Below are 288,358 nucleotides of genomic sequence, written 5' to 3' on the forward strand. Positions count from 1 at the left end.
TCTGCTTCAGGACACATTCACTGCCATGGAGACAGACACATACTCAAGACACGTAGCTCCCAACCAGGACCTGAGGAGGAGGCTTCCAGATGAATGGTAATTTTAGGCTGAACCATAAAAATTATTTGTAGGAGAGGTGCCTTGATTAAGAAAAAAATTATCACCTAGACTCTGTCTCTCCTTTCATGTAGGATTTTGTTTTCTTTCTGGAAGGAGTTGCTGAGTGACTTTCAGGTTAATATGAAAGAAGCTTGAAGATGCAAATGAATTGTGTAACCATGACAACAAAGAAAGGAAGAAAACAAAACAATTATGCCTATGCAAATTCCTTCCTGAACCAGCAAGGTGAGTGAGAGAACATGGCTGTCAGCAGTAATACCTAATGGCCGATGACAACTGCAGAAAGAGCTAAGGTTCCAGTGACATCTGCTAGGGCAGCTGTTAATGGTTTCACAAGTCACTGCTTCATGCTCACATTCACAAGTTGTGTGTGTGTGTGTGTGTCTGTGTGTGTGTGTTAATGTTCATTGAGCACCTAAATGCCAATGCCTTTCTGATCATTTATATTTTACTAAATTAACTTTGGTTCACACCTAATAGCACCTTACACATAGCTCCACTGAAGCCTTTAACAGCAAGCCCAATTAGCCTGGAGTACAATACTATTTCTCCAACTGTAATGTGTACATGATTCTCCTGGACATCTCACTAAAATGCAGATTCTCATTCAGTAGGTATATAGTGAGCACAAGATTCTGTATTTCTACCAAGCTCTCCCAAGGACTGCAACTAGAAAGTGAATGGCTTAAGAGCATAGATTCTGCATTCAAACCACCTGGGCTCAAATTCCAGCACTATAATCAGCTCTGTGACCTTTGACAAGTTACCTTGCCTTTCTCCCACCCGGATTCATTTTAAAAAGACAATAAAAACTCAAAGAATAGTATCTACCTCTACACATTCTTGGATGGCCTAAATGAGTTGATGCATTTAAAATGTTTTAAGCAGTACCTGACATGTCATAAAATAGCCACTAAATATTAACTACTATAACCTTGTGTCTTACCAGCTGCTAATTGAACATGTTCTATATAGTGGGAACTATATTATGTACTTAACCTTGATCACAGACATGAATCCTCACATGTCTGTAAGGAAATGGGTCTCACTTTATAAAGGAAAAATGAAAGTTTAGTGAGGTCACTTAGCTAGTGGAAGTAGCTGTCTGATTCCAGAGCCCACAATATATATGCATGAGTGCCAAGTATAACTATTCATGACCAACACAAGACAAATACATAGCAGGTGTTCAGAAAACATTGGTTAAATAAACAAACTTGGTAATTGGGAGTTTTTTTCTTTTGCCATGAATTGAGAGACAAGTGAACTGAAGTACAAAAACATTTTTAAATGTTCTCAATTATACTACAAATGGAAGCATTGTGATAGAAATCTAGAACCACATATATGTATATATGCATATATGCATATATGTATATATGCATATATGCATATATATGCTTCTTTCAACACAGAAACAGTCTTCATCTACTAGGTGACATTAAAGTAGGTAGCAAAGACAGCTGAGCAGCGAGTGAGTGCCTCATAGGGACTGCTCGAGTTGTTTGAAGGAAGGGTATCTGACCACCAGAAGTCAAAATTAGTTGGCTGGGAATATGGCCTAGTGGCAAGAGTGCTTGCCTCCTACACATGAAGCTCTCGGTTCGATTCCCCAGCACCACATATATGGAAAAAGGCCAGAAGGGGCGCTGTGACTTAGGTGGCAGAGTGCTAGCCTTGAGCGGGAAGAAGCCAGGGACAGTGCTCAGGCCCTGAGTCCAAGGCCCAGGACTGGCCAAAAAAAAAAAAAAAAAAGTCAAAATTAATACATTGTAGCATGCGAAACTTATCTGTCAGAGCCTCTAAAAGATATCGGAATCCTTTCCCCATGCTTCTTGGAAGTTTCCGTTGATGGGTCCATGGAGACATCTTGCATAGTCTTATAGAGCCTTCACTGGATATATTGGTTTAGTTTCTCCCAAGAACTCAGTGCAGGTCGTTTATTTGGGAGGTACAGAGAATAGGAGTAGAATGTGGGTAAGTAATTTAGAAAAAGGAAGGTATCCGATAAGGAGCACATTATTAAGCTGTCTGTTTAATGAATCTCATGGGAAACCCGGGAGGAATACTGGGAAACACAACACTCGGGTTTATCCCTTATGATGGGAAAAGAAATTGAGGTATTATACATCAATAGCCAAGAGTCATTGATTTGAAAGTTGTTTCCAGGGGTATTCATTCCTTGGCAGTTCAACCTGCCACATACAAGTACAGAGTGGCTCTCGCTGTTCCAGAAAAGACCATCAGGCACAGAGAGAATAGATGGGGCCATTTGGAAGTCAGTAAAAACACTCTGAAATGGTAGAACTCAAGAGATACGGGCAAGGAACCAGAGGAATCAGCTAAAAGGGAGCTTTTTTCCTGTTTCCCATTAAAGTAGCTCACCAAGACAGCAATTATGTTGAGTACATGTCCTACTGGGGTTTCTGGGAAAAGGATATGATATCCTATACATTTTCAGTTAGGCACTGCACAGTCATTTCCAGAAGGGTATGCAGGAGGCAACAGAGCCTTTGATTCGAGTGTTGATAAGAAGTCCTTGCCTATACTTCGTACCCTGCATTCATTTCAATGGATTGCTAAATTTGGTGGTGGGGAAAAGAATAAGAAAATCTGGGTTGGAGGGTGATGGAGATAGTAAGCGGAGAATGCTCAGAGGAGGCATTCTATATGTGTTATTAGATATGTTCTTAATACCAGAAGGAAAGAATACATATATTTTCTGAAATATAGTGTATTTTCCAGAATCAGTGAGGTCAGAGAAACCATAATCTTTGCCATGTGCTCTTGCAGCCACAGTTATGCTAATTAAGCCAGAGGGCTCTGGTAAACATGGTGAACTCAGACTTTAGTCTAGAAGCTGGAGGGGCATGGAAAAGCCTGAGGAGGCTTTGGTCATTGTTTCTGCATTCCAGGCCTAGGTCTGAGACTAATAGACTCCCAATCTTCCTTCTGTTTTCCTGACACCTAGGCCCTGCAAGCCAGACGTGCTCTAGAGTGTGGAGAAATAGACAGCCTAGTTATGCCTTCACTGTAAACCTGATTTGTCATCATCAATGAGTGGGGAAAAGCATTGCAAGAGGGGTTTGAAAACAGATCGAGGTTGAGCATTGGTAATGCATACTTGTATTCCAAGCTACTCAGTAGACTGAGATCTGAGGTTCACAGTACGAAGTCATTCCAAGCAGAAATGAATCTATGAGACTTCTATCTATCTCCTATTAACCAGCAGAAATCCAGAAATGGAACTGTGGAATCAAGTGATAAAATGCCAGCCTTGAATGAAAAGGGAAAAAGCTAAGAGACGTGTCCTCAGGCCTTGAGTTCAAGTCTCAATGCTAACATGTGCTTATCTCTCTCTCTCTCCTCTCTCTCTCTTTCTCTCTCTCTCTCTCTCTCTTCTCTCTCTCTCACACACACACACACACACACACACACACACACACACACACACTTGGGAGTCTTGAGGACTTCAATATTGCTGCTCTTTTGACTCAGTTTCTTAACAAGGGGGCCACAATGTTCTTAGTAATGTGACACTCAAGAGCCCATAATATGCATTCATTGATATTTGTTGCTCTTCCTCTAGAGTGAAGAAAAAATACTGAGCAGGCTTTCAACCCATTATACAACCATTATTCCAAAGACATCTAAAAAGCCTAGGAAATGTGAATTTGTTCTATGTGTCTACACAATCCTGGCTCTTTCTATCCATTTCTTCCTGCCACCCCCTGTTCTCTGTATAGAAATTGCCTGTAAAACATAGAGTGTATATTTGCATAACTGCAGTCCTTGCTATAAAAATAAATCCTGAATAGATTGCTCTATTGTATATACATGTGGGCATACATGTCACATACACAGATTTATTTTTCCAAGAACAAACGTCTTAATGTTTCTTTTCCTTGAGAAAAATCACCAACTGCCAGAATCTCAAATTCCATGCAGAACTTTGTAATAACAGAGAAATGAGATAGAGTAAGGAGCCAGATTTTTCTTTCAAATAGCCCTGCATCTCCAAAGACTTCACAAGTCAAATAGAAGGCTATTCTTAGAATGGTCTTATCCTCTACATTAAGTAAACAATCTTTAGGACACTAAACATTAATTAAATAACCAAAGCATATCCTTTCCCTAAAGCATAAATGGAATGGACTCCCAAGATATGTTTCAGCCATGAAACTGAGTTATCATATCATAAGGAAGACCAGGCTACATGCTACGGTCATGTGTGAGTATGTTAGTGAACAACTCCAAGCTAAGGTCACATGTGATTACAAAAAGGAGACCTCAGATGATTCTAGCCTTCAGTTGTCAAGTCACCAGCAGCCTCTAATCTTCCAGCAGAGGTTGTGTTGTGCAATAGAGGTACCATTTCTGTGGTACCCAGTCCAAATCCCCGACCCCAGAATCCATGAACATAATGAGTAGCTGCTTTATGTCCATGAATTTTAGGGATACTTTCTTACACAGTAATGGCGGAATCACAACCACAGGCTAGGAAGTAGTAAAGCTTTCCTGAATAGAGCCGCAGAGGATGACAAGGAGCCTTTTTTTTTTTTTTTGACAATATGGCAAAGCGTTCAGTAGCATGGAGCCTACTTGAGGTATGATAGCATAGATGCATAGGAAGAACAGCTCCAGTATATTAACATGCTTGAGGCAGGACCAGAGCCTGAAATTATGGGGATGGCCATATCAGGCAGTCAGAGGGAAACAAAGACCCTGGGTCCTCAGTAACTTGAATTCATTAGCCCAGTAGCATCTCTAAACCATCATCCCAGACTACATGCCCCACTTTCCTCCTCTCCTCCCCTTCACCTCCCCCACCAATCCAAATGCTTGCTCCTTATTTCCTGTCTTAGAAAGGCTGGCAGTACCAACCAGCCACCCAAGCTGGAAATTGGAGTGTATCCCTCTGGAGTTGAACAGTCTTCTTCATATCCATGTTCCATTGCTTCAAAGCCTTGAGCATCTGCTTGTATGATGGTATACAAGCTACTTTATAAAATTGGCCACTATTATTTCCTTCTCTGTCTCCACAGCTTTTGCACAGTGCTTTTGCACTTATTCCATTGGGAAATAAAGTCTGTGTTATCTGTTGAATCCAAGCTGGCTTTGTGACAAAGAGAATGAGACAGAAAAGATGCTGTGCCAGTTCTGGACCTAGGTCTTGAGAAGTTTTGTACATTTCTCCTCACTCTCTTGGAACCCTGCTTAGCTGTCATGTGAACAAGCCCAGGAAAGCTTATTGGAGGATGAGTGACCAAATGAAGCTGAAATCAGCCAGCAAATCTGACACCATCAGCTGCCACTGTAGCTCAGGAGCAGAATGCTGGCCAAGGCCCCCGAGTTCCATCCTCAGCATTAAAACAAATAGCTGAACATCTGACATCATCAGAGCCAGACATTCCCCCAAGCAATCCAGCCACGGAGTGCAAATATATGAGTGAGCCCAACAGAGACCAAAAGCACCCCACAGCTGAGCCAACCCCACAGTGCCAAAACAAGAGTTGTGAGCTAAACAAATGGCGGTTGCTTTAGGCTTTCCATTTTGAGGTAATTTACCATGTAGCAAAAGCTGATACCTAAGAAAATGGCTTCCTAAATAATTTCCTTCCAGGATCACCAAATGTCCCCTGTCAACCACTACCAATAGAGCATCCATACTAACAGGCACATTAAAAAATCAAAGCAGAACTTTTTTACTATTCTTCTTAACTAGTCTACCACTGATGTCCCATCAACAACAGGATAAACTCTGAGAAATCATTCAAAACTCTTAAAATTTAGTCCCAGAATTCCTCACCCTCCTAGTCTCCCCTGTCTCTTAACATCTGGCCTTGTTCTACTTTCTCGATTCTATGAAAATACTCCACGCTTATATTTCTCCAGGCATTTTCTCTTAAAGGTCTTTCTAGTAAGAACACCTCTTTCCCCATTCTCCATATTCATGCCTCTCAGAACCTAGCACATTTCATGGTACATAATAGATGCTCAGGATATGTTGAGATAAATGACTAAATTACATCCCATAATGATGGATCTAATTATAGTTACCATCTAGGAAATGTGTGCTATGTGGCCAACTAAAATGTCACTGCCATTTTACTAATTATATACTATCATCACTACCATCACCTTACTTTTATGATAAAGGAACTGGGGCTTAAAGACATCAGATACTTTACCAAAAAAAGTACTCTATAAGAAATGATGGCACAGTTAATGCCAGAAACCTGAAGAATTTACTACTACTTTCCAGTATCGCAATATCCGATTCACCTCTACAAATATCTATATACTTAACTCTGTTCTTCTTACTGTCCCTTTCTATTTCAATCTTGAATTCATAAATTAATACTGCATTGCCTTTCATTTTGATCCTACTCACCTTCTTTCATTTAATGGTGTCTTTCAAAGGGAGATTGAAAACAAATCCAAATGTATATCAAGAATCATTATTTTCACAGTGAGACCAAAAGAGGACATGCATAGGAGCAGATCACAAAGGCTCAACGCCCAAGTGCATATGATCATATAAAATAATGTTTTACAAAATGAACTCCAAGAAAAGAAAACAAGAGATTTTTTTTGTTACTGGTTTTGTTGTCTTTTCTTTTTGTCTTGCTTGTTTGTTTGTCTTTGGGAAGGTAAGGGGGGCACAGAAAAGGTTAAACAAAAGGTGAACAAATACAACAGTGGTACTCACTAGACACTATGTGGAAAATGAACTGTACATCTTGTGGGTGAGGATGGGAGGGAAAAACCGGGAGAGAGTAAGGGAAGGGGAGACATGGTTCAAAAAGAATTGTACTCATTACCTGACTCATAAAACTGTAACCCCTTTGTATATCACCTCTACCATAACAATAAAATACATATATAAAGAATCGATATTTTAGGTATTGAGATAGAAAAGAATTTTATTAGAATCTAACAACTTTATCTTGAATAAGTTCTCTTACACTATTTTATGGCCCACTGTCTTTTCTTTTCTATGACCTCTAACCTAAGAATAATTTTATAGGGTTGTTTAAAAAGGAAGAGTATGCATCAGAGACCCACGTGAATCCCACAAAGCCTAAAATATTTACTGTTTGGCTCCTTATAAGAACAATTGGTTGATCCCATCTACTCATATTCTTCGCTGGCTGAGTTTGGGTTCAACCAGAAGCAGGCTCTGAGGAAAGAACTTAAATGTAAGGGATGGGAAGGCAGCTAATAAAGTATGCATTGTCAACCAAGTTATTCTTGTGGCAACTAGAGCTTAAACCCACAGAGGAAATGTGGAAGGCAGTGTAGAACATACACATACGAATCATCTCACTAGAGGGGTGTGGGAACTGATGTATTTGTCCACCAACTCCCATGCGCTAAGGACTACCCTCTGGGTAGGGTGGACAATTCCTCTGCTTTCCAGAGGAGGGGCAGAGAAGGTTTGAACCACCAGAGAAATCAGATAGGCAAAGAGTAGCAGATGATGTGAGTTGGATAACAAGCCAGCAAACACAGAGTTAGTAAATGCTAGGGTGAGATAGATGGGCAGCAACAGTACTGCCCACTCCTTTATTCAGATATTCTTTGAATAAACTAGTATATTTTTAAAAGGTACTAGTGCCCAAACACAAACTAGAGGATACCAAATTATAACTTTATTTCTTCTTCTTCAGTTCATATTCCTATGATGGTCCCAACTATAGACAACTGAGAGTTTCAGCTTTAATTTTAGATGGTTGCTTAGTTTTTCAGGATTTTCACTTCCTCCTTTCTCCAATATGGTGACTAGGTCCATCGTTATGGTTGTGAGGAAGAAGGGCTGGTCTTCCTGCTATCCTTTAGGAATAGTCCGTGCCACCTGCTCACTTCATTCCCTCCTTGGTCATCACAAGAGTGCTGGCAGCCATTGTTCCATTGCCAGATCTCCAAATACTGCAGCCTCATTGTCCTTGGGCTCTCTCCAATCCCTTCAATATCTACATGCCCACATAAAGGATCGAGGCACCCTCTACCACCTTCTCAGGGCAAAACTATAAGGTTCCTGCATTGTCTCTGGCCACTGCTGATACTTCACTTTTCCTTTATTAAAGAGAAGAAAAGGAACTGAGGTAAGCCAAGCTCAGAGAGACAAACGGTGCATGTTTTCTCTCAAATGCAGAAGCTAGATCTAAAATACACTGGGACATAATAAATTATACAGGTCTCGAGACATTCACACACAGTGAGACCAAAGGAGGATACTCTTAGAAGAGCAACACAAAGGTACATTACTTATATGCATCTCATCATACAAAATAATATTTATCAAAATGAACTTCGGGAAACAGAAACAAGAGCGTTTTTCTTCTTTGTTGTTTTATTTTTGTCTTGTTCATTTATTTTTCTGCTTTTAGGAAGGTAAGGGGGGCACAGAAATGGAGGGGCAAAAAGTGAACAAATGCAGTAATGGTACTTACTAGAAACGATGGGGAAAATGAACTGTAACAAATTGTAGCTCGGGATGGGAGGGAAACCCTGGGAGAAAGCAAGGGACAGTGTCCAGAAAGAAATGTGCTCTACCTGACTTATCTAACTGCAACCTTTCTGTGCATCACCTTTACAATAACAATTTACAAATATGTTTTAAAAAATAAAGAGAAGGATGCATGATGCTGTTACAGGTTCCTATGAGGTCCTTACATAATCCAGGATATGCTAATGATGTAGTCACTTAGCCCACCGCTTCATTTCTCTCAAGCCTATTTGACTGTTTCTACCACCCCTTACCTCTAGCCTCTGTGCTATTTGGAGGAGGGAAATGGCAAGACAGGCAGACATCATCTTCCTTTTTCTGTGCCCAGTTTAATTTCCCACAACTGGAGTGTAGTCTTTCTCTTCCTTTACTTTCACTGTGCCTTTGTTTTTCCTAGTCCATGGCTTTTCTGTGACTCTCATCTTCATCTATTTGTCCTGAAATGAAAAATATTACAGACTAGGGAAATGATAAGCCAGTTTCTATTTTTCACAACTCTAAAGAATGGGAAGGCCAATATCAAGGTTCACAGGATCTTCTTGTTGGGTCCTCACATGGTAGAAGGCAAGGCAGCTTTTGGAGGACTCTTGTAAGAGCACTAGTCCCCTTCATGAGGGCTCTGTCATGACTGATTCAACTCCCAAAGGTCATCTCTTCATATCAACACATTAAAGACTAGGTTTCAACATGATTTTTGAGAGAATACAAATACTCGGATTGTAGAAACCCTCTGTGCTTTGGTTTTTATTTTATAAGAGCATAACTTTGGGAATCCTAAGGAAAATGTTTCTTTCCATTTACTAGTCTGGCTTTCCAGACACTCTCATTACTCTGAAAAGTCAAATTGAACTTTAAAGCTGAGGAATGAGTAGTTGTCCTATGCTATATTGCCTTCCCTTCCTAGAACAGAAAGTCTCCTACTCATTGCAACATCTGATGGCAGAAAGACAGGAGGTGATTTCTTCCACCTCCTGTAATTAAAGTTGCTACCAAAAGGGGAGACCACATCTCAATACTTTAAAACAGTATCTTAATATCTCATCTAAGTTGAGGTATAAAGTCATAGGGTATTGGCTTCTGTTTTTAATTATGTCAATTCCAAGTGAAAATTGGTTTGCCAATAATTAAAATGTGGATTTAATCTTACTGCATTTGGTAGAAGTCTAAATTCAAACTAATTATTGCCTTCCAGAGGGAAATTTGGAAGCCAGAGGGAGAAAGCCTTAAATATTACCTCAATCACACCAGGTAAAAAAATCTTTTGAAGACTTTTCCCAGGGTTAAAGAGATACGATTATGAATTTAGAAGACAAAATTCTTATCCACCAAATCATCAGCCGATAGATCTAGAGCAGCCATCAGAGGTCACCTTTGTGGCAATGACAATTTCACTTCCCATTGTGTACCTACACTTACAATCTTACAGTCAATTTTGTAAAGTTTTATAACATACATTTGAGAGACGATGTGCTTTGTATGCAGTGAAAATGAAAGTGGGAAGGGGTTCTGTTGAGTTATGTGAACAGGGTCAGGAAATCTTCTCATCCCTAGAGTTGCCAAGGTGCTGAACATTTCAGTGCAGGAGAATTATTCTTGTAACTGAGGAATTACTTTTATCATCAATCATCTTTTGAAAATCCTTTCATTAGCTTCACTAAATAGCATGCAGTATACACAAGTCAGTACACTAAGACTCAACTATGAGTTGGGGATAGGAGGCAGGCAGAGAGCAGAGAGAAGCAATAAAGAAATACAATCAGATACACGTTTGTGAGAGTTAGGTTTTCCATAGGGTTTTCTTTTCTTTGGAAAGTAGGCTTAATGAGAGCCTTGGGTATCTAAAGAGAGATCAGAAAGGAGAGGAAGTAAGAGATGGAAGTTGGAGTAGGTGACTGTAAAGAACTGCTTGATTTAACTTGCAATTTCTCACCCACATTTTAATACTTCTCATCAAGATTTATCCTGTAATCTATAAATAGATTTAATAAGGCAGTACATTTCTTCTTTGTTTAAATTATTAATCTGAACTCCTTATTAGACAGTGCTTCTTTAAAATCCATGACTTGTTATGCTTAAAGAGAACACTAATATTTTTAATTGAAAGTTTGACGTAATTTCTGACTTACACAAAGTCATAAGATACAAAAAAGAAAACCCAGGTGTCCTTTATGTCGTCTCCCCCAGAGGTAACGTTTTGCCCAGCTACTGAAAAATATCACTGCCAGGTACTAATGGCTCACACCTATAATCCTAATTACTTAGGAGGCTGAAACCTGAAGATCAAATTGGAAGCCAGCTCAGGCAGACGAAGTCAAGAGACTCTTATCTCCAGTTAGCCAGCAAAAAGCTGTGAATAGAGGCGTGGCTCAAATAGTTATAGTGCCAGCTGTGAACAGAAAGAGTTGAGCAAGAGCCCAAGGTCCTGAGTTTAAACCTCAATACAAGCAGACACACACACACACACACACACATACACACACACGAACAATATTACAACCGTGATATTAACAATCAGGACATCTTAATAATAGGATTTCACCAGATTGACTTGTGTATTTATTTCTGCACAATTTTATCCCATGAGTAGGATTCTGTATCTATCACTAGTCAAGATACTAAACACTTCCATCCCCACAGAATCCCTTCCTATTGTCCCTTGGTAATCACACCACTTTTATCCCGCATATCTTTCTATGTCTAAACCCTGGCAGCCACTAATCTATTCTCCATTTCTAAAATGTTGTCATTACAAAAATGTTATAAAAATACAATCACAGAATACATAGTTTTCTAGGGTTGATTTTTTTCCATTTGGTATTATCTGTGGATCCATCAAAATTATATGTACTGTATCAGAAACTCTTTCCTTTTTATTGCTGAGTATTTTCCCACAGGATGTATGTACTGTGGTTTGTTTACCTGTTCACTGGTTGAAGGACATCTCATCTGTTTCTACTTTCAAGCTATTAGATCAGTAATATTTACTGATAACCTCCTATATATATTAGATGCTTTTATATTTCCTATCTTCACAAACCTATGTCATGAAATCCTTTTGAAATAAACATTAGCATCTTCAGCTTATAAGTAAACAAACTGAGTCTCCTTGATGCCAATTTACAAGCCAAGACCACCCAAGTGGCAGAATCAAAACTCACTCTCAGCCAGCCCAATGGCTCATGCCTGTAATCCTAGCTACTCAGGAGGCTGAGATCTAAGGAAGATGGTTCCAAGCCAGCCTGAGTGGGAAAGTCTGTGAGACTTTTATCTCCAATTAAGCACTAGAAAACCAGAAGTGACTCAGTGGCTCAAAGTGGTAGTGTTAGCCTTGAGCAAAAAAGCTCAGGGACAGCATCCAGGCCCCAAGTTCAAGCTCCATGACTAGAAAAAAAAATGAAGGTGAAGTTTGGATTTTTTCATCTTGCTAAACACTTAATTGTTTCTTATCATTTTTCCAACTTTCTTCAAATTGACAAATATGTCAAGAGAGGGGTAGTTAAATGACACATTGTCATTCTGAAATCAAATGACTGGAAATACCACATCAGCTCACAGAGTCTCAGAAAAAGCTTCAGAGGAACTCATCTACCCAGAGGGAGGGACACATTCTGCCTGTTATAACCCAAGCACAGTCTGCTAGAAGAATTCATATGCCTGTCCATAATAAGCCAGCCCTCTGTGGTGACAGCCTTCAGGAGACAGGCACATGGCTGTGCTATCCTCTGCAATGCTGGGACAAGTGCTAAGTCCTGTCCTCTAGCCCATCACCTACATACAATTGCCACTCCCACTCCACACCCCTCAAAAACAATCAGAAATCCTCCTCCTTGAAACAACAGTAGGAAGGCACATGTACATTTCAACAGGGAAATTCAAACTCCAGTGAGATGAAACCATTCACCAACCATAATGACTGAAACTAAAAATGCTGACAAAGTCAAGTGCTAGCTAACAATGCACAAAGCTATAGGAACTCTCATGCATTGCTGATAAGGGCACTGAATGACAGGATGGCTTGTCTACTCAAGCTGAACACATGTCTCCTATAACCCAGCAATTCCATTCCTGGGGATAAACTCAAGAGGAATGAATGGCTGGGCTCTGGTGGTTCACGCCTATAATCCTAGCTACTCAGGAGGCTGAGATCTGAGCCAGCTAGGGCTGGAAAGTCCATGAAACTCATATTTCCTATAAACCATAAGTAAACCAAAAGTGGAGCTGTGGCTCAAAATGGCAGAGCACTAGCTTTGGGGAAAAGAATCTCAGGGACAGTGCCCAGGCCCCGAGTTCAAGCCCTAGGACTAGCCCTCCTCCCCCCAAAAAAGAGAGAGAAGTGAATGCATATGTCTATCCAAAGACATGCATAGAAATATTAATGACTGGGGCTGGGAATATGGCCTAGTGGTAAGAGTGCTCCCCTCATATACATGAAGCCCTGGGTTCGATTCCTCAGCACCACATATATAGAAAAGGCCAGAAGTAGCGCTGTGGCTCAAGTGGTAGAGTGCTAGCCTTGAGCAAAAAGAAGCCAGGGGACAATGCTCAGGCCCTGAGTTCAAGGCCCAGGATTGGTTAAAAAAAAAAGAAATATTCATGACTGACTTATTCATAATATGAATTCACCATAAAAAGCTCTGTTCATCAATGAGACAATGGATAAATGAAGTTGAATATTCATGCAATGGAAGACTACCCAGCATGATACACACAATGGATGAATCTTGGAGACATTATGCTGAGCAAAAAAAGGATACATTAAAGAATATATCCTATGTGACACTGTTTTTATAGCATTTAAGAACAGAAAAAAGACATCTCTGGGGAGGATTATAACAGCCGACACTTCCGAGTGACCACCTTTCACTGAGTGAAAGGGGCATGAGAATTGTGCAGGATATTGAACATGCTTCTGTAACTTGATCTGTCTATTGGTTAGTTGCACACATTCAAAAGTTACAATTCATCAAGGAAAACACTAAGAATTTGGATGGCCTTTCCTAATCAATGATAGGCTAACATTCTTAAAATTCAAAACTGTAGAAAGCACAATTGTTCAACTTTGGACCTGGTCACTCTTTTTTTGTTCCCAGTCCTCCTTCCCCTCTCTGGATCTGTGGACACTGGGACAGAACCAGTTGGCTGCTCCACCCAACAGCTTACTGGGGAAGGGGGGCAGCTTGATAAAATAGTAGGCATAATTAGTGGGAAAGCAGATGAAAGACTGGCATTGCAGTGTGAGTCAGGATAAGCACTTCAAGCTCAAATGCCTCCAGAGGTTTTTCCTGTCTCCCCTTAACAAAAGGGTGACTCATGCTGAGGCGAGATGGAAGATTTACTTGAGCATGGCTGATTTCCGCTCCCTTGGAAACTCAAGTTCAGGAGACAGACAGAAACATAGTCGTGCAGAGAGGGGAGGGGAGGAGAGGGGAGGGGAGGAGAGGAGAGGAGAGGAGAGTTTCCTCTTCTAAAAGCAAAGCTACTATTCTAGGTTTGTGAGATTAAATGAGTTAATATTTGTGAAGCTCTAGAATAGTACCTAGTACATAATACCTATTAATCGTAAACACACATACACCCAAGTGTTGTAAACCAATTCTGAAGTTGAAAGTCCAGACAAACGCATTTCTTGAGACGTTTAAATGCAGAGATGGGATAGAGGGAAATAACTATACAAAATGAGTAATCTCTAGTCCCAGTGAGCCAAGTCTGCAAAGTGGCGAAGCCATCCACCATCCACACATTGTTTCTTTGAACCTGAAGCACTTGCATGGCTCTGCTTTCCACTTTACAACCAGAAATTCAGCTGAGGCCCCTTAGCTGTGGGGCAGTATTTTTCCCTTGCTGGCCCAGAGCTAGCCATGGCTCCATACACACCAGCTGAGCCTTTCCAAGGAGATTTTTTTTTCTCCCTGACTTTGGAGATTTATTCTGTGTTTAGGAAGTTCTGTTCACCAAGCTATGTGACACTAAACTTTCATTCATCACCTGCCAAGAGACATCTCTGAGTACACAGAGAAGTAGAGACCCCACAGACAGGATAAGCATGTGAAAATAAGAAATTGGCTGAGAGACACTTTGTCAGGAAACAGGTGAGACCAGTAGTACCCAGGATGCCTCCATCTCTCTTGGAAGATAAGCAAGTGAGGACATATTTAATTGCAAAGAGAAAATGACAAATATCATCAGAGAAGTCATGATGAAAGTTTCCATTGTGTTACCTTGTGTGAATACCTAAAGCTCTCATAGGTATTTCTCGAAGATGAAGAGACTTGCACTTAACATTGTAGCTGGCAAACAACAGAGAAGAAACTTGAACTCAGTGCTTTTTCTACCCCACCATGTTACCACCAAAGTCCTGTTTCCAAAAACGTGTATTTGAAAAAAAAATCACTATAAACATGGCTCACGTGATAGAGCACCTGTTAAGTTTGAGGCCCTGAGTTCAAACCCCAATGAACTTCTCTTATACAATTGATGCTAATAAAATCTGTTCAAGAAGAAAAATGTAAAACTGGAACTAATAATTTCTCTGTGTGTGTGTGTGTGTGTGTGTGTGTGTGTGTGTGTGTGTACGAGGTCTTGAACTCAGAGCCTCATGGTCATGCTTAGCTTTTTATACTCGAGGCTGGTACTCTACAACTTTGTACCACATTTCCATTTCTGGATTTTTGCTGGTTGGTTGAAGGTCAGAGTCTCACAGACTTTGCTGTCTTTGAATTATGATCCTCAGATCTCTGTCTCCTGAGTAGCTAGGAGTCCAAGAATGAGCCACCAGTGCCTGGCACACTAGTGATTTCTGAAGTTTCCCTTTTGAAAAGATTTTGTTTAAAAGAATCACTATGTTGTATTTCAGTGCACTTTGTCTTGTATATAAGTTTATCTGATTTGGGGAAGGGAAGTAGAATCATAGAAATGGGAGGACAAAGGGTGAACCAATGTAACAGCGACACTCACTAGACACTATGTTGAGAATAAACTTCACAATGTGAAGGGGAAGGGAAGTCAGGAGGCAAAGTGGGAGAAAATGAGGGATGGGCGATGCTCTTCAACGAGAAATGTACTCATTACCTTATGTAACTATAACCCCTCTGTGCATCCCCTTTACAATAAAAAGTGAACAAATAAAATGAACGATTTTAAGAAGATCTGGAACAATGAATGGCACAGCGGGTACACAGATAGGGAAAACACTGTGAAGATTGTCAGTAAGAACTGATGGCTGGAACCCTGGTGAGTATGGATGCTGCCAGCCTCGCTTTACCTCTAAAGGATGATGCTCCCTTGTGCCATCTACTCACCTGTCTCACTTTCAACCTTGTCCTATGGAGAACAAGAGTGTTGGTTGAGGTCATTTCTGGAGGCTCTCCAGCTGGAATATGTTCAGGTAGAAGCTGGGTGTTATGTCCAAGAACGTGTGAAGGTGGGGCTGCCTTGGCTCCTTCTTCTGCCGTCAGCTTTAATTGGTTTGAAATAAAGCCGACAGGAGGCTGCTGGATTTGGGGCACATTCCTGTATGTCAGCTACCCAGGATCTCTTTTCTCAGGAGCTTCTAAGGAAGGCCCTGATGGCAGCCTGCTTTCGAAAGTCTCCTTCTTCTCCTTGGCTGTGTGCCCTGGGCCTGCAGCCCATTGGGGAGGGGAGATCATGTTGGACAAAGAGAAAAGGAAAGAGTTTCTTCAGAGCAATCCTCAGATAATAAAAGAGCAAAAAAAGAAGGCTTGTCAGCATTCCAGCAGAGAGGGGATTTAGAGCAGCAAGAGGAATGGGATTCAGGACAGGCTTCCTCTCTCAATGGGGTCAGGGTCAGTGGGAAGGTGATTCTTTTTTTCTTTTTTCTTTTTTTTTTGCCAGTCCAGGGGCTTGGACTCAGGGCCTGAGCACTGTCCCTGGCTTCTTTTTGCTCAAGGCTAGCACTCTACCACTTAAGCCACAGCACCACTTCTGGCTGTTTTCTATATATGTGGTGCTGGGGAATCGAACCCAGGGCACTCTTGCCACTAGGCCATATTCCCAGCCCGGAAAGTGATTCTTATTGGAAGGTATCCTGAATGTACTTGTGGGTGGATGGGACACTGGCAGCTCTCTTAGCTCTCATGAGGGGCACCATCAGTTACTGAAATTGTGAGGAAACCTATGGCCACTCAGATCTGCTTTCTGATCTAGGACAAGAACTTCTCCTCATGCTTCAGTTTCCCCATCCGTGAAATGGACATAATGAAATGGATAATAACTGTAACTATCTCATATGGTTGTGGTAGGGAGTAAATAAAACCATACGCCGGGCACCGGTGGCTCACACCTGTAATCCTAGGTACCAGGGAGGCTAAGATCTTAGGATCGTAATTCAAAGTCTATGAGACTCTTATCTCCAATTAACCACCAGAAAACCGGAAGTGGTGCTATAGCTCAAGTGGTAGAGTGCTAGCCTTGAGCTGGGGAAGCTCAGGGACAGTGCCCAGGCCCAGAGTTCAAGCCCCATGACCAACTAATAAATAAATAAACAAAACCATACATGTACTCTCTGGCATGTGATGAAAACACAATTAATGCTCCTGACTGTTCACTAATTAATTGTCTAGGTCAGGTGCCTGTAATCTAGGCTCACATCTGTAATCTTAGCTACTCAGGAGGCTGAGATCCAAGGATCATGGTTCAAAGCCAGCCCAGGGAGACAAGTTTATGAGACATTTATCTCCAATTAACGACCAAAAAGCTGAAAGTGGTGGTGTGGTTCAAGAGGTATAGCAGCAGTCTTTTTTTTAATTAAAAGAATTTATTGTCAAAGTAATGTACAGAGGGGTTACAATTACGTATGTAAGGCAGTGAGTACATTTCTTATCAAACTTGTTACCTCCTCTTTCGTTTTTCTCCCACCTTCCCCCTCCCCGGTTCCCTCCTCACCCTCTCTCCAGTTGTACAGTTGGTTTACAGCATATTGTCTTTCTTGTAAGTATTGCTGTTGCATTGGTTTGCCTTTTACCCTTTGTCTCTCCACTTTGGTGCTCCCAGTTTACCAAAGTCAGTTACAGTGATATCAGATCGGGGCAAAACCATGGGGAAGAAAGACAAAAGAATATGGCATAATTTCACATGGTACGTTGAAAATAACAACAAGTACATTTCTTTCTGAACAGTGTTAACTCCTCCCTCATTTTCTCCATGTTTTTTTTCTTTCCTGACCCCCTTCTCCCACAAGTTGTATGTTCATTTCCAACATAGTGTCTAATGATAGTATTTTGAGCACATATATCCTTCGGACAAAATTCCTTCCTTCCTTCCTTCCTTCCTTCCTTCCTTCCTTCCTTCCTTCCTTCCTTCCTTCCTTCCTTCCTTCCTTCCTTCTTTTTGAAAGTGGCGCTGTGGCTCAAGCAGTAGAATACTAGCCTTGAGCATAAAAAGCTCAGGGACAGCTCTCGGACCCTGAGTTCAAGCCACAGGACCAACACACACACACACACACACACACACACACACACACACACACACACACACACAACCTGGCATTCAGTTCCTTATCTGGCTATACTATTCTACATCCAGTTAGTTCTAAGGTGGGGGCTATCAGAGACCTTACCAAGTCCAAAGAGAAGCCATGAAAACTTAGAGTATGTGACTCAGGCAAACTATTTCCTCAGGTGGCCTGGCATCCCGCACATGCAGCAAATGGAACTCATCTAGTCCAAGGTGGAGTGACATCCAATTCCTGGAGTTACGAGACACTTCAGACATTCTGGGCCAGTTCTCTGGTACCAAGGCAGGGCTCAGTGGTGGCTCATTTACTCATGGAGTCAAGAACTGTCTTTAGAAAGGCAGGACCAGTCTTGAACGAAAGCCAGACCCTGAGTTCAACTCCCAGTGCCAGTACACACAGATTTAAAAAACTATATAGTGGAAGCCCAGGATGGAACACTACACAAACATAAGTTGAAATTCTGACTTGGCAACCCATCAGTCCTATATCTTTGGTTTTCAGTTTCCACTGATATAATAGGGATGCTAATAGCCCACACTCCCAGACAGAGACAGGAAACACTGAGCAGAATGCTGGCACATTTGACTTGTTCAATAAAGGATAGTTAGAATAGACAAGGAGGTCCCTCCCTGCACAGATGTTCTCTTAAGGAAAGATTCATTGCCACTGTCATAAGGAGCACAGTCAGCAGACAGCATTCTCAGGGTCTGGATGCCCCTCAAAAGCTCTCTGATGCAGATACCCCTACATTTTGGTATCCTCGAAACATTCAGCACAACATTGCAAAATATAATAGGTCAGCTCTAAATGCTTACTGGTGGACTTGACTCCTTTAATGGTTTACTTCTGAAACATGGAAGATATTTCAATGGAGTAGAATTTGAAACCATTCAGGTAAGAAACGAGGAAAATCCCTGGAACCTAATTCCAAGTCCTCTTATCAGCTTCTCTCACTCACTTAAAAGCATTTTAAGATAGGATACAGAGCCCTAGCTTTAGAGGATCTCATTTAGTTCTTGTCAAAATCCCTCTACTCTCCCCAGGCCTGGCTGGCAAGGAGGACACAAGCTTCATCCTGACCTTGTTTGCAGTCAAGACTGCCTGTGAAAATGCAGGCTTGGCCAATGTGCCCTTTCAAGAAGATTTTTATCTCACAGAACTTGACAGAATTTTTTTCAGCCTCACACTTTAATTTGAAGTTTCTCATGTTACCTCCTCCCTCCCCTCCCTCCATTCCAGCTTGGGTCATTTTTCTCTAAAGCGACAGTTTCTCAGTTGGTGGTTGCATTCCAGAGTGGGTTAATGTGAAAGGCAGAATTGCCACATCTTGAATAACTTAAACCAAAGTGAAGATTGAGTATGAAACTGACCAGAATGTAGTAGAGTACAATCCTGGGCTTTGGAGCAGTACTTTCCAAATAGCAACCCGTGGAGCCAGGCCAAGGCCATGGAACTGGGCCAAGACCATGGAGTTACAAGCCAGTGAGGGTGTGATACACTGCAGTAATGGCCACCAACACTCTGCAGCTCCTCTTGTGAAGAGGTACAGTGTGCCTCTTGAGCCTGGGCTGGTCCTGGGACTTATTTGATCACTGGGATACAACAGAAGGGACACTGTACAATTCCCAACTTCGAACATGACAAGCTTTGAATGTCCTGCTCTCAAGGTCTAGGGAACACTATGTTGAACAAGCCAGGCTGATGTGCTAGAGGATGAAGTAATGTGCTGGGAAAGACCCCAGTGCTCCTCGTCTTCTTCATGAACCCCTCCGAATCCAGTAAGCACAGATGACCCATCAGCTGACGGTTTACGCATTTGTTGGCCCAGTCAAATTAGCTAATAGTCACTCTACTGAGCCTAAACCAAACTGACAAGCTACAAAAATCACGAGCAATTAGATAAATGATGATTTAGGCCTCTAAGTTTGGGAGTAGTTCATTACATAGTAAAATGAATGAAAGAAAAGCGGACGAATACAGAGAACACAAAAAGGAAAGAAGGAAACAAATGATCAGGTCATTAGACATGTAGAGTTAAGGTAACAAACAGGGTGAGGTGATAGACAAGGACTATGAGTCACAAGTTTGGGAAAGATAGTCAGAAAAGACCTCTACAAAAAGGTAACATTGTGGCAGTTAGATGGAGACTTGAGACTAAGAAAACTACATAAGGTATGTTTTCAACAAGTAGATCAATGGTATTATGACTAAAGAGGAAGATAGAGAGATGGGTATGGTTCAGTACAAAGTCACAAGAGAGTTTGTACCCAATCGGACAGTCTGGTTTCCATCATTCAGGTCATTATGGCAGCAGAATGGAAAGTGATTGTAGAGTGCTCAGAGGAGGCAGAACATATTGAGATCAGACTCTGAAATCATTGCAAGGGTGAGGAATGTCCAGCCCAAGAAATTATTTGGTACATAATAGGACAAATATGCATGCTTCTCCTCAGCTCTCCATAGCCATCTGAATGTATTGATAATTCTGAATGGCCTGTAAGGAATGTCATAAATATCCAAATGGCCTTTGGCAGAAAAAAACCTTTCCCAATGCTGTGAAGGAAAGCCTACTGATAACATACATGCTCCCTTGAAACAAAATTTTGTTATTTGATCCATAACTCTAACAAATTTGAAGGGTCAAGTGGTAGATCTCCTGCCAAGCAAGCATAAGGCTTTGAGTTCAAACCCCAGTACTGCCAAAAACAATAACAAGTGTGAGGTTATTGATGCTGTTTTACTCTTTATATGCTGATTCCAAAATTATTGTTCAGAAGTATTTAAGTTGTATTGTCTTTTTAATTACAAAGTAATAATTGCATATATTTATATTTTTGCAATACAGTATATAATTTCCCCAAATTTTATGTAATTTTTTATTTTAATTTTTATTATCAAGGTGAAGAACAGAGGGGTTACAGATACATACATAAGGTAGTAAGTACTTTTGTGTCAAACTTGTTAGCTCCTCTCTCATTTTCCTCCCACCTTCTCTCTTCCCCCAATCCCCCCCCCATGTTGTACAGTTGGTTTACAGTATATTGTCTTGTAATTATTGCTGTTGCATTGGTTCGCTTTTTTTTTGGGGGGGGGGGAATTGTGTTGTGATGAACATGGTTGTGCTGGTAGCTTCATGGTTGTGCCTTGTTTGTGATCCTTTAGGTAAATGCCCAGAAGTGGGATCTCTGTGTTTAGCCTTTTGAGGAAGCTCCACACTGCTTTCCAGAGTGGTTGACCAAGTTTACACTCCCACCAACAGTGTAGTAGGGTTTCCCCACCAGCATCTGTTGTTATTAGTTTCTTGATAATAGCCATTCTTACTAGGGTGAGGTGGAAACTCAATGTTCTTTTGATTTGCATTTCTTTTATGGCCAGAGATGTTGAGCACTTCTTTATGTGCCTTTTGGCCATTCTCATTTCCTCTTCCTCTTATGGAAGTTTGGTTGTGAATTACTAAGCACATGAAGTTTACCTCATACTTAAAAAGTAGATAAAGAATAAATCCAAAGCCAGGTGCCAGTGGCTCGTGTCTGTAATGTTAGCTACTCAGGAGGCTGAGATCTCTGAGGATCATGATTTGAAGCCAACCCTGACTAGAAAGATTGTGAGATTCTTACCTCCAATTAACCACCAAAAAGCCTGAGCTGTGGCTGAAATGGTAGACTGTTAGCACTCGGACCCTGAGTCCAATCCCCAGGACAGGCATACTATATACATATGCACATATCTACAAACATACAGCATGTGATTGCACAGAGAATAGAGTATTTAGTTCATAATTCTTAATTTCACAATTCTGTGGATATGATTAAATTTTTCCCTAGTTAGTTCTCTGAAAGCAGGACCTCCTTCAGAGAACATTCCTCCTTTGAATATTTTAAACCCAAATCCTGATTATAGTCCCTCCAGGCATCCACATTTGCTTATAAACAACTTTAATATGTTATTTTCCTAGAAGTTAATTGAGAAACACTTGTTTATTTAACCTATTAAGAAACAGTACAATTTAGTGATAAAGATCACGGGCTATGAAGTCAGTTGTCCAGGTTTGGATTTCACTTCTGCAATTTATTACTTGTTTGATTTTTAGCATTTGTTTAATCGTGTAATAATAACACCACCCATATGGTGGCATGACAATTAAAATAGTTCAGCCCCTGGTACATAATAGGTACTCAGCACTAGCTCTTATTACTTAACATCAAATACCCTTAGGACACCAGTCCGTGAGTTGTGGATCTTTGTTTCTGGGACTGTTTGAAAATAATATGTCATTTAAAATTAACCAAAAATAATATGTCAAAATTTTACAATTTAGCATTTTCCATCTAATGTTCTATATCTGTGAAATGGGACTAGGCTTCTGTTGTCCACTAATGACTGGCTCTCATACTCACGGTCCTCTTGACCAGTATCAGCCTTGAATTTTCAACTGTGGGTTATGTATGTGCTATGGAGCAAAGGAAAGAGAAAGAAGAAAACTCCTATTTATTGAGCATCTACTATCCCCCGGAATGGTTTACACAATGCTGCCTGAAGATCAGTAGCTATAGGAAAACATGATTCCATAGATGGTCGCTTGAACTGAATTCTTCATGCAGTTGTTTTTTTTCCTGATCGATATCAGTGTGCTAATCTCTGGGCTTTCTGTACATCAACAGGAACAGCTCAGTCAACTGGTAGCAGGCTGACAGCCAGCTGAGGTACCCCAGCTCTTTTCCACATTGTCTTTTATCTCCCAGAAGGCTAGCCCTGGCTTTATATGTGAAGTGGTCCTAGAGCAGCCAGCTCTATCATGCAAGCACTTCTCATCGCTCTTCTTTTGTCCTGATTGTCAGTATTCCACTCTCAGAATCTAGTACTGTCAGAGAAGATTCATAAACACTGAAAGAGTATGAATATTGAGCAAATGTGAAATGGTGACTATATTTTAATTTGCAATAGTATGAGGTATAAATTTTTGCTTACAAGCTTATCCACAGTAAGTTCTCTTAGAAAAGTCTTGGTGAGAAACTCCATATTGAAAACTCCTTATGATTCTCCTTCCTTGTGCAAAGGAAAAGGAGCAAGGAGTCCTCAGTGATTCTAGATCAGAGCAACCCCGCATGGTCCCTAAGTGGGGAGAAAAGTCCAGAGACCACAGCAACTCTTAAATGAAATCAGCATAATTTGAAGCACACAAGAACTGAATGGGAGAAGACAGATAGGAAATCGATATTGGGGCTCTGAGAGATAATAATTGCATTGGGAGGGTGCCTCTAAGAGACAACATCACTCAATCCAGATCATTGTGCTTGCCATACAGTGTGACAATTACTGATAGGATGAGTTTGATAAGAATAAAATTCATAAGATGGCCAGGTGAGAAGAGATAGGAGCGAAAGTCTCAAGCCTACCTCCCAGAAGATAGGGTTTGAAGATACTTATGGGCTGGGGTAGAGGGGAAAGATATCGAAGGTTAACTAAGAGAAGAAGTGAGTCTACAGAAGGTTTACTCCAGTTTTCCCTCCATTTCAACAGTACAGTTAAAGGAGGCTGGTTTCAGCTAAACATAGTGGTGTGTGCTTGGGGTCCAAGCTAAAGCAGAGAGATTTGCTTGACCTCAAGAGTTTTGATGCCAGCCTGACCAACACAGACTCCACCCCAAGGCGAAGAAAACTTGTCAGACTACCTGGGCACTAATCCTGGCACTCTGTTTACTTATTTTGCCATTGGGTTGTGATAGCGCATGTAAAACACTTCGAGAGTTCCTGGAACATGGTCAAGGCTCAACAACTCATCATCACTACTACCACCATCAACATCTTCACTAGTACCTGTGTGGAGGTTACTTCAAGGGAAAAATGGTGAGAGAACGGGACAGAGAGAGTGAGAAAGAGAGAGTGTATGGCAGTCATTTATTTTCTGTTGGACTGTGCTTCTTCAGATAAAACATTAACCAAGACTACATATGTATAGCTTAGGTTGCTATAGACACACACACACACACACACACACACACACACACACACACACACACACAAAATGATGTTCCTATTCAACTCTTATAATCATCCTGTAAGTTAGGTAGTGGTATTCCTTCTTTCTAGTAAGGAAACAAAACTTCACAGATATCAGGTAGCTTGATTAAGGCCATTTAGTGTGTGGCAGATACAGGATCCAAACCTATCTCTGTATTACTTCTATATTACCTCTATATTACTTCCAGACCTTTTTATCATTATTTCTTAAATTTAACAAGTTTTCTTTCCCTTTCCTGAATTTTTTTACTCTTAAAGATAACACATGATCGTTGTACCAAGTAAAACAAAGATGTCTAAGTGTGAACTAAATGTTTTACTCCAAGAGTCTCAATATCACCACCACGACCATAATCCCTGATTGTCCCTGATTGCAAAATTACTCAGTGTCATCAACATGATGTGCATCTCCATATATATTTCCTCGTATTCTTATAAACATAAGTACATATGACTATTACTGTTCATTTTAGTGGATCATATTACAAATTAGTCTACAACTTGTATTTCTACCTTTAACAATATTTCATACATATTTCTAATGTTCATATTTCTAATGTTACTAATACAGATCTAGTTGATTCTTTTCAACAACTTTAGGCTGTGATGTAGATGGAATATACAATGTATTCTTTTTTTTCTATTGACTTGTGTTCTGGTTGCTTAAAGTTATTTTCAATTGTTTGGGGTGTTTTGTAAGACTAACCCAGAGTCATCCTTACAGATCTACTTCAAAGTAGATGAGTAAGTAGGTGAATTTACACCTATAGGATATGACCTGAGACTTGGGACTATCAAGTCTAAATTCTACAGTTACCTATTATGATTAAATAAACCAAAACTTGTTAGCTTAATAATGAGCAATAACTTTTTGCCCTCAATTTTCCAATTTAGAAGGACTTAGCAGGAAGGGGGCGATAGTGGATTTTTTTTTGAGAGACAGTGGCTCATCATACAGCCCAAATTGGACTTGAACTTGTGATCTTCCTACCATAGCCTCCCAAATTCTGGGATTACAGGTGTGGTTCACCATACCCAGCTACTTTTTTCCATATTATCATTCATGGATGCTCCACTGGAGGCTAGAAAATCTTGTTCTAAGATGGCTCACTCATATGGTTAGAAAGCTGGTGTCAGATATTTACTGTCATTTTAGGGTTATGAGCCAGTAGCCTTGCTTCCTCTCCACTTGGGCCACAGGCTGGTTGAGCTTCCTCATAGCATGGAGCTGGGTTCCTATGAGTGAGTAATGCAAAAAGAACCAAGCAGACGTTTTCTGCTAACCTCAGAAATCAAGCAACAGCCTCCTCCACAATTTGTTGGTAGAAACAGTCCCAAATGGACCCACTCAAATCCAAGAAGAGAGGAACTAGCCTCTCTGTCTTCTGATAGTGGAGGGAAAGATTTCATCTAAAAAAACACCTCTAGGAACTATAGTTTTGCTATTTAAAGATCACATAGCAAGGAATAAAGCTAAAATTCAAATCTTGGTCTGTTTTTCATTCCACAATGTGACATTGTATCATCGGGATGCCAATTGAATCACCTCCTGAGGGTTAGATTCAATGTGTGTAAACCAAGTCAAAGAAAGAATAAACAGGAGAGTCAGCTCGGCACAAAACCATATGGAAATCAACATACTTGGATAATCCAAAGACTTCACGAGCCCCGGTCTGCAGTGAGATGCCTCTCAGCACACAACATAACAAGGTCAGGGACAAGGGAGCTAGGGGTGCATGGAGACTTTCAAATGCTGCTCCCATTCACCATTTACCACCCAGCCCCCAAAAGAGTCATCATTCAGCCTGCACACCCTCACACTCCCATCAGAATATAAATAGATGAATAAAATAAAGCTCAGCTCTGCTTTTTTTGTTCCATATTGTTTGTCTTCTTTTTCCATTTTTTATTTTGTTTTGATAGAATGGAATAGTTCAAATCTGGAGGACTCTGGAAGGATGAAAGGCCAGCTGGGCAAGAATGCTGTTTCCCACATTAAATGAGCAAAGTTATGTGGTCATACAGTGCCAAGGTATCAATTATGTTACTGTTCAAAGGGAGGTCATAGTAAAATTAAATTGTCTTGCTTATATTGCCCACTTAGATTCCTCATTTATTTACCAAGGTGAGCCATAGTGTTCCTCTGTGGCTACATCTATTTTAAGGGGTTAGTACTTAACTAAGCTATGAACAGTTTGTCTATGAAGAATAATCCTCATCACCTCCTCCCATTTTGAAACCCTGCTCCTCTCCCCACAGCTCAGTAGTGAACCCTTAATAGAGTTTCCAATGTTCATTCCATCTTCACTCGGGAGGATATGTCCAGGGAGCCAGGAAGAAGGCGCTATGACCAAGGAGAAGTAGACAAAAGGCCTATCTTTTTTCCTTCCTAAGAACATGTGGGAGGTCGAGGGAGAATACAAGGCAAAGTGGCTCATGTTATAAATTAATGGGCTCAACATTTTAAATCTTCCTTTGTCAGTACATACATATTTCTGTAAGATAAAAGGAAGCCAGAGAAATAATGAGATGTTAACTTCCTCACATGCCCATATGGCTTCACTGAATATCTTCTCAAAATATCTAAGGCCACTCAATACCTTCATGCAGCTTACCTTCAAGAACAAACTTTGGGGCTTCAGAAATGAACAATTATACATAATTTATGAGGAAAAAACCAGTGTGGCAATCTCATCCATCTTACTTTCTAGACATGCTCATTAAGAAGAGTGAGAGAAGGAGTGAGTGAGAGAAAAATGGGTAAGGATGTGGAAAGGGGTGACCTTGATCAAGATAAACTGTAGGGGCTGGGGATATAGCCTAGTGGCAAGAGTGCTTGCCTCGTATACATGAGGCCCTGGGTTCGATTCCCCAGCACCACATATACAGAAAATGGCCAGAAGTGGCGCTGTGGCTCAAGTGGCAGAGCGCTAGCCTTGAGCAAGAAGAAGCCAGGGACAGTGCTCCGGCCCTGAGTCCAAGCCCAGGACTGGCCAAAAAATAAATAAATAAATAAATAAATAAAAGATAAACTGTATTCATTAACCACTTTGTTAAATGGAAACGCCTTCATACAATGACTTAAAAATAACTTTTAAAAACCCTTTAAAGGGCTGGGGATATAAAAAAAATAAATAAAAAATAAATAAATAAAAAACCCTTTAAAGACCACAAGGCAAAGAAGCAGTGGTTTTTGGAGCCACACTGACAGACAAGAGAGCCTCCAACAAACCTGAATCAGTGAGCTTGAACTCAACTGGCTGGCCCATTGGAATTGAGCAGAGCAGTCCTTGGTCTTTCTAAGCTACCTGCAGTTCCTGTAGGGTAAGACACAGAGGTTGAGATCTAGAGGGCTGCTACAATCCTACCTCAACCAAACATTGTCACTCTGGAGTAAGAAGACAGAAGCCTCAGCAGCTATATAGAGGTCATCAGAAATCCAGGGAAGATCTGCTCATTTTTGAAGGGCCACAGGCCTTGTCTGATCCCATGATGAACCCATGAAAAGCATCAGCTTCATATCCACTGGAAGCCAAGGCACCTACTTAGGGTCTTTTCATTGTGGAATTGGAGAAGAGTTGAAAAACAAATTGTTACCAAACGAGAGTCTGAATATCTTCGAAAAGGTCTATTTATATGATCCCTACATTTGAACCAGGTTGCACAATTCCTTTCATTTAGCCCACCAACAAGCAGATGAGGGCTGAGCAGATTCATTAGCAAAACTTGACAGGGATGAAAAAATCCCTACTGTCCATCCCTGTAAGAAGCCATCATTTCCCTGGGGACTGAAGCTAGCAGAGCTGATGAAAAAAAAAACACATTGAGAAAGAGAGATGGCAAAAAAAACAGTTTGGGAGTCTGAGACTCTGATGTTCATTGTCATTAATCAAATTAAAAGTCAAACCAAAGTACAGCAACCTTTCCATTACTAGTTCCCTCCTTGAAGGGCCAACTGAAGACCAGGTATCTTTTGAGAGGCTCATAATTTGTGGTTCAGATGCCATTTGTATGTTAACATGGCTTATAAAAAAAAAAAAACCAAGACATCCTTGTTGCTCCTGCCTCGACCTATGTACATGGGGCAGACATTTGGGAGGTCAACCAGAAGAGGGCTTAAATGAAGCCCAAAATGACTGTGTATGAAGGGTATGGATAAGGTTAAGAAAGTGAAGCTTCAAAAATGAAGACTTCCAGGACTTGTACTGTTGTAGACAGGACTAGTATATGTTCACTAAAATCCCTTATCCTCAACTTCATTACCACAAATTTCCCAGCCTGCATTACGTGTTGAATGTGACTTAGTTCTAGTTAGGGCTACAGACTGAAATGAAGAGTGACAAAAGATGCCAATGACACTGCCCAGAGCAGATGACATGATCCTGTATTTAAAGAACCGCATAGACTCTAGTTCCAAGTTACTTGAGCTGATCCAAAACTTTGGTAAAGTAGCAGGATATAAAATAAATCCTCAAAAACAATGGCTTTTCTGTATGCCAACAATGAGAAGAATGAGGCTGAAATCAGGAGAGCAACTCCTTTTGCAATAGCCTAAAAAACACTTAGGAATAACCTTAACCAAAGAAGTGAAAGACCTTTATGATGAAAACTTTAAAAATCTGAAAAAGGAAATTAAAGCAGAACTAAGGAAATGGAAAGACCCCCCATGCTCCTGGATTGGGAGAATTAACATTGTCAAAATGGCAATATTGATAAAGGCTATCTACAAATTCAATGCATTATCATCAATATCCCAACACCATTCTTTAATGAGATAGAGGAAGTAAGCCAGAAATCCATCGGAACAATAAAAGACCCCGAATAGCAAAAACAATCCTAAGCAGGTAGAACAGTGCTGGAGGAATATCAATACCAAACTTCAAACTCTATTACAAAGCTATACTAATAAAAACAGCTTGGTATTGGCACAAGAACTGGCCTAAGGACCAATGGGATAGAACTGAAGACCCAGAAATGAACCTGGAGAACTATAGCCACTTAATCTTTGATAAAGGAGCTAAAAAATGGGACGGAAGAAAGACAGCCTTTTCAACAAATGGTGCTGACAAAATTGATTCAATACCTGTAACAAACTAAAGCAAGATCCTATATATCACCCTGCACCAGAATCAATTCCAAGTGGATCAGAGACCTTGAGGTAAAAGCACATACCCTGGAAACATTGCAGGAAGGAACAGGAGAAACACTAAGGCTCCTTGGAACAGGTCGAAACTTTCTTAATAAAGGCCGAGATACACAACAAGTCAAAGAAAGATTGGACAAATGGGATTGCATAAAACTGCAGAGCTTCTTTCTGCACAGCAAAGAACATAACTTGCAAAATAAATAGAAAGCCCTGAGATTGGGAGAAGACCTTCACTGGCCATATAACAGACAAGGGCCTCATATCTAAAATATACTTATCAAAAAATAAGTTCTGGTGGGGCTTCGAATATGGCCTAGTGGCAAGAGCGCTTGCCTCGTATACATGAAGCCCTGGGTTCGATTCCCCAGCACCACATATACAGAAAATGGCCAGAAGTGGCACTGTGGCTCAAGTGGCAGAGCACTAGCCTTGAGCAAAAAGAAGCCAGGGACAGTGCTCAGGCCCTGAGTCCAAGCCCAGAGACTGGCACAAAAAAAAAAAAATAAGTTCCGGTGGGGCTGGGAATATGGCCTAGTGGCAAGAGTGTTTGCCTCGTATACATGAAGCCCTGGGTTCGATTCCCCAGCACCACATATATAGAAAATGACCAGAAGTGGCGCTGTGGCTCAAGTGGTAGAGTGCTAGCCTTGAGCAAAAAGAAGCCAGGGACAGTGCTCAGGCCCTGAGTCCAAGGCCCAGGACTGGTTAAAAAAATAAAATAAAATAAGTTTCCCCAAAACAAATCCTCAGAAAAACAACTACCCCCTTAATAAATAGGGTAAAACTTTAAAGAGAGACTTCTCTGAAGAGGATCAGAATGACCGAGAGGCACATGAAGAAGTGCTCTACATCACTGGCCATAAAAGAAATGCAAATCAAAACAACATTGAGAAGGTCCATTATCAAGAAAACTAATAACAACATATGCTGGCAGGGATGTGGCCCAAATGGAACCCTACTACACTGTTGGTGGGAGTGTAAACTTGTTCAACCACTGTGGAAAGCAGTATGGAGGTTCCTCAAAAGGCTAAGCATAGAGCATCCCTATGGCCCAGCAGCCCAGCTTTTGGGCATTTGCCCAAAGGATTATAAGCAAGACCACACTAAAGCTACCAGCACAACTATGTTCATCGTAGCTCAATTTACCATCGCTAAAATACGGAACCCACCCAGATTCCCCTCAGTAGATGAGTGGGTCAAGAATATATATACACAATGGAATTCTATGCTTCTATCAGGAAGAATGAGATTGTCCCATTTGTAGGGAAATGGAAAGACTTGGAAAAAATCATACTAAGTGAAGTTAGCCAGACCCAAAGAAACATGGACTCTACGGTTTTCCTCATGGGTAATAATTAGTACTTGTCTAGGATAGTCCTAGCAGAAGATCACAATAGCTCAATAGCTATGTACATATGAGCACATAAGATGATGTTAAGTGAAATGAACTCCAAGTTATGGAAACAAGTGGTTTATCATCATTGTTGTTATTTTCAATGTACCATGTGAAATTCTGCCTTTTTCTTTTGTCTTTCTTCCCCATGGCTGTCACTGTAACTGATTTCGGGTACCCTGGGTATTTTATCAGAACTAGAGAAGGGAAAGTGAACATGAGAATGGAGAGACAAAGGGGAAAGGGCAAACCAATGCAACAGCAAGACTCACAAGACAATATGCTGTAAACCAACTGGACATGGTGGGGGATTGTGGAGAGGGAAGATGGGAGAAAACTGTGGGAGGAGGTAACAAGTTTGATAAGAAATGTACTCACTGCCTTACGTATGAAACCGTAACCCCTCTGTACATCACTTTGACAATAAGTAATTTTTTTAAAAAGAAATGAAGAGTGGCATGTCCTCCTTGAGCTGTAGAAACTCCTACAAGATCTTCCCTGCTTCCTTCACCCACCTGTCCTCCAGAGGCAGAGGACATAGTGGAAAACCGTGAAGCTGCAGGGGCGGCCAGAGCTTTGGGTAGAAGAACATGGATGCCTGTATCACCACATGGAACACAATCCAACTCTATCCACAGCCAGCCAGACTTGATATGAGCAATAAAGAAATGTCTGTTGTGTTAGGTCTGAGATTTGCAGGGTTTTCTGTTATGGCATTTAACCCTGCCTAAATGAACTTGGTGGAGAAGTTGGATTATTCTAAAAGCAACCTTCAATTTTAACAATTGAGTCGGTGAGGGGCTGGGAATATGGCCTAGTGGTAGAGTGCTCGCCTCGTATACATGAAGCCCCGGGTTCGATTCCTCAGCTCCACATATATAGATAAAAGCCAAACGTGGTGCTGTGGCTCAAGTGGTAGAGTGCTAGCCTTGAGCAAAAAGAAGCCAGGGACAGTGCTCAGGCCCTGAGTTCAAGCTCCAGGACTGGCAATAAAAACAAAACAAACAATTGAGCCAATGATGCACTGTGATTCAGCAATCCTAATGAGAAATGAGGAAAATGACACCCTTTCTCCCTTCCCCCCCCCCCCACCAAAATAGCTGCTTGGATCAAAACTTTCATTTCCAGTTTCCAGAGGCAGAATGTAAATAGCAACTGCTTTGCAGGCTAAGAGGTCAAGACATGGATTCTGATTGATTTCATTTGCTAGGAATATGATGTCACAAGGATTCTTCACTCTAAAGCTCAACTATTTCATGTGTAAAATGGAGATAACAACATCTAATTCTTATGGTTGCCATCATGGTCAGATTCAATGAGATTACACATCTGACATGTCCACTCCATACCTCAAGTATGAGTTTCCTTGTCTTTTTCTGGAAACTTCTCTACACTACCATTTTGCCCATAATCACTGGGTAGTATCTGGCCTCAGCAAAATGGCAGGCACATACTTCTCCCAATTTATCAAATGCAAGGGCAAGATAAAGGCTGCTGCTAACTTTCTCTGGGATGCTGGGGCAACTTGACCGATGCTTACATTCCATTGATTGATCACATTCATTTGGAATTGCATGTAGCTGCGCAGAAAAGAAAATCATCCCCAGTCTTCACAACGAACTAGAAAGTTTGGCCTGGCCCCAAAGACATCTCAGCAAATCTGCTACCCAGCTCCAGTGGCGGGCAGCCAGGCCTGTGGTCCCTGCGCCTCAGTCGTGCAGCTGTGACCGACAGACAGCAGGACGCTAAGGCTCCAATGTGAAGATCTGATTTGGCATCTAGAAAAATAGCAGCAGCAGTAGCAGCAGCAGCAAGAGCAGCAGCAGACTCCATTGGAAAGCAGCCCTGTCAGCACCGCTGATGTCAACACCCACTGCACAGGGACCTACAGAGGAGGGCAAACCAGTAGGTAATTATGGCTTCCCAAACTAACTCTGCAGACTCAGTTGACTTTGGAGTTTAAGACAGAAGTGTGACTCCAGCCTGAATTGAGTGGGCCACTTCCTGACAACTTAGCAGAGGAAAAACAAAATGTGGCTGCCTTTCTTCTATACGGACTTAATCCCTTCAAAGTTTGAGCAGCTCCACTAGTGGGTCTGAACTTTGGCTGCCTACAAGACTCACCTGGGAAGATTTTTTAAAACTTCTGATACCCAGACCAACCAATTACATCAGAATTTCTGAGGCCAGGACCCAGACACTTCTAATTTTAAACGCTTCCCTGGTGATACTACTATGTAAAGATGAGAATCACTGCCCTACAGCTCGCAACTACTTGGCCAGGCATCAACTCCTTTGATGCAATCAAGGTGGTTGAGAGGAGAAAGTAAACTCAGACCCAAACAATAACTTGCTGAGAGTCAGAAGTTCAATGAGTGGAGAAGATGGGTCTTCAGTATTCCATTCAGTAACTGAATACTCATTTCCTCCTAGCCTTCTGGCCTAATGAGAATAGCTTTAGCACCTATGCTGTATCCTCACAGGCTTGTTGTGAGGATGAAATTAGTCACTTTTTAATTTTTTTTAAATTTAATGTGTGAATTTATCCTTCCAGGATGCCAAGCACTATTCAAGAACTTTCTGAATATGAACTCCATTTTATTCACTGAAATGCCTCCTGAGCCCTTCCACACAACACTATTAATTGCCTCTAAAATTCATGAACTTTTTTTAACCCAGCAAATCCATTTCTTATACTTCAGGAAAAGGAAGTGATTAAGGGCTTATGAAGAGATTTAACTATATGAATGACTGCTATTGTTTGGATCTTTACTGTTTCCCAAAGACCCACATGTTAAAGGCTTGCTGCCCTGAGAGGCACTATTAGGGAGGTGATGGAACCTTTAAGAGGTGGGGCATGATGGGAAGTCCTTAGGTCATTGGGGGTGTGTCCTTGGAGAGGATTATGGGACCCTTTCTTTCATTTGCTTCCTAGCCCTAAGATGGGAAGTTCTGTTCTATCAAGAATTCCCACCATGGGGCTGGGGATATAGCCTAGTGGCAAGAGTGCCTGCCTCGGATACACGAGGCCCTAGGTTCGATTCCCCAGCACCACATATACAGAAAACGGCAAGAAGCGGCGCTGTGGCTCAAGTGGCGGAGTGCTAGCCTTGAGCGGGAAGAAGCCAGGGACAGTGCTCAGGCCCTGAGTTCAAGGCCCAGGACTGGCCAAAAAAAAAAAAAAAAAAAAAAAAAGAATTCCCACCATGGTGTACTGTCTCTCCACCAGACCAAAATAACTGGGCCCACAGGCATGGACTGGAATTTTCAAACCTGTAAGCCAAAATAAACCTTTTCTCATAAATTGGTTATCTTGGGTATTTTTTATGTCAGTCGAAAGCTGACTAACACAGTGATCATGGCTATTGTATTTATAGTGACAAAAACAGAAATACTAAGGTTCAACTACAAGGGATTCATTAAGAAATTGTAACTTATTTTACCAGTCCTGGGCTGTGAACTCAGGGCCTGGGCACTCTCCCTGATCTTCTTTGTGCTCAAAGCTAGCACTCTACTACTTGAGCCACTGTACCACTTCTAAGTCTCACAGACTGTCCTACCCAGGCTGGCTTTGAACTTTAATCCTCAGATCTCAGCCTCCTGAGTAGCTAGGATTACAGGCATGAGCCATTGGTGTCCGGTAAGAAATTATAACTTTAAAATTTAAAAAGTCTGCAATACACAGGGTCACTCCTGTGATTAGGTTATGATACATAGCGATAGCAATCTAATACTCATCTTGTAGACCCTGAAGAAACCAACTGCCATATTGTGAACTGTCCATGGTGAGGTCCACAAGGCAATGAATACAGGCACCCTGGAAGCCCCGAAGGCAGCCTTCAGTCAATAACCAGCAAGATCCAGGCTCTCAATCACTCATATGGCCTACAGAAAATCAGCTTTGTCAGCTGAAATGTGAATTCTGCCGTAGTCAGATATTCAGATGACAAACCCACATGATTGACACTGTGGTGACAGACTTATAAACCCCTAGGCAGAGAATTAATGAAGCTGACCCTGGGCTCATCAACCATGTCAATTGTGAGACAATAAATGGGTATAGTTTTAAGCCACTTGAGTTTTTTATAAGTAATTTCTTACACGGAAAGAGGAAACTAATAGACATATCATAGAAAGGCATTCTTTGTGATGAAAGACACTAAATAACAAACCTCAAATTATAAAGTAATATGATACAAACCTGCATGCACACACACACACATAAAAGACTCTGGAAAGCTAATAATAAAGTACACTTTGCAATGACTTTTTGTTTTATTTTCCTTCTCTGTGTTGTATGACACTTTTATTATTGATATATTAGAAAAAAATTTAAAAAATAAAATATCCAAGAGTAAGCAATGGTTCTCTCTGGGGGAAGGAGTGTTTGTTTGTGACAAGGTCTCACTATGAAATCCGGTGCTGCAATTACAAGTGTGAGCCACTATGGTGGCTAACAATGCTTATTTCTAAGAATCGAGAATATTATTTTATTTTTTATGCCTTTTAGAGCTGCCACTGACTGGTATAATTAAAAAGGATAAATAACTCCCAATAGTTTTTCCAGTAACTGAAAGATAATTTCCATCATCAATGACTCCAGACTTAATTTGGAGGAAAAAATAATCTAAGGCCTTTAACACATCCAGATACAACATAACAAAGAGCTAACAACACAAACACATAACCCAAATTCTAAGCCTGACTACCCCATTGTTGGATTTTCTGAAATTTGGAAAATTATTTTGCCTTTTCCCCCCTCTGTTTCCTCATCTATAAAAGGTCTAATATGTACCTCACAGGGTAAGGCTATCTGGGGGATCCAACAAAATACTATATAATTCATATTTAAAACAGTCTGATATGCAATTGGGATGAAATAAATGTTGGGTAGTGTTACTATCATCATCATCATCATCATCATCATCATCATCATCGTTATTATTATCAAACAACTTCCCATTATAGGAGTAGCCAATAGTACAGTCTTGGTGTTCTTAGGTTAAGCTCTTAAAATAAGTACATAATGTTGGGAAAATGGAGGAGAAGGGAAAAGGAATAGGCCGGACACGATCAAGGGGCACAGATCTTCCCGCGTGTTTGGAGGTTGTGCAGGGGGTGAATTTGGGACCAGGCTTATATGAGGTCTGAGCAAGGAGGCACAGGTTATTGAAAGTACCACTAGGTGTAGCAGGTTGGCCCACAAAAGGTTGTGTACAACTGGGCCTAGGTGATGCCTGCCCGCATAGCAAAGCAGGTTCACAGTTGAGGTTCTGCCTGGTGTCTGTATGGGCCTGAGACCATAGGGTGGGGGTCAATCTTCACATAAGACATAAGAAGACTAGAAGGCAGGTCCTGGTGACTCATGACTGCAATCCTAACTACTCAGGAAGCTGAGAAGTGGAGGACTGTGGTCAAAGCCAGCCTGGATAGAAAAGTCTGAAATTCCCTCTCCAAAATAACCAGTAGTAACCCCTCTGTACATCACCTTAACAATACAAATTTTTTAAAAGACAACCAGCAAAGAGCTGAGCTGGAGTATGAATCAAGTGGAAGAGCACCAGCCAAGCAAATGAGTGGCTTAAGTTCAACACCCTGGTACCTACCAGCAGAAATAAAGGCGGTCAAGGGAGGAGGAAAAAAGGAGGAAGAGAAGGAAAAAACAATGAATTATAATTAGGGCCATTACTTCGGATTGCTAGAGGAATCTCACATCCTTATACAAGACCTAAAGTGGATGCTGTGGTATATTGAGGACATATTTGCCCACTAGAATGCTAGAAAGGGGCTCTTAAAATTAGCCCTCCACTTCTGGAGTGACACAGGATGTTTGGAACTGGCCCTTTAAGAATCTGAGTCAACCTTGTTTGAGGTTTATTACAGGCTGTAATACACTCATTAGTTATGGTGTGAGGTGAGCCAGGTCTAGGTCAAAGCTCTAGCTCAACATTCCAAGGGCCTCTGGGAGCTAGATGGGAGGTGGAAGCATTCCAAGGCCACCATGAAGCGCAGCTGAGGAGCCCCAGCTGCCCTTGGGGTAGTGTTAAAACCTGGGCTTTGCTTGGGTAAGAAAGGCCAAGAGTAATTGGAAAACAGGCTAGAGTAAGGGCAGGGCCAGTTGTGAAGAAGTCCTAAGCTGAGTGTACTGGTGCTGTGGCCACAAGCAATGAGCAAGTGCCCAAGCCAGGCAGGCAAGTGGGTCAGCAATAGTTTAGAAAGTTCTCACTGCTTGGAACAGCATGCTGGAAAGAGGCAAGGCCATGCCACCTGAGGCCGCAAGGAAGCCAAGCTCTTTGTGGTAGTAGTGCCACAACCATGAAGATGTCAAGGATGGCCTGCTGTCCTAGGGAGCAATTCTAAGACAGGTAGCGGGTAGCTACAAAAACACCCACTAACCAATCCAAAATTGCTCCCAGAGTAAATAGAAACGAAATCCATCTAAACCTTTCCCAAGAAAATTCGTGAAAGTCCTTCATGTTTCTTAGGCAGGACCTGTGTCCACACTCACAAAAAAATCAATCTATTCGATGGCAGTATCTATTGTGGTTAATTAGCACCTCCATAGTGCATAAGAGGAAGGAGCAAAGGCTCTGAGAAATGGCAAGGCCTTACAATGGATTTAGACTTATTATTATACTTTTTTTAAAAAAGAAACCTGGGCAACACCAGTGTCTCATGCTTTTAATCCTGGCTACTTAGGAGGCTGAGATCTGGGCTCACAGTTCATAGCCAGGCCAGGTAGGAAAGTCTGTGAGACTCTTATCTCCAATTAACCACCTAAAAACTGGAAGTGGTGCTGTGGCTCAAGTGATGGAGTTCTAGTCTTGAGCTAAAAAGCTAAGAAACAGAGCCTGAGCCCTGAGTTCAAACCCCAGCACTTAGTCTCTCTCTCTCTCTCTCTCTCTCTCTCTCTCTCTCTCCTCGCTCTCTCTCTCTCTCGCTCTCTCTCTCTGTCCTTCTCCCTCCCTCCCCCTCGGTCTGTCTGTCGGTCTGTCTGTCTCTGTCAGTCTGTCTGTCTCTATCTCTCTCTCCTTCTCCCTCCCTCCCCCCCTCTCTCTGTCTGTCTCTGTCTGTCTGTCTGTCTCTGTCTCTCCTTCTCCCTCCCTCCCCCTCTGTCTGTCTGTCTGTCTCTGTCTCTGTCTCTCTCTCTCTATCACACACACACACACACACACACACACACACACACACACACACACACAGAGAAGATGTGAAAATAATAAAACAGCAATGGGGAAAACCAATACAGGGTGCTTTCCTGAGATTTCTACTTCAGACAATGAGATATGGATTCTATAAGGGTTCCACCGAAGCAATGAGATATCTCTGAGTTCTCTGTCCTTCAAAGAACTGCAGTTTGGAACCTTCACCCACCACCTGGCACCTTCTGTTGGTTGAGAGGTATCCCAGGAGACAAGATCTTCTGCATACTTTAAAGAATGCTCTTTAACTTGAACCAGGTCAGCTCCCCAATCATTTGAGAAAGCCCTGAGCAGAAAGACACATGTGCTGCCTTGAGGTGAGACACTATCAGCATGACCCTGAGATTTCCTGGAACTATCCACTGCAGCTGTGTCTGAAATCAGAGGGAGACCAGGGAATGTTTTGTGAGGTACCAAAAATGTCAGGTATCATTTCCTTGATGTGTGGTTGGAAGCGAGTTCTCTCTCCTCAGGGATCCTGGGCTCTGAAGTTTCCATCATTGCTCTGGTACCAGCATCCAACTTTGACTGCAGACATTCATATGTGTGTACAATCTCTGCCAAACTATGGGTTCTTGGAGGACAGCAGCTATAGCAACAAAACTGTTTTAACCTCTATTTTGGCTCCTAATACAAAGCCTTATCAGTTTTGTTGTATGAGTAAAGAAAGCAACTCTTGGACCCAAGATGTAGGAATGTAATCTTTTACTCATTCCCATCATCCACAAGTTAACTATAAGTGCCTAGGAAGTGTAAGGCCTGACTAGTTTAAAAACAAACAACAAAGCTGGGTGCTGGTGGCTCTCTATCTAAGGATCATGTTTGAAGCCAGCCCAGGCAGGAAAGTCCATGAGACCCTTATCTCTAATTAACCACCAACTATCTGGAAGTGAAGCTGTAGCTCAAGTGCTAGAGTGTTAGCCTTGAGCCCAAAAGCTCGGGAACAGTGCCCAAGCCCTGAATTCAAGCTCTAGGACTGGTATAAAAAAGTAATTGAACTTAGTAACTTGAAGGTAGGGATGGGAGCGGAGATAATGGGGAAAAAACAGTGAAAGGAGTAACATTGATCAACATGCATTATATTCATAACCTGACTTTTAACCTCTTTGTTCAACTGCTTAACAATAAAAAAAAATTAAGAAAAAAAAAGGGAGGCAAGAGCTGAGACCAAATGAAGGTCTCCAACACTCAATCTAGTCTGCGATATATATATAATACCCCTTCTGCCTCTTTTTCCTTGCCATAGAATAGTGAATCCAGACTTCAGAAACTTCAAACTTCCGGACTGAGAAGGTACACTTGAAATTGTCTGCATATGTCTACATTTGCTGTAGAAAGAGCCAGTGTGCAAGTTAAAGAACGTAACCTAAATGAGAACCCCCCCACTCCCAGCACACAGTAGGGATTTCATAAGTGTGACAAAGGCATGTCTATGGAAACTGCCTTGTGGCACACAACTCATGCTGAATTATGAAAGAGCAAACTTTGCAGCCAGGAAGGTGGCACTGCCAGGTCTCTGTGCCTGGGTGGAATCTTTTTTTTAATTTTTTTCTTCTATAAACTATACAGTCTTTTGCAAAGAATGGCTACAAATGCTGCAGATGTGGCAGGCTCCTGTGAGCAGATGTTCAAGACGGTAAATATCTCAGGAAAAAAAATTATATCTCAGCCTTTCAAGTCAATGGGCAAAATCCTCACATAGCGTTGTGGGCTTGTGTATTGTTTTCCCCCCATTTCCGCAGGCAGTGGCTTAGAAGCCATGAAATGACAGCACTTCCTGGGCAGCGCCCTGTGGGCCCGGGAGTCACAGAGAAATGCACATGCTCTCTGGGTTTCACCAACATGACTTATCTTCCTTTTGGGGTTTAACTGACAAGATAAATCCCACCATAGCACCAGAGGACAAACAGAGCCCGGGACTCTGCAGGGAGCAACCAAAGCAATAGTTCTCCCACCTCTGCGCCCACAGCAAGCTCCAGCCCCTGCAGCGCCATTACTACTCATGCCATGGGAGAGAGAATCAAGAGTATCCAGACCCCTGTGGAATCAGTTAATCCCTCTTTTGTGTTGAAACCCAGGACAGCCTTATAAAAATTAAAGTTAATTATCATGAAGACTTAAGGGTCTTTTACAACTAGACCTTAGGAAAGAGCCACAATGAACTTCTTCTTCCCACAACCCAACCCAACTTGATGCCAGAACATCTCTTCCATGCTCAGATACTTAAGCACCTAAACACACCAGTGTGAGAAGAGACCAGGATGCTTGTATAAAACTCTCTGCAAGTATGCTTCAAAAATAAGGACAGAGCCAAGGGCCAGTGGCTCATGCCCTGAGTGCCTAACTGACTCTCTAACTGAGAATCACAGTTTGAAGGCAGCCTGGGCAGGAAAGGTCCACAAGACTCTTATCTCCAAGTAATGACCAAAAAGCCAGAAGTGGTGCTGTGGCTCAAGTGAGCGAGCACTAGCCTTGAACACAAAAGCTCAGGGACAATGCCCAGGCTCTGAGTTCCAGTCCCTGCACCAGGACACTATAAAAGTAAGAGCAGAACATTCTCACTACCACGACCAAACAATTACAAAACTTTCTTGTCCACTACCCAACTTCTCCTCCCTTTGTAGCATTTCTGCCCACCTCCCAAGCTTAGAAGTAAATGAGTAATAAATAACCATCTCTCTGACATGATGCTTTAACATTAGGCCAGGGACTTGCAAAAACCAGACTTCAAGTCACTTTCAAAAGCAGAGTCCTCAAAAGCCCCCTGCTCCTCCCTCAGACAATTAAACAGAGTGCAGATGGGTTCATAATCAGATTCCTTGTAAGTGGAAAATAATGAGAACAACATCCCTTAAAACAGAGCTAGAGGAAAAGCCACATGAGAAGATTGGACCTACTTTAAATGTTCAAGGGTTTCCCAGGAAGCCAGGCCCTGACAGCACCTAACCAACAAACAAACAGCTGCTTCATTGCTGAGCCCAACCCAAGCAAAGTGGCCAGGATCCACCAGGGTTCTGTTGGTGGGCAAAGGCCCTGGTTCCTTACATTCTCCAAGCAGCTTTGACTATCACTCACTTCAATGGGCAATTTGTTTTTTAAAGTCATGGCCAAAAGCTTCTCTCTCAATCTGTCTGAACCACCAGATTCATGGAAGAATCTAGGGCTGTTCAATACATTTGGTAGTCAAAGGTTGAAGAATTTTCCATCTAATGGCCTGTTTGCTCGATGAAAATGACAAGTTTGCGTCTTATGAATCCAGCACAGATGGCAGGATGCAGGGAGTGGTGTCATCTGTGTGTGTTGAGTGCACATGCATCCACCAGGAGGCAATGTTGAGAATCAAGGTTAATAATAACCCCTACAGTGATCAGCTGTGGGGCTGCACACCTGTAATTCCAGCTACTCAGGAAGCAGAGATAAAAAGAATCATGAATTATGGTTTGTGGACAGCCCATGCAAAAAGTTAGTGAGACCCCCCATCTCAACTCATAAACTGGGCACAGTGGTATCTGTGGATCCTAACTATATGGGAGGCCATAGGTAAGTAGATTGTGGTCCTAGGCCACCCACATGCAAAAGACATGAGACTCTATCTGAAAAATAAAGTAAAAAAGCCATGGCTGGGAATGTGGCTTAGTGGTAGAGTGCTTACCTACCACGCTTGAAGCCCTGGGTTCGATTCCTCAGCACCACATTCACAGTAAAGGCTGGAAGTGGCGCTGTGGCTCAAGTGGTAGAGTGCTAGCCTTCAGCAAAAAGAAGCCAGGGACAGTGCTCAGGCCCTCAGTCCAAGGCCCAGGACTGGCAAAAAAAAAGCCTTGGGAAATGGCTCAAATGTTAGAGTGCCTGTCTAACAAAAAGAAAGAGAGAGAGAGAGAGAAGAAGGAAGGAAGGAAGGAAGGAAGGAAGGAAGGAAGGAAGGAAGGAAGGAAGGAAGGAAGGAAGGAAGGAAGGAGAAAGAAAGGAAATAGGAGAGAGCTAAGTACATAAAAATAACATTCTGTTTAAAACATACTACAGGGGCTGGGAATGTGGCTTAGTGGTAGAGTGCTTGCCTTGCATGCATGAAGCCCTGGGTTCCATTCCTTAGCACCACATATACAGAAAACCTGGAAGAGGCGCTGTGGCTCAAGTGGCAGAGTGTTAGCCTTGAACAAAAAGAAGCCAGGGACAGTGCTCAGGCCCTGAGTTCAAGCCCCAGGACTGACAAAAAAATTCCTTTGTCTTTAGTACCAATTTCTTACAGTCTATTTTTGTCAGGTATTAGTATTACCTCTCTAGTTCTTCTTTTTATTTTCTTTTGGCTGTACCTAGTATTCAAACACAGAGCTTTGCACCTGCTAGGCAGATACTCTACCCCCTTGATCTCAGTCCCTAGCCCTTTATGCTTTAGTTATTTTTTCAAATACGGTCTGAATTTATGCTGATGCCAGCCTGGATTGTGATGAAGAGCCAGACTAAAGCCATTTTGAAGTCAGGCCCCACTTTACCACGCGAACCTGAGATAAGCTGGCCCTGTGAGCAAACCCAGGCCACCAATTATCCTGGCTAGCAGAACAAGCATATTAGGGCCCAGCTAGTCAGGAAACTCCCTGCTTAACTCTAACCGCCTGGGAATGCTTAACTCTAACCTCCCTGGAATGCCTCGAGCCCTGAGCCAATCAGATTTGTACCCATATCCTAATCTTGCTTGAACACCTGATTGTTGTAACTTTGTTTTTTGCCTTTATAAGCCCTGTGTAATCATAGCTCGGGGCTCCCTCCTAACCTCCGCTGTGTCGGTGGGTAGGACGAGGCCCGAGTTGCAGCTCACTTGAATAAAGCCTTGCCTTGCTTTTGCATTTCGGAACATCTGGCTCTCGGTGGTCTTCTTGGTGGTCTTCTCGCGACTTGGGCATAACAGTTGGGGTTTCATCCGGGATAGCTCCAGAGACCCCCGAGACCCCAGACTCCGAAGGTAAGAAAACAGCGCTGTTGATTTGTTTTGTCCTGTCATTTGTCTCTGTTTTATTTCCTTCTTGAGGACGGCCATTCCAACTCGTATTTCTTGAAGGGGTTGTTGATGCAGATGCGCTTGCACGGCAATCCTGGGGGGACTGGGGGACACCCCAGACTCTCCACCCTTGAACGGGGACCCCTGGAACCCCACCTTGAACTTGAGTCCACTCCTTCTGCACCCTTGCAGGAGGTTGTGGGGCAACTTGGGGGATCTCCAACTTGTAGCTTTTCTTTTTCTCAGGCCTGTGTGTTTTCCTCCTTTTGTATAATTGTTTTGTGTTTTGTAGCCTTTTGGACTAAACTTCTGATCAGAGCTATGGGTAATGTTCTATCTTGGGGACCTCCATCTAGCCCCCTAGACTTGACCCTAGCCCACTGGAGGGAGGTTAAGGAGATAGCTCAGAACTGAGGTGTGGCCCTTAAGAAGGAAAAGTGGATCACCCTGTGCAAGTCAGAATGGCCCATCCTTGAGAGAGCTAATTGGCCACCTGAGGTGAGCTTGGACATAGTTAAGATCAGGACTTTACAATGCCTAATCGACGCCCCTCGTTCAGACTATCTAGACCAGATTCCTTATATAGACACCTGGAGGGAACTCGTTGACAGGGACGCTCCAGCTTGGGTTCGGCCTTTCTTACCAACTCCCTCCTCCACTCCTTCCCCTACCCCAATATTCGTTCCAAAGACACAGGGTGACAAGAGAGACCAATACTGACCATTTTCTACTAGTGATCTTTACAATTGGCGTGCCCAAAATGCCCCCTTTTCTGAGAAACCCCAGGATTTATTTAATTCACTTGCTTGAAACTATACTTTTCACTCACCAGCCCACTTGGGATGATTGTAGCCAGCTTTTACAGGTCCTTTCCACCACTGAGGAGAGAGGTCGTATCCAAGAAGTGGCCCAGAGACTTATCCCCGGCCCCACTGGAACGCCCATCATGGATCCTGCCTTGATTGCTACCTATTTTCCCGAGACCCGACCAGCATGGGACTACAATACGGCTGAAGGTAGGGAGCGACTCCTTGTCTATCGCCAAGCTCTGCTGGCAGGTCTCAAGGCGGCGGCTCGCCGACCTACCAATATGGCCAAAGTTTATGATGTTAGACAGGGAGGAAGTGAAAGTCCGGCAGCATACCTTGAGCGGCTCATGGAAGCCTTTAGTCAATACACCCCGTATGATCTTGAGGCCCAGGAATCTGCTCAGATGAGTATGTTTGCCTACGTAAATCAAGCTGCACCGGACATGAAGCGAAAGTTGCAAGCTCTAGACAGGCTTGGTGAAAAATCTGTTAGGGATCTAGTAGCAGTGGCGGAAAAGGTTTATAATAAGAGAGAAATAGGAGAACAAAGACCGGAAAGGAAGGACAAAGAACGTGAAATCAAGCGAGAAAAGAGAAACAGAGCTAAGGAAAAGAGTTTGGCTAGAATTTTGGAGCAACAACAGGCACAATACAAGGACCTCAGGGAAATCCTGACCTCCATGCAGGCAGGAAACTTTAGACAGTCCTCTCCAAGTAAGGAGCAGGAGCCCAAACCCCAATCAAGAGTGGGGAAGAATCAGTGTGCCTATTGCAAGGAAGAGGGGCACTGGATCAAAAACTGCCCAGAGCTAGCCAAGAAAAAGGAGGAAAAACAGAAAGTAGGATGAAGAGTGTTGTCAACCTTAGAGCTGGCTGAGGACAGTGACTGAGGGAGTCGAGGCTCAGACCCCCTCCCTGAGCCCAGGATAACATTGAAAGTGGAGGGGAATCCAGTCATGTTCATGGTAGATACGTGAGCAGAAAATTCAGTATTGCTAGCCCCGAGAGGGCCAATGTCCACTAAAATAACATGGGTCCAAGGTACGACAGACACTAAACCCTATAAATGGACTACCCAAAGAACAGTGGACTTGGGAGTGGGCCAGGTAACCCACTCGTTTTTAGTCATCTCTGACTGCCCCTATCCATTGCTTGGACGAGACCTCTTAACAAGAATGAAAGCTCAGATACAGTTCACAGACAGTGGGGCTTCTGTGATGAACTCAAGAGAAAAGCCTATTAGTATACTAATAACTAGCAAGTTAGAAGAGGAGTATAGGCTATACCAGCATCCCAAGCCTGAGTCTCCCGAAAATGAGTGGCTATGGGCGTTTCCCCAAGCATGGGCAGAAACTGGGGGAATGGGACTGGCAAAACATCGTCCTCCAATCTTTGTGGAACTCAAAGCCGGGGCTGACCCAGTAAAAGTTTGCCCTATGTCACTAGAAGCAAAGAAGGGGATCACTCCCCACATCAGAAAATTGTTAGATTTAGGAGTCCTGAAGCCCATCCAGTCAGCCTGGAATACTCCACTGTTGCCTGTCAAAAAGCCTAATTCTAATGATTACAGACCAGTGCAAGACTTGAGAGAAGTTAACAAGAGAGTAATGGACATTCACCCAACAGTCCCAAACCCATATACCCTGCTGAGCTCCCTGTCACCGAGCCATGTGTGGTATACTGTGTTGGTTCTAAAGGATGCTTTCTTTAGCCTGCCCTTAGCCCCACGGAGCCAAAGCTACTTTGCATTTACTTGGCACAATCCTGAAATCGGGATAAGCGGTCAATTGACCTGGACCAGGCTGCCTCAAGGATTCAAGAATTCGCCTACCATCTTTGACAAGGTGTTACATGAAGACCTGAGTGAGTACTGCTCCAAAAATACTGGAATAAGCCTATTGCAATATGTAGATGATTTGTTAATAGCCGCTCCAGACCAAAATAGCTGTCTAAAGGGAACAGCTAGGCTCTTAAAGACTCTTGGCAACTTGGGCTATAGGGCCTCCACTAAAAAGGCACAAATTTGTAAACCCGAAGTCACCTATCTGGGCTTCATATTAAAAGAGGGCAAGCATTGGCTGTCAGATGCATGTAAAGAGACTGTGCTAAAAATCCCTGCACCCAAGTCAGCGAGACAAGTCAGAGATCCTGGGAACAGCGGGCTTTTGCCGGTTGTGGATACCTGGGTTCGCTGAGATGGCCAAGCTTCTATATGAAGCCACCAAAAACCTCCCAGCGTTTCATTGGACTGAGCAGATGCAAAAAGCCTTTGAGGCAATCAAGAAAAGCCTTCTGTCAAGCCCTGAGTCCAAGCCCCAGGAATGGCAACAACAACAAAATAATAATAATAAAATAAATAAATAATAATAATAAAAAGCCTTCTGGAAGCCCCAGCCTTAGGCCTACCTGACATGAATAAACCATTCATATTATTCGTGGCTGAAAATAAAGGAATAGCAAAAGGGGTGCTCACCCAGCCTATTGGACCTTGGAAGCGACCAGTCGCCTACATGTCAAAGAAATTGGATCCTGTCGCTGCTGGGTGGCCTCCATGCTTAATAATAGCTGCAGTAGCCCTCTTGGTAAAAGATGCAGATAAGTTGACTCTGGGACAGAACCTGACTGTGGCCACTCCACACGCTCTAGAGGGGGTGCTGAAACAACCGCCCGAGCGGTGGGTGAGCAATGCCCGCATGGTCCATTACCAGACCTTGTTACTTAACCCCGCACGTATCAGCTTCTGTGTACCAACAGCATTAAACCCAGCAACTCTGCTGCCGGATCCAGATCTGGAAGCGCCCCTGCATGATTGTGAGCAGATCCTGGCCCAAACACATAGCCTCCGGCCAGACTTGCTGGATTCGCCGCTATCACATGCCGAGCACACCTGGTTCACCGATGGCAGCAGCTTCATTCGGGATGGAAAAAGGTTATGCGGGTGCGGTGGTTACTACGGACACTGAGATAGTGTGGGCGGAGGCACTCCCTCAGGGACTTCTGCACAAAGAGCAGAACTAGTGGCACTAACAAAAGCCTTACAGATGGGAAAAAGAAAGAGACTAAATATCTATACGGACAGCCAGTATGCTTTTGCCACCGTGCATGTCCATGGAGCCATCTACCAAGAGAGGGGGCTACTGACAGCCGAAGGAAAGGCCATTAGAAACAAGCAGGAGATTTTAAGCCTCATCCGGGCCCTATTGCCATTATGCACTGTCCGGGTCATCAAAAGGGAGTTGATTCGGTGACTAGAGGGAATAATCTGGCCGACCAGGCAGCTAAGGAAGCAGCCCTTCAGCCCAGAGCAGAAGTATTGACTCTAGTAGACCCAGGGCCACGAGCTTTGCCTCCTGTACCCCAGTATTCCCAAGAAGACTTGGAGTGGATAAAGAAAATTCCCATGGCCCACAAAACCCCGGACAGAGAAGGAAACAATGACTGGTGGAAAACTTGTGAAGGGAAACTTATCCTGCCACAAGGGCTGGGTAAGGGGATCTTTAAGAGAATCCACCGAGCTTCTCACATGGGAACCCGAAGAATGCAGGACTTGCTCCAACACTCCAAAGTGAAAATTAGACAAGGAGATCAACTCATTGAAGATATTGTTAAAAATTGCAAGGCCTGTCAGCTCACCAATGCCCCCAATCAGCCAGTTACTAAGGAGCTCGCCTCCGTGGGGATAGGCCAGGCGTGTATTGGGAAGTAGATTTCACAGAAATTAAACCTGGAAAATTTGGATACAAATATTTGCTAGTTTTTGTAGTCACCTTTTCAGGATGGGTGGAAGCCTATCCAACAAAGCATGAGACTGCGAATGTAGTGGCTAAGAAGATGCTGGAAGAAATCCTACCCAGGTATGGCTTCCCATCCACCATTGGGTCAGACAACGGACCAGCCTTCGTCTCAAAGGTAAGTCAGGGAATAGCTGCAGCACTGGGGACGGATTGGAAATTGCATTGTGCTTATAGACCCCAGAGTTCAGGACAGGCAGAGAGAATGAATCGGACTCTAAAAGAAACCTTAACTAAACTGGCCTTAGAGAATGGCGCAGACTGGGTGTCACTCCTTCCTTTTGCTCTGCTTAGAGGAAGAAATTCTCCCTATCAGCTTGGCTTTACTCCTTTTGAAATAGTGTACGCGTACCCCCCCCCCCCATTATCCCTAGCCTTCAGACTGAATTGCTTGCTGATTTGTATGATGCTGAATTTTTTGTGTAAACTTGATTATTTGCAGCTCGTGCACAAGAATATGTGGCCCCAACTTAAGGCATTATATGATTCTGCTTCTGTCCCTAACCCCCATTTATTCAGACCAGGGGACTGGGTGTTCATCTGGAGGCATAACCCCAAATCCTTAGAACCACGGTGGAAGGGACCCTAGACGGCATCGCCACTTGGGTCCATTGCTCCCACGCCAGGCCAGCTGACCCCTTTGCCCTGGACGACGGCTACCGTGGTGGAACATGGGAGGTCTCCAAGCTCCCGACTCAGCCGCTTTGCCTTTGCCTCAAGAAAAGAACATTAGACTGAATATTGTTATAATTTTCTTTTTGCCTTCTTTCCTTGCTACCCTGGCTAATGTTGACGCTAACTCTCAACAGCCTTTCCAATTATTTTGGCAGCTCACTCCAAAGTGGGGTGGCCCCCTTATTTTAGCAACTAAGGAAGCCCCCTTAGGATCCTGGTGGTCAGACTTAGTAGTAGACTTATGTGATCTGGCCGCAGGCAACTGGAATGTGCCAGATCACTTGGACCCGAACCTGAATAAGTGACTTCCAGAGTGGTGTGAGCAGGAGTCCTGTCCAGTTTGCAGTAATCCTGCAGTCCCTTGGTAAAGTAGACTAAGGTTATAGGTTCCTGGCTAGGTAAGATCAACGCCCCTGAGTCAGCCTGAAGACGTTACAGAAGATGGATGATCTTCACCCATCAGCCCCCCTTAAAACCAAGGGACCAGAGTTGTTTTTGGGAAGATGAAGCAGGATAAACTAGAGGCCTGCAAAACAAGAGGTACAGAGACTGTACTTGTGAGAAATGGTGACAGGCCCTTTGGTTACTACTTTGGGCCCTATTGGCCCATGCCTTACCTCTATATCATCCCCTAGACATGCAAGCCATTGAAATGGACAGAAGGGAGCCATGATTGGCTCCCAAGGTACCAAAGAGAAAAGGGGGAAAATGAAGAGCCAGACTAAAGCCATTTTGAAGTCAGGCCCCACTTTACCACGCGAACCTGAGATAAGCAGGCCCTGTGAGCAAACCCAGGCCACCAATTATCCTGGCTAGCAGGACAATCTTATTAAGGCCCAGCTAGTCAGGAAACTCCCTGCTTAACTCTAACCGCCTGGGAATGCTTAACTCTAACCTCCCCGGAATGCCTCGAGCCCTGAGCCAATCAGATTTGTACCTGTGTCCTAATCTTCCTGGCTTGAACACCTGATTGCTGTAACTTTTTTTTTTTTTTTGCCTTTATAGGCTCTGTGCAATCGCAGCTGGGGGCTCCCTCCTAACCTCCGCTGTGTCGGTGGGTAGGACGAGGCCCGAGTTGCAGCTCACTTGGATAAAGCCTTGCCTTGCTTTTGCATTTCGGAACGTCTGGCTCTCGGTGGTCTTCTTGGTGGTCTTCTCACGACTTGGGCATAAGTGATACTCTTATTTATGCTTTCCAAGTATCTGGGATTACAGATGAATGCCCCCATGCCCAAGTTTTTATTAGTTGAGATGGAGTCTCACAAAATTTCTTGCTTTGTCTGGCCTCAAACCATGATCCTCCTGATCTCTACCTCACATTAGCTAGGACTACAGGTATGAGCCACCACACCCAGCATTCTGGTTCTTTTTGGTTAATGTTTACATGATACATTATTTTCCTATTTTTTCAACCTAGTGTGTTTTTAAGTCAAAGATGTGTCTGTTATAGACAGCATATTGTTGGTTTTCAGTTCACTCTGCCTTAATTGCACAGTTTATTAATACATTTAGTGTTTTACTTGTTTCATATAATTGCTAATGACCATCCCTACCAGTTTTGTGTTTAATGTCTCTCATTTTTTGTTCCTTTTGTTTTAACAAAATATTGTTTTTCTAGTCCTATCATTTTTACACACTGTTTTTATATATACTCAGTCATTTTTCTTTAGTTTTTTAAATTTAATTTTATTGTCAGGGTGATGTACAGAGGGGTTACCGTTACATATGTAAGGTAGTGAGTACATTTCTTATCCAACTTGCTACCTCCGCCCTCATTTGTCTCCCATCTTCCCTCCTTCCCAATTCCCCCCACCATATACATTCCGTCATTTTTCTTGAATTGTTACAAGCCACTGGTTGATTTACAGAACTGGTATATATATCTGTGTTGGCCTTTTTGTTGCTTCTGCAGAAACTTAAGGTCATCCACAGTCAGAGCTTAGGCCATTGCCAGTTTTTTTTTTTAGTCATATATGCAGCCCTGGGCAAAGTCAGGCCTGTACATATGGGTAGCCTTCTAGATTGCCAGGAATATGCTAGAGCTTTTGAAGGCCCCTGTGAACATCTCCTTCCTTAGTTTTCCCATGTACTTTTTTTTTACTTAGCTTGTTATTTGTCTCCAAATCCCACCACTGCCTTAGGCAGCCCTGATATTAAACAATTGCTGCTGATTGGTTTTGACAAATGACCGTGAGGAGAAGGCTTTTCACACTGGATGAGTTCTGAGTCAGGTCAAATAAAGACAAGCTTGGTGAGTAGGGTTTTCTAAGGAACTGTAAAATAGGTCAAATAATGACAGCTCTCTGAGAATGGGATTTGGGAAAAGTGCGCATTCTACTCTGACCCGCCATGGCTGTAACTGCAGGCTGTTTGCAAGGCTAGGACTGACGTGGGGAAAGGAGTATGGGATTAAGGCAAGTCAAAAGGGCAAAAATGATCTCTGAGATTCAGTCATTTTTTTCATAACTGCTCTCCAAGTTGCTGAGAGCTTTTCATTGCTTTTAGTTCATTTCCAGAGTTCTGGGGAGAAAAAAAAAAGCTTCTTTGACCCATAATCGTGAGTATCCTGGCTTCTTGTGTGGAAGAGGCTTTTCAGAAGTCTGACATTTTCAATGGCATTACCCTCCCCCTCCAGGCAGTTTACACTCAATTGCAGGCAGGAATAACATGGAGTAGCTAAAGATGCAGAAGCACATAGAGCTATTGCCTTCTCAGTAGGTATTGAATTTTGGCTTTCAACTAACCACCTCTCTATCCATGCCCTTTGTTCTAGTAGCATTGTGAGTCTTTTATCAAGGTGAAGTGTATCTACCCGACCCACTGATTAAGTTTCTTAGACATAGGACTTTATTGGGATACATGTAATGGGGGGGGGCAGTGTATCTATTTTAAATTTAGACCTTAAAAAAATCAGTTTTTCCACTCATCTCCATTGTGTTTCTGTCATTGATATGAGAACATGGCCAGCTAGTTCTATTGACCCAAGAAGAAAATGAAATGCTGGAAGCAGATCTTATTGTTTAGCTAACCTCAGTCTCTATCATCCAAATGCCGGCCAGCCTGCAGATATGAAAAGTGTGTAACTATTTAAGTCATTGATTTTGAGGTTGCTTTGGTATGTAGCATTGTTGCGCTGACACATACAACACATGTGATTTTCATCACACCCAGATAGCCTGCCTATTCCAAGAACTGGACCTCAAATCTACCACTTAATTTTGTGTCACTGCTACTAGTTAAGGTACCGCTGGATTTCCTCATCAGTTATGGAATGAATATTTAGTATGAAACAAAACTTGTATTAGGTTAGGCATACTCAAACCAGACTCTATTTTAAGGAAGCACTCAGCGAATCATTCCCACAGACAGTGGGAACTCAAGATTTTTAAAAGTTGTTTTTCCAAAAGAAAAATGACCAATTCTTCCCTTTACAATACAAAAGGCTTTAACAGAAATTCAAATTGTCAAGGAGAGTTAGGTATTTCAGAGAAGTTGGAGATGACACTTTAAAAAAAATTATGACTTTATATGTAGGGAACAATGTCTTCTGCCTTAGTATTTTTCTGATCAAAATTTTCTTGAACCTGAAAACTATAGACTGTGAGAAAGATAACTGGAAGAACAGGTATGATGATACTTTGAATATTTTATAGGTGTCTTAAAATGTGTTAGTACTTTGTTGATTACTAGCTTACATTTTTAGTCTTTGGGAGGTCAACTTTAATTTTCTGATATTAACCATGCTTGGTGATTCTTTACTGATCACTGGAAAGCTAAAGATTCAAGGAAGCATAGAATTTTTTTTTCAAATATAGAAAAAGAAACTAATTCCTTTGGATATAGGGAAGGATGTGTGCTGTGGTCTTAAATAAATATACATGTGTGAAAGTTGAAGCCTTGGCAGTTTCGTGTTTGATGCCTTTGTCCTCAGTTTTCAGACATCTATTATTTATATAGCTTCTTCAAAGAGGAGGGCTTTATACACATCAAAGATGTGTTAGTTTTCTTTTTCTTTTTGGCAGTACTAGGGATTGAACTCAGAGCCTTGAACTTGCTTAGTTTACTTGCTTAGCTGGCACTCTACCACTTGAGATAAGCCTCCAAACGAACTAGAATTGAGAGAACTTATTTTGCTTTCTAGTCTTATCACCTTCTTTAAAATTATTGTCTGTACAACCCATAGAATTTAAAATAAGCAATAGTATATACCAGTGTACTCTTTGGAGAGCAACACCAAGGTGTGATGTCTATGTATAACTGATCATATAAGATAATACTTATTGAAATGAACTCCAGGAAATGGAACAAGAGAGTTCTTTTTTTGCTTTGTTACTCTATGTTCTTTGTGTCTTATTTGTTCATTTATCTGTCTTTGGGACGGTGGGGGGCACAGAAATGGAGGGACAAAGGTGAACAAATACAGCAATGGTATGCACTAGACGCTGTGGAAAATAAACTATACAACTTGTGGGAGAGAGTGAGGGAAGTGATGACATCGTCCAAAAAGAAATGTACTCATTACCTGACTTATGTAACTGTAACCCCTCTGTACAACACCTTTGCAATAACAATAAAAATTTATACATACATATATGTATATGTGCATATATAGACATACACAAATTATGAGTAGGTTGGCTGGATAACTACATCATGACTCAGTTTATTCTTAGTCTAATAGTATATGTCTATTTGTCACTGTTCAGGAAATTTTTACTCCTGGTGTTTTTGGTTTTGATGTCCCTTGTTTCATAAGATATCTGAAAAAGGTGGAGAATGGAAAGCTCTATGCATAAAGCTGCAGCTCCACAACGTAATTACCAACCCTAATGAGGGGGGACACTGAGCCCAAGATTTGAACAAAATAGCTTGACAATGAATGATTTGGGTCAAACAAATATGACGATTAAAAACCGTGAGAAATTTTGATCGTAGAAATGAAATGCTTTTGAAATAGTAGAAGCTGATATGATTACTTCTCTGGGAAGAGAGTGTTGGTGTGACAGATTATAAAAATTGACCCAATTGTTTATGTCTCCCTGTATCCACAACCCCTTTGCCATGTGACTGCAGAAACTTTCTGCTGCCTCTAGGCTCAGTCATGTGGTTTGCTATGGGAAAACAGGAAATAAGAGAAGATAACACCAACTGATACTTGAAACAAGGAACTTGCATGAATGCACTGGCCCATTCTTGCACTCTGCTGTCACTATGAGAACATGTCCGGAATATGCATACAGGGAAATGTCACAATGACTATCCTCTTGAGCAACTAATAGACACTTAACAAAAATTCTTTTAAAATTGACACAGAAAACAGAAAACAGCTTTTCCTACTTTTCGATGGCATTGTTATATAACCACCTTCTGATCAAGTCTGAGAAATATCAACAAACCTTCTAAGATGGCAGAGCAAAAAAGTAGAAGGTACCTGGGTTCAAGATAGGTTTCCAAGCCATTTAATTAAATCCACTATGAATCATTCTTCTTCGGGACTTTTGTTTCTTTTGGTGCTAGGGATTAAACCTAGAGTCTTGCACATTCTAAGCACCTGCCTGACTACAGAGCTACACCTCAGCTCTTTTCATTTTGTGAGGTGATTAAGTCTCAGCAAGAAGTCTTCAGGGGGGCTGGGAATATGGCCTAGTGGCAAGAGTGCTTGCCTTGTAAACATGAAGCCCTGCGTTCGATTCCCCAGCACCACATATATACAAAACAGCCAGAAGGGGCGCTGTGGCTCAAGTGGCAGAGTGCTAGCCTTGAGCAAAGAGAAGCCAGGGACAGTGCTCAGGCCCTGAGTCCAAGCCCCAGGACTGGCAAAAAAAAAAAAAAAAAAAGTCTTCAGGGTGGAATGTTTTTGCCTCGTGTGATTCTTTTCCTCTTTTAATTATATTTGTTTCTTGCAGGCTGCTGAGCTTCTGTGAATTTCTCTGAATGATTCCAGGTACTCCCTCCCGTCACCATTTTCAGCCTTTTTTACTTAGGAGCACAGGGCATACAAGCACATTCCTGCTGTCATGAAAGTCAATCCCTGGGAACTGAACCACTCAGAGCACCTAATCGTTCCAGACCTCCCATAAGTGGAGACTAGACCAAGAGAGAACACGGCTATGCTCTGTCCACATCTGCCCTGAAGTCCACCGGCACTTGAGCCTCTACTACTGGAACTTGACCTTCAGCAGAACGGATCTCTCTGATGAGTCCCAGTCTCATTTCAATTACTTCTAATGTTTCCCAAGGTGTTATTATTGGAAACCTCTTTGCATCCCTATCTCTCTCTCTCTCTCTCTCTCTCTCTCTCTCTCACACACACACACACACACACACACACACACACACACACACACACACTTTTATCTTGGAAATAATGCCACAAATCTCTGAACACAGTTTTAGCATAGCTTCCCCAACCCCATCTCCCAGAAGTACCTTGATGGAAGTGGAAAGGAGGTTAGAAAACTCAGCACTTTCTGCTGCATGCTGGCACCACGAAGGAGGCAAAAAGATCTTAGACATCCTTGAGCTGTGGCGGTGGGGGGGGGGGGTGTCCCCCATTGACACTCACGGCTACTGTTTAAACAGGAAGCAAGGCAGGGTCTCTTGCATTCTCCAAGACATTTTCTGTAAAAGCTCAATCAATGTTGGTTTAACGTGCATGGCACATAATTAACCCCAACTGTGCTGCAGGTGAGTCGTCTCTTTTCAGGTTCTTTGATTCGGGCAGGCCACAGAAAGATGCCAAAGTGAGGGTGGAGGTCATGTTTATTCAAAGCTTTCTCCAGAGATCCATCAGTAGCAGTAACTATGGCAGCTGTCCATAACATAACAGCACACTGCGCCCTTGTGCATCCCAGCGTGGACTCACAGACTCTTCACAGCAGCAACCAGTTTTGTTCTGTTCACAGGTTCACATTGTGTCCGTAAGTACAAACCTCTATATCGTGTTTCCCAGCAGCAACACCTGATCACATCCTGTTCCCCAGTGGCCACACACTGGCCTTCAGGGGTATCTGTTTATACCCTGTCTACAAAAGATGGCATTTGGACAAGGATAGCCACACAAGGCTAGCACGCATGCCCAGTCTCAAGACCACATGCACATGTACTGGACTCAAGGGTCCATGGGTATACAGAACCAGCTGAATCCCAGTCCTTGGAACAAGCAAGCCCAAAGCCATCTAGAAGCTACAGTGAGAAAAGCCTAGCTTGTACCATTTACCCTCCACCAACTATGACTTCCATGATGGACTACAGCTGACAAAATGCATCCATGTAAATCATATCATTTAATTGGGACTCCAGTTCCTCCAGATGGGTTTTCTCTTATCCACACTATGATAGGAAGCCAAAGAGAAGTTAACTTCACAGAGTCACAGCCTAGAAGTGGTGCCCAGGCTTACTGACCTCAGACCTCGTAGTCTTTCTCTTTGTGGGCATCTGAGGCCCAGGTGCCAGCTCTTCATCCTCATGATTCCCCATTGGGGGACCTCCTATCCCCTCCTGCCCACAGCCTAGGCTGTCTGATGCTCCTTTTCCTTACTGTGTTGTTACAGCTGCTCTCTGCAACTTCTAAAAAAAAGGCTCATTAACTGGGGAGGAAATCATTGCTCTGCAGGACTAATGTATAGAATAGAATCTCCTCTAGAAACCTACCCAAAACATCAATTGTACTTCTATGAACATTTTCTTTTCTAAAGGGTGTTTTTCATAAAAGCCATGAATTCTCAGGCTAGAATAGTTCTTTTTTGTGTCTGGTCCTGGGGCTCAAATTCACAGCCTGGGTGCTGCTCCCTCAGCCTTTTTCCCCTGAAGGCTAGCATTTTACCACTTGATCCACAGCTCCAGTTGTAGCTTTCTGGGGTAGTTATTTGGAGCTAAGAGTCTCACAGACTTTTCTGCCTGAGCTGGCTTCGAACTACAGTCCTCAGATCTCAGCCTCCTGAGTAGCTTGGATTATAGGCGTGAGCCATTGACACCAAGCTACCACAAGTATTTTGAAAACAATCTTTTCTTGTGTTTGGCTTCTGCTAAGATGTTTGGAGTGATGCCATGATGCTTTCTAGAAGGTCCCTGACTTGATTGCAATGACCTGTGCATCACACCTTGAATCTCATCAGAGCCTGTACATGACTGAACACTTGGACCTTTGTGATCTGCATAGACTGAAAATTTGCCAAATTACCAAGCATCATTTTGTGTAATGATTCTTCCCTCAATTATCTTGCCTCCCACATGTTACTATAAAGAACCAAACTGTTCCTTCAATCTATTGCTTAGCAATCTCAACTACATAGCCATGTTTGTCTTTTATAAGTTCTAATTTCTCCATAATTGAAAGACTCAATTCTGCTCTGTTTTTTGCCACCATTACACTGATCATTCTTACTTTGCTTTCCAAAAACATGTTTCTCACTTTTTTTATGTCTTAACAATGTAGTTAATTAATTTCATGTTATGTGAATTCTACTTCAGTCAATGATTTTTAATTCGAAAATGATGGCAGTTATTAGATAAATGTACCAAAATCTTGAATAATATTTTTGGAAAACATGAGCAATGGATTTTTGATTTTTTTTCTTTTAGAAATCATGTTAGGCCAATTTGTATTCATGTATGAATATGGCCTAGGAAAATAAATCTGTGTTTCACAAGTATCCAGAGCTAATATGAAATCCATATGTCTCAGTCTTGAAAGGAGTAGGCCCTACCAGCGTGACAAGAGATTCACCCCCACAACACAGCAAGGCCTGGGTAAGCCATTCCCATTTACTAAGAACTTAGCTGAAACCTTTGTTTATACATAGTAATCGTACAATTAATTTAATTTTTCCATAATACTTATACTCTGATCAAATTCATATTACTAGTTGTTATCTACTTTCTGACCCATTTTCTTACCATTTTAATGAGTTTCATTATTCTAGTCTGATACATGGATGTAAATACTTTCACACTTTCTCCACATCCCCCCTCCCATTTAGTCCCATCAGCAAACCATCCCTGTTTTGCACTCATAGCATTCTTTTTTTTTTTTTTTTTTTTTGGCCAGTCCTAGGCCGTGAACTCAGGGCCTGAGCACTGTCCCTGGCTTCTTTTGCTTCAAGGCTAGCACTCTGCCACCTGAGCCACAGCGCCACTTCTGGCCATTTTCTGTAAATGTGGTGCTGAGGAATCGAACCCAGGGCCTCACATATACGAGGCAAGCACTCTTGCCACTAGGCCATATTCCCGGCCCGCATTCAATATTTTGATGCTTAGAGTCCAACTATGGGAGAACCCTTCATTTGTCTTTCTCAGTATGGTGTATTTCCTATAATATAGTTATTGCCACATCTGTTTTCCTGAAAACAGTGTAAGTTCATTATTCCTTATGGTGAATTGCCACTTTTTTTTGGGGGGGGGGTTATTCATCACTTGATGGGCAATCCAGGCTGACTTGAACTTGGCTATGGTGAATGGTGCCACTCGAAACACGGATGTGCATACATCTCTATTGTGTGCTCATTTACGTAACTTCAAATACGTGCCCCCAAGTGATACAGCCGAAGCTTACAGCAGTTCTGTCTCGTACTTGAAGGCAGGCACTCTACCACCTGAGGAGGCCTCCAGCCTTTTTGTTTTACTTAGTTTTCAAGTAGAGTTTTGGTTTTTGTTTAGGCTGGTTGTACCCCAATTCTCCTACATAACTGAGATGCCTGGTATACAGCACTGCACCCAGCTTTTATTGGTTCAGATGGGGTATTATGAACATTTTACCTTGCTTGGTTTTAAACTGTGATCCTCCCAATCTCAGCCTCCTAAATAGTAGGTTTACTGATGTGAGCCACTGTCTCTGACTTTTAGTTTTGAAGGAACCTCCATGGTGAGTTCCAGAGTGGCTTCATTCAGTTACATTCCCAACAACAGTATATGGGGCTTCCTCTCCGCTCGCCCCACATCTTTACCAACATTTGTTTTTATCTGCAATCTTGATGACAGCCATTCTGATTGGGGTGAGATGAAATCTCATTGTCTCTTGGATTTATATTTTCTTTATGGCTAAGAACGGTGAACATTTCTTCCAGTGCTTCTTTTCTACTTGGATAACTGTCTAATTCATGTAACCATTTAGTAACTGGATTATTTGTTCTTATAGTGTTCTTATTTTCCTGGCCCTTTACCCATTCTGGTTATTAATGCCTTATCAGATGAATAAACACTCAGATATTGTCTGTCATTCTATACGTTATCTCATCACTCTTGTTAATGAACCCTTCGCTGTGCAGAAACCTGTTTTTTGGTTTGATGTTTGTTTGTTTGTTTGTTTGCCAGTACTAGGGCTTGAACTCAAATCCTCAGCATTTTCAACTCACAGCTGGTGCTCTACCACTTGCTTCTTTTTTATTATTGTATTTGTATCATTGATATACAGAGTGATTGCAGTTACATGAATCAGGTAGAGGAAAAAGACTCAAACTCTTCCTACATCCTCTGCAAAAGACTCCCGGGGCACAACTCCACCCCTGCACCAGCAACCTACAACTCCCAACTCTCCCCCAAACTCCCACTGGTGGTCAGCAAGTCCCCAGGGAAGAAGGCAGGCAGGGAGGCACAGGGGAAAAACCACTTGATTCTTGAACCTCAGCTCTCAACCTCCTAGTATTTAGGATTACAGGAGTGAGTTCCAGTGGTCAGCTTGTACAGAAGCTATTTACTTGATGTAGGGCCATGTGTCAATTCTTGCTCATATTTTCTGAGCTATGGTAGTCCTATGCCTATACATACCTAATAGGTCACTTATGCCTTTATCTAAAAGTTTTCCAAAGTATTAGGTCTTAGGTTAATACTTTATTTTTGTTTTGTTTTGTTTTGTCTGTCCTGGGGCTTGAACTCAGGGCATGAGCACTGTCCCTGGATTCTTTTTGCTCCAGGTTAGCACTCTACCACTTGAGCCACAGCGCCATTTCCGGCTTTGTTCTATATATGTGGTGCTAAGGAATCGAACTCAGGGTTTCATGTGTGTGAGAGAACCACTCTACCACTAGGCCATATCCCCAGCCACTTAGGTTAATATTTTGGATCCATTTTGATAATTTTTCACAGAGTAAGAGACAGGAATCTTGTTTCAACCTTCTACATGTGAATATCCATTTTTTCAATACCATTTGGTGTGAAGACACTGTCTTTTCTCCGCATATGTTTTTGGCACCTTTGTGATAAATCAGATAGCTGAAGCTGTATGGGCTTATTTCTAGGTCCTCTCTTCAGCTCCATTGGTCTATATGTCTGGTTTTGTGCCTGTTTTTTTTAGAGTCTTAGCCTAAAGAAAAAAACAAATTAGAACAATGTTGAGATTTCATCTCAGGCCAGTCAGAATGGCAAACATCAAGAAAGCAAACAACAACATATTTTGTCCTAGATGCAGAAGAAAAAGAACCATTGTACATTGTGGGTGGAAATACAAACTAGTTCAGCTACTATGGAAATCAGTATGGAAGGCTCACAAAAAATTACAAATAGAACTACTGAATGATCCTGCTATACAGTTACTGGGCATATATCCAAAGGAGTGTTGGTTATCAAACAGCAGAGCCACCCACACACCCATATTTATAGCAGCACTATTCACAAGAGCCAGACTAAGTGCCCATAGACCTATGAATGGAGAAAGAAAATGGGGTCCATGTAAAGAATGTAGTATTACTCAACCATATAGAAGCAAGTAATTATGCATTTGTAGAAAAAATGGATGGGACTGGAGATCAATTTGTTTAGTAAATAAGTCAAAGAAAAACAAATATCCCACATTTTCATTCATAGGTAGAATCTAGACTGAAACAGTCAGAGGAGGAGGGGCAAAATGAGAAGGTGACGGGGCATGAATATGATTGAAGTACCTTACATACATGAATGAAAACAGAATATTGAAAAGCATTAGGCGTTGCTGGGCACCGTGTTGGCTTATGCCTATAATCTTAGCTACTCATGTTGCTAAGATTGGAGGATTGCTGTGCAAAGCCAGCCCAGACAAACACATCCACAAGACTCTATGTAGGGTTGTGATTGGTATTTCAGGTGTTGAGCACACCTGTTTTGTGGAGCTCAATGGCTGGGGGGTATGCTAAAGTAGTGGATTCATCTTCGATTCCTTCTTCTTCCTCTGTGTCCTCCTGTGACACCTGCGCTTGACAACCCATGTTGTCTTTTTTTTTTTTTGCCAGTCCTGGGCCTTGGACTCAGGGCCTGAGCACTGTTCCTGGCTTCTTCCCGCTCAAGGCTAGCACTCTGCCACTTGAGCCACAGCGCCGCTTCTGGCCATTTTCTGTATATGTGGTGCTGGGGAATCGAACCTAGGGCTCGTGTATCCGAGGCAGGCACTCTTGCCACTAGGCTATATCCCCAGCCCAACCCATGTTGTCTTAATGCCATATCTGTCTGGTCACTCACCTTCATCTGAGAAAGATGTTGTGCCAGCTATCCTCCAAGTAGGTCTATGTCCTCCTCATTAGACATCTCACATTATTACATCGACCAGCACGTATGGCTAACAACGCTGCTGCATATAATGTAAGGTATCTAATGAGGTCCCTAGTGCCAGCCCACCAGCCTCTCCTGAAACCTGTTCACACTTTCCTCAATTTTCTCAACCTTGCCTATGGCATTCCAACACCTACTGGGTAGTCAAAGTCCCTGCTGAACAGTCATCGCAGCACTAATACTGTGACACAGCACAACAGTCCATCACTTGGCATGCTGAAGAATGAACATCCCTCCCATGCTAATTCTTCCTGGACTGAGGCCTTATGCCCACTTTACTCAAGCTTGAAATAACCTGGGGACACTTTTATAAATGCCTATTGATCCATTGTTGGATTGGTAATCCTCTGTTTGCAAAAAGGCCTTTGGATGCTAAAGAAAGATTCCCTTTCTCCACCCAGATCCTCACGTCTTCCCTCAGTACTCTCCTCCCCCTACGCATTGTTCTGTGATGTCTAAGACTCTCCGGAATACTATTTTTTGATGGAGATCCTTGTCGACCAACTAATGCCTGAAGTTTCTAAGTGTTACACTATTATGGGCAACTTATAGATGAGAAAGTCAGACACAGACAAGCAAGGAATTCATCCCAAGATTACCAGATACTAAGTATATGAGCCAGAATTTTAATCTAGACAGTCTAACTCCAGACTTTATATTTTCAACCACTATGCTATGCTAGCCTAGTACCATCCTTAATGAATAGGGATAGAAGAAGTGACAAGCAGAAATCATCCCCCCAACCTCCAACTGGACTACAAGGCAATTAAGGAAGAACAGTGCAGCGGAGAAGAAAAGGAGACAAAATCCATTTGAAAAGGAAACAAAGTAAAGAGCAGACATTACTGAGCTCAGCATACTGAAGACTTAGTTTCTTTCCATATGTCTTCTGTCTCACCACAGCTGAAAGCTGACTTTCTTGGTCTCCAGATTATCATTCATGGATTCTGACGAATTCTATGGACAGAGAATAAAGTGGAAAAGCTGTGCTCTCTACCGAGCCAAGTCAAGTCAGACTCCACACATAGTGGAGGCCAATTAAAAAAGTTGATTGGGTCATATTTTAAAACATTTAATTATTGTGTCTATCAGCCAAGGAAGGAAGGAATCCAATTTAAAACTTAAAGTCATTATAACTAGCTATTTTGCCATCTAAGGAAAAATTTTTATCATTGAGAAATAGATATCTACATTATTTGTCCCCCGCATAAATGTTGGTCAAGAAAGGAATAAGAGGGGCTGGGAATATGGCCTAGTGGCAAGAGTGCTTGCCTCCTACACATGAAGCTCTTGGTTCGATTCCCCAGCACCACATATATGGAAAACGGTCAGAAGGGGTGCTGTGGCAGAGTGCTAGCCTTGAGCAAAAAGAAGCCAGGGACAGTGCTCAGGCCCTGAGTTCAAGGCCCAGGACTGGCCAAAAAAAAAAAAAAAGAAAGAAAAGAAAAGAATAAGAAAGTACTGAAATATTAATGCCTGTACATTTTTCTGTGCTGCTGCTCAAGGTAAGGTCAAAAGCTAGCAAGGCAGGGGCTGACGTTGACTTGCATATCTGTTTTGTTTGGTCTGGATAGTGTCGGCTTGCACAGCGATTTCTTTCCTCTTGGTGTTTTAAATTAGAAGTACTTGCCAACATAGAAAAATAAGCAAGTTTCCTTTGACAGATGTATTGCAAATAAGTTCTACTGTTCTGTAGCTTGCCAAAATTCTCTTAGTCATGAACTCTTATAAACAAAAGTTTTTCTAAACTTCAATGAAATCTGATTTATATCAGTCTTTTCCTTTATGGTTAGTGTTCTGTGCCCTGTTTTGTTTTTGTTTTTTAAAAAAACTCTTTATGAAATTCATGAAGATATTATCCTATGCTTTCCTCTAGATGCTTTATTGTTTTACCTTTCATAATCAGATCTCTAATACATAGTGAATTAATTTTGTGCTTGGTAGGGATTCCAGGTTCATTTTCAATTGCTATTCAATTGCTCTAGCACTATTTATTGAAATGGTGCTGAATTATGCTGTCTTTTTAAATTATAAATCAAAAGGTTGTTTATGTGTGGATGTATTTCTGGGCTCTCCATTCAGTATCATTAATCTGCTTATCATTTGCAAGAATGTATACCATACTATCTTAACCACTGTAACTTTATAGTAAGTCTTGATATTTGCTAGTCTAAGTCCTTCATCTACTCTTCAAATTAATCTTAATAATTCATTGGTCTGAACACTTAAAATTGGTCCATGTATAGCATCTCGATCTTAAAAATAGAAAAAACAAAGAATAATAAGTAGTATGGTAGTTTCCTTGGATCCATATGGTTTAATAAATTGATATATAAATTTTTAAAGATATGTAATGCATTCTTTTTTTTTTTTGCCAGTCCTGGGAACTCAGGGCCTGAGCACTGTCCCTGGCTTCTCTTTGCTCAAGGCTAGCACTCTGCCACTTGAGCCACAGCGCCACTTCTGGCCGTTTTCTATATATGTGGTGCCGGGGAATCGAACCCAGGGCTTCATGTATATGAGGCAAGCACTCTTGCCACTAGGCCATATTCCCAGCCCCTGTAATGCATTCATTTATTTAAATTAATGAAAGGTATTTAAAAGATCTGTAATGGTGTTATGTAATCTTTTCCTTATAATTCAATAAACTATACTTCTGCTGTTAAAAAAAAAACAAAGAATGATACAAGTGTAAAATAAGGGAACTGTTTGGAGATAAGAATAGTGAGATTAGCAGAGGGGGGAAAGAGAGGGTGAATCCAAAAGTGAACATGACTGAAGTTCTTTATATGCATGTGTGCATTTATACTAATAAAACCCATTAAAATTGTTTAAAAGGAGCCAGGCACTGGTGACTAGCCAGGTGCTGGTGGCTCACACCTGGAATCCTAGCTACTCAGTAGGCTGAGATCTGAGGATCACAGTTAAAAGTCAGCCCAGGCAGAAAAGAATATGAGTCTCCGATGTGGTAGAGCACCAGCTTTGAGTGAAAAAGCTAGAGAGAATGATCTGTCCCCGAGTTCAAGCCCTAGGACTAGCCCCAAAACACTATTTAAAATGGGAGAAGAGGGCCAGGCACCAGTGGCTCATGACTGTGATCCTAGCTATTCAGGAGGCTGAGATCTGAGGATGGTGGTTCAAAGCCAGCCCAGGCAGAAAAGTCTCTATGAGACTCTTAACTCCAATTAACCACTCAAAAATAGGAAGTAGCATTGTGGCTCAAGTGATAGCGTGCTAACCTTGAGCACAAAGAGGCCCAGTGAGTTCAAGCCCCACAACTGACAACAAAGGGATATAAAAGAGTAATATAGGGAGGTGTGTTTTTTTCTGAATAATTATCTATTGTCAAAGTGGAAGGAGGTGTGTTTCTTTAATCAAAGCATATCATATGAATGTATAGAATGATCACAGGGAAATCCCTGGGTATAATCAATATATATGTAATCCCCTCAAAATCAGTGCATATATGTTACAAGTCAACAAATAAGTAACCAACACAAAAGAGATGAACTGGGTAAGGCTAAGAGATGACACATTGAATCTCTACATAGCACTGCCTTTACAGATGGACTAGGCAGGCTCCAATTTTCCACAGTACCCATCTTTCCCTTACTGTTTACTATCACCACAGTAGATGGACCAGCACAACTTTCCATCTTACACCAGACTCATCTGTACTGCTACCTAGACCCTGGAAGTATCTGAAGTGATAGACTAACTTAGCAGAGCCTTTTGCTGTATCCTTGGCCATGAGAAGGAATGTCCTGGTAGAGGTGATGGGGAGGTTAAACTCTTCTAGATAATTGAGGAAAATAGAAAGAAGCCTGATGAAGTCCTCTTTGAGCAGTATTTCTATTTTCCAGCACTTCTGACATTTTGAGTGAGACCACAATGTATTTGGGAGATTGTCCTGTGTATTAGAGGATGTTTAGTTAACATCCCTAGCCTATATCCACTAGATTCTGATAGTACCCCTCACTGAAACTATCTCCAGTCATTGCCAACTGGCCCCTGGGAAGGAAGGCAAAATTGCACTCATTTGGTCATTTAGACTTGTAGGAGAAACAAGATAGGTAGAAGGTATCTGCTACAGGGGTAGAGCCACTGGGTAAGAAATACTGGCAGGACTGCCACAGCTCCATTATCTTTTCTCAGCCAGCAAAAACAGACTAATCAACCTGTAAAAAGGGAATGGAAGGTGGGCACAGTGACTCATGCCTGTAATCATAGCTACTCAGAAGGCTGAGATCTAAGAGTTGTGGTTTGAAGCCAGCCTAAGTAGGAAGGTCTGTTGAGGCTCTTATCATCAACTAACCACCAAAAAGCCAGACATGAAGCTGTGACTCAAGTGTCAAAATGCCAGCCTTGGGTGAAAAAGCTAGGCAATAGCACCTAGGCTCTGAGTTCAAGCCTCCATATCAGCACAAAAAGAGAGGGAAGAAGGAACACTTTGGTGAACGACTGGACTATGCGGTATGGAGCCATGGAGACACAGAATGAATCACAAACTCCAAGAGAAATCTTTCACTTGGAATATAATATAAGCAATGTCCCTAGGAATTGTACATTGTGCTAAGCCTAGATATGAACTACTTAAAAGCTCTGCTCTCCTTAAATATCCTATCAATTCTGCCTCTTTCCAAATCTATCCTATCTTCCATTCACATACACACAAGACATGTAAATGACACTAGTGGGGTGGGTGGGCTCAAGAATTATTAAACTAATTCCTAAGAAGCATCTCAGAGCCAGAAGTGACAAGGACACAAACATCAGTCTCTCCACCATCACTCCTATCTTTCAGAATCTCCTGAAAGACCAAGATGCAGGCTCCTGACACACATGGGCTGAGAGTTGAGCCAATTTTCATTTGAATTTCAAAGAACGTGCATCACAGTTCTCTGTATCTGTATTTAATTTACTTTGCTTTCCTTTATTTCATTCCCCAAGAATTATCTTTCTTCCCTTTGGCTCTCTTTCAGCCTTGTAGTTTTGATTAAGTCTAATTCAAGGGGTAGAAGTATGTGGTCTGTTTTGTAATGTTGTACCAAGGATGGGAGTAGTCTACCACCAGAACAAGAACAAGGGGTATGTTCTCCCTGGAAAATTTAAAAACAGTAAAACTCAGCTTTTATTATCACCATGTAGTTGTTAGTAATTCCTAGCAATGTTGGTATTAAAATAATCCTCCCACCAAAAAGTAATTTTATTGATCTGCCTTCTAAAGCAATTACTGTAGCTGCTGCTGAATTTTCAATATATATCTTAAATACATCTATCTATCTATTTCTACATCTATAAATCTGTCTGTTGTTCATGCCCTCTGTTGATGATGCTACAGTATTCTCACATCTAGAATTTTTACATGTTTCTGTGCCAATTCTTTTTACCACAACTGCTGAGAATTTCAAGGCAAATAAAGAAAAGTATATCTGGGTCTAATCTAATACCCAAAGACAATGTTGTTCATTCTGTGTTTAAAAGAAAAATGCAATACAGAAAATTCCAATTAGATGTCTGTGAATACCATTGCTCAGGCTCCTAGAACACCTCAGATGCAAATAATAAAAAAATAAAAAAGATAACCACACACAATAAAATAAAACAGGACTCTTTGTAATCGAAATTTGCCATGGAGATATTTCACCTGGAGCATTTTGACCTGTGAGACTGGGGATTTTCCAGAATTGTTAGCCTGACTAACAATGTAATGTAACAAAGAAATGTAGCCTGACTAAATACTCTTGTTTAAAGAAATGGGAAAAGCCTGTTGCTGGTGGTTCTTCCCTGTAATCCCAGTTCTTCAGGAAGCTGAGATCTAGAGGACTGTGGTTTAAGGCCAGCCCAGGCAGAGAAGTCTGTGACTCCATCTTCAAAATAACCAACAATGTTAAAAATCTTAACATTAGACACCACAGAAGGATAAATATCTAACTCCATTTTTATATACATGCTGGAGTATTTTTCAGCCATAAAGAAGAATAAAATCTTGTTACTTTCAGGAAAATGGATGAAACAGAAGATCATTGCACTAAGGGAAATAAACCAAACTAAGAGTGAAACAAAATAACCAACAATGAGCAAGGCTGCAAGTGTGGCTCAAGTGGTAGAGCCCCAGCTGAGCAGCAGCCTGAGGAGGCACAAGATCCTGAGTTAAAACCCTGGTATTGGCATGAAGGAAGGGAGGAAGGGAGGAAGGGAGGAAGGGAGGAAGGGAGGAAGGGAGGAAGGGAGGAAGGGAGGAAGGGAGGAAGGGAGGAAGGGAGGAAAGGAGGAAGGGAGGAAGGGAGGGAAGGAGGGAGGGAGGGAAGGAGGGAGGGAGAGAGGGGGAGGGAGGGAGGGAGGGAGGGAGGGAGGGAGGGAGGGAGGGAGGGAATAATGAAATATTTCAACATCATTTCTATACTAGTTTTGTACGGTGGCCTTCTTAACAAAAAGAGAGCCCTGTACCTCTCAATCATCTCATCTCAGTACCCCTAAAATATCCTCCAATAAAGAACTGAGGATGGAAAACATCCCATGTCTCCCTATTGGATTCATGTCTACAAAAGCTTAATCTCTTGTGTCCAGGGCTTTGATCCTTTGTCCAAACACATACCAAATTATGTATTTAACATATCTAACAGAGTTGGTCTTAATTAGAAACATTAGTTTGCAGTCTGTAGCAAGGCATTTCCTTTCTAGGGAGTAGGAAAAAAAATTGGGGGAACACAAATCACTCTTTGAAACAAATGATATAATCAACTTTATGTATTTGTTTTTAAGTTTCAAAAATAGCTTTAATCTGAAGGCTTATGTCTTCTAAATATCTTCATTCCGTTGGACTATTCTAATACATCATAGCACTTATCCAACTTTACACTTCAACTCATCAGTATGTCTCAGCCCTAGTAGGCTATGAGCTCCTGGAACAAAGGGGTCTTGTCATCATGGTTGAATCTCCAGCTGTTAAGCACTGGGTTACATAATAGGGACACAGTAAATACCTATGAGATGCAGGTCAAATGACAAAATGAACTCATGGACAGTATGTTCGAATTTTAGTCTCTATGACAAATATCTTGCATAAACAACTTAAGAAAGGAGAAACCTGTATATTTGGCTCGCTGTTTCGGAGATTTGGGTCCATCATGATAAAAGGGACACAGAAGAGTAGCATGCATAATGATGGCCAGGAAGCAGAGAAGAAGCCAGAGACAGGGGCCTACTTTGTTTAGCTAGGCACCACCTCGTAATGTTTCTAGAACCTCCTAAGATAGCATCATCAGCCGGAAATCAATCATTTAATGCATGAGACCTTTGGGAGAACATTTCATATATAAATCATAATAGATGGACATTGTTACACAGCGGAAAAATCTATCCAATAGGAGACTGGAGTCTCCTAAAATTACACAAATTTTAGAGGTAAGAAACCATAACTGGGACATAAGATTCCTCCGTTAGAACTTTTGTGACAATTGTTCCCAATCCTTATCATCCCCACACTAACTAAGGACACTATGATGGGGACAGTCTTGTTTTGTTTTGTTTTTAGTGTTTTCTTTTGATACATGGTCTCATTATGTAGCCCAGAGGATCCTTGAACTCATTATGTAGCCCAAGCTGGCCTCAAATTAACCCTATTGCCTCAGCTTCCTGAAAGCCGAGATTATAGACTTATACCACCATACCTACTTTGGGAATATTTTTAATAAAACACATAACCTGGCTCCACATCAACCCACATTTTCAATGTAATGGACCTTTAAAGTTCACAATGAGTTATCTATGATATCCCATGACTGGCAAGTGTTTACTGTGTACAGATATTGAAGAACCTAACTCAGATCATCACAAGGTGAAAAATAAACAAATCTTAGACTTTGACTTCATTGGATAGAACCTCAATTCCTTTTCACGTCACTTGCATTAACTGCACAAAAAAAAACCGAGTATAAACCACAAAATATTGACTCCAAGACACCATAAAAGCCACTTAGGTAACTTAGGTTTATTTTTAACACAGCACCTCAGTTTCACATCATGTACATTTTTCCAAGTTGGAGATTCTTATCTTACTGTTCTTCACAGATTTTTCAACAAGTGTGAAACAGAGGCAGGAAAATTAACTTGAGTCTACAAATCACAATTCAAATATAGGACAGTCTCAGGATTTATTTAGGTTTAAGGTAAATATGCATAATGTTCCTAATGCTTAATAAATGAATGAGACTCTGGCTGAGTAAAATATTAACACAACTTCTTAGTACATTATCATGAAAAGACAGAAGGCATCAAATATATACTTTGCTGTTACAATTTTTACTGTCCCATGTACCTGTTGTGAAAAAATATAATATACATTTTTACTATCAAGGTTAAAATAGACAGCTCATTATCACTTTTGGCCAATACTTATGAAGACTAAAATGGCTCTTTTTGTCTCTGGCTCACTTAAGTAGCATATTTGAGCCAAAAAGAATGGCAGTGCTAAAGAAGAGGATATGCTTGGCTCCCAAGCTGGGTGCATTTGAAGCTGTCACGTAAGTCAACAATAAAAATAACACACTTCGTTGATCAAAGCTGCATGCAATTGGGTTATTGTGTTCAGTCTCAGGGCAGAGCTCCCTAAAGGAGCTTTAGGATCTTAGGCTACTATCCCAAAGAGTTAGATGGAACTGGCACCTGAAGGTCTCCTTACTGTAGATTCTAAATTCCAGGTTCAGTCCTATTGAAGTATGCTATTCTCTGATCTTCAGAGTCATATACCTACTTTATTCAACCTCCTACAGCCAGGGAATTAGCTTGAAACAAGATAGGACAGTCCACAAGGTGTCAAAAATAAGCATTCTCCAATTGTTGAGGGCAAAGCTAAGCTTCTGTAACCAGAGCAAGGCCTATCCACTGAGCCCCTGCCTGCAGTGCTTCCTAGAGAGGGTTCCTTTACCGTCATTTAGTGTTTACTAAATTCAGAAAACAATCACACTTCCCTAAAAGTCACTGTAGACCTGCGCCATCTTGCTTGCACTAACAAAATGTCTGCCTCGCGCCATACTTGCATGACAGCTTTTCAAAGTCTGTTTCGGGGCTAGGCAGCAGCTCTTAGAATCTGTCTGCATTGCTTTCAGAGTCTGGCCCTCCATGGCTGCTGCTCCTGGGAGATCCACACAACTAGATGCATTTCTCATCACAAACAAGGCAGGGTGGCCCACAGAGTACTCCTCATCCAAATCGCCACCAGTGACTAATCTGTCAGTGTTGGTGGGCAGCCTCCCTTGCCTGTGCTGAAAGAAAAGCCAGATATGTGGGCTGAAGATGCTACAAACCCAGATCCTCACTTCTTACTAGGAACCTGGACAACACTGCAAAATGATGCAAAAATCCATAACAAAGCACCCATAACTAAAGTCTAAATTCAGCTGGTCCTTTCAACTCTGAATTTTTAAAGCGCACACTTTAAACAAGCAAACTAGTTAAGAGAAATCAAAATCAAAATCACTAGTGTTCTACTTAATTAAATGGGAAGGAAGGAAGACCTCCTTAACCATGATGATTTTGTTCACATTCATAATGTTCCAACCACAAGATAATGGGCCTACTTGTCAGTAACATGGAAGGATCTGGTTATTACAATATCTTGAGTTCCTTTTTAAATAAATGTATTTTTAAAACACATCTCCTTGATGATAAGAAGATGTGACTGTAGTTTGTGTTGAACAAATGGTTTTAATTCTAAGGTGTTAATAATGTAACTGAGTTCTCCCCAATTATTGCTTAGAAGAAGACATGTACAAATGTCTTTCAAGAAATACATCAATTCCAGACAGCTTATCAACTGTCTACTTACAAATCCCTTATTATCATGACTGTGAAGTCATTCAAGACACAGACTATAAAATTAAGTCACATCTAAATATAAAAAGGTTTGTGATAGTTCAGTTATTGGTTTAAAAAATTCAACATATGTTAAAATTAAACATTTGCAACCAAAGCTATATTGAATAAAAGCTATAACTTACTACATATTGAGTTCATTTCAATCACAGTAGTCTTTAAAACAAACTCCCATAAGGAATACGGGAATGGAATCTGTTCAAAGACACAGCTGTCAAAGGTGCTGCCAAGAAATTAAGAGTAACTTATTGCATCATGATAAGTAAAGTGTTCAGGAAGAAATCATTTAGTAATATTCTTTTCCTTAAGATTTTATTATTTTACTCCACTCCAAGGGAAATGTCTGCATCTAAATATCTTTAAAACATGTCTTCATATTTAAAGACTAATAAAGTCAACAAAACTCAATAGTAAAATTTTTTTTTACAAACCTAATCTAATATTAGTTTTGGTAGAAGGAACCAGGCTGACATCCCAACACCAAGAATTCTTAGGCCAGGAACTCCTAATTCTTGGGATCTTGCTTTCCCCACATGCAAATGATAGGAGAGGAGCACAGCCAAGCTGGGCTCTGACATTTCAAAGGGTTAAGAAGATAGCCACGCCTTCCAGCGAAGCTGACTCCTCTCCCAATTAGTCTCCAAGCACTAGTCTAATATCTGTAGAGTAATTAGATCCTTTCAACTAAGGCAATAATCTGCCTTGATTATGACATAACACATCCATCCCAGGTATCTACTATTTGGTTTTGCTTCATGTCTGCAAATAGAAAGTGGCCAAGAGCAGTATGCCACATACAAGAGACGCTGAAGGTAAGACTGGACTATATTGTAAACGTGTGAAGAATATAACAATGAAATAATAAAATTCCTCCCTGTATACTAATGTAAGTTAGTGCGAAAGAGAAGTGAGGAGGGAAGGAAGGGAGAGAAACCAAAGGATCTTTAAAGCCCAATGTTACCTCTTATTCTGCTTTCATCTGGGGGACTCGAGGATCCAAATGGAGAAAGACCACTACATAACAAAGTAATTAAACCCCCATGAGTGGGGACAGTAATAACCCTCCTATCAATAGATTTCTGCCTAATAAGCAAGTCTAATCTTGGAGCGGTTTATCAGAGGTAAAATGGTGATTTCAATGCACCAGCCTTCTAAAAAATCACATGCAAAGCTCAGAGAAACATTATCAGGTATTATAACCCTAAATTAAAAGTGCACATCCAGAAGAAAACAGAAATAGAGGATGAGTACTAGAGTAAGGTAACCATAGTTGCAATGTGTATGTGTTTCTCAGTATATACACACAAATATCTCATTCTTGTAAAAATATCTACTTGGAAGCAACTAATAAACTGGACAACATTAGGGCCAACTAAGAATGCTAGGCATATGTATTATTGATGTGTTCTTGAATGCAATGCCTATCTTAAATACTGGCGATGAGAAGACAATGGGGCTAGGTATTATAGCACTTGAATGTATGCTGTGTAGCCAAGACCGCATGCACACAACATTTTTGGTGAGACTATAAAACTTGGAGGGCTTTGTCCATGGCAAGATTTTTCCTTCAATGCAAAGGAAGAAGCCAACTAAACAAAACTCCAACCTCCTAACTTGGCTCACTCTATAATTGACTGCACAGGGGAAACAACATGTTAATATTTTTTAAATGCATAGTATAGGCTAACATTCCTTAGGTCATATGTCTGGTTGGTAGATATGAAGTGCTCTCCTGAGTAAGTGCACACATACTGGAAGATTCTGTGCATATGTTAGTCTTTCCTGGCTCGAATGTACCAAATGCAAAACATGCTGTACAACATCTGCAATATAAACACTGGTGATTTTAAAAAATAGTCGCAGCCCCTAGATCTCAGCAAAAGGAAAACTAGCTTACCTAAAACTATACTGACCCATTCACAATCTCAGTAAGGGTTTAAATTTACTCCTATTCTTTCTCTACAACAACATAAAAGGCAGCCAAAGAAGAAAAGGAAAGGAAATAAAGAAGGTTCATATTTCATGACTTTCAAAATCAGATCAGTTGAAAACCTTAAATATGCATGGAAGAGATTCAACAATTTGTTTTTCTTTGGAAAAATGTCATCTGTTTGAGCCTTTTCTTCTGCTGTTCAGCTATTGATAAAACTTGCCAATGGAACAAGGAAGCATTAAATAAATGTCTGCTTTTTCCAAAATTTCTCAGTTCTTATCAATAGCTTAATCTCACATATTACAAAACCATTCAAAAGCATTTCACAAAGGGCTCTAAGTATCCTCCATCCCACTATGCAAAGAATAGGTAAATTGGTAAAAATGCACCAAAGTCAGTTTGTCTTGCTGTTAGCCTCATCAGTGCAATGTTAAATCTGGCATGCGAGATGAGGCTTAGTGACCCATAAGTCTGTAACCTGGTAGAGTCAGTCAATGCCCATTTTCAGCTTGGGCTTTCAAAAGCAGCAGCAGCTACTTAAATTTCTATAGGATCCTAGATTCTGCATTTGGAACTTGCTTTACATCACCTACACCAGTTAGGTGAGCTCCTGTGAACTGTATATAAGCCATTACTTCCCAAGGGTACTCTTCACAAAGAACAAAATAGTCATAAAGCTAATGTGAGGACCACTTGCCTTCACTGTTTCTGCATACCCAAAAGATACATAATCTAGGATACGATAAAGATGAAAATAACTTGGCAACCATTTCCTTTTTCTTCCTAGTCTGGATTCCTGGGTTCAAACAACAAATATTTATCAACCCATCTTTTCATATTGATGGATGATTTGCCAACTCATGCATGTATAAGTATGCTATCCCATGCAAGATAAAAGTAGAGATATCTCAAGTGTTTATTTAATTTGATCAGATGAGGCAGTTAAGATAGATTGCTCTTGCCCAAAATTTAGATGAAAGGACTAAGTTTTCTGGGTTGATGGCTTCGATTGGCCAAGTTAAATAGCTTATTGCCAAAATCTCTACTTCACAGAGGTGTAAAGATCCAATAAGTCTTTGACATTCACTACGGAACACTAGTCATGTATTATTTATAGCTAGATATGAGATCAAAATGGCACTGGAGTAGCAATTTTTGGCATGTCGTGGTGGAGGGCACCACGCCAGTCTAAATTTGATGCTTTCATTTTCTTTTAGTTTTTGTTTCGGTTTTCATGCCAAAGACTATCCAGTTGGAATCCCAATTATTCAGGAAACCAACCTATTGTATGTGATATACATACAAAAATAAAACAAGCATCCTGAAGGTACTTGGTTATAAGGTTTTGTAAAAATCATAAATTCTTTAAATAAATAATGCTCTAAATTATTTGCCAGAAGACTGATTATTGGTAAGGAGCAGCATCCAATACTTTGAGAAAGCACTGAAGAATGGGAACGAAAGTCCACTGACAATTACAATTTTAAGTGTGATAATTCGTATTTGTTCCACCACAGTAAGATGTATAAGAGAAAGGTGATACAGATTTTGTTATGTTGCTTACAACTAATGACACAGTCTGACATCTATGATGAGTAGCTGGCTCAAACATTCAAAAGAAATATCTTGGCAGACAAGGTCACGTGCTGTTACTTGAACATTGGGGGTCACAACACAGTGACTGGACGAAGTTGTTCCAATTGGTTTTCCAATGCAATCCGTTCTTGATGAACTTCCTGAGTTGCACAAAACAGGGAGAAGAAAAACAATAAAGCAAGGACGTCATTTCTTGGGTTCATTCCTAGTTCATTTAGATATTCAAAGGAAACTTATCATTGGACCCACAAACATTTAATACTGTACATCTCAAGAGCATGTGGATTGGAAGATATTGTGGTCAAAGCTGGTAATGAGACCAGAGGGCTTCACAATTTGTAATTTATGAATTCCTTTTTGAAGATGATGAAATTGATCAAATATCCTCCATAACTCAACCTTAGTCTTGCCCTATTTTAACAGGATTCACAGCTAGCAGAGAATAACATTAAAAATTAAAAGGCAGGCCAAGAATTAGTGGCTCCCACCTATAACCCTAGCTACTCAGGAGGCTGAGATCTGAGAATTGTGATTTGGAGCCAACATGGGAGGACAAATTTGTGAGACTCTTAGGTCCAATTTACCAGGAAAAAATCCTGAATCGGAGACATGACTCAAGTGGTAGAACACTAGCCATGAGCAAAAAAAGCTGAGTGTGTAGACAAGGCTTTGAGTTCAAGTCCCAGTAAAATAATAAAAACAAATGGGGGGGGGAGACAGATTGGTGGAGGCAAAAGTAAACTCCAAAAACTGAATGGAGGGCTGGGAATATGGCCTAGTGGCAAGAGCGCTTGCCTCCTACACATGAAGCTCTCGGTTCGATTCCCCAGCGCCACATATATGGAAAACAGCCAGAAGGGGCACTGTGGCTCAGGTGGCAGAGTGCTAGCCTTGAGCGGGAAGAAGCCAGGGACGGTACTCAGGCCCTGGGTCCAAGGCCCAGGACTGGCCAAAAAAAAAAAAAAAAAAACTGAATGGAAAGCCACTGGGACTAAATTTCCAGTCACAATTTCTGGTTTTGTATCCAATACCACATCCTTCCACCAAAGTCCTGTCGAGGCGCCTGTACATGGTTTAACGTGTAACCTCTGGAGAAAGACAGAAGAGAGGGGTCACCAGTTTGCTATTTGATAAATCAAACTTTCAGGCCTAAAATACATTTTTGCAGAGATAAAAGAGATGCATAAAAACATCCTTGGGACTCCTCTTTAATCCCCTCTCCAAATGGAGAATCACTGCTACTTTTTTTTCACAGCTTTCCTTTCACTTCCAAATAAACTCTCATTTTATTCAGAAAAAAATATCCTTAAGTACAATTAGTCTAGGTGAGAAAAGAATTCTCTATAAAGGTTCGATACTGAGCTACTCCAGAAGAATCAACACACTGGCAGTCAGTAGTCAGACAACACAACATGCTTATTCATTTGCACTTCTATCAATTCATCAAATTGCCTTAAGATCTATCTGTTATGAGCCAGATACTTCCCTAGCTGTAACAGTATCTGCATAGAACAAGGCCCCCATAGGGCTTATATTCAAATATATGAAGGAAGGCAATAAAATGAATGAGCAAAATACTTTCAGGAGGAAATGAGTGATATAATTGTATAACAGATAGTAAATGTGGAAGAAGGCAAAGAGGGTGACCAGAAAGACTTCTCAGAGGATGTTATTTGAGCAGAAACTTGAAGGAATTGAGAGGAATTATATAAAGACATGGGGAAGGATGTACAAATGAAATCAAATGGCAACTGAAAAGGCCTTGGGGGACAAAATGGTTTGGGTGAGTTTGAAGAACAAAATGCTCCATGTTACCAGAGCAGAGGGAACAAGGAACATACTGGCAAGAGGTGAAGCCAGAGACTTAAGGAGAAGCCATATCTCGTAGGACCATGGCAGTGGAAGTGATGCAGACTGCATTCCAAGTGTTGAGGGATAGCACTGAAGGTTTTTGTTAGAGCCTGGATCTGGAATATCCCCCAAGGACTTCTGTCTTGAAAGCTTGGCCCTCAGCTGATGGGGTTATTGGGAGGTGGTAGAAACTTTAGAAGGTGGGGCCTAAGTGAAGGAAGTTAGGTCACTAGGGGCATGCTCTCATGGTGATTCTGGCACCTTCCTGTCTTTCTTGAATTCCTGGCCACCATGAATCTATAACTTATAAGTCTTGCTGATGAAGTTAAAATGGTCAGGAAGGAAAATCTGCAGATTCCTCTGATTTGATCTTTAAAAAAATGGGTAACTGGTAGTGGTAATAATTGAGAACAAGAAAAGTATATAAGAAATGGACTGTCTGAGGAGAGGGTTGAAAATCTGAGACATATATTACTATATAAAGATTAAAAATGTATAAGAAATTCTACATTCTATCTAGAGCTCAGAAGAAGGAGTAGCAGGACTTGAGACATAAATTCAAGTTTAACTAGCCTATAGATGATCTTCAAAGCCATGAAACTATATAACTTCATATAACTCTATATAACACCATAGATACAGTACAGAGTCTTCAGGTAGAGATGGAGATCTCAATCCAAGCACTGTAATACATGCCTGTAATCTCAGAATTTGGAAGGTTAAAGCAGGAGGATCCAAGTTTTACAGGAGACTAGGCTACATAGGGACATCCTGTCTCAAAAACAAAACAATAAAAACAGTGATTTCAGAGCCAAACATCTCCATTTATATAGATGCTTTTGAAAATTCAGATATTAAAAAAAAGAAAATGCAGATGTTAAAACAAGCCCTTTGGGTTGGAATAAAAGAAGCTTGTGAATGGAAGAGAGAAATGCCACACTGAGGGGAGAGGGGGAAAGGCCATTGGTGAAGAAGGAGACAGTGAATGAAAACAATTCTGAAAAAGCTGCGTTGTGAAGAGGACAAGAGAAATGGAACACTAACTTGTCAAGGAAAATGGATAATATTGGAACATGTTTATGTTTCAATAGAGAATTATCCAGCAGAGAATCATGTCTCACCAAAAAAAAATGTGCTTAGGTGCTAACCCCTAGTACCTGTACATATGACTTATATGCAAATAGGATCTTTGCAAATATAATCAAGATGAGCTCATTCTAGATTAGGATAGGCCCAATGATTGGTGTCCTTAGAAGGGTGTAATAAGAATAGGAATTTGGCGGCGGCAGTGGCTCATACCTCAAGAGGCTCACTACGCAGGAGGCTGAGATCTGAGGATCATGGTTTAAAGCCATCCCAGGCAGGAAAGTCCATGAGACTCTTATCTCCAATTAACCACCAGAAAACCAGAAGTGGCGCTATGGCTCAAGTGGTAGAGCACTAGCCTTGAGCTGAAGAGCTCAGGGACAGTGCCCAGGCCCAGAGTTCAAGCCCCACAATGGACCAAAAAATAAATAAAGAAAATAAGAGTTTGGGCACAGATACAGAAAAGCATAGGCAGTAGAGGCAGGGAATGGAATTCTGTGTCTGCTGGCCAAGAAATGCCAAATGCCAAAGATAGCAAGAAACTACCAGAAGTAGAGGTAAGAAAGGAGTTTCCCTCACACCCTTTTGAAGAGAGCATGGTTCTATCAACTAGTTGATTCCATATTTCTAGTCTCAAAGCTATGAGAGAACAAATTTCAGGGCTTTTCAGCCATCTAAGTTGTAGTACTTTGTTATAGACACTCTAGGAATCTAGTACAGAAGAGATAATGATAGAAACAGATGATAAGGACAGGGCTAATACCCTTGAGAAAGTGAAATGGAACCATTTCTAAGTCCCCAGGGAGGGATTTCCCTTTGCTAGAACCTATGCCATCTTCTTCCACAGAAATAAGTCTAGCATCTTTCAGAAAAGAACTCAGTAACTAAGAACTTGCTCAGAAGCTCTGGACAACAAAGTACATTTCAGGTTTTGTAATAGACATGGTTTCATTCTAACTCACAACACACAGCTTGCATATTGGAGTCACTAGTCTTTCTCTAAACATCCAGAAACCAACATATGGGATTTAATCACTAATTCTCCACTTTCCAAGGAGGGTTCCAGAACAAAGGCAACTCTAACCAAAAGGAATGGGCAGCCAATGGACAAAAGCCTAGTTACGCAGGGAAAGGCCTGGTAACCCAAATCTAGGATGTATCCCTTACCTTGAGTTGCTGTTGGAGCTCACTGTTTAACCGGGCCAGGACTGCATTTGCCTCTTTGTTTTTACGGATAGCCGTTTGAATTGCCTTCTTCTGCTTGGAAGACTGCCTATAGGAAAGTACAAATATTTCATTGAAAAGGGACTTAGGAGGGCAGGCACATACCAAATTTGTCGAGATGAATTATTTACACCTGAAGTAATTCTCATTTTATAACTTGAATAAAAGCTGTGAATTGGGCCTATTCAAACATTTGTGTTCCATTTATTCTAAGACATTTTAATAAGCATTTCTTCTGACAAACCTTATTAACTGAATGCCCTTTTGCATACGCATTAGTGACATTTAAAAGACCTGCAGGTGGCCTCTGTGGACAAGTGTGAAGGAAAAGAACAGAACATTCTCTTTAGCAAAAACTCTACATTAATTTGGCAAGATTGCCTAATATCCCCTTATTTCTATATTACTGAGAATAAATGAAAGGAAGACAGAGACATATACCGGTCTCAACACATATCTGCAGCATTTGAGAACAACACAATATTTTAATACTGAATTTCTGGACTAAGTCAATGGTAAATTCATAGAACCAGTGTAAGTAATGTAACCATGCACTCTGCTTGCCACTACAGTCACTGCTTCCGCCATGTGATCATCACTCTTAGCACTCTTTCTTTTTCAAAACTGTCCTTGGTTACAATGCTAAAATATGGTTACCATAGGTATAACTTACAATTTCTTTTTTTTTATAAGGTAGTGAGTACATTTCTTGCCTTATTTGTTACACCTTCATTTTGCTTTCCTTCCCTAGTTCAGGTAAGCATATATACAATATCCAGTGTACCAAATTCATATACAGCAATCATGTAGGGTATGCCAAAGGAAATGCACCTAGAACCTACAATTTCTTATCCCATAGCAAGAAATACTGAATTTTAGAACAAACAAGAAGGTAATTTGTGTTCTCATGTAAAAAAAAATATTTGAAATCACCAGGCCAGAGAAACTGAACTAAAACAATCTGTGACCATTGAACAGAAAATATTGGCTGAGAATATATATTATGCTAGTTACTATGCTGATTTATAAAAGGTATCATCTACAATAAGTTCATTGCTATTTTTTTCATACAAAAAAAAAGGCAAGGGAGAGGTATCAAAGTCATCTTTTCAAAAATATAGATTAGGGCTGGGTGCTGGTGGCCCATGTATATCCAGAGGCCTGAGGATCATGGTTAGAAAGTAGTCCAAGCAGAAAAGCCTGCAAGATTCTGACCTTCCAATTAACCAGCAAAAGGCAGAAGTGGAAGTGTGGTTCAAGTGTTAGAGGTCTGGCTTTGAGAGAAAAGAAACCAAGAGAGCCTGCAGGATCCTAAATTTAAGTCCAAAGTACAAGCACACAAAAATGTATGTGTGTGTGTGTTATGTGTGTTCTATGTTTTATATATATATATATATATGTTATATGTATATGTTATATATTCTATTAATATATTATTTCCCTAGTTCTGGGACAAGATGGAGTAGCTTTTCAGGAGGGGATTTATTTGTTTTGGCTCATAGTTTCTTTTTTTTTTTTTTTTTTGGCCAGTCATGGGCTTGGACTCAGGGCCTGAGCACTGTCCCTGGCTTCTTTTTGCTCAAGGCTAGCACTCTGCCACTTGAGCCACAGCGCCACTTCTGGCCATTTTCTGCATATGTGGTGCTGGGGAATTGAACCCAGGGCCTCATGTATATAAGGCAAGCACTCTTGCCACTAGGCCATATCCCCAGCCCAGGTTCATAGTTTCAGAGGCTCAAAAATCATTGCAGGGAGTATGTGGTGAAGGAAAGTTGCTCACCTCATGGCATACTAGAAGTAGAAAGTAAGAGAAAGGCACCAGGGACAAGATACATCCTTCAAAAGCTCATCCCCAATGACCTATTTCCTCCATGGAAGGAAATAGACCATTTCAAAAGCCAATCAGCTGGGGGACCAGTTGATACATTTCTCTATTCTTTATACTAAGTACACTGAAAATTCTGTAAATAATACACAAAATAGAGAGAAATGTGTCCACTGTATTTTGACTTTAGAAGGCTCATAATGAAGGCCTGGTTCCCAGATGATTAAGTTTTGCGACAATGAAATCAGAGAAAAATGATGTGCATCACTAATGAGTTATATCCTTCACAATCATGTGTTTTCTCTCCTTTTCTTGTTTGCCTCCTACTATGGCTTGAAACATGAATGTGCTGGCAATTGGTTGCCTTCAACCATATGAATAAGTGCATCCACCCCCTCAATGGGCTTAAGAACAGGAAGACAGTAGGTACCTGTCTTCTTGAACACAGGAAGCTTCTGGATTAATCGCCAGTTCACACATATAAGAAAGAAATCTACCTGCATACTATTTGAGCCACTGTTTTTTCTTTTCTGTTCCCATACCAGAATCAATACTTTAAAGAATATAAATCGAGGGCTGGGAATGTGACCTAGTGGTAAAAGTGCTCCCCTCGTATACATGAAGCCCTCGGTTCAATTCCTCAGCACCACATATATAGAAAAAGCCAGAAGGGGCGTTGTGGCTCAAGTGGCAGAGTGCTAGCCTTGAGCAAAAAGAAGCCAGGGACAGTGCTCAGGCCCTGAGTCCAAGCCCCAGGACTGGCAGAAAACAAAACAAAACAAGAAGTATAAACTGAGTTCTCAATGAGAAAAACTTTAGCTTTACCTTAAACCTCCTTTCTTCTTAGGGAATTCTAAGTAGCTTCCTAGAACTACTTAGAAGTGGGAAATTTTCCTCAGGGATGCCAGTCATCAATCCCACAAATATACCAATATCACAAATCAAGAGGAGAAAGGGGGAAAAAAATCAGCCATGTACTGGTGGCTCACACTTGTAATCCTAGTTACCTAGGAGGCTGAGATCTGAGGATCGCAGTTCAAAGCCAGTCCAGGCAAGAAAGACTATAAGGCTCTTCTCTCCAATTAACCAGCAAAAAGCTAGAAGTGGAGTGATGGCTTGAAGCACTAGCCTTGAACAAAAAAGTTCAGGGCCAGCACCCAGGCTCTGAGTTTAAGGCCTCAGTACAAACAATGGATGTCTGATGGTATCAGAGCTTAATTCTCTCCCAAAATGTTGGTTGAGAAAGAACTATAGAGTAACTTTGGATGTCTTCTGTGAAACTTAGCCATTACTGCCTAGGACTTGACTTCCCCTTTGACTGAGAGCCTTTGATCCTTTCAGAGAGATGAGTAACACTACCATAACCCTTCCATGGGTGTGGGTGAATTTGTGTGTCAGATATGTGTAGGTGTAAGAGGAAGTTTCACCTTGCTCTTATTTATTGGATATACTTACTTTTGAACTGTAGGATGGGGCTTCATGGTTGTTACAGGAGCTGGCCCACCTACAGCGGTGGAAGGCTCTTGACTTTCTGTAGATTGGTTTTCAGGCCTGAATTTCCTACGAATAGGCTTTGAGGGAGGCTGAGAATATGGCACATCCTATGAAGCAAAAATAAAACAAAAATGTAAAAGTCCAACGTTAACATTTTAAATGTTCCTTCCATCCAGCATGCCAATTGCTATGTTCCTCTAGCTTTGTCCCCAAGATGAGAAGACTGCTCTATCCAAACTCTACACCAAAAGATCTGTGTCTCATACTTGGCTCAGCAAGAATTGGAAGGATGCAGATATCAGATTCCAGAAACCAGTCAGCCTGTCTGCCTTTCTTTTCTTAAAAATAAATAAGTAAATAAAAGCTTGCCTCTTTTGTCACCAAGGAAGGAACACAGAAATCAAATTCCAGTAGCCTTTCCTTTTGTCTTTCATTTTCTTAATGTTGTAAGTAATCTGTTATTTCTTGTATTTTAACTCTACAAAGATCCCATCCATCTAACAGTACCTGAGGACCAATCTGCACTGCCCTCACTTTGGGAAATGAGTCTGAAGTTGGTAATGGCCTTAGTCATACACTTATCATTCTTTTACTCCCTGTTTCTATATGAAGGCCAACAAAAGAGCCACCATGCATTCAGGGACAAAATTGACCTGCTTCCTTGGAAGATCTTGTCTCACTTAAGCTCCTGAGCCCAAGGCATGTATATATATATATGGGCTTTGGTTAAAAGCATCTGTCCACCAGCACCAGTGGCTCATGCATATAACCCTAGCTACTTGGGAGGCTGAGATCTGAGGATCATGGTTTGAAGCCAGTCCAGGCAGGAAAGTCTAAGTGACTCTTATCTCTGATTAACCACTAGAAAACCAGAAGTAGCACTGTGGCTCAAAGTGGTAGAGTGGTGGCCTTGAGCAAAAAACTCAGGGACAGCTCCCAGGCCGCACAACCAACCCAAAAGAAGCATCTATTCCTTTCCACACTGCTTTTTGATCTTGCCAAAGACAAAACTGCCATAATCAAGTAAAGAATACAGCCCAACAGTGACATCAAGTATTATGCCCAAGAAACATCAGGATCCTAATCTTCATAAAGAAACCCACATGTTGGGAAATGTGAGTCATTTATCTTCAGGGGAAATCTTAAAATGGTAGATCTGCTAACAGAGGCAAAAAGCCCAGGAGTGGGCTCATAGTGCAGAAGATGGCATCCTCATGCCAGTCTTACCTTCTTTGCTGGACTACCCTCTGCAGCCTGGGAAGGAGTTCTGTTCATCTGTGTAAGTAACTCAGCATCGGACACTTGTTCAGACTGAAGCAAAAGATCCAAGAGATGATATAAATGCCAAAACAAATCAACAATCATATGCAACAAAGAGCACTTAAGAAAACAGGCATGCCGGGAAAACTGATGGAAACCAAGTTGCAGCCAAGCCTGGTAAAGTCAAATGGTGTTGGAGGAAGACTTTGTGTAGAACTTGCTATTCCCTTCTACTCCTCCTTCCATTGTCATTTAACCTTAAAAAAGGAATCATGGGGGCACATGCCTTCATCTCAATTACTCTGTAGGAGATCATGTGGTTTGAAGACAGATTAAGGCCAAAAGTTAGGGATAGAACCACCACCCTCCACCTCAACAAACAAACCAAGGTGCAGTGGAACATGTCTCCTATCCCAGCCAGACAGGAAAAACATGGACCAAAGTCAGCTCAGGCAAAAAAAAAAACCCTCACAAGACTTAATATGAAAAATAACTAAAGCAAAAAAAGAGGGGGAATAGAGATATAGTTTATAGTTCAAATAGTTCAGTGCCCACATAACAAACACCCCTGAGTTCAAGTTCCAATACCAACACAGGAAAAAAAAAGGAATCAAGAGAACAACTTCTGTATTTGGATATATATATTTCTTTATAACTAATACTTGACAAATTTAAGCTATAAAAACAACAGGAAAAATAGGTTAGAAGTTAACACTGCCACTGGATTGTTCTATTTTCATGCAAGCAAATAAAGTACTTTGATAATATTCATGCTCCCTTACCCTCTTTCTCTACCTCTTCCTGCTGACATCCATTCCTTACCAAGGGGTTTTATCATGGCATTTCAGATGTGCATATATTACATTTTGATCAGAATAACCCTCTCTATTGCTTCTTCTTTCCCAATTTCTGCCCCCCCAACCAGTTACTGAGTGACAGCTTTCACTAAGATGCCGAGATGCCACATGCCATCTTCATACATAATCACGGTATATTTTGATATTATTTGTCCTCCATCATTCTCTTTCTATCTTCTCCCTCCCTTCCAGCCCCCCAAACAGTCCCAAAATTGTTTTAAGAAGTGGGGAGAATTAGGAAGAATAATATTCTGTCATTTTCAGGGAAATGGATGGACCTGGAAAAAATTATGTTGAGTGAAGTAAGTCAGAGTCAGAGACAAAGGGCACATGTTGTTCTTTCATTTGTAGAAGCTAGATCTAAAAATATAAAAATATATGAAATCACATATAGGATCATATACATGTAATACATGAACAAAGTGAACTAAAGTATGATATGTGCAGAGGTGGATTTCCATAGTATAATTCTTTTGAAAAAATTAACAGATAATTTCACAACGTGAATATGAAGAAATTGAAATATGGCTGCTCTGAGGGGGTTGGGAGAGGAGGAAAGATGAAGGAGAAAGGAATGATAGGCAAATGTAGTCACAATGCTTACTGTATGCACATGAAAATGGAACTAGGAAACTTGAAGGGACTGACAGGATTCGGATGGATGGGAGAGTGGGAGGAGAATAATGGAAGGAGTAACATCAAGATGCATTTATACTCATATGCTGACATTGAAATCCCTGTGTACAACTATTTCGCAACAATTTTAAATGATTTTAAAAGTAAATTTAAAATAGAATAAAAAAATATTTTTAAAAATTGGGAAAGGGGATCAGCGAAAATGATAGAAGGAAAAATGTGATCAGGGTGCACTGTATACATATATGGAAATATTACAACAAAACTCCCTTGTGAGACTAATATATGCTAATAATAATTCAAAATAAATAAATGTGTGCTGACAGCACACAGAGAAAAATGATTTTTAACCAGCGAAATAAGAAAAACTAATCATCACTATAAAAGCACACTATAATTGTTGTTCATTTCTTAACAAAGAAATGCTCTACTAAACAAAACCTCTTCCCTTTCAAGGGAAAGGAAGGCGTCATCTGGAGGTTCGAGGCTGCTGAGTAGTATGGAACTGATGATTAAATGCACCAAGACTGGTGTAGAATGCCCCCAGAGCATGCAAGGAAGAGCAGGCAAGCAGCGAAGCGAAAGAGCACAGGGTGACTTCACATCACATGTGGTCCCTATGTCCCCCAGGCTGCCTACCTTCAGCTGCTATTAGCCAGTGATGCAAAACATCAAATGCTGAGAACCACCCCCCCACTTATGAGCCAAGTGACTTCCACATTTTACTGATAGAAGTCCTACATTTTACCCACAAAGATATCAGCCGTACGGGAACTGCACATTGTAGCCCAACCGACTGCTACCATAGCTCCATGTAGAACAACCCATGGAGTGAGGAAAATGTGCTCTGAGCAAACACATCACTGAAACTCAGGCCAAAGTGTGTGTGAGTGTACACATGTGTGCAATATAAGTAAAAGTATATATCATATTTTAACATTAAAACTCTCCTAGCACAAGTGACAAATGATTTTCATATGGTCATAGAAGGTCCTGCCCCTCACATGTGGAGATCTGTCCTGTGGTTTTGCCTATTCCTGTGATTGATGGAACAATAAGGATCTCTGCTCAGTTGGTTTCCCTGAAATGAACAGGAGCCCAGAGAGGCCAAGCATTTTTGTGCATTCCCTTGTTCAGTCACACAGATATTTATTTTGTACTTCTGATGTGTCCAGGACCATGATAAATGCTTGGGACACAAACAGAAGGAAACCAGCGCTCAGAGGAGCTTTGCTGTCCCCATTCTCCTTTACCTGGTACTGAGTGTTGGCTAGGAAAGACTAACAGCTGCTGTCTCCTGGAGAGAATTATCTTCAACTTATGAAAAACTACCTCTCAAACCCACCATCAACAGTCCACAATGACTGATTTGTCAAAGGATATAAAAACCAGTCTCCTGCCTCAAAGGGAAATAACTGTGGTGTAGTTTATGTGCCAGATCTTCCCTATGTGGATTAGGCCACGGCAGTTTTTAATCCAAGACTCCATCATGGCTGGGCTCTTTCCCCTCCCCAGCCTTTCTTCCCTCTTCTCTTTTATTTGTTTTTTCCTGAAGAGTACTACAACAAGTCGATTTCTAAGAATCTTTATCTCAGGCTCTCTGCCTAGGGAATCTGACCCAAGACACCATGTAACATGCTCCCAGAAGAGAGTATTTAAAGCATTCTATTATGCCTTTCCTCGGTGCTTCTGTTTTTGCCTTTGGATCTTTCTATTTCTCCTATTACTCCTTTTGGGGAAAACCAGCTGTCCTGTTCTGGGGACACCCAAGGAATCCTAACAGGGGGTGTTGGTAACAGGGAAATGAGGCCTTGTTGGGGATTCACGCTGCCCTTCCCCCAGCCCTGGGGCACTGTGGGAGGGAGACCCTCCCACCTTCCGGCCTCAACAGGAAGAGAAGCAAGTGGTCCCCGCCTCTTGGCTCCGCCACGTGTCTAATGGCGGAGGCCTGGCCCTTGGGGAATTGTAATCTCCACCCATAGAGGAAGTTCATGACATCACCGTGACAGACACGGTCTTTAGCCTATGACTGACCCTTTGGCCAGTCCCCCTCCTTTCCGGCCATTACCGTTATATAACCCCCCCCCCAATTAAATCCTGTGAGACTCATGGACCATCCAATATGTCTCCCCGAAGCCTCTCTCTCCGCCACCATTTCTGACACGTGAGGGGGGGGGAAGGGGGTATCAGCAACCTTTCCTCAACTTAGCGTAATCCATGAGAACACGCTTTGTTCCTTCTGCCGGCCGGAGGAATAAACGCCGAGTGTTCTTTCATAGTTTGGGATCAGGCATTCCCCCGGGAGATAGGGGGAAAGGGGGTCCAGAGCCCCCCAACAAGGCCTCCTGCCAACAAAGACCTTATCAGTACATCATCATCCCCAGTCCAGTCTAAGATGAATGCATCCCTGAATGACATCATGGCAGTAGTCTCATGAGAAATTTGGAGCCAAAACTACCAGCAAAGCCACTCCTAAATTCCAGATACAGTTAGTTGCTTTAAGATACTTTTTTTTTTTTTTTACAATTCTATAATGTCTAGAATTTGGGATCTGGTTAGAATACAGCAAGATGCTCTGAAACTCATAAAGGAAGCCACTTGTCTTTGCTTAACACATGGGTTCTCAAAATTATCTGGCTTCCTTACCTTATTCTCATGTAACTGCTATTACCACCCAACAGAGGTTTGGAAAACTTTGACTATAGTCTGAGGACCAGAACAAGAGCATGCCATTTGACTTTAATACCAAATGGCCCAAACTTGATCCCTGGAGAGGAGCAATCTCCACAGTGCTTAGCAGATCCAAATCCAGAGAACCCTGCTGTAATCCGTTCCTTCTCACACTTTGACCAAAAGAATGCTGACAAGGTTTAGATTGGGATTGTTCTGCAGGCAAGAAAGGGCTCTCTTCCTTCCTCCTGCTATTCCTTGTACCTTGAAGTAGCACTCTTATTGCTGCATTAACTACTTCTCTGTGTAAAATCATTACTGGATTCCTTTTAAAACAACTCAGACAAAAACCCAATAGAAGTTATTACCATAGTATCTGAGGAAGAGAGATATAACAAAGATAAATAATTATGGACTTCCAAGAAAGTCTCAGATTCTAGTTGTACTGAGGCAGGCTAGCTCTCCAAAGGTCCTACTGTCCCTATCTGAAGTCCTTCACACTTCCCACCTGGGCCACTGCAAAAATACTCAGTGGGTATTTCTCTTCACACTATTGACAATCCACTCATGTACAGCCCCAAACTCTTTTGCTGAAAAACCCTTTGTTGTGATCCTAAGGCCTATGGCAGACAGCACAGTCTTTTAGCAGTTGAAAGTCTTCCATCATCTGCCTCTAATTTACCTCTTCATCATAACTGGCTTAGTTCCTCCATATGGATCCTGCTCCATATGTATTCCCCACATGTGAAAACAGAAGTTTCTTCCCAAGTCATTTTAGTTTGTTCTAGGCCTTCTAGACCAATAGTTCCCAAATATAGCTGGCACAGGAAAATTACCTGGGGAAATTTTGTCAGTTACAGACTTATACATAGTACCCCCAGACTTCCACCATCAGAATCTCCTAGGAATAAAGCATTTGCAACTTATACTTTAACAAGCTCCCTAGGTGGTACTTACACCAGCCCAGACTAACTGGGGACCACTGATGGTCCAAATTCTTCATTTAAGACATGAAAAAACCAAGTCTCCAAGGTGTTAGTCTGGACAAGGCCACAGGTGCTCTTGCAATGACTAGGCTCCTTAATTATTTGCTCATCCATTTATTATGGAAGAAATGGAGGGTTACACCAAAATATTCTTGAAATAAATAATTGGCAGCTAGACAAAACCTTCAGCCATAAGATTTGGTTTAAAAGTCAAACTCGCAAGCAAAGAAGGTAGGTTTTTAAGTCTCTTTTTTTTTTACCAGTCTTGGGTTTGGGACTCAGGGTCTGAGCACTGTCCCTGGCTTCTTTTTGTTCAAGGCTAGCACTCTACCACTTGAGCCACAGCGCCACTTCCAGTTTTTTCTGTTTATGTGGTGCTGAGGAATCTAACCCAGGGCTTCATGCATGCAAGGCAAGCACTCTATTGCTAAGCCACATTCCCAGCCCCTTAAATCTCATTTTAAAAGTTTAATTTGAAGAACTTTGCCACAATGTGAATAATCTGTGACTTTTTAAAAACTTTGCTATGTTCTTGCTAGTGACTGCTTATAAAAAGAAGCTCAAGCCAGGCACCAGTGGCCTGTAACCCTAGATACTCAGGAGGCTGAGATCTGAGGACTATGGTTTGAAGCCAAGGGAGGCAGGGAAGTCCATGAGATTCTTATCTCCAGTTAACCAACAGACAACAGGAAGTGGTGCTGTGGCGAGAGCACTAGCCTTGAGCAAAAGAGCTCAGGGAAAGTGCCCAAGCCCTGACTTCAAGCTGCATGATTAACAAAAATAAAAAAGCTCACGCCTTGTGATCTCCAGACAGAGGATCACAGAAGCAGCAGCTACATTGTAGGGAAATGGTTAGACACTCTTGCTACAGCATCCTGTCAGTACTCTAAATGCCATTTGGTGACTAAATTTTCATTTGACCCCATCTCTTCTCAGCAAAGACACCAAAAAGTCATCTAAGTCAAATGTAGGCATCAAGGATGCAGAATCAATAGCCAGGCAAGAATGTTTACCAAAATCTAAACCATCTCCTGTCAAAGACAGAAATGAAACTGAACTGCAAGTGTCCAGAAGGCACGATTTGTGTCTCACTTTGCTATCATTTCCCCAGCCCCTAACCCAAGTGCCAGAAGGTTCTTTAATCAACATGTGGAGTGAACAAGCAATGAATCCCACCTTGGACACAGCATCAAAAATTCTATCCCATGGTAGAACACAGAGCACAGCAGTAACAGAGCACAGGCACTGGGGTCAATTCTAGGCTTTTCTTTTGCTTGGTGTATAATCTGGTTACATACTTGACCTCTCTAAGCTCTATTTCCTTCATCTGAACACTGGGGGTTATACATCTAACTCACAGCACTATAAAGATTAAGCAAAATATCTGTCTAGAGTGCTAAGCACAATGACAGAATAACTTCAATAATGGTAGCTACTATTGCAATGAGAATTCAAAGTGTCATTGGTTTCTCAAGCCTGGTTTCTGCTATTGCAAGTAGAAGCCAATTCAATGTAAGGAAGTTTTTTGTACCTTGCCACATAGATGGAAAACTGGACTGAGGAAATACTGGCTCCAATTTAAACTATAAGCCACAAAGCACACAATCCACAACTCAAATCAATCCCACTGGATAGTACTGCTATCAATATTGTAGGGGAGAATTTTATAAAACACAAGTCATTTTAGTCTTTCAGATTTCATGGCAAGCTCAGCCCAGATATCTCTCGCAGTTTGCACTGAACATTTCTGATCCATCTCTTCCCTACATCAGACCATTCAAGCATTGGAGACACCCAGGAAAATACTGCCACCTTTGCTTGGGGCAGTTTTAGTGGGATCAGTGATCATGGTGAACTAGTCTCAGGATTCCCGAAACCCACTGGATTATGGACAATATCCACGAAACAAACAGGAAGAGGAGTGCTTTATTTGATCCCCAAAACAAATGTTGTGACTATGGCACAAGATTTTGTTCTTTATTAACAGAACATACCTCAAAGCTATGGTATAATCTCATCAGCAGAGTGCACGGCAGAATAAGGTGATCTATGGCTGTTATTTTGAGAGTTGTGTTCCACATGGATAGGGTGAAGAAAGATACCCTGAGCATGTCTCCTTTCCAAACAGACACTCACTACCATCATAATTCAAAAGGTCTCATGATAAGGCCTCTAGAAAGCCTCCTGGCTGGTCCTGTGCAACTGATATACTGTATCTATGCCTAGCAATGATAACAAAAAAGCATATAAAATTTCACAGAACTTCAGAGTCCTTGGCTCACCCAATATTTCAGCACATATCATTTGATTTCTCTTCTTGGGAATTAGTGATGGACTGTTAAAATAATATCCTTGCTAACTGACAATTCATGCTTAAGACTGTTGTGATAAATGTCCCTTTTTGGGTTAATAATCCCTTCCTGGGTAAGTTATGGTCATAAGCAGAATATGGCTTTAATAAACTCAATCAGAAATAACTCACTAGAGGCCTTACATATGAAACTATAACCCCTCTGTACTTCACTTTGACAATCAAGAAGAAGGAGAAAAAAAAGGAAAAAATAGAAACAGCTCACTAGAAAAAGCAATAAAAATGATGTAAAAGTTAGGAACTAGCCACAAACCAAATGAGCACTCATATGGATATGAAACTGGAACAGGACCACCACTGATGAAATATATCAGTACAAACACACTGCAAAATTATTTGGTAGCACTTATGAAAACTCAATATATATTTTCCCTATGCACCCAGAAATCCTATGGAAGAGAAATTTTTAAAAACACATCCAGTCAACATTCATAACAGCACTATTCCTCATTGCCTAAGTGTGAAAACTACTCAAATGTCTACCTACAGTAACAAGTAGTGATATATTTGCACATACAATGGAATACTCTACAGCAATAATGTACATACAACACTATAGTGAGATACACAAACATCACGTAGGAAAATGCAGCCAGACACAAGCGTATATACTGCATAATTCTACTCACCTAAGTAAAAAAGGATAAAATTAATCTATATTGTGAGAAGACAGAATAGTGATAACCCTAAGAAGAGGAGAATGTTACAAGAAAACGGCATAAAGAGGGCCCCTGTAGTGCTAGTTATATTGTTTCTTGGTTTGAGTGCACTTAACATTTATGTGTTCAGCTTATGGAAGTTTACTGGGTTTCACATTCAATGTACATTTTTCTGTATGCATATTATACTTCAGAAAAAAGTTACAAATATAAAACCTAGTACAGCTAATTTCCTGTAATATCCTTCAAGTGCCACCTAGTGGCACTATTAAATGTAAACAACAGAGAAGTTTCATCTCCAGCTACCTCAAAATATGGTCCTATTTCTAATATCCCATGCTGGACATGAGTTAAAACAGTGTCCTAGTCTAAAAATCATTGACACAACCAAGAGGGAAAAAGATTCTATTGCCAGGAAAACAGAATTCTCACACAGGCATTCAGAGGTAAGTAAAGCTATGTACCACAGAGCATATGTGTACTACTAGTGAGTTGGGGATGCACATCTCTGCCCATCTCTGCTTGTCTTCTGTATAGTGGGAGTATTTACAAGACAAACAGAAAAAGGGCTCTGAATCATGGCTTCCCATCCATCCTCCAGACAGAGAATTTAACAACACACTTTGGTGAGACCTACAAAGATTGCTTGGCAAGCTTCCATTAAGAGGAATTTGGAAGCCAGGTGCCAATGGCTCACACATGTAATCCCAGCTATTCAGGAGGCTGAAATCTGAGGATCATGGTTCCAAGCCAGCCCAGGGAGGAAAGTTTGTGAGACTCTTATCTCCAATAAACTACTCAGAAAAAGTCAGACATATCACTGTGGCTTAAATAGTAGAGTTCTAGACTTAAGCACAAAGAGGCTCAGAGACAGTGCCCAGGCCCTGATTTCAAGGTCCAGGAGCAGCAAAATAAAGAAGTTATAAAGGAAATTTCCTTTACTCTGGATTTTCTGGGCATGCTTGCTTTACTCTTTTTTTTTTTTTTTTTTTTTTGCCTTCAAGGTACACTGTTGTGGTGAGGCCAACTCTGGAATTATGCTTGAGAAGCACAGACTTTGGAAGGCTCACCCACAACAAGCCTTTGAAGCACCTGGACAAAGGATATTTGCTCAGAGTTCTGCTAGTAAAATCTGAAAAATCCACAAATCATGGGAATGGATCTTGTGATCCTTGAGTTAGGAGCTTGTGAGGTACAAGATCGATAGGAGGCTCTATCCTTCTTTCCACTGATTCTTCTCTTCATTTTCATTACTTTGATCAATGGAAGGATTCTTTTTAAACTCATGTTCCTAATGAGAGAAGAGTAAATATTCCCAACATGTGCTTCTTACCACTTGAGTCTTTCCTTCCCGTTTCCATTATTTTCATAAATGAGAACTAATCTGGACTGGGTCTGTAGGCCAATTCTTGATACAGGCGGATTTCCCATGAAGGGTCAAAGAAATGGGTATAAAAAAGTGAGCGCTGGGAATATAGCCTAGTGGTAGAGTGCTTGCCTATGAAGCCCTGGGTTCAATTCCTCAGCACCACATACTCAGAAAAAGCCAGAAGTGGCGCTGTGGCTCAAGTGGTAGACTGCTAGCCTTGAGCAAAAAGAAGCCAGAGACAGTGCTCGGGCCCTGAGTTCAAGCCCCAGGACTGGCAAAAAAAAGTGACCCTAAGCTAGGTATGGAAGTGTATATCTGTAATCTCAACCCTAGGGAAGATGAGGCAGGAGAATCACAAATTCAAGGACAGCCTGGGATACACAGAGAGAGCCTGTTTCAGAAAAAAAAAAAAAAAACCAAAAACATAAAAACAGCTGGGAGCTGGAACCTCACACCTGTAATCCTAAATTCCTTTGGATGCTGAAAATTGGAAGATTATGGTTCAAAGGCAGACGAGGCAAAAAAGTTCACAAAACCTCTCCTCGACCTCTAGCTAGACACAGCAGCACATGCTTGCCACCCTAGGTTTGAAGCAGGCTGAGAATGGGAAGACTGCAGTCCTCGGCCAACCTGGCTATTTCAGTGTCTTCATGAGACTCTTTCTCAGCAAAAGAAACTGGGCACGGGTAGCACTTGCCTCTCATCTCAGCTATAATGCAAAGCCTAAATACATAGATCACAGCCCAGGCATGTACTTGAACAGGAAACAAGACTCTATCTCAAAAATTACAAGCACAAAAAAGGGCTAGACATTTTGCTAAGTGGTTGACCTCCTGTCTAGCAAGCACAAGTCCCTGAGTTCAAACCCCAGTACCACTAAAAATACAAAAATAAAATAAAAACAAATATGTAAATAAATAAAGGACTGGGGATGTAGATGGCTGGTAGAGCGTTTGTCAAGCTTATATGGTCCCCTAAGCTCAGTACCCAGCACCACAAAAATAAAATATAATAAAGAAAAATAAAAAGTAATTCTGTGACAAGTTCAAAGAGTGCCAGTTTAGCACTCATTCTAGGGTTGGGGCCACTAGTTTCCAGCTATCCTGTGACTTTGATATTTTCTAATTAGATCCTACCTTTTGTTTCACTAAGCATATAATGATAATAATTATAACAGCTGACTGTTGTTGAGGTTGATCATATGTAATGCACTGTTCTAAATGTTCTATGGATGCTGATTAATCATAACAATCCTGTGCAAATAGGAACATGAAGATACAAAGAACTTGTCCAAAGTCACAAAGGTATAAGCAGAGATAAGATTCGATCTGAAGCCCATGTTTCTACCTCTTCTGTCAGGCTGCCTTCTTGAGTCCAACTTCTGTTGTCTTCCATTGTGCTTACTTACTAAGACCAGAATACATTTTGCACCCACCAACTTATACATTTATTACCCCACTGACCTGTAGGAGGACTTTCTGCTTTCAGTCACTATATGCTAAGGAGTGGAAGTGTAATGGAGAAGAGAAAGAAAGCTTTCTCTTGTTCAGGAACCTAGCAAACAGCCATAAGTGACTCCCAGGGGTCACTTCAGAGAAACATGGTAGCCAGATATTTCCTACAACCTTTACCACAAAGCACGTGGAAATGGGTTTAAATGAGACATGTGGGAAATGTAGTTACATGTAAGTACAGGAGAGACTACACCAAGGGATGGTGTTAGACATGTTAGCTTTCAAAGAGTAAGGAAAGATGACAGAGCAACAGGGTAAGAATCTTACTGCAATCCTTGTGCTGCCAAAGTTCTCAACAAAGTATGGGCCTCTACTAAGCAGACTGCACTAATATTTCACGAACTTAATTAATGAACTCATGTCATCAAACAGAGGGATGAGGCAAGCAAATTAAGCTTTACACAACACAATATTATGAACATAATTGGGGAAACAAAAAAATAAACAAGTCTTAGTAGGGAGACAAGGCTATTTAGAAGTTTCATTGTTTTTTAAAACTTTAACAAAAGTTTCATAATAACTGATATGTCAGTCTGGTTCTTAAGAAAATGATTCTGAGACATATAATGACAGCCTAGCATCATAGTGGGAACTGGGACTTGGGCTACACAGCAAGGTTAGGAAACCTTCCATAACTCCCACTCACTCTGGGTGACCCTGGGCAAGTTCTTGAAGTTCTCTGTGCCTTAGTTTATCAGAAAAATGAGGATAGCAATAGAATCTATTGTATATGACTGCTATGAGAATTTGTAAAGCACTTAGAAGAGCATCTTGCCAATCTAAGACCGTACCACCCTGAACATGCCTGAGCTTGTCTGATCTCAGAATTCTAAGCAGGATGAAGAAGAGCCTGGATAGGAGAAGAGCACTTGCCATAAAGACACTCTAAGTACTTCATAAAGGAATCAAACAAATGAACAATCACAGACTCTTACGGTTTGTGTGCTTTTTAAATCAATTTTGCAATGCATAACAGTTCTTTATTGTGCAGAAGTTTGGCCCATTATTACTTTTCAAAAGGCAGAAAAAGGATTACATTCACCTTTTGCTACAATAAATATGGACTACAGACCAAAATTCAGGTCTATTTTGGGCAAGATGAACATAAGTCTTCACTGAGGAAGGCACTTTAAAATAAGCAGTTTAGATTAATGGACAGAAGATTTCACATTAAGAACATTACTGGTAGGCACAGAGGCTCATCAAGTTCTGCTTAGCAAAAGTAGTTAATTTTTGTGACATGTAGTTAATGATTTCCTCTCTCTTGAAACATTCATCATTAAATTGCTACCAACTGCTCAGAAACTTGTTCAGGCTCTCCTTTCTAGCTGAGAGATTCCAAGTAACTCCCTTCTCTTCTATGAATTTCAACTTCTTCTTTAGTAAAACAGCATGCAATGACAGATGTGAAAACATTATGATTAAAAAGATTTAGACATACTCAAGAGCAAGATAAAGGTTCCTGGGGGGTCAAAGCACAAATTGCAAGGCAGACCGAGAGGCCAGAAGCACGGAGAGTCAGCAGAACACACCATGCAGAATCACAGGTTAAAATGTCCCATGGGAGGCCTGACTGGACTAGTACCAAGTTCATCCTCCGAATCCAGAGACTCGGTGGTGCTTCATTATCTGTAAAGCTGCAAAACTAGGATGGAGTCGGTGAAGATGCTCAAGGCTGCCTACTTAGGAAAAGAATAGGAAAAAATTATGCAGATAGTCCCTGATTTACAATGGTTCAAATAATGACTTTTTAAAACCTTATGACGGCACAGAAGCATACTCATACACGATTCTTTTTTTCACTTTCAGTACAGAATTCAACAAATTATATGAGCTATTTCAACACTTAATTACAAAAGAGGCTTTTTAAAAAATCAGTTCCTATCTAACCTGAATACAGTAAAGGTAGGCTAGGCTAAGCTATGATGTTCAGTAGGTTAGGTGTGTAAATGTGTTTTGGATTTTTTTCACCAACCCTGAAGTTTGAACTCAAGAGCCTAGATGCTGTCCCTGAGATTTTTAGATTTTTTTGCTCATGGCTAGTGCTCTAACACTTGAGCTACACCTGCTGTGCTGGCTTTTTGAATGGTTAACTGGAGATCAAAAAAAAAAAAAAACAACTCACTGACATTCCTTCCCAGGCTGGCTTTGAACCACAATCCTCAGATCTCACCCTCCTGAGTAGCTAGGCCTGTGTGACCGGTGCCTGGCTGTTCATGTTTTTTACTCACAATATTTTCAGTAAATAATTGGTTTATTGGGATATATCCCCATCATAAATCAAGTAGTTTGGTGTAATATCCTAGCCTGGTGCTGAACTAAGTCATCATCTGGAGCCATCTTTGAGGACTCAACATCCATACAAGATGAAAGTGCTATACCTGCCTCAAGTGTAAGAATTGACTCTACGCTTTCCTAACAAGCATGCGTTTGATCCCTAGTACCACCACAACAAAAGAGGCTCTAGACTTAAGGCTATGGGCACGAGGCTATGAAGTACAGCCAGTAGAGACAACCACTAAATTGCTCGAAAGGAAAGAGCTCAGAGAACTGAGACTAAAATTCAAACTTCAGCTCAAAGTAAACCTGCCAAACAAAATTCCAGAGGCATATAAGGGGGGAAAAAACAATAGTAGTAAGAATAAACTGTAAAAAGAAAAATTTGCTCTTTATAATAGGTTAGGTTAAAGCCCAACAAAATGAACATCAGGAAATGGGCACATCCAAGAGGAAATGGGGACAAGGTGGGGAGACATAGACAAATGAAGGAGGAAGAAGGAGAATGAAGTCAAGAATTCATTATATATACCACCAAATTAAGAAAAGTAAGAGAAGGCAGTTGGTCGGAGGGGGATGAGACTGTTTAATCGGTGATACTAGTCAAGATGCACTGTATTCATAAACGGCTTCATTATGTGGTGCCTCCTTTGTACAACTCCATAAAGATAATTTAATTTTTGAAAGATTATAGAAACATAGAAAGTGGAAAATAACTTTAAAATACATAAATACATCTAAAATCCTCAAAGTTAAAACCAAGGAATGCATGAAACAAAAGTTGAAAAAAGTGACATGCAGACTTTCCCGCCTGGGCTGGCTTTGCACTGCAATTCTCATATCTCAACCCCCTAAGTAGTTAGGATTGCAGATGTGAGTCACCAGCACCTGGCAATGCACATTTTTTAAAATTGCATAATTTCCTCACCAAAACAGCTCTTAAAATCCTTCTGACTCCTCAGTGAGCCTCCAGATACATAGCAGTTACAGTAGTCATTTCTGTTACATCACATCAGGGCTTAAGGGGAGAAAGTTAAAGCATCTTAAGTCAAACTATCCCTGTCCAGTGTTTTATGATGTTCTGTCTATGTTTGCAATAGAACTTTTCTTGAACAGAGGAATACAACATCAAATCAGAGACCTTAGCATTAGAAGGATCCATCAAGTTGAATCTTTTCATTTTGGAGAAGATGCAATAGGTTTGTGAACCCAACTTACTCAATTTCCCCAAAGCCGCATAGTAGTAGAGCTGAGAATACAGACACTGATGGACACATACGTATTACTACATTCAGCAGTGGCATTTAGCATTTGTCATATTCTTTCCTCATCTTGGATGAAGAGAAATCCTTGCTTTATGATTTCTTTCCTTCATCACTGAAATGTCCATTCACACATGTTAGCTGTATCTTCAGATATATCTATATCTATATCTATATCTATATATATGATCACTTCAGAGTAATTGATGATCTTCCAATACTAGCATAAATAGAAAAATATCTCGATATATACTGACTTCACGTTCTCATGAGAAAAATCAGGATGTTGAATAAAGTTTGGTTTTGATACTAAGGTTTGAACTCAAGGCCTGTACTAGATAGGAAGGTGTTCTACCACTTGAGCCACACACCAGGCCCTTCTTGTTCTGGTTATTTTTGAGAGAGGATGTAGCTTTTCTCCATGCCAGCCTCTTTTTATACATCCCACTATAGTATAAATGAATGATATGCACATGCCTTCCCACCCATGCTTTTCTGTTGGAAGGAGGTCTCGTGAAGTTTTTGTCCAGGCTGGCCTCAAACTGTTCCCCTCTCCAGCTCAGCTTCCTGAGCACATACAATTGTAGCTATGAACCACCGCGCTTGGCTGGATGTTGTATTTACTTTTGAAAGCTCATGAATGTACTTGGTCTACACCAACAGTATGATTCTTTGCCTTCTATACACTATATGAGGTCATCTGAATATGTGATAGCATTTGATATGTGCCCACTGAGGGGGAAAATGCTATGGAATTTTAAAAACAATAATATTTTATACTGTTTACATTTAAAATGTTTCTTGCTGTTTTCTCATAGATATTTGAAAGTGACAATGAGATATTTTCTCTTAGAAATAGATTTAATGTTTTAAATGGATTCAGTAAACATTTCATACTTCAACTAAAATTACATTAAAATGCAAATCCTTTAAAAGACAAATATTTATCAGAAATTTCCACAAATGAGGCAAAATGCACTCTAAACTCTAAATCTTCTCCCAGTAGAATTTATTATTTTGTATAATCAACTGTATATTAACTGGTGAAAAGAATGGCAAAAAAAAATATACAGGATATTAATTTAAAGGAACAGCTTTTCAAAGAAAAATAGGACAGGCACTATGGTGCAAACCTGTAATCCCAGCACTCAGGAAGCCGAGACAGGAGGACCACAAATTCAAAGCTAGCATGGATTACAAAGTGAGACCATCTATTTCTCTATTTGTCTCTCTGTCTCATGAGACATTCAGAGTTTAAGTCTTTCCTTCCAAATAAAAGAAAGATGGTATTTTAAAGCTTTTTAAACGCTTTTCTAAAGCTTAGTGCATAATCAACAAGTACCCTACCACTGAGCTACATCCCCAGACTTACCTGATTCACTGTGGTCTTCTGGCCCTGATTCTAGCCAAATGGCAAAGTTAGATGAGAGATTAGCTAGTTTCCTTTTGAGGCCCTCTGTGTCACAGGCTAGTCTCAGTGACTAGTCCTTTCAGCAAGACTTTCCCCTCAAGCTCTCTCGTCTGTTCACATGAGTCATCACAAGAAGCCTGTGACTAGCAGATCATCTCACACGACCTAGGTTTGGGCCCCGTAACATCTGGGTACATCTCCTAAGCTGACCTCCTACATTCCGCTTCTCTCCTTCTACTAGGCCATTTAAGAACTTAAGACAATCCAGATGCTGGTGGCTCACACCTATAATACTAGCTACTCAGGAGGCCGAGATCTGACAAATCAAGGCTTGAGGCCAGCCCAGGCAGGAAGTCTATGACACTCTGCCTCCAGTGAACTGGCAAAATGCTGGAGACATAGTTCAAGTAGTAGAACACTAGACACAAGGGAGAAAGCCAAGTGAGACTACAAGACTCTCGAGTTCAAGCCCTGGTCTGGCGTGCACGCATGCGCACATACATACGCACGCACATGCATGCAACACACTCTCTCTCTCTCTCTCTCTCTCTCTCTCTCTCTCTCTCTCTCTCTCTCTCTCTCTCTCTCTCTCTCTCTCTCTCTCTCTCTCTCCCACATACATACACAAAAAGAACCTAAGGTATAGCATCAACAAAATTCCTATATTCTCAATTTTAAAAATTACTTGAGGGGCTGGGAATGTGGTTTAGTGGTAGAGTGCTTGCCTAGCATGCATGAAGCCCTGGGTTCAATTCCTCAGTACCACATGCACAGAAGCCCCCAGAAGTGGTGCTGTGGCTCAAGTGGTAGACTTGAGTAAAAGAAGTTCAAAGACAGTGAGTGCCAGACCCTGAGTTCAAGCTCCAGTACTCGCAAAAAAAAAAAAATTTAACTAGCAGTATCTTACTTTGGACTTTAAAATTAGATAATAAATAAGAATAACATTTTTCAAATTCTTATATTCTCAATCTCTTCTCTTTCTCTGAATCTTCTTTCCTCTTGCCCTAATTCATGGCTTCTCATCTCTGCCTGAATTTCAGAATTGTTTGGGGAGTTTTGTTAAACTCCTCATGAGCAGGTCTCACCACTACATGCCAAAAATGTCTGGTCCTCAGAAGGGTTAAAGCTCCTCCAGAAAATTTCATCTGTGCAGTCCAAGGTAAGAAGGATCAGTCTGACTGGAAACTTGCTCTCCCCTTAGGGGAGAACTTGGTTGCCTAGGGAATATTTCTCTCCCCCAGCTCTGACACCACTGAAACTACAGGCCAGAACACTCAAGCTCTCTTCCCTGAAAGCTGGCTTTCCAAATCTTAGGTATTTCCTCAAATATACAAGGAACCCTTGCATGTCTGTTTCTTTGCATTTGGTTTTTGCCTCTACAGTAAAGCTCTGTATCCCTCAGTCATCTAAAAAGAAAGGTTCTCTTGTTTCTTTAATACCTACTTCATTCATCATCTCCCCCATTCCATGAGCCTTCCTGGCCTTTCTAAGCTGAAAGGTATTAAGAAGACACTTCTTCCTTAGTGCCTTTGCCCTCGAGTGCTATTTTCATACTCATAACACTTCTAGTGAGGAATGCCTGCTGTGTAAAGAGAGAAATTATAAGTAGGAAAATTCTGGACACATTAGTCTAGAGACATCACCAATTTATGGAATGTGGCAGTAATAAAAGTTAAGAGATAATGTTTTGTACCCCCAAAATCTTTTCCTTATTAAATATAATTTCACTGAAGCTGTGGCTAAATCATGATGGCCATAAGAAATCTAGCAGAGATCAATGTTACTGAAAGGTCTTTAGCTATTCAAATACCAAATAATCCCTTAGCAGAGAGCTGACCTACAGAACAAGCACAAACTCTACGGATGGCATTTTACTCAACTTACATGCACATACACACACACACTGAGCTAATAAGTTTAACTAACTCTCACTTTAACATGCCCCATATGAAACAGCTTATTCGAATTAGGTTTTGGTTGTTTATGCTATGAATCAGTCTTTCTAAAAAATTTCCTATTCTGAACTTAGCTGTGCTCTGGTTTCTGTTCTTTCTACATAAAAAATATGGACTACAAACCACTTGGCTCTTCACATATTCACTTGTTCTTTCTTGATCTTACCTATATAAGAAAAATAAAAGATCTGCTTCTTTGAATTTATTCCCTTTCCTAACTCTGGGGTCCCATTGGCATAACTTGATCCAGATGTACATGTCACAGGGGTGCTTACTATAAGTAGGAAGGAACCAGTTAAATGGTATTTTATGCTGAAAATTTTAACTCAACTCTTTCAACTGATAGAAGTAGACAAGTTTTTGTTATATGTACAACATTCTAAGAACCTGAAAGTCATATACTATTAAGTGGCTACATAGTTTTTAAAACAGCACTCCTTCATAGGAACATTTTCTCATTCATTACAATCTAGTCTTGCCCATTTATCAAGATAAGTTTGGAAATTAAAAAATTACATTATTGTTGTTTTAGAGGTGATATAGTGTGGGGTTATCTTGACATACATCAGGTATTAAGTACATTTCCTTTCACATAGTGTCATCTGTTCCCTCATTCCCTCCCATTCCCTCCCTCCCCTCTCCACCCAGGAGTTGCATAGTTCACTTTCATCAATGACCAGTGCAGCTAGTATGCTCCACTGCTGCACGTTTTCTCTGTTTTTCCTCTGATTCTGTGCCCGTCTTCCACCCTTCTGTAGATGTACACATGAATATATTGTATATAGGTAGAGAATACGGAGTCATCCAAAAGGAAAAAAGAAACAACAAAAGAAGACAGAAGTCCTTTGTTTCCCTATCTTTGGAGTTCATTTCATTATGTAATTATTTTAATAATATGGAAATTTTAAGACCCAAATCTTTACTTAAATCTTTTCAGATATACTAATAACTGTAAGTTTCTTGGTTTCTCCATTAGATCTTATAGTGATGGTACTACTGACTCAACCTCATAAAACAAGACTCTGCAGATATGCACATAGGTTTATTTACAAAGTCAGTTTGATGGTTCACATATAATAGTAAATACTCAAAAAGTTTAACAGCTGAGCAGAGGCCTGGAGTTGCCCCACAACCAGCATTTTTCTTTCTCTTGTTTTCCCTTCCTGTGGTTGTGCCCCTCTATCTCATCCGAATACCCTGGATACTGTTTATACAGGTATTAGAAATGGGGAAGGGAAAGGGAATATCAAAATTGAGGCACAAAGGACAAAAAGACAAACCATTCCAAAAGCAATACTTACAAAACCATTTGGTGTAAATCAACTGCATAATACTTAGGGGGAGAGGGGAATGGGGGAGGGGGAAGGTAGAGGGAAAATGAGGGAGGAGGTAACATGTTGAACAAGAAATGTAATCACTGCCTTACATATGAATCTGTAACCCCTCTGTACCACCCTTTGATAATAAAGAAAAAAGTTTAATAAATAAATAAACAAGTTTTATACAGCAAAGAAAGAATTCAGAGTGGTTTAAGTTCTCTATAGGAAAATTTTCTGTAAGGTAATAAAAGCAACCTCTTAAACAATTAAACAAGACTGCTGGGCACCAATGGCTCATCTCTGTTATCCTAGCTACTCAGAAGGCTGAGCTCTGAGGACACAGTTTGAAGCCAGCTGGGGCAGGAGAGTCCCTGAAACTTTCATCTCCAATTAACCACAAAAAGCTGGAAGTGGAGCTGTGGATCAAGGCACTAGCCTTGAGCACAAAATCTTAGGGACAGTGCTAAGTCCCAGAGTTCAAGCCCCGGGATCAGCAAACATAATAATAATAAAAATAATCAAGGGCTGGGCACCATTGGCTCATGCCTGTAATTCTAGCTACCATAAAGGCTGAGATCCAGAGGACTGAGCTTCAAAGCCATTCCAGGCAGAAAAGCCAAAGAGACTCTTATTTCCAATTAACCAACAAAAGAGGAAAGGAGGTCTGGTTCAAGTGGTATAAGGGCAGCAATGAGAGGAAAAAGCCAAATGAGGGTCTGAGTTCAAGCTCCCAGATCAACAAAGAAAAAATAGTAAGCAAGGAATAGAACAGCAAGGGCAGAAATGGAACAAACTGAAGACAGACAATTTGAAATCTCACACTAATGTGCAACAAACTTTAATTTTTCAATTTTTCTAGGGAAAATTACTGGCATAAAATTTAATTTTAATTGCACAGAAGGTGACAGATGAGAAAGATTTGGAAGCAGCACTACCCTAAGGCTGGTTTACTTGCAGTGTTTTGTAACCACTAAGTCCTAAGGACATTAACAGGGCATTTTATGAATAAAAAGATGAATAATATATGCTACAAAACTACCAGCTTTAACAAAATTGGCCAGTTTGGTTTTGGTTTTGTGTTGTTTTTTGCTGTATGACTTCAAAGCTTCCAGGAGGCTTGTATCCACTTTGAATCTCCACGGAACCCTATTAACACCCCCCCAGAGACTGTTTCATTACAAGCAATTTGGGGCAATTATGGCCCTCTGACTCCTAGGGGCAGTATTAGGAATTTGATAAGGCATAAAGACTAAATAGAAACACATGCGTAAATCTCAGAACTTCATATATTGAATAGATGTCCCTTTTATGGTAGACAAAAGGTAAGGATGGGGAAGGGAAATAGCCTGGAGATTTTTCTGCCTGCATTTCTTACACACCTGTTCCTGTCGTCGGACATCACCATAGTTAGGCAGCTGAGATGGAGGCTTGGGCTGAGTGCTGTGCTCAGTGTTTACATTGTGCTGGGAAATCTGGTAGACAAAGAAGCAGACCTATTTATTAGTGGTTCCTTAAGAATTCCCAGTCCCCCCCTCGGCTCCTCAGTGACTAGGCCCCCCAGCAGGCAGGAAGCCACCTTAAGCAGCTCAGATGAGGACTGCTGATAGCAGCAGCACATTGCACACCAGGAAGGAACTACTGTCATTGGTGCCACAGGGGAAAGATAAGGGGGTTGGTTACAAAAGCATTTTCAGACAGGTCTTCAACATGTTTATCCAGGTGGCTCCTGAGCAGAGGCTGTGAAACTAGCAGCTGGTAGATAAGCATCCCCAAAATGCTTGCTAATTTTGTGGCAACCAAGTCCAGGTTGGCTGTGGATGCCAAACTGAATCCTCCCTTCATCTTAGTTCCCCTTAAGAGGATGCGATGCAAACCACAGTTACAAGTGCAATGGACGTATTGTCTTGCTATAGACTTGGGCACTTACACTCCGAGGATAGGGAGAGTGGGAACCTAAATACTTCCATTTGGGAGCTGGCTTTACTATTTACTAGCTATGCTACCTTGATGGCTTAAGTCCGGTATGCTCCAAGTTCCTCATCTTCACAAAAGGAACATTAGTGCCTACTTGACAAAGCTTTTATTTGTTCTAGTCCTAGACTTGAACTCAGGGCCTAGGCACTATTGCTGAGCTTATTTGGCTCAAGGCTAGCACTCTACCACTTTAGCCACAGTTCCACTTTCAGCTTTTTGGTAGTTTGTTAGAGATAAGACTCTCACAGTCTTTCCTGCCCAAGCTGGCTTTGAACCGAGATCCTCAGATCTCAGCCTCCTAAGTAGCTAGGATTAGAGGTGTAAGCCACCAGCACCCAGCTCATAGGGTTTTATGAGAACGAAGTTATACACAGAAAAGCACTTAGTACAATCCATGGCCCATGGTATATGCTCAGTTTACATAGCCAATAATTTTGAATGAGCAGAAATTAGGACCAAGGAAAGGGATAGGGTAGAACTAAGGTTTGGCATTATAGAAGCAGCATACACTCAATAGCTCTTTGCCAGCTGATCCTTATCTCTTAAAGTTAATGTTGAATTTCCTAAAAGTAGTTCTCACTGGTTTCTGTGCAGGTCAGGAAGAAGGGGGCTTTCATTAGCCTTCAAACTAAAGCAGGAAGCCAATACCTCATGGCATTTGCATCTCATGGCTGAGTGCATGCTAAAGACCTTCCAACTGTCTGAAGAAAGAACAAGCAAAGTTTACAATGGCTTCAGTAACTCAAGTGATGAGATCAGCCACATGGAAAGATATGCTCTGACCTATTCAGAGCAACAAGATAGAAAGTAGGACTGTCTGTAGCGAAATTTTTCAATATTTTCTACCAAATTTAGAAAGGGTCTTTAAGTATAGAAAGCTAATTTAACAGTAATTAATGAAAGATCTGTAGTACTATATGCCACACTCCATCAATTTGCTATTTCCTTCTCACCTTCAGATCTGTGAAGTGTGGTGATAAATAAGGCCACGGTAGCACATGTAAATAAGCTACAATTCGTTTAAAGGGAAAACAGATTTGTGTGACACTCTCCCAACTTCTGCTGTTCTAGCTTATTGTTCTAACAGAAAACAGCATCCTGAAGAAAGCACCATGGGCCAACTCACATCATATTGATGACCATTTATTTTTAGTTCATGTGGAATTAATGTAGCTCCTAAAATGTTGGCAGAATATAGACTCATGTACTATACAGAATGTACTATATGGAACAAACACATCCTTGAATCACAACTGGAGAGATACTTCTTCTACTAGAGTAGAACCATACACAACCTCAATGGTGAAAAAATAAACGGAAAGTACACATTTCTTAGTGCCTTATCGAGTAAACTTTCCCTCTTCCACATGAAGCTTGGAAGCTGGCTGAGTGGAAAAAAAATCAAACCACTTTGTTCATCTGGATGTTATCATGGGACACTGACCATTTCTGTGGCTAGCATGCCTTACAAAGAAGCACAGTGGTGAAACAGCTTGTCTACTACCAAAGAGTTTGCAAAAATCCCATCTATCTCCTACCTGTGATGGACAAGGTCTTGGAGGGAGAGCAGGTGGTGGAGGGAGCAATCCCGACTTAGTAGCTGAAAAGAAATACATATACTGTTAAGGACCATCCCTGGTAAAAGAAGACAAAGCACAACAAACAAAACGATTCTACTCAAGTAGGAAGAGCAGAAACATTTAACACAGTTTTAATCCCTCCTAAGGCATAATTGTTTTAAATAATGCATGTTATTCCAATTCTTTTTTCATCTTCCTCCTCCCTCTAACTCAAATATTTAGATAATCTAATTAGGATTCAGATAGGGTAAAACAGTAAAGAAAAGTCACCTTGTGATCAAAACTGGAACATAGTATGGGAAAGGTGGTCAGTCCTCATTAATTGCCCTAGCTCTCAGCCATGCCATGCTTGTTAGCTTAATGCATAGACTGTAGAAGGGAAAGGAGTCTCGTAGAGGAGGCAGCTCTGCCACTTTGTTTGTGCTCCCATGAATGGGTGAGCCAGCAAAGGAAGAGGCCCAAAGTGAAGGACTGAAATGATTTATTTCAAAGATCACAATTTATTATTTCTTCCATGATCATTATTACTATGGATAACTAAATCTGTTTCAAAAACAAACTGGCCATATTTCAAGGTGTTTTTTTTTTAAAAAAAAAAAAGCTATAGACAACATTTTTTCTAATTTTGTGAGATATAGAAATATTAAGCCACAGGGGTTGGGAACATGGCCTAGTGGCAAGAGTGCTTGCCTCATATACATGAAGCACTGGGTTCCATTCCCCAGCACCACAAATCTGGAAAATGGCCAGAAGTGGCGCTGTGGCTCAAGTGGTAAAGTGCTATCCTTGAGCAAAGAGAAGCCAGGGACAGTGCTCAGGCCCTTTGTCCAAGGCCCAGGACTGGCAAAAACAAACAAACAAACAAACAAACAAACAAATAAATAAATAAAAATGTTGACTGAAAATGTGATAATATAAAAATGGACATGTTTTTTAAAAAGAAAGAAATATTAAGCCACAAACATCTGAATTGTAACAATGAAAATAAACAGTTGCTGTGGAATTATAAAGTTCATGATCACAAGCAAAAATAGTTTAGCGTAACATACTGGTAAGTTAAACTACATTCTTTACAAACTGCTTAAAAAACACCATGTACATATAACTGTATATAGTTTATTCACAAATCTGTGTGCTTATATTCAATGTTCTTTGCCTTAAAAACAAATAGTTATAAGGTACTAAGAGTATGAATGTTTTTGAAAATCATGTTTACCCTTGTTGAATCAGACAAGCTAGAGAATGGAGTTTGCTATTTTCCACAAATATAACTCACATCACAGAGATGTTCAATCTGTGCCAGCATGGAAGAATACACCCTTGTAGGCATATCACTGATTTCTCTCAATCTGTCTTTCATTAAAATGTATGAGACATACCAGTGGGTCAAAACTCCAGAGGTTTTTTGACCTCTTTTTTTTGTTATTTTGACCTCAGACTTTTAGTTACTGAATACTCAACAATAACAAAGTAGGTAGCAGAAGTAATGCTGAACGCTTTCAAGAATTTTTCATTCATTTCAGGGCTCCTACTTTACATATTCTCAAAGATTGGGCCTTTAAATTACTAGCTCCCTTTAAGACAATACAAACAAACCTGCAAAATGTATGTATCCTTCTAAGGGGAACGTCAAGCAATTGTACCAGAACAAAATGTTGTGGTGAGTCAACTCTTCAGTAACAAAAGATGATAACTCAAGAAATGATAAGCAATTTAATTATCTTCTGCTGTCAGCCAAAATGGTAATACAGACCAGATTTACTTACCCATTTGAAACAACCAAGAGCAAACAGAAAAACATATGAAATAACAGTTTTCAAGATATTAGAGTAAAATATATAAAAAGAGCTTTGAAAACCCCAGAAAATCAGGCAACAGACATGATGATCCCTGAGATTGGTTGTCTTGCTCACTACCTTAAGAGGTACTATAAACAATAAGCTAGGCGTTGGTGGCTCAGACCTGTAATCCTAGCTACTTGGGAGGCTGAGATCTGAGGATCACAGTTAAAGGCCAGCCTGAACAGGACAATTCATGAGACTCGAATTAACCACCAAAATGCCAGAAGTGAAGTTGTGGCTCAAGTGCTGGAGTGATAGCCTTGAGCAAAAACGTCCTGAGTTCAATCCCCAGTATCAGCGCGCGTGCGCGCACGCACACACGCACACACACACACACACACACCATAATCAGACTTGAATCTGGATCTAGGTCTTGTTTTTAGTGTCTCTGTCTCTGTCTCTGTCTCTGTCTCTGTCTCTCTCTCTCTGTCTCTCTCTGTCTCTCTCTCTCTCTCTCTCTCTCTCTCTCTCTCTCTCTCTCTCTCTGTGTGTGTGTGTGTTGTGTATGTATGTTGGTTCTGGGGCTTGAACTCAGGACCTAGGCACTGTCCCGGAGCTTTCCCCCCCCCTCAAAAATAGCACTCTACCACTTGAACCACAGATACACTTGTGGCTTTTTGGTGGTTAACTGCCCAGGCTGACTTCGAACCATGATCCTCAGATCTCAGCCTCCTGAGTAGCTAGGATTGCAGGCATGAGTTACTGGCACCCACCTTCTGATTACAATATTTAGCCAGTCCTGGGGCTTGAACTCAGGGCCTGAGCACTGTCGCCGGCTTCTTTTTGCTCAAGGCTAGCACTCTACCACTTGAGCCACAGTGCCACTTCCGGCTTTTTCTATATATGTGGTGCTGAGGAATCGAACCCAGGGCTTCATGTATATGAGCCGAGCGAGCACTTTACCCCTAGGCCATATTCCTTGCCCTGATTACAATTTTTTTTTTTTTGCCAGTCCTGGGCTTTGGACTCAGGGCCTGAGCACTGTCCCTGGCTTCTTTTTGCTCAAGGCTAGCACTCTGCCACTTGAGCCACAGCGCCACTTCTGGCCATTTTCTGTATATGTGGTGCTGAGGAATTGAACCCAGGGCTTCATGTTTGCGAGGCAAGCACTCTTGCCACTAGGCCATATTCCCAGCCCTGATTACAAATTTTAAAAAGGACAAATTCTCTATTTAAAAAATGTGAGTCTACCCCTCAGTAGAAGAATGGATCAGGAAAATGTGGTACATATACACAATGGAATTTTATGCCTCTATCAGAAAGAATGACATTGTCCCATTTGTAAGGAAATGGAAGGACTTGGAAAAAATTATACTAAGTGAAATGAGCCAGACCCAAAGAAACATGGACTCTATGGTCTCCCTTATTGGGAATAATTACTACAGGTTTAGGCAAGTCATAGCAGAGCATCACAAGGCCCAATAGCTATACCCTTATGAACACCTAAGATGATGCTAAGTGAAATGAACTCCATGTTATGGAGACAATTGTTATATCACAGTTGTAACTACTTTCAACGTCCCATTTGTATCTGTAGCTTCTATTATTGATGATGATCTTGTATCACCTTCCTGTGGTTGTACCTACACTATCTCTGTAATCTTATCTGAGTATATTGGAAACTGTGTATACTGGTATTGGAACTAGGAAATTGAAAGGGAATACCAAAATTGAGAGACACAGGGTAAAAAAAAGACAAACAACTACAAAAGCAATACTTGCAAAACTGTTTGGTGTAAGTGAACTGAATACCTCAGGGGGGGGAAAGGGTAAGGGGGAGGGGGGAGGGGAGTATGAGGGACAAGGTAACAAACAGTACAAGAAATGTATCCAATGCCTAACGTATGAAACTGTAACCTCTCTGTACATAAGTTTGATAATAAAAATTTGAAAAAAATGTGAGTCTATTTCTGAATATACATTTTGATAAAATTACATTACCTCTACACCACCAGATATTTGGGTCATTAGAAATTACCTCAGATAGCAAAGAGAGTTGAGGTAAAAGATTATGACCATTTAGAATGGACCCTTGCTTGAATTTCTTACTAAACTTGAAGCAACAAAGGGTTATCACAGGCATGTGTCTATTGTTCATTCTGAATATTTTAGCAGTTGATATTAGTTATTTTCCCCATTAAGTTCTAAGACTGGGGAGGAGCAAAAATAGTTGCAAATATTATCAACAGTTTTGTTTTCCCATTTCAATACCTTCATCAATTATTTTTAAAGCTGAATATTTAAATAATGATAATGGCAAACTTGTCTTCTCTATCAATGGGAAACATTCAGTAGGTCCCATAAAATACAGTGTTTGTTGTAGGTTACAGACATCATTTAAGCAATGACGAATATTCCCAACTACTCTTAGCCAAATCTATAATTCCATCCACTTATATAATAAGATGTGTTTTTTCTCATAATTTGTTAACATAGTGAATTACATAAAGGATTGTCAAACATTAAAGCATCCTGAGTTAAATCTCAACTTGCTAGGTTTAGTTGATTAATATTTTTTAAGTTTTATTACTTAGTTGTACAAAGAGGTTATGACTCCATGAGTCAGGTTATGAATATATTGCATCTTGATCAATGTTACCCAGTTGGTTAATATTTTAGGATTTTTACAACTGCATTCACAAATGACACTGGCAATCATGTTTTTCCTTTCTCATATGGTCTTTGTTTATACCTAACTTAGCTGGAATGTATTCTCCTTACTTATACTATGGAATAGGAAAATGTTCCAGGAATTTTATCTGGGCTGGAATTTTATTTTATTTAAATAAGATTTTTGTTAATGATTCCTATTCTAGGGCCGTTACAGATTTTTTTCAGACTTTCTAATTCTTTTCAGTTTAGAAAATAGTATTGCTGTGGAGATTTGTTCATTTCATCAAAATTTTAAAGTTTATTGTCACAGCTGTTTTTATACCCCTCATTATGAACATCTTAATCTCTGAATGTGTAATTATCTTTCTGTATTCCTCATGCTGTTTGTATGACTACTCTGCTTTTCCTTGATTAGACAACATTCAGCATGTGTTAAATCTTTATTTAAAAATCAACTTTTAATGTTTTTGAGCCCATATATTGTATGCTTCCTTTGTGTCATTATTATCCTCCCAATTACATTCTTTGAGCTCATTTTATTCTTTAATTTACCTTAAACTGATTTCTTAGCTCATTAATTTCTACCTTTTCTTCTTTTCTAGTATGCATTTAGAATGATCAATTTTCTTCTTATAAGTAACACATTATTAAAATTTCATTACCTTTTTTGTATTGGAGCCAATTATTTGGTGCTAAAAACTTTCTTATTTCTATTGCAATTTCATTTATGATGTGAATTTCTGTCTTAAGTGTACCCTTCAGGTTTTTAATTGAGCATCTGCTAGTAGCAAACTTGGCTATGACATAACTATTTCCTCATAATACATTGAAGATAGCATTGCATTTTGCTTTCATTACTGCTGTTAAGAAGTCAGCTTTCAGTCAAGTCACTGTCAGTAATCACTCTTCTCTCTGATTGCTTTTAAGAACTTCTCTTTGTTTTTAGTATTCAGAAGTATTATACTTTATTTTTATCTTCACATACAGTACTTTATCTTTTTGTTTAAGCTCTCACTTGAGTTTTATTTGAATTTGGAGAAATGTGTTATCCCTATTAACTTTGGTCAATTCTTAGTGCTTTTCTGAGTACTGTCTTCAAACCATTTTTTCTCGCCTCTCTTTTCGAGGCATTTTGTTTAATTATCCTGTGCACCTGAAAATTTTCTAAGATTTATTGTCTAATTAACTAATTATGTCTTCAGCTATACTTAATGTCCAGTCTTTGAATTGCAGTTAAGAGTTATTTTTCTTTGCTAGAAGTTCTATTTGGTCTTTTTTGAAACAGTTTTCCTTTTTAGAGTGCCTTGATAACTTAATCATTTTTATAAAAAGATACAAGTAGGAACAGAAATCAAATTATCTCAATTTGCATATGATAGATATTATACTTAAAATACAGTAAAAACTCCACACACAAAAAAATTATTAAATCTGATTTAAAACTTTCAGGAAAGTTATCAGATACAAAATCAACTTAAAATTATATCAGTAGATTCTCTATATACCAATAACAAACAAGCTGACAAAAAAAAAAAAACAGAAAAACAATCTCATCCACAAAATCTTCAAAAAACCCCAACATACCTAGGAATACACCTACAGAAATGAAAGACCTCTACAACGTAAACTATACAACCTTTATAAAGAAACTGAATATGACAGTAGACGATGGAAAGACCTCTCATGTTCACTGATCAATAGAATTAATATTGTGAATATAGCTATACTACCAAAAGAAATCTACAGATTCAAAGTAATCCCAATAAAAATTCCAATGACATTTTCACAAAACTCAATCCTGAAAGTTATTCAGAAGTCCAAAAGACCTGAAGGGCCAAAGCAATCCTGAGAGGTAAAAAAGTAATGCTAAAAGTATCACAATACATGATTTCAAATCAAATTATATCTCAGAGCCAAAGTAACTAAAACAACATAGTACTAGCAAAAACACAAACACTTAGGTCAATGTAATAGAATACAACATCTAAAAATAAGTCTATAATCTAGACCCATCTGATTTTCAATGAAAGTGCCAGAAACTATGTTGGAGAAAATAGTCCTTTCAATAAATACTACTGTGAAAACTGAATTTCCACATGTAGAAGACTGAAACTACTAGAGGAAAACATAGAGAAGAACCTTAAAGATATAGGTATAGGTAACAACTTTATGAATAGAACCACAATTGCTCAGAAAATAAGAATAAGGATTGACAAGTAGGATTGCATCAAGTTAAAAATAAAAGCTTCTTCACAGCAAATGAAGCAATTACTAGAATAAAGAGACAATTTACAAAACAGGAGAAAACTCTTTGCCAGTTACTTGTCAGATAAAGAACATTCAGAACATATAAGGAGCTCCAAAAATTAAACACCAAAAGAACAACCTAATTAACAAGTGGAGAAACAAATTGTACAGTCAGTTCTCAAATGTAGGAGTAAAAATGGCTAATAAGTTCACGAGGAAATGTTCAACATCTTAAGCCATAAAGGAAATGCACATCAAAATGTCACTGAGATTCTATCTCAACACCATCAGAATAGTTACCATCAAGAAAATAACAAATACTGCATCTAGAAAAAAAATTAGAAGAAAGGAACAAATGCTGGCAAGGACATGGGTGAAGGGGGACTTTATACACTGATGCTTGGAATATAAATTAGTGTAGCCATTGTGGAAATCAGTATGGAAATTCCTTAAACACCTAAAAATAGAACTATCATCTGGTTCTGCTATACTACTCCCGAGCATACATCTGAAAGAATATAAGTCAGTATACAAGAGAGATAACTGCATGCCCACGTTTACAGCAACACTACTCACAATGGCAAAACTATGGAATCGACCCAGCTGTATAGCAACTGATGAATGTAACATGTATGTCCAACTGGGTGTTATTCAGCCAAATAGAGTGAAATTACATGTTTAGAGGGGAACTAGTGGAACCAGAGATCATCATGTTAAGCAACATAAGCCAAATGAAAACAAATATCACATATTCTCTCTTATATGTGAAATTGGTAAATTAAGAAGCAAATTACATGACCAGGCACTCATAGCTGTATCCTAGCTCCTCAGGAAGTAGAGATAAGGGGAATCATGGTTTGATGCTAGTCCGGGGGAAAAGTCAGTGAGATATCATCTCCATCAGTAAACTGGCCATGGTGGCAAATGCCTGGATACCAGTTACATGAGAGGCTGTAAGAGGATCACAGTCTGTGGCCATCCCCAGGCACAAGGAATGGTTACATGACTCAAATGGTAGAGTGCTTGCCTAGCAAGTGAGAGGTCTTGAGCTCAAATTCCAGGACTGGGCACAGAGAGAATGATAGGAATATAAAATGGAGACTATTCAGAGGTGGGACCAGTGGAAGTGGGGAGGACAAACACAGAGGGTGAAAGAACGGGATAACTATGGCCAAAGTACTTTGTACACATGTTTGGAAACAGAATAATGAAATCTGTTAAAAATAATTTTAAATAGGGCTAGGGATATGGCCTAGTGGCAAGAGTGCTTGCCTCGTATACATGAGGCCCTGGGTTCAATTCCCCAGCACCACATATACAGAAAATGGCCAGACGTGGCACTGTGGCTCAAGTGGCAGAGTGCTAGCCTTGAGCAAGAAGAAGCCAGGGACAGTGCTCAGGCCCTGAGTCCAAGCCCCAGGACTGGCCAAATAATAATAATAATAATAATAATAATAATTTTAAATAGGGAGAAGACTATAATAAGGAGAAATAAAGAGGAGTAAATATAATTAAGGTACACTATATGCATGTATGAATACCACAATGAACTCCCTCAGTACAATTAAAATACACTAATAAAAATAAAATTTCAAAAATGAGAGTAAAAAAACTAATTTACACTATAAATAACCGCAGTTCTTAAGAATTGTTAGAAAATTTCCCTAGAAGGACAAACAAGAGAAGAGATCAATAAAATGTAATCACTAATAGTGATCCCATTTCCCAACCTTCAGAAGAAAGGTATACTTTGCCAAGGTACTTCAGGATCTGTTTCTAACTACACTTATGTATTTTTTTCATTTAATAGCTCAGAATATGGTAAGTGATCAAAACTATTTGGATTATCATAAGAGGTTATATTCCATCACTAAAGTTATAGTCCATCCCCATATTTTTAAAAGACTGAAGTAGTGTAGGATTGGTTAGAGCCTAACACTTTTCTCCCACATTCTATCCAGTTTGGACATGTTTCCCACTCAAGCAAAAGGATTAAAAAATACTTTGTTTTTCCAGGGAGTACACCAAGTCCAGATAAAACTATTGGGAACTGAAAAAGTATCTGTCTTCTTCTGTCTAGGACTGTCATATCCAAGGAACGGAAGAATGTGTTCCAGGGAATCAGATAGGCCATGAAGAAAACTCCAAAGTCATTGACACGTGAAGATCACCAACAAGATGGAACAGCCAGATCATTGTACCATGAAGCTCATATTAGGCAAGTCCTGTCTAGTCCTATACTCTAGTCAGCTTTTTATCTCTTATTCTTAAATATAAGCAGATGATGATTACCAAAGATCTGCAGAAAATGTTCTAACCTAAAGTAGAAAAGAAATACAAATAAAAAACAACCTCAAAGAAACAGACTAGACCTGTACTAGGGAAAATTTCAAAATTTATAATGTCATAAGAATGATAAGTTTATTCCAGAAATACTTAAATACTTAATATAGACCATGCACTGTTTGAGGTACTCAAAAGTATCAGGGGTGAAGGGTGGGCAAAAGAAACTTTATCTTTATACAGCTATATTATATTCTATGGAGAACACAGACAATGAAATAGGAGAGATGAAATTTTAAATACATTAAAGATCTCAGTGAGAAATTTAATATCTTTCTACTCATACATGACTTCTGTATGGAGGCTGCCAGTCAGGAATACATCTAAAATCTCAGATTTCCTCTTAACTGCCATGCCTAACAACGCTCCCAGAAAATGCCATGTGTCTTTCCTTATTTGGTTGCTCTTGAAAAACCTTTTCTTTGTCTTTATAATACTCTTCATTACCTTTTAAGGCAAGAGATATTTATCTAGCCTCATTATACCCATTTAATATCTAGTTCTTCTTATCTATCACAGCACCTAAACACACTGTTATATGTTTAGCAGGTATATACAAAGTAGTTGAATTTAGTGAAAAATATTCCTTTATAATACTTTCAGCCCACCACTAACTTAAAATAGTTTCAAATGGGTTTTTTTTCAGTGCACTCTAATCAATCAAAAGAAAAAGAAAGTGTGTACCTTAACACAAAGTGAAATTTATAAAAAAATACTTTGGCTGAACAATCTTATATACACTTGCAGAAGATGACACTGTACCTGCTAATAGAAATGCCTGCCTCCTGGAAGAGAATAGAAGGTAGGAAGTAAGGGGAGAAGAATGCGTTTTCCTGCATACAAATCTCCATCTCATGAAGCAATTGTAGATGTTTTCCTGAAGCTTAAAGTTAAGGTGGGACACCAAAAATCAGCAAGATTTTTTGTCAAGAAATTTTATAGGGACAATTAGAGGAACATGATAAATATGCAAATCCTAAAAAAACAGATTTCAAAATTCAGGTCAGAAAATGTTATTTAATTCTAAATTCAGAAAACACAGTAACAATTTCCCATGTTTAAAATAATTTCCTGCTGGGCACTGGTGGCTCATGCCTGTAATCCTACTCAGGAGGCTGATCTGAGGATCATGGTTCAAAGCCAGCCCAGGTAGGAAAGGCTGTGAGACTCTTATCTCCAATTAACCACCAAAAAACTGGAGATGGAACTATGGCTCAAAGTAGTAGAATGCTTGAGTTCAAGCCCCACAACCAACAAAAAAGAAATTCCTACTTTTATTCAAAGCTATGCATAATCCATTGGATCTCAGTTTCTTGGTATCTTCATCCAAAAGCACTAGAAATTTCCAGGCAGATTTTGTGTTAAAGTCCATTTATAAAAAAAGAATAAGTGTAACAAAGTACAAGATTTATATGTTGGAAACTTTTAATTTCTTGAAATTATAAGATCTAAACAAATGAAAAGATAGTCGGTGTTTCGATATATAAGTAATAAGATACCCATACTATTCAAACTTCATCCATAGATTCAATGAAACCCCAGTTGGATATTTTTTGCCAGTACCAGCATTTGAACTCAGAGCTAATAGTTGGTGCTCTACTGCTTGAGCCACACATCCAGTGCTCCGTTTTGCTGTTTAACTGGAGATGAAGTCTTGTGGACTTTTCTCCTGGTGTGGCTTGAGCTACTATCCTCCAGATCTTAGCCTCTTGAGTAGCTAGGATTACAGGAACGAGCCACATATGCCTAGCTCTGGATTTCATTTTTTTGTTAGAAATTGGAAAGCTAATCCTAAATTTTACATAGAAATATAAGAGGGTCAGAATAACCAGAATAGTCTGGAAAATAGTAAATTAAGAGGACTCACATTCTGACTTCAAAACTTATTACAAATCTACAGTTATCAAGACACTATGGAACTGGCATAAAGAATCAATGGAAAGAATGTGAGTCCAGAAATAAACCCTTACATTTATCCTCAATTGACTCTCAATATCAGTGCCAAGAAAATTAAGTGGGGAATTAATAGTCTTTTAAGTAAATAGTATTGGGACAATTAGATATCCATATGCAAAAAAAAATAAAATTGCAACCTTCTATCTCATATAGATAAATTAGCATAATATGGACTATTGATGCAAATGTAAGACCTAAAATGAATATTAAACTTTTAGAAGATCGGTAAAAGTTTGTGACCTTTAGCTAGGGATCATTTCTTAGCTATGACACAAGGAGTACATGTGACAAAAGAAAAATAAGTAATTGCACCTTAACAAAATGTAAAGATTTTGTAATTCAAAATACAAAAGGTAAAAGGTGAAAAGAGAGCTGAGTCTGGTGGCCCAGGTCTATAATCTCAACTACTTGGAGGCCAGCTCAAAGTTAGTGAGACCTTTTCTCAAAGAACAAGCCATCTGTGATGGCTTACACATAATCTCAGCTACAGGAGAGGTATACCAATCCAAGGACAGCCAGGGGAAAAAGTCTGAGACCCTATCTGAAAAACAACTAAGGCAAAAATGCTGGAGGGCATGGCTCAAGTAATATAAAAGGTGCCTAACAACTCCAAGGCCTGAGTTCAAAGCATAGTACCATAAAAAGAAGAAAGCACAAAGACCATTTTTTCCATATTGAACAAACAAATATGGACCATAAGCACATGGGAAAGATGTTCAACATCATTAGTCATTAAAATGCAAATCAACACCACAAGGACAATATTAATTCATACTCATAAGGATAGCTAAAACTTTCTTAATGCAGTGAACTAAAACCTTACAATGAATTTATATACATAGGTCAAAAGATGAAACTTTGGAACTATAGTATGGCTCAGCACTTGGGCTCTTGCCAAGCAAGGCACAAAGCCCTGAGTTCAAATTCTGTATTGCTTCCAGGCATGAGTAACTCATGCCTATAAATAATCTTAGCTACTCTAGAGGCTGAGATCTGAGGAAGGTAGCTTGGAGCCAGCCCAGGCAGGAAGCCTGTGACTCTCTTATCTCCAGTTAATCCCAGATAAATTGGAAATGGAGCTGTGGCTCAAGTGGTAGAGTGTTAGATTTAAGCAAAACATATTCAAGGACAGTGCCTAGGCCCTGAAAGCTCCAGGACTGGTTAAAAAAAAAACCTGTACTGTCAAAAAGAAAAAACAGAACCAAGAAAAATGATGAATACTTCATTTATTATCTTTCTTTTGCCAGTACCAGAGTTTGAATGATGAGTCTTGTGCTTGCTTGGCTTTTTTGTTCATGGCTAGTACTCTACCACTTGAGCCACACCTTCAGTTTGGATTTTTTTTTTTGGTTAATTGGAGATGAAGTCTCCCAGACTTTTCTGCCTGGCTGTCTTCAAATCATGATCTTCTAGACCTCAGCCTCCCAAGTAGCAAGATTATAGGCACAAGCTACCAGCACTTGGCTAAAAGATTAATTTTTAATATTACTTAAAAATGTATTTTAACTATTGCAGTGAATTTAACTGTTTCCAAAATGTAACATATGTGGTTAGGTTTTCATATTTCTTATGAACTTTCTTATCACTTATTTCATTTAAAGATTTATTATAAGAAATTTGTATGTAAATGTTGAGTAGATAAAACTTTTAACAATATTTAAAAGATGCGCTGTGAATTATTACTATAGTGGATTTCAATGCTTTCAAAATCCTTTAATGAGCCAGGCCTCGGTGGCTCAGGCCTGTAATCCTAGCTACTCAGGAGGCTGAGATCTAAGAACCGAAGTTCAAAGCTAGTCTGGGCCAGAAAAGTTTCTCCAATTAATCACCAGAAGACCGGAAGTGGTGCTGTGGCTCAAGTGGTAGAGTGCTAGCCTTGAGCACAAGAGGCTCAGGGACAGTGCCCAAACCCAGAGTCCTGGTCCCATGACCAACAAAAAAAGTCCCTTAATGAAGTGTATTCCAATACTTTTCAATAATCTTTTCTAAGATTGCATTTTAAATCTCATTCTGGGTTTACAAACAATTGTTGAAAAGATGATCCTTACAAATTTACCTACAGGAAGCACTGTAAACTATAAACTCAAAATGGATTATTTTATCTATTTTTTTCATCCTTGTTTGCTGTTAAGTTCAAAGTCTTATTAAAAGGAGCTTACATATTAAAAAGACAATAACAAGTATGTCAAGGATGTGAAGAAATTGTAATCTTCATATACTGCTAATGAGACTGTAAACTGGTACAGCTGCTTTGGAAGATAGTCAATATATAATTGCCATATGAGCTAGAAATTCCACTCTTATGTGTATACTAAAAACAAAACTGGACGTTGAACATTCACAGCAAAATTATTTAGAATAGTCAAAAATTGAAACAACACAAATGCCCAACAATAGATAAATCATCAAACAAATGTGGTATATCCATAAAATGGGAAATGAAAGAATGAAGTGCTGATTTGTGCCACAACATGGGTAGACCTTGAAAGCATTACGATGAATGAGAGAAGCCAGACACAAAAGACCACACATTGTATGATTCCATTAATATGGAATGTTTGAACAAGCAGATTCATAGAATTGGAAAGCTAGTTAGTGATTTCCAGAGACCTAGAAAGACAATGAAGAACAAATGCTAATGGATATAGGATTTTTTCTTTGGGGGGGGGGATTGAAAGTGTTCTGAGATTAGATAGTGTTGATAGTACATAACACTGTGAATACACTAAAAGCCACTGAATTGTATACATTTTTCCACTTCTTTATTGTCAAAGTGATGTACAGAGGGGTTACAGTCTCTGAATTGCACACATTTTTAAAGTGAGCTTTATAATATTTGGATTGTATCTCAATAAACCTCTCATTTAAAAAAAATAAAACTTCTCCAGCTGGCTGTATATTGTGGAACCCAAAGTTTGGCATTCTACTATAGCATAGGCATTCTACTAAATTCTACTAAATTTCCAAAGGGAACAACTAGCTCTCACGGGAAAAATACATGAAATCTTCAAGGCAGAGTTATCTGTGTGACCAAATGTATCTTTTAGAGAACATGAAGATAAATTTGGTCTTTACTTATTTCTCCAGTCACAAGGAGAAACATTCATTTATAGAAAATGCAGGACAGAATCCTCTCTTTTCACTACCCACTAAACATTCTCACTTTCCAATAAAGCCAGAACTCTCACAAAGACATTTTGCTCAATTACATATCTCACAATAGATACTTTGGGAAGTCCTCCAAAACTTGTCCTCTGTGTTGCAGGGTTGCTGAAAAGGAATCTGAATTTCTGAAAGAATACTCTAGAATGCTTCTGTCATTTCAACTGCATTCCAGGAGGTGGTAGCAGATGGTCATAGAGATACCCTGAACACAGACAGAATAGTAGGCAAGTTTGAGATAGATCAATTCAGCCAGGAAAAATATCCCTAGGACTCTCATGCACCATCATTGCAGCCAAAGAGTGCAAAGGAAATTTTTGTAATAGGCAGTATCTGTGCATGAGAAAAAGTAAGAGATATAGCAGGTATCCAATACAGAGTCTGTCAGTTTTATCCCCACTTACCCTGCTCCTTTCCTCAGAGTCACCATCATTACCAATTTAAGTATTCTTCCTAACATGATCTATACATTTTCAAACATACATATTCTGCACTGTATATTTTTCATTTATCTCAGATAACTTTCAAGATAGTACATATATATTATTCTTCTGAGTAACTTCATAAGACTCCATATTATGGATGTAGTAAAATTTCGTAGCCATAGAATGAATTTGTATTATCAGTATGTCTAAAGCAGAGAGGACATTAGCTATTCATAGAAAGACAGTCCTGAGAGATGTATATTGTTTAGCCATCACAAGATTTTAACAGGTGTAGCCATACGGGGTATGACAGGAAATGCTACCCATCAAAATCCACTCTCCTCTTTAAAATCATGAGGGTGGCACTGGGACATGGTTTGTACACAAACTTGTTCTGAAAAGACCATTTGGATTAAGGTATGGAAATGGGTATTACCTGACCTACTAGGTTTTTTTGTCCAAATCTTAGATAAATCTTAGATACTACAAGTATCCTCATCATATCAAAGGATAAATTCAGATTCTCCTAAAGAAGCCAAAGCCAGAGATGTGCAAATAAGTGTCTTATTTTAAAGTGGAGAAAATCAGACAGAACTGGAAGGAAAAAAAAGTATTCTAATGAATAGAATACTAAAACAGACAGCTGGAGTTCAATCCTTCTGCAAACCTTCTAGAAATAATCACAGAATAACCTTTTAGAAAGAATCACAGAATTGTCCAGTGGGCTCAGAAGAGTTAGAGGGCTTTATATTCATCAGTCACATGATACTCCTGAGAGCAGTAATTCCCTGGTAGTTTCAGGTCACAACAATACAGGCCTCAGGCCCACATTAAGGTCTATGTCAAACCGGGTGACATATATATCCTGCCTATCATATCACTGTAACCTTACAACTGTATAAAGTTAGTATTGACTCTTTTACACATGAGTAATCAGGAGTACAAAAATATTAAACCACTTGCTGAAAATCAAGCAGTTCAAAAAGCAGTTAAGCAGCGCTCCAAGTTTTGTCTTCCATTGTGTGATGTGATGGTGTAAAAACCATAGCATGCCAATTCTCAAGCACAGCTGGTCTCTCCTTCCTGTGTCACAGAGCCTGAAATGCACACACAGTTCTACCCTCCCTCCTTGCATCTGAAAAGTGTTGACATCGCTGCCCAGATTGTCTTGGTCTTCTTGCCTCCATAAAAGAATTTTCTAGCTCATAATGGATCAACTATGTGAAATTTTTCTAACATCATCACCCATGTCTACTCCCACTCTAAATACCAGTTCCTAGGAAATTATGCCAGAATTTGCATCAAAGTATGGGAGGATATATAAAAGAAATATTTGTCTGATGAGCTCATTTCAGACAATCACATTTCAGAGAGAGTTCCAGATTCTAGTATATTAAACATAATCTATAACTTTACTGTGAGGCAGGCACTTTATTAGAACAATAAAACATGCTGAGCTGTGCCAGGTCACAGGGATCATGCTAATGTAAGAGCAAATGAGAATCTTTTCTTAGTAGAAAAGATATTTTTTTTAATCTACAATCACTAGCATCTGAAGCCAGCTTGATTTAAAATGCACACAGATATAGAAAAGGTTCCAGTACACTGATATTGATAGCTAGCCTGCATGAGTCATTAGAAAGGCCTTTTTAGAATAGTGCTTTAGCCTGCACTGAAGTAAAGGTTTGTGTCTCACCATCTGTCCTTAGTTGCCCCAGGAGGACATGTCCAGTCACAGGAAGCCAGGGAGCAGACAGGCCTCTCCGACTTCCCCTACCACCAACCCAGCTATACAGCTGGTAGTTCAACAAAATCCTACTGCCAGAAGCTCCAGTGTAGGCCACCTGAAGGGTTCCTGGCCTTAGACCCCACTACCAAAGAGCCATCAATCCAATTTGGAGGTTCTTTGCCTTAAACCGTATGGATCACAGGATCTTCTCCCAAAGGATAAACCGTCAGAGAAGGGCCTGGCCAAGGGCTGATCTCTAAAATCTTACACAGAACTATACAAGTGTCTAAGAAAATGGCAGGCAACAATAAAAATAAAAGATGCCATGGAAAATGGCAGGCAGTGATCTTATTTACAAATGACCATGACGCAGAGAACAAGAATCCAGCCACGCACGCACGCAGTGGAAGCATTTAAATCCCTTTGATAAAGACATTCATAATTCTTGAACCACAGCAAGTATGAGCAAGGATCCAGACCCATATGCTGTGTATCTGCCTGGATTGCTTTCCTGCCCACCCCCCCCCCAAACACCACAGCAACATGAAGACCATCAGGAGAAAGGAAATGGCCAGATCTGCTCTTTCCCCCAACTCACAGAGGCCTTTAGAACTGACACACCCAATGGCTCCTGCAGAACAGGGAGGGGGCTCCGAGAGGCTCAGAGGGCAGGGAGGCACTTCACCTGGCTCAGTGGGCTGGAAGACTTTATTCAGATCCAAGGAGGAGGCTCTGGAATGGGTTTTCTGTGGCCGCGGTGGCGGGGTGGGTGGGTCCTCACCCCTTTTCATGGCCTCTTCTATGGAGGTGCTAGAGTAAGATCTGCAGCAAAATAAGTGAAAGTCAGAGGGAAAGAGCAAAGCTTTACTCCCAGAAGTTGGGTAGAAACAGAAAGGACTCCAAACTAAAAGTAACGGCAGAGAACTGATGAGCTGCCAAGAGCAGCTACTATCTCTTGAATGCTACTTTGTATAATAACTGTCCAGATACATCCTTGAATTGGGACTTTTTTGAAATAAGATCTTGCTATGTAGCCCAGGATTATGTCAAACTCAAGGTCTTCTTGCCTTGGTCTCCCAAGTGCTGGGATAACAAATGTCCACCACTATACCAGGCTTAGGATCTTTTAACCTCTTTACTCTAATTATGCCATAGACATAAATTTACCCCCCCATCCTCCCCCAAAAAAAGAATTTCATGTAAATGCAAATCCATTTCTATTAGAGCTGTTAATAAGCACACCCTGTAAACTCTTCAGTTTAATTATTTCCATGCTATAATAGAGAGGTTTCATGATATTAATTGATTGAAAAACCTCATCTCCTGCCTACTGCAAATGTGATGACAGGCACATATGGAATTGAGATCGATGAATATATAAGAATTATATATTCAAGGGAATATGCCACATATGGAATTTAGGAAGCAAAAATACATCAATCAGATTGATGTGTTTGACTGGTCTTGCCCTGGGAAATAAGGGGTATGTGGAAATGCTCAAAGCAAAATCCTCATTTTAACCTTCATTAACGCATAGCAAGGCAATGCTAACTAAACAACTTCTGATACTGTAACTCCAACACTGACATTTTTTTTAGAAAAGCACTACATAACTTGCCAAAGTTCACAAAGATAGAAAGTTACATAGGTTCAATTCAAATTCAGTCTGTCTCTAAATTTAATTTGTTAATGTTTTGCTATGCCTATGAACCACAGAAGAAATCCTTTGGTGGCGGCAACTATTGGAAATCTACTTATTTTACTTAATTCAACTCCATAGATCAGGAAAAGGATGCAGGAAGTGGATGTATATATCTCTTCTCAGCTAACTTCATGTCCTAGAGACCAATTAACCTCAGGAAACTGTTTTTTTTCTCTTTAGGTATTAGAGTGGCACTTAAGAAATTAGAATCTATCAATGACTATTAAGCTTTGTCAGTTCTTGACAGAGTTGTTGCAAGTTTTCCTTTATCTACATAAGTTTCTCAAGGTTTCTTCGTGATGATGAAGGCTTTTGTCTGTCGTGTATGCTTTTAATCTTTAACAAAGCCACCTCAGTGGCACATGATATACTCTAGGGTGCTCTCTGCACCATAACTAGTAAGATGGGCAAAACAGGCAAGAACTAGCAGAGAAGAAAGTTTTTAACACATTGAACCAGAATCAAACGGAAACAATGTGAAAAGACAATATACTTTTCAAAACTAGAGACCCTCACTAGAGCACTTTAAAGAACTTCCAATGCCATATGCAGCTTTGGTGATATCTTCTACTTAAGAAGGAATAATGTGTTTATGTAAATAATGTACATACACACATATAGTTAAAAACACACTATCTCATACTACAGATCTCATTTCCATTTATAATCTGCGTGCTTATGTTTATAGAAAGATATTAAATATCAATCATTGAAACATAAATGTAGCCAAGAGCTGGTGGCTCATGCCTTAATCCTAGCTACTCAGGAGGCTAAAATCTGAGGTTTGCAGTTCAAAGCATGCCTGGGCAGGAAAGTCCATGAGAATCTTATCTCCAATAAACCACTCAGCAAAAGCTGTAAGTGGTGCTGTGGCTTAAATAGTAGAGCACTAGCCTTGACCAGAAAGAGGTTCAGGGAACACACACACACACACACACACACACACACACACACGCACACACACACGCACGCACGGAATTGTCAAAAGGAAGGGCATGGAAATATTAGGAGAGTGATTTTTTTCCCTTTCCCTCACATTTCTACAAATACTTATTATTTGACAAAAGGAAAATTAAAATGATTGGATACTCCACTCCCACCTTCCAAACGAATTATTGTTTAATATAGGAATATATTCAGATTCTGGGGGCTTATACTATGACCTAGCTACTAAGAAGGCTGAGATATGAAGGGCTGTAGGTCAAGGCAAGCCTGGGCAGGAAAGTTTATGAGGCCTCATCTCTAAAATAACCAGCAAAAAGCCAGGCTGGAGGTGTTATTTTGGCTAGTACAGTCCTCAGCAATCATGCCGCACAAATACAAGGCTTGAGTTCAAACTCTAGCACTCAATACATATGAATATAAGTACCTGCTCCTCCTATAAAATAAGGTAACAGGACCTCAACTAAGAAAATGCAGTCATGGCACTTAGATTTACAATGAGATATTTACTTAAATATAGGTAATTCGAGAATATAAAATGTATTTGACTTAAATTCACTTTTTCAGGAATGTATCTAGCCAAAAGAAGTCTCTAAGACCCAGAGCAAAATTTACAAAACATAGTGCAAGACAGAACAGCCTATCTTACACTGTAGTTGTATGGCTAAAAAATGCTTTCAATACTATTTCTACCCTTTAATAAATTAACACTTGGTATTTTTGTATTTCTCCTTTGTTTTTCTAAGCGTGATGTCAACCAAAGCACTGCCTTACTGGTTTTCCCTCTTTCACTGATGACCCTTTTGAATAGACCAAAAGCACTGTTTACCTGAACCCTAGTATCTCCTTGAAATCATCCCACATCTAGATTTTATTCCTCAAACTTACTTTTTGGTGTTTGCCTCGTCATGATAGCAAATTGCAGTCATTGATTACCTTTTATCCATATTTCTTTCTTTCCAAAGTGATGTACTTTCATTAGTTATTATCCTGCCCCAGCTGAAGCATCTCACATACCCCACAAGAGCCTAGAAAGCATCAGTCACCATCATCTGGCACTAACAACCCAGAGGCTAAAAGGCTCCCCAATGTTGCTGCATGTCCTAAGCAAGCCACTCACAAAGAGTAAAATGGCTTCTATCTTTAGCTTCAAATCTAAAGGCAAAGGAGATCATGGGGCTCAGGTTTCTTATTTTTAGGCAGCAATAGGGCACAAATTCAATGAAGCAGGAATGAAACAAACACTACCTGGATCTTGGTCTTCCTTTCAGACTGTTGGAATCCTTAGAAGTTGCTGAAATAAAGATTATTTGTTGTTTGCTTGGTTTTCATTTCTGCAGTTAAACAGTGTTATATGCAGCACCTGGGCTAGTACAGAACACATCAACAAGTAAATGTGAGACCGAGATGTCCATGTGGAAAGGTCTGGGGCTGCCACATCTGAATGTTTTCTTAATTCTATTTTTAATTTTTTTATCTCAATTAAAAGGATGTATTTTTTTAGCTCAATTCAAAGGATGGAAACACCAAAATATTTTATATTTTATCAGAACACTATCAGAGAAGCCATTCTCAATTGTAAGTTCACTGATGGAGACATTCCAGGATAAAAAGACAACCCAAGGGGGTTGCCTTTTTATTTAATGACAGATTCACACTTGCAAACTTCTTAGTCTCTCAAGATGCCTAATCTAGATTTTGAATCAGTCTTTCCTAAGGACTATGAAGAAATCTATCCAGCTACACATTTTTTAAAATAAACTACTATGGAACAACATGGTCTCAAAAAGCAAGACTCCTATAAGTCAGATAGAAGGAGCTATATAGCTTTTCCTATAAGAAAAGATTCTTGCTCCCCAAGACAGAGACTATTATGAGATGAAATCATTAAAATATTTTGTTGATCACATGACCTCCCCACATTAAATTTAAATCACAAGCTAACTTTCTCACTACAAACACTCATGGAGCCTACTTTCCCATGATAAATTATAAAAGGCAATTAGAAACAGTTACCAACCAATCCTCTTCCTTTTTTTATTTTTCTCAATCCTCTTTTTATGTTTTCAGTTCTCAACAGAAGGCAACTTCAGAAACCAGTAGCTATGCTATGCTGATGGCAAATGCCTATATTCCTAGCTACTCAGGAAACTGAGATCCAGAGTATCATAATTTGAAGTCAGGCCAGGCAGAAAAGTCTATGAGGCTCCATCATGTAAATAATCAGCAAAAATCAAGGCTGGAGCTGTGGCTCAGTGGTAGAGCACCAGGTGAGCAAGCACTTGGCTCTGAGTTCAAACTCCAGTACTAGCAAACCAGAGAGAAACAAGAAAGGAATAGAATGGAATAAAATAGAACAGAATAAGAACCAGAAGCTATGCTAAGATTTGCAAGCTTTTAGAATCTTGCATCATAAAAAAAAAACTTATGGAAGAGTACTATTTATGAGGAACAAAAATAATATAATTTATTTGTTTTCACAAATCTTTCCAAATGAAAATGTCTTACTGCACTATTAAATTCTCTTTTACATTGCTACACACATTTAAAAGAAACCCCTCTTTAGTATGATGCAGCCAAAAGTAATGATGATCACTAAAATCCTAGGATTAGATAAGCAGGGCAGAAAGGAAAGCTAAAAACCCTCATAATTGTTAACGAGGCACAGGGCAAACTGCTGAAAGATATTCCCCTTACACAGGTCAGTTGCATGAGAGAGCCATTTCTCCCAACCTAAAAGTTTGCGTTTGCAATAATGAGAACACAGGCATCTTTCAGCTTCAACAAACTGAAGCCCTGCCATACCACCCCCCCCCCCCCGCCAAAAGTCCAAGGACTCTGAGTCCCTCCCTTGCTTGTATCATACACTCACACATGAATACAGAAAGAAAAACATCTCCCTCCCACAAACTCCAGAGAGGAAGAAAAAAAAGACAGCTTGGGTGGGCCTCTCTTCCAGCAAAGGAGGCTGCCCTAAAGCTGAGAGGCCAGTATATGGCCAGACTCACCACAGAACTGGGGGCAGACCTCTGAGCAGGCTGACCACGGCTGCTCTGTGCCCCCCTGGTTTCCCTCAGATCCCACTGCTTTCAAGAAACATCTGGGTAGAAGTACTATCCAAGTTAAAATACTGTTCCCCCAAATCAGACCAGAACTGTACGCGCATTGGTCAATTGTGGTTATCTTTGTCTTTTTCTACTGGTGTGGAAGTGGGTGTGGAAGGAGGGGTGATCTCTGTTACTAACAGATAGTCAGATGAAGCAAGGGTGTGGATAAGCAGTGGAGAGATAGGACCAGAAAACAGGCCAGGAGTTTTGATGTCCATGTGCTCCTCCTGGCCATAACATTGAGGATCAATTACCTTCCTGAACCTCAGTTTCCTCACCTACAGAGTAAAGACAATGAAAGTGAAACTCTGTCTAATAGAGACAGATAAGAAGGTGAAAATGAAGCCAGGCACCAAGGGCTCAAGCCTATATAATCCTAGCAAATCAGGAGGCTGAGATCTGAGGATTGTGCTTCAATGTCAGCCTGGGCAAGAAAGCCCATGAGACCCTTGTCTCCATTTAACCACAACAAAGCTGGAAATGGAGCGATAGCTCAAGTGATGGAGTCTAGGCCTTGAGCACAAAAGCTCAGCAACAATTCCCAGGCCCTGAGTTCAAGCCCCAGAAGCAGCACAAAGAAAAGAAGGAAAAGTGCAAAGAGAACTGTTTTAGCACAATTAAGATCATAGACTGACCCTTAGCAATGAAGCAGCCCCTACTACCATCACCAATAGCAGTTAGAAGAGCTCACTGAGAGTAAACTGACATAAAACATCTCAGCATGACCGCAAGACATCAAGACAAAGATCACCACTGTGCAGTGTGCGTAGGTGAATTAGGTTAGAATAGGATGTTGAGTGGAGAATCTTGGACTCCTTTAATATATACACTTTCACCAATTAAAAGGGAATAGGAGATGGAAAATATTTAATAAGGAATGTCCCCATTTCCTGACAACATAGTAGCCCCTCATCTATCACTCACTATATCACTTTCATTGTCATTTTTATTATCATCATCATCATCATCATCATCGTCACCACCAACTACAGAGAACAGAGCAAAACTATTTCCAAAGTATCTCTTGGTAAGTTTTCTAGAAAAGGTCCAATAACACTATCCTTGTTAACTCTGCCATCTACTTCTAAGCTCTGAAAACCTAATTCTGCTTTTGGAGTGTGTGAATATCTGCAAAACTTGGCAATAGCATATTGTGTTGTGGATTCAAGCAAAAGCCTAGAGAAAAAAATGACAACTGGAACACTGTAGGTGTGATCTTTCCAGAAAATGTCAATGAAAAGAGAGAGAAAGCCTAAAAGATTAACCCTCAATAAAGCTGCAACTGAATTGAACACACTCCCCAGTGAAGGTACTGCCATCTAGAATTTTTTTTTTTTTTTGGCCAGTCCTGGGCCTTGGACTCCGGGCCTGAGCACTGTCCCTGGCTTCTTCCCGCTCAAGGCTAGCACTCTGCCACTTGAGCCACAGCGCCGCTTCTGGCCGTTTTTTCTGTATATGTGGTGCTGGGGAATCGAACCTAGGACCTCGTGTATCTGAGGCAGGCACTCTTGCCACTAGGCTATATCCCCAGCCCTAGAATTTTTAATTATAACCTTGTGATTCCTGTGTCTTGCACAGTAGATCCAAATAGTTCCCAGGAAAGAACTTATTAAATATGTTTGAGATGAGGGATCTTGTTACATTCAGAAAAGGGCATCAGTGGAATAATGAACAAATCAAAAAAGCACGCCATGCTCCCAGGCACAAAATGAAACGAATTTAGATATACTTCATACACACCTGTTGGGTTTAGTTTAGTGGTCAAGTCCTAGTCAAGCAAGGCTAAAAACGAGATCTAAAGCTTATACCCCAGAGAGCACTTGATTTCATGATAAAAACAAAAAAGACCTTGAGGGAAAAACTGGAGGTGTAATTCTCAAAGCCTGTTGGAGAAGTATCAGTTTAACACCCCAAATTTAAGTTACAACAGTTAATTTTACAACAGTATAATTTTTTACTTATTTATTCCATCTAGTAGATATGGTTTGTACAATGTACAATGGTTTCATTTCAAAAAATAAAAAAATTGGGCTGGGGATATAGCCTAGCGGCAAGAGTGCCTGCCTCGGATACACGAGGCCCTAGGTTCGATTCCCCAGCACCACATATACAGAAAACGGCCAGAAGCGGCACTGTGGCTCAAGTGGCAGAGTGCTAGCCTTGAGCGGGAAGAAGCCAGGGACAGTGCTCAGGCCCTGAGTCCAAGGCCCAGGACTGGCAAAAAAAAAAAAAATAATAAAATAAAAAAATAAAAAAATTCAAATTTTTAAAAAGACTATAATATGAAGTCTACAAAGTCGGGGAAGCATCTACTTTAGCATCAGAAATTAGAGTGGCAAAGAACCATCCTCAGATGATACATACATAGATTTCCCTCTATGGTGAATGAATCTAAACAAGTTCCAAAAAATCAAAATTTGGCTTGGATTTCCTACTGCTATTGAAGTCATGAGTAATCCATCATTTTGGTTTTCAATTTTTTTGTTTTGTTTTTTGTTTTGCCAGTTCTGAGGCTTGAACTCAATGCCTGAGCACTGTCCCTGGCTTCTTTTTGCTCAAGGCTAGCACTCTACCACTTGAGCCACAGTGCCACTTCCAGCTTTTTCTGTATTTGTGGTACTGAGGAATCGAACCCAGGGCTTCATGCATGCTAGGCAAGCACTCTACCAGGGCCACATTCCCAGCCCCCTGGTTTTCAACTTTCTAAAGGTAGTAGTTGACAAAAATAGACTGTGAACCAGCATTACTAGAGGAGCTAGTGATTTATCAGGTTTTCCTTCACTGAAATCAGCCATATACTCTCACTCATATTCCTTATTCTTCCCTCCCGGGCTCTCTCCCTCTTTTTCCTACCTTCTCTTCCTCAGTCCTTCCCACTCTCTACTACTATTTTTCCCATCCTAGCCTCTTTTAAACCTTCACTGAACTTAGTGTTTGAGAAATAAATTATCACAGCATAAACCTCAATGTTCAATTCATTCTTTGGTTCAAACTTTAAGCAAATAATCCAGGATGATAGCTAGTTAATAACAAAAATACAATTTACTTATTCAATATTCAGGAGAAAAATAGTAAAAGAAAAGTAGAAACTTATTTCATGCCATCATAACTAGAGTTCCAAATAGTGATTACTTCTGTAGCCACTTAGTCTTGAGCAAGATTTATCTTGATTTAACAATGGCTCCATCGAGAGATAGTTGAGGACACAGCCCAGCCTTCTCTATGATTCCACAGACACATTTTTCACATCGCCAAGAATCTGGACAGCACAACTTTTATCTTTCTCCTTGGAATCTACTCCATATAAAACACATATAAGTTGCTTTCTTTGTGGTGAAGTATAGTAAAAATATATGAGATTTATGCTTTGAAAATGGAAAATGCTGACTCTGGGTCTCTAGCTAATCACTTATCAATTCCTTGCTGTATATAGAAACCAATGACTTTTGGAAATCATCTCAATTCCAAATCTTCTTAACTTTCTAAATTTAAAACAACTGAGGGATCCTTTTTTGTGGGGCTTAAATTATGATCTTAAAAAGAAGTTACTCTCTTCTCATACCTGAAAAGAAGGAAAGAGTGGAATGCCAAAAGCTGACTTGTAATAAAACACAAGACAAATATTTAGAGAGAAGAACATACAGAGGTAGCAATTTTCTACTCACAAAACTAGTGGGTTTTTTAAATTAGAAACAGTAACATAGAAAGTATATTAAAATGGTTTTCTCCTACCTGGATCCTCAGACAGGTCCTTTGGTAAGGCTTCATTGATGGCACTTTTCAAAGCTAATGGTATTTTGTTTCATTTTTAAGGAAAAATAAAGGACAGAAAAGAACAAAACCATAAAATTTTATTTCTGAGGAACATTACTGTGAAACAAAGCAATACCTAGTTATCACTTACAAAAATAAGTCTTACAAACCTCTAGACATTGCTATAGCACTTACTAGAACAATAAAAAAAATTTAAATTTAGTGGAGTATGGAAATAAATTCTCCTCCTACAGAGATCAAAAGTTTCACTTTTCCAGAGAGAGGACCTCTAGTGGTTAGTTGGAATATTACCAAGGAATACTAAGAATTCATTTCTGACAGCCATATCAATAACATGAGAATGTCTGGGTCTGAAACTCTAGCTTAGAACTGGCTTGGTGGTTATTCCACCATGCAGTCAAAGCTAACCCACCAATCAGGAGAGTGATTACTGTACATGGGACTGCTAGTTCTATCTGGTTCTCCTGAGCAAGTATTTAAAGAGGAAATAGAAAATTATTGTTTCTTCATTGAAAACTATTTTTCATGTTTAATCTTACATAAGGCTGAATTGATGGCAGGTTTCAACAATCGAACCTGTAATCGCTTCACTTCAGACAAGCCTCAACTCATGAGTACTTAATCAATGTGAGATAAAAGAGGGAATATTGGCTTGACACTCAAAATCTTGATTCTTGCTTAAGTTCTTTTTTTCTGTTTTTGTAAAAGGAAATGATTCATACTAACTGAACTTAAGCTTGCTTATATCTAAATCATAGGTAATAAAACACACAAAATTTGTCGGGAATGACTAGAACAGTATATGAAAAAGGACCTGGTATATTCTGAAATTATTATACAAAGCATGGGGTTTGGAAGAGAGGGGAGGAGAGGGTCCTTCCTATACTTCTATACTTCCTATACTTCTAGATACTGCCCAATGCATCCCCATGCTTGATGGTAACTCTAGCAGAGGACTCTGTTTTGCATGGCTATCCAGAATAAATAGGCAAATGTAGCTTGGCTCCATAACCATAAAGCCACTGAGAGGCAGATAAAGCCTTGAGACACAAGCTCTACCTGAAGAGAACTACTCTGAAGAAACATGTGTTTTTAGTATGATATATGCCAACATAAAATATTAAGCTCTTAATTCCTTCTATTTCTAGTCAGTTTCTACTTCATAGAAGCAGATTCCAATGTAAGGTTTCAGAATAGACTAAGGTTAAGAATAAGCTGGTGGGGGGAGGGGTGGACACTAACATTCTTGCTATCACTTTAGAAGTTACCATTTTGCAACAAGTTGGAACTATTTAATCTATTCAAGTGAGTATGAATACTGGGAACTATCCTTAGATGCTCAAGAAACCAGCCATTCCAAGAGAAGTAGATAAGGAAACCAAGAAACATGTCTTTAAAAAAGACAATTCATCCTTTTCATACCTTGTTTGTCATCACCAGTCGTATCTTGGGCAGAGCCAGGAAAGTCGGCCACATCTTTAACAGACATCTTCTTGAGAAAGAAAAAGAAATGAGTACTACAGGTTGGAATGGAAATATGTGATGTGCACATATGAAATGCTTAAAAGGCTGTTTCTTGCCAAAAGTTCTGACTTCAGTAACCTCTGAAATATAATAGTATTTTTTTATTACTTTTGGCTCCTAGTGCAGAACCTAATGAACCTAGTAAGTTAATCTGTACTAAACTTTACATGCACAAGGTAAAGAAATAATGATTCAGATCAAATCCTGTATGTCGACTGTACATTAAGTCATAATCTAGCTAGAGAAGTGCACATTTGTCCAGTGAGACAAACAAGCTCCAACCTAGACTTTATATAGTTTTTCATGAGCAGAGAGAGGTTCTAATAAGTAGCCTCATAACGTGGATGTTTATCATGAACTTCCATGAAGAAGACATCTACCTAATCCTGATAGAAACAGCTTCCTTGGTGTACAATAAGAAAATCTCATTCATGATTAAATAAAACTGTATCATAAGTCACTTACGATGCAAGTCCTCAAGTATACTGAATATCCATAATGACCAAGTAGGAATTATTTTTAAATCTTCTTAGTATGAATTTATTTCACACAAATTCTCAGTAATTACTATCTTTTCCCCTGTCTACCCACTATTGATCAATAGCCTAGGAGGTGGGGATTATTGCATGTATTCATTTGTGTGTGTTCACTCATCCTTGAATTCCTAATATGAAACAAATTTGATCAGGGTATGTTACCTTTGTAATGTGCTGATCAATTCTGTTTGTAAGGATATTATTGAGAATTTGTATGTCTATGTTCATCAGGAAATTAGTCTCTAGGATTTATTTTTGCTATTGTTGGTGTTGTTATGTCCATATTTGTTTTCAGGACAATACTGTCTTTGTAGAAGGAGTTTGGTAGCATGCCTATCCTGTCGATTTCATGGAACTGTTTTTGAAGCACTAGTGTTCATCTTTAAAGAATTCAACAGGGAAATCTATTCAGTTCTAGTCTTTTCTTTGTTAGGAGACTCTTAATTACTGCTTCAATCTCACTACTTATTATAAACCAGTTGTTTCTATATCCTCTGGGTTTAATTTTGGTATGTCTTAGTATCTAGAAATGTATTCATTTATGCTAGATTTTCCATATTACTAGTGTCTTAAGTTTTCAAATATTCCATAATGCTCCTTGGTATTTCATTGGTACCATCTGAAATGTACCTTTTTTCTACTCTAATTTTATTAATTTGGATCTCCTCTTTCTTTTGTGTAGTTTTGATAAGAGTTTGTCAATTGAATTTCTCTTTCAAAGAAGAAACTGTATATTTCAGCGATTACTTGTATTGTTCTTTTGGTTTCCATTTCATTACTTGCAGCTCTGGTCTGTATTTTTTCCTTCAACTAATTCTGAGTTTAGCTTGTTCTTGTTTTTCTAAGACATTGAGGGACATCATTAGATTATTCATTTGAGACCTCTCCGTCATCACTTTAAACTTTCCTCTTAGAAATGTCTTTTGTGTGTTACAAAGAGACTGGTAAGTGATATTTTAATTTTTTATTTGATTCTATATTTTTTAATATCCATCTGATCCTTTAATGACCAACTGATCACTCTAAAAGGTATTGTTTGGCCAGGTGTTGAAGATTCATGCCTATAATCTTAGCTACTAAGGTATTTGAGATTCAAGGAAACAGCCAGGACAGACAAATCTGTGAGACTCCAAATAACCAGAAAAGAACTGGAAGTGTGTCTCAGATGGTAAAGTGCCAGCAGTGAGTGAAAAGGCTGAACAAGAGCTTAAGGTCTGGAGTTAAAACCCCATTAGAGCAAAAAGAAAAAAAGGCTTTTTAAATCTCCATGTATTTGTATATTTTGTGTAGTATCAAGTGTTGATTTTAAGTTCCATTCTATTATGCTATGATAAAATACAAAATTATTTCTTTTTTTATTTGTTAATATTTGTTTGATAACCTAAAAGGTGATCTATTTTGGACAAAGTTTCATGGGCTACTAAGAAGAATATGTATTCTACAGCTATTGAAAGAGAATGACACATGCATATGTAAGTATGTATATATGTATGTATATATATATTCATTCCAATTTGTGGTGCAGTTTAATTGTAAAGTTTCTGAATTTTTTATCTATTATGAGAATGAGGTACTGAATGAGGTACTGAAATCTCTCAGTATTCCTGTATCTGGACCGATCTGTCCCTTTTTTTCCATTAGTGTCCATTTTACGATGACCTATATTTCTCAAATGACTAAATAAATCCATTAACCCTATTACTTCATCCTTCAATTCTGTTCACTACATTCATTATATAAGAATATCTCATCCTCTCAAAGAATCATTTGATTGGAAAGAAGTGAATACCTGTTTTTATTTTGTGTTTCTTGTTTAGACAGAGGGAAAAAGACAAGCTAGGAAGTGAAGATGTGGCTCAGCCTTGAGTAAAAAAGCCAAGCCTGAGTTCAATCCTCTGTACTGGCACACACATGCACAAACAAAAGGGCTAGCTACATCTTTTAATCACAAAGAGGCCAGTTAAAGTGTACAAAGAATACTATAAAACTAGATGCGGGGCTGGAAATATGGCCTAGTGGCAAGAGTACTCGCCTCATATACATGAAGCCCTGAGTTTGATTCTCCAGCACCACATATATGGAAAATAGCCAGAAGTGGTGCTGTGGCTCAAGTGGCAGAGTGCTAGCCTTGAGCAAAAAAAAAAAAAAAACAACTAGATGCGTGCAACAACATCAAAGGATATATTTGCTCTCCTTTCCTTTTAGAAAGATGATGTGTGACTACATGGGGTACATGGGGGGGGGGGGGAACCATAATTTCCACCAAAAAAGAAAATTACTTGTCTGTGTTGGAAAAGCCAAGACCATCTAATAGCATGGTAAGTTTACATAGAAAGAGTAAGAATTGGTTTAAAGAAAATCACCTAGGAACTTCATAATTTTATACAAGGAGGGAGGGACATCATATATACAAAGCACAGTCCAACTATGTCATCATTACAGAGTTATCAGTCCTAGCTTCATAGACAGGGATTTGTAGAAGACCCAAAGTAAACTGAGGAACATGGAAAGCAGAGAACTATTAAATCTTCATCATCATATGCACATGGATCACTCTTTTTGAAGTCACTTTTCTTTGTATCTTTTCCCCATGTGGAGAAATCTACTGAGGAAAGCACCATGAAGGCTACCGCTCAAAAAAATTATCGCACAGCAGAGGGAGTTGTTAATCAATGGAATGCAGAGAGGCTGGCTCGACTGGCTCACGTAGGATCAGATCAGTGCACACTTTAGGTATGAGGGCCTTGTGTGAGGGAATATTCAAACACAGCCATAGAAATTAAAGAACTTTATCCTGCCTTTCACTTCTATCATCTTGTGATGGTTTCAATGATAGAAGATTCTAACAGAAGTCTGTAATAAACTCCATGTATTGTACGTCTATACTCTCATTTCATTAATACACTGTATATATGTACCAAATCATCATGCTGTACCCCATAAATATGTACAAATATTGCATGTCAATAAAAGTTTTCAATTAGAAATGTTTCCCGATTTTGGGGTACTAAGAATTGAACTTAGGGCTTTACACTTGCTAGGGAAGTGTTCTATCACTGAGCTAAACCCCCAATGACAATTCCAAATTTTCTTTTAGAAAGAAAACAGGTGGTATCTTAAATTGTCATCATAGTAATTATAATAGCTATCATGATAACAATAATAACAGTGACAACAACAACAGCCATAACAATTTCTATTTATTAGTCCATAGCTAAGGATCACTAGTTAATTGTGTTTTATTACATTATTTTTAAACAAGCTTTATTGACAGGTGCTAGTGGCTCATGCCTATAACCCTAACAATCCAAGAGACTGAGATCTAAAGTTGGATAAGTCTTTGTATTAATATCCCAATACCGTGTGAATCTCTAAGCTTCTTGGGAAAATCCAAATCAATTCTAATTTGATTCAAAAGCTAAAATTCTGAAGCAGCCTTGAATGTGATTTGAGATCCTTTAAATAGTTCTAAAACCTCTTCTCAAAATTGTTCTGACTCATCATAACTTGCTAATATCCAGCCACTAAAAATACAACTTAAATTACTTACAAGGAAATTAAAACTTGGCTAAAGTAAAAAACATGGTTAGCATTTTCTGGTGTGGCTTGGCTATATCTAACTACCTCTAATGGTCAAGAGATATTGGCTATATCATCAACCATACTTTATGGAGAAGAGAAAAATAATTATAGTTCTGATATCCAGATTTGAAAGGCCAATTCTGAAAGTATAAGAACAATAAAAAGAGCATAAAAATAAGAAAAGTTCATGCTTCCAAAGTTTATAAAGAACATAAGCCAAATACTTATTTTCATACATATTCTTATGTATTAGTATGTGTAGACCTTTTACGTACCTCCATCCGATTCAAGTCACGGGGTTGTTGGTTTGCCGGCACTGACTCCGAATAAGAATCAAACAAAGCACACTCCCACTTGGACTTAGGAAAAGCTAAGACAAAAGGAAAAGCACATATAAGAATAATTACTAGGGAGGGGGGAATGAGGGAGGAGGTAACAAACAGCACAAGAAATGTATCCAATGCCTAACGTATGAAACTATAACCTCTCTGTACATTAGTTTGACAATGAAAATTTTTAAAAGGAAAAGAAAAGAATAATTACTATAGTCATAGTAGTTCTGTCAACTTCTCTGTGCTTCTTAAATATAACAACAAATCCTATACACTATCTATGAATTATAGCTCATATACACTCCCTGTACCACTAATTGTGATGAGGTGGTATTTTAAGCCCTTTATCAATACAATCCAGTACTTCTATCATCCCAACTTCTAGGATCACCATTTTACATATGCTGAAACTGGGGAAAGGGGTAGTTAAATAACTTACTCAAGGTCATAAATGAAGGTCAGGAACTTAAACTCCTAGTAGTCTAGCTAAAGAGTCCATCTTCCCAGCACTTCATGTTACAACACAGTAGTGATGTTTCAATTCGACATCACAATCACAATTTACTACTCACATAATTCATAAAGACAGTGGTGATAGTTTGAATATTATTAATATTAACTGGACATTTCATTTTAGCTATTGCTGGAAATAAACAAGATTTTATACTGAATGAAATATGTCTAAGGTAATTTTATGATATTTATATCTTTTGTTAGTATGAAAATAAAAGCATAAAACCTTGCTGACTTACAAGAAAAAAATCAGTCTGAATTTCTTCTAACATACAACAGTGATAGTGGCTATTAGTTGGGTAAACTGATTGAATTACTGTGAAGAAAAATCATGCTACTGTGATAAGCTAATTACCAAATAGCTGGGCTATTTCTTAGAAGCAAATTTTGATTCACATTGACACAAACTAATTAAGAAGGATCTATCTCAATAGCTAAAAAAATGCCAATATTCCAAAGAACAAAAGCAGCCTTGGGTATACAACAAACATAAGCTACAAATCAAATCTATCAAGATATGGTATTAGGAAGTTAAATATTAATGCCAAATTTAAAGAACATTGACTCAATTGTTACAAAATGGATTGATATTGTTCTTAATTTTACTCACATTTCCATCCCCACTAGGGATTAAAATACCATCAATATTCTGTAGTAAGTACTGTAGTTTAAATTTCACTGGTCTCCAATGGGAGGAACCGGAGGCCCTGGTGATTTTTTTTAGCATACCTGGTGCTCTGTTTCCTTTATTTAAAAAAAATAGCTATACACTGGTGACTCATGCCTGTAATCCTAACTACTCAGGAGGCTGAGATCTAAGGCTGTGGTTCGAAGCCAGCCTGGGAAGGAAAGTCTGTGAGACTCTTACCTCCAATAAACTACTAAGAAAAAGCCAGAAGTGGGGCTGTGGCTCAAGTAGTAGAACACTAGCCTTAAGAAAAAGAATGTCAGGGACAACAGAGTTCAAGGCACAGGACCAACAAAAAAAATCCTGAATCCAGACTGAGAGTACACTATTTTCAGCCATGTAAGATTTCTCTTTTTAGTCTACCCACTAATGCTCTAACTAGAAGTACAAAATCAATCAATGCCTTATCATGATAGATTCTTGTGTAGAAAGGTGATACTTTAAAAAAAAACTACAACAACTGCTAAGTCTCTCTCTATTGTGTCTACATCTCTCCATCTCCACTCTCATCCATATCCATTCTAGTGCAAGTCCTTGGTAGACTGCTTAGTTTCCAGCCTTGACTTTCAAATCTTGTTCTTTGGAGGACAAGCCAGCATGATCATTTTAAAATAAAAGTCCAATTTGATCACTTCTCTGCCTAACATGGGTTAGTGCTACTGCCCATAATCTTTCCCCCCCCGCCACCTTTGCCTTCAGCCTTATCTTTCCCTCTATGCCTCATTCTGCGTACTCCAGCTAGTAGTCTGAAATTTCTATTCCTCCCATACTTCAAGTCTCTTCTCAGTTCTTTCTTCTCAGACCACAACAAAAACAGTACAATGCCTTTCACCTAGGCAGTACTCACAACATTTTTAGCGAATTACATGATAAAAATTTTCTACCAGAATATACCCTCATCTAGATATGAAAATATCAAAGGTTCATGGGTAATTGACCAAAAATCCAATTTATCCTTACAATTCAGCCCTCTAATCTAGAAAAAGAGATTACTTCTATAATTATAAATAACTAGCAGTGAGCATGATTCCATTACATATTTTAAGTTAATGGTATTTTATCACATTCTTTTTAAAACAAGTTTTATAGCCAGGTGTTAGTGGTTTATGCCAAAAATCTTAGCAACCCAAGAAGCTGAGATCTAGAGGATCACCATTGAAAGCCAATCCAGGCAGAAAGTTCAAAAGACTCTCCAAAATAATAAGTAAAAAGCCAAGCTGGAGGAATAGCTTAAATGGAGAGTGCCAGCCCAGCAAGCCAAGCAAGGACATGGCCCGGAGATCAAACCCTGTTACTTGCAAAAACAGAAACGCCAAGGGAGGGGGGCAAGGAGAAAGAAAAAGAAAGAAGAAGAAAAAGTAACCATAGATACCAAGGACTACCCTGTGTCTGGACATCATTTTAAGACAAAATCGTTTGAAGTCAGGCACTAGTGGTTCATGCCTATAACCCTAGCTCCTCAGAAAGCTGAGATCTGAAGATTGCAGTTCGAAGCCAGCCTGAGTAGAAAAGTCTGTGAGATTCTTCTCTCCAATTACCAAAACACTGGAAGTAGAGCTGTAGCTCCAGTAGTAGAGCACTAGCCTTGAGCACAAAGGCTCAGAGACAGCACCCAGGCCTTGAGTTCAGAACTAGTACTGAGTGTTTTCTAAGGATTCCATAGAAAATGTCTAAGATGTAGAATGTACAATGGGGCTTTACCTGCTTGCAGGTATTCTGGCTGCAACGTTGGAGGCAGGCCCTCAGGCAGTGGGTAGCCGTTCTTCCGAGCCACAATGAGATGGAATGCAGCACAGAACTCTGGCAGAGTCAGGGCTCCGTCACAATCAGCATCACTGAGTTCCCTAAAGATAACAGAAATCGGGAGGACTGGCCATGAAGTTGCAGCCTCAAACATGCAAATACAACGCCTATGCTCTCTAGCCAGTGAGTGGGCCTACAGGATCCCCAAACCCTCCTGACCACACCCACTTGAAATCTCAGGGAGCAACTCAGAGGAAGGAAAATGCGGTTAACAGGCGGTATCAGCACCAGTAGCATTTTGTACACACAAAAATTTAAGGTCTTTAGGTTCTCTGATAGGTCTGTTTTACAAGACCCATACTTGGTGCAAGAAAGTCTAGTAAGGAAAGAAAACTGGTGGCTGGAATTCCACAATTAGTTGACAATTATTCACTAACTGTAAATTGTATAGTGTGAAGAGTCCTTAGTACTCAAAAGAAGCAGGAGAAAGGTGGGAACAGCCATTATGCAGTTTACTCAGCACAGAAAATGGTGCTCTTTTTCAGTTTTAATGATAAGCCTTGAACTTTCCAAGTTGCATTAGTTTTTGGAGCAAATTATTGTTCACTTAATAATTCCTTCTTGGAAAAATATAAGCTAAATAAATACTGATTAAATTGTGTTTTAAGATGAAACTAGAAGCTAGAGTAACTTAGAAGCAAACAAAGTATGAAAAAGTCTTACAAAGGCTTATATTCATTCCAGCCACTATTTCCCATTAAAAGACCCAGACTTATTTACTTAGTACAAAAGAAATCTATTTGCCAAAGGAGCTAAGATCCTTTAAGCTCTACCACTTCTGACGTGTACAAATATAAGGCTACTTGTATTTGCACAAGTAAAGATATAGGACAAATGCAAAATTTTACTAGAAAGCTGTCGCTATTGAAAAACAAAAAATATATTTCTATAGTAAACTCCATAACTTCACTTTGGACAATCCCCGTTCTCCCCCTCCTTCCATTTAAAATGGACCAGTCCTAAAACAGCTGCTTCCCAGGGTGAACAATCTGGGAACAGCTTCAAATGCTGGGTGGAGAGAACACCATTTGGCCTTCATGGATGTGTCTCAACAAAAAAGATAGGAGCCCTCATGCTGATAATGTTAAAGCTGGGAATTCTGCCAAAACAGATTGTATTTTTTTTTCAAAATGATCATTTCTTTGTTTCCCTAGCTTCAACATATAATATAAAGCTTGTTGTAAAAAAAAAATCATCCCAGAGTACATTGCTAAAAAACCTCAATCCAGTTCAGAATCCTAGATACAAGGGCATATATGAATATTATTGGAGAACTTTTTTCAAGAAGATGAAAAACGCATGATATAGAATTGTAAAAACCTATCCGAATTTTTTTCCTAAATCTTTATGATAAAAAGAAGCTCTACATAAACAGTCCAGTATTTTAATTATATATTTATAACCGTGCCATCTCCTGCCCAGTCTTGGGGGAGGAACTAATCCACACATGGCCGGGAGCTTACAACATTGAGCATTTTCATAGATACAAAGAGAGCCATCTGGCCCGTCACAGTATAGTCCTTCTAAAGCCAGAGCCAAGGCAGCCTCGCAGCAATGGACGGAATAGTGCAGCTGCAAGGCTGAATGAGCGCTCAGCCAAGAAACAGTGGCCAAATTTACAGAGCTCAGAAGCAGCTAGAATATGCAGATTTAATCCCTTTTCAAAATGTTCCCAGACCTTCTGTTCGCTCTGCCTTATACTTGCCTCACACCAAGTAAAAAAATAATCTGAAAATAAAATATACAAGCCAAAATATATCTCAGATGTCCACAATTACTTAGATTTCAAAAAGGATTGAGAAGGCAATAATAATTAAGAAATGAATTTTAAACAAGTAGGTAATGTATATGGTACGTAGTATGTTCCAGGCACTTGTGCTTTTCAACATGCTAACTTGTTTTCTCTTCACAGCCACAAAAATCCAAGCTCTAGTCACTTTCTTCATCTGTTAAAAATATCATTCAAAAAAAGACTTTCAAAAATGCTAAAGAATCAATATTATGTTAATGTGATACTATTTGGCATTAAGTATACTCACCATATATAAGAGAGTTCTGGAATGGAAAGCTTTGATTTGGTGAAGAAGTTCTTGGCCACAGATCCTGTCAAGAGCCATTGTTTAAATAAACCAGTAATTACTTATCTAGAGCAGCTTTTAATTTATATGCGAGTGGATCCCCATTATTTTCCATTCAGCAATCACTACCATGTCGCCACAAACACATTTATTCATCAAGAAATCACTGGACAAAAAGCAATGTATTCCTTGTCTAGGACTCATGAGGCCCTAGGTTGAATTTCCAGCACCTCAAAAAAATACACAAATCTTAAAAATAAAAACAACATACAAAGTCAAGCACAGTGTCTCACACCTATAACTCTGGCTACTGAAATAGGCAGAGATCAGGAAGATCAAAATTTGAGATCAATCCAGACAAAAAGTTGTCAAGACCTCAGTTCAACCAATAAGCTGGGTATCGTGATTCATGTCTGACATTCCGGTAACATGGGGCACATAGACGGGGGGATCACAATCCAGGCTAGCATGCATATATATGGGAGCTTCTTTTCAAAAAAGAAGTAATCCTAGCCACTCAAGAGGCCGAGAAGTGAGGATCAAGGTTCAAAGCCAGCCTGGGCAGGAAAGTCTATGAGACTCTTATCTCCAATCAACCACAAAAAGCCGGAAGTGGATGTATGGCTCAAGTAATAGATTGCTAACCTTGAGTGCAAAAGCTCAGGGACAGCACCCAGGACCAGCACATGCGCGCGCACACACACACACACACACGCACGCAGAAACAACTCAAGTGGTGGAGTGCCTGCCTAGCAAGGAAAAGCTCTGAATTCAAACTCCATATATAGAAACATATTAAGTTTTTTAAAGAATATTTAGGTCGGAGGGGGGTATGAGGGACAAGGTAACAAACAGTACAAGAAATGTATCCAATGCCTAACGTGTGAAACTGTAACCTCTCTGTACATCAGTTTGATAATAAAAACTTAAAAAAAAGAATATTTAGGTCAAAATAGGCTAAAAAAAAGGCTCACATAATGTTCATAAAAATTTTACCAAACCTCTGCAAAATTTTACCCAAAATTCAAAAAACTAATTTCAGAATTACTTACGTAAAAATCTATCAAAGAAAAAAATAATAGTCATGGTAGAAAAAATGAGCAAAACCCGACACCATTAATCCCACTAAATAGAAATATGATAAACATCTTGAAAATATTTTCATTGAGGCCCTTCTCCCTCTCCTCTCCTCTCCCTCTCTTCTCCTCCTCCTCCTCCTCTTCTTCTTCCTCTCTCTCCCTCTCTGTCTCTCTCTCTCCCTCTCTCTCTCTCTCTCTGTACTCAGCACCTCCTGCTTTATAGACACGCATTTCACCGTTTTACCATTGAGTAATGCCCCCAGTCCTTTATGTTTTGGTTATTTTAGGGACAAAGTCTCATGTTTATGCCTGAACTTCCCTCCTCCTATTGATGCTTCCCTTGTAGCTGGGGTAATAGGCACATGCCACCACACTCGACTACTGAAACAAGGTCTTACTAACCTTTGTCTGGTCTGGCCTTGAACTGTGATCCTCCCAATCTCTATCTCACCAATAGCTGGAATTACAGACATAAGCCAATGGCACCTAGCTCAAATAAAAATATTTCTAGCAAGTACCTATTTGTGTTTGGCTAAATATCTAAATATGCTGTGAAGAAATTCAATTGAGCTAGGGGTAAGGCTAGCAAGAGTCAATTTATACAATCTGGGTTTCTGTTTATTTTTTCCAGTCTATGATGATAATATTAATATGTTGTATTATTAATTTGTTATATCCATACTATTCTGACTTCCAGAATGTCATTACTACCAACCAAATGATGTTTAGATTTATTTATACAAATCTATCTCAGTTACACATTTTATAGAAGGAAACTAGTTTTAGTCCATACTCAATACATCAGGTTAGCATTATCATGAACACAATGTTGCTGAGTGTGGGTGGCTCAGGCCTATAATCCTAGCTACTCATGATACTGAGATCTGAGGATCATGGTTCAAAGCCAGCCTGGGCAGAAAAGTCCATGAGACTTCTCTGCAATAAACTACTTAGAAAAAGCCAGAAGAGGCACTGTGGCTCAAGTGGAAGAGTGCTATCCTTGAGCACAAAGAGGCTCAGGGACAGAGCCCAGACTCTGACTTCAAGCCCCAGGACCAACAAAAACATAAAGAATACACTGTTATTCTTCAAAATTGAAGAATGTTTTATGAATTTTTCCAAACTCTTATTGCACTCTTTTCTTAGTTATTAACTTGGTAAAATGTAGGCACACAAGAATACATCGATTCCTCTAAGGTTTTTATATGAGAAATAAACAAGAGGAAAAAAATACATATACACATATATGTATATGTGAAGAACTGATGACATATGGGGAAACGATAACCAATTTTCCTTCTATATCTTAATTTCTCTCAGAAAAATAAACCAGAGGAGAAAGACTTGAGCCAAAGAAAATGGTCAGTTTGAACTTCTGGAGTGTATTAAACATAAGGAGATTTGTTTCAGAAGGCTTTACTCTGTCCGTGCTCTGATTCTAATATAGTAAATAAGCAATTTTGCTATCATCTACCATTTCAAGAACTGCTTCAGCTCCTACGATACAGGGTTTGGACAAGGTTCCCTAAAATTCCCTGTTAACCCCTCTGAAGGAGAAATATCGTTTTCCCAATGCCATTGCCAACTTTTATATGCATAATTTAAATTTGGTAAGGAATTCCAGTTTGAGAAAAAAGGTGAAATCAGAGAAAGTTGTCATGTTCATTTTTGGTAAACTATTTCTCAAGATTTTTACTTCAATTCATGTGAGAACAATGTCCAAGAACATGATGTTCCTACCTGAAATGAAGGAACTGGGATCTGGCTGAAGGGATCGGAACTGATTGACATAGTATTCCCGCTGTTCTTCTGTTATTCTCCAGGGTTCATCCGGGTAATTACTGTTGTCCTGTAGTTCCCTCTCCACTGAAAAAGACTTCAAAAATACAAAATGAAAAGGAAATGCTTAGACAAGGTACCTCTATAAGGTGAAGTATAAAACTTAAACACCTGTAGAAGTCATTGTGTATTATTCTTAAGCTTTCATCAAGGGAATAAATGTGTTTCATAACCAAAATGTAATTACTAAAGAGTAAGCACTGAGCTTTATACTTTTTTTTCTATCCCTGAAACTTAACCAGGACTAAGCATAAAATACTGATCTCTTGATTAGTGTCAAAAGATTTTCTGATGTGATAAAGGAAGGGTTGAAAAAATTAAAAGACAGTCATCCTTATCTTCAAGTATTCACCATCGAGAGGAAAGTAGTAATTGGGCATTTTTTAAGCCATGAAAAAAAAAATCAGTGGAACAGCTATAATCACATTGTCTTTTTTTCTTCTATTTCATTTGCATAATAGAAATCTGAGACTCAAAAGCTCTGATTCAAACCCCGTATCCCCAGGATATGGGGATACTTGAATGCAGGTCAAGACCACTGATCTTGTGCTTCCCACACATGTAAGGTGGAGATAATAAAGCTTGATGGTAAAAACAACCACAATAGGGTAACGAAGGAGGGGTGCATCAGACCTGCCACTAGAGGGCGGACACATCAAATATGAAGATTTAAAAGCCTAGAAAACCAGAAAAGGAGTAGAGAAAACAAATGCTAATGAATACTAAGCTTTGGGGAATTAAAAACAAGAAAGTTGTAGAGGGACGAATCGAGGTTCTGTTTCATTCCTCCCATCTACCCTAAGACTATGGGGTTATTGCCAAGGGCCATTTTCATGGAACTAAGAGAAAAACACCAGGAGTATGAGCTTTAAAGGCAAAAGGAGAGTATAAATGAAAAGGAGGGGTGTTACTACTAAGGGGCCAGCCACCAAGTTGCCTACCTCTGAGCACTGTCAAGAAATTAATCATTTGGGAGAGTGTTCTACCCACTATCCCCAGATAAGACAGCAAACCATCTCCTTTTTCCCCAGCAGGCCCCCATAGGCACACTATTCCAGAAATTAATACTTCCTAGGAACACCAATCTCCCTTGACAATGTTTGGGGAAGAAAGGAGATTGCATAAAGCATTGTAATATAACCTTGAGATGTCATCTTTGAAGTAAAATATCTATCATTTGACTGACTTCTGAAATCTTGGGCTAAGGGTGTTTGGAAAAGAGCAGAAGAATGATATGAAACTCTGCTAGTATAATGGATATTTCCAAAAGTGCCTGGGGAAGGCTGCACCCAGCAGAAGCTTTTACTCAAAGAAAGAAGCTGTGTACTTTAGAATGGACAGAAGGAAAGTAACAAATAAGTGAAAAGCTATGTATAATCAATACATCACCTTCAAATATAAATCAAAGCACTTTTTTAATGTCCAGAGAGTTGCTGTCCACTAATTAATATCTTAAATCCACAGAGTTCTTTGATGTTTATAAAGCATTTCTCACACTCCTATGCCATTTAGTATCTTAAGGCACCACAAATATTATTTATTATCTTTTTTCCCAGACAACTTAAGGGGCTTAGCTATATATAGTCAATGAATCCCTGCACAAAGCAAATCATGTACCTCTTTCTTTTCAACATATTCACTCGAGTTCCTGAAACTGAAGACGCTTTTTAGTTAGGTTCTGATAAGATAAGCAGGCTGGCCTTAAATTTCAGGTTTCCCTTGCCTTAGCCTCCCCATTTCTGAGACTCCAGAAATATGCCACCATGCCCAGGATATTGTATCAGCATTTTTTTTTTTTTTTTTGCCAGTCCTGGGACTTGGACTCAGGGCCTGAGCACTGTCCCTGGCTTCTTTTTGCTCAAGGCTAGCACTCTGCCACTTGAACCACAGCGCCACTTCTGGCCATTTTATTTGTTATGTGGTGCTGGGGAATCGAACCCAGGGCTTCATGTATACGAGGCAAGCACTCTTGCCACTAAGCCACATTCCCAGCCCTGTATCAGCATTTTTTAATCTGGATTACATCTACCTATTTTTTCAGAAACTATTCTAATAATAGTAAAAATACAAAGAAAGAAAACAAGGAGGATTAAAGGGGATAACAAAGAAAATTCTTCTTGGTCAGGTGCCAGTGGTCAATGACTATAATCCTAGCTGCTTGACAGGCTGAGATCTGAGAAGCAAGGTTCAAAGCTAGCCTGGGCAGGAAAGTCTGACTCTTACCTCCTATTAACTAGTAAAAAAAAATCCGTACATATAGGTGTAGTTCAAATGGTAAAGTACCTGTCTTAAGCCTGGCTTCCATTTTATATTTTAAAGCTGGAGATCAAAAGAGATTTCACTTTCTCTTCTATGCTTAACCTATGTCTGATCTTTATAGGAATTCTGTAGTTACATATCTACAAAGCTAATATTTCAAGGACAAAAGGAGTAGATGAGCTAGGTGCTGGTGGCTCACATCTATAATCTTAGCTCCTCAGGAGGCTGAGATCCGAAGATCCTGGCCCAAAGTCAGCCTGGGAAGAAAAGTCTGTGAACTCTTATCTCCAATGAACCAGCAAAAAGACAGAAGTGGAGGTAAGGCTCATGTGGTAGAGTACCAGCCTTGAGCAAAGAAAATAAGCAATAGAGTGAGGCCCTGGGTTCAAGTCCCAGTAGCAGCACAAAAATAAAAAGGAATAAGCTACTTTCCATACCTCATTAAAGTGGAATGTCTTAAAAGAAAGGTGATCTATAAGAAGCAAAATCATTTAAATGTCACTGCATAAACAGTGAGCTGTTTGATCATTCATTCAACAGATGCTTAAATGACCAACAATAACCCAGACTATGAATACACTGGTAGGAAAACAGATTCTTTTTTTGCCCCAGGAAGTTCACAGTCTAGTGAGGGAGAAAGATACACAGGTAATCTCAGAACAGTAAGAGAAGTGCTTTGGTATAGTAAGGTACTCTGAAGCTTTGCTACATGAAGTTTGTGGTCCCTATCCATAACAGCATCAATGGGGGACTTGTTAGAAATACAGATTCTTAGGCTTCATCAACCTCCCTAGTGAGTCAGAAAGTCTGAGAGTGGGGCCCATGACTCTGTGATTTAACAAGGCCTCTAGGGGATTCAAAGTGTCCCCAAGTTTGAGAAATAATATCATATGATTCGCAAGGTAGGGCAAGAAAAGGGAGTGGCATTTGCAGATACCAAAATATGAGAGAATGATGGCCATCTGCTGAAAGCAACTCTTGGGCTGTATACATATAGACAAAATAGGCTGCCACTGCAATGTCGATATTAGTGGAGCTGCCTTCGTATGGTCCAGACAAAAGGCAGGGATTATAGTTAATGTAAGGCTTGAAGTTATATTAAACAGGAAAGTTACAGAAATATCAGCTTGGAGAATGAAGCAGGAAAGGTGAAAGGTCAACCAGTTAGCAACAGCAACTTAGCCATAGACCACTGTGGCCCACAGATAACAAAGAATAGAAGAGAGAAAAAACTACATGGTTATCACCAGAGGAAGGTTCATTCCAACACTCATGTGGCACCGGCAGTACATCTTTGTCAGCACCTAGGTGCCAGAACCAACCCACTATCAGGCATAATTAATACAACCTCTTAGGGTCAGTCACCTAAGAGAGAATGACTTATTGCAAAGAAGGAAGGCACTGGGAAATGGAAATGACTGTTCTATGAAGTCTTAGCCATCCAAACAGTGGCCAGAGCAAGGAAAACCTCCACTTCTGAACATACCCTAAGAGCCTTCCCCAGTTCCACTCCAGTTCTAAGTGGTTTTGCTGGTTGGGTAGACATATTTGCTACTCAATGCCAATATTAAGTTCCGCCCATGTTTTTAAGGAAGAAATAAGGAAAAAGGGTGAACAAATGCAGCAGTGGTACTCAGCATACACTATGTTGAAAATGAACTCTACAACTTGTGAGTGGGGATGGGAGGGAAAAACTGGGACAGAGCAAGGGAAGGGGTGACATTATCCAAAAAGAATTGCACTCTCCACTGCCTTTCATATGAATCTGTAACCCCTCTGTATCACACTTTGACAATAAAGGGAAAAAATAAAAAAAGAATTGCACTTTTTGCCTGACTTATGTACTGTAACTCCTCTGTACATCACCTTTATAATAACAATAAAAAACTAAAAAAAAATTTAAAGAAAAAAGAGAGAGAAATCTTCCACATCTGTCTATTTAAATCCACACATATGGTTCATTATACATTTTCTGTAGACACAGGAGACTTGGATTTGTTTGTATTTAAAACATTCAACCTCTTGGTTTTATTTCAAGTAAAATGCAAGTATTTGGCACTGCAAGTTATTATCTCTGTTATAAGGAAAGAGACTTCAAAAGACTCATTAAAAATAATAACTATTAATAAAATCACAAAAGGTGGCATTTGCCCTCAAAGTATCATGCAAAGTTGAATAATATGAATTGCAAGGAAGTACTGTCAGGGAGAACACAGAAAAGGTACGTGTATTATATCAACCACAGAACATTCCTGTTCAGAATATTATTTCACCCTGGAGGTAACTTCTAAATGTCACTGCCTTTGGGTGCAAATGACCTTTTAACAATGTCCTTTGTCATGCCTTAGCAAAATCAAGCTGGGATAGGGGTATGGCTCAAGTGGTAGAGAACCAGCCTAGCTCTAAGTTCAAACCACAGTATGGGGGAAGGGGAGTGGGAGAGAGAGAGAAAGGGAAGGAGAGGGAGGGAAGAAGGGAAAGAAGGAAAGTGAGTGCTTAGGATGGAGCTCATGGTAGGGTAATTGAATTGCCTAGCACACCAAAGGCTAGCCTCCCTTTCAGTTAGATGACACCCACCATGTGAGGACCAGTGACCATCTCTGCGCAGGACTAGCAGCACCCTGTGGCACACAGCTGGTTCCATCTGAAATTCCCACAGAGGCATCTCCTGTCAAATTGTTATATAAGTGAAATCTAGATCTACTGTGGGAAATATGCCCCTAATGTGGGGCCTACGTTTATACCAGCTGTCTTCCCAACGAATCTTTCCTTTCATCAAGGCCAAAGGAACACAGGAGCTGTCCCCTTACACAATGGGCACAGCTAGTCCTGCATGTTTTCACATCTTGAAAGAATCCTGCAGATGGCCTACAATGCAGATATTCAATCATTAGGCTGTTATTTGAGTATGTTGCATGGAAACTAATTTTGATTAGTAAAAGAAATACTTCTTAATAACCACTGAGTCCAATTCATCCATCGGAGGCCACAGTCCGCTGCTCCATAAGGGCATTTTTCCTTCATAAATTGTCAGGATTTTGCTGTTTACAGAGGAGGCAGCCAGGAGAAAATAAGAAATCAGCACAAGAGGACAACCAAGGATTTCCATAAACACTGCAATAATATCCCCACCCCATCTTCATCATGGGTTGGTCAAGGCTGCCTACCCCTTCTCTAGGATGTCCTCCTTGTTGCACACAACACAGCGTGAGGTCAGATGGAAAACAGATGCACCAAAAACTTGAGCTGAAATACTTTAGAGAATCAGGCTATTGCCTGAAGGTGCCAATAGAACACAGGATCAGGAGTTATACCAACTTGGGTTCAACTCTGGGACAGTCATTTACTAACAAGCTAACTTGTGAGCCATTGGCTTCCCACCTAAAACACAATCCTAAGGACCATGGTGCTCTGTCTTGCTCAGTAGTATTATCTCTTTGTCTTAAACTAGGCTCTGACCACCTCAACCTTTTATTTTAGTCTTTCACCCTGTTAATATACCAGAGGCTTGCTAACTAAAAGCTACACTGTTCAAACACTTTTGCTGTTTGACTTCCACATGGGACTTATGTTCTACAAAAAAAAAAAATACGTTCATGGAAGCATAATTCAGAACCAAGTTACATGGTGAAAGAGGTGAGGAAAAAAGGGTGACAACAAAGCACTCATTTGGCTTGTCTAGGTCAGACACGGTGTGGAATGACGGCAGCAGTTTCCCAGTTCTGTAGCTTTCTGACTGGCAGAGGCCAAGTTCCCTTAGCAGCTCAGCATGGCTGCCGGATTCTAGGACTTGTTCCTGCAAGCTCGGAACAAATATTTCCAGGCTTTTCAAAGACTTCCTAGGTTATTCACATCTCCTATTATAAATCACTATTGAAAGTATTCATATGGATACTTTAAATGGGTCACAATTACAAACTCTGATCATACATGGCCTTTGTCGAGGATCTTATCTCTATGGGAAGCATTCCTCTCCTCCTTTCCCAGTTCTATCCTTGCTTTGCCTGCTGAAGTCCTAGTTACCCTTCACAGCCAAGCTCAACAGCCCCTTCTTTTAGGAACCTCTCCTTATATCCAAGCCCTAGGTCAGATTTCTCTGTTATGTGCCACCAGAGTACAGCAATTAATAGTTTTCAATTCTACATGCATAGGTGAGATCACGGATTTAAAGCTATCCCCCAGAGTTGACTACAAATACTGTACACGTGCAAGTTTATAGCTCAGGGTACAGCTAGCATTTTGGCTGACCCACAGAAGCCACTTAATAACTATTTCCAAGTAGATGAATAAAGGATATAATACCGACTGTGGAACACTGCTGGAAAAAAGAGAAAGAACCTAAATAAAGACTTGGTGAGAAATGACCAGTGTTGGAACAGGCAATTTGGGACATAACACTCCCTGCTTACCTGATACCATCTTATTTAATTTTATAAATCTTTCATTTTTCCTATTGTCGGCTTACCTGAATCAAAAGGAATACTGATGAACCTCGCTAAAATAGCACTGTGGTGAAGGACGCTTCCATAGTGATAGCCTCGTCTATAAATGATACCAATGGGTCATGGTCAATAAGCCATAAATTAACACCATACACTTTCCTAGTTTTACAAAGGACTATGTAGGAGCCAGACTTCAATCCATTATTTTCAGCTACATCAGAGAGGCTGAATTAGAGGAACGGCAGCCTATCAAATGGATGCAGCCTGAATTACCTGGAATTACCAGGAAAGCTCTCACCACCGGAAGCCTTGAATGTGAGGCCCCACACCTCATGAAGAAAAGGCACAATGCTGTCACCACAAATAGAATACATTCATTTTCATTCATTAGTAGTGGAACAATCAGCTGCAATGCCGGGAAAGTAATGCCTTCTATTTTTTCCCCTCTCCCAATGTCCCACTGTCTTTAAGTATACATTTTTCAAGGTCTTACTGTAACACCTCAATCAATTCTAATATCTACTTAATAAATATCTTGTTCCTGTAAATATCTTTCTGTTTCAATTCCAAATACTTTGTTCCTGGAATTACCTTTCTCCCAGTGACTAGTGTTTCCTTAGCACTCTCATCTTTTAATACAAAAACATTTATTTTTCATGTCAGATATGCCAGCAAAAAAAACCTAGTAAACAGGTTCCAATGTTTGAGACATCGTAAGCACCTGAGGAATATGCTACAAAAAAAATGGGTAAAGAAAAAAAAATTCAGCTGAGAAAAATAACCTTTAGCATCAGTTGAAATAAATGTTTCAGCTATTTCAATAAATGTTTCCTTCCTCAAAAATAATGGCTCTAACATCAGAGAAAGAACCACAAATAGATAAATGAAAATATGTATACAGAAGGCTTAATGCTATGGAAAATGGGGCCTCCCGTGGTAATGTTGCCATTCAGGCCTCTAGGGGTCCTACAATAGGCACAGAAAACTAGAGCATACAGAAGATGCATAAAATTTTGCTCTTTAGGATATGGTATAAAAGGTCAGCTAGGGTTCAAAATAAAATGGAAAATGAATCTGGCAAACATCACAAATCAAGAATAAGACACACATTATCCAGGGACTGGTATTTCACGCCTATAAGCCCAGCTACTACAAGGCTCAGGTCTGAGGATCACAGTTCAAAGCCAACTCAGGCAGGAAAGTGCACGAGACTCTTATCTCAAATTAAGCACTAGAAAACCAGAAGTGGCACTGTAGCTCAAGTGGTAGAGTGTGGGGCACGCCAACCGGGATGCCTTGCATTATTAAGAGGCAATTAGTTGGCCCCGCCTGTTTTCCCAACCCTGGGGCCGCGTGGCTGTCACAACGCAACCTGGAAAGGCTCGTCCTAGCTGGCCCCGCCTGTCTTCCTGCCCGGAGGTCAAGTGTGGCTATTACGCTGAACCGGAAAGGCGGTTCTAGCTGGCCCCGCCTCCCAGCCTTGGAACCACGTGTGGCCAAGATGGCGCCTGGTGATGAACCCAGAGGCAGTCCTGTGGGCTGTGACGTAGAATTAGGCCGCCTCTTAGGATTGGTCCCTCGGCCCTCCACCTTTGATGGACAGCTCAGGCGTCCCTTCACCATCCCTAGATAGGTGCATGTAACCCCTCCCTTTCCTGCCACTCTCTGACCTATTTTAAGAGCAGAGCTCTTTCAATAAAGCAAGAAGTTCGCTGACATCTCTCCTGGACTCCCTCTGTTTGTCCTCCGGCAAGGGAGGGCTGGCTGCAGGCGGTCCATCTACCCTTTCCTCTTCTTGGCTCCCCAGTTGGGGTGTGTTTTCCCGTCTCTCCCACAGGTCAGGAGAGCACAGGAGGCTAGAGACCCCGACAGTAGAACACTAGCCTTGAGCTGAAGAACTCAGAAACAGCACTCATCCACGAGTTCAAGTTCCACAATGACAAAAGAGAGAGAGACTAAGGCACATGCATAGTTACAAAATATATCAAACCAAGTCTTCCTCTTATATACAAACAAATACACAGAAACTGCACAGAAATACAGTTGTTCACCTACTAAACTGAAAATGGTCTGTTATGTTTGCACATTGTATTTGCAAAGATAGCAGAAACAGACATTCTCCTACATTGATGGTAAGCATACAAATTTATATGGCCTCCAATTTGAAATTTTTCCATAAAAACTATAAATATGCAAAGATTTTCAGCCAATAATTCCATTTCTGGGAATTGATCCCATGTATCTACAATCAGTGTTTTGGTTGCAAGAACTAGACATCAATCAGAATGAGTTGGTTAAATAATTTATGGAAGGTGCACACTAAAGAATATTTTTAGAAGTACTTCGTGCACTGCTATAGCATATTATTAAAGTGTATTATTAAGTAAAAATGCTGAGTGCATAACAAATATATGCAACCATGTGGGTAAAAATGGATAATATATTTGCATATATTACTAATAATTATATTTGCTTATAAATATATTATTTTATACTGATACTAGAGCTTGAACACAGGGATTAATGATCTCTTAGCTTTCTTGCTCACAGCTGGCACTATACCACTTGAACCATGCCTCCAGCCTGGAATTTTGCTGGTTAGCTAGAAATGGAGTCTCTTGGACTTTTCTACCTAGGCTGTCTGTGGACTGTGGTCCTCCAGGTGTAAGCCTTTTGAGTAGCTAGAATTATAGGCATACGCCATCAGCACTAGGCCTGAGTATAATACAATGTATACTATATAATATAAATAAGATGCACATATGTGCATGAATATATGCATAAAATATGAATATATGAGTGTATATAAGATTCATATTCATATACTTGGGGGGCTGAGATCTGAGGATTTGTGGTTCAAAGCCAGCCCAGACAAAAGTCTATGAGATTCATCTCCAATTAATTATCAAAAGGAACTGGAAATAGAGCTGTGGTTCAAAGTGGTAGAGCACTAGCACTGAGCAGAAAAATCTCAGGGACAATGCCCAGGCCCTGAGTTCAAGCCCTATAACTGACACTGACACACACACACACACACACACACACACACACACGTCTTACATAACACTAAAAAAAGTAATGGGTCATATTAGTCGCCCTGAGATGGGTGACCAGAAGGTGGAAGTAGAAGGGACACTTCACCATGTGTTCTTTTGAATCTTTGAGTTTTTAAAAATCATTAATTATACTGAAGAACAAGCATGTTTAAAAGTTCATAACACACCACTCAAAAAATAACATTTTTGGTGTTTCCTGTATAATCTGAAGTGACCCAAACCATGTATTTATTTCTATGTCCTGGTAAAGAAAACCACGAGGTTTTTGTTCTCTATCACGTGGCTTTTGTAACTTCAGCTACTCACACATACATCTACATGCATTTGTTCAGATGACTCAGTATCTTGAGTGCCTGAATGATATGAAAAGTATAGGAAAGTTGCAATAACTAAATGTGGAAGGGACATGGTGTTGGAGTAGCACAAGGATACTTTGACAGAGACAGGATCGGTGCTCTCTGACAAAGCAAGCGAGTAAAGATTCAAAAATAAGTTGTTTGTAACCCCAGTGGCAGAAGGATCACATTCTGAGGCAAGTCTGGGCAAAGTTAGCGTAAGACTATCTGAAAAACAACCCAAAAGCTCAAGGGCTGGAAGGCATGGGTCAAGTGGTACAGCACTTGCCTAACAAGTACAAAGTTGTGAGTTCAATATCTGATAATGGAAAAATAAAGATCAAAAAATAAGGAAAAAATGCTCAAGGCCCTACTCAAGACACACAGACACACAGACAAACACGCACATGACAAATGATACCTCTTGTACAGAATTCCTGAACCCTGAACAAGCCCTGATGGGCCCAAGCTGCTTGGTGAGTCATCCTCTTGGCTAGGAATTTTGTAAAAAAAAAAAAAAAAATCAGAGTGCCTGAGACAATATCTAGTGTACCCCATTTGTTTACGTGCTTCAATCTTCTTCCTAAGTCAGACTACCAACTGTCTCATGACTCAATTCTAGTCTTCCCTACTCTACCTATTGCTAATCTTTCAGTCACTCTTTACTCTCTGCCCTCTGACTTCAGCCAATAGCATCTCAACAGGGACTCTAAATATTTGTTTCTTTTGTCATCCTTTATAGGCTTGCTTTTTCTAGAGAACCATTCCTATTTTATCTATGAAGAACAAAAGACCAAGTATTGAGAACATGTTCCAAAACAGTTATGTCACTCCCTCTAGAAAGAAGAAACCACAGCAGATATGCTTAGCTTTGAAAAGTAAGAGTGTTTTGGTTTAAAACAGAATTTTTTTCTACTTTCAGATCAAACTAGAAAGATATTTATGGATATACAGACAGACAGACATATAAATTCACAAACACATATACAGACATAATTTTATTCACTTGTGTCTGCCTAAAAGGTTCTGGGAACAATATAAAAGACCTAGTAACCTCAGAGATGAGAAATCAATGATGGTCTGACTTCCATTCTTCTGGTAGTGTTTCATGGATCAAATGAGTAATGAACCATGCTTTCTAATGAAAACATCACATCTTCACTTCAAAAATACTAGAACACATCCATACTTCATATGTAAGTATGGGGAAATACATAGATAAATTGAGAGATAAAAATGTAAAAGTCAGGGTAAAGAGTAACGGTTCCACAGAGAGAACACTGAAGTTCTTCATAACCCAAATGTGGGAAGAGAGAAGCTGTACCTGTTGTGTCTGAAGAGGTAAGTAGAGAGCAAACACAGGAACCTGGGAGCTATGTGCAGGAAATGTAGGCGATGAGGCAAGAACAATGAGAAGAGGGGGACAGGTTTTATCAGTCAGTAGGATGAACAAATATCAAGGAGGAAAGAGTGTAATTAATAGTTTTTTTATTTATCATGGGGCTTGAACTCAATGCCTGAGCACTGTCCCTGAGCTTTTTCACTCAAGGCAAGCACACTACCACCTTAGCTACAACCCCACTTCTGTCTTTTTGGTGGTGAGAGATAAGAATCTCACAGACTTTCCTACATGAGCTGGATTCATACCACAATTCTTAGATCTCAGATCCTGAGTAGCTAGGATTACAGGTTGAGCCACTGGCACCCAGTTTATTTTTTAACTGATATCAAAAACCACAAAAAAATGCCATGGTGTACTATGTTATGTTTTAATATAATTGTACATTGTAAAATGTTAAAGCAATTTTCCCAACTGGGTTTTTAAGACCAATTTTGTCTACAATGAGGATAAAGTAAGGAAGAAGACAAGTACAGAAATAAGAAAGAATCTAAGAAGTGGTGCTATGGCTCAAAGTGGTAGAGCACTAGCCTTGAGCAAAAAGAGCTCAGGGATAGTTCCCACACCCTGAGTTCAAGTCCTATGACTAACATAAACAAAAAAATAATCTAGAGCTGATATTACAGCTTTTGTGACAAAGGATAATAACCTGAACCAAAGAGCACACATAATAGGATACATAAACAAGAAAGTCATTTGGAATGTGAGATGGTTCAAGTGGTAAAAGGCTGGGAAAGAAAGAAAGAAAGGAGAGAGAGAGAAAGAGAGAGAGAGAAGAAAATGAAAAGAGAAATAAAAAGAAAGGGAGAGGGAGGGAGGGAAGGAAGAAGAGAGGGAGGGAGGGAGGGGGCAGGGAGTTAGAAGGAGGGAGAAGGAAGGGTGGGGGAAAGAGGGAAGAAGAAAAAGGAAAAAGGAAAAGAAAGGAATCTAGATGAGGATGTTAGGTAGATGAAGGTCACTGTTATCAGATTCCATGTAGCTAAAGAGTAAATAAATTGATAAGTGAGCCCAGGGATCACCAACATGTTAAGGGCAGAGGAGGAAAACTGAAAAGTAGGAAGTGGTAATCACAGAAATAGAAGAAAAATCCAAAGAGTATGGCATCAAAGACCTCAAATAATGAGAGGATTTCAAGAAGGAGGTTGGTGCCAAATGTGATCAATACGTCAAATAAGACAACATAAGGTCAAGGTTTCTTCCTAGCAAAAACAGAGGCTACAGAGCAGCGTGGGAGCACAGGTTCAGTTGTAAATCTATGACAGCAAAATTACAAATGATTACATGCTCTAGATGTTTAAGATAATCTGTGAGAAAAGTAAACCATAATACTAGCTCTCAATATCTGCTAACTGACAAACCACTATCAACCACCTACCAACATAAAATATGATTACTATCTGAAATTTCAAAGACAAGAAAATCCAATAGTTTAGAAGTGGAAACAAGAGGATTTTTTTTCTTTGCTGCTGTTTAATTTTCTTTTCCTCCTTTTTTAATGGTTTATCTGGTTTTTTTGGGGGGGGCAAAAGGGGACACAGAAAAGGAGGGACAAAAGGTGAACAAATGGAACAGTAATACTCACTAAACACTATGTTGAAAATGATCTATATAACTTGTAGGTGGGGTTGCAAGGGGAAAACTGGGAGAAAGGGAAAGGTGACATTGTTCAAAAAGAAATGTACTCTTTATCTGACTTATGTAACTGCAACCCCTTTGTACATCACCTTTACAATAACAATAAAAATTCATTAAATAAGTAAATAAATAAGTCAGAGAAGACTTGAATACAAGGCTAGAGCAGAAGCTGGCGGGAGGAAGAGAGAGGGAGAGAGGGAGGGAGGGAGGGAGGGAGGGAGGGAGGGAGGATGGCCATCAGAACAAGCACATGATAGCATAAAGGGAATTGTCACCCTAGCTAGCCTAGCCCCATGCTCAATAAATACTAATACCCTATTACCACCAACCTTCACTTCAAATTCCTTCATCTCCATGACTAACTCAAATTGGCATTTTGCTTTCTGTAACATGGAATCCAGCAAAATCAAGTTGACAAGACACAAGAAGGAAAACTAAAAACTGAAGAAAGAAAAATTCACCAGCTGTGCAAACACAGACTGTTCTGGTCAAGAAAGGCCCCTTGCTCTCTTCTTGAACAGTAGGCTATGTTTCAAACAGGAGGTAGGAAAACCTCTTCTAATACCAAGAAGACATTAAAAAAAATCAACTATGGCTGTGTGTGTGTGTGTGTGTGTGTGTGTATACTAGTCCTAAAGTTTGAACTCAGGGCCTGGCCACTGTCCTGGGGCTTTTGTGCTCCATTCTAACACTCCACCACTTGAACCATAGTGCCACTTCTGGTTTTTTCTGAATAGTTTTACTGAAGATAAAATTCTCATGGACTTTCCTGCACAGGCTGGCTTCGAACTTCAGTCCTCAGATCTCAGCCTCCTGAGTATCTAGCATTACAGGAGGCTTAAGGCACCAGTGTGTGGCACTTCAAACTTTTTCGGTAATTAATTGGAGATAAGAATCTCACAGATTTTCTTGCCCCAGTTGGATTGGAACTGTGATCCTCAGACCTTAAGACTTCTGAGTAGCTAGGATTACAGGCATGAGCTACCAGCACCCAGCCAAGACTATGGACTATTATTAAATGCACTGTTACATCCATTCTGAGTCATCAGTGCCACAAAAATAGACAAAGAATTTACCCTAACAGAGACAGAGTTAAGGTGTACCTGGACAAAACCTGTGTGGTTTTATCCTGCACTTTGTCATGAGATTTTTCTGATGGCTCCTTGCTGACAAATATCTACATCTAGGTTCAGCTGTCACCAAAGCTCCAGACTCACAAACCTATCAACTCTTGGGTCAACTCCTCAGGGCTCTCTTGAAAGCTCATCTCGTGGCATGGAGTAACACTGCAGTTACAACATCACATTCTTTTCCCCAGCACAGTTTTTTTTTTAATCCAGTGCTTCCGTGTTCAACAGATGACATCACCATCATCTGGTTCCTTAGTCAGTAACTGGGGGGAATGGTATCTAGTGTTTGAACTCTGGGGCTACTACCTCCTACCTGTGACTTTGGGCAAAGTGAATAAGGTATTTATACCTCAAGTTTTGTCATGTGAACAAAAATAAGGTAAGTGTTACCTCTGAAGATAAATAGTTCCAAGCATTGAAGGAGTTAATGTGTACAAAAGGTTAAGCACACTAAGAATGTCTCTCTATATATACAGCTCTGTCTATCTTCTAACCTGTACCTCTATTCCCACCCATTTACATGGTTAATTCCTCTGTATCCTTCTAATTTGAACTCAAATGTTTCTCTTTGCTTCCCAGAAGACTTCCTTGATCACCCCCACCTGTCCAGGCTAGGTCATATCCCATCCTCATTTTGCATCTTCAAAGTAGAGTATGACTTGCATATCACATCACATAATCATATCATATCATATCATATCACACCTCATAATTGTATATTTACTTTGGTAATGGGCTTGATTAATAAAATCAGTGTCTCCTCCAATACCCTGAACTCTACACCAAGGCAAGGACTACCAGTGCAACCACTCCATTGTGTATCCTCAACACAGTACTTGGCAGTTAACTGGTGTTCACTAAATATTACTTGAGTGAAGGGTTCAAAAAGTGTATTTTTCAGTAGAATTGGGTGAGCTACAGATTCAAAAAGAACTCACAGGGTACCGGTCCAAATGAGTGCTGAAGCCATTACATTCCACTAAGTCCCATCCTACCACTACAAAGCCCAGGACTCACTGTTTCTTTGACCATCATCCCACCTGTTCAGAATTTTGTTTCTACAGAAAAAGAAAATACTCTGCAAGAACTTGCATAGCTGTACCCTGGAGAGTTTGGGGAGGAAACCCAGCCCTTCTAAAGCCTTGCCTAATGTAAACATGCCTCCACAATGGATATGAGTGTAGTGTTGAAAGCACGTGTTTTTGTACCATGGGATTTCGAATACAGCCAACTACTACATCTGGAACTCAGCTGAAGAAACAACTGTCTGTTTCAACTTGAGGATAAAACTGAGCTGTATTGCCCTCTGGAGAGAATAGCATCTTCATTCTCCAATGTGGTGCCAGTAAGGAATTTTCGAGAATACTTTGGAGTTCAGAGTATAGCTCAGTAGTAGAGTACTTGTTTGGCATGAGCAAGGTCACAGATTCCATCCTAACTACCACGAAAAATTAGTTTTTTATGTCCAGTTTTTGTTTATGCAGTAATTCTCAAAACCAATCTTGTAATAAGGAACTCGGATGGTGGGCAAAGTATTAAAAATGAAGGGGTTTTCTTTTAGACAATACTGGTTTTGTACTCAGAGCCTCACACATGCTGAGTAGATATTCCATCATCTAAGATATACCAGTAGCCCAAAAGTGCAGGACTCAAATTCTGGCTCTGCCACTTATTAGGTATGGATGAAACATGACCTCTCTTGATCACAGTCAACTCATTCATACTAAAAAAAGATATCATCACTGGGCAGTGGTGGCACACACATGTAATCCTAACCATTCAGAAGGCTGAGATATGAGGATCATGGTTCGAAGCCAGTACAAGCAAGAAAGTCCCTAAGATGTTTCTCTCCAATTAACCAACAAAAAGCCAGAAACAAAGCTATGGCTCAAGTGGTAGAGTATTAGCCTTGAGCACAGAAGCTCAAAGACAGTACCGAGGCCTTGAGTTCAAGCCTTAGGACCAGAATAAAAAGAAGATATTGGTACTTATAGTTTGTGGTTATATAAAGTATTACATAAAATATATAATATATGGCTGAGTTATTGTCTTCAAGGAAGTTCTTTGTACACAGAGTTTTACAAGATCATGTTCTACACCATGCCTAACACAGCATTCCATCCCCAGGCGGCATTCAGGGAATTCCAGGATCTTCCTCAGACTTTTGTTTATTCTGTTCCAAACTAGCAGCCCACTTCTTTATGGGAGTGTCTGACCCCACTCTTCTATTTTGAGTAGAACAGCTTATGCATAAATGATCCTTCTTCCTGAGTTATACAATTGAAATGTTATACAAGCCACCACCCTACTTCCTTTTGTCTTTAATGCTAAACAATAAACCTAGTTTTTTGGTAATTTCTCCCCCAGACACAGGCATACATCCTTCATTGATAATATGATTTCCCTACAGCAGAACTGACTACACAAAACAACCACTATAGATATAGGGGGGGGGGAAGGAAAAACACTAAAGAAAGAGAAGCTGAAATTGTCATGACATTGTAAGAGAAACTGAAATGATCCAGCGCTTGGGCCCTGTTATTTCTTTTATATCTGTTACAAATAAGAAACAATAAAGCCAGGCACCGATGGTTCACACCTGTAATTCTAGCACCAACTCAGGAGGCTAAGATCTGAGGATCGGGGTTCAAAGCCAGCCTGGGCAGAAAGTTATATGAGACTCTTATCGCCAATTAACCACCAGACTACCAGAAGTGATGCTGTGGCTCAAAGTGGTAGAATGCTAGCCTTGAGCAAAAGAGCTCAGAGATAGCACCCAGTCCCTGAGTTCAAGCCCCATGATCAACAAAAATATATAAATAAATAAAAGAAAGAAAAAGAAACAGTAGTCATTTGCACAACATACCTGTCGTCCAAATGGCATTATATAGGCACTTAGAATATAGAACTACTATAGTCAAAAGCTTACCCCATAATTGGAGGCACAAAACAAATGGAAAACATTAGTTATACACTAAATAATAGTAAAGAATTAGGCAAAGGCAAGACAGACTGCTTCAGAAAAAAATGATGCTCTCCTGAAAAGGTATCAGATGAGTGGGTAGACGAAGGTGGAAGAACACTGTAGGTACACTGAAGATCAAGAACCACCTCTGGCTTGGGATACAGACTGCAGAAAGGGTAGACAGAAACAGAAAAGATTTAGGAAAATAGACAAGCAACAGAACAAGAAATGTAATGTTTAAATGAGGGTGTGGTTTATATCTCCCATGCAATGAAAAAGTTCACCCTTCAAAAATCCATGTTCCGAAGTCCAAATCCTATGGCCATTCTTCATTGTCATTGCCCTACATTATATAACTTACTCGGATAAGAGAAGCCTGATGCCGAACTGGTTTGGCTCCTGATGATGACCCCTCAGGTTGGACAAGGGACTGTCTTGCTTCATAGGGAGCTGAAACAGTAAGAGAGAAAGCTTGCTGGTACACAATGGTCTCACTCAAAAATTAAGACCTAACAAACAGATAGAGCATCCACTTTTCATGGGAGAATTGGCAAAGAAATTAAAGTTATATGCTCATAGGGCCATATAGACAATTGCTAATCCTCGAGTACAATTTCACTATCAATCTAACTAAACACATCCAGCCAATTCATAAACAGGCAGAAAAATATTTACATCAGGTTAATGGCAGGAATAAAGTGTTGGGGTGGAATACTAAGAACATAATTGAGATCTTAAAAAGGAATGATAAAATGCTAGAAAAATGTCTTGTTGGGCTGGAGGCATGGCTCAAATGGTAGAACACTTGCCTATCAAGTATGAGGGCCTAAGTTCAAACCCCAGTTCTGCAAAGCAAATACCATATTAAAGGTATTCAAGTTTGATTCCTGTCTCCTGTGGTATGTTGTACCAAACTCTGAAGTGAAGAAGATCACTTACATATTAAGTGGGCTCTTCATATGTACACACATGCATGTGTGTTTCTCTGTGTATGTGTATGTGTTCATTAGTGGTTTTGAGATGTGACCACAGTGCAATCTCTAGTGAATACTGCTACAGGTCAGAATTAAATGAAAGACCTTATTTGAATAACCAGCAATTCTAGCCTTATAAACTATATCTAGAAACTGGCTGCACTATGACTAGAAGACATAAATAATGACTTTGTTAACATGGCAGAAGAACAGTTAGGCATAACCAGGTAATATTAAGCTCCAACAGAAAAGAGCAGTTATCACTCAAGTAGAAACAATTCTCATCTCTGTAGGTTAACAGTTTGAGGAAAGGAAAGTACATAAATACACAAAATGCTTCTTTCTGTAGCTTACTGAATTTAAAACAAATTCAGTGGAGAGCAGAACATCCTGTTATAGCACCAACTTTAGCATGCTTTGATCTTTTTTTCAAATAAAGATAGTATATAACAACAATACATCAAAAATAACAAACCAGCCTGGTGTGGTGACATATGACTGGAATCCTAGCACTCAGGAAGTTAAGGCAGGGGCTTTGCTAATTTCAGGGCTATTCTGGGCTATATAGTGATATTCTCACTAAAGACAACATACACACACACACACACACATCAACAACAAACCACACTTGGGCTTACATCTCTTCTGAGCAACTGGAACACAATATTATAACACATTAAAATAGGTTGTACACACATTAAGATACCAAAAAAAAAATGCCTGGCAATGCACTAAGTCAATTTTCAGAAGCACAAAATCCAAATGTAAAAGAAAAAGTCTCAGCTAGTAGACAGTCACTAGATTTTGACACATATGATTTTTACAATTATTCCATGTTGATGTAACATCAAATTAAACCCTAGCAGTAACTTCACTCTTTTGGAAGGTTTTAAACACAGCGAACGATCGTGTGGTTCAGATCCTAGTACCATGAGTTTCCCTAGGAAGTATTCTAAGTGTCTATACTTCTCATAAAAGGGTGGAAGCTTGCACTACCTGAGGAGGTGGGGGAGGGGTGGGGAGAGAGGCTACCACCTGGTCATGATGTGGGGGTTACTTCAGAGAGACAGATTTTCTCCTTCTATTGACATGGAAGCCTGGGGTGGCCACACGTCTGTGACTAGAAATAGGAGAGACAGAAGTACATTTGGCCACATTCCTTAAGACATGCTCCAGTCAGCTATCAGCAAAGACGATATTCAGGCCATCATCAGTTTACTTCTGACTTATTCCTCAATTGAAACTCAACTCACAAAGGTACTATGTATTGCCTTGATCCTCTTTCCTCCCAAATGAAATGGAAAACACGCATGCCAATTCAAACTAAGTAATTCTTTAATCCCCTTACAAGAGGTTTAGTAGTGAGGAAACAGAAGTACTATCTTTCTTCAAGGATAGAAGTATTTTTAAAAGCACTTACTATTCCTTCACTCTAAGGGGTGACATGGATCAATATATATTGTACTTATCAACTGATTTGTTGAATAGTAACTCTTTTGTACAACTTCTTAAGATAATAAAACTATAATGTAAAATAAAAAGATTTCATCACTCTGAAATGTAGTACCAAAGTAGAAATGTTTTGCTATTTCTTATCTACTGACACTAAGACTCATCACTTCCACCCCTACTTGCCAATAAAATGAGAGTCTATGTCACCAAAAGGACAAATAGCCAAACACTTTAAAACTCAAATGTTCATCAATAGGAAAATGATTGTCATGTAACAGAAGGAACTACCAATACAACTATAGATAAAAATGTCAATTAGGTTGAGGGAACGATGGTAGACATATATAAATCAACTTACTGTTTCCATTTGTAAGAAGTTCTACAAAAGGCAAAAACAATGTATGGTAACACAAATCAGAACAGTGCTTGAATTAGGACTGGGAGTGACTGGAAAGGGCTATTTTCATTTAAATGGTGACTACATGGGCATAATCTATTTGTTAAAAGTGCAAACTGAAAGTTTTAAAAGTGTGTGTTCACCAAGTGTGATAGCAAGACCCTGTCTCAAAAACCAATACACAAAATAAAAATAAACAAAATGTGTGTGTGTTATAATACACAGATTTGACCTTGCGTTTTTAAGCATATAAAGGAATGAAGCATCAATGGTCTTGGCCTATGCTCCTAAGTGTCCAGAAAGGAGGAAAGCAAGCTGCTTCCTCAGCACTGTGAAAATGGAAACTCAGTTTGGATGGAATGAAGAGAAGCGGCAGGAAACAGGAAGAACTTGATGATTAGCTTCCTCCACGGAACAAAAACTGATTTATCCATAAGTTAAAAATCAACTTCCAAGCCAGGCACTGGTGGCCCACGCCTGTAATCCTAGCTACTCATGAGGCTGAGATCGGAGGATTGTGGTTCAAAGCCAGCACAGGAAGGAAAGTCCACAAAACTCTTATCTCCAATAAACTAACCTCCCAAAAAGCCAGAAGTGGAGCTGTGGTGGAGGGCTTGTGTTGAGCAAAGGAAGCTTAGGACAGTGCCCAGGCTCTGAGTTCAAGCCCCAAGACCAGCACACACAAAAACAATTCCAAGCCAAAAGAAGATTAGGAAAAAAAAAAGATTCACTTCAAAAATAGGGAAAAACAGGTAAGGGAAATGAAGAGTTTACAACTTTGTTTAGTTTAAGAAAGTGATGGGATATCTAGGTTTTAGAACAGTCATTTTTGTGACTATTACCATTATCAACATCTTCTTTCTCTTACATAGGACTTAATTTAAGAACATTTTCTACTCATGGGCTCATGGAATCCTTCTAACATCCCTATCGGTTACTATGACTCTTTTTTTTTAAAGAGAAGTTAAATAGCTTGTCTGAATTCATGCAGCCGGACATAGAAATCTACACTTTCTGATTCACTCCAGAGCTCTTTTCTTTATGCCATATCTACTTCTCTCTGCAAGATTACAGCCTCTCTTTAGGGTCAGCCTCATATACATTTTTATTTTTGTGACCCTCTAGAAGTTACCACTTTTTTAGTGCAGAAAAAAATTGCCAAAACTGGGTCATTTTCAGCCAGAGTCCACACACACCCACAAAAATCCCAATCGGAGAGTACTTTCAATTGGTCATAGCTTAAACTAGACTCTAAAACTCAGAAGGATGAGACTGCAGTGAATTTACGGAGCTTTTAGCAGTGCAGTCTGGGCAGCCAGCTCTGCAAGTCATCCTCACAACCAACTAATATATTTTACCAGTACTGTGGCTAGCAGAGCAGAAATGTGAGCAGGCAGGCAATCCCACAACTGTGTATGATACATGCTTCCCGCAAAATGCTACTCCTAGCATTTTCTTTAGCCTTATTCAAAAAAAAAAATCAAGAACCTGGTATTTTTATGTATGCCATCAATCTTTAAAGGTTTGAATCAACTCTTTTGTTTTCATGTAGTTATATTTTTTAAAGAAACATGATAAAAAGCAGTTGTTATATAAATGTGTTTGATACATTCACAGAAAGGAATAACAATTCCCCCCAATTGCAAACCCTTAGCATTCTATGTCCCTGTTTGATGATCTCCATACAAAAAGACTAAATCATAAAGACTCTATACATAAAAGACAAATCTAAAGATGAATTCGTTTCCAGAACAGGAGACAAAGCATTAATTTCAGTAACAAAAATGTTGGCTCAAGAATATAAAATTAAACTGAGCCATGTTTCCGGAAACAAGAGTAATTAGATCAAGAAATTAAACCGCTGTTGGCATTGCTGCCTTATAGATTAAGGCTACTCCAAGACCTTGCCTGGGACAGCTGGGCCCCAGGGTACCTCTTACCTGGATGCATCTGCTCAGTGCTGCTCCGCAGTTTGCTGTAGCCATGGCTCAAGGGCACCCTCTGGTAATGAGGCGGGGAAGAAGGAGGGGAGGCAAGAGGTGACATCGTGGGAGACTGTGTTTCCTGCTTCAAAGAACCAGAGCAGAGTTTAGAGACAACCACTGGAGAAGCTGGTCATTCTGAGCTGCAGTTATGAAGTATAACCGAACCCTATGGCTGGAGACCTGACTGATTTTTAAAATGGGCAGAAATATGAAAAAAAAAACCCAAAACCACAGTGTAGTTAAAAGGCAGTGTCTAAGAATTCAAAAGTCTACTGTCGACATATTATCTAATGTCGACATTACATTTAAAGCCCTAGGCAAATTTTCTTTGGCGTAGGCCACGTGGCTACTGTATATGTTCTTGGTACATTGGGTAATGTATATATGTCTGCCTGACCTAGGAAAGGGAAAGATAAACAGGGTGTAAGATATCACAAGAAATGTACACACTGCCCTACTATGTAAATGTACCCTTTTTGCACAACACCTTGTCAAAAAAATTTTTGTTTAATTAATAAATTTAAAAATCTTTTAAAAAAAAGAATTCAAAAGTCTCCCAGAGAATAGTCTCAGCAGCACTGAGTTAACCTAAATTACTAAAACCAACCTGAAATGCTTTCAGTTATTCCAATTATATTTTTCTGTGGAAAATAAAAAACACTGATCACTTGAAAATTCATATTCCTCAATGTGATCTGTCTGTATCAGTTCAATTTTCACCCATTAATCAAGTCTCCGATTTCCTAGATTTATACTTCATAAGTATAAGTATAATAAAATCTATAGTTTAAATGTTTAATACTATATTCTTGGTGTTTGCTATGCCAAATTAAGTTGTAAGGTTCACTGGAATGAAAACCCTCCACATGGTTCAGGTAGAAAGGAGTTTATTGGGGGGAAAGCAAACTGCCAGCCCACATAAGATGGAGGCGTGGGGAGACAGACGGGAAGGAAAAAGGGAAAAAGAGAGAAAAGAGCAAGAGAGTATAAGAGTGAAAATGAAAGAGAGCAGGGACTGTGTTGATCTGGATTATATAGGGAAAGGCAGGAGGTGTAGCCAGGTGGATTGGATGTGACCTCAGAGAAGGAGGCGGTAACTGCCTCCAGGTGTGCCAGTTACCTAGGTAACTCAGGTATTGAGTGCAGACTTAAACCGGTGGAGGGGGGAGGCATCTGCGTGGAGCCCTCCCGGGGGTGGACCTTACATAAATGTCAGCTTTTTGTGTTTGATTTGTACCGAGAAGAATGTACTACTCTTAAACACTAGAACAAATCCTTTACACGCTGTATTTCAATTCCAATTTAAGTATGAACCTGACATAGGACTCTAGACAAAGTAACCAAGCTGATCTGCTGCTGGGTTTTCTCCTCATCTTCTAATACTACCAATAGTGGTAACTTTGAGGTATCCACATAACAAGGAAACAGTGCCTTTCATAACACAGAGCTAGTTGGCCTCTTTAGTTTAAGGAGAACTATGCAATCTGAGATACTGATCACATATTCTTTTTAAAGAAAATTATATTTGCTCTGAAGTGTATGCTCACAACTATAGAATCAGTGTGCCTAATACAAACCCAGCAGGAAGTAAAAGAATGCACCCTCATTCACACAACCAGAGACTATACCTGGCAATTTCCCAGTACATCAACCACTGTGGGCCAGTGGATCCTCCTTTCTCTCCAAATGCTAGTGAGAAATATGCAAAACCATACTGACTTGAGATTCCTATACCTCCTTCAAAAATATATCCCTGAAAAACTAGTTTAAACTGTACCTGAATGATGAAAGCAACAGTATATGCAATTGTTTAACAGAATGTGCTATGTCTCCCTTAACTATAAATATAGCCCTTCACTTAGGTGTAGTGGTGCATGCCTTTAATTCCAGCATTCAGAATCATGTGATCCAGACCAGCTTGGGCTACATGGCAAGGCCCTGTCTCAAATAATCAAAATAAAATACATAAAACATTTTACAGAAACACCTAAGAAATCCATCATCATCAGGGTGAATCATGTAAATTAGTTTTCCTAATTAAAAAACATTTTGATTCAAGGCTTCCCAAAATACAGAAAATATTTTTACCTTATGGAACATGCTATGCTAGATATAATGTAATTTTCCACATGACTCAGAATCTTTTTTTATTGTCAAAGTGATGTACAGAGGGGTTACAGTTTCATACGTAAAGCAATGAGTACATTTCTTATCAAACGTGTTACCTCCTCCTTCATTTTTCTCCCACCTTCCCTCCTCCCTAGTTCCCTCCCCCCCTCCCCCTCCAGTTGTAGAGTTGGTTTACAGCATATTGTCTTGTAAGTATTGCTGTCATATTGGTTTGCCTTTTACCCCATTTTGATGTTCCCCCTCCCTTCCCTAGTTCCTATAAACATATATACAATACCCAGGGTACCAACACCAGCGGTCAAACCATGGGGAAGAAAGACAAGAAGGCATAATTTCACATAATACACTGAAAATAACAATGATAAACCAGTTATTTCCATAACTTGGAGTTCATTTGTTTAGCATCACCTATGTGATCATATGTATATAGCTATTGAGCTACTGTGATCATTTGCTAGGACTATCCTAAACATATACTAATTATTACCAATGGTGACTCCGAAATCTTTATCAGAAGTATGAGCTATACTTCAATGTGCTTGGGACTTATTAACATGCAGATCATTTAAGAAGCCCACTCTTCTAGGATTTCATGTTTTTGTCTTCACTAAACACCATCTGACTATTGCAATTAGTGACCTAATTTTAAAAGCCTATTTTCTCTCTTCTAGTTCCAAACCTGCTACATTGGTAGTAGCATTTCCTAAGATGCCATTCCAAAGATGTTTAAATGAGAAGGGATTCCTTGATAAAAAGTAGTTTAGTAACCATAGCTCCCCAGGTCTCTTTACTGTAGGACTTCCTTGCCAATGTGCACAATAAATTTCTAAGACTGATGATCTAGTTTTCCCCCCAAGAATAGGATATGAAGCTATGTCTCCCAAACTTACTGAACCAGACAACTCTTTAAGAACCCATTTGGAAAAAAATCACTAACCTAGAGACATCATGTAAGTATACAAAATAAATCAGTAGCCTTGTTTTAGATATAATTCTACACTAAAGAAGGTTCTAAAAGGTCTACAGGTAGCTTGTCGTAATTCCTGTGCATCAGCTCATTTTACTACAAGGAAACTACTGGCTCACTTCCAAGACACTAAATGTGCTCCAGATGGTAAGATTTGCTGGAAATGAGACTCTGCCACATGAGTGTTTCCAGTCGGGATCCAACAAACATGCCTAATCAGACCATATTACCTGTTTCTCCTCCTCATCCATTCTTTTGAAGGAAAGTTTTTCCGCAGTTAAATATGGAATCTGAACCTTAGTTCCATGAAGCTCAGTTGGATTCCCAAATCGTATCTCACCATCATTCTTGGACATCATAAAACGAGGCAGAGGCAATTCTTTAGGACCAAAATAAGAAAAGCTCAAATGAGACTTTATTTTATAACTGCAAAGAGAGAGTGGGCCCCAATGGCCAAAAGATGACTCAATGGCCATTTTTGAGGAAAAATTCCAGAGCATTAAATGCAGATTAAACATCAGTTTAGGCATAATGAGGGTTACTGTGCAATCGAAGACAATGCTAGGATTTAACAAAGGTTAACATCTTTGTTCAGCATTTTTACTTCTGCTAAATCATCACAGAAGAAATTGAGGCTTTAAGATTGATCTCCCACTTAATCCTTCAGTCTAGAAAGAAAGAAATTCTTTAGTCTAGAAAGAAAAAGGACATGGAATTACATAAATATAGTAAGTGATGAACAGTAGCAATTAAAACATAGACACACTTAAATATGCCAGGTACAATAGTAAGGAATTACAAATATTAACTTACTGAATTCTCACAAGTCTGTATAATAAAACTATCATGGATCTAAGCATGGTGGTACAGGTCTATAATCCCAGTAATACAGGGGGTGTAAGTAGAAGGATCATAGTCCAAAGCCCTATCAGAAAAATAACTAAAGGAAGAGAGCTAGGGGCCAAAATAGTAGAGTGCTTGCTTAGTAAGTGCAAGGCACTGAGTTCAAACATCATCATTGAATTTTAAAACTAACATTATCCTTGCCTCCCGAAATGTACTCACTGCCTTACGTATGAAACTGTAACCCCTCTGTACATCACTTTGACAATAAAGAAATAAAAAGAAAAGAAACAATATAAAAAAGACAACAGGGAAACATAGACTTTCTGAATTCTAAATTTTAAAAAAAACTAACATTTTCAAATCTTTACAGATGTAAAAATTGACACAAGGTACTAAATAATTTCTCCAACATCACAGTTTTTCTGTGGTTTGAATGGTTCGAATCCAAGCAAGCCAGTTCTTAACCAGTGCCCTATATTAGGTTCCTTAGCCCTGGGGACAAACTTACAAGGCTGAACAGTTTCTTATACAAGGTAATTCTTTAAAAAACTTTCCCACTCAATTGCTGGTTGACTTTTCATAACGTAATGAAGAAAACAGTATCAAGTCAGATCAGTCAAACACTTAGCCAGATTATAATGTCAAACCCATTAGCCACTTGCAATGTGATAAAGAGCTGAAATGCCATAGTGGGGTATATTTACTTTGTATTTTAAATTTCTGACAAAACATTTCAAAAATGAAAATGATGCGTTGGCATGCTTCTCGTTCTCAGCACAGCAAATCACACACAATCGCATAGCACAAAGACCCACAAAAATGAGGATAATATTATGGATGATGCATAATGATTTGCATCTGTAACCATTATTCTGAATAATACTCCATGTGCCTTTGCACTTTCATCAGTCTCCCACTCCAAAAGCACAGCTGCACTTCCAATGATTGATGCTATGCTAAAGCCAGGAAACATCTTAGCAAACAGCAAGTAGGCTAGGTCCCCAGGCAAAGAAGGCCCCTGGTTCTCTAATATCCACATCGTGTTTATTTTCAGTTGCTATGTCCACACTTGATTCAAAGAAGCAGACAACATGACAGATCCTCATGTGATCAATCAGCCACAGGCCCAAGAGACATAAATAGAGGAACCAATCTGGAAAATTAAACTAGGACTGTCCTCTAAAGAGAAGATGGCTGCCATTTTTAATGTTCTAATGTTTCCCAACTTCAGGCAGCACTCTAGTACTTGAGATAGGAATAGATTTCAAAAGAAAAAAGAAGACAAAAGAAAAGAAGTTCCAGAGTCTTAGTGAATCAAATGTTAGCTAACCCTGTGCTTCTGTTCTCAGAAAGATACTTCTTTCAGCTCAGTCTGCAACATGGGTGGAAAAACAGCATATAAAATCCTTTGTGCCCTGACTCTTCCAGGTACTTTTTAAGGGAGAAAAGAAAGACATGCTCAGTATTTATAAGCTCCCTGGCCAGTTTTATTGACATTCAAAAGATCATGCCAGGGAACACCGTGGAATATGCATGGTTACCAATACCAACACCTATCCTAGGACTTAAACCGGGATCCTAAACACCATTTAGGACACTGTCACTTCACACGTTCTCCCCCTCTGGCTATAACATTTCACCAGAATCATGGGCCTAGGAAACAAATTATCTCTCAAGATGGCCTCCAAACAGCCAAATATAGCTGAATTTCTCTTATCTTTTCTTCAGTCATGTGGTTTCAAATGACTCTCACTTAAAAGAACTGTAACCATACAAGAAATGTACTCACTGCCTTACATATGAAACTGTAACCTCTCTGTACTTCACTTTGAAAACAAAAGAAAAAAAATGTTAAAGAACTGTAACCATATATAATAACAGTCCTATGGAAAACTTTCATGAAGTACCATTTCTCTTAAGGTGCTGCAACTTATTTAAAAAATAAAAAGCAAATTTAGTTTATAAGTTTTTTTTTTTTTTTTTTTTTTTTTTTTGCCAGTCCTGGGCCTTGGACTCAGGGCCTGAGCACTGTCCCTGGCTTCTTCCCGCTCAAGGCTAGCACTCTGCCACTTGAGCCACAGCGCCGCTTCTGGCCGTTTTCTGTATATGTGGTGCTGGGGAATCGAACCTAGGGCCTCGTGTATCCGAGGCAGGCACTCTTGCCACTAGGCTATATCCCCAGCCCAGTTTATAAGTTTTTGATCTGAGTTTTTCTCCTTGTACACAAAAGTTGATAGTGAAATCTCATTAAAAATTAATCAAGGGCTGGGAATGTGGCCTAGTGGTAAAGTGTTTGCCTCGTATACATGAAGCCCTGGATTTGATTCCCCAGCACCACATATATAGAAAAGGCCAGAAATGGCGCTGTGGCTCAAGTGGCAGAGTGCTAGCCTTGAGCAAAAAAAAAAAAAAGAAGCCAGGGACAGTGCTTAGGGCCGGAGTTCAAGCCCCAGGACTGGCCAAGAAACAAAACAAAACAAAAATTAATCAAATATTTGCTATGCAGTGATATATGCCAAGTGATCATAGAAGGTCATTTTATAGCAACTGGTTAAAAATTTGCCATCCATACAACTAAACTAATACACGGGAAACAAACTAAAAATACAAATTCAATGTTTATAAAGACCAATGAGAACAGTATCTCCCCCAAAACTTGTTCCATAGTGGTATCTTAGGTTATATTCCTTGAACATAGAAATGCTTCATGCATTAAATGCAAATGCATAACCAGACACTGTCTTAGAATAAGAAACATTTATCTGACAATTCTTCCTTTCTACAAAGAAATGTATGCCTCCTCTTTTTTTTTTAACTTGTAACTGTCTTAAAAGAAACGGAAAATCCTTTATCTTTTCTTCGTTTTTGTTTTTGGGGGTTTTTTTTGCTTTGCTTTAAGGTACTGGGGATTGAACTCAGGGCCTCATGCTTGCTAGGCAGGTGCTCTACCACTTAAGCCAGACCTCCAAGCCTTCTTTTAGTTATTTTTCAAACAGGGTCTTGATATTTTTTGCCTAGGCATCCCAGAACACAATCTTTCTACCTCCATATGCTTTCCTCGCAGCTGTGATGACAAGTGCATGCCACCATGATGTTGTTAAGATAGGTCTGATTAATGTTTTCTTTGGCCTAGACTCAAACCTCCATCCTCCTGATCCCTTCCTCCCAAGTACCTGATAGGCCTGTATCACCGTAGCCAGCTTGTTTGTTGAGATGGAGTCCCACTAACTTTTTTTCTAAACTAGCCTCAAACCACAATCGTTCTGATCTCTATCCCCCAAGCAGTCCGGATTATAAGCATACGCCATGGTGTGAGCAAGGGACAGGGCCTGTTTTTCCATATGGAATAAACACATAAATGTGAGAAATATTTCCATTTCCTCAATCAACTAGAAAAAATGTAAGCAACATAAATGCAATAATAAATGGCAAATGACACTGGACCTCACTACCAAGAAAACAGAGAATGATGGAAGTTGCGGAGAGGATCCAAATACCAAATGCGTCTTTCGATCCTGTCCCTATAAATAGAGGCCAATATATAATTATTAATTTTGTCGCTGCCACATTGTAAAGGCTTTTTTGTACACATCCTGGGGCTTGAACTCAGGGCCTGGGCCCTGCCCCTGAGGATTTTTGCTCAAGGCTAACACTCTACCACCTGAGCCACAGCTCCATTTCCAGCTTTTTGGTAGTTTACGGTAAATAAGAGTCTCACAGGCTTTCCTGCCTGGGCTGGCTTTGAAGCACTATCCTCAGATCTCAGACTCCTGTTTACAAGGTTTTTACAAAGTGAAATAAAATAGTTAGAAAAAGACAAATGCTTCTACCTATATGAGCTATAAAAGTGATCAAATTCATAGGAATAAAAAGTAGAAGGCTGGATATATAGCTCAGTGGTAGAGTGATTGCTTGACATGTTTAAGGCCCTGGGTTTGATCTCCAGCACCACAGGTAAACAAAATGCTTCTTCCCAAACACACTGCTGACACTGGGAAGGAGATGCTATGGACTCCACCTTCTGGGAGGGGCTAGTCTGAGCTTGGAAGTCTCACAGCCTGATAATTGTGTTCAATACAATGCTAAGGCACCTAACACTGAAGACTAATAACTTATTTTAGAATACTCTTCTAATTTTCCCCTTGGGATTGGGGGATGTGACTCAAATGGTAAAGTGCTTGCCAAGCAAGCATGAGGCACTGAATTCAATCCCAAATACCAGCAAGAAAGAAAGAAAGAAAATTGTAGAATGGTTGCCAGAGACTAAGGAAGAAGAGTGAGATGGAGAATTATTTAATCAGATTCTATTTTGCAAGGCAAAGTGGAAAAGTTCTAGAAACTGGATGCATACCAATATGAATATACTTAAAACTATTGAACTGTTCCTTTTAAATGGTTGAATGGAATGTTTCATGCTATGTATATTTCACATTATTTTAACTCAAATATGTGTTCTATCTTCACTGCACATGTCAGTTCATACTTGCCATATTTTAAGTGCTCGATAGAGGCCTGTGTTTAGTGACTACCATCACAGAACAGTAGAGCTCTAGCTAATAGCTGTTGTGAGGGAATGTGGGCCACTGTAGTAAGAAATGTCTTAGGTGATTTCTCTTTAAATTATATACAGAAGTTTTTCTATGGAAGGATAATTTATACAGATCTTTAAGTGCACTGTTTGATCAGTATGCATGTGTGTGTGCCCACATGCACATATATAACAGTTAAATTAAGAATTAGGCTTTTCTTTTGTGTTTCTTTCCAGTAATCTTTACCCTTGTCCCTATGTTCATGTGCCTTTTCCTGGTGAAATTCAGAGTTTTTACAAAGACTGCCAAAGAATCTCATAACAGTGATAAATAAAGTTTAAAGCCACTGTTTATAAGTTGGAATGGGAAAAAAAACCAACAACAAAAAGGCTGAGGACAGGAGTTTAGGATGAAAAAATAGAACTCCAGAACACACAATTGACCAGCTGTACGGTGGGGGGGGGTCACTCTTTATAGATGAACTGTCCAAAGCAGCTGTAGGTCCCTTGTAGCAAGACTCAGGAGAAGGGGAGATTGTGCAAAGTAAATTGCCAAAAGAAACCACTGAAAAAGAAAGAGAAATTGACATGAGTGTTATAAAGAAAGGGTGACTTAACCTCAACCCTATGTTGTGGGAAACAATACAAAGCCTTTAGTCAAAATTTCATCTCTGTTTAAAGATGAAACTATACATATGCCAGCCCTTGCGGGTGGCTACAGCCTCGCTTCCTGGGATCCTTACACTATCCTTGATCTTCCTATCCCACACTAAGAGGATGTCTTTACTATAAATCATTAAACTGCTTGTCATACTCAAAAGATTTCCTTTAGGGGTAAGCGATAGGAATGGCTTGCTTAGTGAGCAGAGCACAGAGACACCCCCTAAACTCATTCTTTCTCCCTCTCCCCCCTCCCCCCTCTCTTCTCCTCTCCTCACTTCTCCCCCCCAGCTCTCTCTCTCTCTCTCTCTCTCTCTCTCTCTCGTGTGTGTGTGTGTGTGTGTGTGTGTGTGTGTGTGTGTGTGTGTCCAGAGAATGTCTGCTTTTGCTTCCCCGATTTTGGAGAAAAGCCACAGAAACCATTGAAACAGGAGGCACTACTTGCAAAATCCTTTTGCCTCTCTCGCAGGATCTAAAACACTAGATCCTTATTTTGCAGAAGTCTTTCTTAGTCTCAATACTATTTGCAGTATGGACTGAAGGATTTGCTGTGGTTAGACAACAGGGCCCTGCCACATATAGTGTAAGACATTTAGCAGGATGTCTGGCCCCTGTAGTTGTCCATAGCACCCTCTCCACAAATGTAACAAACAAAACTGTCTCCACACTATCATTAAATGCCCCCGATAGGATAAAATCACCTGAATGGAGAATGACTATTCTACAGATACATGAGGAGTCAAAATGTGTAACTTATTTGCCTTAGGATGATCTTGGTGGCAGACCACAATATGGGGATTTTACAGAACCGTGAAACCTTTCTTTCCTCCTCTCATCAAAAAATAAAGAAGATCAATAAAATATTCCAGGGGGTAGAGTGAAAGTGGGAGAAAATGGAGGGGGTAAGGGAGTAACAATGTTCAACAAGAAATGTACTCATTACCTTACATATGTAACTGTAACCCCTCTGTACATCACTTTGACAATAAAATTAAATTAAAAATATAAGAATCCTAGAGAAGAAGAGAAACAACAGTAAAGAAACTTTCTGGAATAAATAAATAAATAAATAAATAAGCAAGCCAGTATTTTATTTTGCTAAGAATTTTATCCCAAACTTATTATTATCAATTTCATAAAAGGATACCTAACAGTAGGAGCAAAATAACTTGAACACATTTGGGTTATAAATAACTCATTTTTGTCCTAGTTCTCTTTCTTTCCTCTGCAGATTATGCCAAACTACCATAAGACCATGAGCCATTCTGGAGAACAAAGCCCTAGAGACTTTATGAATTCAAGCATTACATGTACTATCAGGGTTTAGGGACTCCCAAAGAGATTGTGGAAAATAAATCAGGGGAATGGTCCCCTACCCTAATTTAAATTAATTTCTTTCATTTAAAAATGTAGACAGTAAATCTCTAAGGTATCATTAGCAGTTCCTGGGACTTTCAGGCATTTTTATATCACATTACACTTGTTAGAGACATCTTGATGTATTGGATATGCTTCTGACTATTCTGAAAGTATGAAGGTTATTTCAATCCCAGTTAGAGCTCTGAGGATTTAATAAAGAAGTATGTACATTGTCATATAATCATTTCTTTTAAATATCTTGGTCATTATTTTAATATAACTGATTGCCTTTACATTCTTATGCCTTTGAAGCATTTAAAACATTCTAGGACAGGGATTCAGCTTGGTGGAAAAGCACATCTTTAGCATGCCTAAGCACTTGGTTTGCTCCCCAGGACCAAAAGAGCAAAAACCCCATTATTCTGAAAAGTGCCTATAGGCTTCAAACTGCCAAAAGGGTTCCTAGCATACAAACAGTTAGGAACCCTACTCTAGATCATGTCTGAATTCCTTTAATCTTCACACAAGTTCAAGTCCAGTCTTCAGAAAGAAGAAAGGGAACAGCAGCTACTACCAGGACAAATGTTTCCACATGGCTTCCTCATCAGGAATTCTCTCTGTTCCTCAATTTTCACTCCTCTTTCCTCCATCCTGCAAGTAAGCTGTTTCACCATCTGTTTTACCCCAGCCCCAGTGAGGGTATGACTACAGAGATGCCTGTTGCCAACATTTAAAGAGGCACTCACACTTATGATCATGTAAATACAGAGTCAGCACTTGCACAGCTCTGACAATAAGTGTCCCCTGAAAACCATGCACTCTGCATGCCAATATAACCAGATATATACTTGTACTTTAAGCAAAGCTCTTGAAAACGCTTGACACAAATTTTCAGAAGTTTACTTTTGATGCTTAGGCTAGACTTGATGTCAGTTAAATGAGAATTTCTGTCATTGGACTCAGGTACCCATACTTTTATTTAAAGCTCTCCAGATGATTTTCAAGGGTAGACAATGTTCGGAGCCAGGCCCTGAAAAGAATGACATCCCAGAATGACTACTACAAAAGTTCCTCAGGAGTTCTAAAGAGTAACAGGTTACCAGGCACAGGTGGCTCATGTCTGTAATCAGAGCTGCTTAGGAGGCTGAGATCTGAGGATGATGATTCAAAGCCAGTTGAGAAGGAAAAGTCCGTGAGATTGTTATCTCTAATTAAGCACCCAAAAAGCCACAAGTGGAGCTGTGGCTCAAGTGGTAGAGTGCTAGCCTTGAGCAAAAGAAGCTCCGGGATAGCATCCAGGCCCTGAGTTCAAGCCCAGGACGGACACACACACACACACACACACACACACACACACACACACACACACGGATGACAGGTTAAGCTGCCTGCTCTGTGAACATTCAGCTTTTCTTTTTCCCCACCCTCTTTCCTTCCTTCTTCTTTCCTTCCTTCCTCCTTCCCTTCCTCTCTCCCCTTCTTCCTTCCTTCCACCAAACTACACCCAGTAGCTACAATGCCCCACAACACATAGGCTACTAGCTCTTCTTCCCTTCCTCTGAGGCAAGCTTACAGGCAAGTGAAAAAGACAGACTAAAAATTAGTTAAACCTGTAAGCAATATTTACAGATTGGTAAGTGCTCTAAGGAAACAAATGCTGAGAGAAAGAACACCTAGCTCGCTAAGAATATATGCTTCTATTATGACTTACTATTCTGTTTGGTTTGGTTTTGGTTGGTTTTTGAGACAGGGTGTGGCTATGTAGCCCAGGCTGGCCTCACAATCTTCCTGCTTCAGCCTTGTGAATGCTACAATGACAGACATGTACCACCACACCCAGAACTATTTACTCTTGATTAGACATTTTATAACTATAAAAGGGTAGATATTAACCTTTACAAAACTAGTAGCTAACAAGTAACTTTTGTATGATAGCAAAGGAATTTCAATGGAGAAAAGAGTACAAGAGCCAATTGTACTTTTATTGCCCTGCATGTAGAACATTAGTCAATTTTATACGTAATTGAACAACCTTACCCCAGAATTTTTTTAATTTCCAGGATTATAAATATTTCTGATATATAAATCACAGACTGGGTCCATCACTGATGAATTTGATAGGATGTACTTTAGGTATGATGGTAGGGACAGTCTTTGATTCTTTTTTAATTTTTGCCCGTCCTAAGGGCTTGAACTCAGGGCCTGGGCACTGTCCCTGAGCTTCTTTTGCTCAAGGCTAGCACTCTACTAGTTGAGCCACAGCACCACTTCTGGCTTTTCCTATACATGTGGTACTGAAGAATTGAACCTGGCGCTTCATGCATGCTAGGCAAGCACTTTACCACTAAGCCACACTCTCACCCTCAGTCTTTGATTCTTGAAGTATGAAAAACAGCTATGGGAAAGAGAGAAGAGAGAGGAAGACCAGAACTCTGGGAACCTAAGACTTTGACATAGTATATTCTCTAAGCATGAAGATCACCAAAAAGCAGCTAAAAGTGGCTCATGTGGTAGAGCTCTATCCTTGAGCAAAAAAGAGTTCAGGAACAGTGCCCAGGCCCTAAGTTCAAGCCCCACAACCAAAAAAAAAAGAAACATATTTCAAAAAGTGGAGCTGTGGATCAAGTGGTAAAATACCAGCCTTGAACAAAAAAGAGGAATTTCTCTCAGAGAATTTAATTCTGTATTACCAAAGGAGCTCTTTGAGGACTGATTTTTGTCTCATTTGAGAACTACTCCATGATTACAGATCTCTGGCAGCATCTAGTACAAGGGTAGTAACATGGATCATAAGAAAGGGCTATTTTCCATAGCAATTAAGGGCACAGATGCTGAGCATGGTGGTTGCACACCTGTGATCCTAGCCCTGGAGAAATGGACGCAGAAGTGGGAGTTGGAGGCTAGCCTGGGGGACATAAAAAGTGATCCTGTGTCAAGAAAGTAAACCTGAGCCAGTAACTCAGAGGTAGAACACGTGCCTGGTATGTACAAGGCCCTTAGGTTCCAGTTCCAGCACTGCATCCACCCCTTCAAAAAATAAAAGAACATGAAAACTAGAAAACAGAGCTCCTGAATCCAAACATTACTGACCCTAGGACCTTAGGCAAGTTGATTCAACTTATCTAATTCAACTACACAATTGTAAAATAGAGACACTAAGAGTACCATAGTAGAAACTTGCAGTGTTCCTTCATAACCAGTTCCCCAAAGGATTGTGCTCCCCCAGTCTGCTCTGTAGTGAAGCAGACATGTGGGACACACCTGGATCAGAAAGAGGAAGTCAACTAGCTGGCCCCACCTGTTTCTCTGTCCTGAGGCCACGTGTGGCTAAGATGGCGCCTGACGCTGAACCCAGAGGCAGTTCTGTGGGCTGTGAGGAGAAAACTGGCCACCTCTAGGATTGATCCCCAGCTCTTCCGCCCTTATGGACAGCTCATGCCTCCCCTTGCAGTCCCTAGATAGGTGCACATACACCCCTCCCCTTCCTGCCGATCTGATTGGCTCTTGTGCCTTATACGTTACACGTGCTCCCCTCAATAAATGAGATCTTGTGCTGACTTGACTCCCAGATGCATCTGATTGTCCTCCAGTGAGGGAGGGCTAGGTGGGCGGTCTGTCAACCCTTTCTGTTCTTGGCTCATCAGGTCCCGTGCCTTCCCCCTCTCTCCAGCAGGTCAGGGGGCCACAGGGGGCGGCTAAAACCCCCAACACAGACACAGCCCTGTGACAAGCTCTGGAAAGGAAAACACTAAAAGCCACAATCATGAGTCACATCTGGACCAAAGAATTTAACTAGTAGGCTTAGAAAATCCCCTCCCTGCTGTAGCAATGATCAAAACAGGTGCTGTGTTGGTGGTGTCACAGGTAAAATACCCAAGATCACAGAGCCACCACGTGAAAGCCAGCTGCCCTGCAAAGTTAAATCGAAAAACCTAAGATTATCCAGTGTAATGTGGACAGAAACCTACCTATAGCTAACTGAGGCACTGAGACTACATTGCCATGTGTGACACCATTTTATCCTAATGCAAACTCACACAGCCACTATACCTAATTTAGCTAGATGCTATTGAAGTGCCAGACTTTGAAGTCAGGCCCCACTTTACCACATGAACCCCACTTTACCACGTGAACCTGAGATAAGCAGGTCCTGTGAGCAGACCCAGGACAAGCCCATTAGGGCCCAGTCAGTCTAGAACTCTAACCGCTGGGAATGCTTAACTCTGACCACCCCTAGAATGCCTCGCACCCTGAGCCAATCAGATTTGTATCTGTGTCCTAATCTTGCTTTCTTTTTTTTTTTTTTTTTTTTTGTTTTTTTTTTTTTTTGGCCAGTCCTGGGCCTTGGACTCAGGGTCTGAGCACTCTCCCTGGCTTCTTCCCGCTCAAGGCTAGCACTCTGCCACTTGAGCCACAGCGCCGCTTCTGGCCGTTTTCTGTATATGTGGTGCTGGGGAATCGAACCTAGGGCCTCGTGTATCCGAGGCAGGCACTCTTGCCACTAGGCTATATCCCCAGCCCCTAATCTTGCTTTCTTGAACACGTGATTGTTGTAACTTTGTTTTTTGCCTTTATAAGCCCTGTGTAATCGTAGCTCCGGGCTTCCTCCTAACCTCCGCTGTGTCGGTGGGTAGGACAAGGCCCGGGCCGCGGCCCCGCTTGAATAAAGTCTTGCCTTGCTATTGCATTTTGGAATGTCTGAGTCTCGGTGGTCTTCTTGGTTGTGGTCTCGTGACTTGGCACAACATTTGGGGGCTCGTCCGGGATAGCCCCAGAGACCCCCGAGACCCAAGACTCCAAAGGTAAGAAAACAGCGCTGTTGATTTGTCTTGTCCTGTCATGCGTCTGTTTGTCTGTTTTGCTTTTGCTTATTTCTTGAAGGGGTTGTCAAAGCAGATGCGCTTACTCGGCAATCCTGGGGAGACTGGGGGATGCCCTAGACTCCCCACCCTTAAAGGGGGACCTCTGGAGCCTCACTTTCAATTTGAGTCTACTCCTTCTGCACCCCTGCAGGAGGTTGTGTGGGCCAATTTGGGAGATCTCCAGTTTTTCTTGTTCTTGTCCTTGAAGGGGGACCTCTGGAGCCCCACTTTCAACTTGAGTCCACTCCTTCTGCACCCATGCAGGAGGTTGTGTGTACCAATTTGGGAGATCTCCAGTTTTTCTTTTTCTTGTTCTTGTTCTTGTTCTTGCCTGTATTTTCCTCCTTTTATATTGTTATAGTTGTTTTGTTTTCTGTAGCCTTTTGGACTGAACATCTGATCAGAGCTATGGGTAATGTTCTATCATGGGAACCTCCATCTAGCCCTCTAGACTTGATCCTAGCTCACTAGAGGGAGGTTAAGGAGATAGCTCAGAACCAGAGTGTGAACATGTTCAAGACTGCAGTACAATGCAAAACTAAGTTTAAGTTTAAATTCAAATGGTCATCAAGTTTGGGCATTACCAAATGCTTTAAAGGATTGTTGCATTGTTTTAAAGAGGGACTATAGGTAAGAAAATGTTTAATTAAAAAAATCAGGGCTGGGGATATAGCCTAGTGGCAAGAGTGCCTGCCTCGGATACACGAGGCCCTAGGTTCGATTCCCCAGCACCACATATACAGAAAACGGCCAGAAGCGGCGCTGTGGCTCAAGTGGCAGAGTGCTAGCCTTGAGCGGGAAGAAGCCAGGGACAGTGCTCAGGCCCTGAGTCCAAGGCCCAGGACTGGCCAAAAAAAAAAAAAAAAAAAAAAAAAAAAAAAAAAAAAAAAAAAAAAATCAGAGCTAAGTGTCAGAAATTTGGATTTAAAAAGATATATATTAAACTAATGGGGATAGAAGTAAACTCTCATTAACTCTGTGTATGTAGGAAGAAATGGCAAAATGGCCAATGTTTCTCACTAATATATTGGAAAGCTGAATGGATAAGTATCTCTAATTGTAATTCTTGCATTAAGGAAAAATTGTCATTTGAGTTCAAAGGTCTTCATGCCATGCAGTAACTGGGAAAAAAAAAAAAGAGGCTCTTTTGAAACAAGCAGCCCGTAGGCAAAGGGCAGCACCTGGTTTCAGAATGCCTGTGAGCTTCAGTTTTTCCAATGCAGATAAAAGCTAGTGTTGTGTTAGTGTTAAAAAGGCTTTGGAAATCAAGAATACATTTCTAGATAAGAAATTTGGAAGTAAAATTGTCCTAAATAATTATTGCAAAGTGAGAAAAGGAGAGTTATGGCCACCAAAATGTTTAATTGCCATTCCAGCTTCTTTGTAGGTTTTTTGTAACAATTTCCAGCAGGCCCACAGAGAAGCACAGGTGATTCCTAAAAGTTTGTCAAGATCTAATACTGGCCCTTAATAAGTTCCAGGTAAGAGAGCATGCTTAAAAACTACTTCTGTGTGGACCACCTTGTTGCTTTTAATTGGAGTAAAGTGGCCCCTTGTAAGACTCACTGATCTGAAATCTGCGGTTCGAAGCCAGCCCGGGCAGAGAAAGGTCCCTGTGAGAGACTTGTTTCTAATCAGCCAGCAGAGTGCTGGGAATGGAGTTGTGTGGAGCTCAAAGTGGTAGGGTGCTAGTCTTGAGCTGGAGAGCTGGGGGACAGCGCTCAGGCCCTGAGTCCAAGTCCAGTGGAAAGTCACTCCTCCTGGGACAAAAGTGATGGAGCATCCAGAGGCAGTAAGCTGCTGCTTGGATGGCAGAGATGGTGTCAGATCCCAGAGTCACTCCCGTTTGGGCTTTCAAAAGTTAATCAAAGCCAGGAAGTCCTAGAAGAATAGTTCGTAAGCATGCCTTACTAATGCCCATGTCTGTCTACTGGGCAGGAACTTGCCAGTCATCTGTGATAGTGGTTAGTAAGGGTAAGTTTGTCAAATGAGAGGATAGATTAAAATCTCAACATCCTGCATCTACTCAAAGCTCTGACTGGCAGTGAGAATTTTAAGCTGATACATCTGTTCAGGAAAGAAAGCTTGTAGACCTGAGATTGTGTCCTTATTGAGATCTGTTAAACGCCTACAAAGGTAATTTTTTTTAGGTCATCAGAGATCAGTTCCCCAGCCAGTCAGGAAAAAGCTTTTACAAACTAGAATGTTAAAAGGCACAAATTTGTAAACCTGAAGTCACCTATCTGGGCTTCATATTAAAAGAGGGCAAGCGTTGGCTGTCAGATGCATGTAAAGAGACTGTGCTGAAAATCCCTGTGCCTAAGTCAGCCAGACAAGTCAGAGTTCCTGGGAACAGCACACTTTTGCCGGCTGTGGATACCTGGGTTCGCTGAGATGGCCAAGCTTCTATATGAAGCCACCAAAAACCTCCCAGAATTTCATTGGACTGAGCAGATGCAAAAAGCTTTTGTGGCAATAAGCCTCATCCGGGCCCTATTGCCATTATGCACTGTCCAGGTCATCAAAAGGGAGTTGATTCGGTGACTAGAGGGAATAATCTGGCCGACCAGGCAGCTAAGGAAGCAGCCCTTCAGCCCAGAGCAGAAGTATTGACTCTAGTAGACCCAGGGCCACGAGCTTTGCCTCCTGTGCCCCAGTATTCCCAAGAAGACTTGGAGTGGATAAAGAAAATTCCCATGGCCCACAAAACCCCAGACAGAGAAGGAAACAATGACTGGTGGAAAACTTGTGAAGGGAAACTTATCTTGCCACAAGGGCTGGGTAAGGGGATCCTTAAGAGAATCCACTGAGCTTCTCACATGGGAACCCGAAGAATGCAGGACCTGCTCCAACACTCCAAAGTGAAAATTAGAAAGGAGATCAACTTATTGAAGATATTGTTAAAAACTGTAAGGTCTGTCAGCTCACCAACGCCCCCAATCAATAAGTTACTAAAGGAGCTCGCCTCCGTGGGGATAGGCCAGGCGTGTATTGGGAAGTAGATTTAAACCTGGAAAATTTGGATACAAATATTTGCTAGTTTTTGTAGACACCTTTTCAGGATGGGTGGAAGCCTATCCAACAAAGCATGAGACCGCAAATGTAGTGGCTAAGAAGATCCTGGAAGAAATCCTACCCAGGTATGGCTTCCCATCCACCATTGGGTCGGACAACGGACCGGCCTTCGTCTCAAAAGTAAGTCAGGGAATAGCTGCAGCACTGGGGACGGATTGGAAATTGCATTGTGCTTATAGACCCCAGAGTTCAGGACAGGCAGAGAGAATGAATCGGACTCTAAAAGAAACCTTAACTAAATTGGCCTTAGAGACTGGCACAGACTGGGTGTCATTCCTTCCTTTTGCTCTGCTTAGAGGAAGAAATTCTCCCTATCAGCTTGGCTTTAAGCCTTCAGATTGAATTGCTTGCTGATTTGGATGATGCTGAATTTTTGTGTAAACTCGATTGCAGCTCGTGCACAAGAATATGTGACCCCTACTTAAGGTATTATATGATTCTGCTTCTGTCCCTACCCCATTTATTCAGACCAGGGGACTGGGTGTTCGTCCAAAGGCATAACCCCAAATCCTTAGAACCACGGTGGAAGGGACCCTAGACGGCATCGCCACTTGGGTTCATTGCTTCCACACCAGGCCAGCTGACCCCTTTGCCCTGGATGATGACTACCGTGGTGGAACATGGGAGGTCTCCAAGCACCCGACTCAGCCGCTTCGCCTTCGCCTCAAGAAAAGAAAGTTAGGGGCTGGGGATATGGCCTAGTGGCAAGAGAGCTTGCCTCGTATACATGAGGCCCTGGGTTCGATTACCCAGCACCACATATACAGAAAATGGCCAGAAGTGGCACTGTGGCTCAAGTGGCAGAGTGTTAGCCTTGAGCAAAAGGAAGCCAGGGACAGTGCTCAGGCCCTGAGTCCAAGGCCCAGGACTGGCCGAAAAAAAAAAAATAGTTAAACTAAACATTGTTATAATTTTCTTTTTGCCTTCTTTCCTTACTAGCCTGGCTAGTGTTGATGTTATTTTGGCAGCTCACTCCAAAGTGAGGTGACCACCTTATTTTAGGTAGTTTTGGGCTTGCTCAGGAATACGGGTATAGCCACCCGACCCTTAGAGCACAGCTGAGAAATTTATGTATTATTTTGTTGCTTACATTTGGATACTAAACACTATACAGCTAATGGTAAGTCTGTATAGCTGAAAGTTAATTTTCAGTTTACAGTAATCCTGCAGTCCCTTGGTAAGGTTATAGGTTCCTGGCTAGGTAAGGTCAATGCCCCTGAGTCAGCCTGAAGAAGTTACAGAAGATGGATGATCTTCACCCATCAGCCCCCCTTTAAAACCGAGGGACCAGAGTTATTTTCGGATACTACTTTGGGCCCTACTGGCCCATGCCTTACCTCTATATTATCCCCTAGACGTGCAAGCCATTGAAATGGACAGAATGGAGCCATGATTGGCTCCCAAGGTACCAAAAAGGAAAAGGGGGAAATGAAGTGCCAGACTTTGAAGTCAGGTCCCACTTTACCACGTGAACCCCACTTTACCACGTGAACCTGAGATAAGCAGGTCCTGTGAGCAGACCCAGGACAAGCCCATTAGGGCCCAGTCGGTCTAGAACTCTAACCGCTGGGAATGCTTAACTCTGACCACCCCTAGAATGCCTCGCACCCTGAGCCAATCAGATTTGTACCTGTGTCCTAATCTTGCTTGCTTGAACACCTGATTGCTGTAACTTTGTTTTTTGCCTTTATAAGCCCTGTGTAATCGCAGCTCCAGGCTTCCTCCTAACTTCCACTGTGTCGGTGGGTAGGACAAGGCCCGGGCCGCGGCCCCGCTTGAATAAAGTCTTGCCTTGCTATTGCATTTTGGAATGTCTGAGTCTCGGTGGTCTTCTTGGTGGTGGTCTCACGACTTGGCACAACACTATGAGGCTAAAAGGACACAGTGTCTGGCCCACTCTAAGCCCTTGATAAAGGTCAACATGACAATTATGACTCCCTATAGTTAGTTGCAAAGGCTTTGTCTGCCATAGCCAGAACCTGTCTACCAGAACCTGTAGAGGAAAAGAGTAAGAAGATGAGTTTGGTTTGCAGATGAGTCATTTTTATCTCAAAATGAGGAAAAGAAAAAAACATTCCTGCATAATATGTGGACATATGAAAGCTATGTGTTAACAAAGTGCATTATCCAAGGGCCTCAGTGCATTCGCGTGATAGATCACTTCTTCATACAGGTTTTTTAAACTCCTACTGAGGCAACAGAAATTATGCTGGCAGTTGAAGGTTTTCCCTTTTGTTTAACTTGTGAAAAATACTTGAGCATATAATGGGGCCAGGAACAGGGACGGCAAGAAAATGTTAAAATCACAACTCTGAGAAGATTCATTCTTCCAAAATGTTGATATTTCTTAGGTGACCAGAAGAGTGCTTCAGGAAGTGAGAATTAAGTAAGTGGTGTAATGGTGCATTTCTATAAATCTCACCACTTAGGGGCCTGAGACTTGAAAATTGCAAGTTCAGATCAAGCCTGGACTATACAATGAGACCTTGTATCAAAGACAGGAGGAAAGGGGTTTGAGGCTTGGCTCAATTGGAAAAGCTCCAGCCAATCAGCAAAGCATCAAGTACCAAGTCTGAGTGGCAGTCTCACAAAAAAAAAAGAAAACGGAGGAGGAGGGGGAGGAGGGGGAGGAGGGGGGAAGAAAGAGGAGGAAAAGGAGGAGGAGTGGGAGGGGAAGAGGGGGGATGGGGAAGGGGAGGGGGAGGAGGAGGAGGAGGAGGAGGAGGAGGAGGAGGAGGAGGAGGAGGAGGAGGAGGAGGACATCCATATTACTAGAAGGGATGGAAGAAAGAGAAAGAGGACAGTTCATTCTCCCATAATTCCCATTCTCCCATTACTCTGACCTAATAGCTAACACAGCATTAAATAACAATACAGTTATCTGAAGTGGAAAATTAAAATGAAAGGTATTATTTTGTCTCAGATTCTAGAATTTCTTTTCCAATTTCATCCTGCTAAAGAAAAACTTGATGTTTCCTCTGTTAAAAAACAAAACTAAGCTACCCACTAAGTTTTCTTACTTTATTGTACAGAGAAGTTGGAACAAACTAGAAAAAAATCCACAAAATGTAGCAGAACAGGTCTTAAACCACTGAAAGCAGCCCTTGTAAATAAGAAATTTGTCATGAACAATAAAACACATAAAATGGGAGATACTTACCACATTTAATACTGTCTATCCGCACAGGGAGGCCAGACTGTGCTGCAGCAATCAATTTCAGGGCAATGTAAAATTGTGTTGGACCAAAATAACCAACTCGCTTCGCACCACACAGTTCTGTGATCTGCAAACAGTCGAGAAAGAACCATTCTGAAACCCCATTTCATAACAGGAAAATGAGACAAACCTATATGATGAAACCTTTGAGATTTCACGATGTAGTAAACCAGAAATTCCCCCGGGAAACCTAAGTGTTCACACTGGTTTCTTTTTCCTCCAGCTTACAGGGAGGTTTTTTCTTCATTCAGATCATTAAATTCTACCTACCCCCAATTACTTCAGAACTGATGAATGATTCTTCTTCAAAGATAAAAGCAAAAGTGACAAACAGAGGTTGTTATTTTTCTTAAAAGAAGAGTGACTTTTAAGGGGTTGGGTTCGAATGTTCAAAGTCTAGAAAGTTACTGGAGTGAACAGAGAACAGATTAGTCATTACTACCACTTGCAGGTCATCCAGGTTTATTGAAGTTGAATGTCAATTATTTTGATAAGTTCTCAGAAAAAAAAACTATTACAAAATCATTACAATTATATCTTGAGTGCTCATTTTCCGAGGAACATAAAAGGCAATGCACATACAAATACCTTGAAGACGTTGCAATAACTGTTGGTTCTCATCTCACCATCAAGAATAACAATGTCCTCCTCCCCCACCTAGATGGAACTCAAATGGCACTTCTCACTAGCAACTTTCCAACTTCCTGGATAACCATATACTTCATTTTCCCAATGTATTTTGAGAGCCCTCAATCCTATAATGTTCAGTTCATGATATATTATCATGGATATGTTTCAAAGTAAAAGGTTGGAGAGGAATAAATAGACATCCAGGTGAAACAAGCAAAACCAAGAGTTAATCATTGTTCCAAGTCACAGGCTAATTTTTTCAAATTTTTGTAATGTTTATTTCAGCATTTACCACATTATAATTATCTGTTTATTACTGGGTCTCATTAAAGTGCAAGGGCAAGGTGACTTCCATTCACCTCCTAACGCAAGATTGGGCACCCAAGATACAGTCAATAAATTCCCATTCCACTGAATGGAATTTATGCTCAAAATAAAATATAACTGAGTTTTATGTTTTATGAATTTACACATCTTAATGTATAGACTGTGCATGAAAAAATCCCACCAACAGCATTACTGTAGTTCCAATTATAAGACAGTTCTCTTGCAGAATAATTCCAAATTTCAAGAAATTACAAGCCACATAAGATGTTACATGCCTGTAACAGAGGGAGAAGAATAAGGCATTCAAAGCCAGCTTGAGCTACATAGAGAACTTGTCTCAAAGAAAAAAGAAGGAAGGAAGGAAGAAAGGAAGGAAGGAAGGAAGGAAGGAAGGGAGGGAGGAGGGAGGGAGGGAGGGAGGGAGGGAGGGAGGAGAGAGGAGGGAGGGAGGGAGGTAGGAAGGAGAGAGGAGGGAGGAGAGAGGAGGGAGGGAGGGAGGGAGGAAGGAGAGAGGAGGGAGGGAGGGAGGGAGGAAGGAGAGAGGAGGGAGGGAGGGAGGGAGGGAGGGAGGGAGGAAGGAGAGAGGAGGGAGGGAGGGAGGAAGAAAAGAAGGAGGGAAGGAGGGAAGGAGGGAAGGAAGGAGAAGGAAGGAAGGAAGGAAGGAAGGAAGGAAGGAAGGAAGGAAGGAAGGAAGGAAGGAAGGAAGGAAGGTTAAACTTTGGTACGTGAACAATTTAACAACTATATTTCAGAAAGCATGATTTTTTTTATCAACTTGGCCTTTCATTATTCTTTTTTGTAACTACTATATTGAACTGGAAAGCTCTTTACTACAGGCAACTACAATTGCTGGAAAAAACATTTATTATGATAGTTTTAAGACACTCTGACAGTAAATCACCTTATTTATCTTTGGTCTCATTTACCACTAGAATCACTGCTTTGCAACCAAGTATATATACACATAAGTGAGGTAAGCCAACAGGTTGCTTTTCTTGCTCTTTGTACACCAAACCTCTGAGAGCTATACCAAGAGCTTTCGAAATATCTAAGCTTCAAAGAAGAGAAAATAAGCCTTTGGAATTTACATATTAAGCCTTATCAGCCTGGGACTTCTCAATCCAAAATGGGTTAAATTTTTAATATATTATGTGCATAAGTAATATTATTCAAAAAAGTTTTAAGTTTAAATTACCTATGAAAAAGTTCTAAGTTGTGGGTAGAAATGTTTTTTAATGACATCTGCAGAAAAGGGGTGAAAATATATCACACTCAATTAGCAGGAGGTACTGTATAGAACTGCTCCTTCAAAAAGGTCAAGTGACTGCGCTTTTCTCAAAATAAAGAAAAGATTCTAGATCAGGAAAATGTGGTACATATACACAATGGAATTTTATGCCTCTATCAGAAAGAATGACATTGCCCCATTTGTAAGGAAATGGAAGGACTTGGAAAAAATTATACTAAGTGAAGTGAGCCAGACCCAAAGAAACATGGACTCTATGGTGTCCCTTATAGGGAATGATTAGCACAGGTTTAGGCTAGTCACAGCAGAGGATCACAAGAGCCCAATAGCTATACCCTTATGAACACATAAGATGATGCTAAGTGAAATGAACTCCATGTTATGGAAACGATTGTTATATCACAATTGTAACTACTTTCAACATCCCATGTGTATCTGTAGCTTCTACTATTGATTATGTTCTTGTACCACCTTCCTGTGGTTGTATCTACACTATCTCTGTAATCTTATCTGAGTATATTGGAAACCGTCTATACTGGTATTAGAACTAGGAAATTGAAAGGGAATACCAAACTCGAGAGACACAGGGTAAAAAAAGACAAACAACTACAAAAGCAATACTTGCAAAACTGTTCTGTGTAAATGAACTGAACACCTCATGGGAGGAAAGGGAAAGGGGGAGGGGGGAGGGGGGAATGAGGGACGAGGTAACAAACAGTACAAGAAATGTATCCAATGCCTAACGTATGAAACTGTAACCTCTCTGTATATCAGTTTGATAATAAAAATTTGAAAAAAAAGAAATAGGAGTTGATAAACAATCCTTCTCAATTTCAATTTCAATTGAATAGTTCAAACTCTATAAAAAGATATAACAATGAAAAAAAGAAAAGATTCTGACCATCTTTAATTCCACTCATCTTTTCTAGATTATCTTTTTATTATCTTTAAGTAGTAATACAAAGGAATTACCATTCAACAAATCAGTTTTTAAGTACAATGCATCTTGATGGATGTCACCCCTTTCATCATTCCCCTCCATCCCTTCCAACCCCTCCCCTCAATTTTCTTAGTTTCATAGGATATGCATTGTAATTCCATCCATCTTTAATTCCAAACACGTAACACTCTCAGCTGGATCCATCTTAGCTTACCCATGATGCAAATTTCTAAGACAGAGTGAAAACCTATGGACTAGGGTTTGTTTTATCAGGTGGAAGGCATGAGGTGAAAAAAAACGGAACGGATTAAATCAACTTCCTTAGGGCTTACAGATGTACACGGAACTGCTGGACAGCTGGATACAAATAAGAAAAATGCACTGACCATTTGGGTGGAACCTGGGAAAAGTTCTGGAAAGAGGCTCACGACCACTAAAATTGCTTCCCCCTATCTAATTCTGTAAGCTTAAGTGACTATGCGGAGTCCACACACATTCTGTTTGCCTGAAATAATTTCTTTCCTAGCTGACATGTAATAAATTTTCAGAACTGTTCAAAGGGTTTGAACAAGCTGTCTCTGTCTCTCTCTGTCTCTCTCTCTGTCTCTGTCTCTCTCTGTCTCTCTCTCCCCTTGATTTCTTTGGAAAGACTTAAAAACTCTTACTAGGAGAGGCCAAAAGCATTCTCCAAGAGCACTCCTATTTTCAATTCTCTCTTCACTTTGCCTGCTTCAAGTCCTGCTCTAACCTGGGCACCTTCACACATCAATCAGCCTGCTCATTCTCTTCATGATCTCTTATTATAAACAGGTCACCAAAGAGCTTCCAGGACTACTCACTCCCTTCCTGTATAACTTCCACTCCTGAGCCAAATGGCTCCCTGCTTCTTTGACTACCAGGTTCATCTTCAAGTTAGACCACCACCAATGTTAACTGTGAATACTTACGCCATTCCACATGGTATTGTGCTACACAGCATGACTCTGTCTTTTTTTAAAGACTGGGATAGAAATGGCATGTAGTTCATCTTGTAGTTGTCATTACCCCCATAGTTTTTATACAAAAACAAATCCATCAGGTCAAAAAGTTTAGTGATGCACTCAAGGTTATACACTCAGAGCCAGTGTGCAAATCTACATGTACCTGGGTCTAAAGCTCATGATCCTTACATCAGGATTTGGAGAATTAGTGCCCATGGGTCAAATCCAGCTCATAGGTTGAAATTGGTCTTTAAAAGAGGAACATTTATACCTGGTGCCGGTGGCTCATGCCTATAACCCTAGCTACTCAGGAGGCTGAGAGCTGAGATCACAGTTCAAAGTCAGCCCAGGCAGGAAAGTCCATGAGATTCTTATTTCCAATGGAAGTGAACCTGTGGCTTAAGTGGTAGCTTGAGACAAGCTCAAGGACAGCACCCAGGCCCTGAATTCAAGCCCCAGGACAAGCACGAAAAGAAAAGAAAAAAAGATGAACATTTGCAATCAATTTGACTATTGAGAACACTAACTTTGAATTTCTTTAAACAAATGATTATCCCCAAATAGAATTCTAACTAACTAGTAGATAGAATTTTATAAGGTATTTGGAGAATGATGAAAGGGTTTACATTGATCAAGATGCACTGTACTCATAACCTGACTTATGAAATTGTAACCTCTGTACGACTACTTAATAACAATATTTTTTAAAAATAAAAAAGTCGGGGGCTGGGAATATGGCCTAGTGGCAAGAGGGCTTGCCTCATATACGTGAAGCCCTGGGTTCGATTCCCGAGCACCACATATATAGAAAATGGCCAGAAGTGGCGCTGTGGCTCAAGTGGCAGAGTGCTAGCCTTGAGCAAAAAGAAGCCAGGGACAGTGCTCAGGCCCTGAGTAAGGCCCAGCACTGGCAAAAAAATAAAAATAAAAATAAAAAAGTCGGGCTGGGAATATGGCCTAGTGGCTAGAGTGCTTGCATACATGAAGCCCTGGGTTCAATTCCTCAGCACCACATATACAGAAAAAGGCCAGAGGTGGCGCTGTGGCTCAAGTGGCAGAGTGCTAGCCTTGAGCAAAAAGAAGCCAGGGCTCAGGCCCTGAGTCCAAGCCCCAGGACTGGCCAAAAAAATTAAAAATAAAATAAAAAATAAAAAAGTATTTGAATATATGATGCCATCCAGTGTCTCACCCCTGTAATCCCAACTATCTAGAAGGCTGAGATCTGAGGACTGAGGTTCATAGCCATCCTGAGCAGACAAATCCTCAAGACTCTTATCACCAATCAACCAACAAAAAGCCAGAAGTAGAGAAGTGGGTCAGGTAATCGAGTACTAACTTTGAGGAGAAAAAAGCCAAGTGAAAGCTCAAGACCCTGAGTTCAAGACCCACTACTGGCCTGCGTGCACACACACACACACACACACACACACACACACACACTATTATTATATTTTGAAATATGCTCATAAACAGTTTATGGAAATTTTGTTTTCTCTCTCGTTATAGAAGTGCCTATATAATAGCCTTTACTTTGCCACTTAGCCCACAAAGTCTGAACTATTTACCAACAGGTCCTTTACAGGAGATTCTAGGCTCTACATAACAACACACTGACACCCTGTGCTGCCCACAGTAGCCATGAAGAAAGGGCATTTTCTTAAATTAGCTAGCTCTACTAGGTAAATGCCAACTTAAAAAATAAACATATCCAACCCAAGAAAACACAAGCATTTGCCCTTTCCCTCAGCTCCCATTTTTCCTCCATTTATTGCACATTTCATTAAATTTTTCAGAAGCTTCCAAACAAGAGCATCATATATTACTACTCAATTTCCACAGCAACCAACTGGAAAAAGTTGGTGCCATATTGCAGACATGAGAAAAATGTATGCAATAATTCACACACTAAAAATAAAAGTTTGCTTTTTATTTTTAAGGAGAAAAGAGTGTTATAGAAACCTTCAGACCCATTCTTCAAAAATATCTTTTATGGCTAAGCATGGCGGTTCATATCTATAATCCTAACTACTTGGAAGGAAGAAATTGGGAGAATCATAGTTCCAAGCTAGCCCAGGCAAAAGTTAGTGAGACTGTACCTCAAGAAACATCCAGGAATGGTGGTGTGTACCTGTAATTCTACCTGCAGGGGAAATATAGGTGGGGGAATTACAGTCTAAAGTTGGCCCTAGGTTAAAAATATATATATATGTATATATATATATACACACACATATATATGATCATATCTGGACAGAAAATTAACTATAAATAAAACTATGGCTTTTACCTTGCCCTCTGGAACTTTCTATAATAGTTCTCAGTATACCTGCTCTATCTGCCTACAAGGCTGTAAGTTTCTTGAGGGCAAGGCCTCCATTTTTTTTAATTTATTTTTTTAATCTATTGTCAAAGTGATGTACAGAGAGGTTACAGTTTCATACGTTAGGCCTTGGGTACATTTCACTTTGCCTTCTCCATAGCACCATCCCATTGATTTCAGGTTTGGCTCACTGAATAAGAAAACAAATACGGCAACTGAATTTTTAACTCTTCACAGATAAAGAGAACCACGATATATTCAGTTTTGTATATTTGGATAGTGAATTATGTGACTCTATTAATGTATTCAAATCAGTATTTTTTTAAGTCCAAAGAATCAGAAACACTGCCTACCACAGGACAGCAAGAAAGGGAACTGCAGCTAAGTCCTTTTGTAATCACTTCATCCCATGTAAACAGACTCAAAGAGAAATATAACACATCCTCCCAGAACTTGGAGTTTCCTCAGCCTCTGGAGGGACTGCATTTTATAGTAAAACACAAAGACCTGTTAGAGAGTGAAATATAAATTCGAATAGTTCTTAAAGATGGGAATTCAAATAAAGTGTCCAGTCAGACTAGTTGTTTTCATCATACCTGTGATTCCCACATTGTTTTTTTTTTAATGAGAAAATAACTGTATACTTGCATCGAATGCTTCACAATCACTATAAAACCAAAGCAGGATAATAACATTTAAGTGGTTAACCTACACAGGAAAGCCAGATAGAGTATAATTTTTTAACACAGTGTTGCTGATCCCCCACCGCACACCCTCCTCTAATTAATAATAAAGAAAAAGGAAAAAAAATTCATTTGGGGAAAGAGCAACACAAGATCAAAATTGGCAGCTTACTGAATACTTAGAATTCAGGAAATTGTTTCTGTAAGTAAAACTGGATATATTCACCATCTCTAACACGTAGGCTATTTTTTTCAATATATAGTGCAGTTAAATCCATCCTTCAACTAGAAAAAAAATGTCCTTAGAGACAAGAGTCAACACTGTCTTAGCGTCCCTTGTTATGCTGTGTGTGTGTGTGTGTGTGTGTGTGTGTGTGTGTGTGTGTGTGTGTGTGTGTCTGCGCGCGCGCATGTGTTGCGGTCCCACATTGTTTTCTTTTCTTTGCTCTTAGGGAGCTAGCACACAGTCTCAAATAATCAATATACTCAATTCACTACAAGTAGGAATATGCCCAGTGTGGTGGTGTAAGCCTATAATCCCAGCACTCAGGAAATGAAGGCAGGAAGAGGCCATGAGTTTGAGGCCATAGTGAGACTTTGTCTCATTTTAAAAAAAGACACAGAAGGAGATGAAGAGAAGGAGAATGTACCCAAGAACCCAATGTATAGCCCACAAAATTAAGAAGAATGAGGGAACAGGAGGCAGGATGCTGGTCTTAGCACTGCTCACTAAGTCCAGGTCCCAGGTGGAGACTGAAAGGACTGGGTATGTGTCATGAGCAAAAATCGAGAGACACATGGTAAAGAGGGGGGAATGAGGGAGGAGGTAACAAACAGTAAAAGAAATGTATCCAATGCCTAATGTATGAAACTGTAACCTCTCTGTACATCAGTTTGAAGAAAAACAACTACAAAAGCAAAAAAAAAAAAAGAATGAGGAAAAGGATAGGTAGAAGAGGGGCGTATAAGAATGTTGGAAGGGGTGACACTGATCAAGATGCATTGTGTTCATAAACTGCTTTGTTAAATGGCAACTCCTTTGTACAACTATTTAAAGATAATAGGGGCTGGGAATATGGCCTAGTGGCAAGAGTGCTTGCCTCCTATACATGAAGCTCTCGGTTTGATTCCCCAGCACGATATATATGAAAAACGGCCAGAAGGGGCGCTGTGGCTCAGGTGGCAAAGTGCTAGCCTTGAGCGGGAAGAAGCCAGGGATGGTGCTCAGGCCCTGAGTCCAAGGCCCAGGACTGGCCAAAAAAAAAAAAAAGATAATAAAATAAAAAATAATTTTCCAAAACAAATTTCCAAAACAATGCACTGGAATAAATAGACAGGACGGAGTGATACTACAGATTCTTTTACTATGCACCTAAATTTTGGAGGAATGAGGAAGGACTGCAGGTAATGAATGATGTCATGTGATAATGAAGGTCAAATACGGCTTTTGTCAACTAGGCTTTCTTGGCAAGCCAACACCACAGCTTTCCAAGATGCCCTGCCGGCTGCACACAAATGGAAACGGATCAGAAATAGGAATCTACCAACACAAAGATGAGCAGGGGAGAAGAAAAGCAAATGGAGTGAATGATCCAGATTTGAAGGAGGCACCCCCACTGGCTTAGAAGAGAATAAAAACAGAATTCACACTAAGAACTAACATTTACTGAATTGCTCCAGTTACTGACTTAAATGCCAGGAATTAATGAGATGAAGGAAAACACATACATACACACAAACAGTCTTGATACTAAAACTGAGTTAAAATGCAATTACAGCACAGTTCACAAGAGAAAATTACTTTTAAGTTTCTGGCCCAGGTTGTGAGGCACTGTATGGCATAGAAATATTGTATAGCTGGAGGCAGAGAACTCTCAGGTGAACACAAATGCATTGGCAGAATTGTATAAAGCCTTTGCCGGTTCTGGCAACTCAGGAAATCTCACCAGCCAAAGGATTAGCTTTGCAGACAGTTCATATACTGACATTTTTAGTGTTTTTCAAAAGTAAAATTAAAGGTTCAGTTTCTTTGGGATTTTTCTGAGTTTGTTTATTTTGATGCATTCTATATTTTATAACACACACACATTTCTTTTAGTGACTTACAAGAATAAAGCAAGCCAAGACATTTCAAGTAAATGAAGCAGTGGTGCATGTGAAGAGAAGGAATGACTCCAGATCACACTGGACTTCTCATTCTTGACCCCTCAAAGCTAGATAGATTGGAACTTTTAGCATGGAGCTAAACTCATACTAGAATCATCTATTTATGGTAAAGTAGACAATCTAATTTCACTAGTTTGGTTTCTTTCTCCAATTCCTGACAATGTCTCCCTTAAGGAACTTGGTCTCATTTGAAGTAGTTATTCCAAGGTTGAAGAAGGGCTCTTTCTCCCTATTCATGATTATTCTTCTCCCCAGCAAGGTCTCGTGGACAACCAGTACCTCTAGGCCGGCATTCTGTATTACCATGGCATATTCGGATGGATTTAAGTAACCAGAACCAAACCCCGACATGATTATCAAGTTATCAGTCCTAAAGTAACCTAATGGGCACATTATATTGACCACATGAATGTCCCATGACTAAATTCCCTATGCTCCAACTATTCACTACCATTCTCTTTCCTGTTAAATTGGACACTACTCTCTTCTGTCTTTGTATAGCACCTCACTCTCATGTTTCCTACTAATATTTCTCTGATAAGCAAATCCCTGACTTCTCTACTCTCAAGATCTAGGGTGACTGAAATGCACTTGCAGGGAAGGGCATCTGTAGGGTGCTGGTGGGTCTCCCTACTTTTACCTTGAATCACTTGTAGTCATTCATCTGCCTGATGTGATGGAATCTTCTCATCCTCCTAAACTGACAGCCCCACTACAATGGGTAAGTTTAGATCTAGGTCCTGATTCCTTCCAAGATGTTCTATCCCAAGAACAACTCACATTTGCAAGCCAAACTTAGAGAGTGAACAACTTAACAGTCAACACAATAAGAGCAATCACTGTACTCAATGGGTTTATAATGTAATTGGAGTGTGTGTATATAAGATGCATGAGAAAGATAATCAACATTTATCAAACATCAACTACACAGTCACTAGGTAGTGTGTGGTTGTCTTTGTAGATATTATTTCTAATACCTACACTAATTCTATGTGGATGGCTTTACAAATAGGTTCAGAGAAGTTATTAAAGAAATTCTGAAAAATAAAAAAAACACTTGAAAGATCTCACTGCCTAGAAATTTAAATGCCACATATGTGAAACCCTGGATTTAACCCCCAGAACCTTAAAATAACAATTAATAAATGTAACATGAAACAAATTCACTGTCAATTAGCCAATCCCATAAATACTACTGTGATTCTATTTGTTCCATTCTCTTAAGTGTTAGACTCTGGAATCTCTGGTCTCATCAACTGAAATCCATATTGTTTGTAGCTTGGCAATCAAATATGCGTCCAAGTTAGACCATAGTATTATCTGGTACTCAAAATGGCCATCAGCATAGATATGTGAGTAGAAGCAGATGAAGTACAGCCTTGACACGGAGTTGGCTTTATTAGAACTGTGTGATAACTGACTGAGTTGGCCAGAATACAGGACAGAAACTTATGAACATGTGTCATTTTCTTTTGGTGCCCAGCATTGAGTCCCCTTGCCAGTGCTTATGAAGTTTTCCACCTGCTTTCAACTAAATAAAATTTTTTAAGTCTGCTACTTCCCTGATTTCTTCATAATTAAGGTATGTGCATAGGCCCTAAACTTGAATAAACACCACCCACTCAGGCACTTGAAATCAGTAATGAGTGCTGCAAAGTAGGACAGATAACTGTTTTCTGGTAACACAAGAAACATTCAGCTCCAGGGGCAGCTCTACACTGGAAGTCTAGGGTAGGGAATGGTGGTGGTGTAGGGGGAAGTATCCAATATTCAGTAGCTAGAATAATAGCATCCTCAGTGGACCACTTCTGCGCTATGACCTGGCTGTGGTTCTGGCAGTGATGCACCCTAGCTGTACCTTTTTCAAGACCCTTCCTCAGCTTTCCTGAAGAAAAATGGAGCCACCAAAAAATCTCTCCAGTACATTCCTTTTCTGCTCAATTTAGCTATGATTTCTAGTACTAACTGTATAAGAATCCTGGGTGTTACAGAAGATAGGCCAAAGGTAAGACTTGATCATTCCAGAGCTTCCCTACTTGGTTCTATCAATCATCCACTGCTGCATAACAAACCACCCCTAAACTCTAGTTCAAAATTCTGGGGCTCAATAATTTGGCTGAGCTCCTCTGAGCAACTCAACTGGTCTGGGCCAGGTGCTGTTGATCTCAGGTCTGATCAGTGTGTATGCTTCTGCAGTTCTTAGTTTGCCTGGATGCAGCCTAGGCTTTCTCACATGGTGGCAGAGTTCCCAAAGCAGCAAGAGACTCAAATGCTCACAAACTACACAAGGTCACTTCCACTGCATTCTATGATCAAAGCAAAGCATGAGGTTAATGAAGATTTTTAAGGATCTGGAAAGAGGCTCCACCTCTTGATGGGAGGAGTTATAAAATACTGTATGGCACTTTGCAATCTACTGTACCTAATTGATCGATAAAAACCACAATGGAGAAGTTGCCACTGTAGAGACACTGTAAATTCTTAGGGAATTTACCTTTATCAGAATTGGGTGATGTGCAAGTATATACAAATGCACTAACTGAAATATGGTAAGTTCAAAGGAGAACTCAAGGGGCTGAGGATATGGCCTAGTGGCAAGAGTGCCTGCTTCATATACATGAGGCCCTGGGTTCGATTCCCCAGCACCACATATACAGGAAATGGCCAGAAGTGGCGCTGTGGCTCAAGTGCCAGAGTGCTGGCCTTGAGCAAAAAGGAAGCCAGGGACAGTGCTCAGGCCCTGAGTCCAAGCCCCAGGACTAGCCAAAAAAAAAAAAAAAGGAGAACTCAAATAGTGTAATTCCTTAGAAAGGCAAAATCAAAGTTCAACAAAATAAATACCAGGAAGTAAGCACTTGAAAGGGATGGGGTTGGTCAGGGGGAAAAGACAGATGAATGAAGAAGAGGGAGAGAATGCAGTCAAGAATCCAATGTATATCCTACAAAATTAAAGAGTGAGGGAAGAGATGGGTATGAATGTTAAAAGGGGTGACACTGATCAAGACACATTCATAAACTGCTTTGTTAAATGTCAACTCCTTTGTACAACTAAATATAATAAAATTAAATTTTATAAAAGAGTTGCTCCTACCTAGAATCTATGCTCTCACTACCATTTCCATTATCCACCACTAACGCCAGGTATTGTTTCAACAATAGCTAACTAGAAGTAAAAAACAAATTTAGCAGTCTGTAAACAGTTTCACAAAAGTCAGGCCTTGAATTCTTCATATTATAGGCTATCCTGGTTGGTGTGAGATCAACTTTAGCTTCTTTGGATGAATCTCAAAATTATTATTTGTTGCATGTAAACAAATTAATAGTTTGACCATTTCAGACAGAAAACTATTTAACATCCCTAAATTACAGAAAAAAAAACCTATTATAACATTAAAAAGCTCTCTTGTACATTTGTTTATTAGGATCTTGAAGAGGTATAATTAAATCTCCCCCTCAAAGAGCCACTCAAATTGATGGACCCCCACAAATTGAAACTAGATGTTTCCCTGACAACTGCTAAACAGAGGACGGGCTTCTGCAAGAAGTCTCCATGGAAACCACCCAGTCTTTGCATCTACCATTCACTTTATATTTTGGCTGGCATTCAAGCACATCAAATCAGCAATAAAAACAAGGAAGCTGGAAGGACTTTGGAGCAGTGAAGAATGTCTGTTATAGTGAGATTTTTCCAGGAAAAACATGGCATAGTCATCTCAGGACTCAGATTTTAAAGCCTCCGCATGCCCAATCCACTTTTAAATATCCCACATCTTAGTCCATTCAGACTGTTAAAATACCTTAGATTGGGTAATGTATACACAATAGAAATTTATTTCACCCATTTCTGGAGACTAAGTTGAATTAAGATGCCAGCAAATCCAGTGTCTAGTGAGGACTCTATCTAGCTCATAGTGCTTTAATGCTGCATTGTGAAGTAGTAGACGCAAGCTTCTTCAAGCTTCTTTCAGAGGGATACTAAGTGCGTATACAAGGGCTCCCTGTCATGATCCAATCACCTCCTAAGAGCCCTACCTCTTCATACACATGAATTCAACACCTGAATTTAGAGAGACACAAACATTCAGATTATAGCACCAGAAAAAGAATTAGAAAACCACAGTGTCCTGGCTTCAAAGGGTTTTTGAAACAGACACATGTGGCTTAAAATGATAGACACGTTTATTGTTTTATGGTTCATGATATAACAGGGCATGCTACCGGTCTAGGAAGGTTTTAGAAGTGCGATCTTGAATTCTATAAAGGTTGGTTGCCCTTTTCCATCCCTTTTCCTGTGTGTGTGTGTGTGTGTGTGTGTGTGTGTGTGTGTGTGTGTGTGTTGGTTGCCCTTTTCCATCCCTTTTTCAGTGTGTGTGTGTGTGTGTGTGTGTTTTAATTTCCATGCTGACATTTTTTGTAATTTATTTATTAATTAAACACAAATTTTTCGACAAGGTGTTGTGCAAAAAGGGTACAGTTACATAGTAGGGCAGTGTGTACATTACTTGTGATATCTTATGCCCTGTTTTTCTTTCCCTTCCCTGGGTCAGGTAGACGTATATACAATACCCAATGTACCAAGAACATATACTGTAGCCACGTGGACTACGCCCAAGAAAATTCGCCTAGAGCTTTAAATGTAATGTCAATATTAGACAATATGTCAACAATAGTCTTATATGAACGTACATACATAGCTTTTGAGCTATTGTATTCCACTGAGAGGTCAATTTTTGACCTTTATATGTTGAGTAGTTGTTTGGTTTTAGTTACATAATGTTGGGTCACTGACCCAGTCCTGTGGGAAATACCATTTGACAAGCAGTTTTTGGTTTCACAGACCTGGTCTCTACTGTCTCTCCGTCACCCTTTCTTAACAGTCTTATATCAGGGAGATCATGCCCCTTTGTTTTCTGTGTTCTAGGTTTGTCTCGCTCAACATTATTTGTTCAAGTTCTGACCATTTCCCTGCGAATAACAATATTTCACCATTCCTAATCGCTCTGTAGTACTCCATTGTGTATATGTACCATATTTTTTGGATCCATTCATCTGTGGCGGGGCATCTGGGTTGTTTCCATATTTTGGCTATTGTGAATTGTGCAGCGATAAACATGGAAGTGCAAATGTCTTTTTGATATCTTGGGACCTGCTGTTCAGGATAGATGCCTAGGAGTGGTATGGCTGGGTCATAGGGTAGGTCTATATTGAGCTTTTTGAGAAACCTCCATACTGTTCTCCAAAGTGGTTGTACTAATTTGCACTCCCACCAACAATGGAGAAGGGTTCCTCTTTCCCCGCACCCCCTCCAGCATTTGTTGTTACCTGAGTTCAGAGTATAGGCCATTCTAACTGGAGTGAGGTGGTATCTCAGGGTTGTTTTTATTTGCATTTCCTTTACTACCAGGGATGTTCAACATTTCCTCATATGCTTCTTTGCCATTTTTATTTCTTCTCTTGTGAAGTCTCTCTTTAGCTCCTTTCATGCTGACATTTTTTTTTTTTTTTTGGCCAGTCCTGGGCCTTGGACCCAGGGCCTGAGCACTGTCCCTGGCTTCTTCCCGCTCAAGGCTAGCACTCCGCCACTTGAACCACAGCGCCGCTTCTGGCCGTTTTCTGTATATGTGGTGCTGGGGAATCGAACCTAGGGCCTCATGTATCGGAGGCAGGCACTCTTGCCACTAGGCTATATCCCCAGCCCTCATGCTGACATTTTTTTAACTGAGTGAAGAGTATCATGGTTATAGTTGCTGCTGTTGCCATTATAGTTGTTTAAAATTGAGGTTCACTGTGCAAGCCATCAAACTGGACTTTTGCTAATATAAAATTTTACATTATTATTGAATCTTGTCTTCAATCTATGTTTTTAATGTGAAGGTGGACATTTCTGATTTTTACTGTTGTTGGGCTTAGGCACTCTGGGCTTAGGCACTGTCCCTCAGCTTTTTTGGTTCAAGGTGAGTGCCACTTGAGCCACAGTTCCACTTCTGGCTTTTTTGAGTAGTTTATTGGAGATGAGAGTCTCATAGACTTTCCTGCCCAGGCTGGCTTTGAACCATGATCCTCAGATCTCAACTTCCTGAGTGGTTAGGATAACGGGATTGACATCACTAGGCTGCTGATTTTTTTATTTGATATGGCAAATCTTTGTGGTTTCCTTTAAATTCAAATCCTAACATGATATAAAGTTTACATTCTACTCAGGAAAATATAATATCTTCTGTATGTTTTCAGTATAATATCCTTATACACAAAGCTCTTAATTGATTTTTCTAATCAGTATTGTTTGATATCTTAACATCATAATAATTTCATGTTTTAAAAGACAAATCTCATATTCATATTCTGATAATTGTGCTTTTTTTTACAGGTAGAAATTAGCAAGATAAAATATATAGTTTTCACCTTACAGCAATGGAAAGGTGTGCTAGAGGACTGTACTAGCCTCAAAAAAGGAGTAAAACCATAAGTTCAAAAGGAATTGTTCAAGTACCATGTAATAATGATTTCTGTAATGCCCCCCATAAAAGGCTCTCTATGTGAATCCATTAAACTTGCAGAACATAATGTACAACAGTTTTCTTTAAGTGCTTCTCTTTTAGAATAATAAATATTCTGACATTTGGAAGTTTGGATGTATAATTTGTGATGTCTTAGAAAAACATTTTTTGCACATAATAAACTTTTCTAAGCACTGCACAAAAACAAGTAACAAATGCTGGTAAGGATGTGAGAAAAAAAACATTGCACAATGTTGTTGGGAATGTAATTAGTAAATGTAAATTAGTGCATTCATTATGGAAATCAATATAGAGGTTCCGCCAGAAACTAAACATAGATCTACCATATGATCCTACTATACCATGTCTGGGCATATATCCAAAGAAAATGATATTAACACACCAAAGAGATGCCTGCACACCCATGTTCATTGTGACACACTACTAACAACAGCTAAGACATATAATTAGCCTAGGAGCTCTCCAACAAATGAATTCACAAAGAAAATATATTATATAAGTGCACAGTGGGCTATTACTCAGCCAAAAAGAAGAATGAACTCGTGCCATTTGCAGGTAGATAGATGGAACTGGAGGGCTATTATGTTAAATGAAATCCCACATAAGAAGACAAGCAATGCAAAATGAGTCTACCCAGGCTAGGCATGATGGCCTATGTCTGTGGTCCTAGCTACTCAGGACACAGAGGTAGCAAGATCAAACATGGAGACCAGAAAAAGCAAAGTCAGCAAAGACTCCATCTGGAAAACAACCGAAAGAGCAAAACAGCCAAGACAGAGCTCAAGTGGTACAATACTTGCCTAGCAAACACAAGGCTCTAAGTTCAATCACCATTACTGAACAAAAGGCTAATTTGAAAATAGAGATCATTAGAGATTGGGAAGGAAGAGGGTGGAAAGAGGGTAATCAGACATGATCCAGTGGCAAGTGATATGCATGCACAGAAATGCCTCACTGAATGCCATTAAAATAAACAATTAATACATGTCAATAAAAAATAAATTGGGCCATATGCTAGTGGCTCACCCCAATGACCCTAGCTACTAATAAGGCTGAGATCTGACGACTGGGGTTTGAATCCAACATAGGCAGACAAATGCGTAAGACTTTTATCCCAATTAAGCAGCATAAGGCCAAATGAAGGCTTGAGCCCTTGAACTCAGGCCCTAGCACGTGCACAAAAAAATAAAATTACAAATGAATGAAGCATGGTTTGTATCTGTAGATCCAAGCAGAGCTGAGACAGGAGAATCACCTAAGTCTAGGAATACAAGATCATCTTGGGAAATAGAGACCTCCTATCAAAAAGAGACAAGTAAAAGTAGTTTTGCAAAAAATTAATTGAGCATATCTCTGTAGGTCTATTTCTAGGTCTGTGTCCTATTCCAATACGTTATTTATCTTTCTCTCCTGATGCCACACAGTTTTGATTACTGTAGTTACATAATAAATGTTAAAATCAGGCAGACTAATTGTTCTTGCTTTATTCGCCTTTTTCAAAATTGTTTTTACCTATTCTAGCTCTTTTGCCAGTCTATATACATATAAGTTTTTTCAATAAAATTATATCTACAAAATAATTTTTGCTGAGATTTTTATAGAAATTATATTAAATCTATATATCAATTTATGGAAAACTGACTTTTAACAATACTAGAGATTGGACCTTATACTCTACTGCTTGAGTCATACCTCCACAGCAAGAATTACCCTTCTTACTTTTGTAAGGCTTATAATCTATAAACAGGAATTATTTCTCTATTTAGAGATTTTCCTATTTCTTTTATCAGTATTATATAGTTTTCAGCATATAAATCCTGTATAAGCTTTGTTAGATTTATACTTAAGTATTTTTTGAGTAGCGTATTATATACATTTGGGGGAAATGCTGGGGATTAAACCCCGAGCCTCATGAATGCTAGGCAAGCACTCTATTACTGAGTCATACCCTCAACCCAGGTGTAGGGGTGTGTGTGTGTGTGTGTGTGTGTGTGTGTGTGTGTGTGTGTGTGTGTGTGCATGCATGCACGTGCACGTGCATGCGTGTATACATATATATTGTATATTTGGGGGGCCAGTCCTGGGGCTTGGGACTCAGGGCCTGAACACTGTCCCTGGCTTCTTTTTTGCTCAAGGCTAGCACTCTACCTCATGAGCCACAGTGTCACTTCCAGCTTTTTCTGTTTATGTGGTGCTGAGGAATCAAACCCAGGGCTTCATGCATGCTAGGCAAGCACTCGACTGCTAAGCCACATTCCAAGCCCCCCAGGTATTATATTTCATTTCAGTTTCAATGTATATATGAATAGTGTATAAAATACAATTCATTTTGAGTATTTACCTTGGTGAATTCACTTATTAATTCTACAAATTATTTTGTAAACAATCATGTAAACTCTAAATAGAGACTTTTTTCTTCTGATCCAAGCAACTTTTATTTCATTTCCTTCCCTTATTGTATTGGCTGGAGTTTCTAGCACATTGTTGGGGAAAAAACAGTGATGGGAGCAGACAGCCTTGCCTTAAAATTTTGTCCAAGGACTGGGTTTTAATTCATGTACTTAGTATACGTAAGAGCTTGGGTTAATCCCCAGCAACAACAACAACATGTAACAAGACAGGGAAACTAAAATAGTATCTAAACATTAGTAATTTGTCTGTGGTTACAATCAGGCCTGTATGGATAAGTATATTAGAACATGGACATGTATAATCATTTATATATTGTCCACAGCTACTTTGGACTACAACAGTGGACTTGAGCACTTGTCACAGAGACCATATGACTCACAGAGGCTAAATTACTTACCATCTGGACTTCACAGAAAAAAATTGCTGAACTCTGATCTAAATAAAAATGCCTGTAAAAACAATAATGTCATGTGGAGTTTAATATACAGTACTAAAATATAAAGCAAAAATAATGTAACTTTGGAGATAACAGTCCTTGTGTGGTACTACACACCTGTAACTCCAGCTACTTAGGACGTAGAAGCCGGGGAAACTACAAATTTAAGGCCAGCCTGGGCTTCATAGTGATAAACTATATCAAAAAACAAATAGGCTTGGGTCTAGTTCAGTGTCGAAGTTTGCCTACCATATATGAGGCACTGGTTTGATCCCCAACACTGTAACAACAGAAAAGAAAGTTGTTGCATCATCCAGGAGACAGATAAAGGCAAATATTTGATGGTAAACATTCTGTAAATACATATTCTTAGATTCAAAAATTAGAAAAACATCCATTTCTTCTCTTATTGCTATTTTTTCAAATAAAAATAGATTTTTTTTTGCCAGGCACCAGTAGCTCACGCCTGTAATCCTAGCTACTCAGGAAGCTGAGATCTGAGGATTACAGTTTGAAGCCTGCTCAGGCAGGAAAGTCCATGAGACTCTGATCTCCAATTAACCATCAGAAAGCTGGAAATGGTGCTGTGGCTCACAAAGATAGAACACTAGCTTTGAGCAAAAATACTCAGGGACAGTGCCCAGGCCCTGAGTTCAAGGCCCACAACTGACAAAATAAAACAGAATTTTTTAGTCTGACATGATAGTACATACCTATAATCCCAGCTACTTGGGAGGTGGATGTAAGAAGATTGTGAGTCTGAGGAGAAAAAAAGGTCGTGAACTCTTGTCTCAAAAACAGAAAGGGGCTGGGAATGTGGCTTAGAGGTAGTGATTGCCTAGCATGCATGAAGCCCTGGATTCTATTCCTCAGTACCACATAAACAGAAAAAGCCAGAAGTAAAGCTGTGGCTCAAGTGGTAGTGTTAACCTTGAGCAAAACAAATGTAGGGAGAGTGCTCAGGCCCTGAGTCCAAGCCCCAGGACTGGCAAAAAAGAAAAAAAGAAAAAAACAGAAAGAACTTTGATAAAAGAAACAATAATGAAAGGCCTCCATTTTAAATGTCATTCATGCATACTTTGTGTATGAGATCTATATACTTTTACATTTTTAGAGGAATAAATTATTGAATTCCTGGGGGAAAAAATCCAGAAAGGATTTGTAGCATGACTCATGTAGTAGAGCACTTTTGTCTACAATGTGCAAGGCTCTCAGTTCAATCCTCAGTACTTCAAAACAAAAAAAAATCATGAGCTCCAACATGGTGATTTAAGGCTATAATCTCAAAATTTAGGATGCTGAAGTAGGAAGGTCAGAAGTATAAGGCCAGCCTGAACTACATCAAGAGACCCTGTCTCACAAAGTCATTCACCTTATTATCATAGGACAAGGAGCTACATGCATACAACAATTCTTCCTTAAAGTATCTATAAAGTTACTGACCAGTACCAAACCATCCAGCTCCTTGCTTTGCATTGCAAAGGTGATTGACTATCCTGATTTGCCTAGGACTCAAGAAACTGCAAAGATGTAGAATTTTTTTCAATGCTAAAAATAATAAAAATAAAAATAAAACTCCAACTTGCTTTCCTTGCTTGGACTGGAGTGGGAGGTAAGTTCTTTTCCTTTCCATTCAATTCTAGTGACAAATAAGAAGGTCACCAAGCAGAACTCACTAAAGTAAAGTCCAAAGCCTCACCTACAAGTGTCACTAGCAATTCTTCCCCAAATTACACCTTTTAAAAGCATACACATTCCTTGGCTCCTCAAAGGGGCAGTGTATCAAGAAGTTACTTGAAACAGAACAATGCCTAGGAGCTGAAGGCATGACTTAGCAGTAGAGCCACTTGCTTAGCAAGCATGAGGCTCTGAGTTCAAACCCTAGTACTACCACCAAAATTTAAAAAAAAAAATGCACAGATGTTTTTGTCCCCACCTCTGTTTTCTCACTTTCTACATCCCCATGTCCCACTAACTTCTACCAATATGTAGTGCAGAAACACAATCTATTTTAATCTAAGAGAACTGGGAAACTTCCAAAGAGCACTGACCTGAAAAATCTTGAGAGAGAAGAGGAAATTGATTTTCTACCAAAGCCATGCAGAGGATTAGACTTAGATTTAGGCCAATAAAAGATTTACATTCCATCCAAGTTGCAATATAACGTGATACACACATGAAAACATGCTTTTCAGACATCATCGACACTTATTAGAAAGTCCAAGATAAAAATCAGCTCTTAAGAATGCTGTTACCAAAGGGGAGAGAGAGAGAGTTCAGTCATAAAATTCAATGCATAACCTACAAAATTAAGAAAATTGAGGGAAGAGGTTGGATTAGGAGGGATAGGCAAGAATGATCAAAGGGGTATCATTGATCAAGATGCTTTGTATTCATCAATTGCTTTGGTGAATGGCAACTCTTTCATACAACTACATAAAGATAATAAAAATTAAAATAAAATAATAAAAAGCATGCTAGTCCCCAAAGTAAAAACATAATAAATCTAATTGCATAAAATGCCTGTGATAAAACATATTTAATGTAAAACAATTTAATCTTTTGAATAGATTTGCATAGTCTGTCATCCTAGCTCATTTTCAAAACTGTGTCCACAAAAACCTTAGGGTCAGAAAATAACATCAGTCAAATATATATAGTGACAAAAAGTATTAAGATTGATTAGTAGTAAACTTAAAATCACAAGAATCTCTAGCATCCCAACAAGTCCACTCATGTGCCACCACCAACACACAATGATGTGACTGGCTATATGTTGATTTTATTGTAACACCTATTAATCATGGCAAGAACCATTTCAAACCAAAAGTACAACTGGCAAGCAGCTTGACCTTGACTGCCTAGCCATCTACAATGAAGAGTGTGAATTGAGAAAGCAAGTTTTCCATGAGATGCTCACCTATTCTGGCTACAGAGAAAATTAAAATTAAAGCTGTCTCCTTCACAATGCTTTGTACTTTGCAAGTTTCCTTCAAATCATGGAGGATTTTTTTCAATTATCTAAGAAAGGAAATATGATGCACAGAGTGTCAAGTCAACAGACAAAAGGCAAGAAAAGCTATCACTGTGGAAATGAAGCAAGCCATTGGGACAGTAGCAGTCAAGAACGTGAGAGATCCAGCCTCCATGTAGAATTGGTCACATCTAACTGAGCACAATGTGGAGAAGGGGAAAAAAAGAAAATTCCTGAAGGAAACAAAAAGCTCTAAGCCATTGTAATCAACAGTGGTTAAAAATGATGAATTGATTCCTGAGGTAGAAACATTTTTTATTTCATGGTTGCCTGCTTAGACCCAGAAAAATCCATGTATTTCTGTGTTTTGTAAGGGCCCTATTATTCATAAATGCTAAAAATCAAGTGTACTATATAAAAGTACAGTTTATCTGCTTCTAGAAAGAAACCAGTTGATATCCTCAAATTTTAGGAAAATCGACTCTTTTTTTGTACTAGTCCTAGGGCCTGGGCACTGTCCATGAACTTTTGTGCTCAAGGCTAGAGTTCTACCACTTGAGCCACAGTTCCATTTCTGGATTTTTTAGTACTTAACTGAAGATAATATTCTCACAGGCTTTCCTGCCTGGGCTAGCTTTGAACTGTGATCCTCAGCTCTCGGCCTCCTGAGTAGCTAGGATTACAGGTGTGGGCCACCAATGCCCAGCTCCTACTTTAACTTCAAAGATGCAGAAAAAAATAAGCTCTTGTGACCATGGTGGTATACATTTATAATCCAAGCACTCAGGAGGCTAAAGGCAGGTCTAAGAATTCGAGCCACTGTGGACCATATAGAGAATTCCAAGTCACCCTGAGCTACATAGCAAGACCCTGTCTCAAAAAAAAATCCCCCCAAACCCAACTACTCACTTCACATTTATTTAGACAAAGCCCCTTTGCAAGAGCCAGTGAACTGATAGGTACCACACATTAACTGGAAGTGAATGCCTCCCACCATGAACTGAATGAAAACAGGAAAGGTTCCTGCAGAAGTTTCCATGGAAACCACCCAATCATTGCATCTACCATTCACCTTATACTTTGGCAGGCATTCAAACACATCAAATCCTCAATAAAAATGGAAGAAAGTTGGAAAGACTTTGAAAATTAAACATTAATTCTATGGTTGGTACAGGGAGATTGTCCAGGAAGAAAGAAAGCATTATCAGTTCACATTTCTGTTATGCTACCTCATGAAACAAATCTGGATAGAAAAAAATACGTCCCAAAGGTCAAAAGCAAGTAGGATAACTACAGTTGACAACATTTGTGAATTTCAAAGAAAGGATTTTATTCTTTTTTTCTTTTTTAATTTAATTTTATTGTCAAGTTGACGTAAGAAGGGGTTACAGTTATAAACGTAAGGTTATTACCTCCTCCCTCATTTTTCTCTCACCTTCTCTCCTCCCCAACCCCCCCACCCCGAGTTGTACAGTTAATTTCCAACATATTGCCTTGTAAGTATCACAGTTGCATTGGTTCAAATGGTGAGACAAAGGATTTTATTCTTTCTAATTATCTTTCCTTTGGGGGATTTTTATGTGTGTGTTTGTCTTAATTAAGTAGTTGTACAAAGGAGCTGCCATTTAGCAGTTTATGAATACAATATATCTTGATCAATGTCAACCCTTTCAACATTCTCACTCATCCCTCCCCTACCCATGCCTTCCCTCCCTCTTCTTAATTTTATAGGATATACGTTGGAATATTGTCTGCATTGTCCCCCTTTCCTCCTTATTCATCTGCCTCTTTCCTTTCGACCCTATTCTACCCCTTTTGAGTACCTACTTGCTGGTATTTTATTTTATTGAACATTGATTTTGGCTTTCTGAAGAATTAGCCTAGGTGCTAGGAATGGTGGCTTAGTGGTAGAGTGCTTGCCTAGCATGCATGAGGCCCTGAGTTCAATTCCTTGGTGCCACATACACAAAAAATAAATAAAATAATTTTTAAAAAAAGAAAACTCAGATGCCTCTCAGTGGATAAATGGATTGAGAAAGATATCTTGAATGCTACACTGCTGTCTCTCTCAGATCCCTCACTCTGGAGAAAGCCAGCTGGCATGTCATGAAGACAGAAGACAAGATTCACATGGTGAGAAATGGAGGCCTCTTAGCAACCACCATGTGACTGAATCATCATGCAAGTGGATCCTCCAGCTTCAATCAGATCCTTTGATCACTGCAGGCCTGGAATACAACTTAACTGAAATTTCATGAAAGATCCTGACCCACAATTCTTCAGCTTATCTTCTCCTGTACACCTGACTCTTAGAAACTATATTAGATAATAACTGTTATATTAAAGTGCTTGTTTTGAAGGAACTTCTTATGAAGCAACAGTTAATATGATATATAATTGTTATACTGCAATGCCAGTGTAGTATCTATTGGGGATAGATAGGTGAGGAAGGAGAATGACAGAAGAGTTAACTCTGATTAAATGCAGTGTACATATAAATGGACATGTGAAATTGAGCCACTCCCCTTGTACAACTTTTTGAAAATAATTTTTTTTTTTTTTTTTTTTTGGCCAGTCCTGGGCCTTGGACTCAGGGCCTGAGCACTGTCCCTGGCTTCTTCCCGCTCAAGGCTAGCACTCTGCCACTTGAGCCACAGCGCCGCTTCTGGCCGTTTTCTGTATATGTGGTGCTGGGGAATCGAACCTAGGGCCTCGTGTATCCGAGGCAGGCACTCTTGCCACTAGGCTATATCCCCAGCCCCTGAAAATAATTTTTTAAAAGCAAACAGATATGCTTCAAATCCTAGGCCCACTACCTACTTCCTTTACCCTCGGGCTCACTCAAAAATGGCACTCTGCAACTAAGTCACACCTCCACTTCCTATCTTCTGCTGGTTACTTGGAGATAAGAGTCTTTCAGATCTTTCCACACTGGCTTCAACCTTCAATTCTCAGATTCCAACCTCTTGTGCTTGGGTTACAAGTATAAGCTATCAGCAGTGGCTCAGCCTCAATTTCTTTATCAAAGACAAGTTCAAAATAGGAATATCAAGTTCAGAGTACTTGTAAGGACTGGAGGCGTGGCTCAGGTGGTAGAGTACCAATCTAGCAAGTGCAAGGCCCCAGAATTCAAATCCAAGCACTGCAAAGAAGTATTTGTAAAGTGAAAAAAAATTAAAATATATGACCCTTATGCCAAAATAGCATTTAACATAAGGTCCTTCCATTTTTAAAGGAATAAAATGATTCTGCTCAAAATGAGCATTGATATATATATATATATATATATATATATACAATTGAACAATATAAACTACAATAAAATTACAATTAATAAAACACAATATAAACTACAATTAAACAATCCCCTTTCCCATAGATTCAAGGCAACACCTCATAGCCAGGCTGTACTACAATTACAACATACATAAGCTACACTGTGTGCTTATTTTATATAATTTGTTCTATTTAATCTTCTCAACACCCCCTGCATTAATCAGGTTACATAACTGGGTTACAGTAATGTAGGGCTTCTCAAGCTCAGCATTTCTGACATTTGGGGCCAGATAATACTTTGTTTTGGCAGCTGAGTGTCCTGAGCATTATGTCCATTAGATACCAATAGTATTTCCCTAAGTGTGATGACTGAAAGTTGTTTTCAAATACTGCTACATGTCTCAAGGTGTGCAGTGCTTGAGGACTACAGTGCTACATAAAATAGTCATCAAGTCTTAATAGCTTAAAATAATGTTCTTTTTTTTTCATACTACAAAATCTTCTGAAGGTCTGTTCACTATCATTTTCATGCTGGAACCTAGGCTGTTGGAGCTGTGTCCATCTGTCATGACAGAAAGAGACAAAGCAAAGCACATGTCAGCTTTTAACTCTTCTGCCTGGAAAAAGGAACTCACTCATCACTTCCGCTCACAGGCCACAGGCTAAAGCAAGTCCATGGAAAAATAGCAAGAAAAGAACAGTGATAGCTTAAAGTAACAAGATAGTTTATCCACTCCTAAAACAGCCAGCCTTATGAACATTTTAAATATGAAGAAAGATTTCACAGTTAACTAACAAGCTCACAGCACAACCTATAAAACAGAGATGCATGTCTACCCAACACACACAAAATTGGTACTCTCTCTACTTTGAAGAGCTGCTTCCCAACAGGGAGAAAATGAAAATATAATTGAAAACAAAACAAGGTGGCAAATCCAAATTCACAAACTTGGTAGAGAATAAAGATGAATTTTATGTTTCACAAAAATGGTGATTGTTGTTGTTTACAAAAATTGCACCTATCACAAAACAAAATACCAACTTCCTACTCCTACAAATCAGTCAACATTCTTCAGGAGAACATTACAAGTCTATGAAAACTCCTTTAGGGAGGGGTGGCTGCGTGTAATGAGATGTTAACTAGCAGGATGTACTCATATGACAGCAAATTCACTTGCTACCTTTCACAAAATCTTGATGTTGGGGGCTGAGAATGTGGCTTAGTGGTAGAGTGCTTGCCTTGTATACATGAAGCCCTGGGTTCGATTCCTCAGCACCACATATACAGAAAATGGCCAGAAGTGGCGCTGTGGCTCAAGTGGTAGAGTGCTAGCCTTGAGCAAAAAAGAAGCCAGGGACAGTGCTTAGGCCCTGAGTTTAAGCCCCAAGACTGACAAAAAAAACAAAACAAAAAAACAAGAAACAGACTTCTAATTCCCATGGGGCAACAAGACCCCACACCCATTCCACTGCGTACTGTGGCACAGGAAAGGAGGAAACTTCTCTGAGGGTAAAATAGATTCCTACCACAACCTCCAAGGAACTGAACTGTACTTTTCTTCTCTCCATGGCTTTAGCAGTAGCCCAAATGCCTCTTGAACTTTACATTTCTGTTCAGGATAAAAACATTAAACTGAGGACAAAATCTCACATGAAAACTTAAGTGAATGAAAAGTACTTGATATGACCCACACATGAGCCAGCAGGAAAAAATGCCTGTAAGACTCCATATACTGACTCATACCTATAATCCAGCTCTTCCATGGACAGAGATGGAGAGCATGAGGTTAGATGTTATCTTCAGCAAACAATTTAGAGAGACCCCTATCTCAACAAACCATGTAAGTATGGTGGTAAACATCTGCGATCTTAATTGTACAGGAAGCCTAAGTAGGATCACCATCCCAAGAAGGCTCTGGGCAAAAACTAGAGACCCTATACAAAACAAAAACTAAAGCCAAAAAAGGACTAGGGGCATGGCTCAAGTGGTAGTATGCTTGTCTATCAAGCAGGAGACTCTAGATTAAAACCCTAACAACACCCAAAAAATCCTTTTAAAATATATTTATTTTAAAATATTTGCTGTAAAACTCACTTCAGCAGGAAACTGCTTTCTTAAACTGTAGTCAGATATTATAATATAATAGTTCTTATAATCTTTGCTCTGTTAAAAGAAAAAGTAGGGCTGGGGATATGGCCTAGTGGCAAGAGAGCTTGCCTCGTATACATGAGGCCCTGGGTTCGATTCCCCAGCACCACATATACAGAAAACAGCCAGAAGTGGCGCTGTGGCTCAAGTGGTAGAGTGCTAGCCTTGAGCAAAAGGAAGCCAGGGACAGTGCTCAGGCCCTGAGTCCAAGGCCCAGGACTGGCAAAAAAAAAAAGAAAGAAAGAAAAAGTAGGGTCTTAAACCAGGCATTGTGGCTATGCTATAATCCCAGCAAGAAGATCTAGAGCACAAGGCCAGCCTGGACTTCATAGTGAGACCCTGTCTCAAGCAAAGTAACAGGGAAAGGATTCATAATTTTTTGTGCCATGAACGTTTAGTATTCCAGTGAAGCTTTATGGGTCCTTTCAGAAATATTGTTTGTAGGAAGTGGCACTGTGGCTCAAGGTGGTAGAACACTAGCCTTGAGCAAAAAGAGCTCCAGGACAGTGCCCAGGCCCCGAGTTCAAGCCCCACAACTGACAAAAAATACTAACTACTGAAGAGGCTGAGGTAGAAAGATCACAGTCTGAGGCCAGCCCAGGCAAAGTTAGCATGGAACTCTATCTGAACAAACAAAAAAGGCAAAAAGACTTGGGGCATGGCTTAATTTAGTATAGTGCCTGCCTAGCAAGCATGATGCCTGAGTTTAAACCCCAATACAATAATACACAAATAATAGTAAATAATATTAAAAGCAAAAGGAGTTATACTGAATAGTCATTAAATATTAAAAAGTGCTAATTGTGGTTATTACATTAAAAATTGAGGACCAGCAATAACTCTAATAACTGCCAAGTTTTCAGAAGTAGTGACTATCAAAAATGATATTTCAAGATATCTACAACAGCTGGTTACATTATGAAAGTTATCTGTGATTTACTGAAGACAAAGTCATGGGTTGGACTAATAGTACTGCCATATGTTGCCTGCATTTACTAATTGATAGAAATGCTAAATATTCATGGTTAATAAAAATAAATATGTACTGTTGTTCTCCATCCAAGGTCATGGTTCCCTTTAATTCCATTCCACATATCCTTAAAGATCTACACACTGAAGCAAAAAAGAACCCTTGTACTACAAAAAAAGGAATAGTAATGTAGGCTATAAATATTTCCCACAAGGATGCAAATTTTAATGTCTGCAAATACTATTTAGAATGCTTTCTTCATAAACAACATAGACACAAAGGGTTGTGATTCCTTTTTTCATGCTGCCAATGTTTCATACACAACCCATAAAAAGTTAATATTAATAAGTACTGTAAGTAATATAGAATATAAAATAAACATTAATGAACAAATTTTAAAGCCTGAGTTAAAAGAAATAACCCATGTTCCCTTTTATTCTGGACTTTCTTTCAGCATAAATCTTTCTGTTAGACTTGGCTGACTGCCTAGAATTTTTCTGGACCATCCTTTAACCATGGAAGAGAAAGCAAATTTCATATCCTCAAAATTTATCCTCTGCCTACATCCTATACTTCTTGAGATTGTTCTCAGATTTCTTAATCAATATTGAATCAAGTAAAAATCTCCTGTGGCTATGAATTTTGGCATGCTTAATGGTATCCATGGAAACATCCTAATTGAAAACATTCGGTTCCCATTGGATCATTTTATCCCATGAAGCATTTAAGAGAATTCATTTAAATCCTCCCACATATTTGACACCCTGTAAAGAATTTTACAGCACATGGTAATACAATGCATGCTACGGTAGACAATCTCTAATCTGAGCACTCAAAATTATTCTAGGGAATTGCTTATGGGAACTCAAAACCCCGACCTGGAATAAGTTTGCAACACTTGGTATATTAAGCATTTTTTCTGTAATATAAATAGCACTGTGAAATTAGGCAAAACTCTATTAGATATTTGCTTCTTTATGTATTAGTAACTTATATGCTAGAAGGTGAGGTATTCGAAACCAGGAGCCACTCGGTTTCTTACCTTTCCTCATAATTTTGCTTCATTTGTTATTAAATATCCCACAATTTCTAGTTAGAATCAACATCAATTGTCCTGTTTCATATATTAGGATTACCAATCAGGCACCAGTGCCTCACACCTGTAATCTTAGCTGCTCAGGCAGCTGAGATCTGAGAATTACGGTTAGAAACCACCCCAGGCAGAAAAGTCTGTAAGATACTTTATCTCCAATTAACCAAGAAGTGGAAATGTGGCTCAAATGATAGTGCACCAGCCTTGAGTGAAAAAGCCAAGTTAGAGCATGAGGCCCTAAATTCAAGCCCTAGTACCAATGCATGTGTGCACATGCACACACACACACACTCACACGGAGATTCAGTGCTACAAATATCATAAAAAGACCTTGCTCAACTATTTTTCTCTTCTCCAAGGAACATCTGTTTTGCATTATCAATCGTTACTAGGTTGGGGAAGGTAGGAGTCAGAAACTAACGGTAAGAAAAACCATTTATCTTGTTATGTACCTTCTCTCCCTTACTTGTAAAACAGAGGTTAGGATGGTATATGCCTCTTGTACCAAAAATTTATGAAGATTCCTGTAATTAAATTCAACCTTATTTTCACCCTTTCTGTGTCCCTGCAACACCACTCCTGTTAGAGCTCAGAACAACCTTTTGAAGTCAGCGGGAGTGGCTCCAGAAAAAAAAAGAAAAGAAAAAAGAAAGCACAAGGGCACAGAAGGAGCATGGAAAACAGCCAAGGCTGACAGAATTTCAATAAACTAGGATTTGAAAAGCTGTACAAATATATTTATTATAAAGATGTTTCAGCTTGTTGTTATTATTAGCTTAGTTTTATTGAGTAGAAGGTCTTCTGTGATCATGCCAGATGGCCAGGCATTAGGAAATCATTTCTGAAGGATGGTGCTCAGTAATCCAAAACAAGCCAAAAGCTGAATTTCCTGCTATTTGGACAACCCGTCATCCACAAAAAGAGCAAAGAAAATGAAGGATTCCTTCTTTCCTTTAGGTTTTCATCCTGACTGGGTTAAAATTATACAAAAGAAAATAGCCAAACCCCCAATATTAAATATTTTTACCAATATGAAGCTGAATTGAAAATAGAGGTTTTTATTTCATCACTGCCGCCCATAAAACATGCAGGGACCGCTACAGTGTGGAAAGCATATGGAGAATGTCAGCCACAGGCACTGAGGAGGCCACATTGTTTCAGTGGTCTCAGCCAACAAAACAATGCCATCTAGAACAGAGATGAACAGGCCAGCCAAGACTCTCCCAATCCCTGGCCAACAACACTGCAAATGGTTTTTATAAGCTGCTAAATTTCAAGATGAACCTTTTTGGTGTGCTGGTCCTGGGGCTTGAACTCAGGGCTTGGGCACTGTCCCCAAGCTTTTTTTGCTCATGGATGGCATTCTACCACTTTGAGCTACAATTCCACTTCTGGCATTCTGGTGGCTAAGTGGACATAAGAGTCTCAGGTTCCTGCCTGTACTACTTTCGACCTGTGATCCTCAGATCCCCGCCTCTTGAATAGTTAGGATTAAGGATGTGAACCACTGGTGCAGACATGCGCTTTTAGAAACAGTGCGTGCTCTTAGGGCCTACCAACCTCTGGTAGCAATGAGGTAGTCCGAATCTTCAGACAAGAGTAGAAAGTGAACAAGGGTCCTTAACTAGCTTAGGACCTCAGAGTCACCCATCCTAAATCTGCAGACAACTTAGTTTCTTTAAATGCAGAGCTCTGCTTCAGCCAACTCTTTTGAACAGGAATTATTCCAGTCATATAAGCACTAATTGAAAAAGGAGACCTCAAGATAAGATCTCTTAAGAGCAAGAAATCTGCACTGACTTTTTTAATTAAAAAAAAAAAAAACCTCTTGCCTCCCTAGATATGGAAACGCAAGATAAACCCTGCACACTGTTTGGCGGGTACCAATAAGACCTAACTATGGAATCTATCAATGTACTAATCTTTAAAAGAGCAAGAGACTCACAAGCTAGTCTTAATGTTCCTACTTATAGCCTACCTAAATCAAAAATAAATCTGCTAAGAGTTACAAGGCATTGTCAAATTTTTCAAGGAAACGAGACCTTGTCAGATTTGTCAAGGAAATGAAAGAGTCACCCTACACCACACAGTAGAGGACTAAATGGGTCACCTGACAATTTTGAGTGTTTTATAAACTATAGCTATTTCTTCAGCTCCAGGAAACTAGGACATACAGCCACACTATCTATAGTCTATGGTGCCAGCAAAATTAGTTCAACTAAGTATTCCTAACACAGAAGAATGATTGAGAGTAGGCGAGTCCTTGAAGAGCACCGAGGACTGTTCCTAAAAATAAGATGTCCTTCCTACTCTGCACAGAGACATAGAGTCTTGTCTCAAAGCACTCTTTGAAGAGAAGTTAATTTTATAATCACTTTACCAACCACAGAATAGCAACACACAGTGTACATCAGAAAAGTGCCTTTGAGAAGAAACTAAGGGCCTCTAATACGGCTAGAATTTATTTCAATTTATGTGTTTACTTTTCAAAACATGTACACAAACATCTGAGTGACTATATTCCATCAATAGAGAGGCAGAGTGGAAAACTTAGGAGGCAATGTAAGCTATGCTCTGCTACCATTTATAATTACTTAGCTCCTTCAAAATATCCTACGTTCAAGGTCCAGATTATCAGCCTAATGATTATTTCTGTTAACTTACAAAAGAAAACGTCTTCCCTTACTAGGACTTGGAGTTACTTGCATAGTAGTTCATACCAAAATGTTATTTGTATCGTAGTTCTGAGATGGGAGTCCAAGTCAAGGACATTCCAAATCATACAGAAAACTGGTGTTTATTCTAAAATATTGTGATCACCTATAAAATGAGGTCACTGTGGCCTAGAGGGAGGGAGGAGGGATACAAAATGATGGTTTGATGGGCACAGAATTTCTGGTTAGAATGAGAAAGTCCTAGAAGTACATAGTGGTGTTGGTTGCATAACATTTTCAATGTACTTAATGCCACTAAAATGCACACTTTAAATGGTTAAAAAATATATTTAAAGCTGGGCACTGGTGTTTCCGGTCTGTTATCCTTGCTACTCAGAAGCCTGAGATCCAGAGAATCACTGTGTTTGAAGCCAGGCAGGGCAGAAAAGTCTGTAAGGCTCCATCTTCAAAACAACCAGCAAAAAGCCTGCTACAGGCATGGCTTAAGTAATAGAGCTCCAGTTGTAAGTAATAAAGGCCTTGGTTCAAACTCCAGCAGCATAAAAAAACACTTTAAGACGATAAATGAGGGCTGGGGATATGGCCTAGTGGCAAGAGTGCTTGCCTTGTATACATGAAGCCCTGGGTTCAATTCCCCAGCACCACATATACAGAAAATGGCCAGAAGTGGCACTGTAGCTCAAGTTGCAGAATGCTAGCCTTGAGCAAAAAAAGAAGCCAGGGACAGTGCTCAGGCCCTGAGTCCAAGCCCCAGGACTGGCAAAAAAAAAAAGATAAATGAGACTGGGGATGTGGCTCAGCGATACAGTGCTCGCTTAGCATGCATGAAGGCCTGGGCTGGATTCCTCAGCACCACATAAACAGAAAAGGCCAGAAGTGGCGCTGTGGTTCAAGTGATAGAGTGCTAGCCTTGAGCAAAAAGAAGCTAGGGACAATGCTCAGGCCTTAGTTCAAGCCCCAGGACTGGCAAAAAAAAAATGTTGGGGACAATCAGTATTCCTATTCCATTTTTAAACTATGTAAAGCTGTCCTAATTTTTAAATTCTTCTTTAGTATTGCTGATAAATATACTGGAGAAATATTCAGCTTACTGCCTTTTATTATCTTACCTCGCAACCGTGTGGCTCCTAAGAGCCAATGTTCCACTCTAATTTTGGTATCTTTTCTCAAGTTAGTAACCCAGTCTGAAAACTTCAATACCAAGTATGATTATGAAAACATTCTAATTTTAGGAAGAGGGCCTAAATTAAAAATACTTTAGGCCAACCACCAGTGGATCACACCTGTAATCTCAGTCACTCAGAAGGCTGAGATCTGGTGATCACAGTTCAAAGTCAGCCCATGTAGGAAAGTCTGTGAGACTCTTATCTCCGATTAACCAGAAAAAAAGCTAGAAGTAAGCTGTGACTCAAGTGGTAGAGAACTAGCCTTGAGAAGAAGAGAAGAAGAGCTCAGAGATAGCACCCAGGCCTTGAGTTCAAGCTCCAGGACCAGCACAATACACACATACACACACACACACACACATACACACACAAACACACACACATACACACACATACACACACATACATGCATGCATGTGTGTATGTATATTAGTCATATATACATATAATACATATGTATTTGTATTAGCCAGCCACTGGTGGCTCCTATCTGCAGCCCTGTGTACTAACAAGCCTGAGATATAAGGACTGATGTTAGAAGCCATCCCACCAAAAAAGTTTGTAAGACTCTAATCTCCAATAAACCAGTAAAAAGCCAGAAGTAGAGGTGTGGCTCATATGGTAGAGTACCAGCCTTGAGTGAAAAAGCCAATGGGGAACACAAGGCTTTGAGTTCATATATATTAAACAAGCTAAAAATACAACTCTTATCTAGTGTGTCTAAACCCTGGATAGAGTTATTACCTAAAACCACAAAAAATAATAAATGAAACAAATTGCTGGAATAATGATAGAACTACAGATCAATGAAATAGAACTTACAGTCCAAACATACACTCCTACATTTATAGTCAACTGATTTCAGACAAAGGTTCCAAAACAATTCAATGAGAAAAGGATAGTCTTTTCAATAAATGATACAGAATAAGTAGATATCCATATACAAAAGAATACAATTGAACCTCTACCTCACGCCAAATACACAAATTATCTCAAAGTAGTTTAAAGACCTACATGCTGAAACTGTAAATTTCCTAGGGAAGAAATTTACATATGTAAATCTTAGTCATCTTGAATTAGGCAATAGTTTCTTAAACATGACACCAAAAAACACAAGTGATGAAAAAAAATGAACTGGACCTTACCACAAAGATCTTTAATATATTCATATTTCAAAGAATATAATAAAGTTTACGAAAACCCTACAGACAGGGAGAACATTTTTTGCAAATCATTTATCTGATAGGAAATCTATGAGCAGAATGTATTTTTAAAACCCTTACAAATGGGGAGCTGGTGGCTCACTCCTATGATCCTAGCTATTCAGGAGGCTGAGATCTGAGGATCACGGTTCGAAGCCAGCACAGGCAGGAAAGTCCACGAGACACTTATCTCCAATTAACCACCAGAAAACTGGAAGTGGCACTGTGGCTCAAGTGGTGGAGCAATAGCCTTGAGCTGAAGAGCTCGGGGACAGCGCCCAGGCCCAGAGCTCGAGTCCCATGACTGACAAAAAAAAAAAAGAAAGAAAAAACTTACAATGTAGTATCTTACTTAAAAACACCATCTAAAATTAGGCAAAGGATCTGAACATAAAGAAGATAACCAAGTGGCAATAAGCACATGGAAAGATGCTCAAAGGCCAGGCATCGGTGGCTCACGCCTATAATCTTGGCTACTCAGGAGGCTGAGATCTGAGAATCAAGGTTCAAAGGGAGCCCAGGTAGGAAAGTCCATAAGACACTTATCTCCAATTAACCACCAGAAAACCAGAAGTGGTGATGTGACTCAAGTGGTAGAGCAGTAGCCTTGAGTGGAAGAGCTCAAGGGCAGCACCCTGGCCCAGAGTTCAAGCCCCACAACCGACAAAATAAAAGATACTCAAAGCTGGTGTATAGTGGCTCAAAGCCAGTGTGGTGACACAATATCCCAGTAATCCCATATTAGAAAGGTTGAGACAGTAGGAGGGCAAGTTTGAGGTCAGCCTGAGCTATCTCAAAACAAAGAATAAAGGGGAAAGAATCTGTAGGTATATCTCAGTGGTAGAGTGTTTTCCTAGCACACAAAAGATCATAAATTAAATACCAGAAAAAGAAAAGAAGGAAAGGAGAGAGGGAAGGAGGAGGGAGATAGGCTAGGAGAAAAAGGGAGGGAAAGAAAAGAAAAAATATGTAATATGTTCAACACTGTAAGTCATCAGGGGACTACCAATTAAAATGCCAATGAATATGCTAAATATATATACTAAAGCCACGGAATTGTATACTTTAGATGAGTAGTTGTATGATAGGTAGGTTATACCTTAGCAACGCTGTCTATTTTTTTAAGTAAAAAAAAAATAGACAAAGGATAAGTATATTTTAATTGTATGGTAAGCAAATTAGATCCAATCTAATGAATGGAGAATATGTCAGCGTAATCACATACTGGATTTATTAAATTAAAACAGTACAATCAGTCCAGGTGGCTTGGTTCAGATTATTAAACTGTCAATGTTTATATGTTGGCTGAAAGCCCAAATGTAGAAAGTAATATGTTTAGAAATAAATAGAGCTGGAAGGATTATAATTTCTGAGCTAGCAAAGGAAACACATTAACTAGTGAAATAATAAAATCCATTATTCTCCCTCATTTGGGAAGGGCTATGAATATTTGTTATGATTTAAAAAAACAACAATATGGGTATAGAAAGAGAATTGAAATCAAGTATATGTGAGACCAGGAAATAGTACATGAATCCAAGGCGGCTTGTGAAGATAGAAATATTTAGCAACAGAAAAATATACAGAGCTGGAGCTGTGGCTCAAGTGGTAGAACCACTGTCTAGCAAGCACAGGTTCAAACTCCAATGCTGACAAAAGATAATAATAAATAAAAGTATTTTTAAATTGAAGCCTGGAGGTATGGTTGAAGTGGTAAAGCATCTATCTAGCAAGCCCAAGGCCAATCATTCAAATCCTGAGCAATAAAAGAGATGAGAGAGAATTTGTACGAAAAGAGCATTCATATAGATATGAACTCTTTCTTAATCTGCTTTTACTAGCCAATACAATCTCCCATTCTGGGTGTATAAAATTATAGACTAAGGGTAGCAAACTTTCTCTGAAAACACCTCAGGCTCTTGAGACTATATGGTCTTTGTTCAGTCACTCAACTTTTCCACTGTAGGACAAAAGCAGCCATAAACACTATGTAAACAAGTAAGTGTCACAGTGTTTCAATAAAACATTGCTTATGGAAACTGAGGTTCAAATTTTATGTAATTTCCACATATCACAAATTATTCTTATAGTTTTCCAATAATTTTAAAATGTGAAATCAGAGAAATTTGGAAGTAAAAAGGGAAAGAAAAAAAAAGACTTTTTTCCAGGCTGAAATTGTGTTTTGAGAAAGAAAAAAAAAAATCAAGACTCATTTTGACGTCACAACTTTAAACAATGGAATGTTAATAAACTACTCCTGACAAAGCAGCCTGCCATACATTCACCCAGCCACCTGTCACTAACATCATCCTTAAGCACAAAGGTCTATTTTTATGCACTTCACTACAAAGATAGATAATATCCCACTGCCATGGCAACAAGTTTTCCAGAAGATATGTTAATCCATAAAAAAATGCAAAAGAGAACAAAGCTATTTATTTTTGTATTTGCCTTTAAAGTATATGAGGAAGATTGTTTTTCAAGGGTTCAGTTTGCTCTATTAGGGCTTTGGTGGGCTTAAAAACATATAAAGAAACCTTGTATGTATACATATATGCATATAGCCATTTTTGTTGTATAAATTTAAGGCATACCACATGATGTTTCAGCAGACACATCCATACTGAAGTTATTACTAAAGGCAAGCAATTTAACGATCATATCATAGCAACTGTCTTCCACTATTTCCTTAGAGGGAACAGAGCAGTAAGAGAACTTAAAATGCACTCGGAGCACTATACAGTACACATTAATAACTACAGTCCTGCTGTAAGTTCTCTAGACTTATTTGTCCTGCACAATTGCAAGTTTGAACCCCATGACCTACATATTCCCACCCTCCTCCCTGCCCCTGCTAACCATGGTTCCATTTTGTTTCAACTTTTTTTCCAGATTCTACATATAAATGAGGTCATAGAGGTTTTTTTCTTCCTGTGTTTGGCTTAGTCTCTTAGAATGTCTCCCAAGTTCACCCATGATGTCATAATGACAGTATATCTTTTGTACATGCATGTATGTGTGGATGTATGTGCACATGTGCATGTACACACATACCAAACACACCACAATTTCTTTATACAGTCTCTGTATCTTGGCTATTGTGAATAATCTTGCAATGAATATGGGAAGCAGATATCTCATGGACACACTGATTTCATTTCCTTTGAGTCCAGAACCTAGAAGACGGATTGTTCAATCATATGGTACATTCTTTTTGGTGAGAGGCAGATGCACACGCTAGGAATCAAATCTAGGGTTTGTACATGTTACTCTAGCACTGAGCTATCTCCCCAGTACCTACTTATTTGATAAGGAACCTCCATACCTCCATAATGTTCGGCATAATGGCTATACTAGTCTGTTTTCCCAGGCTGGGAGCGTGGCTTACATGGTAGAGTATAAGCATGAGAGAATTGCAACTGAAGAACTGGGTATGTAGCTCAGTGGTAGCACTTGTTCAGCATTTCTAAGACCTTGTGATTGATCCTCCAGAACTGGAAAAAAAATTGCAACTGATGTTGTATGTGGATTTGATAACCTGAGACTTTATTGGATTCATTTATTAGTTCTAGCAGATTTGTTGTTTGGTGTTCTAGGTAGAGGATCAGATCATCTACAAACTGGGATGGTTGTACTACTTCTTTTCCAATTTAGATATCTTTTATTTATTTCTCCTGGTCTGATAGGTTGCTTCTGCCAGTTATTTCCAGAACAGTGTTGAATAGAAGTGGTGAAAGTGGACATCCCTTCCTTGTACAAGCACTTAAAGAAGAAGCTTTCAGTTTTTCCTTAGTATTTACAGTATTAACTGTGGGCATTCCATAAATGACCTTCATTATGTTAAGGAAATTTCCTCCTATGGCATTTTTTGCCAGTCTTGGGGCTTAAACTCAGGGTCTAGACACTGTCTCTGGCTTCTTTTTGCTCAAGGTTAGCACTCTACTACGTGAGCCACAGCGCCACTGTCAGCTCTTTCTGTTTATGTAGTACTAAGGATTGAACCCAGAGCTTCATGCATGCTATGCAACACTCTACCACTAATCCATATTCCCAGCATATTCTATAGTATTTTATTGGGATTGTATCACAAAATGATGTTGAATATTATAAATGTTTTGCCTACATTAATTGAAATGAACATGATTGAAGGCATGGCTCAAGTGGTATAGTACTCACATAGTATGAGGCTCTGAGTTCATTCTCCAGTACTGCAGAAATACAAAAAAGATAAAAAGAGCCATGTCTAGTGGTACACATTTGTAATCCTAGCTATTCAGGAGACAAAGACAGGAAGACCAAGTTTTCAAGGCCAGCCTAGGACTACACGGAGAGTTCAAAGTCAGCCTGAGCTACATAGAGACTGTCTGAACATAAAACACAAAATAGGACTGAGAGTGTGGCTCAAGTGGTAGAGCCATACAAGGCCCTAATTTCAATTCCATGTACCTCAGAAATTCACACAGTATGAAATGAGGCCTTTAAGCATGAAACCAACATTTACGTGGAATTGCTACGAATGCAATGGTCTCTCCATTGAGACATCACCAGGAAACCTCTCTCCTATCTTGAAATCCTTTCGTAATCCATCTCCTACAGTAAAGACTGTGGACCAACCAAAATATATTAAGAACATTATTACCAAAACTCATTTACCTATGTAACCTTAGGCAAACAAATAAATCTTTGAGTCTGCTTTGCTTTCTCCAAAATGAACATAACACCCATGTCATGGTTTGGCTGTGAAAATTCAATGAGATGAGCATTGTACAAGTTAGAGGACAAAGCCAAGGAAATGATCAAGAATAAATCAATGTTGGCTTCTATCATGATTATTACCTTATAGGTACAACTAAAGTGAATTATATTGAAAGAACCCTCACAATGGTAGGAAACATTTTCTGTTACCACAAGTGGGAAGAGGGACAGCTACTGTGTCAAGGGGGTAGAGACCAGGGATGCCATTAAGCATCCTGCAATATACAGGGCAGCTCCTCCAAGTCTGCACAATTAATTATCTGTCCAGACGTATGAGTAGTATTGAGGTTGAGATACTTGATTGTGAACCAAGAATAAAAGAAGGTAAAACATCCACTATTAAATTTTACATGCATTATTCTCATTGCTCTCTCTCAATATTAGTACCATTAGAGAAAAATACGAGTATGTACAAAGGAGAGAAGTTTAAACATTTTTCAAAGATACCCTAAAGGGGTACCTAGAACACAGAGAATACCAAATATATCCAAGGACCAAAAGTTGTGAGTGCATTACTCGTTTTTAAAAGGCTAACACTGAACTAAGGAAGGGCGATAAAGAGAGATTAGTTTACAGATTTCAGAAAGAATAAGTCTTAACTGCTGGCATCTGTAAGATTTGCTTCACCTAGTCAAGAAATTAATACAGGTAGAAACACCCAGAGACTGAACCAAAGTATTTCTCTGCAGAACAATAACAAAGTGCTGCAAATGAATTAAGTCCAAGCAAATATTTATCACAAGTCAAATGTTAATTGTCTCTTCTGATCGTGAAGCATATATACAGTATGAAGATAGCTGAGTTTCTCAACTCAAAGTTTCTCAAATACAGTTAATAAATAAAATAGCCCAATAAATAACTGCTATTTGCTCTAGAGAGGCTCTCCCACAACAGAGTTTGTCCTTCTTTTTTCATCCTTCACCCTTCCTAGTGAAACCAGTTGAGAGGCCCAGATAAAGAGGTCACAGGCACAGATCAGAGTGAGCGCTGTAAAGGCTACTGCGTGCTCCCCCACCAAAAAAAATATCTGGGCTTCCTACAGAATGGACTAGAAGACAGACCACAGCAGCCTTCCAGAACCTTGCTCCTGGGAAAGAATGATGATGGGAGGGGTGACGTTGATCAAATGCAGCATTCTCTCAAACTCACATGCTGAATTGAAACCCCTTTGTACAACTATTTAAAAATAATTTTAGGGCTGGGAATATGGCCTAGTAGCAAGAGTACTTGCCTCGCATACATGAAGCCCTGGGTTCAATTCCCCAGCACCACATATGTAGAAAATGGCCAGAAGTGGCACTATGGCTCAAATGGTAGAGTGCTAGCCTTGAGCAAAAAGAAGCCAGGGACAGTGCTCAGGCCCTGAGTTCAATGCACAGGACTGGCAAAAAAAATAAAAAATAAAATAAAGATAATTTTAAAATTACAAAACACTACCATATATCATTCAGGAAATTCATCGTTAGTTGAAAATTGTATATATTCATGAAAATGAGACTTTCCAAGTTCAAAAATAATTTATTGTCTTGATGTGTATGCTTTACCTCCAAGGTAATTTTTATTTTGTTTACATAAACATATATACAAAGGGAATAAAAGGAAAAACAAAGAATCCTACACCTGACAGTGTACTTGCCTTTTGACTTTGAAATACAATCAAGTAAGAAAGGCAGATATTTCTAGTCCTCACAACTCTTCTGAGAAAAGCTTTTTAACTATTTTTGTGCCATGGCCCCTTCAGAAAACTTCCAAAATGATGTTTTTCAATGCATAAAGTAAAACATTTAAAATAAAATAAATGGGCTGGGGGCATGACTCAAGTGGTACAGTGCTTGCCTAGCAAGTACAAGGCCCTATGTTCTACCTCCAGTGCTATAAAAAAATAAAAATAATATTGTAAAGGAAATATATTAAAATACAGCTATTAAAACGTTAAAGACCAAAGTTGAGGGATGAGTGGATATGTGTGTATGTGTGTGTGTGTGTTAACAAATGACATGTCTACAGTAATTGTAGTAGTATGATTTTTAAACTCCTATTTCTTTCTTCTCTTTTTTTTTTTTTTGTGTGTGTGTGTGTGTGTGTGTGGTTCTGAGGCTTGAACTCAGGGCCTGGTCACTGTCCCTACGCTTTTTTACTCGAGGCTAGTGCTCTACCACTTGAGCCATAACTCCACTTCTGGCTTCGATGGTGCTTAATGGAGGATAAGAATCTTACAAACTTTCCTACCCAGGATGGCTTCAAACCATGAACCTCAGATCTCAATCTCCTCCTAAGTAGTTAGGATTATACACATGAGCCACTGGAACCTGCCTAAACTCCTATTTTTATAGGTGATAAAGTCATAGGAAGTGATGATGCTAATATGATGTGTTACCTAGTTGCACAACAGAAGGAAATGCACATCTTCAGTGGCAATAATAAAAATAAATATATGCCATTTTCTGACTCCAAATTCACAGACCCTCTCAATTGGATACAGGCTAAGAAATCCTGCTTGAGAACTTCTGAGCAAGAGTGGCCATGAAGGATATCAACATCTGATTTTTTTTTCTTTTTGTTGGTTGTGGGGCTCAAATTCAGGGCCTGGGCACTGTCCCTGAGCCTAGCACTCAACCATTGAGCCACAGCATCGCTTCCAGTTTCTGAGTGGTTAATTGGAGATGAGAGTCTCATGGGGACTTTCCTGCCCCAGCTGGCTTTGAACAGCAATTCTCAGATCTCAGCTTCCTGAGTAGCTAGGATTATAGTCATGAGCCACCCATGCCCAGCCCTGGTCTTTTTCTTTCAGTGCTGGGAGTCAAACCAAGAGCATTAGGCACACTAGGCAAGTACTATACCTCTGAGCTACATTTCCAGCCTTAATATCTGCTTTTCTACTTTCTTTCCTGCCTGCTTCTAGTTCAAAAGAAAAACAAGCTGCTTAATGAGTATAATTGAAATGCGTAAGAAGATACATATTTGCTAGTTCTATTTGGGAAAAGGAAATACATTTTGCAAGAAAATATTTCTTTAAAAGATAAATTCAGCTAGAAGGGCCAAAATTGATTGGAATACAATGTACTCATGTGTGGAGATGTAACAATGAAATCCTACTGCATAATTAATATAAGCCAACCAAAAAGGTACATTCAAAATTAGTGACATGCTTTGCCATGTTAGATAGAATGATAGAGATATAGGGAGAGAAAACGGGACTATGTGGTTCTGTTCTCAAAAAACTCGCCAAGGGCGGGGGCGGGGAGGGAGGGAGGGAGGGAGGGGTGTGTGTGTGTGTGTGTGTGTGTGTGTGTGTGTGTGTTTGTGTGTGTGTGTGTGTGTGTGTGTGTGTGTGTGTGTGTGTGTGTTCTGGCCTCAAGAAACTAGCCAGGCTAGGCATGATGGTATACACCAATAATACCAGCACTAATGTAGGAAAACTGAGTTTGAAACCAGCCTGGAGTTATATAGTGAACAGCAGGCTCCCTATGGAAAAAGAATGGAAAAAGCTAACCAGGTTTTCCTTCCAACAAACCTAGAAAGCAAGTGTGGTAGAACAGCCCTAACATGTCTTCTCAGTACTTCTTAATTCCTATTAATCCCCTCCCCTTTGACTGAAGATTGAGCCTGTGGCTTGCTTCAAGCAAATACAGCAAAAGTGATGCAATGTCCTTTATCTTAACTGATGGTAAAGACGCCCTCCTGATGGGCTTTAAAGAAGCAAATAGCTATTCTGCAAACTGCCTAGTCAGTCATGAGGCAAGCAACTGTGGATGACCTCAAGGAGCTGAGCTCCTCAGTCCCTAAACTCACAGGCTAGCTGGGGATGTAACTCAGTAGTACAGTGCTTGTCTAGCATGCACAAAATCCTCCCTAGGTCCATCCCCAGCACACGTGTGCGCACGCATGCGCACACACACACACGCACGCACTTTAAAATCACAAGTAACACCAGAAGCCAGTGTAATCCTAGCTGCTCAGGAGGGTGAGATCTGAGGGTTATGGTTCAAAGTCAGCCCAGGCAGGAAAGTCCATGAGACTCTCATCTCCAATTAACCTGGAGCTGTGGCTCAAGTGGTAGACCACTAGCCTTGAGCAAAAAGAGCTCAGCAACAGTGCCCAGACCCTGAATTTAAGCCTCAGGGAGAACACAAGGGGACACACACACACACACACACACACACAAATCACCAACAATTAAAAGCAATGGAGCCCCACTGATCTTGCCTATAGCTTTAGGAACCCTGGTGACTCTGTGCTGAGAATCCCGGTAAGCCCTATCCACACTTCTAGCCCACGAAACTAGGAGATGGTAAATGTGTGCTGCATTAAGTTGAGAAATTGGTGATAATTCATCATAGAACAATAGATAACTACCACAGTAACCCACAGAAGGGGTAGCCAATAATCCCACTTGGCCTGAGAGTCTGAAAAGTAAAAGTTCCATGCCTTGGGAAAGCCCTCAGCCCTGCGCAACTCCGGTTGATTGGTTGCCCCTCAACAGATGTAAGCGAAGAACAGAAGGCTATAAATAGAAAATCTAAGAAACTTGCTTTTAGGAAATAAGTAGAGTTTGGGGGGTGATGAACCTAGAAAGGAACCAAATCCCCTTTAAAAAGGAAGAAATAATTAGAAAAGTAACCTAATATTTTCTCAAGGCCAATGTTCTATGCCCTTAAAGCCAGGTAGCCTCAACTTAGGAATGTGAAACTGGGACAATGTTCAAAGCTATCTCATATTTCTAGTCTGCTTTTGGCTCACTTTCAACTTCCCTATAGCTTTCCCCAATTATTCTAAATCAGGCCTCAAGTATCAGTACCCCAATAATGGCCAATAGCTTGATCATGAGGAACCATTCTCTGACATTTGTCCTTAGACCACAGGTACCTTTTCTACCCATCTTAAACCAACTGCAAGTTCCCGTGTCTGGCATGCCACCAGGTTACTTCCTTGAAGCAAACCCTATCAAGCATATGATGTCTTACACTTGCTCAGGGACAGGAGAAGAGGATGATAACAAAGACAGAAATACAGATTAAAGTGAGGCAGCAATGCATTGATGGTTGTTGAGCCTGAGTTGTGAGTACAGTGATGGTCTAATAATTCATTCCTCTATCTTCTTGTTTGAGATTTTCAGTTTTTAAAAAGATGGAGGAAAGCCCATGAAAGTTGAACATAACTAGCTCGAAGGTTTTTTAGCACCTTCAAGAATATCAGTATGTTTACTCACCAGACACTGTTGAAAATGAAGTATACAACTTGTCGGTGGGGATGGGAGGGAAAAAATGGGAGAGAGCAAGTGAAAGCAAAAGTGTGACATTGTCCAAAAAGAAATGTACTCATTACCTAACTTAGGTAACTGTAACCCCTCTGTATATCACTTTTATAATTACAATGTAAGAGTTTAAAAGAATATCAGGGGCTGGGAATATGGCCTAGTGGCAGAGCACTTGCCTCTTATACATGAAGCCCTGGGTTCGATTCCTCAGCACCACATATACACAAAAAGCCGGAAAGGGTGCTGTGGCTTAAGAGATAGAGTGCTAGCCTTGAGCAAAAGAAAGCCAAGGGACAGTGCTCAGGCGCTGAGTTCAAGCCCCAGGACTGGCCAAAAAAAGAATATCTGCTATTTATGAAGGTATCTTATTGTTCATACATGTATTGAACAGTCCTCCAATCACATGACATTCTACATAAATCAGGAATGCCACCTACTTTCCTTTGACATAAATATCTCTGAAAAAACATAATGATGATTCATTACAAGAAAGGTAATAAAAAAATCTTTAAAGGAAACAAATGAACTGACAGCACATGTGTAAACAAGGATGAATTCCAAAAACCTAACAATGAGAGGAAAAGCAAGTTGCAGAAGGTTACACAGAATACAATGCTCTTTTTAAGTTGCAACGCCACACAAATCACTGTTTTAGTGATCCACATATATATATACGGAAACTATACATATAATAAAGGTATTTAGAAAATTTCAAATCATGTACCTCAAATTCAAGATAACAACCATTTCTGGAGTAGGGACAGTTAGGAATAAGACCAGAGAAGGAAACCGATGAAGTTTTTCATTTTAGTTGGATTATCTTACTTCTTATACTAAAAGTGGGTACAAACTCATTTGCAACTCTTTTTGTTGTTATTGTCATCATTGTTGGGTAAGTTATGTATGCTTGAAATAGGTTATAATGAAAGAATCAGTGGAAGCAATTGGAAAAAATCATACTAAGTGAAGTGACCCACACCCAAAGAAACATAAACCCTATGATGCCCCTCATAGGGAATAGCTAATACAGGAATAGGCTAGTCATGGTAGAAGACCAAAATACCCCAATAACTACACCCATATGACCACATAAGAAGATGCCAAGTGAAATGAACTCCATGTTATGGAAACAAGAGTTATACTACTGTTGTAATTATTCTCAACATGCGATGTGAACTCGTACTACTTTTTTTCTCTTTTTTCCTTGTCAGTTTGTTTGACTGAGTGGTTTGTCTAGTTTTGTTCTCTTGTAGTCCCTTCCTGTGGCTGTACCCTCGCTACCACTGTACTACATCTGAGTACCCTGGATATTGTCCGAAACAGGTAATAGAACTGGGAAAGCGAGAGGGAATACCAAAATCGAGAGACAAAGAACAAAAAGACAAACCATTCAAAAAGCAACACTTAGAAACCATTGGATGTAAACCAACTGCACAACTCTTGGGAGGAGAGGGAAAGTGGGAGGGGGAGGGGGGAAATGAGGGAGGAGGTAACAAGTAGAACAAGAAATGTACTCACTGCCTTTCATATGAATCTGTAACCCCTCTGTATCACATTTGGACAATTAAAAAGTTGAAAGAAAAAAAAGAATCAGTGAATCAGTGAAGACTGTGTGGTGAAGCTCCTACGCTCCTACACAAGGTTCTGGATTCATCCCCACAACACCCGCCCATTAAAAATGGATTCCCATTTTTAAGAGTCAGTGAGTAACAATTATGCTAATATCCTCCTTTTGCCAGGTATCAATGACTCACATCTATAATCTTAACTATGCAAGAGGCAAGATCTGGAGGATTGAGGTTCAAAGCCAGCCTTGACAGAAAAGTTTATGAGACTCTCTCTCAAATTAACCAATAAAAACTGGGCTGGGGGTATGGCCCAAGAGGTAGAGTGCCAGCCATGAATTAGTAAGCTGAGCAAGTACTACTGAGTTTAAGCCTTTGTATGAAGGGAAAAAAGAAAGAAAAGAGAATGATGGAAAAGCAATATCCCATTGTTGTTGTTGTTGTTTTTATTGGTTGTAGGGCTTGAACTCAGGGCCTAGGCTCTGTCCTGAGCCTCCTTGTGCTCAAGGCTAGCGCTCTACCACTTGAGCTCTACCACTTCCAGTCTTTGAGTGTTTAATTAGAGATAAAAATTTCACAGAGACTTTTCTGCCTGGGCTGGCATTGAATCACAGTCCTCAGATCTCAGCCTCCTAAGTAGCTAGAATTACAGGTATGAGCTTCCGGTGCCTGGCTAATATCCTCTTTTTTTTTTTTTTTTTTTTTTTACCAGTCCTGGGTCTTGGACTCAGGGCCTGAGCACTGTCCCCGGCTTCTTTTTGCTCAAGGCTAGCACTCTGCCACTTGAGCCACAGCGCCACCTCTGGCCGTTTTCTGTATATGTGGTGCTGGGGAATCGAACCCTGGGCTTCCTGTATACAAGGCGAGCACTCTTGCCACTGGGCCATGTTCCCAGCCCCGGCTAATATCCTCTTTTTAAACAAACAATGGTTTTTGGCCCTGATACTTTACTGTATCTGCTACAATTTATTCTAAAACAGCATGTCATCCTACTTACTATTTTTGTATGATAGTCTCTGTCTCCCCTAAAATATATGATATGAAATGAAATGACCTAAACATACAAAATTTGAAAATTGTTTCATTTATCTTTTTAATAGTTCTGACACAAGCACTGGTGGCTCAGGCCTATAATCCTAGCTACTCAGGAAGCTGAGATCTGGAGATCTTGGTTCAAAGTCAGCAGGGTAAACAACTAGGAGAGACTCTTATAGCCAATTAACCATCAAAAAGCCAGACGTGCAGGTGTGGCTCAAGTGGTAGAGCACCAGCCCCCAGTGAAAAAGTCAAGCAAGAACTGAGGCCCTGAGTTCAAGTCCCAGTACTTGGCACCAAAAGAAAAAAATAGTTTTGGCCAATAATCTAGTAACAGGAAAAAGATTATAAGAATTTTGTCTTTTATCTTTAGCCTTAATGGTAAAAAAATTATCTCTGAAATTTAGAAAAAACAAAAATAACTTTTCCCAAAAAGTGAAATTATGTTCAGAGTCTAAAAAATATCCCCTACTTTTCACAACTTTGTGGTTCTCTAGCACTCTACCACTTGAGCCAGGCCTCCACCTTCAATGTTTTGCTGATTCATTGGAGAAAAGAATCCCATAGATTTGTCTGCTTTGAACCCCTATCCTCAGATCTCAGCCTCCTGAGAAGCTAGGATTATAGGTATGAGCCTGAGTAGCTAGGATTATAGGTATGAGTCACCACCAGCTACTGGCTCCAAAATTGCTTTATTTCTACGTTAATCAAATCTACTTAGATAAAAGGCATTGATTGCTTACTAGACTCTTTTCTCCCCATTCATTTTTTCTCCTGAATAATATAGAATCAGTATTTTATAAAACTATTCCTCTTAATGTCTAAGAATTACCTATCATTAAAGTGAAATGTGCCCAGTATCCCCAGAGATTATAATGCTATTCTAAAGAATATGTATGATATCTGTTTAATTACTATGTCAAATATATATTTTGTCACTTGAAGGTAGATATTTTATTTAGATATCTTTTAGATATTTCTTATACACACAAAAAAACCCTTGAAGTATAAAAAACATTTGCAATGAAATGTAAGAGCCATGAGAGAAGAGATCTGAGTTTGATTCACTGCTATAACTTCAGCATCTAGGACAGAACCTGTCATGCAACAAAAACTTACATGGGTCAAACCTAAACTTGATTCCCACCATACCCCATGACTTCTAGTAAAATGTTGACTTCTAGTAAAATATTGTCCATGAAATACTTTACAACCTAGGGAGACATCACTAATATTCATAGTCTTTTGTCTTAAAATATGAAACAAAAACCCACATACTTTTATATACTCCTTTTCTAGTATAAAAGGCTTTTTATTCAACTATTTTCCAACTACTGCTAGAATACTGCTTTCAAATAAATCAGCACATGAAAATGAATGCTGTATAAATACATAAAAATAACTTAAAATAGCTTATTGGGATGCATTAAAATATAATGTAAGATGGCAAATGAGAACATAAAAATGTTCCCAACATCATATATCTTTAGAGAATTAACAAATTAAAACAATGGGACATCAGTATCCACATATTACAATGGCGAAAATCCAAAACCTTTAACAATACCAAATGCTGATGAGGTTGTAGAGTAACAGGAACTCTCATTCACTGCTGAAGGAAATACAAAATGATACAGTCATTTTAGAAGACTGGAAATTAAGCATGGTGTTACCATAGCATCTAGCGATACACTCCTTGCTATTTACCCCCATGGCTTAAAAATGTATGGACAAAGCTGCACACAGCTATATCCACAATTGTCAAAAACTTAGAAACCACCAAGATTTCCTTCAGCCAAGGAAAGGAATAAAAGAATATGACCAGACAATAGACTTAGTACTAAAAAGAAGTAAGCTCCAAACCATGAAAAGACTCCTAAATGCCGATTTCTAAGTGAAAGGAGCCAATTGAAAAAGGCAATATACTGTATAATGCCAAAATATATAACATCCTTTAAAAGGCAAAGCTATGGAGACAGTAAAAATATCAGTGGTTTGCAGGAAAGGAAGGATGTCTCAGTGGAACGAGGGATTGTTAAGGCAGTAAAATTATTTTGTATGATACTACAAGGCTGGATATATGGCATTCATTCACTCATAGAATAAAACAACAACAACAGTGATTCCTAATGGAAACTCTGTTCTCTGGAAATAATGTCGTCATCAATGTAGGTTCATCAAGAGTAGCAAACATACCTCTCTGGTGCCAGATATTGATAGTGGGGGAGGCTATGCAGATGAGTAGTACAGGGAAATAGAAACCCTCTGTATTCTCTCTTCAATGGTCCCCATCTAAAACTATCCTGAGAAAATAGTGTATGAAACTATATGTGGACTCAGTGGTAGAATGCTTGCTAAGTGTAAGTAAATCTTAGGGTTGAATCCCCAGCCCCAACAAAAATCTTCTATATAAATGTGTGCATGTGCACATGTATGTGTCTTGTTAGCCTGATGTCAGAATAATAGAATGCCAAATACACTTGTCTTAGAGGTGCCAGTCTATGATCTACTGATCCCATTGCTTTGGGACTCTGGGAGACATGTCAGATGGAAATGGTAGAAAGCACATGACAGAGCGAATAGACCACCTCACAGCCAGGAAGCAAAAGAGATGGAAGAGGTAAAGTCTTAAAACTCCCTTCAAGTCCAAATCCTCAATGATATATAATGACCTCCCACTAAGCCCAACCTCCCGGTTCCACCAACAGTCCCACTATGGAATACTTATCTAAACCATAGCATACGTTGAGATAATATTTATAATTTGTAAGTATATATAAATAATTGCATATCAGCTGGAGAAAACCCCTAAGGTAAATTTGTAAGTTCTCTTCTATAACACATAATATTAAAAAAGTTTAAAACCCTAAAATAAGTTCATAGGTTCACTTCTGTAACCGGTGTTCTGGTTTATTTTAACCATAAGTAGATGAAATTAAGTGTTTTAAAGACTTTTTATTAGCTTCTGTTAGTTGTATAAGAAGTTTTCACGGCAATGTTTCCATATAGGCATACAAAATACTCTGCTCAAACTCATCCCCCTATCACCCACCTCATCCCTTCCCCTTTCTCAAAACACGGATCATAGTTCTATTTACATTCATACATATAATACTTCCATCTAAACCATGTTCATCTCATTCACTCTCTGGGACATGGACTCCAGTAAGATTTTAAGATTCTCACCTTTCTGGGTACATTATTATCATCTTGTTTATTAAGAGGGGAAAAAAAAAATCTGACTGTTACCATAGAAACTACCAAAGTTGGTAAGTGCCTCCATGATTTGAGCAGTTATACCTGTTGAGCCACTTAAATCTAAACTTACAAGTTCCTGTTTAACAAGGCAAGGGGGAAATTTTCTATGCTTGTTTTAAAGAATAACACATGGATGGAATCATGCAAGTTCAGGTGGACAAAATAGACACACAACCAGCAGCACCATCACCAAAGGAATGAATAAAAATTAGGTGGCTGGGTCCAGCACAGATGGCTCACGCCTGCAATCCTAACTCCTCAGGAGGCTGGATCTGAGGACTGAGGCTGGAAGCCAACCTGGACAGGAAAGCCCAGGAGACTCTCGCTTTAAAATCACCAAAAAGCCAGAAATGGAGCTGTGGCTCAAGTGGCTGAACACTAATCTTGAGCAAAAATGCTTAGGGAGAGCCCAGGTCATGAGTTCAAGCCTCAGGATGGACACAAACAAAGAATTAGAGGCTGGGAATATGGCCTAGTGATAGAGTGTTTGCCTCGTATACATGAAGCCCTGGGTTTGATTCCTCAGCACCATATATATGGAAAAAGCCAGAAGTGGCACTGTGGCTCAAGTGGTAGAGTGCTAGCCTTGAGCAAAAAGCCAGGGACAGTGCTCAGGCCCTGAGTTCAAGCTCCACAACTGGCAAAAACAAACAAACAAAAAAGAATTAGGTGGATGCCAGTTATTGACTTTGTTTGACTGCCTTAAAATTGCCTTTTACTGTCTGGGATGCCTTTAATTTTTATTTTCACCTATACCAAGAAGATGGGGTTATTATAATTTTGTTAGGCTAAAGAGAGTTGCTTCACTGTACTCTGGCTGCAAGCTCTGAGATATTCACTCTAAGCAATCTTCTAGGAAAGTTCCCTTTGCAAACAACTGAAGCAGCCTTTTGCATGCAATTTTCAACTAGAGTATATTATGTCATCTGTGCAAAGGCTCTGTGGGTTCTTTTGAATGTTTAATGTTTAAATCTTAGATTTCCCAAAGACACAAGAAGCTACTTTAGCATGGGTGACAACTCAAGGAAAATCCCCTCCGCAATTCCTGAAGCGATCTTAGCTAACACATCCACCACCTCTTATCACACTTGAAGCATTGCTAACAACAAAATATGCCTTAACAGGTGCCCAGACCTAACCTACCTGCTGCATAGCCTCAGTCACTTCAATAAATTTATAATGCTTGGAAGTATCCTGAGGGCCTCATGTAGCAGCCATGGTTTGTGTTTGGGGCACTGACTTCCTTTTTACCTGCTCCAGCTGAACTGCTTAGCAACAGTGACAGAACTGTCTGCATTATCAAGGACTTCTTTGGGGACAAACATCCATGCTAAATTCAATGAATACTAAGTATATTTTCAGAAATCTTAAATTCGGAGAGGTGAAACAAATGACAGAGTAGCTAAAGCTATGCTCATAAACACGTGGGCATATGCACACTCTAGCTGTACAAAACACAGTCTGGGGTGACAAAAGAAAAATTACAAACACAATAGCAGTGCAAGTGAACCATAAAACCTTCAATACTCCTTTGAAACTAGGTTTTAAAATAGCACTAATACTTTAACTTCAATTGGCATTCAAACTTTCATCCTACTGCTTTTTAAAGAAAAGCTTCCTTCCATATTTCAGACCTGCTATTATTAATGTTATCCTCATTTAGTGCAGTGACAGCAAGTGACAAAAGGTTTCTCCAAGCTTTAAGGAACAAAAGCACCCCCAGCTGTAGATCATCCCCTCCTCTTTTTCCAGGTATGGAGCAAACCAAAAAAAAGTAGCTATACAATGCCCCTTAGTTTTTGACTGTAGATGAAGCTCAAACAATGATAGAATGACAAACAGCAGCAATCTCCTTTGATAGACACTGGGGTCCACTCCGAGCCCCAAATGGGGAACTTGGCTTTGGCTTTGGCTTGACCTATGTCCTCACGCAGCCCTGAGTCTCTGCTCTGCAAGTTGTCCGGTCAAGGTTTCCAGTTTAATGCTAACATTCAGAAGACAAGTGAGCAAATATAAATACATATATATATATAGAGAGAGAGAGAGAGAGAGAGAGAGAGAGTAGATGTGCATTTATTATAAAACATAAAAGATAACATGTAGCTCAAGGCACACATGCATGTGTGCATGCACACACACACACACACACACACACACACACACACACACACACTTCAAGTTGTTCAAACCCCAGCTAGGCACCCTGAGCGTCCACTCGGGAGAGGGAGGGGCCGAAGCGGGGAACAGAGGTTAAATCAGACAGCAGCCAAGACAAACATCCCTTACAGAACAGAGCAAACTTTGGGTCTGGGTGGTTGCAGAACCCCAGAAATGATCGGGGAGGGCGGGGGAAGGGGGGAAGGAGTGTCAGTCTCTGGAGAGGAAAGAAGGAGCTCACCCAGCACTGGGTGAGGAGCTGAGCTGTAGAGGCTCATGTCCCCAGGGGCTAGGGCGTCGCCGCCATTCCCAGCTGCCAAGCCCCCACTCTCCAAGACCTGCCGGTGGCCTCCAGATCCCTGCAAGCCGTCCTGTCACCCCACTCGCACCATATGTCCCCTACACCCCATGCCCACCTATCTGCAGGAACAGGGAACACAGGAACATACCTGGTGCAGTGTCTCCGAGGGCAACTGGGACGCCCGGAACAGATCGGCTACCGGACCCGTGGCCGCATTGGCCGCTCCCGGGGCGCCCCTGGCTGCCTCAGGGGGCCCGGGCAGGGAGCCGCCACTAGCGACGCCGGTGCAGCGCGCGAACAGCTCGGAGTAACACTGCTGCTCGCCTTCGCTCAGTAGCAAGGGCGGCCCAGAGCCACAGCCTCCGCCCGCCGCCGCCTCCATGGGCTTTCCAAGGAGTCCTGCAGAAGCCCTGTCCCCAGCTAAGGTGCCGCCTCCTCGGTCCCAATCACCGCCACCGCCTGGGCCTTGGCCGTCGCCGCCTCTGAGCCCCGCAGCTGCCGCGAGGCGGCTTCCTCCCGGTGCGCCGCAGCCCCGCCCCCGGGCTTGAATGTTGTGCCTCCGCGGCGCGGCACATGGAGACAGGCGCCGCGAAGACCAATCACAAGCGAGGATCCCACCAAAGCCCTGCCCCCCACGCGCCTGCCTCTCCCTGCCCCGCCCCTCTCCAGGTAACTAACTCCGTGCACCACCTGTCCAGTCTGGCTCCTGCTTGGCAGGTGAGGCCAGGGTGGGAGAGGGAGGGCTGGCGCCAGCCCAGCCCACTTTACCCCAGAGGGGCATCTTTGGCTCTCCGCCCTGACTAGGAAGGGAGCTTCTACCTACCTGGAGGAATAATGCTTTTCAGAGGATGAGGAAGATGTTTTCTTCCTAGGAGACTGGAGCAGGTGCCTTGAGTTTACCACACCACGCTATGCACTTTCCAGAACAAGCAAGGCAGGGAGAGTTAGGTTTCCTCTCTCTCTTTATAATATTGCTTGTGTTCTAACAAGCTGGAGAACAAAGATTACATCAATGGGGTCCCAGAGACTCCTCAAAGTGTTGAAGAGGATAGGGTTAGGCCACCTTCTTTCTCAGACACAACTCAAATCTAGGGTAAGGTGCCACTGGCTCTTGCTTGTAATTCTAGCTACTCAGGAGGCTGAGATCTGAAGATCACAGTAGGATGAGATCAGAAGAACATGATTCAAAGCCCGTCCACGCAGGAAAGTCCATGAGATTCTTAGAGATTCTTACCTAGAGACTCTAACCAACACCTGGTGCTATGGAGCAGATTTACATGGTAGGGCCCAAAAATATAGACTTCAGAAAGAGTGTTCTCACCCTCCAAAAGCAGTTATTTTTTTTCAAAATTTTATTATCAAACTGATGTACAGAGAGGTTTCATACGTTAGGCATTGGATACATTTCTTGTACTGTTTGTTACCTAGTCCCTCATACCCCCCCTCCCCAAAAGCAGTTATTTTGGTATGACTACAAGCATAGTTTTACAAAAAAAAATAGTGGGGGGAACTGTTTGGTATCACATACCTGTAACTGCAGTTAATCCAGAGGCAGGAAGATTTCAGGTTCAAGGTAAGCATAGACAAAGTTAGTGTGACTTTGTCATTCAAATTTCACTGTATTGATTGCCCTCTAATATTCTCTTTTTCTATCTTCCTTCTGATCTGGTCAAACAGTCTTGTATGTACTTACATCTATGCTTACTTTTTAGGTCTGTCATCCATATGCGACTATTGTCCTCCTGAACCTGACATACTTCACTTAACATCCATCCATGTACTTACAAGCAACATAATTTCATTTCTTCTATATGGCTGAATAATAATCCATGTATATATACCACATGTCTTGGTTTGCTCGTTACTTGTAGGACATTTCAGCTATTTCTTTAACTCAGCTATTATGAATAGTACTGCAATGAACATGGGTGTATAAGCGCCTCCATTGCATATTGACTCAATTTCTTTCAGAGATGTGTCCAAGAGTGGTATTGTGGGATTAAATTGTAGTTCTATTTTTAGCTTTTTGGGGAATCGCCAAATTGCCTTCCATAGTGGTTGAACTAGTTTACATTCCTACCTACAGTGTATGAGTTCTTTCTCCCCCTGAATCCTCTCCAGCACTTCTTGTTGTTGATATTCTTGAAGATGGTCATATTGATTGGAGTAAGAGGAATGATTTGCATTTTCTTGATGGCCAGGGATGCCAAGAATCTATTTATTCATGTATTTATTTGCTTTTTGAGTTTGGCTTTCCTCCACTGAACATGTTGATCTCCAGTTCCATCTATTTTCCTTCAAATTGTCATCTCATTTTTCTGTATTGCTGAATAATATTCCATGAAAGTGTATAAAAATACATATATAAAGAGGTAACAAACAATACAAGAAATGTATCCAATGCCTAACATATGGAACTGTAACCTCTCTGTACATAACTTTGACAATAAATAAGAAAAAACACATATATATATATATATCATTCCATCCAATTTATAAGTTCTTGCACATCTTGACAGATCCCAGTATGACTACTGTGAATAAAGCTGCAATAAGCATGATAACACTATATTTTCAAATGAACTTACATTTCATTGGCTGTACTCTAAGAACTTTTAAGGGAAAGTCTGGGGGAAAGCCCCAGGAAGACATACAATGCTGGAAATTCCAGCATCATCCCTACACATGTGCATCTCTCTTTCCCTGAAATGCCATTGTTCCTAGGAACTGTTGCCAAAATATATGAATCAAGCCTTTCTGGGAAGCAGTAAACCAGAGAGGACAAAAGTTGCTCCGAAGTTAAAACATACACATTAGAACTTGTTTTAATAAAAAGATAGATAGATAGATAGATAGATAGATAGATAGATAGATAGATAGATAGAGTATTTAACTTCCACACCAGCCAGGCATAATGGGTGCATGTCTGTAATCCCAGAACATGAGGAAGCTGAGACAGGAAGAATGGGAGTTTCAGACTAGCCTGAGCTACATAGAAAGACCCTGTCTCAAAAAGAAAACCACAACAAATTTCAACCCAGTTTTACTTTAATTAAAAGTAAAAAAGCAACGACATCTTAGAACTTACTACTAATGATAACAATACTTGGGTCTATGGTCAACTAAAAAAAAAAGACCAAGGGAAAAAAGGTACAAGGGGGAAAATCATGAGATGATAAAGACAAAAAGGAAAAGGGAAGAGATACATAAGAAAAAATTAAATATGTTAGCTTCAATCTTGGTCAGAATAGTGTTTTACTTTTCAACTCTGAAGGAATGAAATATAAGACAGGAACTCCAGAAGTATTAGCCACTAAGTAGCACAGGCACCTTTACGGGAAAAATCCTTCATTGATGAACCTACAGAATGTCTTTTCCTAGAGGGTTAGGAAGGGGTGATAAGGGAAGAGTGAGTTTGATCAAAGTACATTGTGTGAAAGTCATAAAATCACAATGAAAATCCTCCATGCAACTGATTCATGCTAATAAAAATGCTTTGCCCAGCATACCCATAATCCTAGCTTCTCAGGACCATAGTTCAAAGCCAACCTGGGCAGGAAAATCCATGACACACTTATCTTCTATTAACTACCAAACAGCCAGAAGTAGAGCTGTGGCTTAAGTGGTACAGTGTTAGCCTTCAGCACAAAAGATCAGGGACAGTGCCTAGGCCCTGACTTTACACCCCAAGACTGGCACAAAAAGTTTTTTAAGTGTCCTTTCCTTTTTTTCATACCCAGAGTTATTCTTTTCTACCATTTTATGAAGCCAAACTGAGCAAGCTCAATAGTGTTCTGTCTTCCCTATTGCCACTTCAATCTTTGGGACATGTGTTTCATGACCTTGAATTAAGCAGGACCCATGAGTGCATCTGCCATCTTTTCCATTTATAAATTATAACCTTAAACTAAATATGCTTAGGATGTGCATTGGTGGCTCACACCTGTAATCCTAGCTACTCAGGAAGCTGAGATCTTAGAATAATCATTCAAAGCCAGCCAGTCCAAGAGACTCATTGCCAATTAACCACCAAAAGGCTGAAAATGAAGTTATGACTCAGGTGTTAGAGGCCTACCCTTGAGCACAAAAGCTCAATGACAGCACCTAGACCCTGAGTTCAAGCCCTAGGACCAGCACAAAAAAGTTACAAAGAGTAATTAGAGCTGGGAATGTGCCTAGCATGCATGAAGGCCTGGGTTTGATTCCTCAGCACCACATAAACAGAAAAAAGCAGAGGTGGTGCTGTGGCTCAAGAGGTAGAGTGCTAGCCTTGAGTAAAAAGAACCCAGGGTCAGCACTCAGGCCCTGAGTTCCAAGCCCTCAGGACTGGCCAAAAACCAAACAAAACCAAGCAAAGAGTAATTATTTTTTTCTCTCCAAAATCTTGCCATCTGTGTATTTTCCATAGGTGTAATATCTTCTTAGGAAAATGAAGGCCAAGAGACAATTATTCTCTTTCCACCTTCCCATTGTACTTAAGTGTCACTGAGATTAGCACGGTTGCAAAGTGATGGACAACAAATCCTTCTTTCTCCTATGAGGCATGCAAGCACAAATGAAAAGTGTAAAAGTTCCTAACATTTATTGACTAGTAAGAGATAAAAGGCTTTATTTACTAATGGGTGCTAAAAGGCTTTTCAAAGCACTTTCATACACATTTTCTCATTGAAGCCTCACAGGAAGACATTTGGGAGGAGACATTTTTTGAGTCAGTCATGGGGCTTGAACTCAATGCCTGGGCACTCTCCCCAAGCTCTTTTGCTCAAGGCTAGTGCTCTACCACATTGAGCCACAGCACCAATTCTGGTTTTTTGGGGGGTGGACTTCGCTATCTAGAATAGCTTTGAACCTTGATATTCAGATCTCAGTCTTCTGAGTACCTAGAATGACAGGCAGGAACCAACCACCAGAATATATATATTGCTTTTAAGAAACTTTTAGGTTCACTAAGACAACAAATAAAAGACAACTTTTAATTCAGTGCTAAATTGTGTACCTCAGGGTAAGTGCCATAGAAGTTTAGAAAAAAGAAAATCTGCCAGGTGCCAGTGGCTCACGCCTTTAATCCTAGCTACTCAGGAAGCTGAGATCTGAGGATCACACTGCAAAGCCAGCCCAGACTTTCCATGAGACTCTTATCTGCAATAAGCTACCCAAAAAAGTCAGAAGTAGAGCTGTGGCTCAATGTGGTAGAGTGCTAGCCTTGAGCATAAGAAGCTCAGAGACAAAGTCCAAGCCCTGAGTTCAAATCCTAGGACCAAAAAAAGAAAAAGAGAAAGGAAGGAAGGAAGGGAGGGAGGGAGGGAGAGAGGGAGGGAGAGAGGGAGGGAGGGGAAGAAACAGAGAGAAAAGAAAAAAGGAAGGAAGGAAGAAAGGAAGGAAGGAAGGAAGGAAGGAAGGAAGGAAGGAAGGAAGGAAGGAAGGAAAAGAAAGAAAAGAAAACGCATGAACCACAGAAAGACTGGGAGACAAAGGAGCTCCAGAGATAATGAATGATGAACTGCAGCCTGGGTCAGTGGAAGAGCAGCCTTTGAAGATTCCAGCACGCAAGAGAAAAGCTGTTCAACAAACCTGAGGACACAGAACAGTAATGCTGGAAGCCAGGACACAGCAAAACTAAATAAATAAATAAAACATTTATAAAAATATTTTACTATCTAAGAAATGCCAAGTGCTGCTCTTTATTTCAACAACAGTTATCTGAATATGAGAAAATTATCAAACTTGGCAAGAGATACTGATAAGAGTCTAGAAAACTGAAAGCAAAATCGTTAAGACTAGTAGTAAATAAGAATCTTTAAGAGATTTCTTCATGCTTCTGGGATTCTACCCTTGTTTTGGCTCCACCCTGATCAGAGAAGCCAAAATTATCACATTTTAACAATAAAAGGCATTCTTAGTCTATGCTTTTTTCCTCTTTTTTTAATGCCAATTCTAGAGCTTGAACTCAAGGCCTCGTGCTCTTGCTTGGCTATTTCTGCTCAAGAGTGGTACTCTACCACTTAAGCCACACCTCCACTACTGGCTTTTTGCTGGTGAATGGGAGATAAGAGTATCCAATTTGTCTTCCAGGATTGGCTTTAAATCATGATCCTCAGATCTCAGCCACCTGAGTAGCTAGGATCACAGGTGTGAGACCACCAGCACCTAGCTTCCGATTTCTTAAAGAGCTAAGAAAAAATTCTTCAGGTATTTAGCATTTCAGTCATCACAGTGTTGAGTAATGATTATGATGAGTTACAATGACATGATTTCAAAAACCAGATTTTCTAAAACAATTAATGTTTCTGAAAAATGATACATTCATAGAATGAATCAGGGTAAGCTGTTATAATAAAAACAACTCCAAAAATCTCAGTGAGTTAATAAACTACATTTTCCTTGTTCATGCCATAGTCCAATATGGATCAGTGGACAGACATTTAGAGTTCATTCAGAAACACTATCTACCAGTACCACCGTCCCCTAGGACCTCAAAATCTTCCACTAACTTCGCTGCGTCTAGAAAAAGAAACCGAGAGAACTCAGCAGAGAAAGAGAAGTCTTAGAAGATTGCTTTGCACAGGGGGACTTATAAGCCAGTCTCAGGGAGACACAAATTTCTTCTCCCTACTTTCCATTGACTAGAAACAGGTCATATGGGACTACATTATACTGAAAGGAAGGCTCAGAAATATAGTCATGCTGTATCCCCAGAAAGAAAAACTGACTTTTGAAATTAATACATCATACTCTATGAGAAAATTTCAGAGCTATGGTTAGCATTGTCAGCTCACTGCCAAGATTGATTTTAGCAGAATATTTACCATCAGTAAGTGTTATCTGTTAACGGCCCACAGCTGCTCCCTTTGCACACTTAATCTGCAAAATAAAAGCAGCTTCTGGGAGGATATACCTCCATATACCTCGCTCTGCCCAAGGAGCCCATGGAAAATGACTTACTACCATTATGGGGAGAAATCCAGCATTTACTAGGCCCCAGTAGCTCATGCCTGTAATCCTAGCTACTCAGGGGCTGAGATCTGAGGATCTAGGTTCAAAGCCAGCCCAGGCAGGAAAATCTGTGAGAGTCTTAACTCCAATGAACCACCGAATACCTGGAAGTGGATCTGTGGCTAAAGTAGTAGAGCACTAGCCTAGAGTAAAGTACAAAAGCTCAGGGACACCACCCAGGCCCTGAGTTCAAGCCCCAGGACTAGCAAATACATAAAGTTAAGCATCTTGGACTATTTAGGAATTAAATGGGGACCAACAGGACAGACAGAATGGGAAGACAAGACAGAATAATGGAGGAATGAGGACAATAGAAGTATATTGTATACATACATAAAAAATGTGTCAAAATGTGAAAAATAAAAAAATCCATGGGGCACGGGGAGTCCAACCTCAAAGTACCATCAACCCTGTGCTACGAATTATGTCCCAGTGGGATCAGACTAATGCAAGTCTCCAACTGAGACCATTTCTTTGTCTCATGCTTTCTCCAGCCCCATTCTGCTTCTTTCATGCATTCCCGAGAGCTCGCTCTCTCCCCAAAGCACTCCACAGAAATTTCCATCTCTATTTCAGCTCTCAGAGAACCATACGTAAGCCAAGATTCTCTATCAGAGAGTAATATGTCCCTCATCTCATAGAAAAAGCATATACAGCCCAAGCCGATCTGTACATAACTCTCAGCAGAGACTACATAGTCTTATACTCAATAACAAGACTTGTACCCCAGCACAACAGACAAATTTCTTTTATAGTGAACATAGATTATGGTCTCACTCTCTTTCGTTTCCTACCTCCTTCTTTGACCAACTTGGTATGGTTACTGGGTCATCTGGGATTTCACCCTCAGCCTTGCAAGGCCTGAAATACATTTACCACTATTTTGGTGGTTTCACAACCCATAGGAGAGCACAAGTACAGAAATCACAATTCCAGGCAACTGATTTATATCAACAGGGATTCTTGTGCGATGCACTATAACTTTTGTGCATCTATGGTTCCTTTTTGTTTTGTATAAGTTCCCTCTGGAAAGGAATTTTAAATAAGAAAAATGGTTCTTAAATATGAAATTATACAAATAAACAATGGAACTAAATGGGTTCAGTATGGACAATATGATCAGAACACCCTTTTTTCATGGTCAGACATATTTTCAAGTAGTATTTTAAGGTCATGTGTTCTAGTCAGCTGATACTCAATAAATCATTGCTTATTTAAATCAAAAGAGGTAACAGAATGAATACACAAAGTTCTAGATAGAGAAATGGCCAAGATTTCCTCTCAGAAAAGGTTTCTTCTTTGCTACTAAATCCCATTCTAATTGAAATTTTTTCATGACATGATTTCTTTCTCAATTTCATATATTATTTTGCACTTTTACCCAATTCTTTTTTGTGTGTGTTGGTCCGGGGACTTAAACTCAGGCCTGGACAGTGTCCTTCAGCTTTTGTGTTCAAGGCTAATGCTCAACCACCTGAGTGGCAGCTCCACTTCAGGCTTTGGGGGGTAGTTAATTGGAGAGATAAGAGACTCACAGACTTACCTTGGACTTTCCTTGCTTGGGCTGGCTTCAAATTTCAGTCTTACACACTAGCTTATGTTCATTATTGCAGCATTTTGGAGTATAATTTGCAGTAAGATCTTGTTGCTCCAGTATTATATAGAGATGGCTGCATTTCAAATTGTCCCTTCATTTGTATTTTTAACAAAATAAATTTTTCTTAGTGAAAAAAAAATTTCAGTCTTACAATAGTGGGCCATCACTGCATGGCTCCAGACTGAAATTTTAGAATCTGAGTTTTAGAATCTTGTCTCTGAAGTAATGCCCTGTCACCAAATTATATTTGTTTAATGCAATTTACTAAGTCTACCTCTCAGTCAAGGAATGAGTGTTGAGTTCTGTCTCTTGAAAATAATATTATAATTTATGGGCACCTTGTAAACTGCCACAAAACCATTTTCTATCTTCTCTCTTGGGCTTCAGCGGCCCTCTCAAATTTGCAAAGTGCTTGGTGTGTGTGTGTGTGTGTGTGTGTGTGTGTGTGTGTGTGTGTGTACTCAAAGCTAGCACTCTACCACTTGAGCCACAGTTCTACTTCTGGAGTTTTATGGACTTTCCTGCCTGGGCTTTGAACTGTGATCCTCCGATCTCTCTCACCCTCCTGAGTTGCTAGGATTATAGGCATGAGCCACCAGTGAATGGACTACAGAGCCATTTTTCAAAGAAACACACTGAAGTATTTGTGAATGATATTAGGTAGTGTTCAGACTACTTCAAAATGATACAAATGGTCTCTACTTAAAATGTCCACAGGTACAGAAAGCAGGTGAGCTAGGAGGAATGGGGAGTAACTGTTCAATGGGTATAGGGGTTTTAGGGAGTGATGAAAATAGTTTTAATTACTGCTGATATTTGTACAAGACTGTAAATTTATATACTGCCATTTTACTACATACTTTAAACTGGTGGAAACTGTGAACTTTATTAGTATCGACTAATTTTATAAGGGGGGGTTCATTTTGACATGTCCATTTATGCATACAAGTTATCTTGATCAGACTCACCTCCTCTATCACACTCTTTTTCCTCTTCACAGTTCCCAAATTATTCTAAAAGCTTTATTGTTCCATTCCCATACGTGCACATAAAATACATTAACCATATTCACCGTCCTTTCCCTCTCCACTCACTCCCACTAGAATCCAAATGGTGATTTTTTTTATGTTCATTGAATGTTATCACAATAAAAAAGGCCTTAGATTCAGTCTCCAGCACCCAAAATCTATAAAGGAGTGTGGGAAGATTATGTACTGTTATAAAGGATATAATTAATTGGGTTGATCATTTTGAAGGTGGGTAGTAGGTACATGAGAGTTTATTCTACTATTCTTTTGATTTTTGTATACATCCAAAATTTCCCAGAATAAGAAAGTTTCAAAATATAGTCTGCCAACTATAAGGGAAACTTGAATATGGACTCAATATCCAATGATATTAAAGGATATTATTGGTTTTTGAAATGTGATAATTATTTAGTCATTATAAAAAAAACTACCCTTGGGCTGGGGATATAGCCTAGTGGCAAGAGTGCCTGCCTCGGATACACGAGGCCCTAGGTTCGATTCCCCAGCACCACATACACAGAAAAAACGGCCAGAAGTGGCGCTGTGGCTCAAGTGGCAGAGTGCTAGCCTTGAGCGGGAAGAAGCCAGGGACAGTGCTCAGGCCCTGAGTCCAAGGCCCAGGACTGGCCAAAAAAAAAAAAATACCCTTAGCATGTATAGAGGTATTCTATATTATTTACAAGTAAAATAATCTCCTAAATGGGCACTAAGATACTCAAACACAAAAGAAAAAAGATGGAGAGGAGACAGTTTGAAAAAAACTACAGAAAACATTGATAACTGTTTCATCTGAGTAAGAGGTAGAAAGTATATCATATTAATCTGAAAGTTTTTGTTTGAAATTTTCCATAATAAAAATGGTTTAAGGGGCTGGGAATGTGGCTTAGTGGTAGCGTGCTTGCCTTAGCATGCACAAAGCTGCGGGTTTAATTCCTCAGCACCACATAAACAAAAAAAGCCGAAAGTGGTGCTGTGGCTCAAGTGGTAGAGTGCTAGTCTTGAACAAAAAGAAGCCAGGGACAGTGTTCAGGCCCTGAGTTCAAGCCCCAGGACTGGCAAAAAATGTTTTAAATATATCAATCCTCCCCAATACCACCATATATATACATATATATATGCTTATCAACTCTTATTAGACACCTGTTGCAGTCCAATTTGTCTCTTCTGATTTGTAAGTACTCAATGAAATTTGTGTGTGTGTGTGTGTGTGTGTGTGTGTGTGTATGTGGTTTTGAAACATGAAATTAAAATGTCAAAGAAAATAATATGAAGCCATGCTTTCTCTTTGGAAATACTGAAATAACTGGCAACTATTGAGATTGCATTTGTGTTTTAGAACGTCACTACTATTATTGATGATCTTCTTGTATCACCTTCCTGTGGTTGTACCTACACTTTCTCTGTGTCTTATCTGAGTATATTGGAAACCGGGTATACTGGTATTAGAACTAGGAAATTGGAAGCGAATACCAAAATCGAGAGACACAGGGTAAAAAAAGACAAGCAACTACAAAAGCAATACTTGCAAAACTGTTTGGTGTAAATGAACTGAACAACTCATGGAGGGGAAAGGGAAAGAGGGAGGGGGGAGGGGGAATGAGGGACGAGGTAACAAACAGTACAAGAAATGTATCCAATGCCTAATGTATGAAACTGTAACCTCTCTGTAATTCAGTTTGATAATATATATATATATAATTTAAAAAAAGAAAGTGACTACATGAGAAAGCACATCTGAATGACAATGCCTGCTTTCCTTTTGTACTGGAAAATATAGAAGTGAGTGTTCATTTTGGAGAGGATGTTTATTTCCCATGTGGTGTATTATCTTCAGCTTACTCCACCCATTAGACTCTGCCCCTTAACTGATGTGAAAGCCAGAAACAGGAGCACAGCTAAGAAGTCTGATTTTTCTTTCTTGTTCTTTCTTTGTTTTTCAGTTTCAGAACCTCTTGGGAGATATGTGTTTGCAAACAGTTTCCATATTACTACACATAGCAATTCAGTAACTATGAAAACAATAGCATCTGATTTTAAAAAATAAGAGTTGATCACCTCTAATTTTTTTCCACTTTGGAACCAGAGGACTATACTTGCATTGATAGAAAAAGGCCTTAATACACAAAGAGGCTTTAATCTGAAGCTCTGGACAACAGAAAAGTTGGAAGCATTTTAGAGCTCAGGAAATTTAGTCTCAATTTTGATTCCAAGCAGCTGTTTCATTTAAGGCAACAGGGACTTTTTTTAAACCATTATTTCTGGAGCAGATCCTAGCTAGCAATGCCTTAACAGACTTCTTATCCTTTAGGAAAGCATTGTTAGAAAGCTCCTCATAGGTTGTTGTTGAGTTTGTTGTTGTTGTTGTTCTTTGAGGGCAGTACTGGGGTTTGAACTCAGAGCTTTGTTGAACCATGCCCACAGCCCTCACAGGTTTTTCTTAAAGTTTGTCTTAAAACATATGTAATCCAAGTTTAGTAGCTAGGTCTTTAGCTGTGCAAAAATTTTTATTTTGATGTAGTCCCATTTTTGTAGTTTCTCTCTAATCTGTTGTGCCTCTGGAACTTTTTACAGGAAGTTCCTGCCTATACCTGTAAGTGCTAGTGTCTCTCCTACTCTGTTCTGCAGTAGTTTCAGTATTTCATGTCTGATGTTGAGGTCTTTTATCCATTTTGAGTTGATATTAATGCATGGCAACAGGCTAGGATTCACCTTGAGTTTTCTGCATGTGGTTGCCCAGTTTTCCCAGCATCAATAGTTGAAAAGGCTATGTTTCTCCATTGTATGTCTTTGGCTCCTTTGTCAAATATCAGCTGACTGTTTTTGCTTGTTAGTTGGAGATAAGGGTCTCATTGACTTTTCTGCCGGGGCTGGCTTTGAACCTTGATCTTCAGATCTCAAGTTACTGAGACACTAGAATTGAAGATATCTCCCATGTTAGATGCCTTTCTCAACAGTAGTGTTAGGAGAAAATTCGATTAAAGAATATCAGAAAAGTATATGGAAGACATATGCGGTAGCACTAATGGTTATTAAAACCCCAGCCGAATATTATTCCTACAGTAAAACAAATAAACAAACAAGACAAAAGGAAAGTAAAACAGCAACAAAGAGAAAACCTTGTTTCCATTTCTTGGAGTTCATTTCAATAAACATTTTATATGATCAGGTGCACATTGGCATTCTGCCTTTGTGTTCCTCTCCTTAAAAAAACAACATATCTAATCCAGTATGTAAGAGTTCATCAAATACATAGCATGACTCCCTAGGAGAGAATAGTAAGTGTTGGTGAGGATGCATTGCTGGTGGGAATACAAAATGGTGGTGTCAACTTGAAAAGTTTGATACTTTCTCAAAATGTAAAATGTTAACTATAGTTCAGTGCCGGTGGCTTATGCCTGTAATCCAGACTATGTAGGAGGCTGAGATCTGAGCATTATGGCACAAAGCCAGCTTGGACTGGTAAGTCTGTGAGACTTTTATTTCCAATTAATCAAAAGCCAGAAGTGGAGCTGTGGCTCAAGTGGTAGAGCACCAGTGTTGAGTGAAAAAGTGAAGAGACAAGCAGCACAATCCCTGAGTTCAAACCCTAGTAGCAGCACATACAAAAAATATTGAAATATATAGTTACCATATGCCCCAGCAATTATACTGCTAGCTCAAGAGAAAAAAACACACACTTATATAAAATTTGTCCACAGATGGTCATAGCAGAATGAATCATCATAACCATACAGTGGAAAAAGCCTAAATATCCAACTGATGAATGCATAAATGAAATTTGACATATCCATACAATGAGTATTAGCTAATGAAGATATGCTGCAGTGTGGCTGAACACTGAGGATATACTGAGCGAAGAAAAATCAGACACAAAGGACAAATAATATGTGTGATTATTGATATGAATTATCCACAACAGTCAAATCTAGACAGGCACTAGTTGCACATGGCTGGGTAAAGATAGGTTTGAGGGTGGGCGCCAGTGGCTCATGCCTGTAATCCTACCTACTCAGGAGACTGAGATCTGAGGATGGCAGTTGAAAGCCACCCAGGGTTGAAAAGTCCTCGTGAGATTCATCTCCAATTAACCACCCAAAGACCTGGAAGTGGCTCTATGCCTCAAAGTGGTAGAGCACTAGCCTTGAGCAAAAAGAGCTCTGGAACAGCACCCGCGTCCCAAGTTCAAGTTGTAGGGACAACCAACAAAAAGAAAAAAAAACATGTTTGGGAGAAATGTAGGGTGACTGCTAGTTTACAGGGTTTCCTTTAGGAGTGATGAAAATGTTATAGGAATCATATTGGTAGCTGCACAACCTTATGAACAGGCTTAACAACCACTGAATTATTGACTTGACAATGGTGAGTTTCATGGTATGTAAAATCTTTCCCAATTTATTTTTAAAAATTGTTTGCTAGGCATAGTGAGACAGGCCTATAATCCCAGCTATCTGAAAGGTGAAAAAAGAGAGATTTCAATTTTAAGGCCACTCTTGAACAAAAACAAAAGGGCTGGCGACATAGCTAAAGGGGTAGAGCATTGCCTTCCAAGTTCGAGGCCCTAGGTCCATCCCCAGCATCACAAATAAGTAAATAGAAAGATAGATAATAAATGAATAAGAAAGAAAAACATGTTTAAAATATTTACTATGTCACTAACACATCCCTATTAATTTCTTTGGAGAAGCAAATGGAGACCTTTATACAGTGGTTAAGATAACAATCTTGTTCCTCTCCACTGCCTGAATCATGCTTGGAATTTAACTATGCAAACACACTGAATTATGTGATCCAAACAGGCAACACTTTACACTGGGTGTTGCTATACTAACAACACTTCATTACATTTTGCAAATGCCATGATCATTTTGGGTTGTGTCAATTCAAAGCAAACATAAAGACTGCAGTGAGACCACTAGAACTGCACTTTCTCAAATGGTGGCCTTTCTAAAATAGTGCCTCTTCCTGCCTCTTTCTTACCCTAGATGAGGATGCCCAACAGACTTGCATAGCTCCAAGCCTCCAGAAAGTGGGGCCATATGAGCTAGCTTCATCTGGGAAGGGCATGAGGAGGGGAGTTCTCCAATCTTTTCCCAAGATATCCTGAAAGCTACTTCTCTTTCCTACAATGTAACTGAAAAAATGCTTTAATAATACATTCAGTGGATATTACTTAACGCAGTGGATATGTCTCAAATCCATTTCTGAAATGTCTATATAAAACCGAATTTTAAATGATAGAAGGGGTGGCTCTGATTAAGAAATCACTTCAATGAACATGTCAAATTGTAACTCCCTTGTACAACCTTTTGAAATTCAGGGGAAATAACTGATTTTTACTTTTAAAACTAGATGGAATTTGAACAAATTCAGGGCAGGTTTAAATAGTAAATTTTATTATGCATTATATTATTAAGTGACTATTACTTTGTGATGTCATTTTCACATACTTAGTTTACTTAAAGCATGGTGGGTTCTGTATTACAGATATACAGATACATGTATCCATACCTGAGCATTTACTTGTAGCTATATAATTCATAAGAAAATTTTTTCCTGAGCACAGAAAATAGCTAGATTCAGATTTCATTTGAATTGATTATTTTGAAACAAGGTCTTATTTTATAGCCCAGGCTCGCCTCAAACTCACAATCCTTCTGCCTCAGCCTCGCAAGTAGCTGAGACTACAAATACATACTGCTGGGCCCAGTTTCTTTTTCTTTTTTCCCTGTGTTGAGGATTGAACCAAGGTACTTAGGCATACTACACAACCAATCTAACATTAGCCATATCCAAAACTGACAGCTTCTTTGTTTTTAATTACATGAAACTTCTGTCTCATATGTAATAATAATAAAGAAGAGTATCAGTTGGGCATGCCTATAATCCCAGCTAATAGGAAATGGAGTCAGAGGATTCCAAGTTTGAGGTCAGCCTGGGCAAAGTCAGAATGTCAAAAACAAAATGCAAAAAAAGCATCTAAGACATGGCTGGAGTGGTTTAGCACTTGCCTAGCATGCTTGAGATCTTGGGTTCAATCTGCACACGAGAAAGAAAAGGAAAGAAGGAAGGAAGAGAAGGAGAGAGGGAGGGAAAAGAAAAGAAGGAAGGAAGGAGGGAGAGAGGGGGAAAGGAAGGAAGAAAGGAAGATATAAATATATAACAACTGTTTTACCCAAAATGTCCACTGACAGAAGAATGAGTAAATAAAATGCAGTAGATTATGTAGCCTGAAAAAGGTCTAAAGGCTAGGTTTGGTAGCTTATGTCTATATTCCCAGCTAGCTACTTAGGAGGCAGAGATGAAGATGATCATGATTCAAGGCCAGGTCAGACAAAAAAAGCAAGACTGGGCTGGGAATATGGCCTAGTGGCAAGAGTGCTTGCCTCATATACATGAAGCCCTGGGTTCAATTCCCCAGCACCACATATATACAAAACAGTCAGAAGTGGTGCTGTGGCTCAAGTGGTAGAGTGCTAGCCTTGAGCAAAGAGAAGCCAGGGACAGTGCTCAGGCCCTGAGTCCAAGGCCCAGCACGGGCAAAAAAAAAAAAAAGCAAGACTCCCATCTCAGCGCAGAAAGCTGGGTGTGCTTGTTATTCCAGCTATGTACAAAGGGTAAGAAGGAGGACTCTGCTCTAGGCCAGCCTGAGAATAAAAATAAGAAAGCATCCCTGAAAACTAATCAAAGCAGAAATGGCTGAGGGTGTGGCTCAATTGGTAGAATACCTACCTAGCATGTTCAGATTCTACCACTGTCATAAAAGAAAATGGTAGCTGCACACCGGTGGCTGATTCTTGGAATCCTAACTACACAAAAAGGCTGAGATCTAAGGATCTCAGCTCAAAGCCAGCCTAGGCATGAAAGTCCAATTAACGCACTAAAAAATCCAGAACTAGAGCTGTGGCTCAAGTGATAGAGTGCTAGTCTTGAGCACAAAAGCTCAGGCCCTGAATTCAAGTTCCAGGACTAGCACCAAAAAATGTTAAAAGGAAGAAAATCTGACACATGCTAACTACATGGATAAAGCTTGAGGACATAATGCTAAATGAAATAAAACACATACACAGGGGCTGGGAATGTGGCTTAGCAGTAGAGTGCTTACCTAGCATGCACGAAGCCCTAGGTTCAATTCCTCAGCACCACATAAACAGAAAAGGCTGGAAGTGGCTCTGTGGCTCAAGAGGTAGAGTGCTAGCCTTGAGCAAAAAGAAGCCAGGGGACCTCTGCTAGGACTATCCTAGACATATACCAATTATTGCAAATGAGAGAAAACATGGAAACTATGTTTCTTTGGGTCTGGCTTACTTCACATAATATGATTTTTTTCTAAGCCTTTGCATTTCCTTGAGAATGGGACAGTGTCATTCTTTCTGATGGAAGCATAGCATTTACTCAAATGATCACAAACAAGGCCACACTAAAGCTACCATCACAATATGTTCATTGCAGCATCACTTACCATAACTAAGATATGGACTTAACCCAGATGCCCCTCAGTCAATGAATGGATCAAGAAAATGTGGAGGGCTGGGAATGTGGCTTAGTGATAGAGTACTTGCCTAGCATGCATGAAGCCCTGGGTTCCATTCCTCAGTACCATATAAATAGAAAAGACCAGAAGTGGCGCTGTGGCTCAAATGGTAGAATGCTAGCCTTGAGCACAAAGAGGCTCAGGGAAAAGAGCCCAGGCCCTGAGTTCAAGCCCCAGGACTGGGAAGAAGAAAGAAGGAAGGGAGGAGGAGGAGGAGGAGGAGGAGGAGGAGGAGGAGGAGGAGGAGGAGGAGGAGGAGGACGGAGGGAGGAGGGAGGAGGGAGAAGGAGGAAGAGGGAGAAGGAGGAAGAGGAGGAAAGAGAAGGAAAAGGAGAAAAAAATGTGGTATATATACACAACAGAGTTTCAATTCTGCACAGTGAAGATGTACCAGAAGTCTACTGCATAACCATGTGAAAATATGTAATTCACTTAAAAGGTACACTTAAGAGTAACTAAAATAATAAAATCTATATAATGTGTCAGGTACTGGTGGATCATGCCTATAATCCTAGCTATTCAGGAGGCTGAGATCTGAGGACCATATTACAAAGCCAGCCAAGGCAGAAAGTCCAAAAGACTCCATCTTCAAAATACCAGCATAAAGCCTGATTGGAAGCATGGCTCAAGTGGTAGAGCACCAGCTATGAGCAAAAAAGCCAAACAGGAGCATAAGGCCCTAAGTTCCAATCCCCAACACACACACACACACACACACACACACACACACACACACACACACACACACAATCTATATTATTTGTATCTTGCCACAATGTAAATTTAAGCTTTAGCTAAAAATAAAAATAAACTGTCTTGGAATGGACTAATTTTTAACTTTTTAACCTACCTGGTCCTGGAGCTTGAACTCAGAGCCTGGGCCCTATCCCTAAGCTAATTTTGCTCAAGTTTAGCTTCATCCATGCTAGACAAGAAGTCTACCACTAAGCCACATTTCTAGCTCTCCTTGAGCTTTTTGGCTCAAGGCTAACTTCTTGCTCAAGTACCATTTGAGCTAAAAGCTTGTTGGGTAGCTAATGGAGATAGAGTCTCACAGACTCCCTGCCTAGGTTGGCTTCAAGCTGGGATTCTCAAATCTCAGCCTCCTGAGTAGCTAGGATTACAGGTATGAGCCACTGGCACCTGGCTTGAAACCTACTTCTAAACACACTTCCCACCCCACCTGTGAACTGCTGCTATTTTGGCAAACTTCAATTGATGAATATTGATGCCAATGATTGTCCTTCCTACTGTCAAGGGTTTCCTGTTTCTCTTGGTAATCCTCCAATAATTATCCTCTCATAAATGTTGGCCAAGTCTGAACCTCGCATCCTTATTGTTCCCTGCAGTACACGAAAGGGTCCACACACAGCACAGGGATCTTAGGAAAAAGAAACATTTTTGTTCATAGATATTCATGCATTTGAAACATAAGATAAATTAGGATTTCACAGAAATCTCATTATGTCAAGTACTATTACGATCTCAGTGTTTGTACCTTTATCGGAATCACTTGATTAGTCAGTTCCTTTTGGTAATATTCAGTTGCTAGGATGCAAGTGATCTCAGCTAACATTTGCATAGTTATTACTTACATTTGTCCCATTTGCTATTTTTGCTGTGCTTCATTATATTCCCAAATTATAAAAATAGATCTGCATTTCAGCAAAGAGTAAGGCCAGTTAAGAAAGCCAGGCACTAGTGTCCCATACCTGGAATCCTAGCTAGTCAGGAAGCTGAGATTTGAGAATTACGGTTTAAGCCAGACTAGGCAGGAAAGTCTGTGAGACTCTTCTCTCCAATTAACCACCAGAAAGCTGAAAATGGAGCTGTAGCTCAAGTGGTAGCCTTGAGGGAAAAAAAAATCTCAGAGCCCAGGCCAAGTTCAAGCCCCAGGACCCGGACACACTATAAAAAGAGTTAAGAGACAGATGTGATAGCATACATCTGTAATCCTAACATTTGGGAAGATGAAGAAGAAAGACCTTCAGCTAGAGGTCAGCCTGACCCACCCAGAAACTTTGCCTCCATTAAGGAAAAGTTATCAAAATGCTGCAGGGCAGAAAAGGTTTTAAAATACACAAAGTATATTAGTGTAGAGACTCTGTATTCGTGGGAAAAAGAAATCTGAGAAATGGATTAGGCAAGGCCAAGCACCATGTTCATGCCTGTAATTCCATCTAGGCAGAAGGCCGTTCAAGAACAGCCTGGGCAAAAGTTAGCAAGACTGTCATCTTAACACAACAAGCCAGCTGCATGCCTAACATTCTAGCAATGCAGAAGGCATGGGTATGGGTACGAGGATGGCAGTAAGAAGCCAGCCCAGAGCAAAAATATGAGATCCAATCCCCAAAATAACCGAAAACACTGGCTCCAGTGGCTCATGCCCATAATCCTAGCTATTCAGGAGACTGAGATCTGAGGAGGGCAGTTTGAAGCTAACCCAGGTCAAGCTATGAGACTCTTACCTCCAATTAACCACCAAAAGCAGGAAATGGAGCTGTGGCTCAAGTGGTAGAACATTAATGTTGAGCAAAAAAGCTCAGGGACAGTGCGCAGGGCTTGAATTCAAGCCTAATAATAATAATAATAATAACCACCCAAAGCAAAAAAAGGGCTGGAGGTGAGGCTCAAGTAATAGAGCATTTGTATAGCAAGCTCAACACCCTGGATTCAAGTTTGAGTACTGCCAAAGCAAAAAGTAACAGGTAGATGAAAAGTCTTAGGAATATGAAATAGAATTGCTTTGAGCATTAGATGTTATTTGGCTATGAGACCCCTGTTATGAAACTGTCAAATAATGGCAGTAAAACATCAGTGCCTTTGGATGCTTTTCAAAAACAAAGCACAATGACCTCTCTAATGAACCCACTAAGATTTTCCAAAATAAGCTAAAAAATGTGCTTTCCAGAATGCTAAAGGTTCAAGTTGTAGCACTGCCAAGAAGTGGGCAAACAAGTCACAAACTTAATAAAATTTGCTACAAGGGAAAATGAGAAGCTTTACTGGCAAATATTTTCCTACCAAATGACAGTATGGGCATCACCTAATATCAAATGGCATTCTGTAGAAACAAGTATTTCTTAACGTTCATATCTCTTTATGTGACTATCTATTTGTATGAATAGATATTTCACATTGCTCCTGCCAAACAGTTGGTTTTTGTCTGTGTAATTAGCCTACATGAGTGAAAAGTACTTACCATTTTCTCTTGCTAATCCTTGTCTAAATGTCCACATTACAAAAGTAATTTGTGTTGGGGCCAGTACCGGGGAGGTAGAAGCTAGGCATCACTAGTCTCTCCTCTTCTCTTTTCTTTTCTTTTTTTCAGGCAAAAAAGAGTTTATTGCGGGCTGGGAATATGGCCTAGTGGCAAGAGTGCTTGCCTCATATACATAAAGCCCTGGGTTCGATTCCCCAGAACCACATATATAGAAAACAGCCAGAAGTGGCGCTGTGGCTCAAGTGGCAGAGTGCTAGCCTTGAACAAAAAGAAGCCAGGGACAGTGCTCAGGCCCTGAGTCCAAGCCCAGGACTGGCCAAAAAAAAAAAAAAGAGTTTATTGCGAAGAGAGCAAACTGCTGGCCCAGACAAGAAGGAAGTGTGCGAAGAGAGAAGAGAAGAAAAGAGAGAGGGAGAGAAGGAGGGAGGGAGGGAGGGAGGGCGGAAGAAGAGATGGAGGTATGCAGAGAAAGAGAGAAGAGAATTTCTTTTTTGTTTAGGTCTAAGGACTCAAACTGTCAGGGATGGCTGTGCCTTTAAGAGGACAGTTGGCTTTAGCCCATCCGCCTCCTTCCAGCTTCAACCGAAAGAGAAGTCACCGCCCCGGGGGGTCAAACACGTGCGTGCCATCATGGTGGCGGAGCCCTCAGAGACCTGGCTCTTGGGAGAGCTGAGGTCTCCGCCCATAGAGGAAGTTCCATGACATCACTTGAGGGACAGCCCATGCAACCAATCGTTAACATTCAACTAGTCCCTCCTCTTCCTGCCCGCCATTACTGTTATAAAACCCTCCCTGACTAAAGCTTTCTGAGACCGGTGGACCATCCAGACTGACTCCCCAAACTTCTTTTCCTGTGTCAGCTCCGGGCACGTGAGGGGGGACTGACGGGGAAGGGGATTTCGGCATTTCTCCTCAGCTTAGCGAAGTCCATAAGGACACGCTTTGTTCCTTCCGCGGGAGGGAGGGGCAAAGCTGAGTGTTCTTTCATAGTTTGGGATTTGGGCATCTCCCCGGAAGAAACGGGGAGAGGGGGTCTAGAACCCCAACATCAAGCTGCCACTTTCGCTCATTGGCTAGCCTTCAACCCCCCACAGCATCTTTGCTAGATGTGTCCAATTGGTGTCAAGTGACAGAAAAATAATTTCAACTGCCTGAAGAGCAGTGATGACTCACACAATTGAATCCAGATACCTGAGTACAATCCACACCACTGGCTTAGTTTCCATCTCCCCTTGGCCTTCTGCCATTAGCTTCATTTTTAGTTGCCCCAATCATATATATATATTCTCTCAGGTTGAATTTCAGTATACCTTCTAATTGGGTGATATGCTCATCCATGAATCAGTTTCTGTGACTGGCCACTCCTAAGTCACCATGTATCTTTGGTGTTGAGGAGGGATTCAACTGTCCCCATTTAACAAGTCTGATATGTAAGAAGGGCTGGTTTCCCACAGGAAAACCAGAGAAAGGGTCAAAGAGAGGGTCAGTGGGTAATGGAGGCAGGGGTGATAATAGATGCCAATTAAACCATAAAGGATAGCATTGTCCACACTCTGGATGGATGGCTGTCAGCAATAGGCTTTTTGCCTCAGTGTGGAAGTCATCTGAAAACACACCCAGTACATAGAAAGTGGCTTTTCCATGCTGAGTGCATTAACTACCCACAAGAATATGCTCTACCTGGGTGATGGTGGCTCACACGTTAATTCAAAGTACTCAGGAGGCTGAGAACTAAAGGATTGTGGTTAAAAGTGAGAGTAGGCTTTGAAAAAAGTCCACAAGACTCCATCTCCAATTAAATAACAAGAAAAGCTGGAGGTGTGGATCAAGTTTAGAGCACCAGCTCAGCAAGCAAGCACAGGGCCCTGAATTCAAACTCCAGTACCAACCAATAAGGAAAAAGGAAGGGAGGAAGGGAGGGAGGGAGGGAGGGCTGCTTATGCAAGTGTGAAACTGATAATGCCAGAAAAAACTATAGTAACACATGTTACATTTCAAGGTATAATTCAGTAATGATTGGATAACCTGAGCTTGCCACTTAGGATCCAAAATACCATGCTTTCTATTACTCAGAATGTTGAACATAAATACTTTTAATATATTTTTAAAGATCAAATGGCCCAGCCACCAGGAGTTAGTCTCCTCTCTCTTTCTCCCTCATTCTCACTCTTGGTTCTCTCTCTCTCTCCCTCTCTCTCTCTCTCTCTCTCTCTCTCTCTCTCTCTCTCTCTCTCTCTCTCCCCTCCCTCCCTCCCTCCCTCCCTCCCCCCTCTCTGCCTTTGATATCACTACTGTTATATTTTGAGGTATATTCTAAAATAACATCCAGTTTTAGTTAATCCAATAAAATTTCATACATATATGAGCCCTTCAAACCCCAGTAGAAAGACAGAAAGGGTATTTTTCAAACATAGTCCCAAAGAAGCACAAAGTACATACATACATACATACATACATACATACATACATACATACATACATATATACATACATACATATGGCAGTAAATGATACATGACCATTTTTTTTGCCAGTCCTGGGGCTTGAACTCAGGGCCAAGCACTGTCCCTGGCTTCTTTTTGCTCAAGGCTAGCACTCTGCCACTTGAGCCACAGCGCCACTTCTGGTCATTTTCTGTATACGTGGTGCTGAGGAATTGAACCCAGGGCTTCATGTATGGGAAGCGAGCAGTCTGCCACTAGGCCATATTCTCAGCCCTACATGACAATTTTTTGAAAGCCAGAAAGTGCATCATCAAATGACACAATAAAGCAGAAAAGACTGCCAGGTGGGCAGCTAATAAGAAACATGATGATTCATGCAACAATCCCCAGAAAGGCTTAGAAACTGGAAGGAGAGAGAGAGAGTCCTCTGAAGGTGATGTGTGGGGTGGAGCCAAAAACAGAATTGATGAAAATTCTTTTAAAAGAACAGCTAGATAAGATGCCAGATCCTTTTCCTACACCTACCTACAGAGTTCTAGAAAAATGAATGTGTTTTTTAAATGTACGTAGGCTGGGCACTGGTGGCTCACATCTGTAATCCTAGCTACTCAGGAGGCTGAGATTCAAGGATTATAGTTCAAAGCCAGCCTGGGCAGAAAAGTCCCTAAGAACAATCCCCAATTAACTACCAAAACAAGCCAGATGTGGAGATGTAGTTCAAGTGGAGTAGTGCCGGTTTTGAGTGAAAAAAGCTAAGGACAGTGTCTAGTCCCTGAGTTCAAGCCCCAGTACCAGCATTAAAAATTGTACTTAGGGTGACATTGGTCAAGATCCATTTTACTTATAAGCTGATTTGTCAAATTGAAATCCCTTTGTAAAACTACTTAAAGTTGGTATTTTAAAAGGAACGATGTACTAAATTTGTAAAGAAATCTCAAGTATAGCAAAGTTGGACAATGATCCTTTAAGAAACTAAAAGAGGGGCTGGGAATATGGCCTAGTGGCAAGAGCGCTTGCCTCCTACACATGAAGCTCTCAGTTCGATTCCCCAGCACCACATATATGGAAAACGGCCAGAAGGGGCGCTGTGGCTCAGATGGCAGAGTGCTAGCCTTGAGCGGGAAGAAGCCAGGGACAGTGCTCAGGCCCTGAGTCCAAGGCCCAGGACTGGCCAAAAAAAAAAAGAAAGAAAGAAAGAAAGAAACTAAAAGACCTGGTATGGTAATGCACAGCTGTAGTTCCAGCTACTCAAGAGGCTAAAAATCACTTGGGCCCAGAAATTCGGGGCTAGTTTGGGCAACATAAGAAGACCTCAGGTCTTAATTTACAAAAAAAAGAAAAAGAGGGGCTGGGGATATGGCCTAGTGGCAAGAGTGCTTGCCTCGTATACATGAGGCCCTGGGTTCAATTCCCCAGCACCACATATACAGAAAATGGCCACAAGTGGCGCTGTGGCTCAAGTAGCAGAGTGCTAGCGTTGAGCAAAAAAAAGCCAGGGACAGTGCTCAGGCCCTGAGTTTAAGCCCAGGACTGGCCAAAAAAAAAAAGAAAGAAAGAAAAAGAACTTACTTATGGGGGCTAGAGGTGTGGCTCAGTAGTAAAGTACTTGCCTCATATGTACAAGGCCCGGAAGTCCAGCCCCAGTACAAGAAAATACGTTTAATTACTAATTTCCTCTGGGTTCATCTCCACGATACTGAAACTTTTTTGAGCTCATCAGTACCTTTTTATGTATCTATGGCCTTTTTTTTTATTTCTTCCATTGGATCACTAGAGTACCTAAAACCCTGTCTTAAATACTTTCCCACATGGGCACTGAACTACATGAATCTAGCTATGATTCATGACTCTGGGGAGCTTGAAGTCAAATGGCTGAGGAAAACAAGTAATCAGGGTGTCTCTTATTTAAATGCCCCTGATGCCACATTATAATTTATGTAAGAAATATGCAAGAAATATGCAATCAATTTGGCATTATCTACTAATGCTAAACATATGCCATCTCATAACCCAATAATCACACTTCTAAATACAGACTCAAGAAAAATGAAGTATATGTTTGCCAAAAGAGTTATATGAAAATATTCAGAGCAGCTTTGGCCATAGTAGCCAAAAAATTGGAGATAACTCAAATACTCACCAACTGGGAAATGGAGTAACAAACCATGGTGTAGTCATACAAATAGAAAACCATGGTACAATAAAAAAAAATCTATGTTGCATTTAAGCACATAGATGAATCACAGACATAAGTGAAAGAAGCCAGACCACAAATAATAAGCACTGTATAATTCCATTTAATTAAAGTTTAAGAATATGTAGGGTTAGAGTCAGGTTCTAGTGGCTCACATCTATAATCCTCATTACTCAAGAGGCTGAAATTTGGAGGATCTCAGTTTGAGATCATTCTGCATAGAAAAGTTTGATAGGCTCCATCTCCAAATAATCAGCAAAACGTTGAGCTGTATCACCAGCCTAGCAAGCATGAGGCCCTAAGTTCAAACCTCAGTACTGCCCCAAATATGTAAACCTAAGTTACAAGGCAAAGCTCAAGCATAATAGTGAATTTCTAAGAGAGGAATGGTATTCACTATGATGGCGGTATGAAGGAAACTTTTAGGTTTCTAAGGGGGTGCTCTTTATTATGTAGGTGATCTTCACTAGATTATATCTTTGATATATGGATTTATGCAAAAAATTCATTAAGTTGTATTCATGAGGTTAGTGCACTTTGCTGTTGTTTGAGTGTTGGTTGCAGTATAACAAACCACCCCAAAATTCAGTGGCTCAAAGCAGTGATGGCCAATTATTATCACTCACAATTCTGTGGGTCGACAGGCAGCTTCATCTTCTGGAGGTTTCCCTCTGATGGTGGCTCACCTGACATACATCGGGGTGGGGGGAGGCTCTCTCTCTCTCTCTCTCTATCTATCTATCTATCTATCTATCTCTATCTCTCTGAGACAGAACCTGCTGGAGGGAAGAAAGGTAAGGAAGTGACAATCTCTAAGCCTGTAAGTGCTGTGCCTTTAAATTTAATACCACCTCACCACTGAGGCCATGTTTTCTATGGTCTTTTACTTGCCTGTGATTGAGCACAACAGGAAGGATGGTACTGGGCCATTCCTACCCATTGAGACACTTCTCTAATGCAGTCTTTTCTAGGCTCGCTCTTGCTCGCTCTCATTCTCTTTTTGTGTCTATATATCTATCTGTCTGTCTGTCTGTCTATGTGTCTATCTCCCCCTCTATCTCTTTCCCCCTTTTCCCTCTCTCTGTCCCTTTGACAAGTGTAAAACCTGCAATGCAAGCCTTTGGACTGGTGGCTCACACCTATAATCCTAGCTACTCAGGAGACTTGAGATCCAAGAATCTTTGTTTGGAGCCAGCTGGAACAAATTGAAGAGCCTCTTATTTCCAATTAATGAGCAAAATATAAGCCAGAAGTAGAAGCACGGCTCAAATAGTAGAACACTAAGAGTAGAAAAAGCTGAGAGAAAGCACGAGACCCTGAATTCAAGCCTTGATGAGGGTTACTGCAACAAGATTAGAAGCCTTCCCTAGGATATACTCTTGCTCTTGCTTCCCACTGCGCCTCTCTCTCTCTCTGTCTCTCTCTGTCTCTCTCTGTCTCTCTCTCTCTCTCTCTCTCTCTTTCTCTCTCTTTCTAGTTCTGGTACTAGAGCTTGAACTCAGGGCCTTATGCTCTTGCTTAGCTTCTTTGCTCAAGGCTGGCACTCTACCACTTAGCCATAGCTCCACTTCTGGCTTATTGCTGGTTAATGAGAGATAAGAGTCTCATAGATTTTTCTAATCTGGCTTTGAACTGTGATCCTCAGACCTCAGCCTCCTGACTAGCTACAATTCCTGGCATGAGACACTGGAGTTTATACTCCTTCCTTTTTCATCTTCCTCTTCTTTTTTGAGATACTATCTCACTACATAGGCCAGGCTGGCTCCCAGCCCCCAATCTTTCTACTTCTGCTTCCCAAGTGCTGAGATTACAACCATATGCCACCATGCCTGGCTGGTGTTTGCTTCTGAAAAACTCCAAACTGTATTGCCCCCAAAAGAAGTGTTTTAAAGGAAAGGAAGGAGAAACCATCAATTCTCCAAAAAACCTGGCCTAGAACTGGCCCAGAGCCACTTTGGCTACACACTATCATTTAACTCAAATTACAAGCCAGCTTGACTCAATGTGAGATAGAACTACCAGAGCAGTGTTAGGGAACGCACATCCTTGCATGTGCTAAACAAGAGCTCTACACTAAGCTACATTTGCATTCCAGCATGAATATTGCTGTTCTCTTCGAAGACTAGCTACCACACTGTACATGTGCCATACCTCAAATGTAAAACTTTCTCTTGCTAGACGCCAGTAGCTCACTTCTGTAGTCCTAGCTACTCAGGAGGCTGAGATCTGAGAATCATAGTTCAAAGCCATTCAGGGCATTAAAGTCTGTGGGATTCTTATCTCCAGTGAACTACCAAAAAACTGACAGTGGAAATGTGGCTCAAGTGGTAGAGTGGGCCTGGGAATATGGCTTAGCGATAGAGTGCTCGCCTTGCATACATAAAGCGCTGGGTTCGATTCCTCAGCACCACATAAACAGAAAAGGCCAGAAGTGGCACTGTGGCTCAAGTGTTAGAGTGGTAGCCTTGAGCAAAAAAGAAGCCAGGGGCAGTGCTCAGGCCCTAAGTCCAATCCCCAGGACCAGCAAAAAAAAAAAAAAAAAAAAAAACAGTGGTAGAGTGTAACCTTGAGCACAAAAGCTCAGGGACAATGCCCAGGCTCTGAGTTCAAGCCCCAGAACCAACACACACACACACACACACACACACACACACACACACACACACACACACACACACACACACACACACACACACACACACACACACACACCAAACTTTCTCTTAAGGGCTGGGGATATAGCCTAGTGGCAAGAGTGCCTGCCTCGGATACACGAGGCCCTAGGTTCGATTCCCCAGCACCACATATACAGAAAACGGCCAGAAGTGGCGCTGTGGCTCAAGTGGCAGAGTGCTAGCCTTGAGCGGGAAGAAGCCAGGGACAGTGCTCAGGCCCTGAGTCCAAGGCCCAGGACTGGCCAAAAAAAACAAAAAAAAAACAAAAACAAACAAACTTTCTCTTAAAAATTCTGTCATATGCAAGAAATATACTCATTACTTAAATAACTATAACCCCTCTGTACATCACCTTTACAATCAAATCAAATCAAAATCCTGAAAATAGCACAAAAAAATTGGTAAGGGTATATCCATATAAAAATATTCTGTCATATGGAGAGGCCTTGGTCTTGAGCTGTAGAGGAAGAGTATACTATAGAAATAAATGAGAGAGAGAGAGAGAGAGAGAGAGAGAGAGAGAGAGAGAGAGAGAGAGAGCCCCCTCTGGAAAACAGCACTTGTGTTCCTGTTAGGCAACAGCACTGAGAGAGAGAAATCTGCAAGTGCTACTTTACTCTCTATGTGGGTTCCACTATGAACTCTATGCACTCCATTCACAGAGGCCATGCATCTGTCAGCTCAGTCAGATGTTTGTGGCAGGACACACCATTAAGGACAGGTTCAGGCAAGCACTGGCTGATTTCCAGTGCTTTCACCTGTCAGTTCTGTTTAGTCATTATTTGTGTTTAATATAAACAGTAATCTGATCTTATTAACTAATTAGACAGGATCAGATTTGACAGTTGAAAAAAGTCAAACCCATCATTGTGCTTTCTTTAATATAAAAGCAAGGGACTAAGACTCAAACTTTTTTTTGTTTCCTATATATTGTGTATCAGCAACAAATAGTGTATTGTACTTACAGGACCTAGAAAGAGCTAAGGCTTTTCCTTGAGAATAATGAATGAGGCACGAAAGGGAGCTTTTACTAAAACACTAAGGTGTCTGAGAGTTAAACCACAAGATCACCAGGTTCAACAAGTTAGAGGCACAGAATGAATTGGTGAAGTCCTACACCCCTGATGCCTTAGCCTGAAACCATATCTTTTGCATTTTGAGATGTCTAGGGGCTGGAAGTGGGGCTCAAGGGGTAGAATGCTTGCCTAGCAAGCTGAAGGCCTGATTTCAAACTCTAGTACTGAATTTCATTTCCATAGACAGAATTATTTTTTTCCAGTCAACATAATGGGCTTTTAAAAAGACTAATCCACGTTGATGCGTGGGTCCTATCTGATTTTCCCCCCTTTGGTAGTATTCCATAGGCTAAACATACCACTATTTGATTATCCCATTCTTCTGTTGGTAGATATTTGAGTTGTTCCCAGCTGGGGTTCTTATGAAGAAAATTAGTAATGAACATTTTGTACAGGTTCTTTTTATCAAACATTTTTATGACTCATGAGAAAATATCCAGTCATGAGATGTGTGAGTCCTGAAGTGAGATGTATGCATAACTTGATAATAAATGGTTATTAAAAGGTCTCCAAAACCGTGACATTTTTACATTCCTACTGGAAAGTCAAGAAAATTTCAGTTGTTCTACATCCTTTCCAACAGTTGTTACTGTCAGTTAAAAAAACTCTTAGTTATAATAAGGCTATCTTATCTATATTTCCATGATGACTAATGATACTGAGCACCTTTACACTGCTTATTGGACATCCCTAAACCTTTTGGTGGAATGTCTGGTTTTAATGCCTTCTTTGTGCTACTTCTGCAGCCTGTTTTTGTTTGTTTATTTGTTGGGGGGCTTTTGTGTTTTTTATGTTATATTGTTTATTTTTTGTTTGTTTGGGGTTTGGGGAGGGATTTGGGGGGGGTTGGTTGGTTTTGTCGGTCATGGGCACTGTTCCTGAGCTCTCTTGCTCAAGGATAGTGATCTACCACTTGAGCCACGGCTCCACTTCTTGTTTTCTGTTGATTAATTAGAGATCAGAGTCTCATGGGCTTTCCTTCCTGGGCGGGCTTTGAATCACAATAATCAGATATCAGCCTCCTAAGTAGCTAGGATTTAAGACATGAGCCACCAGCACGCAGCCTTGTAGCCTGTTTTACTCCTCCTGAAAGACAATGTTATTCAGCTTTGCTGCCTGAAAAAGTTCTCATGATGAAACAGATCAATTTGAGCAACATATTTATGCAAAAAATACTGGGTCAATTTCACTTGTTTAAAAGCAAATATCTTTATTCAAATAAATTGCTATAACCTTTCCAAAGTAAAAGGATGACTCCAGTGTTTTATTTCAAACTTTGGGGTATAATCAGTTTCACATCAAACTTGACAACTGGAAGCTATGATCTATTATAAATAAATTATTTTTTAAAGAAAACAATAGATTTGATTTTGAATAGACTATGCCTGGAGGTATATTGCAAATCATAATAATTTCTATTCGCACAAAAAGGCTGAGGTAACAAGTGTGTGTGTGTGTGTGTTTGTGTGTCTTTGTTGGTAGAGACATTAATTGGTAACTACTTTATGTGCTGTCAGAAATTTAATATAATGAATGTAATCATAAATGTGATACACAGCACAATAGCCATCAGGCATGCCTCATTCCACTTAAACTTGACCAAAAAAATCATCTTTTTTCCTCTTCCATATCTACTGAATGATGGTCACATTACCTACATTTTTAAATTTTTGCCTACTATGCTTATATTTGAGCTTTTACTTTTTGTGTTTATGAGCACAGATGCCAAACATTCCTGTTTCATAAAAAAGTTACTTGTTTTGTCTAGAGTGGTTTAATCCCAAATGTGGCTGTAGCTTAGTGTTTCGACACTTGCCTAACACATCTGTGGTCTGAGACTTGTTCCCCAGAAACTGCCCCTCCCTCCAAAATAAAAGAATTATACAGAATAGTTTAGTCATATTATACTGAGTCATCTAGACCAGTGCTTCTTAAGCCTTCAACTGCATAGGAACCACGTGAAGATCTTGTTAAATGGCAAATTTTAATTCAATAGGTCTGAGGTGCAGTACAAGATTGTGTGTGTGTGTGTGTGTGTGTGTGTGTGTGTTAAGATAACCTCACTATGCAGCTCAAGCGGGCCTTGAATTTGCAATCCTCTTGCCTCAGCCTTCCAAATATTAGTGTTAAAAGTGCATACCACGGCTGGGAATATGGCCTAGTGGCAAGAGTGCTTGCCTCATATACATGAAGCCCTGGGTTCAATTCCCCAGCACCACATATATAGAAAAGGCCAGAAGTGGCGCTATGGCTCAAGTGGCAGAGTGCTAGCCTTGAGCAAAAAGAAGCCAGGGACAGTGCTCAGGCCCTGAGTCCAAGGCCCAGAACTGGCAAAAAAAAAAATTAATGGGCTGGGAATAAGGCCTAGTGGCAAGAGTGCTTGCCTAGCATGCATGAAACCCTGGGTTTGATTCCCCAGCACCACATATATAGAAAATGGCCAGAAGTGGTGCTGTGTCGGAGTGCTAGCCTTGAGCAAAAAGAAGCCAGTGAAAAAGAAGTGAAAAAGTGAAAAAGAAGAACAGTGCTCAGGCCCTGAGTCCAAGGCCCAGGACTGGCAAAACAAACAAACCAAAAAAAAAAAAAAAAACCACAAGTGCATACCACGGTGCCTAGCTTTTGTAGCATTTGACCTATTATGCTAGATTCTATGGATAAAGCACCCAGAGACATCATGCTGCTTGCTCATGAATCCCATCTTAGTTGGAAAAGGATACAGTATATAGTATCCATATGCTGACTGATATTCAAGTGTAATTTGTCATTCCGATTATTTTGTGTCAGTCCTGGGGCTTGAACTCAGGGCCTGCATGCTGACCCTGAGCTCTTTTCCTCAAGGATTGCATTCTACCACTCGAGCCACAGCTCCACTTCTGGCTTTTTGGCAGTTCAGTGGAGATAAGAATTCATAGATTTTTCCTGCCTGGGCTGATTTTGAACCATGATCCTCACACATGAGCCTCCTGAGTAGCTAAGATTACAAGCATGAACCACCAATTCCTGGATTGCATGGGCAGTTTTACAAAACTCCCCAGACAGTTCTAATATGCGAAGTGAAGAATCACTACTCCATGCCTCTGTCTCTCTCATTTTAGTGAATATTTCATTCACTAAAATTGTATTTACTGGTTTATAGCTAGGATTACAGTCACGAGCCACCAGCACCTGGCTGTCATTCCAAACTTTTAATGATATAAATATTACATTATGACAGGTGATGTACTTTACCTACCTGACTGCCATCTCTTAACCGCCATCCCCCACAAATCTTCTGTTTGCTGACAGGACTCCCATTTCATTTGAAGCAGCAATGTAATGTCAGCTATTCTCTCTGGTTTGCTAACTATCCACTTTCCCAACCTCTCTTACATCCCTCAGTGGACTTGTGACCCAACGGGTCAAGGAGATGGAAAGAAAAAAAATCTCCTAAGATGCTTCTGGGAATGTCAGTCCTTTCCTACTAAAAGAGATTATGATACAAGAAATTCTTTCTCTCTAAATCAAATTATATCTAATTAGGTACTTTGATGACACTGGCTTGAGTATAGTCTCCTAATACTGCTGTAACTAATTACCACAAATCTGTGGCATAAGACAACAGAAATCATTCCTTTACAAGAGTGGAAGGCAGAAGTCTAAAATCAATGTGTTAAAAAAAAAATAACATAAAGTCAATGTGTTGCTGGGTTGCTTCTTCCCTCGGGGAGGTAGGCAGGAATCCCTGGAATTCCTTGGCTTGTACACGCATCACTCCAGTCCTTACCTTCAACTTCATATGGCCTTTTTTCTGTGTGTCTCTGTGTATCTTCTTTTTTGTCTTTCATAAGGTTCTGCCTGGGGCTGGGGATATGGCCTAGCGGTAGAGTGCTCGCCTTGTATACATGAAGCCCTGGGTTCGATTCCCCAGCACCACATATACAGAAAATGGCCAGAAGTGGCACTGTGGCTCAAGTTGCAGAGCGCTAGCCTTGAGCAAAGAGAAGCCAGGGACAGTGCTCAGGCCCTGAGTTTAAGGCCCAGGACTGGCAAAAAAAACAAAAAATCCAGGACATTTAGGAAAGAGCTTTGTTTCAGTCCACCACGGTCATTATACAAGCTCTCATGTCTTCATAGAAACAAGGAGCTCCCCTGGTTGATCTACTTTATACATTGCCAAACCTATCTTGGGGATCCTCACAGTGGCTTCTAAGGCCACCTATACTACCATCTGTCCTCAAGGCCCCTGTGGCCTCTCAATGAGAAAGAAAATCCCCACTTCTGCTGCCTTCTACCCTCTGCTCTTCCCAGCAAATCTAGTGACAAGATTTGTGAGTATCGGCACAAAATAAAAATATAGGACACCTTGTTTAAAAGTTAAGAGTTTAGCTAGGCCTCAGTGACTCACCCCTGTAATACGAGCTACTCAAGAAGATGAGATCTGAGAATCACGGGTCAAAGCCAGCCTGGGCAGAAAAGCCAGTGAGACTCTTATCTCCAATTAACTACCAAAGAGCCAGAAATGGTACTGTAGCTGTCAAAGTGAGGAGAGCAGTAGCTTGAGCACAAAAGCTCGGGGACAGTGCCCAGGCTCTTAGTTCAAGCCCTAGGACCAACATAAAAATAAAAGTATTAAGATTTTGTATTCCACCTGCCCTGCAACACAAACCAGCTCTGAGAAATGTACTGAAAAGAAATAAGAAAGAAACTACAGAATAAACTAAACTTTTTGTTCAAGAAAATGAAGAGAGCAAAAGGAAAATGTTAAGAATAAATTGCCGACAGACACAAGCTCTCTGAGAGATCCTACACCTAAGCCTGAGTCCATTCAAAACTAAGAATCTTGGGGCTGGTAATGTGGCCTAGAAATAGAGCGCTTGCCTCACATGCATGAAGCCTTGGGTTCAATTCCTCAGCACCACATATATAGAAAAAGCCAGAAGTGGTGCTGTGGCTCAAGTGGTAGAGTGCTAGCTTTGAGCAAAAAGAAGCCAGGGGCAGTGCTCAGGCCCTGAGCTTAAGCCCGAAATAGCATGAAAGTAATACAGACTCAGATAGTGGGTACCAGATAAAGAATGATAATGAAGAGGATGTATATGATTGGAGCAGTTCATTTGCATCTATGAAAATAGAACAATGAGTTGGGCACTGGTGGCTCACACCTGAGTTCAAGCCCCAGGATCAGAAAAAATAAAATTCATGTATACTAATAAAAATGTGCAAAAAAGTACCAATTAAATTACCAGAACTTGCTGGATGCTGGTGGCTCATGCCTGTATTCCTAGCTACTCAGGAGGCTGGGATCTGAGGATTGTGATTCAAAGCCAGCCCAAGTAAGGACCAGAAACCCAAAAGTAGTGCTGTGGTTCCAATTGGTAGAGTGCTATCCTTGAGCAAAAATGCTCAGGGACAGTGCCTCGGCTCTGATTTCAAGCTCCATGACCAACCAAAAAAAAAAAAAAAAAAAGAATTTCAAGAGGACAACATCAGAGCATTAAGCCAAGCACTGAATACCAAACAAGTACACAGATCACTTGCCCTTGAAGCCAGTTCTGCTGTTCAGTGCTCAGGAAACCAACAGTCCCCTTCTAGGTTTGGCTAAATCACCAGAATTCTAGCCTGTATTCCACGCCTCTCTGGGAAAATGAACAAAACAAAGGAACCCTCATCTTTTTTGTAGTCTAAAAATTAGAAGACAAAATGTAGGGCCTGACTAGCTATCAAGAAAGCAAGGAAAATATTTTCTTTCTATTCATATTTCTGATGAGTTCACAGTACAAAAAGCAGATAAGGGGTTGGGAATATGGTCTAGTGGTAGAGTGCTTCCCTCGCATACATGAAGCGCTGGGTTTGATTCCTCAGCACCACATATATAGAAAAAGCCAGAAGTGGCGCTGTGGCTCAAGTGGTAGAGTGCTAGCCTTAAGCAAAAAGAAGCCAGGGACAGTGCTCAGGCCCTGAGTCCAAGGCCCAGGACTGGCAAAAGAAAGTCCTAGGAGCTGGGAATGTGGCTTAGTGGTAGAGTGCTTGTCTCGCATACATGAAGCCCTGAGTTCAATTCCTCAGCACCACATATATAGAAAAAGCCAGAAGTGGCGCTGTGGCTCAAGTGGTAGAGTGCTAGCCTTGAGCAAAAAGAAGCCAGGGACAGTGCTCAGGCCCTGAGTTCAAGGCTCAGGACTGGCAAAAAATAAATAAATAAATAAATAAATAAATAAGAAAAAAAAAACAGATAAATGAATTTGTCAATAATGTACTCTGTTAGAAAAGACTTGGTTTTCAAAAAGTTCACCTTTACCAGGCATGGTGGTTTACACATGTAGTCCCAGCTACCTGGAATGTAGAAAAAGGGAGGAATGTAGCTTGTGGCCAGGTTGGGTAAAAAAAAAAAAAGTAAATGTGCCCGCATCTCCACAAACAAAAAAAATGTTAGACATGATTGTTGCACCTATAATCCCAGCCTTGCAGGATCCAAGCCCAGACGAGCCTAGGCAAAAATATGAGGCCCTAACTCAAAAATAACCAACGCAGCAAGCACAAACATGTAAGTAAATAAATAACTAAAGCAAAAAGGACTTGAAAATGTTTAGAGACTGGAGAAGTGGTAAAGCACCTACCACCTAGAAAGTACAAGGCCCTGAGTTCAAACCTTTACACTCCTGGAAAAACATCTGGCTATTTCTAGAAGTTTAAAAAAAAAAACAGAACCAAAATAAACACTAAACGACAATCACATTACCTTTTCTTCGTAATCCAATTTAAATGACATTTTTTTAAGCTGTCATATGTTCTGGGGTTTTTGTTGTTTTGTTTTCTTGTCGGTTTTGGGGCTTGACCCCAGGGGCCTGGGGCCAGAGCAATTTTGCTCAAGGCTAACACTCTGCCACTTTGATCCACAGCTCCACTTTTGATTTTTGAGTGGTTAACTGGAGATAAGGGGGCTGGGAAACTGGCCTAGTGGTAGAGTGCTTGCCTCGCATACATGAAGCCCTAGGTTTGATTCCTCAGCACCACATATATAGAAAAAGCCAGAAGTGGCGCTGTGGCTCAAGTGGTAGAGGGCTAGCCTTAAGCAAAAAGAAGCCAGGGACAGTGCTCAGGCCCTGAGTTCAAGCCCCAGAACTGGCAAAAAAAAAAAAAAAAAAAGATTAATTGGAGATAAGAGTCTCATGGAGACTTATCTGCATGACTTGTGACTTCAAACCATGCTCCTCAGATCTTAGCCTCCTGAGTAGCTAGGATGACAGGCTTGAGCCGCCGGCACCTGGCTGACATGTGCTCTACGGAACACGGAAGCTCCTGACCAAATTCTTCTGACTTATTTTTAAAAGCTGTCACCAAAGAAAATGTTAGCTCTGCAAAACCAACCACAAGCTGACATCCAAAAAGAAATGAGAAACTAAGCAATTTAGGGTGTTAAAAATAGAAATTATAACTACGAACACTACCACCCACTTCCTGGGTTTTCATATTCATTTTTTTCATAAACACAAAAGGAAAAATGTTTGGACTCTTAAAATGGTTTGAGATGGTTGATTTTCTGAATTGTTAGAATTCTGTGTGTGTGTGTGTGTGTGTGTGTGTGTGTGTGTGTGTGTGTGTGCCAGTATTGGGGCTTGAGCTCTTGGTGGGCTTTTCCACTCAAAGCTGGCACTTTATCATTTGAGCTATGCCACCAATTCATGAATTATTATAACTCTTAACAGGTGTCCATTCTAAAGGACATTGACAAGATTTTCATTTTTCCACCTAATGTGTGGTCTCTGCATTTTACTATCTCATGTGAGGCTGAGGTTTGTGTCTGGTAGAAAGAACTACAGTTATATATTTCTGTGTTCAGCATTACTTACACTGAAAATTAGCTGTAGCATTTTTAGGATTTTAAATTTGTGGTCTTACAAAAGAAACAAAACAAAGCCTATGTGATTCAGAATTGTTTATCAGTCCTGAGACTTGAACAGAAGGCCTGAACACTGTCTCTGAGCTCTTTTGCTCAAGGCTAGAGCTCTATCACTTGGAGCCAAAACTCCACTTCTAGGTTTCTTGTGGTTGGTTAGAGATAAGAGTCTCACAGACTTTCCTGCCCAGAGTGGCTTTAAACTGCAGTCCTCAGAACTCAGCCTCCTGAGTAGTTAGAATTATAGGCATGAGTCACCAGTGCCCAGCTTGGAAATATTTGAGTTGGTCACTTTACACACACAATCTTATAATAATGTGTAACTGACTAAAATTTTTTTAAATAGGGAGAAGGGGAAAGGAAGCCATGATTAGGGGGGGGGGTGAGATTGATTGGAATATTATAAACAGGTGTGGAGAGGAAATCCCCCTCCCCTGTATAACACATATGCCAATAACTGTGTGTGTGTGTGTGTGCGTGTGTGTGTGTGTGTGTGTGTGTGTGTGTGTGTGTGTGTGTGTGTCCTGGGTCTGGGTGCTGTCCCTGAGCTGTTTTGCTCAAGGCTACCACTCTACCACTTGGGGGTAGTTAACTGGAGATAAGCATCGCATGGACTTTGCTGCCTGGACTGACTTCAAACCACAATCCTCAGACCTCAGCCTCCTGAGTTGCTAGGATTGCAGGCGTGGGCCAAGGGCAGCTGGCTGTAAGTTATTTCTTAAAATAACCATCTTCATACAATCCCCACACAATAGCTGCTTCTAAACTTTTTTCTATACAGGAAGTACTAGAAATAGCTGTTTGAGAGTTCTGTTTGGGGGCTGGGGATATGGCCTAGTGGCAAGAGCGCTTGCCTTGTATACATGAAGCCCTCGGTTCGATTCCCCAGCACCACATATACAGAAAATCGCCAGAAGTGGCGCTGTGGCTCAAGTGGCAGAGTGCTAGCCTTGAGCAAAAAGAAGCCAGGGACAGTGCTCAGGCCCTGAGTCCAAGGCCCAGGACTGGCAAAAAAAAAAAAAAAAAAAGAGAGAGAGTTCTGTTTGCACGGCAATTCACAAATATTGAGAAAATGCCAATTGTCCATTTCTACGAATGCAAGTCTCCACACAAAGATTATTGTTGAGAGGAATGGAATCCTCCAGGCTACCCCTTGCCGGCGTATCTGCAGGTCACAATTGTCTAATTTGCATATATGTATCCTAAGCCTTGAATATTTTAAGAAATTTACTCAAGAGTCTCACAAGCACATAAACACCAGAGATTGTAAATAGAGCCTGGGACGTGGTAAGTGACATCCTTAGTTCATAGAACAAAATATCACAGGAAGTAGCAAGTGATGATAAAATACCATGATAGGATGGTTCTTACATGGTGTATCTCAAATACAGCCACTTCCCACATCTCCATTGCTCCCCTTCCATTCAAAGCACTACAACAGTGCCCAGAACTGCCTTTCGGATTCCATCTGATGTCCTTGGCAGTCTTGCTTTTATTCGTTTAGCAGAAAAAAAAAACTTGCTGAGGTAACTGCCGTCAGTTTCACGCACACATTGTTCCCGTCATCCTTGATGGTAAAATGTTAAACCCAAGCATTTAAGCCTCTGTTAACCCATTTCAGACTAAGGTCTTGCCCATTCCTGGGTGAAAAATCATCTTGAGCATTGACTCAGCCACATTAGATTCTTCCTCATTCTTGGCAGGACCTCAGTTTCATGAGAGAAGGGGAAAAAACTTCCTTTTGTTTGTTCATTTCATAAATCTTGAGGAACTGCTCTGAGGCAAAACAGTGAAGAAGGCACAAATGGACCTCATATTTGGGCACTTAACTTCTAGAGAAATACCTTGGGAAAAATAAATAGAGAAAATTCAGTGTGATAAGCCCTAGGAAGAAAATGAGTTGTTAGACTAGAAAATAATAGAGAGGAGATCAACTTAGACTGAGTGGTTGACAAAGGCCTCTCTGGGAAAGTGGCAATTAAGTTGAGATTTGAAGAGAAAGGAGAGAGAGGGTTGGGTCTAGAAGGACTGAAAAAGACCAACACATTCAAATACCTTGAAGTAGAATACAAAATTGACAAGTTCAGTGAACTGAAAGGAGATCAGCACATTGTTCCACAGGAAGCAAGAGGAAGTTTGACATGAAATGTGTCTGAGAATAAAAGAACTGGTAAATCAAGTCAGACCATAGAAACCATGGTGAGGAGTTTGCATTTTATAAATGGGAAAAGGGGGGCTGGGAATATGGCGGCCTAGTGGTAGAGTGCTTGCCTCGTATAAATGGGAAAGGGGAAAGCACTGAAGAGAAAGGAGGAAACCCTGCAATCCTAGCTACTCAAGAGACTGAAGAAAAGTCCACAACTCTTATTTCCAATTCGCCAGAAAAAGAAGTCAGAAGTGGTAAAGCACAAACCTTGGGTGAAAAAGCCGTAGAGCGACAGACCCTAAATTCAACCAAAGAGAGAGAGAGGGAGAGGGAGAAAGAAAACGAGATTGCTTATGGGTTGAATGTAAACAGTAGTAACAATTGCCTTTTACTGGGGGGGGGTCAAAATAAAGGCTGTACAGAATGTTTTTTATTAAATTTTTATTAACAAGGTGAGGTACGGAGGGGTTACAGTTACATTATAAGGTAGTGAGTACATTTTTTGTCATATTTCTTACACCCTCCCTCATTTTCTCTTCCGTAGTTCAGATAAGCATATATACAATATTCAGTGTACCAAAATCATATATAGTGACCACAGAGGGTACGCCAAAGGAAATCCACCAAGTACATTAAACATAACAACAATAAAATCCTCCTGTTCCCATCTCTTGGATTTCATTTTGCTTAGCCTCATCTTATATAATCATATGTGCATAGCTGTTGAGTTCTTGTGATCCTCTGATAGGTCTATCCTAGACTTTTTATGTGTATTTAGTAATTGTTTGGTTTTAGAGACAAATGTAAAGTCGCTGACCAAAACATGTAGAAATACCATTTGAAAAGAAGTTTGTTATTTTACAGACATGATCTCTACTGTTCTCCCCACCCCCTAACAATCATGTGTCAGGGAGACCATGCGCCTTTGTTCTTTGTGTACACAATGTTTAAAGATTCTGCTCTGCACGGGTTCAGTTTGAGATAGGCTCTGAATAAGCAAACACTCGATGATTCTTATAAAAAATAAATATAATTTGAGCTGTGTGTCAGTGGCTCGTACCTGTAAATCTAGCTCCTCAAGAAGCTGAAATTTGAGGATCACAATTCAAAGCCAGCCCAGGCAGAAAAGTCAATGAGATCTTATAACCATTTACCCAGCAAAGAAGCTGAACTAGAGGCAGGGCCCACGTGGTAGAGCACCAGGGCCGAGCAAAAAAAGCAAGTGAAAATGTGGGATCTTGAGTTCAAAAAGCTGAGTGGGAATTTGAGATCCTGAGTTCAAGCCCCAGTACCACATACACACATGCACATACACACACAAATGTGGTCTAGACTGAGACAACAACAAATTGTGAACTAACAGAGGCAGGGAAGGAGGGGGTATTTATAAAAGACATTCCAAAACTAAAATCGCTCAGAACTATTGTATTTTTTAAAGAATATATTTGGACCTTTGGAATAATAGTAATAACTCTGAGGTAGTCAAAAGATTGTTGCTCTCCTAACAGGAGAGTGAACAGAGTAGAAACTCATCCAAAACTACACGTAATAGACAAATTAGAATTATATAAATTGTAATCAATTATGCTAAGTGTAGGGGTAAGATTCTGTTACTTCTCTGTGACTTTGTCTCCAGGCCTCAAACCAGTCCTCTAGCCCATGATGTTAGGGTGGAATTCTGCAACTATTTCTGCTTTACCAGCGGCTCCGCATCACATTCTGCCAGTAGAGGGTGGTAGAGAGTGAGAGTGAAAATCTGGAGAAAGACTTGTTCATCCCAGTCTGCTTTCTCTCTACCTTGGCAAACATTGTTCGTCCCTGAGTGGACAACAGCCCCCCTCCCCAAGATCTAAAATTCAGACACCCCTCCTCTCTAAGTTTCTAAACTTGTAATAATGCCAACATCTTCCTTTTGTTCCCTTACACATGACACCTTAGTGTTCTCATTTTAGCCTTTCTACTTAAAGATACCCTATGTTAAATTCTGTTTAAAACAACTAAGATAGTTTCAGTAGCATAACAATCATGGCTGCAGTAGCCAGACAAAACAGAAAATACCAGCTAATGTCACTTATCAATACAGTTGCTAAATCCTAAATAGAAGTTTTCATACAGGGGCCAGGAGTTTGGCCTAGTGGTAGAGTGCTTGCCTAGCATACACAAAGCCCTGGGTTCAATTCCTCAGTGCCACATACACAGAAAAAGCCAGAAGTGGCGCTGTGCTCAAGTGGTAGAGTGCTCGCTTGACCAAAAGAAGCTCAGGGTCAGTGTTCAGGCCCTGAGCTCAAGCCCCAGGACTGGCAAAAAAAAAATAGTACAATCAGCAGCAAAATAGTTAAAGCATAACCTATGGCTGTGGTATAGTTTCTTCCTAGTAGAACAGGCCCAATTTGCTAAACCATTCATTAATATATTCTTCTACAAGATACAATCAGGAATCAGAAAGACAATAGAGAACAAAATCAGAGTGCTCTCCTTCCTGGGTCTTACCAGCTGGAAGAGAAATCTGATCTTGTTTAGTCACATCAGCACGTGCTCCCTGAGGGCTTATCAGAGGACAAGGGACATGGTCAGGAGAGTCATGGAAAGCTTACCTGAAGAAGGATCCCTTGAACTGAGATCAAGAGCATACATACATAGCTTCCCAGGCAACAAGGGAAGAAAATAACATTTGCAAAAGTCATTCGCTGGAAGGAAGCATGGATATTAAAGGAAGAGGCTAATGTGGCAAGAGCAGAGAGACCTGGAAGACAAAGCTGGAAAGACAAACCGAGTCATAAAGGGCCTTTTGGGGTGTGTTGAAGTGTTTTGCTCTCACTTTAAGCTACAGTGATCAAGACCATAGGATAAGGACAGAAACAAAAAACAATGATATCACAGGAAAAAAAACAAACTATGTTGCGGGGGGCAGGAACCAACAGGAAGGGGAGAGCCAACAGCAAAGATGCGAGTGAACACAATTGAAGTACTTTATACACATGTATGAAAATACAACGATACTATTTTAAGAAGTGGGTAGGGGGCCAGGTACTGGTGGCTCACACCTGCAATCCTAGCTACTCAGGAGGCTGAGATCTGAGGATCACAGTTTGAAGGAATGTCTGTGAGACACTTATCTCCAATTGACTAGAAAAAGCTGGAAATGGAGCTAGGTCTCAAATGGTAGAGGACTAGCCTTGGAGAAAAAAGCTCAAGGACAGCAACCAGGCCCTGAGTTCAAGTCCCAGGACTGGCACAAAAGAAAAAAAGAAAGGGGTAGGGGAATGAAGAAGAGAAATGGAAGGGGTGAGTTTGATAGGGACATATTGTATACAGGTATGTGTATGTATGTATGTTCATATGCATAGAAATCACATTAAACACTACTGAAACTGATATATACTAGTAAAAATATGTTTCAGAATGCAAAGAGAAAATAGTTAGAATTTCAGAAAGAAAATAGGAAACATTTTGGCAACTCCATACAAATACCTGCTGCTAAAAAAAAAGAAACCAATGAAACAATTAAGATTCCAAAATAAATGCACACATCTGGGTCAAATTGATTTCCTTTTGCAGACAGCATCTATAGCTCAGGTTGGCATGGAACTCACTATGTAGTCCAAATTGAACTCAAACTCATCATGGTCCTCCTTCCTCAGCCTTCTGAGTGCCAGGATTACAGATGTGCACCCCCATACCCAGCTGCCAATTCATATTTGACCAGGATGCCAAGGCTAATAATGGGGGAAAGAAGAGTCTCTACAAGAAATGGTATTGAGATAACTGAACGTATGCTTGTAAAATAATGAATAGTGAATTTCAAGTTTGAGGAAAGTTGGGTTTTGTTGATCACGTCACCTTCCCAAGATGCTGCATTCCTATCTGAGTTATAGTCTAAATCATCTCTGGGGTGTGTGTGTGTGTGTGTGTGTGTGTGTGTGTGTGTGTGTGTGTGTGTGTACACGCACCAGTACTGGGGTTTGTATTCGGGGCCTGGTCACCATCCCTTAACTTTTTGCTCAAGGCTAGCACTCTTAACCACTGGAACCACACCTCCACTTCCAACTTTTTGCTGGTTAATTGGAGATGATGGTGTCATCGACTTTCCTGTCCAGGATGGCTTTAAACCATGATCCTCAGATCTTAGCCTCCAGAGTAGCTAGGATTACAGATGTGAGACATCGACACCTGATAGCATTTCTGTTCTTCGTGACCGTTCTCAATTATTTCAATCGATGAAGTTACAGTAATTCTTCTCAAAAATAACATTGAAAAATGCATTGACCATCTTTGGTGAATAGAAGGGAAACAAATGGTTATGTTTAAAAGGTGGTCTTACAAAGTGAAAAATAATATTCATGTGTCCAGCATTCCTTAATAATACTGCAGTAACATCTCTTAAATTGTTACGATGACTATCCAAAAAAAAGAAAAGGACTCTAGACAAGTTCTTCTCTTTGGCGACATGTCTGAATCGTCTAAAATTCCTTTAAAGGTCTCATAGCACCTTGCAGCCCAATGAAGTCTAAATATGGGGGAAAGGACCCCAAGTATCAGCAGTTTGAGCCGTTCCATAATTAATCCCAATGTGAGCCAAGGTTTGGAGTCAACGAAGTATTACTGTATTCAAATTCCTAACTTCTAATGCTGTAAACACACATAAAACGCATGCTTGTGGGTGGACGTATTTCATTTATTAATAACATGTTCTTCTTACATAAAGTCATTTTTCCTTGAACATTTCTCTCTGTTCAGGCAATTAAAGATAAACCGGATGGTTAGTCATTTGAACTTATAACTGTTTGTTCCTTATTAATTGCCCACTCCAAGAGAGCCAGTGGACTTAAGATGCAAATGGGAACTGGAAGTTCAAAGCAATCAAAAAGTAAATGATTTACCTTCCCCCTTGTTGTTGCAGAAAGATGACTATTTGATAACCCCTTGTTTATTTGGAAGGCAAAGGAGATATCTGACAAGATCGGGCAGGTTCTGGGTGGTATGGCCTTAGACAACAAAGGAGGTATCTGTTTTAAAGACTGATTCCAATCTCTACTCTCTTTACCTAGAAGAGAATTGCAGCCATTTTGGTTTTTTGTTTTTTTTTAAAAGATAGGGGGGTTGTTGTTTGACAGTACACTTGCTAGAGAGGCATTCCAACTCTCCCTTTTTTTTTGCTTTAGTAACTTTTCAAATAGGATCTCTGTTTTCACCTGGGGCTGGTCTCAGACCACTATCTTCCTACCTATGTGCTCCTAAGTAGTTGTGGTCATATTTATGTGCTACTGTACCCAGTTTGTTGACTGAGATGGAGTCTTGATAACTTTTCTCCAGGCCAGCCTTAACCCACAATTCTACTGACCTTTCCCTTCTGAGTAGTTGGGATTACAGATGTAAGCCACTGTGGCTGAAAAACTTCTAACTGTGAAATCATTTCAAACTTCAGAAAGTTGGCCAAAATAGCAGAAATGTGTCCATGTATCCTCTTCACCTAAATTGGATTGTTAACATTTTGCCATATTTGCTTTATCACTACACAGTGGTAGGAAAATGGAGAAGGGAAAAGGAATAGGCTGGACTCGATTATTGAGGAACAGCGAGGGGCACAGACCTTCCCAGGGGTTTGGAGGTTGTGAGAAGTGGTGAATTTGGGACCAGGCTTACATGGGGTCTGAGCAAGGAGGCAGAGGTTAATGAAGGAGCCACTAGGTCTAGGAAGCTGGTGGCTTTTCCTTGGGCCCACAAGGGATTGTGTACAGCTGGGCTTAGGTGAATTGCCCTGCCTGCATAGCAAAACAGGTTCACATAAACCTGAGGTTCTGCCTGGTGTCTGTATGCGCCTGGGGCAATAGAGCGGGGGTCAGTCCTCCCTATAGAAAGATGTACATAGCTATGAACAGATGGTGTTAATCCATAAAGAAGTAAGTTTATCATGTCCCTTTACTGCCTAAATACTCCAGAGTACACATCCCAAGAACACCCCTTCACATAACCACAGTACAATCACAAGAGTCCAGAAATTCGGTGTTGATATAATACTGAAAAACATACTGTTGGTAGTATCCAATTATAGTGCACATTCAAATTGTCCCAATAATGCCCTTTCTAGAACGTTTTCCAACTCGAGTACCCAGGGCATTTAGTTCATATGTCTTCAATCTCCTTTCAACTAACACAGTTCCTCAGCCTCCTTTGGGCCTTATTTGTTTGAGACAGGGACTCTCCCTGTAGCCCAAACCTGCCTGGAACCCTCCAGCCTCAGTCTCCTTAGCACTGGGGTTATAGACATGTCCCCCCATACCTGTGGTGTGCGGTAAAATATACCTTAAATAGATAGAAAACCAGTCATGAGAAGCCACGTCTTAAAAGTCCGAATTTGTCTTTATTGGGAAGCTAGCACCCCGCAGCCCCAAATGGAGCTTGCACCAAGCTTTGAAAGACAAAGGTCACAGGTTGGGTGGAGACCAAGCCTCAACCAAGCATTAAACAGAAAGACAGCAGCGTGAGCAGAGCTGCCCTGTGGCTAAACAAAAGGAATCTACCTTTCACCAAAGCAGGGCCCTTGGGGCTCTACCCGTTGAGCCAGACCCCTGTAATTCAAAAGATGGCTTATCTCACCTCTAGGCTTTGAAGCTGGGGGGAATCAGCCTCCCATCTGCTGGCTAGGCTCCAGAATGTCTGTGAAAACAACAGCCCCCAGCACCTGGCCAGGCCAGGGATGCCTGTGACTCAGTTTCCGCATTACACCTGGACTTCTTGGCCTTCTTCACTACTGACTGATGGTGATGAATATAGGCCAGTTATGCTAGGAAAGGTTCCTCAATATGAATTTGTATGTTTTCTCAGAATGAGATTTAATGATGCATTTTTATAGGAATAGACATAAGAAATCCTGCACCATGTTTGGGGTGCCACACCAGGAGGTTCGTGCCATTTGTAAGGGACCTACCTGCAGGACCAGGACTAAGCTGAAGAGCATGAAGTACTTAAGAGACATCTGAGCATAGTCCACGCCCTGATGGGGATTTGCTAGTCTCCCCTTTTAAAATTACTTAAACAATTCACCTACCATCTCTTATCAGGCTGAGAAGGAAATCTTGCAAAGATAAAATTATGCTATCTAATTTTAGAAAGAAAATTGAAATCACATTACAGCATCAACTTTAAATGAAAGGAAGAGGAAAAAAAGGGAAACAAGAAGAGTAAATCTGGTAGATGGAGATCAAAAGAACAAAAGCAAGGGAAGCAGGAAAAGGCAGAATATATGGAACAAAAAGTCTTTGGTGCTTGGAGCAGAGGTTGGCAGCCAGGGCCTTCTTCCCTTTACTCCTGCTTCATCTCAACATGGAAACCGGAGCAATCCTTCAACAAAATAACACTATGCACCCAAGTTGGTCGAGCTCACCTGTAATCCCAGCTACCTAGAGGACTGAGGAAGGGGATTCTCAGTCAGAGGCGAGCCTGGGCAACGTAGACCCTATCTCAAAACAATATTGGGGTGTGTGTGTGTGTGTGTGTGTGTGTGTGTGTGTGTGTGTGTGTGTTTATCTGTGTCAGTAACAGGGCTTGAACTCAGGGCCTCATGTTCTTTGTCAGCTTTTTCATTCCTAAAGTGTAAGCACTCTACCGCTTCAACCCCTTCCACTTCTGGCTTTTTATTAGTTAGTTAGGAGATAAGAGTCTTATGGACTTTTCTGCCCAGGTCGACTTTGAAAGGCAACCCTCAGATCTCAGCATCCTGAATAGCTAGAATTGCAAGCATTAATCACTAGTGTCCAGCTCAAAACAATGTTTATGTGCTAATCCTAGGGTTTAAACTCAGGGAATGGGTGGGTGTTGTATCTGAACTTTTTTGCTCAAGGCTAGTGCTCTACCACTTAAGCTTACCACAGCTCCACTTCTGGCTTTTTGCTTATTGATTGGAGATAAGTCTCTCATAGATTTTCTTGCCCAAGCTGGCTTCAAACTCTGATCCTCAGATCTCAG

At 40.2% G+C, this 288,358-nt stretch overlaps 1 protein-coding gene across 12 annotated transcripts; it reads right to left on the minus strand.

The window, feature by feature from the left end:
- Positions 1-68,622: 68,622 nt before the first annotated feature.
- On the minus strand, positions 68,623-242,069 carry Reps2 (RALBP1 associated Eps domain containing 2). Of its 12 annotated transcripts, none has more exons than XM_048336895.1 (19): positions 241,762-242,069; positions 189,066-189,189; positions 170,806-170,954; positions 167,434-167,560; positions 163,032-163,120; positions 145,351-145,486; positions 142,493-142,556; positions 140,352-140,494; positions 137,393-137,487; positions 132,898-132,964; positions 131,434-131,487; positions 125,843-125,888; positions 122,636-122,772; positions 105,593-105,654; positions 103,460-103,552; positions 82,762-82,845; positions 81,496-81,641; positions 78,159-78,264; positions 68,623-74,194 (listed from the first exon to the last, which is right to left on the minus strand). In XM_048336895.1, exons 1-19 carry the CDS (start codon positions 241,993-241,995, stop codon positions 74,126-74,128), a joined length of 2,025 nt encoding a protein of 674 aa, XP_048192852.1. In that variant the 5' UTR covers positions 241,996-242,069; the 3' UTR covers positions 68,623-74,125. The 12 variants fall into 12 exon arrangements, with proteins under 12 accessions (XP_048192852.1, XP_048192851.1, XP_048192850.1 ...); XM_048336894.1 differs by having other exon boundaries at positions 132,898-132,967; positions 167,434-167,557; positions 241,762-242,068; XM_048336893.1 differs by having other exon boundaries at positions 132,898-132,967; positions 241,762-242,068.
- Positions 242,070-288,358: the final 46,289 nt, after the last annotated feature.

The sequence above is a fragment of the Perognathus longimembris genome, chromosome 28, assembly GCF_023159225.1.
Source record: "Perognathus longimembris pacificus isolate PPM17 chromosome 28, ASM2315922v1, whole genome shotgun sequence".
NCBI lineage: Eukaryota > Metazoa > Chordata > Mammalia > Rodentia > Heteromyidae > Perognathus > Perognathus longimembris.

Bases quoted from the DNA above. Each gene is read 5' to 3' on its own strand.
- Reps2 (XM_048336893.1), bottom strand. From the start codon at position 241,995: ATGGAGGCGGCGGCGGGCGGAGGCTGTGGCTCTGGGCCGCCCTTGCTA. The intron at 142,557-145,350 runs GTAGGAACATCA...GGCTCTTGACAG, and splicing joins TCCCAGTTCCTTCATTTCAG to GATCTGTGGCCAAGAACTTC. The intron at 137,488-140,351 runs GTAAAGCCCCAT...CTTTTGTCTTAG, and splicing joins GCCAGAATACCTGCAAGCAG to CTTTTCCTAAGTCCAAGTGG.